Below are 238,568 nucleotides of genomic sequence, written 5' to 3' on the forward strand. Positions count from 1 at the left end.
CTTAGTTTCTGCCTTATTTTTGGTATGGAGATGACTGACATACCCCAGAAGTCTACACCACAAGGGAATCGTTTCCTTTTTCTTTTTCGTTATGTTTTTAAAGCTGTAATTTTTGGGCGTGTTACTTTGGATGTGAGAGATCAGAGGGTGTAACGTGTCTTTTAACGGTGGGTCACGTTCATGTGGGTTTGTTACTAGTTCTGTCCACCAGGTGGCAGCTAAGTCAGTGTTTTAAGTCAGTCAGGAGGAGGGCTGAGATGTGTTTTGTGGGGACTTTTTATGTGTTTTTTTTTCCTTTACTTTATTGGTGAGTCGACTCTCCCTCTCTGAGCTCTGTGCTTCCCGTCTTGCTCCAAATCTCCACGCTTCAGACCGGCACTATGAAGCTCTGGCTGTTGGTGGGGCTGCTTCTGCTGTGGTCCCAGCTGGAGAATGGTGAGCCCCCCCCCCCTCCTGTGACCCGCACAGGCCTTCACCTCTCTCCTTCTGTTTCTGCTCTGCTCTAACCTTGGCTTGGCACAACTTCCTGTCATTTCAAGGGGCTTCCTGCCCTCTGAAAATGATGCTGGCATGTCTCAAGGATTCACCATCTGAACCAGCAGCCGCTCACACTTTTGTGGCTCAAAGATGAAAGAATGGGGGGGGGGGGGGGCTTGAATCAGCATTTGGGAGACAAGTAAAAATAACTTTCTCTGCAAAAAAAAATTAGCCACATTTACGTCTTTAACAGCCTAATGTCTACAGAACATGTAACTAATGGAAACGCTTCCTGCATATTTTCTTCAAGAAGAACAGCAAAAAAAAATCATGCTGGCTGGTTGTTCATGGTCCTACTTTTCCCGTCTGCTCCTTTAAGCGTTAAAGACTTTTTGTCAAAATACAAGATGGGGCTTTAAAAGGTGGGTACGCGTCAAAGCACCGGGAGGGGAGGGACAGAGCAGCGATATGTCTGCTGGCTGCTCTCATGTGCCAGATGCTCGCTGAAGGCTGACTAGCTGGGCTGTGACGTGGGTGTTTGTGTTTAGCAGGCAGAGAAGGGAAGGACTGGACCTGCAAACGAATGAGAAACAGGGGAAGGAGCTTATAAGGTTTACAGTAGTGTTGCACAAGTCGGTCCTTGACGACCCTCAGACCATCCACGTTTTTGCTCCCTCCCAGCTCCCGGTAGGACTGGACGGATCTGGGAGGAAGCAAAAACGTGGACTGTCCTGGGATCCCCAAGGACCGGGTTGAGAAACACTTTTCAGTGTCCTACTTTTAACGTAAAGGTAAAATCTCAGGACAAAAGAGGTGCAAATAATAAACGAGGAAAATGACGTAAGGAAAATGAAAAAAAATGGGTGAGATTTGCGGCAGGTCTGGCCCTGGTGCGATACACCGCGGTTGTTTTTTCAGCTGTGCGTGGATTTCCAGATGACAGAAGAGCGTACAGTAACTGCAGCAGGGGTTGCTGCTCTCCGCTCAATCATGCGAGACTCATATACTTCAGCTATCGCAGCAGGAGAGGTCATTTGGTAAATTAATATGTCCGCTCGCCGAAGGAGACTTAGTAATGGCAGTTTTGGAACCTCTTTTATGGTGACGTCGCCTATATATCATGTCATTCATCGGATAAAGATCTGAAACGTTGATACTGTAACCTCCACCTGACACACGGGAACCGCCGGCCTGCTCCTGCTCTCCCTGTGCCAGTAGCCTGTCTCCTGCTGATTTGGCATTTTTATTGGATGCTTCTGCTTCTCATCACCCTCCCTGAGCCTTTGGAGGAGTGTCAGTGCATCACAGCCAATAACAGCGACTCAATATTCCTGCTAAGCACTTTCTACGCAAAGTATCAGTAGTCGCCTAAAATCGTCATGACTGCCCCGACCAGTAAATCCAGCAACTGTGTTTGCCTCCATCATACTACCTGTGCCCCCTCCCCCTTCCCAGGTAAAGCAGCATATATCTGTCTCTTGAGCTGGCCGTCCATGGTACACCCAGTAGAAAGTGCATGTCTCTGAGCATGTCTGTTCCGTCACCTCAGGTCTCTGCCAGAACTTCAGGCGGAGGAAAGATTCAAACGAAAGCCGCAGCAAACTGATCGGCAAACGGGTGAAAGGTCGCCCACCGAAGCTGAAAGAGAGGGACCCTCAGGGCAGAGGGGGGGCGCTGCTGACGCAGGTGCTAGACAAGGGCCGTTTCCTGAGGCTGGGGGACAGCCTGACGGTGCCTGCAGGAAAAGACCTGGAACTGCGCTGCAAGGGTTCCAGGGTGGGGTGGACCTACCCCACCTACCTGGACAGATTCAATGAGTCACGCCTCAGGTACCCACACACACCCCACCTACCTGGACAGATTCAATGAGTCACACCTCAGGTGCCCACACACACCCCATCTGTCTGGACAGATTCAATGAGTCACGCCTCAGGTACCCACACACACCCCACCTGCCTGGAGATTTTCAATGAGTCATACCTCAGGTACCCACACACACCCCACCTGTCTGGACAGATTCAATGAGTCACGCCTCAGGTGCCCACACACACCCCACCTACTTGGACATATTCAATGAGTCACGCCTCAGGTACCCACACACACCCCACCTGCCTGGACGGATTCAATGAGTCACGCCTCAGGTACCCACACACACCCCACCTGCCTGGACGGATTCAATGAGTCACGCCTCAGGTACCCACACACACCCCACCTGCCTGGACGGATTCAATGAGTCACGCCTCAGGTACCCACACACACCCCACCTGCCTGGACGGATTCAATGAGTCACGCCTCAGGTACCCACACACACCCCACCTGCCTGGACGGATTCAATGAGTCACGCCTCAGGTACCCACACACACCCCACCTGCCTGGACGGATTCAATGAGTCACGCCTCAGGTACCCACACACACCCCACCTGCCTGGACGGATTCAATGAGTCACGCCTCAGGTACCCACACACACCCCACCTGCCTGGACGGATTCAATGAGTCACGCCTCAGGTACCCACACACACCCCACCTGCCTGGACGGATTCAATGAGTCACGCCTCAGGTACCCACACACACCCCACCTGCCTGGACGGATTCAATGAGTCACGCCTCAGGTACCCACACACACCCCACCTGCCTGGACGGATTCAATGAGTCACGCCTCAGGTACCCACACACACCCCACCTGCCTGGACGGATTCAATGAGTCACGCCTCAGGTACCCACACACACCCCATCTGCCTGGACGGATTCAATGAGTCACGCCTCAGGTACCCACACACACCCCATCTGCCTGGACGGATTCAATGAGTCACGCCTCAGGTACCCACACACACCCCATCTGCCTGGACGGATTCAATGAGTCACGCCTCAGGTACCCACACACACCCCACCTGTCTGGACGGATTCAATGAGTCACGCCTCAGGTGCCCACACACACCCCATCTGCCTGGACGGATTCAATGAGTCACGCCTCAGGTGCCCACACACACCCCACCTGTCTGGACGGATTCAATGAGTCACGCCTCAGGTGCCCACACACACCCCATCTGCCTGGACGGATTAAATGAGTCACGCCTCAGGTGCCCACACACACCCCACCTGCCTGGACGGATTCAATGAGTCACGCCTCAGGTGCCCACACACACCCCACCTGCCTGGACGGATTCAATGAGTCACGCCTCAGGTGCCCACACACACCCCACCTGCCTGGACGGATTCAATGAGTCACGCCTCAGGTGCCCACACACACCCCACCTGCCTGGACGGATTCAATGAGTCACGCCTCAGGTGCCCACACACACCCCACCTGCCTGGACGGATTCAATGAGTCACGCCTCAGGTGCCCACACACACCCCACCTGCCTGGACGGATTCAATGAGTCACGCCTCAGGTGCCCACACACACCCCACCTGCCTGGACGGATTCAATGAGTCACGCCTCAGGTGCCCACACACACCCCACCTGCCTGGACGGATTCAATGAGTCACGCCTCAGGTGCCCACACACACCCCACCTGCCTGGACGGATTCAATGAGTCACGCCTCAGGTACCCACACACACCCCACCTGCCTGGACGGATTCAATGAGTCACGCCTCAGGTACCCACACACACCCCACCTGCCTGGACGGATTCAATGAGTCACGCCTCAGGTACCCACACACACCCCACCTGCCTGGACGGATTCAATGAGTCACGCCTCAGGTACCCACACACACCCCACCTGCCTGGACGGATTCAATGAGTCACGCCTCAGGTACCCAAACACACACCATCTGCCTGGACGGATTCAATGAGTCACGCCTCAGGTGCCCACACACACCCCACCTGTCTGGACGGATTCAATGAGTCACGCCTCAGGTGCCCACACACACCCCACCTGTCTGGACGGATTCAATGAGTCACGCCTCAGGTGCCCACACACACCCCATCTGCCTGGACGGATTAAATGAGTCACGCCTCAGGTGCCCACACACACCCCACCTGCCTGGACGGATTCAATGAGTCACGCCTCAGGTGCCCACACACACCCCACCTGCCTGGACGGATTCAATGAGTCACGCCTCAGGTGCCCACACACACCCCACCTGCCTGGACGGATTCAATGAGTCACGCCTCAGGTGCCCACACACACCCCACCTGCCTGGACGGATTCAATGAGTCACGCCTCAGGTGCCCACACACACCCCACCTGCCTGGACGGATTCAATGAGTCACGCCTCAGGTGCCCACACACACCCCACCTGCCTGGACGGATTCAATGAGTCACGCCTCAGGTGCCCACACACACCCCACCTGCCTGGACGGATTCAATGAGTCACGCCTCAGGTGCCCACACACACCCCACCTGCCTGGACGGATTCAATGAGTCACGCCTCAGGTACCCACACACACCCCATCTGCCTGGACGGATTCAATGAGTCACGCCTCAGGTACCCACACACACCCCACCTGCCTGGACGGATTCAATGAGTCACGTCTCAGGTACCCACACACACCCCACCTGCCTGGACGGATTCAATGAGTCACGCCTCAGGTACCCACACACACCCCACCTGCCTGGACGGATTCAATGAGTCACGCCTCAGGTACCCACACACACCCCACCTGCCTGGACGGATTCAATGAGTCACGCCTCAGGTACCCACACACACCCCATCTGCCTGGACGGATTCAATGAGTCACGCCTCAGGTACCCACACACACCCCATCTGCCTGGACGGATTCAATGAGTCACGCCTCAGGTACCCACACACACCCCACCTGCCTGGACGGATTCAATGAGTCACGCCTCAGGTACCCACACACACCCCACCTGCCTGGACGGATTCAATGAGTCACGCCTCAGGTACCCACACACACCCCACCTGCCTGGACGGATTCAATGAGTCACGCCTCAGGTACCCACACACACCCCACCTGCCTGGACGGATTCAATGAGTCACGCCTCAGGTACCCACACACACCCCATCTGCCTGGACGGATTCAATGAGTCACGCCTCAGGTGCCCACACACACCCCACCTGCCTGGACGGATTCAATGAGTCACGCCTCAGGTGCCCACACACACCCCACCTGCCTGGACGGATTCAATGAGTCACGCCTCAGGTGCCCACACACACCCCACCTGCCTGGACGTATTCAATGAGTCACGCCTCAGGTGCCCACACACACCCCACCTGCCTGGACGGATTCAATGAGTCACGCCTCAGGTGCCCACACACACCCCACCTGCCTGGACGGATTCAATGAGTCACGCCTCAGGTACCCACACACACCCCACCTGCCTGGACGGATTCAATGAGTCACGCCTCAGGTACCCACACACACCCCACCTGCCTGGACGGATTCAATGAGTCACGCCTCAGGTACCCACACACACCCCATCTGCCTGGACGGATTCAATGAGTCACGCCTCAGGTACCCACACACACCCCATCTGCCTGGACGGATTCAATGAGTCACGCCTCAGGTACCCACACACACCCCACCTGCCTGGACGGATTCAATGAGTCACGCCTCAGGTACCCACACACACCCCACCTGCCTGGACGGATTCAATGAGTCACGCCTCAGGTACCCACACACACCCCACCTGCCTGGACGGATTCAATGAGTCACGCCTCAGGTACCCACACACACCCCACCTGCCTGGACGGATTCAATGAGTCACGCCTCAGGTACCCACACACACCCCATCTGCCTGGACGGATTCAATGAGTCACGCCTCAGGTACCCACACACACCCCATCTGCCTGGACGGATTCAATGAGTCACGCCTCAGGTGCCCACACACACCCCACCTGCCTGGACGGATTCAATGAGTCACGCCTCAGGTGCCCACACACACCCCACCTGCCTGGACGTATTCAATGAGTCACGCCTCAGGTGCCCACACACACCCCACCTGCCTAGACGTATTCAATGAATCACGCATCAGGTGCCCACACACACCCCACTTGCCTGGAAGGATTCAATGAGTCACGCCTCAGGTGCCCACACACACCCCACCTGCCTGGACATATTCAATGAGTCACGCCTCAGGTACCCACACACACCCCGTCTGCCTGGAGATTTTCAATGAGTCATGCCTCAGGTACCCACACACACCCCACCTGCCTGGAGATTTTCAAAGAGTCGTGCCTCAAGTACCCACTTACTTATTTGCAGTGCACCATGCAGTATTTGCAGTGCACCATGCAGTATTTGCGTTGCGCCATTGTTGGGCTGTGTGGCTCAGTGAATAGGCTGTCGATTGTGCGATTAAATAATTACTGGTTTAACTCCCCAGGTCAGCAGAATGATTTCCCTATTCAGCCTCATTATCCCCAAACACTCCAGCGATTGTCCAGCCCTGCTATATCAAATGAAAGGAATGTACGCTGCTTTGGATAAAAGTCATTGCTAAATAACTAAAATGTGAATTTTCCAATGAGTCAATCGCATATGGTTAGTGCCAATGTACCGAAATGCAATGATTCCCCCTTGAATTCAAAAAGTATGTTTCTTGCTAAGATTGAGGGATTTAGAATGTCCATGAGTGAATTCTTGCCAAGATGCCCTATCAGCAAATCTATCAGTAAATGGATTTTTGTGTTTTTGTCAGCTAATATAAACCGGAAGTGGGCCTGTTTTGTTACTGTATCGATCAGAGGGAGTGCATTTCGAGTCCGTTACCCTTCTCTGGAAGATTTATTCAGAGAGAGTTCATGCATGATATCTGGGATCAAAACAAACTGCCACCATGGCTTACTATGTACTTTTATAATGTTTCTGCAAGTGTTCCAAACTGCGTTTTGCAATGTCTATACTTTGATGTCAAATTACAAACTTAAGATAAATCTGACACATTTACAAAGTACATTAAAATAAAGATGATTGTAATGTCAAAACAAATATATAAGAAATAATTCATTTGCCATGAATTAAGTTTATGATATTGAAAGACATGTTTGATCATGCCCCAGTCAGTGAATGTGTGTTCCCTACCCCTAGACCCTAGAGGGTTAATGACCTTGTGAAAATGCTGACTGGAGTCACTTTTCTTGGATTTATCCATCACTGAGTAGTGGGCAGCTGAGAAGTACAGAAAACTCTTACCTATTATCAAAAACGGCCCTTGCCAAAGCATTCAGCGATGGCCTATTTTTAATGAGTTAATACATCAGGTTACGAAATTGCACAAGGTGCACAAGAAAGTTTTTATTGCTTTTTATTTTTATCTCTTTCAATAAATCCATTTGACTGTATTTTATTGGTTGCTTAGGAAAATATGAAAACGTCCCAATAACAAATATGTTGGAAATTTTATTTTAACTGGAAAGTTACACATTCGACTTGTCACTTTTCTGACTTGATATTAATTTACCCTTTTTCCTTGAGCGTTCACAGCTTTGCCACTAGGGGACATTATCACACATTCCTGAAGACTGAACCATTGCGAATAATTCCTTGATCAATCTCAATTTGGAGATATCATTTAATCCTGCCTGCAAATAGAGCTTAGCTGTCATGCAAGGTATCTTTTCATTTCAGTCCCTGGTTCTCATTGTCTCTTCTATGACTAGTATCAAGCAGCAAGATAAATTCAGCCAGTTGATGTTGACGTCGCCCTCTGCTGCCGACACAGGGGAGTACAGCTGCTGGGTCGTGCTGTGTGATGGAGCTGAGTGTGAGAAAGACCCCGACCGCACCTCCTCTACCTACATCTACTTCACAGGTAGGCCCATACCACACCTCCTCTACCTACATCTACTTCACAGGTAGGCCCATACAGCACCTCCTCTACCTACATCTACTTCACAGGTAGGCCCATACAGCACCTCCTCTACCTACATCTACTTCACAGGTAGGCCCATACCACACCTCCTCTACCTACATCTACTTCACAGGTAGGCCCATACCACACCTCCTCTACCTACATCTACTTCACAGGTAGGCCCATACAACACCTCCTCTACCTACATCTACTTCACAGGTAGGCCCATACAGCACCTACTCTATCTACATCTACTTCACAGGTAGGCTCATACCGCACCTCCTCTACCTACATCTACTTCACAGGTACAGTAGGCCCATACAGCACCTCCTCTACCTACATCTACTTCACAGGTAGGCCCATACAGCACCTCCTCTACCTACATCTACTTCACAGGTAGGCCCATACCACACCTCCTCTACCTACATCTACTTCACAGGTAGGCCCATACCACACCTCCTCTACCTACATCTATTTCACAGGTAGGCCCAAACAGCACCTCCTCTATCTACATCTACTTCACAGGTAGGCCCATACAGCACCTCCTCTCTTGATTCTGCTCTGTTACAGTGCGATTTGTGGATGCTTTTCTGGTTCACACTCCTTTCAGACAAGGACGAGCTGTTTGTTCCGTCCATGGTCTACACTGAGATGGTGTACCTCCGGCCGGACCGGCCGGCAGTGGTGCCCTGCCGCGTGACCACTCCCCAGGCCCAAGTGACTCTGCACAGGGAAGTCCCACCAGGAGAAGTGTCTGCCTCCTACAAACCCACCAGCGGCTTCCTCATCACTGACCCCAGGCCTGAGCATATGGGTATTGTCTACTGCAAGGCCGCCGCCAAGGGCATGATGCAGATTTCCAACAAGTACCAGCTGCTGTACGTGGAAGGTAAGGAGTGGTATAGTACAGCATGTACAATGGTGCAATGCTAACTGGAAAGCTATAGTACAGTATGTATTACAGTACCAGCTAAACTACATAATAAGCTATGAGAAGTTTAGTTCCTCAGACCATCCCTGCAATAGCGGGTGTGTCTATGCACACAGACTTACACACTCACATACACACATAGCATTCACCCTCTTGAGCCACATGGGCAACGTTAGGTCTGATTACCCGGGCTATAGCCTTGAGTATTTTAAGCCTAGCTCAGAGTATTTTAAGCCTAGCCCCAAGTATTTTAAGCATAGCCCTGAGTATCTTAGCCCCGATGCCAATCTTCCTTCCTTCAAATAAAACTCCCCAGGTATACTTGACTTAGCCCCTGATCTTTTCAATAGCTAGAAACTCCCCAGTTCTGCAATATATATATATATATATACGTTCTTTTGGACTGCATCCACTGTTTCATCGTTATAATTTTAATTTTCCTTACTGCTTAAAATGCTGCTGATAGGATTACCATACATCGAGGTTTACCCAGTCACATCCTGTTTTAGGGCCCCTGTCCAGGCGGTTTTTAAAATTAAACGATAAGCACACCCCCACGTGTCACGCTTCTCATGAGTGACGTCAGCTTCCAGAAACCACTGCGACAGAGGGTCCTCTTTTTTTGCCTTACCAAACATGGTAACCCTAGCTGTTGATCATCATACACTTTTTGTCATCGTCTATGATTATCGCACACTTTTTTCCGTCGTCTCTGACTAGTACACCTTATTGTTATGGTTTGCCCGTCTTGGACTTGTTGAATCAGGGAATACCATCGTAATGTTGTTGCTTGCTGTTCTCAGCGGTTCCATGACAATAAAATTCTTATCAGATGATAAACGTTACTTATATATTGAGCACTTGCCCCCATGGCAGTACCCAGTGGCCCCCCATTTGCGACCATCGAGGCTTCTGCCACGTCTGTGAGGGGAGGTGACAATGTTAACATCACCTGTACGGTTCTTGGGGAGCCGGAGCTGGACGTGGACTTCACTTGGACATACCCGGGTCAGGTGAGGAGAGCCTGATCTTGTTTGTGGTCCAATCTTGGGTAATATTCTGAATCCTCTATGATTAAATCATTACATCTTTCATGTCTAGTCTATCGGCCCCTCTTTCTTTGATCCACTGGCCTGTCCCTGTTTAATTCATTGATCCATCCTAGTTCGATCCACTGGATCTATTGTCCCAAGACACACATCTAAGCACAGCCGCTCTTATCCTAGAGCCAAGGAAAGTGAACTTTAACTTAATCGGTTGCTTGAGCAGTAGATGCTGCAGGTCAGAACCTCATTCAAAAGGAAATGAGCATCATGTATAATGGCTGTATCCCAACCTCAGGACCAGCGCCCGGTGGCCATCTACGGAGCCTGGCGGCTGATCACCCGTGGCGTGGGCCACACCACACGGATCTCCCAAAGCGTACTCATGCTGGAGGACATGGAGACCATCGACTTTGGGAGATACATCTGCAGGGCAAAAAACCGGCTTGGGGAGACATCTGTGGCTACCCGTCTAGACCCACTGTAACGGTACAAGACCCCCATGCCAAAGCTGAAAAGGAAAAAACACCATCCAAAGAGATTCCTCATTATCTGGCAGACTCCTCTCTCTGACCTATAGGAGTCGCTCACGTTCGTTATCACTTTTCTTCTTCTTACCCTATGTTTCACTGGTAGCTAAGACTTGCGTGAATGTGTTTTGCAGCATAAAACTGCCTTTCTGGCCATTTAATGTTTCACTGCTAGAATATTTACTGATATTTACTGATAATATGCTGCCATTTGATTGTATTCCACTTCTCGTAAATATAATCTCACATATATCACTGTTCAGTTAGCCAGCGTTAATTAGTGTTAGTCGATGCTAGACACTTATGCTCTTGCAGCTGTATGAGGGGTATCAGTGATTAAAATTTCTTAAAACTGAGCCAAACCATCTGAATCAACATCGCATCGGCAATGTCCAAAGCAGCGTGGAGCTCTGTGCTGCTGAGTGAGCCTTTGTGTGCTTAGAACAGTAGATAAGATATCGGATGTCTGAGACACTCCATCAAGAAGACAAGCCAGTACCGATCGTGACATCACATATTCAATTTAAACATCACACGTGTTTATTAATCACATTAGATGGCAGTTTATACATCTCACAGATTATATTTAAAATTGTCAGGACCAAAATTAAATTCATAAATAAATAATACCAAGTTCTGTTTTATAATATTTAATTTATACGTATAACTTTATGAATTGCATATTTCAGTTTCAGCTTCACACCAGTGATTTCAACATCGGAATAGTAACTTTTGTGACACGTCATGACAGAAATACTTAGGAGCACTTTTCAGGATAAAGCTTGTCTCTGTCCCACCATGAGGACAGCAGGAGGCACGGCTGGGTGACATAGAGCGTAGAATGGTGATCAGGGCCAGTCAATCCTGTTGGTGACATAGGCAGCCGCCAAGGGCACGACCATCACAGAGGCACCGGCTTAGCGAGCCACAGGCACCACTGGGGAAACTCGCCTGATGGTACTTAGACCGGCACTGATGGCGACAGAAACCAAAATGCGTGAGCAAGAAAACATCAATTAGCTAGTTACCTAGGAGACGATTCTGGGAATTACATGGGAAAATGTTTGGAATACCCCCACCCCATTTTAATAAAAGTTCAGTATAAAAAAATACAATAACTTCGAATACAAGGCCAAAGCTGCCAAATCCTGAAGCCGTAAATACTTAGTAACGTCAACAGATCACATTAAGATGATTCAAGGTCGGACATTTTTAAGTAATGTTTTAAATCAGTTCTGATTACGTATGAACAGTGTAAGACCTCTGAATTCAATACCACCGCAGGAATACTGCCACATATGCCACACTGTCATGTACTGTTTCATATATATATATATATATACAGATATAAACTCAATAACTATACGCTGAGTGGAGAATGCAGGTCAGAGAGCAGAATGCAGACTGATAGAACCCTAATCCACTTCGGCACCACACATTTTTAATGGAATATCACAAATCTTCCTTGGTATATCCTGGATATTCTCTTACTGTAAGTACCAGAGATTTTTAATTGCATATCATGATATCTTTACTGGTGTGATTTTCACAGGTAAAAACAGTCATCCTGTCCTGGGTTATGCACGTTTACATGAAGCACACATATAGTATGTCTACACAGAAATGCATCTCCCAGCCAGTCGTGTGAACGCTGTGACTAATCTGTGCACAAACACACAGAGAGACCCTACAGCAAGCTGCATAAAGGCTGATTTTCACCTTTATTGATTAAATGGCTTTTTTTGTTTGCATTTGCTTGTTGCTCGGATGCAGGGTAACAGCTCAGAAGACAGTAGATATCCAAAGCTAGGCTGATCCTTTGGTGGGTGGGGCAGATCTGGGGCAGGGAATAGCTTAGCTGGGCTCCGTGGCAGCTAAGCTATGTTTTTCAGCTTTGGAGTTCGTTGGGGACCTGAGATTTCCAGCTCACATGTACGTAGACAGTACCTCTGTAGAAGGGAGATGGGTCGTCATCCTGCACAGCTAATATAGCTTTCTGATTGGAGGACAGTGTTGTCCATCATTTGTCTCAGGGAGGGTCAACTGCTATCTGGGCGAACCAGGGCTGCTGGAGAGGATGGCGGAGCTGCGGGGGGACTGGAATGACACGGGGGCCGAGGATGGAGACACTTTCCGTGGACTGCTGAGATCCCCATTATGTAGCTTCCAGAGCAGTTCCTCGTTCTCCATGGAGAGACGTTTGTTCACCTTGGACTCCTTCTGGAGAGATTCCTGCAGCACTGCCTGCTCTGTGGAAAGCTGCCTGAGGAGAGGAATGTGGAGAACTCACTAGATGTGCCAAGACTTGGAGCTTAAGACCAGAGCACATTCTTGACACGCAAACCTAGCAGGCATGACCCTCCTAGGTTTGGATGGTGATGTCACAATTGGAAGTGTACCTCAAAGACATGTGAAGACATTCTGGAATTTTCTGCACCCCCCATTTAATATCCCAAGGCACCCTAATTGCTGATGAGATCAGAAATACCAACATAACAACAGCCAGAGGCAACAGAAGCAGATGTTTCACTTTCCTTGCAGGTAGAAAGACCATTGACCTACCTGGACAAAGCGGCATGCTTGTCCATCCTGGCTCTGAGGTCCTCATTTTCCTGCTGAACTTTTTTAAGGCATTCTTCCAGCTGCACGTTTTTTTCAACCTATCATTTAACGAGATCAGGAATTCAGTCTGCAGCTTGCAAATAAAATGCAGATCGTACAGAGTGACTGGTTTACTACGATCTCTCACCAGTTTCTCCATCTGCATCAGCTTCTGGTCCTGTTGGTGGAGCTGTTGGATCTTGATGTCCAGGACGACCTTGAGACTGTCCAACTCTTGCTCCAGGTATAAGGTGTGCGGATCCTTCTAGAACAAAGATAAATATAGGAAGCAGGGTGGAGGCGAGTGAGAGAGTCAGGGAAACACTCTGAAGCTCGCCTCTGAAATGCACATGGCTTCAGGCTGCAGATACAAAATCGCAATCACAAGGGACCAGCGGCTGAATGTCTAACAATAGTGATCCAGAGGTCACTGCGAAACGCATGGAGTGTAGGACACAGCACACCCTACACAGGATGTTGTTGGGGCACTCAAACATAGAAAAACATTTGTGCAGCCTGCTAGCAATCACATGAACAGATAGGGGGCACTGGTACTGTTAACAAGGACATGCCGCGGTAATGTGAAACATGGGACCCAGTGTGGTTACCCGTGTTTTCTCAGTCGTGGCTTTCCGTCTCTCCTCTTCAGCCTTCAGAGTGCTGTTTTCCACTTTGAGTTCCTCAATTTGGTTCTGGAGAGACACAGGCGCCCGATCCTGAGTTACACGACTGGTAAAATGACTGTGGAATAACAATCTTTCCAAGGCATGAACGGTATAACCCGCGTAAAGCGGGAAAAATAATGTTCTGTCAACTACTTCTTGCTCCATATTACTTTATTTTAATCTTCAGTTAACAAACTCCGTCTTGCTGTATGCACTGCGTTCTGTCACACCATCTGCTCCTTGGCAGAAAGTTACCGTACGCAGATACCCAAGGACATTGACTGATGGTTGACGAATGCTTGCGCACGTCAAGCTAAGGAGAAACCTAAAGTAAAGACCCTGTGTGTAAATAACACATCTTAGGACTTAACGTGTCAGCAAAAATGCTAGCAAGCTTGAACACAATGATGCAGAAAATGCTCAAAATCCACGATTTCATAGAAAAATACTCCTTGGGTTTTCTTCGTGTCAGCTGCAATATAATATACTTAATAATACATAATATCATTTTCACATTAAGTAATAATGCATTTTTACATTATTCCATTACTTTTTGGCAGTGTACAGTCATCTGTAATGCAGTGCAATTTTCAGAGCATGTGCCCAGCAGTCGTGATGAATTAGCCCCTCAGAGTCCTGTGGTCCAAAGCAATGGGTTCTTTGTTAGGCTTACAGATAGAGCGCCTTCTGCTTCCTTCAGGGTCTCGTCCAGAGCCAGAATTTCCTGCTCATGTTTTTTCCCGAGTTCTGAAAAGGATAACAGGTTAAGATTAACTGCCCAGACATGCCTTCACTGCCTTTACTGGAGAATGCCGACTTCATAAGCTTGCTCAGTCTGATCAATAGCTTGGGAGTGAACTATCGATGAAGCGAGTGGTTCCTGGAGCTGCAGATGTTTATGAGTAGTGTGGCCTGAGACATCCAACATGTGCAAAACTCTTTAGCTGTCAAAGAAATGTCAATTGGTTGGTTTAAAACTATATGTCTGTCAAAATGTGTCAGTGTGTCAAAATGTGACTCCTTGTTTGGCTACTCAATACTTCCTCATCAAATTAACCAACTAATTCAACAAATACATTAAATGGCTGAGGTGCCCCAGAGGAGAGTTGTGGGAACCAAAGAGGTGTTCATCTAGCCATCCAACAAGATATCATTAATGTTTGACAGAACGGAACTGATTCTTGGTCGTTTCTACTTTCACCTTAAATTTGCATATGCTTTAATGTTAAATTGTGTCTTATTCTGAGTATTTACTACTAAGATAGCTTCAAACATTTTCTTTGACTGCCTAAGACTTTTGCACACTGCTGTATATTCATCTGTTTCGTTCTAGCATTGGTGGCCAAAATGAAAGTGAGGAGTGAAAGTGTGACCAACCTTCAAAAGACGTTTCACACCGCAGCCTGAGACACTCCATCTTCTCCGAGTGGCTGGCTTCCAGTTGCCGTATAAAAGCATCATGTTTGGACTTTAAATCATCCACCTTCAAACAGAAGTAAAATACAGTCTGGGAAACCAAAACATTTGCCACTTCTCTGTTTAAGACTCAAGTCAAGTGCTGTTATTCATTACATTTTCATGCAAAACACATAACATGCCCGGCATACATAATGCAAACCTGCGTTTTCAACCAACAGAAAGACTAATGCTTTCACAAAGTAATTCTTTTAAGCCATTCACTCTTAATGTAACATTTAAAAAAGAGTTAAAACACTGTAGTTCCAAAACTAGGTTTTATGAAACCTGTGCTGTAAAGAGCTCTATTAAAATAATAATACATTTTAATATAAGCATTTGACTAATTATTGAATGCCTATACTGCCATACAAAGGCAACAGAATGTAACTGCATATTTTATCAAAAGTGAATTTTGAATGAAACTGGGTCTCTATGCTTGGTTTTGAATTCACACTAAACCCAAAGTAAAACAATCATTTCATAGTTTCGTTGTGAGCATAGCTTTGCCTTTTGTTGTGCATTATAACTGAGTGTGACAGTGTAATATATAATATAAAATTCCTATGTCTTTGCAAAATCACCCCTATCCTACAAATCAGGACTTAGCGGATTAGGGAGACATACTAGTTGAATAAACGAATAGTATTTCAGCACAGTAACAGTCATCACAAGCGAGACTGAACACGCAGAGACCCTCGGCTGCTAACTGCTTGCCGCGCGGGACTCGAACCCCGGCCAAGCAGAGTGTAGAGCGTGAAACGGTTCCACACAGAGACAGCAACCTGACCGGACACTACTGCTACACTTCCACCTCCACTCGGAGCCACTGGCCATCCCAGTACAAGGGTTCATTATTTTTAGCATTGCTGCAATTTATTTTTCATTATCATCGATTATTTTTTTCGGCTTATCGCAAGCCACTCCTAAGCTGAATTCCTTCCACTTGCTATTTTTACTGAGCCAATTGGGTTAAGTACTTTCATCAAACCTTCAAAGTGCATGAGTCTCCTCTACTTGACCAGGCAGCCAGGAGTACCTACAAAGCTCCCAGGCTGCTGTCCATACACACGGGGTCCTTTGTGTCCCACGCACTTCAACTGTGTGTCTGGTGCTGCAGTCGCAAATGACTAATGCGAAAGGCATCTGGAAAAGTGACTTCAAACACAGCGACAACTGTGTGACACGTCCCGCTTGGGGCCGCAACACATGTCCGGAATCGGGCCTGTTAACAGGGCATATTATCTGCTGTCTATTATTACGACAAAAGACTCACAGCAAGATCCTGGATCCAGTCAGCCATTATTTTCTGTAATGAGACAGACATCTGTCTCTCTTTAACAGCTCAGCCGTGTTTTGTTATTGACTGCAGTCCTGGGGTTTCAATATTGGATGATCATGCTAATGCTATTAGCAGAACTTAGCAACAACAGCCAGTGAACATAACTATGAAACAATGAATACTGTTCAGTCTGGAACACACGGCTCAAGACGCATGCCCCCAACCATAAATCAAGCATTTCTGGTAGATTCCATAGCTCATCCACCTGAGGATGTAGGTTTCTGGACACCGGCATAATTTTCGAAGTTAGGATCAGCAGGAACGGTCAGCAGCAATGACTGTTAGCAAAGAGTAGCAGCAGTGATGACTGGCAGAGACAAACTCAGGACTTTGGCCTCCCCATCTTTGATCTCACCTCCTGCAGCATCTGGCTCCTGCACCTGTCCGCCTGTTCTTGGTAAGCTTCATGGACCTTCTCCCACTCAGCTGAATAGAAAGCCTGCTGTTGCTCCCCTATGTTGGCCAGCTCCTGCTGGTGCTTCTCCTGGAGCTTCTGCAGAGCTCCCTGGAATACCGCATTCAGTTCCTCTTTCTCCTGCTGCAGTCGGTCGCATGTTGCCGTCAGGCTCCCTGGGAGACACACAGCGCGGCGTGAGTCCCGGCTCATGGAACCCGGGTTCCGTCAGAGCATTACACAGCGAGGCGACAAGCCTGCCCTCTGACCTGGAGTTCTTACCCAGTTGCACAATTAGAGGACAAACAGTTGGCTGAAGATGTCAAAAAAAGCCATGATTTCATAATGGCCTGAAATGTGAAGCGTGTCTGGGCTTGCCCCTCCCCAAAAGAACCCCTCGTCCCCCTCCCTGTCTTGAACAGGTGCTACTGTCCCATTTACAGACCCCCACACCCCATATGTGTACCAAACCACGCGCCATAAAACTAACGCCACCCGCTCTGGAAAAACTCTCGCACCTCAGCATCCCTTATCTAAGCCCGCATGGAGTGTAGCTCTGCTGAGAGACTTGGCCAAATTTCAGGGAAAGCGTCTGGCTCTCAGGGGAATGAAAGAGGCAGCTGAAGGCAACACTGGGGTCTTTATTGTGCTGCTTTTACCAGGCATGGTCCTGCACGCTAAAACAGTCCATCGCAAACTCAAAAATACCATTATCAGCTTGCAGAGGGGAATCCTCTGTTGCCCTGTCTTTTCCGGCAGGATGTGGTCCCGTGCGACTGTGTGTCTTTTGGAGTCTGTTGGTGAAATGCTGCCAGTCTTCTCCCGTACCCTTCTGCCAATGAGGAGCTTCAGGGTGTTTCAAGCCAATAAGGAGGAAACATTCCGGGCAAGCAAGACATATGCAGAAACTGGATGAGGGTTGCAAATCTGTCTAAGGCAGTGTTTCCCAATCCGGTCCTCAAGGACCCGCATGTAGTCCATGTTTTAGCTCCCTACTGTCTGGCAGAGAGCTTGGAGGGAGCAAAAATGTGGACCGGCTGCAGGTCCCCGAGGACCGGACTGGGAAACACTAGTCTAAGGGATCACGTACGTCACTGGAGTCTTAAGTGACTTCACAAGCCAATGACAACACCTACTAGGCAGGGGACACCATAGATGGGATCCCAGTCCATCACAGGGCAACACACAATCACACACTTTGGGGAATTCAGGGAGACCAGTTCAACTAACCTTATTTCTTGACTATGGAGGGAAACCACAACTTCACACACAGTTAGGACTGAGAATAAACCCCATAAGAGGAGAGGCTATAACCATAACCATCAAGCTGCCATGTTAGGAACCTATACAGATTAAAAACAACACTCTCTTTATCAGAAATACCAAAACTGCATCTCTATAAAGCAGGGGTGGGAAATCTTACCCAGAAAGGGCCAGTGTATATGCTTTTTTTTGCTGTACCACCCTACTAGATTACTAATTAGAGGACTGATTGGCTGAAGAGTCCTCACACCTGGGCTCGAACAGCTGACCTAAAGGTGATCCCAAAAACCTGCATACACACCGGCCCTTTGTGGATAATACTGGCCGTCCCCACTCTAAAGTGTTAAACAACTTCTTAGTCTGAACCCTTGTAAGTGATGAGGAAGTTTCTCTGTCACTGAAGCCAGACACAAATGCTAACTCTTCACCCGGGGGTTCAGGGGGCTAAGCTTCGGTGCCTGTAATCGGAAGGTTGCTGGTTCTAGCCCCAGCCTCAGCAGAACAGTCCCGTGAGGCCCTTAACCCCCAGCTTCAGGGGTGCTGTATGATGGTTGACCCTCAAGCTACGGAGAGCAAGATGAGGCGGGCGAAGCGAAGCATTTCAATGTAATCGTACTTGTGCAAACAAAGGAATTATTTATTATAACTTCATACACCAACTATAGATGGATCACATATAATCAAACATCAAAATCAGACAAAACGTAACAGAATTCTGGAGAAGTGAGGGCTGAAGTGTGGCTGCTGTACTGCTATTCACGGCTAACTGCAGCTGGGGGTGTCATCTTCTATGCAATGCCCCCAACATAGACACTTTGGTGTGCTAGGTACACGGCCATTCTTCGCAATGAAGCAAAAGCTCATTTTAACCAGAAGAATTTGAGAACAGGCGTTTCCTCAAAGGCTGATGCTCGCCTGTGTTTTCCCCATCTTTGCATGCTATCATTCTCTGACAGCCTGTTGTGATCTTGGTTTTGAGAATGTCCGTTTGCTCAGTTGTCCTTGTAACAAGCACCTACACTAACCTTCTGCACAATTATGCCACCCGACAGCATTTGAATATGGAGTATTTTTACGTTGTTGCTGTTCACTCCACTCTTCATTGCGTGAAATGAAATAAAATTAATGGGTTGCCCATGTTATGTATATGATATATCTTCTAAACCGAGTCCATACATTTGCATCATGCCCGAACCCAGCATATCAAATAAAGCAGCGTTTCATTGCTAGCTGCTCATTATTTACTTACCCAATTCTCCACGCAGTGTGGCCAGCTCTTGTGACAGCTCAGCTCTCCTCTTCACAACGTCTTCATGCTGCGGCGAAAAAAAAAAATATAAATATATATGTCTTCTGTTACAAAAGTCACTTTAGCCGAAAAAGACTGATCGAATATTGCACTGCTGTAGTCAAGGGGTATCGTTAGATCAGATTCCCGGTTAGATAAGGTATCTCTCTCGATCCCCGAGGAACATTGTGCCCCGTGGCTACCATGCAGGCATTACGCACACCTCATACAAGCAAAACATCTGCACAAAAGCCGAAAACCAGCACGTAAACCAAAAGGACCTGAAATATACTTCCCGTACAAAGAAGACACGCACATGTTGCAAGCATGTAAGACACGTGTTGAACGATCAAACGGCAGAAACGCAGAAGCCAAGCATCGCACTTAACGCAGAGTCATACACGCAAGTCAGGGGACGCAAACACACCGCACGCGTCACACCACGGCCATGCAGTCCCCTCACTCGACTGCTCTTATAAATCCTCCGCGTACATACTGCATGATAAGCAAGCAGCGCAGTGATCAGTGATCTGCGATCTCTGATCAGCCTGCACAAAGCACACAACCTACCTTTAAATCAGCCTGCTTAAGCAGTAACAGTCCCCAGAACACAGCCTACTCATAACAATCAGCCTATCCGTTGTGGTTAGCCTACCCATAGCAAAGACCTAGCCAGCTTTCGGGCTGTCCGAGCACCAAAGAGAGGAGCGTTTTACCCGCAAGCACTCGGCGCTGATGCAGCAGCCCATGATCGGAACCGTGTCAGTCCCCGGGGCCGCACCTCCGCCTCCCTAACAGCCCTGCGCGCAGCCCTGGCTGTCAGGCACCGCGCAGAAGGGGGCTGGGCGGTCTGAGGGACCGTGCAATGTCTCACCCCCTACCCCCGGACCACCTCCCTGCATGCACGTTAGTGGGGAGGGACTCTAGAGAATGACAGAGCCGGCGCGACACCCCCTCTTGCGGATCCGGTACCGGCCGCGGAACGCTGGAGGGTTTGTAAGTTTTCAGTAAATACTTAAAATAAATAAAAAACACACACGATATATATATATATATATATATATATATTCACTCACACACATATAATGTTATATAAACACGCAAATACATATATAATCAAGCAACGCCTGTTTTTTTTTTTTTACTACAAATCTGGATTCGCCGACCCTGCGTATCACTACTATTGTTTTTTTGTTTTTTAGTAAAGAGATGCTTCTTGTGTCTCAGAATTTCTCAGAAACGCCAATAAAATACTGACTCAGTAAAATACAGGAGAATGTCCGTAATCTCATATAGATATATTTCCATGTACCGCCAGTCTTCTTTGTATATATTTAAGATTCTACATGTTGCTATTTTTTATACTAATATTGGTGATTGAAGAGCTGCTTTTGTCTCCCCGTTGTAGTGTTTTTGTTACCTGAGATTCGGTTTCTATTTTAGTTTGCCAAGCATATTGTCCGTCACAAAAAAAATAAAAATGAAATACGCCGCAGAGGAGGAGATGGGCTGAGTGGAGGAATGAGGATGAGATGATTTACTGGACGGCAGTTTTCGTATTCTTGGCTCCGTCCAAGTTAAAAGCTTAACCAGATAAAGGTGTACAGTAAATCTCAAAGCACAGCAGGAAAGACAGCGCCGGCGCCCCCTGCAGGCAGACACATTCATCCTATAAAGCAAAATATGGGTTTAGCGGAACACTTACCCCAGTAAAGGCCGCGGCTTAAAAAAAACTACCCTCTATCTCTATGCCATGATGATCTCGTTGAAAAACCAAAATCATTAGCCGAAAAGCCCCTGTAACTTATCATAAAAGGTAACGGGCCAGCCGGCATGGAATGCACAGACCTTGGTTTCCCCCTAGCATTAGATTTCGGATTCCCAGAAAAAAATCTGCGGCAGTACCGCTCTTTAGGTATTTAGTGCATGTCAACATGGAAGCTACCAGCTTTACTACTGCAGCAATAGGAAAGAGGAACACGTCAAATCTAAGTGTCCTGCTAATGGCTTTAAAAAGGAGTACAAGCATGCTTAATAATAATAATAATAATAATAATAATAATAATAATAATAATAATAATAATAGGGGGTGGCATGGTGGTGCAGTGGTTAGCACTGTTGCCTCACACTTCTGGGACCCGGGTTTGAGTCGCCGTCTGGGTCACATGTGTGTGGAGTTTGAATGTTCTCCCCATGTCGTCGTGGGGTTTCCTTTGTGTACTCCGGTTTCCCCCCACAGTCCAAAAACATGCTGAAGCTAATTGGAGTTGCTAAATTGGCTCCAGACCCACCGTGACCCAGTAGGCTAAGCGGTTTGAAAAATGGATGGATAATAATAATAATAATAATAATTATTATTATTATTATTATAATTGGCTCTGGACCCCCCAAAACCATGAATAGAACAAGTGGTTTCAGAAAATCCATGTATTATTGTTCTTGTTGTTGTCGTTGCTGCTGCTGTAACTAATATAATAATAGTAATAATGGTAATACTCCAGCCAGCCTTCTTCCCTATCTGCTTATCCAGTACAGGATGGCAGCGAGCCGGGATTTCTCATATATCACTCTCTCCAGCTACACTGCACTGCTACATGTATCTGTGTTCCAAATATATACTGACAGGGCTTGGATCAAAGGGCAAAAAGACATCAACGGGAAAGAGGAGCACATGGCCTGTGAGGCACCGTCGAGTCAGTGCAGAATATAACTGTGTCAAATGCTTCTCTTGCACTGGGTATCACTCCTGCCTTTAATGTCTGCGACTTTATGAGCAATAGTTTTACAGCAAAAAGTGATACATAACATCGTGCTGTGAAATACATCACCAGTAACACATGTTACTCAGTGAAAACCAATCAGAAACACCCAGCTAGGACATGGGCAGTGCTCATTGTTATTACCGACAATAGTGCCCAGTGGATGTAAATATATGCTAATGTTCATAGTGATATACTATGGATAACCAACAATAAAATCTGAAGGGCAGAAATCAACTGAAATCAAGTCAGAATTCTGAGATTAAAAAGTCAGAATTCCGACTTAATAAGTCAGAATTCTGAGATAAAAACTCGGAATTCTGACTTAATAAGTCAGAATTCTGAGATAAAAACTCGGAATTCCGACTTAATAAGTCAGAATTCTGAGATAAAAACTCGGAATTCCAACTTGATAAATCAGAATTCTGAGATAAAAACTCGGAATTCCGACTTAAGTCAGAATTCTAAGATAACTCGGAATTCTGAGATTAAAAAGTCAGAATTCCGACTTAATAAGTCAGAATTCTGAGATAAAAACTCGGAATTCAGAATTAATAAGTCAGAATTCTGAGATAAAAACTCGGAATTCTGAGATAAAAACTCGGAATTCCGACTTAATAACGGGATTCTCCATTCTACCCACATTTCTAAAAGTAAAACTTCATTTTAACAACGTAAAATGTTCAGGTATTGCCAATGCAACGCAGTTTTAAATTTAATTACTATTTACAGTACTGTATGTTAACATGCATATGTCTTTATATAACTACAGGTGGAATGTTTTGTGTGCCCGTGTTGGTAAATATTGTAATTTTCTGTTAATTTAATGAGTAATTGTATCGTGGTGTTAAAATGAGGTTCCAAGCAAATATATTTGTGTATGACTCCCGTTTCCACCATTCGGAGGAGAAAAAAGCTTATTCTCAGAATTCCGAGTTTTTATTGCAGAATTCTGATTTATTAAGTCGGAATTCTGACTTTTTAATCTCAGAATCCGAGTTTTTATCTCAGAATTCCGAGTTTTTATCTCAGAATTCTGACTTATTAAGTTGGAATTCCGAGTTTTTATCTCAGAATTCTGACTTTTTTATCTCAGAATTCCGAGTTTTTAATCTCAGAATTTTGAGAATTCTGACTTTTTATCTGCATGATACAGAGTTCAGGTCCTCCTGAAAATTAATTTGAAGTGATGACAGTGACACAATCAGAATTCTAATCAATACGGTGTCAGTATTATCAGAAGAAGTCTTAGATGACACACCACCAATACCATCAGAATCCCAGTCAACGGAATTCAAGGTTCTGCTTCTTCATTCTCATATATATCATTTACAGCCTCCTCCAACCTGCCGACTGAAGCTCGGATCCCTAGGGTCTCCAGAACGTGGGTCAAAGCGGGGATCAGCCGGTCGGTCCAGAGTTCGCGTACCACAGAATCAAAGTGGATGTAAAAGTAATTCCTCTCGGGCGGAAACAGGCAAGGGTGCTGCCTTTGACTGGGATGATCCACCTCACAGCCGTAGCAGTTCTTCTGCTGATGCTTCCTGATGACTGAGGCTAAAAGTCCCACTATCATCGCTTTTATGCAGTTCAGCATCCCTAGGCACAAAGCAGGTGTGGAGAGAAGCGTGTAGATCACAGGCATTGGGACTTCTCCAGGGTCAGAGGCCGGTGATGGAGGAGGGGTCGGAGGGTGAAAGGCCTCATACTCCCCGCTTTCGTCATCGGAGGATGATATTGCGATCACTTCGTTGGTAGAATCTGTAGATGCTGCCATGATGTTGAGGATGGATGGTGATGATTTTGAGAGGGTTGTAATAACGTCCACTTTTTATACGCTGTCTGTGGTGTGTGACGTGTAAGGTGGAGGGGTGAGGGTGATCCACATCACATATGGTATTCTCATTCCAGAACAGCTGCAATTAGAGCACTGACATATATTCACCATTCTGTCCCCACAGCTCACCTGTCACGTCCTACTTGATAACGGTTGTCCGTTCTTCCCCATTGCTAGCATTCCGATCTTTTGCTCACCCCAGACATGGATATTACATTACAAGTTTTTTCAACGCTTGCATCTCCTTATGCCCCTGATTATCCTTGAACAGCACGTGGAAGAAATCCAGCATCCAAATCGCAAACGGCCCAAAACAGTCACATTTAGGCCACTGACATATATTCAGCATTCTGTCCCGCAGCTCCCCGGAGGCCGTACACCATCCTCCTCCTCCTGAATCTTTGACCGTGCTGTAGAATCTTTCATTTTGGGCATGCCGGACATGTCTGTATCTATATTCTCTGTATGACCTCTTACTGCTAGGCCTACTGCTCGAAGCTTGTTATATTACCCACGGCCCTCTGGGGGCGTGGCACTCCCGACATGCATCTTTTGCGGTAGACAAACTTTTTTCTTAGGATTCTTTAATGTCGTGTCAAGTTTTAGGTGACCGGGGATTCCTAATTTTTTTGATCGTCACGGTGTTTATTTCGTTTGTAGTTATGCGCAGACACCGACGGTAATTGCGACCCCAGGGATGATCTACGCCAGGAGAAAATAACAGGTGCATGGGGAAAACTAAACAGGATATGGGTAAAACTACCGGACCCCCCCAACTTCAAACAAAAAATAACTTGTTATATACTGTAAGACAAAATGTCAATTTTATGTGTGGCTTTTCTATTCTGTCACTTAGCCGACAGACAGGTGCACAAACGTTGGGAGCGCTGCGGTGGTGGGGGTCACACACTACCCCCACCCACGCTCCCCCCTCCCCTCCCTGCCACTTTTCACAGACACACATCCGAATTGCTGCAGGAGGGGCATTCATTGGAGGATAACGTCGGACACACCTCCTCTCATTCCACGCTCTCTCACTTTCACAGGGTTTCTTTCATACTCGTACAACACTCGCTCCAACACAGAATGTCCGAGTCTTTTGCAGACACAACCAGCCTACAGAGGGGCAGCCTACAGAGGGGCAGCCTACAGAGGGGCAGCCTATAGAGGGGCAGCCTACAGAGAGTCAGCCGCAGAGACCCAGCTTACAGAGGGTCAGCTTACAGAGGGGCAGCCGCGGAGGGCCAGCTCGCAGAGACCCTGCCTCAGAGACCCAACCTACAGAGGACTGTAGTATTCACAACATTTCCAGGCTCCAGACCGGAATCATTCACCTTCCGACACGGCAGACCCCGGCGGCAGACGGTCACCCTCATAACACAGGCTATAGCATTTCAGACACAATCACACTCATATCCATAAGCACACGATTGAATTAAATCAAATTGAATCAATAATAACCAACCATAACTAATTTCATATATACCCCAACATCTGGAAAAATTATCCACCATGAACAATATTTGGGCCTGGCCCCGCCCACTTTTGACCCCAATCCTTTGATCTTCGTGACCTTTGACCCAACCTGTCAATTTGATGTGAGCGGTATGCCTCTACTCTCTGATAGTACTCTCACATCTTGAGAAAAGAAGGAGGTGCAGAGCAGGTGTCCAGAGAACAAAAACACTGTATTAGACTAATAGAAGAGAAGGGAAATAAACGGGACTGCGAGGGGTCAAAAAGGGAGGGCTAGGACTGGGCAGGGTACATGCAACAGGAGGACTGACATTAATGTCCAGACTGGAGATGATGAGAGAAACAGGGACTTAAATACAAAGACTAACGAGGGGCAACAAGCAGCAGGTGTGGCTCATCAGGGCCACGTGAGGGAGGAGACAGGAGGGTCAGGTGGGCGGGACAAACACGTGTCATCACTTGATCATAGCCAAGTTTAGAAGGAAATTTAGGAGGGAATTTTTTGCCCATAGCAAGGTGCTTTCAAGCATATGAACTACTAGAGATGGAGAACAAAGGCAGCCAATGCAAGTTAATTAAAATGAGACAGTTACTTATGAGAAGCGGTGCCCATGTGTCATGAAACCTCAAGCAGATAGGGGGTGGAGATGAGCTGTTTTCGCTGAGCTAAATGCAACTGGCCCTTGAACACTGCCGTTCACACAAAGCAGCTTCAGCAGAGAAAGATCATCCTGCCTCCTGGAGTGTTTTCAGCTCCGCAGCCGCACGTTATCTCCTGCACAGGCTTCCTCCCAGACTCCCAGACAAAAACCAACCCTGGTGGTACCATCAGAACCGTCAAGATAAAGCAGAGAGTGGAGGGGCAGCTGCTTACGTTTCTTTGGAAACTCAGTGCTCTCCAGCAAATCACAGAGCTTTATACAACCAGCCAATATCCAGAGGACCACAGTGGGTCTGTAACCTAATTTTACAGGAACCAGATAAGCTTGTTTCCAAGCACATTACCCACAAACCTAGTGTAATATATATTATACTTTCTCACTTGGTCAAAACAAAAAAACACATAATTATGAAGGCATCTGTCTATTATCAGCTAAAAATGAGCTTATTGCTAAACACTTTGAAGCATAATGAAAACAGAACTATTGAGAGTAGAAAGGTGCACGCCCTACCTTTGTGAAGATGTGCTGTATAATGACAGCGGCAGCCAGAAAGCGTCGATCACTGGCGATTGGCTGATCTTCTCGCCTGTGGCTGACATCCTGGCTCTGGTCCTTGTGCTGGTTACTCTTCCCGTTGACCAGGTCGCAAGGACTGCTGTTCTGGGGATCCTTGTTGCAGGAGCTGCCTCTCAACTTCCCCCGGTCCACTGAAAGGGAACAAGCATGCAACATGGAGACCACGTTCAGCATTCTGCTCCCCCCACCACCCTGCACTGAACCACTGGGGCGCCTGCAGTGATTCTGGGCCCCAAGTTGTACCTAAACTACGCTGCCAGTCCCACACACGCTAGCGCATACGCTATTGCAGCTAAGCTACGCAGTTGTTTGAGCCTGTAGCATGATCAGCGAGAAGCATTATCTAGAACTCACTATGGAGCATTAGTATGAGTCACAGAGCAATTACAAGCCATCAGGCAGCTTCTCTTCCCCGGCACAAAATGGAGCCGTGTATGAGATTACACCCACCTCCAGACCCTCGTCCCAGTGGACATGACTGTCAGTGCATTCCACTTTTAGCAGAGCCGGGGCAGGTTTGATTTACAGTAGCTTTATAAATACGCAGAGAGACCATGATGCAGGCACTAATGTACTAAAAGCTCCACCAGCAGAGAACGACTAAAGACACACAGTGGTTTACCTGGGGTGGCGGTAGGGGGCAGGGGAGGGTACCAGGACTGGGAAAACAGCTTCAGCTGGGAGGGCTAACAGAAACAGAGGACTTAGCAGATAAGAGGAGGTAGATGGAAACATGCCCCTTTTCAGTAACAGATGGGGTGCCATTGGGTCCAGGAGAATTAAAGAGGAAATTTTCCAAATCTCAGTCCATTTTTTTGCTGGTTTTTAGATGAGCCCACTAATGACCTAAAATTGGGCTTCCATATCATGTGTTACAGTACTGGGAACCAAAGCTCAACCAGTCCTTGTGTCACCCAATAAAGAATGTCCAGAAGTCGACTGAAATCTCCTCAAAACATATCCTGTTTACTAAGTGACTTTTTAAAGTTTGCTCTTTAATTGAGATGAAGTATAGGCAAGTATTAGTAAATAGCAATATATATGTATATATATATACACATTGTTGAGAAGGTGCAACAATGCAATGCGATAGAATGTAACAATGCAAAAGTCATTGTGTTCCAGTAAAATTTTATGCAAAGGAAGTTGAAAAGTTTCCTATATGGCAGCTCATCCAATACAGGATTAAGTCTCACTTTCAGGAGCTGAAAAATATACGAATTCTACTCCAGACGTAGCGAGTTTCCATTCTGCACGCAGGTCATTCACTGTGAGGGCTACAGATTTGAAAATTAATGTTGTTCTGCAAACCCCACATGCCTGATTCATAAAAAAAGGCAAATGGAAAAGGGGTTAAGTCTAGAAAGGAATTGGCACCTTGCCTGTTCCCCTCGACACCACAGAACTGCTTGCTAAGCCTGAAAGGGATTATGGGTAAAGAGTGAGGAGCCAGCAGTAGGAGGGGCATCTAGCATGATCAAAAACATCAGATGCATGAAACTGGCACATTTGAATATTGAACATAAGCTGGAGTAGTAAGGCCTGCAAAATCCTTTAAGTGGATTTAAAAACCCTCACGATAATGATATTTTATAACAATATGCACTCATAGGAAATTCCAACACTATCTCCACAGAATACTTCAAAGACTGGAATCTTTCCATGGTCTGTTTCAAGTTAAAAACTAGAGGTTAGGATTTCAACCAGCATCGATATAGTTTAAATGTTTTACAGTAATTTCGGTCAAACTTAAAATCTATATTAAATGCAATAACATGTCTGAAAATGATTGGAGAAAGAAAATCTTCCTTTCTTTCAAAATTCTTGCACTCAGTGGATACCACCCCCCAGAGAAACAACTGCATTAAGCTCATCCAGTAATGTAATGATCTTTGAGGAAGAAACATTAACCAGCAGCATTCTGGGAACTATTTGATTATTTATCCACAAGCCAATAAGCATTAGGTGGATAAACACAGCATCAGACATCATGTGCATTAAAAGGGATTTTCAGTGTGTTACTTTTATTAAACAGTATTATTTACTTTTACAATCATATTTTATTTAATGTAAAATAAGTTGTCAAGCTGAATGCCTGAAATGTTACAGTACTGGAAGTATGACTTTAAAATATGATATTCTACATCATATGTAATAGCATACCCTAGCAACTAACGGCCTTGGGGAAAGGCCACATGCATTCTTCAAGTCAACTGTTGACTCTAGGAATATATGCATTGAATTGAGCCAATGTTTGTATGGGAACCTTAATATAAACAGAGACTATTGGCTGTGATGTATGGTGGGAGCCTAAGTTTGGAAGAGGATATTTTTGGCTCTGCTTCAAAGTATACAGTGTCTCCATGCCTGTCCGCTGCAAAACTCCTAGAGCCATCGGCTTGGCATTTTCAACACATGCATCTTGTTTTGTTTATTCGTCTTACAATTCGCTGATTAGAGTCAGAAATACAGATTATATCAAAGGGGTCAGACTTCTTTTAAAATTCATATTTTTTGTTTAATGTTTATTCAATCAAACTAAAATAATTATATACATACATATACTTATCGATGATACAGTAGTAATACAGTACTTCAGAGCAAAGGTTATTTTGTCAGAAAGTATATTATCCATCCAATCATTTTCTGTAACCGCTTGTCTTATTCAGGGTTGAGGGGGGATCCAAAGCCTATAGGCGCAAAGCAGGGAACAACCAAGGATGGGGCACCAACCAATTACAGGGCACACTCACACACCATTCACTCACACACCATCCACTCACATCCCATACACTCACACACCATTCACTCACATCCCATACACTCACACACCATTCACTCACACACCATCCACTCACATCCCATACACTCACACACCATTCACTCACACACCATTCACTCACATCCCATTCAGTCACACACCATTCACTCACATCCCATACACTCACACACCATTCACTCACATCCTATACACTCACACACCATCCACTCACATCCCATACACTCACACACCATTCACTCACATCCCATTCAGTCACACACCATTCACTCACATCCCATACACTCACACACCATTCACTCGCATCCCATTCAGTCACATCTCATACACTCACACACCCGCCACACAAGCATGCACACCTATTGGCAATTTGGTAACTCTTATTCAATAATTATATTATGTTATTCTAAAAACTATATTATTATTGTTATTATTATGCTTCCCCCCCCACAGATCAAAATATTATTGTTAATTTTGTTCTTGAAAGAGAGAGTTGTTGATGTATATTTTAAACATATTTCTAAAGAGAGAAGTGGAAAGTTTTAACTACATCTAATAGCTTCCTCTGGCTCCCTCTGCTGGTGAGATTATGGTTTGCATTTTATCAGTCTTGTACAACATGGCAGCCCAGTTCATGCAACATCAAAACATCAAAAGGTTATAGATGCTCAACACCAAGCAATGCTCTAATATGAGAAGTTCTATGATGTGTGTTATAAATGTAAGAAACGCATATTTTTGACGAATTGCATCCTCTGATATCACGAGGAGACATTTCTGATATGCTCTGTAGTACATGTCCATCACCACCGACCATTGCCTCCGATCCAATACAGAGTCTTTCAGGAATGTCTAAAATGTGAGGAACACTCTGCACAGGATGTCAGTCCACTGCAGAGTACACAGACTCCCACACACACACACACACACAAAGGGAAACACAGGAAATTTAGAGACACCAATTCCGTTGACCATATTTTTAGATTATGGGGGAATCCTCTGAGAACATGCAAACTCTACACATGGGATTCAACCTCCCCCCCTTTATGTGTAGGGTTACTGCACCTCCCCAACCACATGTCCATTAACAGAAAAATTATTCAGGGGTGACTCTATCAAACTCTGCTGCAAAGAGTTATACGGCAGGCTGTTCACACATTTACACATTATTAGACACACCTACAATGCCACATTGTACTTTTGATGCTATAAAAAGAAGTAAAAAGCATCAGTAAGGTTTTATTCCTGTTGATCTATTGGCATTCACACTGCGTATCAATAACATTTAACTATCTATCTAGCTTAACTACCTTGGGCTATAACTTCAGCTATAAACCAAATTAACTGTATAATATTGAAATTACCCCATACTGGTTGTGACCCATTCACAGGGAAAAGCAACTTTCATTTGATTAATCGTGGCGACTAATTTTTATGTGGACACCTGCTACAATTACCATGGCAAACTACATGTAGTTGAAATGTGGTTTTAGTGTTCAGCGGGCTTAATGTGCAGGTGTTAAGCGGGTTTAATGTGCAGGTGTCCAGCGGGCTTAATGTGCAGGTGTGTTTCATGCTGTGCTGCTTGCAGGAATCATGCGGACTTATTTTCGCGATAAAGAAGCAAACATGCCCAGATGGCACAGGCTGATGGCGCTGCCAGGACAACCTACCGACGCCGTCATCACAATGGGGCTCGTCATTCAGCCGGGGTCAGTGTGGATTATCCATCACAATAGGGTTCGTCATTCAGCCTGGCATTCTGCACATGGCCCAGTACAATGGGGTTTCTCTGTAGGGCCCACTGAAGATGGTAAGTGATTCTTTAGGTGTGAAATCATCCGAAGTGACATTTCTGAGACTCGCAGTAACCCCTTCGATTTCCTCCACACACCCACACACAGGCGAATTAGAATACTGAAGCATATACATGCATTCACACGCGTGCATAGGAAAGCAGGCATCTCCCATAGCTGTTCATCCAGCACAGGATTGCTGTGATATACAAAGCGACACATAAGTCGACTGCGGGTTCAGGAAAACACATCCACTCACACACAAGGGAGACACCTGCTGAATAACCGTTACTAATTATAAATCCATTTACTTTAGTGTGACGTATTTACTCAGTACCCAGTTTTTATAAATGGAACTGACTGAGTACTACTGCACAGACACAGGCAAGTTTGTGTTTGCCTTCTATTTTAGGACACTTGATACTCCAGTATTTATTTGCTGGGTTTCTGCTTCATAAATTTTATTGACCTGATTCACTATAAAAATTTCATCAAGAGCTGAAATCCATTCAATTTGGATTATACATATTATATTACATTTGTAGTAGATTAAGATGGGTTTTTAAGGGGGATTCAAATGAGATAATTTCATACGCTTTTCATCGTATTCACTCCTGGAGGTTTTTAAAATAAAATGAGCTTTTCCTAGATTTCTAGATGGCTGAGGATTATTACTGGCAAATAGCCATTTCCAGTGACTGTTTCCTAAATGCCATCAAAATCGGAAAAACTACTGTAACAATTTGTAAGGCAGATACATTTCGCTTTCCAAAGACCTCAGGGGTGCCCAGGATTTGCACGCGTATCTTCTACATTGTGGTCCAGAGAGTGTTCGAGCTCTGCCGTCTGGCAGAATGCCCCTGCAGGGCTGGAGCCATGCTGCCTGATATAAAATTTAAAATGAGCTTGTAAAAAAATTCAAGCTTCCACACAGCGAACAGATACACAGAATGTGGGAATTTTGGAAGACAGAATGCTGGAATCTTGCCCCCCTTGTTATATGTAATGGGTGGGAAGAAGAGCCACTTTTCTCTCCAACCAAAACCAAACTGGACACCCGTTTATCAGTTTATCAGAGCGGCTTCCTCTTCTGACTCTGCCTCCCCAACTAAGTCCCTCCCATGTCTTACGGAGCTATATATGTTTTCTCAATATTTTATTCTATTTTGCAGACCATTTCATCAAACCCTTATCCGCAAACTTCATCTATTGAACAACTCTAGATAAAAAAAAAACTATGTAAATGACCCCCACAATAAAAGTATTTCTCTTAAAATCTCACGACATAAAATATAGCAAGAATATAAAATACAGAGGTCCGAAGTGGAATATGGGTCTTCTGCCACTTTAAATTATTCAGAATTCATATGAGTTGTCTCTATGGAGCCTCTGAATAATTCAAACAGCTCCGAGAGGGATGAACGGATTGCTTGTCTGCTCAGATAAGGATGCAGTTAAATGACTGCATTTTGGATGCATGTTGGATGCATGACCAACGAGCAGGCTGGAAATGACTTCTTTTTGATACGCAATTTCCACACTAAATGTCACCTTAAATGCATGTATAGGCATTATACAATGACACCTGCATTTCAGGCGAGCACAGAAGATCAGTAATGGGCCAAAAACTTCATTTTTATTTCTAATGTACACATCTCATTGAAAGTTCATGTTACTCTTCTAACGTGTTGTTTTTGGTGTTGCACAAATTCCTGTTTCCCAGTATGGTTGTTGAAGTACACTGACCCAATTTGTATTGTGATTGGAAAAAAAATAAATACAAAAAAAAATATATATATATATATATATATATATATACACACCACACATATACCACACATAGCTTGCTATGATTTGTGGATTTTTTGTTAGTCATTCAAATCAAATTAATAAAAATCAACCCAACAGTTAATTCAGTTGTGCTATACTGTTACACTCTGACTGTATGCTGTCATGTAAACATGGAAACATACTTTCATAAATGTTTGTATTGAAACAGTGAGAGAATGTTTAGTGCTCAGCTAATGTATAATGTGTACGCAGATATAGGAGTGGGTAGCCGAAGACTGAATCCTTAAGTAACCTACATTTCCTGCTTTATATGCATATGTAACCAGGCTGCCAAATTTAGAAACACAGAACATACCATCACCAAGAACCATGAAAGGTGAGGAAGACACTCCAAGGAAGGATAAAAGCCTCATCTAATCATCCCGGTGTTGAAATACACACAGTCTGTGTTGTATTCCTAGCTGTTTTCCATCCCTTTTACTGAAAATTATTAAATCAGGACTTTGGTGAAGAGGAAGCACCTGAAGTATGCAGCTGAGCATTACACCGACAGACACAGACAGACAGACGGGCACACGTATCTGGAACATGGAAAGACACCGTGTTGATCACACGCATGTACACGCACATGCACGTAAACACACAGACACGCCTGGGTCACAAAATGACAGCTGATCATATAAACATGCACACGCAAACACGCCCACACCTACACACAAACACACACATGCCAACAGCACACAGCAGGACGGCCCCGATCAGACACACGAAGATGCTCACACGCAGAGACGCGACAGCAGCGATCGCACCTGAGTGGAACACCATGGTGCTCCTGCGGTAGCCCGAGAGCAGCTGCAGCTTCCTGAGGAGCCCCGTGGCCGTCAGCTTCACGTGGATGTTGGAAAGCGAGCGCTTCGGGGACCAAAGCATTTTTCTCACTGGAGCTCGAGCCTTCACACAGGGGAGGAGGACGAGGGCGAGGTGCTGCCGCACATGAGAGCGGGTGGGAGAAAAACAGTAGCGGCAGTCACAGGGAAAACGGCTGCCCCTCCCACTCGCTCAGGTCACCATAGCGACGCCCCCCCCCCTCTGCATCACACCACAGAGGCAAGCTAAATCTGAATCCAGCCGGATCAGTGAGACCCAGCACAGCAGCAGTGCCGTGATCCGCAGTGCTGAGGACACTGCGAGCTGGGGAAGGGGGCGGGAACGTGGAAGAGGAGTGAGAAACATACAAAAAGACTTTGTCGGATTTTAATGCGGCGCCACACGCAGCCCAGCGTGGCCTCCAGCCTACGGTTCCTGTCCTCTGCGGGGGAGGCTCTGAAAAGGCTGCTAATCGATGGGTGGGATGAGAAAAATCCCAGGCGGGTTAGGTGTGATGGAGCAGAGCCTGCGTGAAAGGAGTCCCACTACTGAGGACAGGGATGGGGTGTGGAGAAGGAGATGTGTGTCAGCAATGAGGAGCATGGAGGGAGTGGGGAGAGAAGGGGGGAGATTTACAAAGGGAGGGGGTGGGAGGGGAGGTGTTTGATAAAGGGAGAGGTGTGTAAAGGGAGGTGGGTTACAAATGGAGAGGTAGAGAGAGAAGAGGTGCATGAAGGGCGTTTGAAGAAAGGCATATAAAGGGCATAAAACGAGTTTGTAAAAAAATACATGTACAGCCCGGCTACTCCATGCATTCCAGTCGAAAGGTGCAAACAGAAAATGTTACTGCAAAATAATACTTGCCAGGGCAATTTCAAAGGAGCTGCAAACAGCCATTCAAATGCTAATCAAATCCCGTCCTCCACCAGCACTTACAGATCACAGCCCGCACGTTTCCAGGCAACGGGATTCTTTGAGTTCTACATCGTGACGGAGGAGTGTTGAACGGCAGGCATACAGACTGGGTTCTGTGTTTGTCATCAGCAATGTGTCTAAGTGTTATGACAACCCCGGAGAAAAGGCACACGAATACAGGGAACCTGCAAACCCCGCACACAGAGGCACACAGAGGCACACGGAGGCGTCTGCCGTGTTACGTGTTGAGAAAAATCTAGTTGATCTCCTTAAAATTTTGCCTCTCCAGCTCAAAACAACCAGCAAATCCTTTGAGTTCGGCCCTATGTAGCCCCTTGGCTAAGCTGTCAGACTCATTACTGGATGCTGCAAATGCTGATCTACTGTGCTGGTCACTAAGCTTCAGTCTGCGGAGTTTCACATTTTTAACAGTAAACATAATACATAAAGAGATTAAAAAAAACACACATTTCCCCTGATTCCAACAAATATCTGAAATTGTTGGGGCTGCACAAAAATTTACAATTGTAAATTGTTACAATTTACAATTTCATTTACAGTGAAAATTGAGGAAATGGAGGCTCTGGAACCAAGGGATTTATTTTCCAAACATAGTCCAAGAAATCATAGTCCAACCACAAGCGATATTTCATAAGGCAGATACTGAGAAAATAAAATCCCAATCATAAATGAATATGTTTAATACCTTTAGTCAGAAACATGTTTAAACTAGTTCACAAAATACAGAGAAAAATTCCAAAATTTCATCACCAAATGCCCTAGACTGCCTACCAGCGAGTGACTACTCATGCGTGGGACAGGATGATCTGGATCTGAAGGCTGGGTTTATTCTTTAACGAGCAAAGGGTCCAGCATGTCATGAGTGGAAACCCAGCCCTCAGTCCACAAAGAATTGTAGTCGAACTCCAAGGTGTCTATAGCTCAATGTGAGCGGTGGATTCAAGACGCTGTAGTGCACAAGGAGATGTGGGAAGTAGGAGAGATCTGATATCTGAGGGATTATTTTAAGCAATAGATGACTGGATAGATGTGTCTGACATCGTGATAAGAACAAATATGCTGGGTACCAAGCTTTTTGGAAGGCAAATGGAGTCTGATGAGTTTAGTGGAAAGTCTATCTGGGATGAGGTAGGGCAGTGGGGCAATGGTTGTAGTCCCAAATCCTTTCTCTGCCTTTACAATCGTCCGAAGTTGGACAGCGGCCTTCCGCCACTCAATCCGAACCACAAGTCCACAGTTGGGATGTTCATGGTGGGCGAGTAGCCCTTGGGGGAGTGAATTTTTCTGTGAAATCAGTCCAACAATATTTTCCTTAATATTGTTAAAAAAAAAGCATCCATTTTCTTGATTCAACCTCTCAGTCTATGCATTGGTATGGAGAACACAGTGTGTACAGAACACTCACCATACATAAGATGCAAGCTGAGGTCTTCTGTCTAATCAAAGCAATCCCAAACAACCTAACACTTGGACAAACAGATATGCTGAAAGCTGCATAGCATTAGATAGGCCCTAGAGAGGTATCAGGCAGCACATTTTGGAGAATCAATGCACAGTAAATGGGATAGTGGTGTATCCATTTTTTTTTTTTGGGGGGGGGGGTTGGTAGCAAATTCCAATGACATTTCATCATGGTCTCTGAGGAATCTGGAGTTTGAGTAAAGATAATGAGATTTAAGACTTGGCAAAGATGGGACAGGAGTGACAGGAAGTCATTGACGCTGTCAGAATGGGATGGTCACCAGAATTTGCGGGTTAACGGTTTTGTTTTGTGACTTATGTCAGGATGTCCAGTACTCAGAGTAGAGCGTGTGTAGAGTACAGGAGCTGGGAATGAATGCTGGCTAGAATGTGGTGTCTTGGCGGGAGTAAAAAGCATCTGTGACCTCCTATCTCGTGGGTGCCACCACACAGACAGAAGGGGTTAGTGTATGGTGGGGGATTATGGTACCAAACAGCAGGGCTGGCAATCGGTTCAGTTGTCCCCGTGCCCTGGGTCGAGGGTCCAAAAGGGCACTCTAACCTTTAAGTAATCCGCTGGAATAATTTGGGACTACCATTTTAGCTATCCTATATTTTGATGAAGTAGCACATGCTGCGTTAGTGACAGCCTTTTTGCAGTACGCAAATGGATCATGCGTTGTGTGTGCATTATAGCCAGTCAGCGACCTGTGCTTGGAGATCATTGTGTCCCACGGCACCGGCAAGACAGACAGTGGGCCTATCAAAAAGTAAACAGCAAAAAGTTTACCTGCTTGATTTTTCAGATATATCCCAAGTTCACTCCGCATATGAATATCAGATATTTTATTTGCAACTACGCAGTCTCACCCAGTAACACATCGCAGAAAAGAGATCGACAATTTATGAAACTTGCACATCTTGGTTTTAGTGTAGAGGTCTCTGATGGACTTAGATTACTTAACTCTTGAGAGTCAAGAGGGGGAGTAAATGAGTCATTAATATATACAATAAATACAATAAGACATTCGTTCACCATGACTCTGTAGATCTCGTCAATAAAATATTGGAACATTGTGGGGGCGTTTGCAAGTCCATATGGCATAATCTGACATTCGTAGTTCCCCCTGGATGTGATGAAAACTGCCTTCCATTCATCCCCCTCACAAATTCTGATGAGGTTACAAACTCTTCAAATCTTTAACTTTTTAAAGATGGCTGCGGTGTTGATGCCTTTCAGCGTTGGATGGATCAGGAGAAGGAAGCGGCAGACCTAATGGTGATGTCACTTAGAGCTTGGTAGTTGATACAAGGCTGCCATCCTTCTTTTTCACGAAGATGAAACTTGAAGCAGCTTGAGAAATAGATGGTAACAATAATTACCAAGTTATGGGCTTCTTCAGTATACTGGTCCATAGCCTCTGATTCGGGGAGGAGCGATGGAAAGACCCAGCCACACGGAGGAAAGGTTCCGTGAAGCACTGAATGGCACATTACCATGGATAATGTGGTAGAAGAGTGACTGCCGCTATTTCATTGAAGACACCTTGGAACTGTAGGTATTGTACAGAAATAAGGTTTGAATGGTCAGTATTGGGGAACCCAAAGGAGGTGGCTTGACAGGGAAATGTCAGACACGAGGCCCCCCAAGCCATTCGTTCACCTCACTTCCAGGAGATCATCAGATCATGAAGGCAGAGGCAAGGATGCCCTGGAGGTAGAGATGGCTGAGAGGTGACGTAGTTCTCCGACTTGCATGCGAAGCAGATTGGTCTGTTGGTTTTCTGTAACCAGAAGTTGTCTCTCCGGTGCATCGATGAGCAGGATTAGTTAGATTTCTCGGCAGGGGACACCAAATTCTTTGGTCAGCTTAACGTCAAGAAAAGTATCTGCAGCTTCGAAATCAACTAGATGGCGTCTGTCTCCACCACAATACAGGTAGACGCTTGGTTTATTGGATTTGTTGCATTCTTACTGTATTAAGGGTGCTTTCCAACTGAACGGGTCGAGAATGAATTATTTCGGAACTAAATTCTGTCAGTTTTGCAAGGATGGGTCACAGGTGTGCATATAATTCAGGCAAGCCGGACCATGGCCGGGCCGGACCAGGAAAAATGGAAGCTTATCTGGCTGTAGCTGCTGCCCACATCATACCCCTAAAAAGGTCAAACTTTTAGGACTATAGTGCCAAAATTTTCATATGTATGAGAAACAAACTCAAAAAGGCCCATATCAGCTGTTGGGAATTCTTGCATTTAGTGTATTGTGCTGGGCGCATTGCTTATATTACGGCTGCTTAAATGGGACCAGGAGCCAATACAGCAGGCGCCCTATAGATTGGACATTTGACTCCTACATATTTTTTTTTAAATAGGTCAACTTTATCCACTGCTAGCATTGACATAAGAACCAATCCATCTATTCATCCAGCCATCCATCCAACTGAGTGATTATCCAAAATGCACCAAAACACATGAAAAATACAAAATATTTCAGGATATGTACCTTTTTTTCTCATGATCCTCTATGCCCTCTAGTGGTGCAACAAGGATCTGCAGCACAAAGAGAAATCAGATATATGTAGGATTCAGGAATCAGGGACGCCTGCAAACTAGGAATTATCCCACTTAAATCCATCTGATGTGTACGCCAAAATTCTGCTATCCCCCCCAAGGAAATACACAAACAGTCCCACTTACTGTTCATATGCTAACTGAAGCTATGTTACTCATATGCTAACAGAAGCTATGTTACTCATATGCTAACAGAAGCTATGTTACTCATATGCTAACTGAAGCTATGTTACTCATATGCTAACTGAAGCTATGTTACTCATATGCTAACAGAAGCTATGTTACTCATATGCTAACTGAAGCTATGTTACTCATATGCTAACAGAAGCTATGTTACTCATATGCTAACTGAAGCTATGTTACTCATATGCTAACTGAAGAGATGCTAACCGGTCTTTGCTGTTTCTTCCCTCTCAGACAGGACAGATTTCTTTCAGTTGTCAGGATCAAAGACCTTTGCATACAGTGTATTTTCCACAGGAAAATTAAACACCCTTTACGAGTAGACAGATCATGAATCCATGCTAATCTGACAGGGTCTGATGAAATGTGCACCGAATCACTGAGGCTGGTTTGGCAAGAAGTATTTCTTGGAAAAATAAACACACTTTAACAGTTTATAGGTATGTTCAATTATCCACATTTACAACTGGGATATTCGCCATAGCAGGCAAGACAGTGACAACAGAATTGATAAATAAGCTTTCAATTCCAGTCAAAGCAGCTTTTGTTAATGAACTAATATTTAATATTTTGGGATGAACTGAAGCCTGGTTTAGCTCTGATTAGTATTCCGTTTTATCTGAAACCTCTTAAGTGGCAGTGTTGCTGTACTATACTATTTTGCCCTAGGGTTAGGCTACTTCAGGAGGTGGAGAAGTCCTCGCCAGTGTCCAGACTCTTTAAACAATAAATGCTCCCCTGTCTCTCAGTCCTTTCTACTTGCTAATGTTTACTAAGAGGGACCCACTCCTCTGGATTAAAAAACAAAATTAAAACTGCGGACTCATTTGATTATTTTTCAGTCACCACAGACAAAATAAAAATTGCAGGAGGTTTTAATGTCCATGTAGGAAATACAAATGATAATCTTTTCTTTATAATATAACAAACCCGATCATAATCTTACTCAGGATATTGGCTTATCTGGATGTTCCAAATCTTTGTATATTCTAACATAACCATGTGCCACCCGACTGCTTTCAGCTGCAGTGAAACTGCAAGTCACTCTCCCTCTGAAAAGGGAATGAAACACACTGACATTTTTAGTTCCATCAAAGTATTTACAGTGCAGGTGTCTGATGTCTTTTAAAGTCCTTTCTCTGAATAATGTTTCTCTGAGTACAGCACTGGTGGAGCTAAATAATTAATATGCTGTTCCTTTAAGGTTAGTCAAGCAAGCGTTATAAGGATGCTCTTAGACATGCCGGAAGGACCTATAATCGATTTGCTAAATGCGAGAAGCAAAAAAAAGCTACAAGCAAGACTAACATATATTATGAAAGTCACTTTACCAGTTCTTCATCCAAGCTGGTTGAAGCCGTTGAATTTCTTTAGGTTCAGCAACTTTCTGTAGGGTACAGAGCAGAATTGTGGCATACAGAACCTTATACCTACCAACACAATAGTTCTACAGACAAGGCGATAGCTATTACTCCGTGTCCCTGTCTAAATCTTAAAAGATTCAGTCACTTTATTGACAAGTATATATAATTTTGAGTTTCCAAGCTGTTGTATTCCAGCATAAATGCACACACTCAAACACAAAAATATAAAGTACTTTGGAAAAGTCTTAGGCATGATGTTTCAATGATCTCTGTGTTGCTGTTACTGCATAATATTATGTCTGTCAAAGTGTGTTAACTTTGCCATTTCAAAACCTCTCCTAACGTCACCGCAGTATTTGCAGGCGCCCAATAGCATTTTTGGCTAGACCATTAGCGGACCATGTTTGACTACTAAATACCTCATCAGGTTATTTGACTAAATGAGTTAATTAATTAAGAGAGCTACTGTTGAAATTTAAGCTAGTTCTTATTGTGTTACAATTTGCATACATTCCATTGTAATTTTTATTTTACACTTAAAAATGCACACTTACTACCAAGGCAAGCAGCTTTCTGTGCCGAAGGCCTTTGCACAGACTTTTGTCATTGATACCAGCACACTCTCTCTCCTGCACCATAGAAAACCTCTGCTTGTCACTCATCGCGTCCCCACAGAAATATACCACTGGCCAGGTCTCGAAAGCCATTAGTAAGTACAATCCACAGCATTCCAGCAGATTAGTGAAACCAGTTAGTGCTCCAGCTCCACTTGTCTCTTGTGCTCCGCAAAACTAGAGCAGTCCCAGCAGGAATGCCCTCTCAGTCTCCCCCCCCATCCTGAATGGTTCCCTGCCCTTTACCCAGCCCCACCTCTTGGCAGGCACCCCCACCCGCCCCCGATGCACTAGGCCTTTCTCATTATTGGCTCCGCTGTTACAAATTAAGGTCAGAGATATAACAAAATGACAGAAAGATACAAGTATTCTACTGTGAGCCGAAGATGCATGTTTCAAACGTCTGTCTGGTTTTATAAATACCGCTGTGTGCGGATTGCAGGCTCACAGTTCAGAAACTTGCAGTTAGGTGAATTGGTGCCTCTGAATTGTCTGTAGTAAGTCATCATATGTGATGGACTGGAATATCTTACAGGGACCCTCCTGCTTCTCACCTTATGCTTATATGACTGGAATTATATGTCAGCCACTTTGGTATTGTGACACCCTTGGTAAAAATGACCAAAGTTAGTTATTTTTAAAAATGTGTCTGCGCTGATTTTTGGAGCTCAGCAAGTAGAGTTTCCCGTTAACAATGCAAAGGTCATGGGTTCAAATCCCAGCGAACAGACAAATTGTAACCCCTCTACTGTAATGCACTTTGGATCAAAGCATCAGAGAAATGCATACCTGCCAACACTTCTGCTTTTCCTTGGGTGTCTCCTGTATTTCTAGGCCACTTCCCCAGTGGCGTTGTGGCAGTCAATTTTGGCAGACCTGTTCCTACCTGATATTTTGTAAAAATGTAACATATAATAAATTAATCATTCTGTCGTCCAATAATGAGCTTGCATTGACTGAATAACACGTCATTAAACTTGCAGTAAACTTGTAGTCAGGGTAACCTGGCCAATGAGGGAGCTTCCTCTGGCAAATCACATCTCTTAATCCCCTCCCCCATCTCACATCACTCCTGTCTTCTCTTGATACCTCTACACATCACCCTGCTGTCACATCACCTCAGCGGCACCAAACAAGGTTAGCTATCTTTAGTTATTTACAAGTGCTAGTCAAGTAAATTTGCAATTGCAAGTGTAAGAAGGGAACTGAATTGCTTCAGTGTCGTTACGTTGCATAAGCCTAAAACTGTCAAAATTTGTCACGCACATGTCTGCTTGGATAGCCGTGTAATCGATATGTCAGCACGGACATGCTGTGAAGCTGTATTAGTTCGCTAACGTTAGCTAGCCTGCTCGATGGCAGAACAGTTTGTAGTTTTGCCTGTACAAACTACGCTGTCCTTCAATATTTGACAGATAGCGACAAACATCAACACAACAGAGCCTTGGCCATCTCCATGTCACTTATTTTGAACACAACTACCAAATTATTATCTGGCATAACATTAGCTGTTTAGCCATCTAGCTAAATGTAACACTGTCACTGCTTGCTTCATTTAACTATTACATATTTATAACAGTTACATAAAGTTATCCACATATGTATATTTTTTTATGTCTTGTGCGTGGTTTTGAAATGGTGCCCACCCCCAAATGTGCTTTGCCCGACACCCTTCCATCTCCCAACACCCACTCATTTTGTTGTTTCTCCTGGGAAAGTCCAGTAATTTGGATGCACCTCCAACTTTATTATGAAAAAATGTCTTACATGGATCCATAAATTTTGTATGCTCGTCTGACCCAAGTTGCCAGGTCAACTGTGAAACACAATCGAGACACGCAATCCACACACTGCATACAATTTCAAGCCATCTGTTACTGCAACCTGGCAACCCGCAACCCAATTCAACGGGTGTGCAAAGCCTTGCACCACAGTGGTTCTTGTACTGTCTTTATATGATAAACTGATGTTGAAGTCATCACATAAATGGAAAATCGTCATTTATTTCTTTTATTTTCAGGGTGGTACGTTGGTTAGCACTATTGCCCGACACTTCTGGGCTCAGGGTTCGAGTTTCTGCCAAGGCCCCGTGTGTGGAGCTTGCATGGTCTTCCTGTGTTGTTATGGGGTTTCTCCTCAATACTCTAGTTTCCCCCCACAGTCTAAAAACATGCTGAGGCTAATTGGAGTTACCAAATTGCCTGTAGGTGTGAGCCTGCCCTGCGATGGGTTGGCGTCTCATCCTGGATTGTTCCCTGCCTTGCGCCTGTACCCTGTGGGATTGGCCCCAACCCCGAACAGGATACACGGTTACAGAAAACAGATGGATGTTTACTTACTTAATTAAATACTTGTTTACTTGCTTATCCATGTAATTCCCACCCCCACATTCTGAAACCTAAACGCTGGCAGGTATGGAAATGGATTTAATTCCATCTGTGAAGTTTGCATGTTCTCCCTTTGTCCCTGTCGATTTCTTTCAGAAACTCCAGTTACGGCTTATGGTCCCAAAACCTGCGGGTACGTGGACCGGTTGTCTATAGTGAGTCCTGCGATGGGATGGAATATCTGCAGGGACTTTCCTGCTTCTCACCTTATGCTTCCTGAAACAACCTCCACAGCTACCCCTATACTGTAGAAGAAGTTGCATGATTACTTCTTGTTTTATGCCAGCCAATTTGGCACTGCAATTTCTATTTTAGGCTTAAGCAGTTAGTTTAAGGTGTGGTGCAGTGGTTAGCACTGTTACCCCTTGTCTCTGGGACCCGGGTTCGAGTCTCCGCCTAGGTCACATGTGTGTGGAGTTTGCATGTTCTCCCCATGTCATCGTGGGGTTTCCTCTGGGTACTCTGGTTTCCCCCCACGGTCCAAAAACCAACAGAAGTGACTTACAATTACCGAATTGCCCGTGGGTGAAAATGGTGCCCCGTCCTGGGTTGGTCCTGGTCTCATGTCTGTAATTTGTAGGACGGTTTCAGACCCCCTGCAATGTGAACAGGACAAGCTGGTACAGAAAATGAATGGCTTTTCAGCTCAACATCATAGACTAAAGTCTTGACAAAATCTTTTTCTGTAAATCACACACACACACACACACACACACACACTGCTGATCTGGTTGTTTCTGCTACATTCTGCACTGTAAGCAGGGTGTGCAATATGTAGAACTTTGTCTAACACGCCTTATAATGCTTCATAAGAAATTAATGTCATGGATATTAATAATGAATGGGCCAGTTAAAAAGCAGCAACTCCAGTGTCCACTAGAGGGCAGCTTTGCACAGGGACGGGGGACACACACTATTATGCAGGTGGCCGAGTCATCCATCTGGTGATTATGCCCATCTCCCTGTGAGGGGACAGCGGCTTGGGGAATAAGCACCAATAAATCGGGGGGTTAATAATGCATTCATCACATAAACATGCCCCATAAACACTGCTTGGTTCATTTATCTTTCCCCGTGCCATTATCGATCCCCAAAGGCACGCTCCTGAGAGGAAAAGGAAAAAGAAGGAGGCAACTTTAAAATGCATTTTATCCAACAGGACAGGAGAGTCGTAATTTAAGTCACGGTCTCCTTAAGCAGAAGAGGAGGCAAAACCTTGGCTACGGACAGTTCGAAGCTCAGTTCAGATCACCATCGAAATACAGCATTGCAGGCAATCGGCCACCTAATTAATTGCAAGGACAGACCGCAAACTTTACAAGTCACATGACAAGCAGAGTGCAGCCTCAACGCAGGAGCTCTTGGTCCCTGTGTCCTCCATCTGTACATCTCTTTAGTGTTACACAAGGGCTGTGGGCTGGTCGTGGCCTGTTTGCCTGCATTTCTTTTTTCACAAGCTTATAAGCGACATTTATTGGTTGCAAATAGAACGAATCTCGCATGGACCTATGCCACACCAAGCCCACACTTACCTAAAGGACAGACAGATACACACCTACACGCATTCTTATTTCAGAAGGCTGGAATAAATATTTAAGTGTTTTTTTTTTTTTTTGCTAAGTTTTACTTACAATCAAACTGCGCCTCCTTTGTTATTGGCAGCTGTACAGGTTTTATCACACGTTCCCTCATGTTAGAGATATATTTCACGAGCGCGATGCTTCTCTGAAATGGAGCCGAGGCTCCCGAAGGAGGCTTGTCAGGGCGGCATGCAGCAATTTGTTCTCCGGTGTTAGCTGCATAACAGAGAAGCCTCAGAGCGCCCCCTCTGTTCTCACTGTCCCCGAAACCCTTGCTAAACATCCGTGTGCTCATCCCACTCTCATTGCATAATGCAACGGATAAGAATATAAGTTTCTCTCAGACAGACGTGCAACACAGTATTTTTAGAATCGAAATAAAGTTTAGACGGAAAGCCAGCGCATCGGACATCGCCACTGCACATATGGAATAATGCGTGCTTAATTAGTGTGAAAATTTCTTTTTGTGTGTGATGAATATAAAAATATATGCACTTGTATCGTTATTCTGAAGCAATCAGGGCTTCTAGTGACTCCCCATTCGTATTGGTGCCATTATCACTCTCACCTTCCTATTCACAGGAAAACTGCGCTATCACAGGGAAACACTGTAATTGCGCGGAACTGTCACCGCGGCTGAAAGCGCCTCCCGAATTCGCCCAGGGAAAGTAACTCGGGCCAGTCCTGTTAATAAAAGAGCGCAATGACGGTGGGAAGGCTCGGCTTCGTGTGCGGCCAGCGGACTGGCTCGCTCACCTCGCTAATTATGAAAATTAATAGGATATATGACATCTTGATACGCTGTGCTGACTAATTTCCATCTCACACACATTTCTTTCCATTTAGATGTACTGCCTCCATATGATGTTTGACCAAGAGTCAAATGCTTCATTAATGAATTCCCTTTAGGGAAATCATCCATTTATCTATCCATTTTCAGACCTGGTTAGGGTCAAAGGGGGTCACAGGGAGCACAGGGCTGGGGTACACTCTGGACAGGATGCCAGTCCATCACAGGACACATACACTCACAAACTATGGACGACTCAGACGCACCAATTAGCCTGAGAGCATGTTTATGGATGGAAGGAAGAAACATAGGGAACAGACAACAGAAGTGAGCTTCAAACCCTCAATCCAGGAGCAATGAGACATCAACACTAACCAATGAGTCACCACGTTACCCATAATGAAGATAACAAAGTCTGCCGACATCTGATACCTAATATAACCATGCATTATATTTTTAGATGTGTAACAAGTTTAAAATGGGCTTAAATGTCTAAAAAATGTGAGGATTTCTTTCAAAGCTACATCGTAGCATTTAAAATTTGGTTTAAGCCAAATCAGTGTTTCAGTGGAAGTTGTGTGTGGTTGGAAAGAGGCAGATAATGAACTCTTACCTCAAAAGCCTTTTGATATGAGATACTCAGTCACTCTTGGAGGTGAGGGGTTAAAATCATGGCAATAAACAAAAGACTGCCTGGTCTTCATTTAGATCAGCTTGTCAGAATATCGATTTTACATTAATCCAATGACCTTTCGGAGGCTTGGAATCATTAGCTTTATTTCATTGTAGAACGATTAATCAAACAGTGAAATGTTGCAGGAAAAAACACGGATCAGGAAATGCAAAAGTAAATCATTAAAAGTTTAAATGCTCCATCAATAGATATTTTACGTGTTCCCCAATCATATTGAATATAATTCTCATTATAAGCAAATTCACTGAGTGTAGTATTTTAATCTTCATTTGAAGATACCTCATTTTTTTATTGCTGGGAATAAAAGGTCACGTATCGATGTTTGCCCGTGATGTGGATTTTGCGGTTTATTCAAGCTGAACAAATATGCAAATGACACATTTGGAGCATATGGTCATCCTATTCCTGTTGACCTGTTGTTTAATCAAGAAGCACAGGGCACAAGAATGTGTACTGGCTGGACCATAACCACACACACACACATACACCCACACACACACCCATACCCACCCACACACACCCACACACACACAAATACACCCACACACGCACCCATACACACCCATACCCACACACACACAGCCATACCCACCCACACACACCCACACACACACACATACACACCCACACACACTCACACACACCCATACCCACACACACACCCATACCCACGCACACAGACCCACACACACTCACACACACCCATACCCACACACACACCCATACCCACCCACACCCATACACACACACACAGACCCATAGCCACCCACACACACACACACTCACACACACATACACCCACAAACACACCCATACCCACCCACACACACACACATACACCCACACACACACCCATACCCACCCACACCCATACACACACACACAGACCCATAGCCACCCACACACACACACACCCATACCCACCCACACACACACACATACACCCACACACACACCCATACCCACCCACACACACACACATACACCCACACACACATACACCCACACACACACCCATACCCACACACACACACACCCATACACACACACACCCATACCCACCCACACACACACACACCCATACCCACCCACACACACACACACACCTATACACACACACACACACCCATACCCACACACACATACACACACACATACACCCACACACACACCCATAGCCACCCACACACACACACACCCATACACACTCACACACCCATACACACACACACACACCCATACCAACACACCCATACCCACCCACACACACGCAAATTAGGTATCTATGTATTTATGGAGACTCTCTGTTTATTTCTATAGGCAAAACCCTAATCCCAGCTATGATAACCTTAATTCCAACCCAGTGCTAAACTTAACTATGAATAACCACGCAATACACACAACCTTTAGGCTTTTGTAGTTTTTTGATTGCATCCACAAATTTTTATAAAATTGAGGTTATCTTTGTGGGTACTGAAAAAATGTCCCCACGAAGTAAAAGGTTACGGGCTTTTATCACATTGCAGGGAAATCTGATCCCCATAAAGTAATGTTTACAAAAAGGTACAGGCATGCACACGCATTCACACACTTTAAACAGTTGAATACTCATCTTGGCACAAAACCTATACAGAATTATACACAGAACATAACTGTCCTCAAGATATTTTGGTCTACAACCTTCTAGTGCTGTACAGTATTGCTGAGAATGCCAATAGTGTCAACATGAAAATATGCTGAAATATAATACAAAACAAAGAAACAGTCAGCATTTCATTTCATATCAAAAGCATCATTTGATTTTTATGTCATGAGTGTTTAATGCATTGTTCCATTGATTACTGCAAGCCACAGGTCACCTACATAGATGGATAAGATCTCTAGAGTCAATGTTATTGAAGCTACATCTCTTTGATACAGTGAATAACCAGCTTACATTCAGAATTCTAATTCACTTAAAGTAACCTCCCCTAACGTCTCAGTTCAAGGTTGAGTGGCCAATATATTTGACATTTTCTCTAATCAAATCAAGTTTCAATTTAATCATGTGTATTTATGTATAGAGAAATTAGTGTTATTGCATGCCAGTTACACACAGACAAAGAACTACAGTGAACACGGTGAACGTGAGGATTAATGCATTACTACAGCTCAGCTAACAAACACCGTGGTCGTGCTTTAGTGGCGTTGTGTAATTTCAGTGTAATTTCACACATTTTAGCAAAACAAAAGCTATAAGGGACTGAAGTACAGAGGAATAGTGACACAATCCTTGCAACGGTTTCCTTCATATTATTAAAACCAGTAAATCAACAAATACACACATATTGAACATGCAGCCACTTGTCATGGGGAACTTGGAGACTATTCTGGAGCACAAGGCTGGGGATGCACTGGACAGGAAGCCAGTCCAATACGGGGCAGATACACACATGTCCTTTGGGTAAATTAGAGGTACCAATTTACATGAACGCATATTTTTTGACTGTGGAGTGATTTGGGAGAACTGAGAGCAGGAATGGGATTCAAATGCTGAGCATCAACTCAATGAATGGCAATACTTTGCTTGAGGAGATACAAATACTACTTGGTAGTGGCTCAGTTACTACTGAAGTACACACTAAATATAGCAGCTACTTGAGATAAAAGATTTGTCACAGTTCATTAATGATCAACAAACATGAGATCAGCATTTCACTTGTGTTATTCATGACACATATTCCTACAGTAGTTCACAAAAAAAAAAAATTGCAGAATTAACAGATGTGGTAACTAATATAGCAACTCCTTGGGATAAAAATTACATCATGATTCATGATGAATTAACACGAGATTAGTATGTAACTAAGATTTAGTTTGTTATTAGTTAATATAAGTAAGAGCATAATGCTATATTATTTGTGCCTCCTCAAATGTTACCCAGTGAACATAACCAGTAAACTTTGCCCTCTTTCTGTGTCCTGTGTGCAAATGACTAGGTCCCTGTACTGAATCTACAGTTAGCACTATCTATGGCTTCGAAGGCCTAGTGTCGTCTGTCTAGATCTGTTTTCCAGTGTTTTCTTCCAACTTTTTGTCAGTGGGGAATAAAAAAATCTTTTCAGAGACAACAATAATAATAAAAACAAACTGCTTGCTCTTCACATCTTTCTTTGCTGTTAATTAGCCTAAAACCGTAGAGGTTAGTGGCTCCGAAAAGCAAAAAGCATGTCACTTCCTTAACATACCTAAAAGAAAAGTTCAACCTTCAAACAACATTTATTGTGACGAGATTAAACTCCTATTAATTAAAGTTTTTATTTAATGCACGTTTAGGCGACGCTCCTTTAGTGTCAAAGGCAGAATAGCGTGCCTTCAAAACTAATAATCAAGTCGTGATCAAAGCTAGCGAGATTTTTTTCAGCTTTTAATCAGTTATCGGAATGGTATAGGCACGAAACAGCAAGAGATTACGTCTTTTTCATCTGTTTCTAAACCGGGGCCTTTTTACCATTCAAGGAAAGTCTGGGTGATAAGGAATAACAAACGAGAGAGAAAGAGACGTTTGCTAATGAATGCCTGCGGATACTGCTCTGTATACGCGCTTCTGTGACAATACGCAGCTAACATCAGATACGGCACCAAGCTCCGTTGCGATCAAACAGAAACTCCGGTGAAACTCTGGGCGGGGTCTTGCCAGGCATGGCATAGCAGGAAGTACCCATGAAGCCGCTGGTGGGTGCGTTTGGCTGCCAAATTCACTGAGTCTGCTAATGATTGCCATGCACACAGGCAATACACAGAAATGGAAAAAGGACTATTACATAAAGCAAGTGATGGTGGTAAGTAAATATGCTGAGAAAAAACTTATATAAGGAATATATAAAAACATAGATGGGAACACTGGGGTAGTGCAGTGGTTAGCACGGTTGCTTCACACCCGTGGGATGTGGGTTCAAGCCTTCGCTAGGGTTCCTTGTGCATGGAGTTTGCACGTACTCTCCGTGTCGTCGGGGGTTTCCTCTGGGCGCTCCAATTTTCCTCCACAGTCCAAAGACAAACTGAGGTTAATTGGATTTGCCAGATCACCTGTAGGTATGCATGAGTGCGTGTGCCCTGCGTTCGGTTGGCCCCTCATCCTGGGTTGTCTCCCTCCTTGTGCCCATAGCCTCCAGGATGGGCTCTGGACCCTCTGTGACCCCGAATAGGACAAGCAGTTTCAGGAAATAAATGGAATGAATGAGTAGAAGGGAAAAATAAGTTCCTATTTGTATTATGGTTAGTTATAAGTCTTTGGTGTATGATATACGCAGAAAAAACTCTGTACAATGTATAATGATGAGATTTTTATACTGGATGATGAATGTACAAAGTTAAAGCTAATTAATATTCCCTTTAGCTCTTTAAGTCCAACAGATAACAACTTACTAAATAAAATGTACTACAAATCATGTCACTATTACTGTCTAACATGAACCCACTTCCCATGGCTGCTTATCCAACGTGGTGGCTAAGGAGGTAAGTGCAGCTGCCTTGGCCTTCAAACCCTCCTCTGCTTTGTGTGTGGAGTTTAGGCGATATCTCCTTGTTGCAAAGATTTCTCCAGGCTAAATCCAAATATATGCAGCTGAATGAATTAGCATCTGTATATTCCATCTAGGGTGTCCTTTGCCCTGTGATGGACTGGCATCCCATCCAGGGTGTCCCCTGCCTTTTGTCTTTTGCCATCTGACGTGGACCCCAGGACCCCCATGACCCTGCAGTAGATTGTCGTCCCACCAGAATTGCAAATTTGACATACACGGTTTCAGTTGTTCGCAAGTAGGCTGTGACAAATTAAATGGAAACAGTTTTGGACAACATGTAAGCGAAAACTATATAAATAACACTGTAAATGATTTGGATCACATATAACTATAATCCATCCATCCATCTTCTGTACTTGCGTCATGATTGTGGGAGGAGGGGCTCTCCTAGAAGCTATAGGTGCATGACAGAAATTCACTGTGATACCACATATAAATATTAGTGTTAATTAATATTTGTTAGTGTACATGCATGCTACATGAAGTTCATTTTGGTTTAAAAAAAATAACCTGTGGGATCTACGCATCTTTACGCCAGACATTATTGGCTCAGCAGCCAGCCTCACTCTCGTTAGCAGTCTCTGTAACCATGGAATTGCACATCTCACGTCGTCTATCCCTGGCGAATGTCAAGTGGTGACTCTGTATGTAACTGGAAGATGGACGGACAGTTATCCAGTCTACGGTTCTGGGGAGCCTGAAACCAGTCCCAGGATGGCAATACCCTGAATGGGATGCCAGCAATTAGCATTAATAAGCGGAGGCAGCAGTAGTACATGTCATTTTGCTCTTTTTGCTGTAGATTCCCAAGATTACTGTGTTTCATTGTATTTTCTGTGTATGTCTGTATTTTTCGCTCCTGCCATTAAACTCAATATAGTTTGCAATCACATTATTTGATTAAATCTATTTACAAGATGTTAATAGATATTCTTAGCATGAATCAGCAATTGGTTTACATTTAAAATAACTTCATTATTGACCAACTCTGTTGTTTTACAGTCTTAGATATGGCATAGGGCATCTATATACATATTTACAATATTAAGTACATATAACAAATTTAAGTAACTATCAGACTGTTACAGTTTTCTGTATCAATGAAGAGGCATTTAAAATAATATCTAAATACAGGAATATTGGGATGACAAAATCTGTTTGAAATGCAGAAAGCCGGGCCTGTGTGATGGATTCCATGATGTGGAGCTAATACATCTGTCCGGAGGATGTAGGAACATAATCCTGCAATCATGCAATCTGTGTCCACCTACAGGAACTAAGCAGAAAGCTGGGCTTCAGTGAAAGGTCCTTGTTTCATTTTGATTTAGAAAGAATGATTGGATTACACAACGTTTTCAAATACATTCAACAGGCAGACAGATACTTTAAACCGTACTTTAGATAATGACACGACCACTGTGATAACCAAGAATGATGGATAAAAATATGTCTGAGAAAGAAAATACATTATAATGAAATATATCCGCATTAAAGGAATATGTAATTGTGAAACAACAACAACATTCTTCCATTACATGAGTGAATGATAATTATATTGCATTGAGTACCGCTGAACATCTAAGTGCATTATTTTCTCAGTAAGTACATTAAAGCTAAAGTTACTTTTCTTTCAGAAATATACTGATATTTGAATATAGATCTTTGATTACTCAAAACATTTTGTCGAGTAGCATGGTTACCACATCTGTCGTTATTCTACCGTGATGAGAGTATCGTTCCTGTCGTTTTAATTATTAGAATTTCTACTTCTGTTGCTGCCCAGCGCCGTAAACCTCACCTTCTTCACTCTAAAATCATAGAAGTTATGATTCTGATATTCTGAGCTCCGAGACAGAGAATGTTCTCTTCTTCCTTCCGGCCCTGACATCGTGCCCCCAGTAAAAAAAGGAAAGAAAATAAAACCCAACCAATTTTTATTTGTCTTCTACACATTGTGTGTCATACTCATAGATGCAGAGACCATCAATAGCCAATTATCCAAGCAAAGTAGAAAGCCTGAATGTCAAATACAAGGACTGTGGATTGAAAAACCGATAATAACCATACTGTAAATGTGATACTGCTGGTATTTGTGTTTTGGTTTCATTTTTCCAATTTACTTTTTTCAATTATTTAGATGTACATTTAGATCGACAATTAATATTTATAAAGCTGAATATTATGTGGTTTATCTCTGGGATTTTTGTGCATTCCACAACAAATAGTGTAGTAATTCATTGTTTTTTCCAACCACCTAAATATTAAAATCATTTAGTAATTTTATGTAACATGTCCTTTTATTTATATATAAAATGTGTGTGTGTGTGTGTGTATATATATATATATATATATATATATATACTGTATATAGACACACACACAATGGCATTATAGCTTTTTAGCTGTCCGTGAATTTCAATTTGCTACTGATTCACCAGGTATCACCTGCTACAGAAAAAAATTAAAAGACCACTCTATATTTTTAAAGAAATCCACTTTTTTAAATCCTGGTTTAACCGTGGTTCTGCTGACAGAAGGTTACGCTGAGCAGCAGGTTGTTTCCGGGTTCAAAATTTCTAAAACAGCAGGACACAAGCACAAGGTGAAGCAGGAGACACTGGGAGTGACCAGAAACCAGTCAGGTAGAGGGCAGGAGTGACTTTCTAATGCCACACAATTTCTCAAGAATCGTTGGAGGACATCAAGTGACCTTCAAAAGGAACAGGAAACATTAAGTGCAGGTGTGAAGTGCACTGCTAGGACAGTTTGTAACAGGCTCCTAGATGCAGGACTGAAAGCAAGAAAAAAGCCTTATTTTTGCAAACTGCAGTCTGGTTTCATTAATGAGGAACAGAGAAGAACCAGGCTGCAATTGGCAAAATAAATATACATATGTATATATATTATTCACAAACATACACCCAGGAATTGAGCAAAAAGTGAAGCAAAAATTGTCCAAAGCTGTATATTGTTCTTCAAACATAATTTGTACTATAGAAGTTTTTAGTTTACCCTCTAAATGCCTTTGAAAGACAATTTCATTTTTTAAAGGTTTGATTTTTTTGTTATATGTTTGATTGAGTGCAGTTATAAAACACATACAAAAGTTGGCAGTATGTGGTTTGAATTAAAAATCATTTATCATATCATTCTATCACATCCTAATCCTACTATTTAAGTCAATATAAACCTATTTATCTTTTTATCGTTTCAAAGTCTTATGTAAGTGCCTTGACCGTTTTACTTTTCAAGCAACAATTCTTCATAAAAACACAGATAATTTTATATCGGACTGCCCCATTACCTTAATTAGTTGTCCTCATGAAAGATTTACAGTCAAAATTTCAAATTCCCATTGGAACGTCCTCTCCATTGTATTTTAATTATACGCAAAAACTTTGTTTTAATTCACACTGTGATTTTTACGTAATATTTTTTGTTAGAATACACAAAACAACCCATCTGTCTTTTCTAAGCACTTATCCAGTAAAACTGTCACGGGCCGAGGGCACAGGGTACAGGGCAGGGGTACATCCTGGATGGGATGCCAGGACATACACGCTCCATGGACAATCCAGAGATGCCAGTTGGCGTAACTGCAAGATTTTGGAAAACAGTCAGCTTTCTTTCAATAGATGGAAAAACTAAAGAAAACAATTGACAGTGAAAGTTATCAAATTCACAAACAGCCATTTTTAAATAGTCAGGATATCTAAGTGTTGGATCTTGAGGATTAAGATCATGTTAGGAGAGAGACACTTAAAGTAGAAAATAAAGTCCACTCTGGCATCACAACAAAATTTTTTATCACGTGAACTGGAACCAGACTGGACACTGATCTGAGCTGATTGAGACTATTGTGTTTCTAACGTTTCAGCCTCATCCTCTAATCTTTTAGCAGATTGTTAGTGGCAGTCGTAATAAAGTGTGATTGCTGAGGTACAGTCAGAGCCATCGAGGGACAGGAATACCACAAGAGATTCAGGGGGCCTGGCTCTTGAAAGGGGCACTTAAAATACATAAAATAACAGGAAAAATTTGGGGGGGGGGGAGTAGGTTGACATTTTATCAGGGGACCTAGAATTTTCAGGTACACTCCTGGGTGCACTGATTGACTCTGAATCCCAGAGTTTCCATGAGTAACTTAATGTGCATACAGACAGATTCCCTGCAGTGAACTAGTGTGATGTGCAAAATGCATCCTGTCCAATGCTGCCATTACAACAAGCAGCTTGTTTGAGAGTCTATAATTTTCTTTTCAATGTGTCATTTTTTTCTAGTAATTATTTTTTACTCCCTTTTAAATTAATTTGCGCATAATCTGCGAAATGCACATTTAGATATTATATTTTAAAATACTGTCTCATTTGAATTTCCATATTTTCTTTCTACTTTCTACTTTCTCCCGAACACGCAAATATACCGATGAACCTAAACATTACGACCACCCCCACATGAAGCAAATAATATTGCGTCGTGAAAACAGTGCATGTGAAGATCTGGGATGTATTAGAAGGTAAACTAACAACTGGTCCCGTTAGTCGACGTGTTAAATGCAGAAGATCTGGGTGATTTTGAGTAGGACTCCGGCAAGAAACAGATCTCTGTCACATGTTTTTGGACACAGAGCAAAATCATCTTACAGTATGTAAAAAAGTCAACGCACCTTTTTAATTAAATATGGTGAAAATCAGAAACACTAAAATAATAATGTCATTCTTGCATTTTATATGACATACCGTAATATATAATACATTCTGTGTACCGGAATTCTGAAACATTGTTTGTACTAAGATTTTCATTAAAATCCCATTTATTTCCCACTTCTTGTCATTCACATGTATATTTTATTCCGAAATCCTTTTTCATGCATGAACTCATTATAACATTATCATTTTATACGTCAGTTTAACAGTGTCTGAAGGCACAGTACTGACCGTTCGCTATATGTTGGTATTACACACAGACTGAAAGAGAAGAATTATTCTGAACTGTCATGCATGTTTTGAAAAGAAGCTTGGTTTACAGTTATTTTTTTTATAATTTGAGAAAATCTACCAAATATCAAGTCAGTATACTGTAATAATGGTGTCATAATGTGTAATAGTAAGAAGAACTGTTTAATTTCATAATGTACAGCATGTTTGTATAGTGAGGACTGATTTGTTAAGTAACAGTGATGATATTCATGCTCAACTGCAATTAGAAGCACTATAATTAATTGAAATTAAGCTGCAAGGTATATATGGAGACCTGGAGTGTCACATTATTTTGATAGGATTCTTAGGAAATATAATAACAATCAAAGTGTTACAATAATAATGATAATAATTACAATAACAACAACAACAACAATAATAACAATGATAATGATAATAACAATGATAATAATTTTAATAATGACAATATGCAGAATCCAGACCAGGTGGATTGAAAGATGGATAGATGGATGGATGTAATAATAAAATGGCTTACAGATTAACAATGACATAAATGTCATTGTAAAAGTGCATTATGCACAGTCAATAAGAAAACTAGAAACTGCTTTTTTCGTTGATGAATTGATTGTTCACTCACACTAAGAAGAAACAACAGGCGGCTTGTGCCTTGCATTGTATTATTAAAATTACACTCCTCAAAAAATTGATTGCATCTGGGAGGTCCTCAGCATGATGCTATTGAATATGAACACAGACACTTTCAGTTTGATGTTTCATTTAGAGGCTTAAGTAAGGCTTGACTGAATATCATACTGAATAACATCTAAAACTTGTGTACATTTGTGTCCACTTTCTCTCTAGATTAACCTTTTTCTATACAGGAGATTAAATCCCAGAATATGTCACCATTACTAAACATCCCATAACGTTTATTCTTTTAATGTATATTTAATTTTTGTGTGACCAATATAAGATAAGAATGCATTCACACGATAAAACAACACGTAACTAGTCTTCTGGAATAGCTAAGGAAGCACAATTACAGTAGGTACAGGTCCTGCAGTAGTAGAAAAAGCAGTGAAATAAGTCGTTCTAAAATCATTTTGAAGATTCTTTAATCGTCAATCCATGACTAACGTCATAATTTATGTCACTAGTCGATTCCTTCTAGTCTCTTCACACCTTTTACAAAAATTGATTCGGCAGTGGTCAATAATCTAACAAACACGTGAAACTCAATTCACAGCAATTGCTAATTCACTTTAAGGACAGAAAGTAGATGGATCTTTGGACTTAATGTAATGGTACAAACACAGGGAAAGTGCATTAAATGATCAAATGGTTCACATTATTGACTCAAGTGTCTCAGATCGTGCATAGCTTTTCCTTTGCTCTTGGGATCCTGCAGACAACGTTTTAAAATTGGTTCTTGGTTGACAGACGTTATGTACTTGAAATCACATCATTTTTTTGTTTTCCTCTTTAATGCAAGTATTATATTGTACAGATGAGTACGTAGGCCTCTGTGCCTAATGCAGCAATCATTACGATGGCAGTTACAAGTGGTATTAAGAGAAAAAAAACAGTTAAGTTTTAACTAAAACTTTGTGGTGGTGCATTTAGGGACCAAAGTTACATCCATCTTTCATGCAATTGGGGATGGAGGTGGGCAAGACTGGTATACTTCAGGGAACCATCCTGTCCCCTTGTGGAGCAAGGCAAACAACCTACCCCTCAACATCAGCAAGACAAAGGAGCTGGTGGTGGACTTCCAGTGTAACAGGGAGCCCCTGAGACCTGTCACCATCCATGGGGAGGAAGTGGAGGTGGTGAAGAACTACAAGACCTGGGGGTCGACCTGAACAGCAGACTGTATGGGGCGGGCAGCACAGCAGCACTGTACAGGAAAGGCCAGAACAGGCTGTGCTTTCTGAAGAGGCTCAGGTTGTTAATATGTCTGACTGCTGTGCATGTTCTATCAGTCCATAGTGGCCAGCATGATTTTCTACGCTGTGGCCTGCTGGGGACGTGCCATCAGTTCAGGTGATGCCAGACGCATGAAGGAACTCATCAGGAAGGCCAGCTCCATCACAGGACTGACCCTGTACCCACTGGAGGCAGTGGTCAGAGAAGAGGATGCTAGCGAAATTGAACAATATTATGAACAATTCTGCCCGTCTGCTCCAGGGGGCACCATGCTGGAGCACATTTAGCCACCGGCGTGTTCCACCATGGTGCGCTAAAACGCACTCCGGCGGATCGTTCCTGCCTGCTGGCATCAGACATGACAAAGATCGTTCTCAATGTGCCGCTCCCCGTCCACAGCCATAACACGTCAGGAAACATCTCGTCTTGCCACAATACAATCTGGTCCTTTCCGTTATAACTGCACATGATTCATTTGCTCAAAATTCTTAGTCTTATTTTTAATTTTATGTCATCTTTAGTATCACATTCTGATTTTCTGAATATTTCATTTATTTGTGTACTGTGTACTATTTAATCTGTTTTAACTGTGTTTACTTAGTTTGCACTATGTGACTGTCTTTGCAATTTGTCTGATTGGCGCTATAAGTATTTTCATCTGTGCACTATGCTGTCGTATGCGCCAGAATTTCCTCCTGATAAAGTTAATCTTAATCTTAAATTAATCTTAATCTATCCAGTGTAAGGTTATGATGAACCTTGATGAGCCAATCTCACGAAGCCCAATGCATTAGGCAGAGGACACCACCGGAGGATGCTCGTCTACCACAGAGTGCATTCTCATACACTACATACCATTTCCATCCGTTCTTCTGACTTCCACCTGCTCATCCTAGTGAGGAACATGGAGGGGTTCTGGAGCGGGCAACATGAGAAACACGGGCATACTCCACACGGGACGCACAAACACCATAGACAATTTAGAGATGCTAATTTGCTTAAGTGCCAGTCTTAGGGTGTCATGAGGAAACTGAAGTACCCAAAGGAAAGGAGAACCTGCAAATCTTCACACATGCCATGCAGAGGTGAGATTCAAACCCCCAACACTGGAGGTGAGAGTCAACAGTTATGGGCAATTTAGAGACTGATTTTAATAATCAAACACAGCAATGATGTGCAAATTCCATACACCAAGATGGGACTAGAAGTCAAATCCACAAACTAGGATATGTGAGGCAGCAGTGCTGTCAAATGAGCTACAAGCCTCTCTCCACTCACATTTCAGATCTGACGATAGGTGCAATTATTTGCAGAGAGTGGGTGGCGAAGGATTCACACCTGAAAATTGTTATGGGAGGAACAATCACTTCTAGCTTAACATAGGTGTTAGGGCAACTTTTATGGTCATTTAAAAATAATAAATATTTTAAAACTAAGTTGCCTGTTTTTGCTCATCTTATTTTATGTAAAAAAGAACCAGTGTTTCCATAAACATGTCAAATAATATTTACAAATAATAATAATGCAAGTAACATAATAAGTGTCACAAAGAGGTGTGAGGGAGGGAGTGACAATCGAGAGTGTGGCTTGATAGCAAACAAAGTGGGGAAGGTTTATTGACACTGAACTTGGCAGGAAGGGGAACCGCGAGGGGTCTAAACTAACAATAGGAAAGGCAAAAACAAGAGGTAAGAAGGGTACTAAGCACCAGAGAAGGCTGAGGAAAGCAGAAGAAATGCCCCCAACACTGTCTGTACATCTGGTTAAATCACAGGAAACAAACGCATTCAACGACTGTCAGAATATCAAAGTCAGTGCAAACACATATAGACATAGAGGGTAACTAAGCCAAGATGAGCCATACAAATTAACCAAACACTAGGAACAAAGAGCAATACAGAACAGGTGAGGATAATTAACAATCACAAAGCAATAAAGACTCAAAGACAAGGGGATATTGGGAACAAAAGTTAAACAAGACTTAACTACAAAATTAGATACAGCATGAGCAGGGAGTTAGGGAAAATAATGGGGACTAAGAAAGGTGCTAAACAGTGAGGAAAGAACAGGATGACCAGTGACACCTGCTGGCCAAACAGGGAAAGGACAGATAGAACAGGGCAAGGCAGGGACTGATCCTCATACCTATAGAGGACAGTTTTCAAATGCACCACTCATTGCATATATGTGATGAAAAGCTGTTACACATACCATAGCTAGTAAACACGTTAAATATATACAACAACTCAGACACAAGTGCTTGATTTTATAAATGATTGTTTAATTGATTTGGCATCTTATGTCTGCCTGTGTAATGCCTTTGGCTCAAGTCAAAAGCCACCTTCCATTTAGGATTTAGAAGAATGTTTAATTCATTTCAAACAGCAAAGAGAACCTCTTTCCACGTTGTTATTATATACAGCAAATGGTTTCCTGCTTGCAGCATGAGTAATGGTACGATGCTGAAATATTGTCATGATGACAAATATGTAACACGTATTTCTAAAATACAAGCATTTTATACTCACCACATTATTTCATCCATCCATTTGCTTCTCCTATTCAGGGTTGTGGGGGTTTTGAGCCTATGGCGACAAGGCAGGGAACAATGCAGGAGGGGACACCAGCCCATTGCACAGCACACTCACACAAGAACTTTGGTCGCTCCAGTTAACCGAATTAATTTTTGTACTCAGGGGTGAAACCCGAGTACCCAAAGGAAACCCCATGACAACATGGTGAGATCATGCAAACTCTATGCACGTGAAGCCATGGTGGAGAGTTCAACCCAGATCCCAGAAGTGCGAGGCAACAATGCACTACCCTGCCACCCCACATTAACTTACCAGCAATCGCTGTAGTGTGTCAATGTCTGTTGTCAGTTCTGGTATTATTATTCACTGATCTTTAAATGTTATTTTAAGTTTGAGAGGTGCTAAGAATTACCTCAGGCTCTATCAGAAATGTGGTTGATACGCAGTACTTCAGATAAGTTACTGCATTCCCAGAATTCCCACGTAATATTTAAAATACCATAATTATACAGCATCATACAGAGCAATGACTGCCCACGCACCTAGAAGGTGTTTCTAAACACACAGTAATTGTACCATAACAGAGACAACCGTCGCTAAACACGGGTATTCACGGCGTACCACCAGGCCCAGAACACGGCCAATCAAATCGCTGCATTCTTAAGCATGCATATGTTTGACAGGTCGGCTGGTTACAGATGCCACGGCGTGTGCCATCCTTTCAGAAGCGAGGCTGTGCGTTGACGTGTGCGGCAGAGTGAGAAGGTGTAAAACGAGCATCGTTCGACGATGACTGAGGGAGCGATCTGTTTGTAACGCCGGGGCCTTCTTCCAATGAGCGGCTGACTAATGGCCGCATTTATTCACAGGCCATTTATCACAGTGGGAGCATAAACAAGCAGACAGGTATACTGCCGGCTCCACGCAGCTCTCCCACCTATTGGAGTTTAAGCTTTTAAAATATTTGTTCTACTCTTTTGTTCGGTAAATCCTGCTCAGATTGTTGTTGTTTGCAGTGTCTGAGACTGGGGCATATAGGCACAACATTGAGTTCTGCATATATAGCAAATACTAAAGAGATTTCGACTAAATCATTATGTAACATAATAGGGTAATAATAACTCTAGGTTGATCATTCAGCGATGCCCCATCTCCACACTTATGGTTTGCACATAATATACAACATGCAAGTCCATTTATACCTTGTTTGCATATTTCTGTTCTTTTGCTAATATAAAATAACACCGAAGTTACCCAAGGGGTGGCGCTGGGAGTCAGTGTTAAGCATTGTCTCCTTAAACCTCCAAGGCTGAGGGTTCGAGTTGTGGCCCCTCCCCGTGCAGGGGTTCTCAGTGCCCTCCAAAGGACTCTTGGTAATTGTCACTTGCTTTGCTGCTTACACTTCCTGGAATGGGCAGCAGGATAACTGTGACGCTGAACTGGAAGAGTGATTATAGACAACGGACGGCTGAAACATAAATCACACAGTATGACAAACATTATGATGTATCATAATTAGTACAAACATTAAGCAAAGCACAGATCATAAAATTGTCCACAGGCATTTAATGGTTCTAAGTCAAACCATTTTCGGAGATTCCCTTTAATTGTTCAGTTTTTGTTTTATATATATATATAAATAAAACAAACACACACACACAGATATACAGTATACAGCCACGGAAAAAATTAAGAGTAAAATTAAGATTTTTAAACAAGTCAGCATTTTTAAATTCTGGTTTAATCATGGTTCTGCTGGCAGGTTGCTTCAAGGTTCAAAATTTCAATGACAGCAGGACAGAAGCAGAAGGTGAAGCAGGAGACACTGGGAACAACCAGAAACCAGCCAGGTAAAGGGCAGAAGTGATGTTCTAATGCCAGAATGACCGTTAGCTTATCTGACAGTTTCTCATGAATTGCAAGGTGGCATCGAGTGACCTTCAAAAGGAACAGGAAACATTAAGTGCAGGTGTGAAGTGCACTGCTAGGACAGTGTGTATCAGGCTCCGAGAAGCAGGATTTAAATCCCATAAAACAAGGAAGAAGCCCTTCATTAATGAGAAACAGAGAAGAACCAGGCTGCAAGAGAAAAAATTAAATGAAATAAATAATTCATATACACACACACCTAAATTGAGAAATGAGTGAAACAAAAATTGTGCTGTAGTCTCTTAATTTTTTCTGTGGCTGTATATATACAAAAAATATTTTAAATACAAGATGACTGAAGTACATAAATACCTACAAGCCTCCTCCTGAAAAATGGAAGGTTAAGTAGAGATTTTATTTTTTTACTTTCATTTATTTATCAAATTCTTCTATCCAAAGTCTCTGGAGCAAGGTGCTTGCTGAGGGGCCCAATGGTGACATCACTCTGCCAACAATTAGAATTGAAGCGGCAGAGCTAGTTCAAGGCTATTCAGTGTTCAGATCAGATGAGAACAAGAAACACAATGCAACTGTCTTCAAGTCGTATATAATACATCTATTCTTCTGTTTTCAGTAATCACTAGGGTCATTTCTAAGGCCATGTTGGCCAAAAGCCTGTTGTGAGAAGCATAGAACATACGGCCAACCGGTACTACAGCAAGCTCAGTCACTGACATGCCATGCACATATTAGAGTCATCAGTTCACCTGCGTAGCATGGCATTCCTCCGCACTTAAAAAAATAGCTCAAATCTACTTGCAATATGAGATTATATTCAAAATTGTGACGAGACGTTGATGTGAGTCCTAGTGGCATTTAGGGTTTCTTTTTTTTTCAGCGACAAAAGCTGCCCGTTCCTGGAATCGGAACCCTGGCAGTAGCCTTACAGGCGACAAATTCACATATGGCGCAGGCTAAATTTGCGGGTCGTGTTTGCTGGGAAGGACACAAAGAGAACAAATGTTGTACAGGAAGGTGATACACCTACCTTTAAAATTAAACGTCGTTCAGTGTAAACCACGTTTCATTTTGAAAAACAATCTGACATATTTTAAATGCAGAGTCCCTCACTCCAACAGCCACTACACTTCATCTGATTCATTCTTTGTCAGCAGATCACCGATGGCTCTGCACCAGAGCAACATGAATGGTTACATATTTTAAAATAATAAACATTTGTGTAGATGCAGATTAAATACAAACAGAGTATAATACAAAACATTTGGGTTATTTTATTGAACCCTTCCAGGCTAACTAAATGGGAGGCAGAGGCAGTCCTGCGATATTGTAGAGCGAGTCATAGCATAGCTTCTATGGTCATGTGATCATAATATGGTCACATGGTCACAATAGTAGAGTGATGAAGCCGAATGCCAGGCTCACTTAACGAAAGCCTTTGGAACATTCTGAAACAGGGCATGCTTGCTTTTTTGCCTCTTTGAGCTAGAACACCCCTCCCATCCAAAAAAAAAATAAAAAATGCAAAACCAATACCAGATCAAAAGCAGCCCACAGGAAGTGCTGCCAAGCCGAGTCCTTTGCATAAGCGCACATGATGTTCAGAGCTCGATACATCATCCGTTATTGTGTCATGTATCAGCTTCCTCACCACCATCTGTGCTCAGTCACGGAAAATCGTTCCACTGCAGGACTAATACGATTCTCCCTCCAGAAATATCTGCATCGAAACAAAATTTTAATTCAAGTTGGTTTGTTTTTTTTGCTACTTTTGTGGAAATCTTTGGGGAATGTATATTTATTAATAACGCCATCTATTCCATTTCCGTTAACTTCCTTCACAAGGCAAAACAATCTGACATTATAATTTGCAGCTTATTATTATTGGAAAAACTTTCTTCAAAAACTGGTGCAGCTCTATCTTACCACTTTACTGTAGGTAAGAGTGGAGTCCATGTTCTGGTCACTAATGACTCACCGTCTCTCCCTCAATTAGCCTGCAGGTAACCATGGTAAAACCCTGAAAGGGCTCACGACTACGTCAAATGGATTTAAATGGCCGTGTCAACGGGCAGAGGGCATACCAAGAAGCACAGCAGCTTCCAGGCGGGAGACACGCTGTTTTCTTTAAGTGCCACATTTCAAAGGCATTAAAAAATGGCAGATTCAGATGCTTCCGCGAGCTGCCCGCTTATGGTCATCATCATCATCCGTCTACAGTCCATAAGTGCTTATTGAGTGCAGGGTTGGGGTTGAGCCTCGGTTCTATCCCAGGTATTGTGGGTCTCAATGCAGGGAGCACCTCTCCTGGGATGCCAGTTATATCTGGTTATGTCTTTACTATTGATTAAGGAACTTACATGTTATTTGGCTTCTGACGTGTTTGCCATTCTAACATATTAACAGAAGCTTTCTAATTCTGCACTTGCTCGATGTCAAAGAGACAATCTTCCCTACATTTATTCCTTGCATATCTACGGCTTCATGACGCCGAAAGCACAACGGCTTCTCGACTGGCTGAAATAGGGAAAACCACTCACAGCTGCTAAATTCAGGTCTGCATCTATGTAATTCCAGTTTAATGGATGTCTCCCGAGGGACCAGACTGCCACATGAAACAGCTTGTCATCCTTCAGGAAGGCTTTAGTTCTTAGGGACAGGACTTTGATTGAGATTAACTTTAATTAGGCTTAATGTCGGCTGCTTATTCATCTGTTTAATGGGATGCAAACAGAATGAGCACGGTGTCTTGTTACTACATGGGAAATCTAAATTAATTTTTGTTGTTTATTGAGTGTGTGTGTATATAAGGGCACTAATTGTTTGAATTTGATATATTTTGTATATAAATATTATATATACAGTTGTAACATATAAATAAAAATGAGTTTTAAAGACATTTTAATTACACCTTGCATCCCTTCCCCCGTCATTCTCTACCTTGTATCTGTTGCTTGTTTCATCTTATCTCTCGTTACAGGCCTTGTGTGGATCACCCCAGGTGCCTCTCGTCTGCTCCCTCGTCAGTAATGTATAAAGTGCCTCCCGGTCTCGAGCTCCCCAGTCACTGATGTCGCTGGCTGCATGTGCTCCTCAGTGTGCCCTGTGCTCTCACCTTATCTCCCTGCACTGTTTTGATCTCTTTTGGTCTGTTTTCTTTTCCCTGCCTGTATTGTAGTTTTCTTTAATAAAGCCCTTTTTGGTTGTCCCCCTACACCTGACTTAGTTTTGCCCGATGTGACAACAGTGTGTCAATTTAAGAGAGACAGACATATTAATGCCATGTAAAGTTGTACAAATAGTATTGTGGAAATGTCTTAGGCAGTCAAAGATAATTATGTATGTTCAGATGTAATATCATAGTTTCACGCCAACATCTGTCAAAGTATTCCAGCTCAGCCATTTAAAGTCACCATAGTATTTGCAGTAACCCTGCAAGATGCCCAAGTATTTGTCGACTCAACCTCTAGCGCACCAGTGGCTCATCATGTTATTTAACTAAAGATGTTTTTGAATTAAGTGAGCTGGTGGTGATATTTACCATGGAATGGCTGGGGTGCCCCTGAGGTGAGGTTTGTAGGTACATTTTTGTTACTTCTTACTATTATTTTGATACTGTTCGTTTGCATGTATTCTAATGTTCAATTGTATTTTTGCACAAATGTACACTCGCACCCCAGTAAGATTAAGATTAAACATTTGATTTGACTGCCTGCGACATTTGCACAGTACTGTGTGTCACTCAAATAAGACAAATAACTGATTAAAGCCAGAGAACCACAAAAATTTCATTAGTCTACAGCAGGATTTTACCAGCAGACATTTTAGTATTGCAGCTGTACCATTCTCTCAGAAAAGAAGGAAATAGCAAACCAGTCACCATGTCTAGCCATCACATCAAAGGTAGCGGAAAACTCAATCAATCCATTCAGCAGTACAAGCAAATACACAGTGTCAAGTAAGAAATTACACGGGGAAGAAAAGTGGAACGCAAGTTGTTTACCTGTTACTGCAACAGCACAATGGCAATGTTTAGCCTCTAATTTATTTATTTGACATGGGGAAGCATTCCATTTTCTCAGTGTGCTGTTCTATTAAGTAAGGCAAGTCGTGAAGATTTTCTGGTGAAACTCCAGGAAGACAGCCTTAAATGCAGACATTGGCAATGCGTAGCCAACAAATGTCAGTGTGTAACTGAATGCCCTGTGATGGACTGGTATCCCATCCTGGGTGTTTGCTATATTGTGCCCTGTGCTTCCTGATTTAGATTGTAGGCAAGAGTATCAAAGGGCGAATAACTCTTCAAGTAGAAAATATCATCAATAAATGAAATTTCATCTGTGAATGCAGAGATACTGTATGTAGACATTATAAGCCAAACAGCCAAGTATATACAGTAGGGGAGAGTTTTGTATTCGGGGGGTACAACTTAATAATTTAAATGCAAAGGTCAAGTTTTTTGGAGGGCACGAATTAAGCTAAATTTAATATTTAGGGGGCACACATCCCCTAATCCCACCTGGATCCTACATTCCTGGGAATGGTGTTTTTCCCCTCTCATTTTAAAGAGTCAAAGATGTTTATATAAGCTTTGTGTATTGTCGAAATGCCAGTAGTTTCCTTCAGAATGTCCAGATAGATGGTTCAGTGGGTGTTATTCTCAGGCTAACATTATAGATGCAGTGTGTCGGTGTTTTCTGAAAATCCTCTGCCCTCCACCATCAATAACAGGCTTTTGGAAGCAACCTGCATGATTTTCTCATTTCCATGCCACCCCCTCTGAAAAAAGGAAGTACAATTTCACATTCACAGTACAACATTCACTCTGTTCCTTTCTGGGCTGTGTTGACAAATCGCCAAAGCGTGCCTAAACTGTCACAGAATTCAAAGACAATCGCAAGACTTCAAACCCCCCCAAGACATGCATCACCTTATGTGTTGAAAGCAGCACTGTATGTCTTCACCTTCTCAGCCACTCCGAAATATCCCAGAATGCTTTGAGGAGCAGTGAAGCTCCACTATTTCGACAAAGCAGAAAAGCAAGAAAACTTCCAACCATAGTACAGCAGTTGAGGGCAAGTTTAAAAAGTCTGGATACATGATAAACAGTTATGTCCTTCTTCAGACAAACAAAGGGCACCCATGTTATATCAAAGAAAAAAAATGTATTATAATTTTAACCAGATAAGTCCTTGGAAGAGGAATGGGTTCGTTTAATGTTCATGCTATCTCCTTAAAATTCAAAAGATTAAATGCTTTAAAGGTGAGCAGACTACATCGCCGTGAAGGCCTTACCACAAATTATTTTGTCTAACAAAAAAAAAAAAAAGATTATTCTATAAATTTTGTAATAACGTTTAGATATCAGGGCAAGAAAAACGAACAGGACCCCAAACAGGAGACCAGAAAGCAAGGTACACATAAAAATGACTTTTTCTATCGGAGAGGAGAATAACGTGTTTATAAGTCTCTGAAGTAGAGGCTACGCCGTTGGCATGAGTCACACAGAAACTTATTTACTTCTATTTTTCAGTTCTCCAAGAAGGAGTGTTAGGAATGAGACTCAACAGGAATGGTGATTAACGGAAAAACACATTCTGCCTCAGCCTGCCACAGACTGGGCGGACACTCAAATCCAGATGGCTCCTTTTCTTGTCAGCAAGACTCAAGCTCACAGAAACATCACATACCTGGCAGGCTCCGACTGCTTTGTTCTTCGGGGGGGGGGGGGGGAGCACATCCACTCGGGGGAGACCACTGGTAGAGGGGACTTTCTTGTCAAGCGAGCAAGTGGTCTGGGGCATAAACATCTGGAAATGGGACAAAGCAAAAGAAGGTGGGGAGTTAATCAGCAGGGCCTTCGCATGCGGTGTGAATGGAACCGCAGTTAATGCGCCCAGCATGTCACTACACAGAGTTAAATTAGCTGCCTTTGTACCTGCTGCTCAGGTTCTTCCTTTGATAACAGCATGTGTGAAAGCCGTGCTCACTTTTTAACATAAACACTGAATCCCAGTGACATTCACTACATCTGCCCTCACATCCTCAATGACAGCACATTAGCCTTGCTGGTATGCTTGTGAAGCCATCTCATTGAACTGTATAAAAATGTCTGCCTCTCTTAAATCGACAATGAATAGCCAATGTGCATTTTACGACACAATGTACTGCAGCAATGGCTAAAAGTCAAAGTCTTAATACAGACAGCAAGACAATATAGCAGAAATTATGATAACACTTTACTTGAGGGGGCACAAATAATTCAATGATTCCGTTTCTACTTAAGCAGAAATCCATCCATCTATTTTCTGAAACTGCTTGTTTTATTGAGGGTCACAGGGGTCCAGGAGCCATAGTATGGGCACAAAGCAGGGGACAACCAAGGATGGGGTACCAACCCCATTGCTGGGCACACTCACACCTGCATGCAATTTGGTATCACCTCAGCCTGCTTTTGGTCTTTGGGGGGGATACCGGAGTACACAGAGAAAATCCTATGGTGACATGGGGAGAACAGGGAAATTCCACACACACACAGAGCCATAGCACAGACTCAAACCCTGGGCCCAAAGGTGAGAGACAACAGTGCTCATCACTGCACCACCGACAAAATACATTAACCATTATGACTGATTAATGATGACATGGGATCAGTACATAGCTAAAGCTTAGTTTCTGGTTGATTAATACATTAAGTAAGAGGATAATACTACATTATTTGTGCCTTCTCTAGTAAAGCGTTTCTGAAATTAGTGTTATTTATATGTAGCATTATGCTAAATTCTTCAACGGAATATTGCTTCTTCTCTTACTGATAACTTAAAAAGTATCTTGCTACTACAATGGCTTCTAGATCAATAAAGCTCAATAGAATGTATCTATTTATATGCAGATTTAATGAGAAATGTCTAGCATTTGTCTTGCGCCAAAACATATTCCAGGATTCAGGGTCAAAACAGAAGCTAAGTTCCAAACCAATTCAGATCAAGGGAAATCATAAGCGGGCCAACAGTTCAGAAACCAGAGGTCAATCAGTAGTGTAGCAAGCCATCAGTTCTGTAACAAACAAGCACAATACCTCACAGGGGGCCTCCTTCACAGATGATCCGTATGTCCCGCTACGGTTAATTAAGAAATGTGCAACAGGTGCGAATACTGGTGAGGCAGGGTGTGGTCTGGCTGGACGTGGCTGCTGGGGCAGTTTATCAGTTGCTTGGAGCCATTTTTCAGAGGTGGAATAAATGCTGGAAGACCGCAGATTACAGCCACACACATATCTGTGACCTGAAAGGTCCATAGATCCTTGCACTACTTATATTCTTTGCAATTAACCTTTCATGGACACATAATGATTAATGGGAAAAGGACTGAAACAAAAATACTAAAAAATAAAAAGCATTTTTGGTATATACAGCAGCACATCTAACCCTTGCACGTACATATATATGCATGCATACATTAAACATACAACACAAACATCTAAGAACGCCAGAATTTAACATGATCGGTATCTTTTATCGGCCGAGCAAAACAAAAAGCAGAAACACCGTCCATTTTTTTGGTTTTTCGTTTTTTTTTTTTTGCAGAAAGGTAAGATTTATAGGTCCACTTAAGATTTCTTACTCACTTCTCTTTCCTGCAGTGTTGAAGCCATTCCTTGGGAGTTTAATAAAACCCTTTTACGGCAGTGCCGGGGTTTGTGCTAACAGCATCATTAACGTGCCAGGATATTTCGCTGGGGCTTCTGAGCGGCCTCCGAGGCCGTTGCATCAGCAAATAACAGCTGGGAGCCAAACATGTAGCAAAGCCCATTTTCCCTCAAGCGGGCAGTTTCTGAAAGATCAGAGCTTTTTAAATGAGGAGAGACAGAAAGGTATAAAAAGGGGGATGTCTATACTGTATATGTATATACACGCTACATGTACATGCGATTTCACCAATAACCCAGTTAAAAAAAATAAAAAACTATAAATGTAAAGTATTATAAGCATATCAAGCATTAGTAGAATAATATCTAATAGGAATTTATAAACATTATCGAGGATGATTTCATGATTCAACATGATTTATTAGGCATGTGTGACAAGTACCCTGGGATGCTTACTCTTTGAGTTAAATCCAGTACAGGGAATGACAGTGTACAATAAAAGTACCAAACATAAGGAAGCATATGTGCAACATCACAGCGAAGACGCACACTGACTCATTATATAGTGCAGTTTTTGTGGACCTTAGTTTAAGGTACATTTGTAATTTCTTTATTCACTCAATTTAAGTCCTCAGAGTTTAAACTGTTTTTAGAACAGGCTGCGCATTGCAGAAAACAACTTACAGCGGAAGCAACATGCAAATTCCCAGGAGGCAACGGTCAGGGTATCTGCTACAAAACCACGGCTTACCAGGGAAGGTGAAACTTTGGTGGCAGATTGACGGGGCTGTCTTCCTCTTCCCGTGTCAGCCTCAGCTAGCCGCAATTACGCTCATCAAGATATAAAAATGAAAGAAGTAAGAGACAGAGCGGCTCTCTGATGTTTCTTTTGATGCCAGTCCTCTTTAGATCAGCGAGACTGAGACTGACAGGCAGAACACGATACAAGTGAAGGCTTTGTTTGCTTGTTTGCTCGTTCGCTTTTCATCACCCTTGAGAAACAGGAGCTGCTCCCTAAAAATGATCTCTGAGATTCTTAATGGGGAAGCATCAGGATTAAAGCATTCCCCTAGACTTTTTAGCCCAACTGGGTCAATCTTAACTCGCTTTGTATCCCCTGAAGAATTTTGGCTCAAGAAATTTCTCAGTTATATATCGACATATTATTATTGCTGTTGTTGTAATAATAATAATAATGCCCTTAATTATATTACATTAATATCATTGTCTCCTCTTATATGCTCATATAATTACTATAATGATGAAAACCTCCAGAGTAAGAATACAGTTTAGCTTTATTTTTTTTAAATAAGCAGCCATTAATCTCTAATCAGTTATATAGGAGCGAAATTGACACATATGAATCACAAGATAAGATTGATTATCTCCCTCACTGCCATCCACCTCTGTACCTGTTGCGACTTTGCTGGAGCATGAAGCGAGGAAACAGCAGTCAGGGCTGGGAAGTTGGGCGAAGGAAGGATTTTAATAGTAAAACAAGGAACACGACCCATCAGACACCGGACGGACGTTAGACTTCAATGACTGGACTGGGGAAAACATACCTAACGCAGACTTAAATACAAAGGACTAATCAACAACAAGGGGAAACAACTGGAAAACATGGGGATTCCACATGAGGTTGACGAGGGGGCGTGGCACACGGAAGGAGCGGACAATCGGGGCAGGATAGTACCTGCATTTGAATTTTCTTCCTCCAATTCTGTTTCAGACTTGCACCAGCAGTCCTCTTCCTCCAAAGGCCTTAAGGGTCAGGTCTAGTAGCCCGTTATGTTCTCTCCTCATTCGTTTCCTAGCAGGCGCATTGCCTTAACATCATTACTATTGTTATCTGTTATAATCTGCGATGGGCTGGCTCCCCTTCCTGGGTCGTTCCCTGCCTCATGCTCATTGCTTCCGGGATAGGCTCCGGACCCCCCGTGACCCAGAAGGATAAGCGGTTTGGCGAATGGATGGATGGATGGCTCTGTTATAATGAGTTACAATGTTGCAATGTTATAATGAGTAAGTTATTCTTCATGCTTCCAAACTCGATTCAATGCAGTGCCAACCAATTTAGCAGTATGTGGATGCCCTGGTCGGTGCAAATTTAGCGATGCATGCTGAACTTTGCCAGAGGCCGAGAGGTGAAAACACACAGATAATCCAGTGAATGATGTTGTCAGTCCTCGTTTACTGCAGCCATCGATACACAACAAGTTAGTTAACTTTCTTGCCTTACTTACGATTCCCTTAAGTTTCTGAATTGTTGTGTTCATCTTCCTAGAAATTAGGCTGTTGACTCCGGCTGATCCTAGTGTTTTAAACTTGGGTTCTAATGCGTTGCAAAACCATTTATTTAACGGCAACAGAGTCACATAATCTTATTGACATTCCTGTCTCTGTAAACATACACACCAAAGTCTCTTCACACTTGTGAAGTTGTAACTTATAAGCTTCAATTTGAAATCATCCAGGTAGAGTAGGGAGTGCATCATGGAGCCCATGTCTTGGTCAGAACTGTTTTTGTCGGATAATCTCTCTTGGTCCCTCACCTTTCCTTGGAATGTTAAGTAACCCTATTGATGTAAACTTCATATGAACATTTAAATTTGTTGGGACTCTTGCCCTAATGGAAAGCTCCACAAATTAGACCAGTGCCCTCCACAATAACATACCTGCTTTTGTTAGAAACAAGGTCATATTCAAAGTAGCCCCATATTAGACTTTCTATCTTACCGATTTTGCCAATTTGTATGAGAAACAGGTTCTCAACTTGTTGGTTAGTTTCAAGCAGGCCTTCATCTGACCTTTCACTTATAAAACACATCGCCACCTTCTGGACGTTTAGAATATGCAACATAATTTTATTAAGATCTCTTTTGGCGATATTTCTTCCCCCCTAATTCTGTGTGTATATAATTTATGTTGTATTGAGCATTAGAGTTTTAGTTTCATTTTAGATTGGTCATTTCTATTTTTTTTTCAGTTAATGAGAATGTTTTTTTGCTAATAGTTTTTGTGGCAGTTTTTCATCAACAGACAAAACTTACCCTTACAGCTTTAACTATGAACACTTTATGTTAGGTCACTATTATCTGCAAAAGTCATTTATATGCACTTAAAACAATAAAATTTCTTTGGATACTGTAAGAATAGGGATGAAATAATATGTTTAAAATGTTACAAAAGGCAATCTAAAGTCATTCAGCTATACTCTGCTTCCCAGCTGTAGAATAATAAGATACATGGGTGAAATGGTAATGGAAACATTTAGGTCAAATTGCTTTTTGGTGTGTTTAACAATGCTTGACAAAGCCTCTGGATTATAGAAAAATTCTTTGGTAACTGAAAAGTTCTCCTACTGACTGCTTTATGGAGTTAATGTAGCTTTCCCAAATGAAAATGATCCGTTGTGCTAAAAAAATAAAGTTTTAATGGCTTGCCACAGCAAATTCAGTATGCCAGTTAACAGCGAAGTGAGTAACAGGGGTTGATATCCAATTAAGAGAGTCTTTACAGGTTTAATGAGTGGTGATAAATTTCAAATCCATCTATTTGGCACATTTTAATTAGCTACAATTGCAAGGAGGGTGACCTTTGGGTCGTGCTGTCTTAGTGATTTACAAGTAAAGGTTAGTAATTTATTTGTTCGGATATATAAAAATGCTGACTATGGAAACATACGTTATTGATTTTGATTATATCCATCATAAAAATGTGAAGGTCACAACAATATATACTTGTATATAATGAGGCAATCATAATTTTTATTGTGGTGGGTCATTGAATTAATTATTCCACGGACCATGTAACACTAATTCCCTGGCTGAACTCCACCATATTGTTATTTATAGTTTGCAATGAAAGCTGGAAAGCGAGGTATTTATAATCCATCCATCCATCCATTTTCCAAACCGCTTATCCTACTGGGTCGTGGGGGGTCCGGAGCCAATCCCGGAAGCAATGGGCACGAGGCAAGGAACAACCCAGGATGGGGGGCAGCCCATCGCAGGGCTATTTATAATCCAATTTCATGTAATTAACATTGAACAATATCACCCTCAAAAGTGTTTTTAAATATTTTAGGAATAAATCCGTGAGTTTTGTGTTTTCTTTTGCATTGTGTTTGCTTTCATACACACACACACATACACACACACACACAGGCACACACACACGCATACACACACACATACACACACACAGGCAGACACACGCACACACAAACACACACACACACAAACACAGGCACACACACACACACACACACACACACACACACACACACTAATGGTCATTCTGAGTTGCTCATTCACCTGAACAGCTCATCTCTTTTCTTTGACAAGGAACATAAGGAATCTTTTAAACATGAAGAAACAATGCTTCTCTCTAAGCTAACATGACAAATCCACATTTATTCTATCTAACAGCAAACAGAAAATCCTGTTGGGCTACAACTGCATGACAAAATAAATCATTTTGTAATTACAGACTCACATGCAGTGCTCACTTGTAGGTGCATGTTTCGTCCAAAACTGATGTAAAAACGGGAATTAGACGTGCTGGAAACTGGCACTGGTGGGGAGACTCCGTCTGCATGACGATGACGCAGGACCAGTCACCTGAGCTGAAATTCATTGGCTTTGGCAAATGATGGATAATCAAGCAACCGCATACCTCTATCTGCAGTCTAAGGGAATCATTCCCCTGATTTAGTTACTATTGATCGCAGGCTGGTGTCTGGGACACCAGCTACATGCTACCGCTTTCAAAGGAAGTTCTCTTTCTTCCACGCGCCTTCTTCAGCACATTCAAGAATTCTTGTAACGCTAAGACAACCTCATATGGTTTATAATGAACCCGATACAGCACTGCGCATGCCCGTGACAGTGCCTGCCTTAAACCCGAACCCAGGGTCTCATTTCAGCCTGCACTTGTTATTTCCAATTTTGGGAGCAGACGACAGTCTGGTGCAGCACCTACTAAGCATATCATTATATAAAATGCACTAGAGACATTCTGCTTAAACTGCAGCTATCTGTTCACTATAAACCAAGGCTTACAAAACAGATACCTTTAGGCTTATTTTTTTTGTATTAAATACAACAAGGTTTTTATATAAAATGAAAATTGTGATTATAAAGCTTTTGAATGGTCTTAGTCCTGTACCTTTGGGTGAGTTTATATATATATATATATATATAATGTGAATGAATGCTTCTCCCAAAGGAAAATAATTGAATTAATGAACAAATAAACTAATACTTCTACAGTATTTATATACGTGTGTGTGTGTGTGTGTGTGTGTGTGTGCGTGTGCGTGTGCGTGTGTGTGCATCAGATATGCATTACATTGTGGCGACCAAATGTCCCCATGATGTGGTAAAAACCTGTTGTTTTGATGTTGTGGGGACCATTTTTTTGGTCTCTACAAGGGGAAATTCAATTTTGTGAAAATCTATGACTACAATAAAAAACTAATAATGCCAAAAGACTTGTATTTTGTTTAGTTACTTATGGTTAAGGTTAGGACTGGGTAGGGGGTAAGGTTTAGGTTTTCATTGCTGGGATGAGGGTTTTGCCCACAAAGATATGAGTACAGGTCTGTGTGTATGTGTGTTTGTGTGTAAATATACATAGGATATGCAGTATATATGAATGTTTTGTGATAAGTAGCTCCTACTTTATGTATTAATTTATTACATAAATTATTAATTTATACATTCGTTTATTTATTAAATGTATGGTAACCTTTTTTAATTTCAGTTTTTTGAACTGAAATACTGTTTTTAACAGTTTGCATTTCATTTTTCTTCAACATCAAGGTAAGTGCAAATAAGTGCTCAAAAAAAATGAATGATCAAAAAGCTAATTGAATTCCAAAAATGAGGCAATTCCTGCATATGTAATGGCTTTTAGTGCTAAATTAAAGTCACGGTGCGCAGCTCTGGGAAGAAAATGTATGATTAACTTTCCCCTGCCAGACTGAGACAAACGACTTGGCCGCAATGTGTCGCATAACACGAGAAACAACCGTGCCGATAGAAATGTCAAAGTACTCCCGAGGAGGGACAGGCGTGATGCTCTCGTTCAGCACCTGTCCTGATAGCTAAATAGGTGTAGCCTTCCATGCTCAGCTCCCTGTGATGACTTTGTTAATATCATTAATGAATAATGAAGTATTTCTTCTTAAATGTTTCTAATTTCTTCTAAGCTAATTAGGCCAGCACTCGTGTGATTTCCCCCGAATCTCCCTGGATGTGGTTGCTGGTAAATAATAATTTGTTCATATGGTTGCATTTATTTATTTATTTTTATAATTTTTTATTACATTTTTAAATGTAGCTCTTACAACAGCTAACAGTGTTTTGCATTCAGTAACTTATAAACATAATAATGACATTATAACAACCCAAAACTAGATTAGGCCTAAATTAAGTAGAATGACGTCTTAAACAGAAGTTGGTTTGAAATGTCTGCATATTTATTCTGTTTATTTGACAAATAATTTGCCAATAATCCCTCTATTGTCTCATAATATGCCAATAATCCTACTCTTCTCCGATAATACAAAGCATGCAGCTTAACTGAAAGGCGTTAATTGCCTGTAGTGTGCAAATGTGTTTCCCTGTGCTTCCTCGAATAAACTCCAGGTTCTGTAACTCTGTGCTGGATCAGTAGTTATGGGAAATAAATGGATGTAATGTCATATTACTACAGTCTTAAAACGACATGCAGGTATATGTTGAAAGAGTAATTTGTCAAATATAGTATGTCTTTGTCTGAGTTGTTATTCTCGTTGGATTTATTTTTTGCTTCCTGTCACAGTCCATCAATGCCACTTTTTGATGTCACTTTGATACCTTGAAACATACATCGGATATTTTTTAGCAGCTCCTCCACTTGATGTTGTCTATTTGAAACAGGAGTGCTTTTGTTAACTTTTCTGCATCGTGAGCGAAATAAAATTGACGCTACAGACTACCGGGAAAGCAGGCATGACAAATATTGACAGCTGTACCCTTTAGGAGGCATTTGTAGCTTAAAGATATTCTCTGTCCTTAGCTGTGTACAGTGTGAACTTATCTCTGGGAGCTTTTAATGTGACACCCAATAGGGTGTCATCAGAATTTAAACTGGGTATATTATAATGTGCCATGAAGTTACTGCTGCCCTTGCCTGACATTACAGATCTTTATATAGATAGCATTTTATTCCAAGGATCTACTTGACTAATGTATTCCACCTCTGGGCATTCTTACCCAACGAAGAAGAAGCGATGGAAATTCAATACCTCGCCATCTACAAAAAAGCTTCAATTGAAGATGTTTTACTAAAAATGCCCAAGGGGAAGCTGTCACTGAAGAGAGATGAGGCTGGCCCTTTCGTTATTCATTTTTATCACATAGTGTATTTGTACTCACAAAATTAGGAAGTTAATGTCAATATCCATCCCGGGGGATTTGCAAAGAAGAACGATGGCTACTTGCTTGGCTCTTCTGAAAAGTGGATTCGGGCATCAGCATTTGCATTTGCATAAATGCAGAGTGTGACCTGCTACGGTTTTAATGAACTGCACAAGCCATCCAGAGCTTTGGAGAGGGAGAACACGGTACATGATACTACAGTGTTTGTACCAGAACTGTTCTGAAATATTTCATAAATTATTTCAGTATTTAGCCTTTTAATTGAATTACATTATGCAGCACTTTCTGCGATGGGTTGCTGCCCCATCCTGGGTTACTCCCTGCCTCGTGCCCTTAGCTTCTGGGACAGGCATTGGCTCCCCACGACCCTGCATAGGACAAGCAGGTATAGCAAAGGGATGCGTATAGCACTTCTTATAACAATTCTGATTTTGAATTCATGCATGTCATATTAAGTGAGAAATATTACCTATTACCCGTTACTCAATAAGAGCCCCTATACATACTACATATTGATACCATCACGATACACCATGTGATAAATCTACTAACATTTCTGCAGCATATCACCAAAAAAAGGGCACTTATTGATGATGCCCATAGAAGACTTATTCTGTAATGTAACGCATAGTCGACCCAAGGAAGAAGTAAACTGGAAAACAAGTGGGAAGAGCTCAAATTTTTCTATTCTGCTTGTTTTGACCATAGAGAATCAGAGACCCGGAACAAGATCGCTTGCTGGAAAAATAAGTACGTGATGCTGGTCGCAGAGTGGACAGGTCAGCATGGCGGGCGGTGAAGCTTTCCTGTCTGACACTTGAATTTACCAGCAAGTACATTTTTTGTTTTTGTCTGTCTTTAACCGTTTTTTTCCACTCAGAATATCTCAAGCTGTCTTGGCGGGTGGTTTGCGAAATCTTAATTGCTTTATTTGCTTTTCATCAGCACGCTATAAAGGTTAAAGAAAACATGGAAAAGTAACTCTCACGAAATGTCTGACCAATGCTGTGGAATATAATACCAGACGGCCACATTAAGGCACTTCCGACTTTCAACAAACTACAAGGCATCAGTTAAAAGGCCAAAAACACCAATAGCATCACAACATCAACTTAAGTCTTCAGTTTCAATATACGCAGGTATCTTTAATGATGACTCCTGTTCAGTCTTAACAAGGACATACCTAATCAACTGGAGTTTTCGGGGGCGGCATCCTGCACGTTTTTGGTTTACCCTCATTTCACACACCCGATTTAACGCCCTGTGCTGATTACGACACAGCTCTTGAGCTGAATCATTTGTGGTGGAACAGGGAAAGAACTAAGCTACACAGGGCTCCGGCCCCCCAAGACCGCAGTTTGACACCCCTGCCGTACGAAATAGAAACCTCATAAAACTCAACTGAAATTCATACATTTGATAACCACACAGGAGGCTATTTGCAACATTATTTGTTTAAATATGTGTTCCCACAGACTAAGAAAACCCAGAGAGTTACCCACAAAACAATATTCAGCTTAATCCTTACGATACACAAATACAGTTCTTAGGTAAAAACACAACATGTAAGACATAAAAGGAATGACATTTTCTAATGTTAAATTCTTTTAAAAAAGGGTTCAATTCATACCAAAAAGCATAGCTTTAGAATATGCACAAGGACTTTGTGCTTTTAGGAGTGTAACCAATAAACTGTATATCAAGGGAATCCATCCATCCATCCATCCAGTTTCCAAGCCGCTTATCCTACTGGGTCGCGGGGGGTCCGGAGCCTATCCCGGAAGCAATGGGCACGAGGCAGGGAACAACCCAGGATGGGGGGCCAGCCCATCTTAAGGGAATCCTCCTTTTACATCCAGCAGTGTACTGAATTGCATACTGTGAGCTTCAACAACTAATGCTAAATCTTTCGGTTCTTATAAATGGCACCATTTATAAGCAGAGTGGCATGAGTCCACAAAATCAATTTACAGACGTGTGTATCAGCAAGCCTCACTCTTGTTGCTGAGAGATTTCAGGATTGTATGTCAAATCCACTGAAATAACCACAGCTGGTGTAGACTATAGACTTGGCATGTGGCTTTTAGCCGTTGGAAAATGCCGTTTATTGAGTCATCCGCAGAAAAAAATTGACAAACAAAGGTTTCTGCACTGAATCATTCAATGATGTCTTTTGTCTTGTGGAGGGCAGAGGTGGAAAGTTCAGATCCAGAAAATAAAAATCCAGACCAAGATTTTGTTTCAACCAACCAACTGGTCTCGGGTCTCTTACAGATGATGGGACGATTAACAGCCTTCATCAATGTTCTTTCCACAGGGTTGGGGTTATATAAAGGTTTTATAAATGTCCTATGTCATCCATAATCATGCTTTTTTTAAAACTATCTTTACATTCAGCGTAGCCCATGAAGGCACAGTGAGTGACACTATTGCCTCACTCCTCCGGGGGTGCATGTCTGAGTCCTTTGTGTGTGGGGTCTCCCCTGTGCTTTTGTGGGTTTACTTCAGTTGCCTCCAGTCATCCAGAATCATGCAGCTAGGCAAACTGGCATCTCTCAATCGCCCATAGTGTGCGCCACGTGACGGAATCCTGTCCAGAGCGTCCCCTGCCCGGTGCTCAGTGCTTTCTGGGACAGACTCCAGGTTCACCACAGCCCTGCACTAAAGTGGCAATGGAAAACAGATTGCCCACGTTCCAGTTACACACATGCATGCAGATATATCAAGTGTGCTTTCACTTTGGGGGAGGCATGGTGACCTTCTGCCCTTGATCTGCATGTTTATAGTCGGCACGTTCTCCTTTTTTGGTTACCTCTGGGAACCTGGGTTTAATTCAAGTTGAAAAACATGTTGTATATGCCATAAATAAGAGACAAACTATGACAAAGTGTGTGGTTATACAAAAATAATCAATGACACCTTGGTGTACTTGCGCTAGCCAAGTTGTAGTAGATTATTTTCGTATAATGGCACACCTCAAAGCGGTTTATCCCACTTACTGTATAACAACAAATAATAATAATAGAATAAGCTAGTCATGGTTCATTTTTCAGAAGAAAATGATTTTTATTTAATTAACATTTAATAATGTTCCAGTGTGCTCTTAAAATATAGTCCCTATAAGGATAGAAAGTTATGTTACCATAGAAACCATCAACAGACCAGGGCTTGTGCTTTGCAAACCAGGGAAAATTATGCTGATAAGAATGACTGCCTGTTTATGAGTAAAAGGTCACACGGGTTTACAAATTAACATGTCTAATAAGATACTAGAACACATTATTATACAGTACAACTGTTAGTAGGTTGGCGGAACTACCTGTGTGGTCACATGAAAAGAATCGACACCCATGTGACACCTCTGGACCAATAAGAAAAATAGCATTTACTAAAGCCATGGTATAATGTACTTTATTTCTGACAGCCTGTGAATGTTGCTACAGGATTTTAATGCATGTTTTTGTAACGCTTCCCTGCCATTTACATTGTTTTTTTTGCATGGGGTGACTACATATGGCACTTACTGGAAAGTGTTACCAGAAACCCTGGTGATTTTCAAAATGCATTCACTGCTGAAAGCTGTTGGATAACGTCAGTCAGACAAAGCCAACAGAAGAAGCGTAGAAAGTTTTCAGAATAATTAACATTCCCAAAGGGAAGACATGAGATATACGCCTCCTTTATTTGTTTAGAATGGAAAACTATACACAGCTTTATGTATAAGAATACTGCTAGTGGTTAGGTTAGTCTAAGCAGTTATTCAATATGACTAAATCAGTTTCGATATTACTTCCTTTTAAAATGTCACAGTGCGGTAAGAAAAGACAAAGTAATTTAAAATGGAATGTAAGCAAGGAACTGAATGTTGCAGCTGTAAAGAGATTGGGTTAGAGCAGGGGTGTCAAATTTCCAGTCCTGGGGGGGGGGGGGGGGGGGGGGGGGAGGGGGGCACTGTGTAGCTTAGTTCTTTCCCTGTTCCACCATAAATGATTCAGCTCAAGAACTGTGTGGTAATTAGCACAAGGACTTGAATCAGGTGTGTTATTTGAGGGGAAACCCGAAACTATGCAGGACTCCAGCCCTCCAGGACTGGAGTCTGAGACCCCTGGGTTACAGGAAGACTGCGCTTCCCAATAAAAGATCTGGAGATCAGGAAGAGAGAGATGCACCAGCCAGTATAGTTTTTTTGTGGTCTCTCCTCTCCGCTGTGGTCCCATACTCCTATTCCCCCCCCTCCCACGCACACACACTTTTTTTGCTTTGCTTTATTTCAGGGTTAGGGTTAAGGGAAGATGGGGTTACAGTTAGTGATTGAGGTGATGTGCTGGATTACTGGTCAGTTCTGTAGCATCAAACCTGCAAGGATGCTGGTTCAATTCCTAGCCCTGTGTGTCTCTGTGTGTGGATTTTGAATTTTCTGTCCACGGGTGTCTTCCCATAGTCCAAAGGCAGATGATAAGGCAAATTGGTGCTGGAAATTGCCCATACTGTGTGTGTGCCTTATGATAGACTGCCACCCCATCCTCGGTGTCCTGTGCTTCCTGATATAAGGCTTCAGGGTCACTGTGACCATGCACTAGGTGACTGATTATGGAAGATAAATGGGTTACAGTGCATCACAAAGCAAGGCCAGCCATGTCCTTTATTTACACACTGTCCCACTTACTGCTTTTTTGGGTTATGTAGTAGAGATGGGGCTACATCCCTTTTGTGTTTCACGCTAATTTTATTAAAATTACTATAGAGTAGTCTTTCACTTTTCAGGCCGGATGAGACGGACTTCCTATCGAGTTAATTCCCAATGCACCACGGTTACTTTCTTCTGAGACTGATCACCTGGGTTTTTCGGCCTGGACTCATTTTGAGATTCTCACCCTCACAATGAAGGCAGGAAACATGATCTCATCCGTATCACAGCCTGTCTAAGCTTTAACTTCTCAGTCATCTGCTTAAGCTGCGACTTAATGCTCTTCTTTTCAGCCGGTTGGCAAATCACACTCCCAGCCTCCCTCTCTACTGACTCCTTTTGTTCAGTAAGTAAGATATTTACTTACGGTTTCATTTGCAAAAAAGCAAATGGCATTCAAATAATCATATTACGGAAACGTCGGCGAAATTACATAATTTGATCTGCCATTTTTTTTCTTCACTGAAGTTGGAATATGCGTAACTCTCTGTAAATATCACAGATGAAATATCTAATGTAATATCCAGCATTTCGATACGCAGAATGCAATCCCTAACATGTGCAGGTCTTGACGCTAAGATCGCTATAAACACAGTACATATATCCTATTCCTCACACACATCCAAGATGAACAGGAAGAGAAATATCCCAGATGATGTCAAAGGGTTATACCTTCGATAAATAGAGTGCATGCTCTCTGAAAGGATATTTAATCATATGCTAAACAAAACACGTCTAGGTGGTCTTTTCCCCTTGAAGTCTTCTAAACTTCTCATGTCTTCTTTCCTTACCACCTTACCCTGTAACTGCAGTTATATAATTCTTTGAAATCAGCAGGATCTCCTGCCTGCTTAAAGCCTACGTTTCCTACAGCTTCATGCTACCTGGAACCGATGAACTCTCCCCTTCCACTTCCTCTCATCTCAAAGGGCCCATGGTATCCTTAGTGGCTGCAAATGATCCCACCTACTATATCCAGAATATTCCACATATCTGACCCACCAGTTAGTCATTCATTCCCTCCAGTTGATGTGCTTCATCCAAACAAGAATCTTCCATCCTCTCTCGTCAACTATATTACTTTTCCGGCATTCAAGCAATTTGACTACTGAACTTGTAATTGTTCAAGCCGCTATGGCAACATACTGACTGAATATTTATTGTATTCTATACTTTTTAAAATAAATTAAACAATTTATTTCTTATTTATTTTCCTGCGCATATTAGACACACATCTATATTACAGACATTTTAGCTAGTACAGAAGTAAATGAGTTCATGCAGTAATTGAGAAAAAAACACACATTTCCACGACCAGGGTGCAACTGTCAAAAGAAAAAAATAAACTCACTGTTTCTGAAATGTTTATATTGTATGTAATGCTTCATGATATTTTTATACATTGTTTAAATATTTCATATGGGGTGTCTTAAATGACACTGAAGCAGAAGGCATTGATATTTGAAATTTCAAAATTGACTTGCAATGACTAAAACTGAGGTGTGTATTCAGTAAAGTGACGACATTTACAGGCAGGACATATTAAAATATTTCGTCCCATTTTAATATGTATTTAATTGAAATATATGCATACTATTTTTAATTCCACCATTACTCATTTTCACCTTTAGAAACAGCATTGCCTTTATTCATTATTTTATCAGACTAGAAATCAGACGTCGCCCCTTCCACTGGGAGAATTCTTAAGGCTGATCGCATCTAGGACGCATTGATTGAGGCCAAATCTCTGAGAAGAGCTAGTCAGGAGATACCCCTACATATTGAAATAAAGCTCGGCTTTATTTCAGCCAATCCCCTGAAGCTGATAACCGGCCTCAATGAGCTCCGTTATCATGGCACCGACAGACGACCACTGAATTCATGTGAAAGGCATCGTTTGGATTTATCCGAATTGTTTATTTGTCATGGTGGACTTGTGCCTGTATGATTTCAAAGACCATCATTTTTTTTACTTTTAATGTGCACTCACTTTGTTTCAAAGTACTATTACAAGAATTTTAATAATTTCATCCATCCATGTGTCACCTCTTATCTGGTACCCGGTGATAGGGAGACCTGGAGCCTATTCCAGGCAGCACAGGGCAGGAAGGAGGAATATTCCGGATGTAAATAACTGAATAGATGCATCCAAAACAGGAAACATTTCATTCATTTGCAAGTACAGTCTAACATATTGCTGAACTCTTCACTTATGTGTCAGATAGAGAAAATATTGCACCCTGATTAATTTTTTCATCTAAATTTACATTAAACTTTCACTTACCTAAATATAATCATAACGCCAACTTCAAATAAAACTTTGGGACATATTGCTAAATGTGTAGTTTTACTCAACTAAAAAAAGTTTCTAAATGCATGATACTTAAAGTACGTTCAAAAAGATTGTTCTTTCTCAAGAACCACATTTGACTTCTCCACTCATAAGGAATATTCAGTTAATCCAACCATCAGCCCAACAATTTTCCATCTCATTTATCTGGATGATGGCAATGGATGGGAACAGGTCAAACATTAAATTCTCCGATTCAAAAGCTTTCTCAGGCTCTTTCATCTAAGGAAGCTACGGAAAATCATGACTGAAAAACACTCTAATAATAATCCTTATAATACAGGCGGACGCTACCATAATAACTCACCAGGGCGAGATGTGATACTGAAACGTTATGGTATGTCTAGGTCTTGTTATAAGAAGTGTGCGGTTAGTGTTCATTTTTTTATTTTTATTTTAAGAGAGGACAACAATGGCTGTTCATCATCTGGCTGAAGAATCAGATTTTGCAGATACAGTGGAGCGTCAGTGCTCTTGTTCCCGCACGTTACAGTGATGAAGTGCATGAAACTTTGAAGAGATGAAGGTGCCCGAAGCAGCCCGAGGAAATGCTACGTGTTTGCCTGAAAAGATTCCCGAGAAACGCGCTTTAAGTCGTATAATGGCTGAAACAGCACAAAACCACCTGAAAAGCTGCATGCCCTCTTTGTGTCTTAAAGGACTTCAAGGAATATTAGATGAGTTAAAAGAGATGGGAGCCGTTAATGAGGCACTCTAATGTTCTCCGGGACTTATAATTCAGGCAACCCTGACACTGGTAAATCCTTTTAGAAAACACCACTGCAAGCTGTACCTGCAAAACAAGGAAAAACTACAGATAAAGGACTAGCATGTGGAAAAATATTATATGCTGAAGTGTATATATGTTCTACTGGTATAGATACCTGAGTACTACTTTAAATGTAAATAATATTTAACATAATATTATTCTGTTTTCTGTCAGCACCAGTCTAGCACCACATTTTAAAGTAACTGCTAGGAAAAATAATTAGGATATATACGCTTTAAAATTCTACAGCTTTGCTTAGTTATGCAATTAATAAATAGCACTTTTTCAGTTCCCATGTCAGACAGAAACCTTTTCTGACAGCCCTGAAAAGTGCAGAAAATTGCAGAGGGTCGGGGTGTCGCCGTTCTTTACAGTGAAAGCTGGGGAGGCCGATCGATGAAGAAGGAAGAGTCTTTGTAACCTGCCTGAATCACCTTAGAGTTCACACACATTGCACGCTTGCATGCATGGACATCGCCGCCATTAAATATGAGGGGGACATGTCCCCCCTCACATTCCATAATTATTCGTTTGGACCCCCCCCCCCCCCCCCACATTTAACATAAAATATTGGTTTTATGCCAGTGCGTCCCCCCTACACACATTCAAAATTCTTCTGAAGCCCCTGCTTGTGTGACATCCGTGGGAAAAGTCAAAAATAAAAAGAAAGGACTAGTAGCTATTAGCAGATGTGACCTAATGTTTGCCCATTTCCACTTTTTTTTCCCGCCTTATCCTGTCAGTTCGTAGGTCAGCCGCGGCACAAAGACACTAAGAGGGAGCAACCGAGCAGGCGGCTCGGAAAGACAGCAGTCGAGAGTGGTCAGGTTATGAGTAGATGGTGTAAAAGTGAAGACAATGTAGCCAACAGGGGGTGGGGGGTGGGGAAGTGGACAGGGGAACTATGGAGGAGTGAAAGGAAAAGGGATTCCGAAGAGGAGAGCGTGATGGAGGGTGAGGGATAGAGACAAAAGTCAAAAATAGGTGAAGGGCTTAGTTGGGGCCACTGGAATGATTGGTGCTGATGCTGTGGCCAAAGATGTGAAATCAAGGCCTCTTTCTCCATACTGAACGTCTACATTAGCATGATGAAAGCATCTGAATTGTATTAAATTATGCATATTATCCCCCTCAATAATAAGTTTGACGAAAATGCAGTTTTTTTTTAATGATCACATTGAAATGTCATTACCAAGCATTGGATTGTGAATGAATAATTTTACCAAGCGATTTTAGACGTAGCACTTCAATGTGATGTCGGCCAGCGCGGAGACGAGTTGTTTGGATGAAAAGAAGGCACAGATGGTACACTCATTCGGAAAACCTGTTGAGTTCCAAAGGGTAAAAGATGATAAGATGGCTTCTGACTAGTTCTGGCGGTCCCTCAGGACGAACCACCTGTAATCACCCAAAGCTGAACCTTAATCGCTTCCCACATTCCATGACAAAATAACTGTTCGCCACGAAGTATTTCCTTCAGCAACATTGATGTCTCTAGGCAGAAACAATGCAGAGATTATTTTTTGTACAAAAGAACACATACTGAACCATGAAACCCATTGTCATATTTTCATATACATAATTACATTCATAACATTAGTAATATTAATTGCTTTGGTTGTAACCAGATTAGTAGTTACATTTTCACTGTTTAGTGAAATTATTTTATATAATAATTATATTATTATTTAAGCATAAACCTGTTGTGTTATCTAATTTAAGTAGATGACATGTAAATAACTTTCCTGGAACTAGATATTGTGACATATATATCAATTATTATGATTATTATTAATAATAATTTTATATTGAAAATAAATTTAATTGCGCATTGAATGGCATGCTTCACTCATGTATATGAAACAGTTTTCAAGGATTTGACAGTTGTATCTTGAATATAAAGCATTAAATGTTTCTCATTATTCCTGCTTACTATGTACTGCTTAAATAATATAACCCAAACTCATACCTCTACACTAGTCGGGGAGAAATACATTGTAATATATTGCTTATTTGTAATGCAGTCGAAGCAAAAAGCAACATTCCCCATAAATCTGTGGAAGAAACGCTCCTTGATTTTGGACAGTTTTCGCAAAGAGCGTATTATTTTGACACTTGGTTGTACCATGTGCAGTCCCCCAAATACACTATACCGGGCGATCTCCATCCCTTCACATGTGAAGGTTGCGCTCTGCTGCCGTTGATGGCACAGAGCTCTCGAGCAGTCCCCCCCCCCCCATACCTCGACTTATCCGGGGGCATGTAGGCTTTTCAGTATGTTGTCATGATACACGTGGTCCACGGCAGCGATATAGCAGCGCTCGGCGTTTACAAGGGGGAGGGGGGGGGAGTAAAGCGAGTATGAAACCAAGCATGTTATCTTTGCTGCGAGAAATGCAGGTCAGGAGAGACTGCCACGCTCTTGGTTTTCCGTTTACACTGCTTCCCCGATGCGTGCATTGCTGAAAATAAAGGAATAGACAACTGAGCGTCTAATCTGAGCGACTAACATGCCGAAAGGGACTGGTGGAGAGAGACTGGCGATTTAAAAGACGTGAACTGGTATCCGAACATGCAAAGCCGGTTCAGTAGTAAGTGATTCTGATTGTTGCATTCTGGCTTTGTGGTCTGTCTTTGACAATGTGTTGTTTTATAGTCCCGTTATTACATTGTTTTATACAATTTACTAAAATTATTTAAGGTACATATTCCGTCAGTATTCATTTATTGATTGTTTATTTCCGTAATCGTTTTTGCTCATCAGACATGAGTAGTGACTTTTACATACAAATATATTCTAATGAAGTCTTAACTATGGCGTGTTTGGTTGGGTTTTTTTCGCTCAAATAAGTGTAAATTAATAAATTATGTTAGGGTTTATTTTCTGTGTCCTTAGGTGAAAGTTTCCTAACAGTTGGCGGGGACGCTGTTATGATGGCCGGTTTGAGGATGCAGAAGACGCACCGCTTGCAAAGAACGAGCGCGCATCGCCGCGTCTTCACGCCGAAGATCCGGCAGAAACGAATGCTGCAAATCGGCTTTTTATCCACGGTAGCCTTGATTTTCCTGCCTAACGTCGGTCTGTGGTCGTTATACAAAGAAAAACAGCAGCTGAAGTCGCCGGAGACGGCCGAGCAGGTACAGGTAAGGCACCTTGGACGTTATAACTTCTTATGAAGGTTGACAAAGGAGCTCGCTGAGTTTTTTTAATCTTTTGCATTTTACGCAATAGGCGCGCGTTCATGTCTCAATGTATAATATTGCCCATCAATTATCGCGCCAGTACTCAGTCGTCTTATCTTACGTAGTTCCCTTGGACAGTTATGTTTGGGAGGAAAAAAAAACTTTTTTTGACTGGTTGAAGCATTGATTGAGATTTATTGTTATTATTATAATTAATTAAAAATATTGCGGGGAACCACTAATATCCACTGTAAGAACCACGTGCTACGATTTGCAAGGTGGTGCGTGCTATGATTTGCGTTAATAGTCGTACTTTTTATTCTGCTATACCAGGTAACAGTTATTTTGTGTGGAACTTAAAGTGAAACATAATGAAAGTTAAGCTGAAGTGGGTTTTGTTTGTTTTTATCTCCAAAATGGAATACATTATTGATCGCAGGAAAACGCCACGGAATCCGAATAAGGAATTAGCCCTGCTTATTGTGTTACGGTCTCGACCCTGAATGTTATCAAAAACTGCTTTAATAACAGAAATGAGAAACAATTGAAAATGTGGTTGTATTCTAGGGAATGGACTCACGCAGATAATATTCAAAGCAGTATATGACTTACAGCAGGTATATATTTGATGAGTGTCTTCTGTTTCTAAGTTGTTTGTAATTTCTACTATCATTCATTTCTGTACTTACTCGTAAGTGCGCATTGCATGCAGTACTGTGCAGAATTAAAGCAACATTTCATTTTGGGTGGTACTTATTTGATCGTAAATGACTGTAAAGGTAAGGTATTTGCCGGCAGCTAGTGTAAAAGCTTACAGTTTGAAATTTGAATCACACCGTGCACCGTTTCATGGATGAGTAGATGAGGCAGACGGGTGGGCTGCTTTCTGACTCTGCCGACTGCGTTTAAAGCTTTGCAGCAACAGCATGGCCGCAAATCCAAATACACGCACCACTGAGACTTAAATGCTTAAAAAATGGCAAAACTGGGAGCTTGGCCACTTAATCTTTTAAAGCAAAAATTAAGGGGTGTTTGGACCATTTTAAAGAGATGTATGCTATCAACTCAAGAATAAATCATTTATTATCTCATGGAGTGTCTAGTGATTTTGCTCACAAAAGCATGAAATCATTTGTAGGTGGTTCATCAATTTGTTTATATGCAGAAAAATATTCAATGGAAATTTAATGACTTAAAATTGAAGCTGCTCTGATGAGTGCTGTATGTACTTAATAGTACTCATTTTTAAGTCCTTATCTTCTCAGGTTTGCAAGCTATTCAGTCATTACATAGTAAGTTAAAGTTTAGACCAGAGGTAGGCAGCCCTGACCCTGAAGTGCTGGTATCCAGCAAGTAATCCATCCTGCCTGGTCTCTCATGAACCACATCTGATCTTAGATAGATAGTAACTCACCAGGTAATATAGAAAACCTGCTGGATACCAGCACCCCAGGATCAGGGTTGCCTACTCCCAGAGGTGGCAATTTCAGGTCCAGAAAGTAAAAATCCAGACCATGATTTACTTTCGACCAACCAGTTGAATACTCTGTGACTGTGACTCTTTATGCTCAGTTAGTTGGTTGACAGTAAATCATGGTCTGGATTTTTACTTCCTGGACCTGAAATTGCCACCTCTGCCTACTCCTGATTTAGACATTGACCTCTTCATACACAAAGACTATGAAGAGAATTATACACCCAGAGTTGTAGAACATGCATTCAGAGCTATAGAACATACATCCCTAGGTGTAGAACATACATTCAGGGCAGTATAACATATATTCAGAGGTGTAGAACATACATCCGGAGCTACTCAACACATGTCAAGAGTTGTAGAACATACATTCAGAGGTGTAAAATATACATCCAGAGCTGGAACTGAATTCTATCCTGCCACCCTTCAGCCACCTTTCTGTTGAGTGAACCTCCTTGCTCAACATAACATTTTACACCAGACAAGCAACAGAAGAAGTTTGCTCCACATTTGTGGAAAAGGGAAAAAATATATAACCGATGACAAGCTGCCAGGCTGCAGACGAAAAGAACCTGAAAAGTACTTATTTAACACAGCTTGTCGTCCATAATGCTCAGCGTACCAATGTCTTCCCATGTAGGACTGTCTCCCCTGACTTTCACTTGGGTGACATTGCAGTATTTTCTCTGCAGTATAATTTAATTGCGTGCAGTTTTGGAATAAGTTCTAGAAGGTGGTTTTTGTGGGGGAGTAGTTCTCCGAGTAATTAAAAAAAAAACAATACAAAAAGGATTATACTGCTCCCAAAATGAAGAACCCTCTACAATGTAAGGTCTACAGTTTTCTAATAATGGGCTCCTAACCATGAAATCTCTCTGTCAGACTGCAGACCGCACAAAGACGGATTGATCCATATTCAAATTAACTGATATCCAGGTGTAAGGAATGCATTAGCATTATCAGCAAACTTCTGATTCTTCTGAATAATGACTCCATGAGCCAAAAGAAGGAATAGAAGAAAATCCTTTTGCGTTTTACTTGCCCGTTTATTTAAATAGAGCCTGTAATATTTGGAATGATAGCTGTTCCCATAAAGGTCGTTTTGTCAATGGTATAAAAGTAGAGGGTAAATAAGTCTGTTGTTTATGAGTTAAATTAATATGCTGTTGTTACATTAATCTTAAATTGATTTAAAGGCTTGTATTTCTTCAGGGATAAAATTATACGCTGACCTATTAAACAATGTGTTTTGCTGTGTCGTTTACCTGTCTGATATAGTCGTCGTTCTTTGCCAGTCTGTATTTCTCCAGTCGTGCAGACGGTACTTATCTTTAGTGATGTGCAATATTTTGTGAACCAAGTGATCATGCATAATAATCTTTGTTGTATATTTGCTAATTTTTGCAAGCTTGATTTTTTACCGAGCACGACGCCATCTGCTTCCCTGAAGCAAATAGCTAGAAATCCAAATAACAAACTAGGTAGCCAGGGTCTGTAGTAGATACCAGCTAATAATGTCTGACAACTAACAGCCCGATGTTAAATTCAGCTTGCGTTCATTCCCTTGGCAACTGATGTATTGAGATATTATAATAAAATTCGACTTTATCTTGTGATATTCTGGTTTATAATCCTCAGTTTACCACAAATCCTTGTGGCTCAAAGGAATGGGTTGACTAGGAAATGACAAATTGCAGCTAAATGCCAAGTACTGGTCCTGATCCAAAAAGACGAACAGCAGAAGCCTAGGTTTATGGCTCATGAAAATGTAGAAAATGTAATTAAAGTTAAAAATGAACTCTCTTTACGTTTGCGACCAGTGGAGCAGTATGGTTTGCTTGTTGTGAAATCTTTTTCTTTTTTTTATTTAAAGGAGCAATTACTACTCAAAATTTTATTCAAGGAAAAAAATGGGAATTTATTAAAATGTACAAAAGGGAGCATCATGGTTTATTAGGCATTTCAATGTTGAAAGAACAAACAGGTGTGTAAATGAAAAACTTAACCATTAAAAGAGGAAACTGGGCTTCTGTTATGCTAATGATTAGCAGTTAACACATCAGTCCCCAGTGTCATAAATTGCGAAAATTTAAGAGAACGGTCTGCCTCACTATATGCTAACATGCTTCAACATGGTTATAAAGAACAACAAGCATAACTGTACCATATAAATCTGCAGGCCTCATTGAAGGTAATGTCCATGTCCATTCCGGACTGGTGTGTCTTGTATTGACAAACTAACTAAGGAATCCTTTCCTATTCCATGTTCTACGTAACCCTTTTGGAAGTATGCCTTCTGGAATGATCATTTCCCCCTATACAGGCAGTCGCATTAACAACGTCTGACTTACGGTCAACTTTCTTAGGAGCAGGTTGCCATATTATGCCTTATTATATTACAAAATTCTGGTTAAATACAATCGTTCGTAATACTGAAAGCACACAGTACTTTGTGATGTTCAAGAAAACATTGCACAGCTTCAGCAGTTCGTCGGCTCGAAGTACAGTATACTTTCCTATGTAGTTTTATTTTTACTGCATTATTATTATTATTATTATTATTATTATTATTATATATTGTATTATTTACAAAATTGACTTAAAGATGGACTCAGGAAACGGATCCCCTGGGAAATTGCCTGTATTGACTAAATAGGGTGCCTGGGTTTTGGGCCTGAACAGTTCACCACTATGAGAGAGATGTCATGGAGGAAAATGTCAGGCCCTCCCAGGGTGAGATGGAATGGTCCTGAAAGTGTGTACTAATGGCAAGACAATGAACCTCAGCATTCCTGCAAATCTAGCAAAGAATGAATTAAAAGGAGTAAATTTAATTTTTTGTAGTGGTTGAGTCTATGCCCAGACCTTGGAGAACCTAATAGAAATATTTCAGCCAGACAATTTATACAAGCAGGAATAAGTAAAAAAAAAAAATCCTCAAAGCAAATCTAAGATTCTAACTAGTAAGTACAGGAAATGACACAGTTTACGGAATTATGGTTTTTCTCACTGAGATTTCTGAGGTGTTGCATAAGCCTGTTTTCATCTCATCTTCAGACTGCTTTTCCTGCGAGGATCATAGAATGAACCTGTTTTCCCATCCATCCATCCATCCATCCATCCATCCTCCGCTTATCCTGGTCAGGGGGTGTGCATGGGGGCCTGGAGCCTATCCCAGGCAGCACAGGGCACAAGGCAGGGGCTCATCCTGGATGGGATGCCAGTCCACCACAGAGCACACGCACCGTCATACACCGTAGGCACTTTTAGAGATGCCAATTAGCCTAACAGCATGTCTTTGGACTCTGGAAAAGAATCAGAGGACCTTGAGGAAGCCAACGCCAGATGAGATGAACACGCAAACTCCACGCTTGCAGAGAGGAGGTGGCATTCAAACTCCCAGCCTTGGAGATGGGAGGAAACAGTGTTACCCAACTATATATTTTGTTGAAGATATTGAAGTCTTTCTTATCAAAGCCTACAGCTGCAATACAGATTACTTTATTTATCTGAGACATAAGAAAGTCAAATGGCTTCAATACTTTGAAGTAGCCCTGGATATAGATTTTTTTCCCTAAGGAATCCTTTTAATTTTGCGTGTGTCTTGTTTTCTTATTTTTGAAAAAAAAAAAAAAAAAAACTTTAATCTGAGCAGCTCGCCATTTAAATGCTGCAAGTTTTTTGGTTATATGTTTTTTTTTTTATCCTTCTAATCCACTTCAACAGTTCGGCTGGCAGATAGCGGTTAGAGAATAACAGGCATAAACATATGATTGCAGTAACAGATACTGCATGGATTCCTGTGGAGATCAGAGAAAAGTCCATTTATTCATGTTTACAATCTATTTGAATCTTGTTAAATCTGATCGCTTATGCTGGGAAAACAAATGGTAAAAATAATGTTGAGAGTAAAGAAACATCTTAATCAATTCAGACAGATATAATACTGTGTAAAAGTCAGGCAGTCACTAGGAAATGCTTAAGGCCATCTATCTGGTTCGTAAGTGTACATTTGCTGGGGGGGGAGCTATTTAACAATAGAATATATGCAAATGAGAAGTAACAATAAAAATAAGCAAAATATTTTGTTTCTGCTCTGCAAATGGCTACTGATATCTAGTTGGATGGTTAGATGAACACCACTTTGGTTCCCAAACTTCTCCTCAGGGGGCACCTCAGCCATTCCCTGTATTTCTTAAATTCCATTACCAGCGCGGTTAATTAGTTAAATAACTCAATGAGGTATCGATTAGGTAAACAAGGTGGGCTAGCGGTCAAGTCAAAAAATATAGGGGCGTACTGGATTTTGTAACGTTGCAAATACTGGGGTGATTTTAGCAGACGTTTCGAAATGGCTAAGCTGACACACTTTGACAGGCATAATAGCACCAACAGGAAGATCATTTAAACATCGTTTTCTTTGACTGCCTAAGACTTTGGCACAGTCCTGCACATAAAGAGACAGCAGCCACTCTCTCCCACCCCACGCTGCTCTTTTGCTTGGAGGGGACTGAGTAATTCTCACGGATCCCGGGATTGAAAGAAGTGAGCATGGCAAGCTAGTGAGTCTGCTGAAGTGCATCCCAGCAGATGCAGCTTTCAGTATTAAATCCCACGGATCCTGCTTGCCTGTCCATTACTGCACCAGTCTTTCTCTTTTTTTCTATTAATCTTTTGATCATGGTGGATTGGAAAGAGGTGACTATGGACGTGTAGCAATCCAACACTGGACGTGCCTTTATGTTTCTCTTTCACTTGAGAAGATTAAAGTATTTAGTGAATACTGAGTATTTATTGCATGTATGTTATTTACTGCCAGGATTCCTATAATTTTCGCTGCATGTTGTCTTCCACGGTACTTTTAGGCGTTGTTTTCAAGGTTCATCTACGATGAAGTTTGTTGGGACGTGCGTGGCAGTGTGTCGATTTCCAAATTGAAGCAGGACTGTATTCACATGTGGATCTTGGGAAATGGAATTATAAAGGGGGGTGGGGGGGCTTCCTTTGAGATGGCTTAGGTTTCTTCACAAGACTAGACAGTGAGGCTCTGTGGTGGTTTTGCCTTGAAGAAAAGGTTTTACTCTGAAACCAAGAAATTGACAGAAAGGCTTGTTTCTTTGCGTGTTACGGTCTGCAGTTAATATAGCTGAGCTGTGGGTGAATCTGTCACCGGTTTGACAGAGTCTGGTCATGTTGGACCTTTCAGCTCAGCAGAGCTCAGATCGATTGCCTGCACGTTCAGTTATGGCATTACATTTGGTCATTGCTGTTGCAAAAAAATTAAACTCAATTCATAGCAGGCCTTATATCCGCTAATTTTTCTTCCGGCTAATTTTACTGGCTTAACTGGTCAGATCAATCATTTTAATGTATACATTAATACAAATTGAAGCTTAGGGAGCAGTACTGTGTTCGAACACAGGATTAACCATTCTGGATTAACCAAAGCTTTTAATCAAAACAGCATCGTCTGTTGCGGATTTTCTGAACTCACTGTTTCGCTGGAGTAGTTCAGGTTAAACACTTAAGAGACCCCTTTGAGCAGGAATCCATTTGGGACTTGAATGTGTAACCTCGAGGTTACAGGGCTCTGACCTAAACTGAGGTGCCATCTGGTGCCCACAAAATTATTAACTACCATAATTATTTATAATGACATGTTTACTGTAGACGGCATACAATATATCAACACCGAATAGCCCGCAAAATAGCAACAGCCATTGAACGGGCTTTATAATGTTCAGAGCGCACGGGGGTTTGGAATGGTGGGCTTTTTAAGCTAAAGATGCTAAAGGTGAAACCTGCATAAACAAACGTCCAGTCAGTGACTGAGCTCGACAAAACCCAGCAGCACATGACAAAAGCAGAACAAAGTGTCTAGTGAACCATTTGTTCACATAATCACTATATTCTCCATAGGGGGTTACGCCTTGTTCCAAATAATGCACCAAGGTCAAAAAACTTCAGAAATATGCGCTTTCCTAATGCAGTTCGGAGTGTGGAGCCAAGTCTGAAAATGCCTGACAGTACGTGGCTGCAGAGCGGGAATAAACATAACAAATGGGTCACGGTTCTGTGCCACCAGTGTTACTGTGCCACGGCTCGAAAATCCATCTTCCTGCCACTGTACCCAACAAAGCAAAGACATAATACACTGGAATTCCGATGTCGTGAAAAACGTCCAAAACACTTTTGTTTGACCATTTCTCGAATATATTATTAGTCACCGCACTGGCAGATAGGAATAACAATGAGATTTCATTCTGAAAAGAGTTGCACAAGCTTTGCATCTGTGTTTGTGAGCTCGGTATTGTTTTCTCTCTGTGATGTGCGCATATTTGCAGTATGAAATGCTTCCTTCTGCACTTGTCAAATACTGCTGACTGTCATGTACAACTCTGACATTAATTGGTAGACGTTCTGAGGTTTGTCCTCATTTCTCCACAACAGATAAATGAAACAATAGACTAATGAACCTTCTATGCAGCCTGAAGGATATGTTTGCTGTTTCTTGAGTATAGCTACCAATCAGTCTTTAAGAAGTAGGGATGATCCGGACCCTAACCTGGGAAACGGTGGACCTAAGACTATGATGCGTAACTATCATTACATATGACGCTTATAAACTTGATAGTCCATCTAGACCTATTTTCACTTATCCTTTCAGGATTATTATAAAATATGAATAAATTGCATGCATGTAATAGCATGACATGATGATTATAATACCATGATATATAATACAATATAATAACTTTATTACCTATATAACGAGTTATTTGTTATCACAAGCAATTAGCCTTTTTTTTTAAATGCCGATTACTCCCTGTCCTTTCCCTTACAGTATACTATTTTTATTAATTATTTTATGAAAGAATGTGGTATAAATGTGGCATTTTATGGAGAGTATGGTACTGTAAGAGTGCAGGACTGGCTTCCTCAACTTAAATGGAGCAGCATCCCAAGAAATAGGAAAGTAACAGGTGCACAGCAAGTCTGTCGCCTTTGTAGGGCATGTGGGGGTGAGGCGGCAGAATCGCATCTGAGGCCCGAATCTCCAGTCGAGCCTGAATATGTCTCAGGATCTCAGCTTTGAAGCCGTCAACAAATCAGATTTGTAGTTTTGCATAATCCAGCCTTCTCAATTTTCTGCAATAAAATGCTTGTGAAACGGCCGTTATTACACCAGGTATAATAATGCTTACACCAGGTATTATGTATAGCAGGCTTTTTTGAAAATTTTCTATTGGGGAGGGGGGGGGATAATGCAAATCAGCTTCTCATTCATCCTGCATATAAGGTCCATTTGGGTCACATGCGAATGAAATATAGAACAGTGGGATGGATGTCAGTGAGTTTGTCAGCTTCAGGGAATGATTCAGAGCTCCTGCTATAGGCTAACCTTTGACTGCGTACAACTCTTGACTAAGCACCTCCTACGGATGTGTCAGACTCCTGCAAGGTGGTAGTAGTTCAAGTTTAGTGCAAAATGATGGTTTAAAGACACCCTAACTTTAATGCAGCTTTGTCTGGAGAGATGTACAGAGTTAAGGTAACCAGATAATCCATGTCAAGGAGGACACTACAGCGTTTGCAAAATACTTTAAAACCGAAAGGCTCCTGTACTTTGGCTAAACAGTTCAGTTCTTCTTGTGCTTTGGCTGGTTTGTTTCCTTGATTGAGAGACTCATCCAGCTGTTTCACATTAACATTAGTGACACATGCGTGATTATAGGAGACTGACCAATCATCACACAGCAAGAACTCGGTGAAAAGCGGGTCCTTTTAATCGAAACGGTAGTTCACAAATCTTGCTTTAGCTCAGTTTCCTCCCCGACATGGATTATCTGTGAGCTGTTTTTTTTTATTTTTATCATTATGGTGTAATTAAACCAATAAAATGAACATTACTCCTAATAATACACTACAACATTATATATTCATTGTACCCATGTGGGTGTGTGAACTGGTTTCTGTACTAGCTTGGGTTAATTTCCTGATAATTCGTCTGTTTCTTTGCCCAGATTTTTAAGGAAAAAAACACGTATCACACTCTGAAACCTCAAACCTCACTGTAACTCAATGACTTCTTCTGCATTATATCACATTACTACCGAACTTAGTTAACTTAGCTGAGTAGTATGTAGCTAGTTTAAGTCATTATTTTCACAGGGTAATAACATTAGATATACTTTTTTTAACTAGCTGGCCATAAAACTTTGGTTTCATTTTTTTATATATATATATATATATATATATATATATATAGCTAGCCAAGCTGGATGTTTTAGAAATTCTTCTTAGCAGCTTCCTTAATTGACAGGTTTAAATAATATTAGACAAACTTGTGTACACAGCGAGAGAGAGAGGGCTGGTGAGTGCTACCAGATGACAAGAAAAATAAATATGACAAAGCGAGAAGCATTTTATGTGCAAACATAATGTCACCTGTGAGCAAGCTCAATTTAACAAATGGTGTCACGAACAAGGTGAGGCAAGTGAAGCTTTCATTACCGCCGTTCATAAACGAGCAGAGCGCCACACATACGCAGTGCTCCAGGAGAAGATGATTACAGGCTGACGCGCAGTAGTCATAAGGGATCATGAACTAACTCTCGACAAAAGCCATTACTATGGTAGGACAACGGGCGGAAATCAAAAAGCAACTGCTACGTTACAATGAGCCGACTCAGACTTTAACGAGGCAATTATGGACTCAATAAGGTTTGAGAACAAAGGAAAGGAAGCAGGAATTAAATGTGTCGCAGACTGCACTTGGGGAAAAAAAATTATGTGGATGGTGTGAAAAGCCACAAGCACATTCAGTGAAAAGTTGCCCAGTGTGTGATACAGACTGTAGGAAATGCTGAACGAGAGGCTGTTTTACAGCAATTTCGATGAAATACAGCAACAGGAGTCCGCTGAAACTTTCCAGGAGCAGTGGACAATGTTAATTTAACTGTGTTTTTTTGGAAGGTAATATCAGTACATGGTTAACCGATCCTATTCTGGATTCATCCTGGAACATTTGTCCCAAGCACTGTTTACTTGGTGCAGAGACACGGACTAGCGATATGGAAACACCAGAGGTGGACATTTCATGTCCAGACAGTAAAATTCCAGACCAAGGTTTTGCTTCAGAACACCAGTTCTGCATAAACAATCACAGTCACCAAGTACTGAATTTAGTTGGTTGAAATAAAATCATGGTCTGGATTTTTAGTTTCTGGACCTGAAATTGTCCACTTCCTGGAAAACACCATATGGATGCATAAGAGACAACAGTGAACAGATCCACCTTGATATCCTTATTTATTTTCCCAACACTTTTATTCATTTTTTTTGACAGTCAGAGAACTTTAGGACCTTGCTCAGGACACCCAACAGTGGAATCACTCTGCCGAGCCAGGGATTTGACAGCCTCATAACCTGCTGAGCCACACTGCCTTCAGTGGTAGCATATAAATATTGTTGTAGAAATCATTACTGGACTGACTGGACCAATGACACACCCCCTGAACATTTGCAAAGAAGGACAAGGGACAGTATCCTTAAGAAACTTATTTATCTTCTTATGGTCTTCATGGAATCCAATGTGAACTCCAAATCCCCGGTAAGTGGAAGTTCATTGCTTTCATATCACACATGTCTTGTACAGAATGTTGATATGCTCACATTGAAACATTTACCCACGGCAGTAAATGATTTCAAACCTGCTAGGACTGAACTGGACTGATCAGAACAGATCAGAAGCTCATTGTCAGACTTTTGGGGGGGTGACACCACCCTATGACCATCTTGATTTCTTCACCTATTAATATTCAGTCTCCTCTACATCTTCTGCTAGACTTTGCATGTGGATTGTATAAAAAGGTGACTGTTGAGATTTTCTGAGCTGTACAGCTATAGGAGAAGCTGCAGAATGGTGTCACAGTTCATATGGTCAAGGAGTCCGTGCCGGATATTGAAGACACAGAGAAATATGGGGACAATAAAAACAACGATAGCACACATCCATCGGTGCTGGCAGCATGAATAGGAAGTTAGATGAACTCCTGAAAGATTCAAATCGCATTATAGAAATTCACCAGTTTTGTTCAAAGAGATCAGTTACATGGCACATCCTTGTGATGACTGTGTGAAGACATCTCAGCTTCTAATAGGGAATAATCTCAGAGAAGTCCCTTACTTCCGAGCCTGGCCAGTGTGAATTCCAATTAGCTAGGTCTCAAGGCCTTTGTGGAGAAGAAGAAAGAGCAACTGTAAGACAAACAAGAGGATTATAACTGAGAACATATGACAGAGGAGGGACTTAGCCTGATACCTGGACAGAGACTTTGGAGGCTAAGCGGCGAACATACAGGCAACAATGCAGTAAGATGCAATTTGTTACGTGTCACAAGCAGTGTTTCGAACCCCAGACATTTTGCCAAAAAAATCCAGTTAAACAAACATTTAAAAGAAATGTTATGAGCAGTTGTGTTATGTTCAAAACTTAACTATAATAATATAATATAATACAATTAATATAATATAATACAATATAATATAATATAGTTTATATATGGGCTACTGTCACACGGGGCTGTAGGCACGACCAGAAGGGGAGCACGAGAGTTTAGGGATACGGGTAAAACTCGGGGCTTATTGGGGGGGGGGGGGGGGGGGGGTTAACAGAAACATCAGACTAGGGAAACACACCCGAACATGGACTTAAATGCGCAGGACTAATGAAACAACAAGAGGCAGCTGGTAAACATGGGGATTCCACACGAGGTAGGTGAGTGTGACAGCTACAGTGTGTCTTAGGTTTCTTTTAAGTGTAACCAAAACCTGGAGTATCCAAAGGGCATCGTGACACGTGAACAGGCGCAGAGCTGTAGATGGACTGAAACGCTAAATAAGCCCTGGAGATATCAGGCATGAATCACGTTGAGGTCTCTTTCACCGCATGTATTTTAATGCATCATAAGAGCATCTTACTTTTAGCTTTGCTAATAATCTGAACATCTGTACTGTTTGGATCATCCGCTAGAAAATAACCGTCCTTACAAGATATCCTTGTGGTCAGCGGTTTGCATATTTTTGAATGTGCTTTGAAAGTGAAAAAGTGTAAAATTTACTTTTACAAAGACAGACAGATTTATTACTGTCGTGAGAATTTTTTCTAGAAATATCTTCCTTTTAACTAATGTATTATTGGTTACAATAGTTTTTTTTTTTGCAACAGTCATTCTAACTTTAAAAATATCTTTATCCTTAATTCCCCATGTTTGTTCCTAGTATTTACAATCTAATTGGAAAAGTATCTGAAAAAATATTATTTCAGTAATTACTGTAAACTTGTTTGCCAGGCACAGAAGAAAAATGACTTTTATCTCTCTAGATATATGTACTGTAAGTCTGGCCATTGATAAATGGGACATATTATCTGAGCGAAATTGCAGTCTAAGAATAAAATAGAATTACCTTTACAGAGAAATTGCAAGATACCAACTTGGAGTCAGGTGACAAACAAAAGTGAAATGTTTACACGTTTACAATTCATACTGTGGTCCTTTTGATAAGAAACAAAGGTTTGTGTGCTGTGACACTATCAGGTCTGTCTCCAGAGTCGACATCACTTTCAATAGTAACAGCTTCTATGTGTATATCAGCTGCATTCACTATTTAATCTACTAAAAGAGAGTTTTTTTGTAAATAAAAAAAATCATTTTGATCTACATAATCTTCTTTCATGTGCAGAAAGGGCTTGTTTATTTTTCAGTTTGGGCAAATTTTAATGGCAAAAATTTATTATTTAAATTTAAATTTAAATTTATTAGTTGGGACACTTATTTATTTGCTATTCGGAAGAAAGAGGGACAGTGAATCTTAATGAATGAATTTAATCTGCCTAACCTAGATTACCTTTGATGTGTTATCATAATATTATGGATGCTAAGTGCTGGCAATGGAAAATTAAAAGTTAATTTCAGAACTCATATATTCCTACCAGTGAACGATAATCATATTGCCCCGTTTGCTGTGATTAGAGTCCATGCAGTGTTTGCTACACAGAATTTTGCAGAATAATATTTTCACTGTCTCCCCGAAACATGCAGCACATATTTTTCTTCCACTCTGAAATACATTTTTTTTCTTAAATACCTTTGCTTTTTTTAATAGCAGCTAGATCTCATGTAAACTGTTTACAATTAATGCATGTTGGATGGGTACTACTTGTATAGAAATACTGAAACAGAATGGATTGTAACCACAAGTACTGTCCTTGTATTTATAAGACAGGCAACAACAATTAGTCTTTTGGTTCTGCACAATGTGCCTGTTTCTGCTCTACTCAGCATTTAGATAAAAGTGACGATTTTGCATAGTCCACTCATTTGGAATTTCAGGTAAGAATTGGGTTCTAATTAGAATGTTCTTGAACTTTAAGGACGCTGCTGGTCCTCAGGTTCATCTTCACTAGACCTGCAAGGCCTTGAAAAGTGCTTTCCTGTCCTAGTTTCATCGAGGAATAATAAATCATAGCTGGTGTCTAAATTCACACATTTTCTCTAATCTAAAATGTGGTTTTAGTGGCCACCATCCCTTAAGTATTTATAATAGCAAAGGTGCAAGAAATCTTTTAAATCTTATGGCAGTTCACAGTATTGCTACTGTACCTGCTCTGCCAGACTTTATTCCAGGAATCTTATTTATTTGCTATGCCGCAGAAGAAAAATGTTACTAATGAAGATATCACACAATATTGCAATTACAAAATAAATGTTTCTCCTTTTTCGATTGAAGCTGAAGTTTGTAATCCCTGCAGCAATAAGCTTCAGAATTCATTTTTGTTAATTATGGAATTGCAATGAGGATGTAGTGTGGTGATATTATGCTGTGCAGTGTATCTTTCTGTGTGATTAATTTTGAGCATGTCTTACATATGAGAGTTTCTGCACTCCCCCAGGAATACCAGTGCCTGCTTTCGGCATTATTCTGTGCCTGCTTTGCCCCTCTGTGCAAAAAGAAAAGACTAAAATGTCTCAGCACTTAACTCAGAGCAATGTCTCCTTACATGGGTAAATCTTAAGATGCCATTAGCTGGCTGTAGAATCTCTGAGTCTAACGTTTTATTACATTTTTATGGGGTACCAAGTATACTAAGGTTTGATTGTACAACTTCTATGAAGGATGCTTCAGTATAAGGCCTTTATATCACATTTATAAGTAAACTATTCAGCCTTCAAATACAGTATCTACTCATAGCTGGATTTATACGTTACCTGAATAGGACAAATGCGTATAACAGATGATGTTTTTTTTTTCCACTCAAAAACAAATGATACACAAAGATTGAGCTGTGGAGGAGGGAATTCTTGGTGTTGCGTACCGTTAAATATACATACACGGATTATCTTAGTCACAGAGGGGTGACAGCTGATGTTGCCCCGGAGATAATGAAGCCTGGAGCTTAGCATGTTTTTAAAGAAACCATTAGCATTTAATTCATTGTGTTATTATTTTATTTCGCACCTAACAGCATAAACCATAAAACTCCTTTTCATGAGACTTGTGAAATAAATTCAGGTCATGACTCCTATTTTGGATTCATATATAACCATATCGGCACTGAGTAATTATTATGTTAACATATACTGGTTTATTTTAGTCATTCAATTAAGCATTTAATCAGAATTCTGGCACTTTATTAAGAACCAGTAAAAGTGTAGCTGAGATGTGTTTACAGAGTTTTTAGTGAATTTACTAACAGGATTTTGGCAGTAGGATAGTGTAGTGTTCAGCATTGTTGCATCACACTTCCAGGGTTGGGGGTTTGTGTGTGCGCATGTGTGTGTGTGTGTGTGTGTGGGTCAGATATACATTACATTATGAGGACCAAATGTCTCCACAATGTGATAAAACCTGTTATTTTCACATCGTTTGACATTTTTTCGGCCCCCTTAAGGGGAAATTCAATTTTATTAAAATCTGTGACTGCAATCGAAAAACTAAAATTGTGAAAGGCATTTTGTTTGGTTACTTATGGTTAATGTTAGGGCTGCGTACGGGATTAAAGGTGTCTATTTTGGGATTAGGGCTATGCTCATAGAAATGAATGGGTGGTCTCCACAAAGATAGGAATACAGGTCTGTGTGTGTGTGTGAGTGGGTATACCTAACCTTATGGGGACACAATGTCCCCATAACGTGATAAATATCCATTTTTAACTCTATTTTATAAAAATCAGTGACTGCTTTGAAAAAACTAAAAATGCAAAAACTCTTGTATTTTGCTTGGTTATTTTTGGTTAAGGTTAGGGCAGGGTAGGGGTTAAGGTTGTCATAGTTAGCGTTAGCATTTTTCCCGTAGAAGTGAATGAGTGGGCCCCATAAGGATACGTATACCATACATGTGTGTGTGTGCATGTTCTTCCCATGTTGTGTGGGATTTCTCTTGATTCTGTTATTCTCCCATAGTGCAAAGACACACAATAACATGAATTTTTGTTTAGTGTATCCATCCTGGGTATATTTCTACCCTTTGTTTGCTCGGATAGGTTCCAGGTCCCATGATGCTTTACTGGATAACCTGTTTGTAATGGATACTATACGATGGATGGATGGATGGATGGATTTGTATCCTATATATGTTGCCTTCATATTGAGGAAATGCATTGAAAAAAATGTGCCAGCATTCTTTTCAAGTTACAAATGTATACAATATGTTCAAAAAGGAAATTTTATTCACAACTAAATTCACTTGTCAATGTAATTCCCATATGAGTCTTTCCTTTTGGCTCCTTGTAACTTTGCACCAACAATGATCATGATTGAAAGGTTTTAATTGCTTATTATACAGATTATTCCCCTGCTTCATGTATAATAAATTGACAAGCAGAGTTACTTAAGCAGTTTAATTAAATGGAAAACAAACAAACCAGCGAAATTAGGAAAATCCCTGAAAGGGTGAATATGCTACCAGTACAGGAACCAATAAAGCAAAACCAGGACGGAGGAGTAGTAATCTACACAAAGCCGATCATTTTATAAAACAAATGAGAAGCATCTCAGGTTCACCTCTTTACTGCTAAATACCACGGGCTTTGTGTATGCCTGCACTTTTCCCAAGGCGATATTGTATTCAGTGCTCAGACAAATAACAATACCATACACAGTTGTAATACAAGGTATCAAGGACAGAAAGTGGAGACAGGATGACAATGGCATTTGTCATAGTGCTTACATTTATGAGCGGCGCCAATCAATTCAAATGAAATTTGTTGGAGACACTTGAGAGCTCTTCAGCAGGTACTCCGCTTGTCTTGCCAGGGGGTTGTAACTGTTTATTTCACTCAGCCCACATGCATTTGACTGTACCCTGGGATTCCACGTTTACATTTACGAAATTGGAAAACGGGTAATACGTTATTTATTTACGGTCATTGTTGGTAAATATCAAACTGGCGTTAAAGAAACTGCACAAACTCTGTGCATTTTACTAATATCGAGGAAGAGGGCGTATCAAATTGATGAGTATTCACTGCTAGCTAGTTATTGTAGGTAGCATGCTGGTTTGAACCTTAGCTGCACAGCTTCTGGGTTTGTTTCCCGGTCTTGGTCCTGTGTGTGGAATTTGCATCTTCTCCCTGTGCTTGAGTGGGTTTCTTCTCACAGTCCAAAAACACAGTTGAGAAAAAGTACCCACAATGCAATGTGTACTCTGCGATAGACTGGAATCCCATTTTGGGTGCCCCCTGTCTTGTGTACCCTGATACCTGTGATAAGCTCCAGGCTTATTGCAATGCTGAACTGCACAGACCGCTATGAAAACGCATGGATGGCTCAAATCACAAGAATCATATCACAAACTAAAAATAACCCAATACCGCTAATATGAAGTAGTATATAAATAATCAAAAACCCATTATTTATGCACTTTCTTAAATCGTAACCTTACTGCTCTGCAGTGTGAAGATTATTTGTGGTTCCTGTTTGCAGTCATTCCTTGTTCCAAATGACTACTGGCTATTAAGATGAATTGTGGGCTTTGGCTCTGCTGCGTCTGCGGAGTTTGCTTTCGTTGGCATGTCTGAAGGATGAACCCTGTTGGGGGACAGGGCTTCTGGGACTTCCCTGGGAAAAAAGATTGATCAGCTCAAGAACTGGGAACAACAGGTTCGCTTAAATTTACCAGAGGGCTTTGTCACGTCGAAGTGATGCAGAACGGGGGCATACAAAATCTATTATTTACTCAGTTTTCACACACGTTTTACAAGTGTTGTCTGCACTCAAGCTGTGTCTGAGAGTCAACCCCTTGCCCAATCGCTCTCAGATTTTTCTTGTTCACTGATGCACTATTACGTCCCGCCCACCTGACCCTCCTGTCTCCGCCCTCACGTGGCCCCGATGAGCCACACCTGTTCCTTATTACTCCTCGTTAGTCTTTGTATTTAAGTACCTGTTTGGCTTGTCAGCCCTAGTCTGGTCATTGATGTTGCGCCTCCTGTCTGCCCATGACCTTCCTTCTATCCACCTTCTTATTTTGGTCCCTCGCTGTCTTGTTAGTTTCCCTGCTCCTGTTCAGTTTAATAAACCACTTTTACGCTTGCCAAATGCCTGCCTTCGGGTCCGTCGTCTCACAACTCATGACAGAGTGACCACACTCCAAAACAACTCCAGCCGTCATCCCCACTACTCTGGCTTCTATGCCTCCTTGCATCTGGCAGACCGGATACCCCGAGTGCCTCAGATCTGAGGAGCAAACGGATTACCAATGCCGTGGGAGCCTTCAAGCGGAGGACTTCTTTTCCTTCATGGATGCCCATCTGGAGTGGAGGAGTAATCCTGTGCCCTTCAGGATCCCCGAGGCTGAAGTTCTCTTCGAGAAACTGGGAAAGGTGCTAGCGAGACTCACCCCAGGTGTCCTAGCCGTGCCTGCCCTGTTCGCCTCCGGATGTCCTGGCTTTGCCTGCCCCACTTGCCTTCAGGTCCCCTCTTCCCTTGCAGGTCCCTGTCAGACCAACGCCTGACTCCCCAGCAGCCACCAGGCCATCTTGGGTAGACCTGGAAGATGCTCCTTAGGAAGCTTTAGAATGGGGCCTTCTGGGTCTTATCCTAAGTCCAGCTCTGTGGGCCCCCACCTTAGCTAGAAGTCAGCACTGAACCAGTCCTAAGTCCTGGTGCAGTTAGTGATGTTGGCTGGGGACCCGAATAGGAGTTGGCTGAGTCTCCTTCTCTTGGATGGGGAGATGGGGGCATGCTATCCATGCCTCCTGCTCCTGACCTGCAGTTCCTGGAGGGATGTGGTCACCGCCCAGTTTTCCTAGGTCTGAGAGACTTCCCAGACATTTCCTGTTCCCTTCGGTCATACCTTGGTCCCTGTCCCGGTTCCCTCTCCTGCCTGTTTTGTCTTGGCCTGTGTCCCCTGTGGGCCCCTCCAGTGCTTCCGTGCCTGTCACTGTGGTTCCTCTACCTGTCTGCCCTGTCCTGGTGTATGTCTTGTTGGGTGTCCTGTCTGCTGTCCTTAGTTTTGTTTTGGTCTGTTCCATGCCCATAGTCTTATGTCTTGCCCCAGGTGTGGTATGTTAAGTCAGTCTCGGTCTCTGTCTATTTCGCCTGCTTCTTGGTCCCCACTGACATCTGGCATTTGTCTCTCTGGTCTACCCATGTCCTTCCCTGTATTCACCTTGTTTTGATCCCTCACGGTCTCATTCATTTCCCTGCTCCTGTTCAGTACAATAAATCCCTTCTACGCTTACCAAGCAGCTGCCTTCAGGTCCTTCATCTTGCAACTTCACACACACACCTTTTATAAGGTGTTCCTGGTTTGTGAGCTACTCACTGCATGCTTGTATTAAATTTGGTGATGACAGAAGGTCAAGATGATGCTGAGAATGGAAGGATGTAAATGATGTGAAATTAATACAGTAACCATAATGCATGATGTCATGGTGAATTCTTGCTTCTTAAATACAAAAAATATGAACTGAACTGAAATGAGCAAGTTCTTGCAATGGATTTAACTGTATGCTGATATTAAAAAGACAACATGATCATTCATAAAATGGGCAATTTGTAAAACTGAAACATTCTATGTACATGTTTACAAAAAGGGTCTAAGTCGTCTTCACCTGCTTAGGCGGCTAAGATCCTTTGGGGTGAACAGGACTCTCTTAAGGTCCTTCTATGACACTGTGGTAGCATCTGCTATCTTCTATGCTGTGGTCTGCTGGTGTGGTGGAATTGCAGAGAGGAACAGGGGGAAATTGGACAAACTGGTGAAGAGGGCCAGCTCTGTCCTGGGCTGCCCACTGAAATCCATCGAGCAGGTTGGGGATGAGAGGATGCGGTCTAAGCTAACATCCATTATGGACAACACCTCCCACCCCCTGCATGAGACTGTACGAGCTCTGAGCAGCTCATTCAGCAATAGACTTCTACACCCACAGTGTAGGAAGGAGCGCTACCGCAGGTCATTCTTACCAGCGGCTGTCAGACATTATAACAGTTTAGCGTGAGTATTTTTTACTCATATATGTTTAACTGACATATCACATGCTGTAACCAGGATCATTCACACCCCACCCCACCCCCGCACTTGTGTACATATCTCTGTACATTTTGTACATATCTCTGTACATCTTTAATTATTTCCAAAACTTTTGTACATTTGTATTTATATCTTTGTGTATCTACCTGCTCCTATTGTTCTATATTACGTTTTTGTGCAAGAGCTCTGTAACACCTAAATTTCTCATTCGTGGGATAATAAAGGTTTATTCTATTCTATTCTATTCTACATTGAAAGAAAAAAAAATCCATTTTGTTCAAAATCCATAAAATGCCCCAGAATGGTAAAGCTAGTAAACAAAATTCGGCTCAATCTAACCACAAAGTTGATATTCTGTCGAGGTACCTTTAGCACCAATTACAGCTATGAGTTATTTTTGTGTCGGCCTCAGGATGAGAGAACATCAGCTTTGTTTACTGGCTTGGCGCAATTTTTGTTCATTTCACCTGTCAAATTTGCTCATGCTTTGCAAGGTTTTTTAGGGGCATAAGTCATCCCAAAGGTTCTGAAAATCATTTATTTCGGAACAGCATTTTGACTGTGCCATCTAAAAACATCCCTTCTCATGTACTTACGTTACAGCTTTGAGGTTTGGCTTTGTGCTATAGGTTTACTGTATGTTTACTTGCTTTGCTCAAAGAAAATGTTTCCCTGTAAACATGACTAGTGGGTATTTCCACTTCAAAGCATGGTAAGACTTGGTAAAACATTCGAGGTGCAATACAGCCGTGCATTTGTCATAGACACACCTGCACCTTGCCTAGCTTCTCCAGGAGCGCCAGAGAATAGTAAGTAGTGAATGATATCAAGAAAAGCAGCCTCTTTTCACAGATAATGAAAGTACAGGACCCAAAACATTGCATTGTTCAGGACCCAGCTATAGTGTGAATAGAAATGTTGCAGAAAGTTCCTTTAAAGGCTTTGAGGGTTGCTTTCTCATAAGATAGGGATTTTTATAAGACATTTCCTTTATCTGGCTTGCTGGTGCATTGGATATAAACACAGTTACTACCAAATTAGTGTTCCTGCAAGTGTACAGGGACCAGAAAATTAGAGGAACAAAAATATAAGGAGGCATGGCGAAAGTAAATCTCTAAGACATTGGCGCATGTGATGCTAAGCATCTTCCACTGGAAGTGTACCTCAGATTCTCACTATCCTTCTTGAATCCAGGATTTAGCCGTACTGAAGAAAGCAGCCCTTTCATTGTCTGCTGGGTTTCATTACCTTGGGGCGTCCGTGTGCACAGAGGCTGGTTATTGTTCTCCAATGTAATACAAGTTCAGCTGAGCCCAGGCCTGTGCCTTGTCTGTAACTCCTCCAAGCTCACGCTAGTCAATCTGAGGTATGACAGGTGGATTAAGAGCCAATGTGCTGCTGATATGCATCAGCTCTGGTGCTCAGCACTCGACAACAGTGTAAATGTAGGTAGCTAAGAAGGGCATTTTCCTACCGGCTATATGATGGCTGATTTAACTTTAAGATAACAATCATCTGCATATAATATACGTGGTAATTTCTCCAATTTACTCGGTTTCCATGGAATCTGATAGTGGTCACAAAATATGTTAATTTTCAGCTGTGATTGTTTGAGCGTTTAAGATAAAGGACCTATTATTTGCCAGAACACAAGCTAGATAAGAGTAAAGTGTAACCCCTACTAATATTATATTGACAGAAATATGCAATCCTATAACAAGCACGCAATCTTATGCCGTGCTGCTGTCTCTAATCAACTCTGACCGTCTGGCAGAGATAAATATGCGATTGTTTCATGCTGATGCTACGGTGTGAAAATTAGCATTGCTCTCTCGGCTACACGTACACAGTTCCATTTGAAGTGGAGAGATCACAGTCTCTAATGTAATGCAACATTAGTCTTCCAGTAATGTTACCTAGTGCTTGGAGGGACTGACAGTTCCTGTCCCAGAATCCACCTGTTCGTGGATGCTGTCCACCTTGGCGGTAGTTAACTTGGCATATAAAACTTGGCTGGAATCAAAAATCCTGAGTCAAGCGGTATTGCTACTCGCTTCCTATTGAAATTGTGCATAAAATGGACATTTTACATATTGATGAAAATAGCCCTGCTGCTTAACAAGTTGTTTTGCTCCTAATTTGTTTCAAGCAGTTGTGTAAACAGCACATCATTAATGTTGGCGCTGTGTCATTCATGAAGACATGCATATTAATGGGGTTCACTGATGCAGACGGATCCCACAACCAGATTGTTTTGGTGTCTGTGGGGGTGACAAATTATGTGTTGTTTGCACAGCACTCATATGCATAGTGGGCACTATAGCATTAATTTTTAGAATTGTTTTCATCCAGTTGTGTTCATTGTAGTGTAACGGGGTCCAATTTGTATGACATTATTACTGCTGCACGATTTAGAAAACTATTCCAGATTCAACATACCTCATAATGTATAAAGAAATAAGTGCATGTAGGGCGTATGTAGGATAATGTACAATATTTACTTGTTAGTATCAAAATAATGGAAATGCTAGAATAAAAGTATATTGAAAGCATAGAGGTATGTTTCCTGATATAATAAAGGAATCAAGGCCCTATAATGTTTTTGGTAACTTAAATAAGTCCAGTTCCACCGTTATTCTCATAGGGGACGGATGTGTGCGTGTGTGTGTGTGTGTGTGTGGGCGGAGGGGAGGGGGGGGGGGTAATGGTAAAATGGGGAGAAACAGGACATTTTTGTCACATGTTCACAAAAAAAAATGCCATGTTTCCTTAACTTCCGTTATGATTGTGGCAATGATGTCTTAATTTTCACATGTACATTGATAAATTCTTCTCATCTTTCACCAAAAACAAATCAAACACATGACTTTTCGTGATTATATTTTTCCAATACTGTACTCTGTCATTAATACACATATATCACAATGTCCCAGACTCGCCTTCTGTGTTACTACGTTCTGTGGTTTCCGTGCCGGCAGTTTAACAGGCTAACAGACTCCTCAATGTTTACGACGTTTCACATCATGTTTTGTTTTTCTTCCGTATAAATGATGAATCACCATCATCGCGCAGCATTTAATTCACGTTTAGACTTAGCTGAAAGTGATGGGTTGAACGGTTTTGAAATTTTATAGTACCAGGACAATGAAAAGGTAATTGAGATATAACTGGCAGTGGCATACCACAGCTCCAATGAAGACATTGCCATTAATTCAGGTCACAAGACACAAAAGTACACAAAGACACTGTACAAATGTTTCCAGCATTCTGGAATGACAAAGTTAAATACGGAAGAGGATTGAGGCCACCATGAAAATATTATTTGAATTCTGACTTTTTTCCTCAGAATTCTGACTCTTTTCCTCAGAATTCTGACTTTAATCTCAGAATTGTACATGCGTGCTCAATTGTGTAGGCGAGATGCGGGATAGTGTGCGTGCCTTGTGTGCGTGCGTTGTGTGCGTGTGTTGTGTGCGTGCGTTTTCAACATGGAACGTACTAAATAGCGAGGGTGAGAGGCCCCAACCACACCCTACAAGAGCCAGAGGTCGGCAGAGACAGGCCCGGGAGGACCAGGGCGTCCGCAGCCCCCGAAGAGCATGGAAGAGCCGGGGCCCCACGTCCCAATGACAGCCGCGCCCCCACTCCAGCCGGGGGAGGAGGGAGGTCGCAGACGACGCTCCGGCAGCCAAAAGGACATGAGCCCCAGAGAACCGGAGACAACGGCCGCTGCTCCCGTACAAGCCAAGGCCAGGGCCCCTAGGACCCCAGACAGCCGGGGGCCAACCAGCCCCTGGTAGAGAACCCCACCCAACACCAACTTTTACCGATGCACACATATGAAAAAGTATATTTGTGCAATTCTGAGAACTACTAAAATTGTGCTTGTGTTCCATACTGTACATGTCTTTGGGGAAACTGTGTGCCACATTTTATGATTGATAGCACTCAGAGCTAATGAAAATACTGGAGTGTCCCTACCTGCCTCCGCCCACTTTCGCTTTGCCTCTGTTTCAGGGGTGAAGATTGTTCATCTTGCTAGTTTCACAAAAAAACAGTGGCTAAGGTCATGCTGGGATTGTCAGGAAAGGACAACATCAAATAAGGGTAACTGGAGCTTGAATCTGTAAACTGCATGTGAATGTCCATTGGCAGTTCAAAATGCACAACACCACAATTCAGAGTGTCTCTGGTCTGACTGTAAATGTCAAACTGGTGGTTTAAGGACTGCTGCCTTTTGATAAACCACAGATGACATGACAGAAGATAGCATCCCACATGCACACACTACTTCCTGCTCTTTGTTAGTTGACCTTGAGTGTCAAGAGTATTTTTTCTCCTTTGTCTTATACCTTTTATTCGTTATTCATTTACATTATTGTTATGCTAAACTGTGGTGAATCAGTTAGCAACATTGTTGTTTATTTGTAAAGTGCTCTGGGGCAAAATTGCTGATAAATATAAAAACTTTAATGATATAAAAATAAATAGTAACAATTTACTTAAAGCTGTCATCTATTATGCACTGTAGATACCTTAATATGTATTATAATGGTCAGTATAAGATTAAAAATTCATTGTACTGCATTTTGAAGGTATCTATTTTGCGTTATAGACAAATGCTTCATAAAGCATTCATAATGCATAATAAACATGGCTATAATGTGCTATGCCTTTTTACGCTTTATGAGTGCATTATGTGTTATGAATGTGTTCATAAATTCGTATAGATGTGGCATTCATATAAAGTGTTACCAAGTGAACTGGATTTTGTAGAGAGATATCGTGGTCAGGTTCCTTAATGTAAACCCTTATACCTAATACCCTTATACCTAAAGACATACCTTTTTAAAGTACAGTGGTACAAAGGCAGTGTCAGGAGTCTGCTGAAAAGTTTAAAAATGTCATGCGGTTACCCTAAACCATGTGAGTTCATGTGAGCTGCAAGCCAAAAGAAGCATACTGTGTCATGCACTTCTTTCCCACGGCGCGAGACTCTGGCTGTTCTGTAATGATGAGGTTCTTTATCCTGCTGTAGCTTATTTCCACTCAACCTTTTAGAGGGCTGGCTAATTCCCGAGAAACACTTTGCCGGTCCGAATGGCCACATTTTCAATTGTGTTGCAGTTCTGTCACGACAGGGGTGGAATCTTGTGGGATGAAGATGCTTTTAGTCACAGGATGAGCATAAATGCAATGCAAACCTCGTGTGACTGGCCAGTTACCAGACCTCAAGCCAGTTCATCACTTACAAGAGATTTAGGAAGGTTGTCTAAGATAGAGTTATAGTACAAGAGCAATGTAGTCATGCAGAGGGAGTGGCCAAAGACTTCAGGTGAAAAAGAAGCAAGTTAGATATGAGGACATAACTTTGCATTGAGCTTTGATGGAGTGGTTGAGGTCTCCAGCCATTTAAGGGGGTCCAGGGTGTCGCATTGGGTGGTTTTGATAATTGGGGGGCTATGACCCCCCATCCCACCATAATTTATACCCATTGGTTGGCAGATAGATAGATAGATAAATAGATAGATAGATAGATAGATAGATAGATAGATAGATAGATAGATAGATAGATAGATAGTGCTCTGTATTGCATAAGTTATGAATGGATGGATGGATGGATAACAAGTATTTGATGAATGAATTTCTTGTCGATTTTGATTTATTTCTTGTTCCTAACACATTATCATATGTGTACTTTATCACAGAAAGTAGCACAGCACATAACTCTCCAATGTACTTATTTACCAAATTGAACAGGTCTTAAGTGGCTCTTGATTATAAACTGCTCCATCTCTTTAATTGCATTGGTACTGTTTATTTTCAGTGGACTCTCTGCCTTATGGTTGAATAAGATTAAGTCTCTTTTACAATTTACTTAATGGTTTTCACCTCTCAGCTGCACAGGCCAAACCCAAGACAAATTTTAAATCGTTAACACATTCCAGTTGAAACACAAACATGCTGTAGGTACACTAAGAGCAGCCATAAATCCAGCTGACTCTGGGATTATAAGACGTGGGAAAAAGGACACATCTGAAGTTGGAGGCTAAAATATGGTTATTTAAGTAGTTTCATTGAAAAAGAGATAAAAAGTAACAGCGGTGTGATTCATATTCTGGAGGGCAGCAGCCTGTCTAGTAGTTACTGTGTACGCAAGTCTCGCCTCTGTACAGTATGTATGCGACAGACTTTTTATTTAGTTACAGAACTGGATGGAAGCCGAACCATCATTGCAGAATCACATTAAACCTCAGCACCCCCTTAACATCTTCTTGAATAATCAGTTACAGCCCCTGGGCATGTTTTCTTCCTGGGAGTTATATTCTGAATTTTTGCTGAGTCAAAGCTCAAGGGACGTGAAACTGCAATTAAGCCGAAAGTGGGGCATGTGGATCTCTGCTTTGAAGCGTGGGAAATAAAGACTGCTGAATGGTAGGTGATGAGCGAATGCCGGCTGGAAATCTCAGGGAAGCACGTAGCCTTTGCTTAGAAAATGCCAAATATGTAGAACCGAAGTACAATGTATTTTGTTAGGTAAATGTAACAATGTGCTGTTGCAGTATGCGGCGTGTTGTGTGTGTGTGTGTAATGTATCAAAGTAACTCAAGAGAGTGTGAAAATGGAGTAAGACGAGGACAGGGTGCAGGGCGGAAGCCAAGAAATATGCTTTTTAATTTGAGCCCTCATCTGGGTGCATTTTAATATTTAAAATTATTAGTGAGTCAAACCCAGACATAGAAAACAATGCAAATTCTTACAATTGCAATCATGTCATATGTAATTAGATATTATTTATATGTAAATTGTGTGTGTTATTTCTATTTTGCTATCATAACAAAGAACAGTGAATACAAGAAGCCATCTATCCACCGTCCATTTTCTGTACCTGCTTGTCTTGTTCAGGGTCACAGGGGTCTGGAGCCTATAGGTGCAAGGCAGGGAACAACCAAGGTGGGACGCTAACCAATCACAGGGCAGAGAACAACCAAGGTGGGACGCTAACCAATCACAGGGCAGGGAACAACCAAGGTGGGACGCTAACCAATCACAGGGCAGGGAACAACCAAGGTGGGACGCTAACCAATCACAGGGCAGGGAACAACCAAGGTGGGACGCTAACCAATCACAGGGCAGAGAACAAACAAGGATGGGGCGCTAACCAATCACAGGGCAGACTCACACCCCATACACTCACACACCAGTCATTCACACATTCACACCCATGGACAATTTGGTAACTCCAGTTAACCTCAGCATGTTTTGGGCTGTAGGGGGAAAGCAGAATACCAAGAGGAAACCCTACGTTGACACGGGGAGAACATGCAAACTCTGGCAAACACTCAGACCCTGGTCCGAGGGATGTTAGGTGACTTTGCTAAGCACTGCGCTACCGTACCACCCCAGAATGCAGGAATGATCCATACATTTCATTTTGTACTCACAAATCATTTTCTCTATGTTATGCCGGAAGTTTATTATTCTATGCTTCAGACATTTCTTTTGAAACAGTGAAGGCTGACATCATGCAGACACCACAACGGGGGGGAGTTAGGATAATTCCAAGGGCATCTGAGTGACGGGGGCCCTAAAAAATGTGGAACATCATTGGATTGATCTGGATTGGTGGCCCAAAATCTCTAGTGCCCCCCCTTCATGCTGAATGTCATATTTAGTGGTTAGTACCTTAGCTCCATGCTACAAACCCCTTCATGTAAGTTGCTAGATGATGGGTGGTTGGTCATTTGTATGCAAGGGCATTCACAAGCAGGGGCGGACATCTCGGGTCCAGAAAGTAAAAATCCAGACCAGGATTTTGTTTCAACCAAACAGTTGAGTACAACATGACTGTGGCTCTTTATGCTCAACTGGTTGGTTGAAACAAAATCCTGGTTTGGATTTTTACTTTCTGGACCTGAAATGTCCGCCTCTGTTCACAAGTGGTTTTATCTTAACAGAGTGAAATTACAGAGTCATCTCACACTGAGGCCACAATTACATAAAATCTTTACAGTGCATCTCATATTAATTGTCAATGATGTGGACACAGATGGCTTCCCTTTAATACACGTTGTGCCTCGAAGATTTTAATTGCACCAATTGCCCTCGAATAAAACGTTTTATCTTCAGCACATCCTCCACTTTTAAAGCAACAGATTACTGAGCACCCCGGAGAGAAATAATCATTTCGGAAACTTTTTCTTTGAATTCCGGCATGGCATTGATGCTAAGGCCAAGGATGGTGTCATTAATCACGGTGGCCCCAACCACTTAAGCAGGCATTGAGCAGACGTTAAAAGGATATACAGAAACATGCAGGGAGCCAATGTTTTTGGGTCATTTTTAATCAGCATACATAGAGGAAGCCTATTTATTTAATGTTGACCTAGTAAAACTGACTATGTATGGTCTGGAGAAGTATGAATAATGTATTGGGAAAGCGTACTGTTTGGATAATGGATGGACCCGGAAATCTGCCTGTGACTGCAATGCAATTTAATAAGATTGTGAGGAAAAAAAAGGGCAGCCAAAAAGTGTTAACACTGGAAGTCCTGTTAGTTATTTATTAAGCCGATTCAATTTTTTTTTTTTTTTTTATGAATGTTTCTATCGCATTTTTTCTGCCCACAATGATTCGCCTTCTAGCTGGAATTCTAGCAGGGCTGCCTTTCCAGTGCCATATTAACAAGTATGACCGCCTGAAGTGTTCACTGCAAGAAGAAATACTGTAAGTGTTTGCTATATCGGAAATACCAGGCTACAGAAAACCGGCCGAACAATAAATATGTCAGAATGATCAACTGCTTGTGTTTTTTTTTTGTCTTTTTAACACGAAGAAATAAAGATAAAAGGAATCTCACGATGAGATAACGGTATTTAGTGCACAGTTAAAATGGCTTTGAAATGGCATGCATTGGATCTGTGAGGATTCTGTAAAATAAAACAGATAACATTCTGCTTGAGGGGGGTGGTGCGGTGGTGCAGTGGGGAGCCTTGATTCCTTCCACCTCTGGGACGTAGGTTCTAGCCTCTGCTGAGATTTCATGTGTGTGGAGTTTGCATGTTCTCCCCATGTCGTCGTGGGGTTTCCTCCAGGTACTGCGGTTTCCCCCCACAGTCCAAAGACATGCTGAGGCTAGTTGGAGTTGCCCAGCTGTGTATGTGAATGATTGGTGTGTGAATGTGTTCTGCGATTGGTTGGTGCCCCATCTTGGGTTATTCCCCACCTTGTACCTGTAGCCTCTGGGATAAGCCTCAGACCCTCCCAGGACCCTGAATAGGACAAGCGGTTTCACAAAATGGACGGATGAGCTTTATTTGAGGGCGCACAAGTAGCACAGTAATTCAGTTAGTACTCAACTACAAATAATGAAAAAAATATAGTAACCGCGTGACACATATAAACCAGTATGTCTGATTAATGATGAAAGAAAAAGGAATCAGTACAAGTAACAGTTAGTTTCTTGTTAATTACAGTAATACATTAAGTAAAGATGTACTATTACATTTATTTGTGTCCTTGTGTGTTACCATACAATTATTTTTAAATTATTGTTTTGTTAAAACAAACACAATATGCTTACAGTTATATTTTGTATAAATATGTCAGACATTCAGACATAATAAAACACAATAAAATATGGACCTGTCAGTACATTAAAGGCTGAGGAAATATTATGTTCCAAATGATTTAAGACAAATGTTGTACCTGCATGTTGCATGTGACAGATTTGTTATAGGCTCATTTGTATGTGTTCCTTGGACAATCTGGAGATTTGAGGTTTATGTACTTGTGCAGAGGAAAACAAGTTTGGTGTGCAGCATTCACAGCAGGAGAAATGGTTTTATGTTTTTCAAAGTCTTCCTGCATTCAGGGCTGCTCAGTATGTGTCGTAATCATGAAGCATACACAAATAAATATTGATATTTTCACTTACAATAACGAAAATGAATCCATCTGGAAGACAGGCTTAGTTTTTTGCTTACTTCTTCCCAGAAATTTGCATTGCATTGTTATTTTTCCCTAATAATATTGTTCTGTATTTATGAAAAAATGCTGGCATACAGTCTATTCATTATCTGCAAATTTGAATGCTTGTTTTGTCTTTATAGTGATTTACCCAGGGATCTCAAGGGCACCACTGACTCTGCTAAATTATTCAAGCTATCTATGCGAGACCTGAACCTGAAGCCTTTCTCTTCTGGGGAACGGTTGCTCCTCTAGCCTTACAGCCTTTTCCTAAAAATTCAAACATCTTTTCCCATGTATTCAAGATGGGTCTCAGTGCCGAAAACACAGAGAAGCTCTTGTTTTTAATGCTGTCATCATAATACTAATTACAGTAAAAAAAAAAAAAAAAGAATCATCTTATAATATAATCATCTTACACTTATAGTCTGGAGGGGACCCTCTGCGACCCTGAATAGGATGGATGGACAGATGGATGGATGGATGGATGGATAATATAAAATCAGTTTACAGTACTAGCAGATTCTGTTAAAGCTAATTTTGATCAAAACGTTTCCACCTTTTGATGCTTACATTGCCTGAATTACACTTACAGTACTAAGTGCGTAGTAGCATTGAGTAGCAGAGGTACCTTTAGAAACACCTGGTTAACTGGCAGGTGTTAAAAGCACCTCACTTATCTAATAACTGCTTCACTGCAAATCGACCCCTCGAACACAGTCTCCTTCCGGTTGTCCCTTGGTCTCGCTTAAAATGTAAAGGGGATTGTGCTTTTGCAGTTTATGGTCCATAGCTGTGGAATAGTCTGTCACCTCATGTTAGAGCCACTCCAAATATCTCTTCCTTTAAGTCACAGCACATCCAAGGGAAGCTGCTTGGCATGACTCTGTTGTGAAAAGCACTATATAAAAATACATTGAATTGAATTAAATTGAATGTTCTTATGTTCTACTTCTGGTCTTCAGTACTGTTTACACTTCTGCCTGGGCGTTCATTGACTCTTTGACAGTTTGCAGTGTTCTGTTTGCCTCTCTTGTATGTTGGGTTGGACATGAACATCTGCTAAATGTGCTTAATGTGAATGGCTCCTGCATGTATTCTTGCTTTTGGCCTCGGATTTTGAATTGGGTCATTTGCCTTCTTACACTCTTATCAAAATGGTGACTTTGGCCTGTTTTTTTACCGTGGATTTGTGGCATTATTTGCATTCGATTGCCTTTGTCTTCACTTGTTTTTCAATCCTCTGCCCGGTGTGCGGGCTACGTTTCTGCTAAATAAATGAAGCGCTTTGACACATCTGATCATTACAGAATCCTTCACTACAATGGATCCAGCAGAGGTACAGGCAAGAATTACTTGTCAAAAACAGAACCTGGGTGAGTTGACTCAATTATATGCCAGTTTGCAAGCTCTGGTGGCTCCAACAAGACAGATTCATCCTTTGAGCATCTCCACCTCATCTGGTCCTGATGTGGGGGAAGCTCATCACTACCTAGAAAACTAGAAAAGTATGATGGCTACCCTAATATGTGAAAAGGTGTTCTCATGCAGTGCTAAATGCACATCGATCATTTCAACATAGTTCAATATTAACATCGGCGACTTAGTTCTACATTTTTGAGGTCTTCATTCCACAGCTGTGTGAGATTTACGAACCAGATTGTGTCTGACATGCCAGAGTAATCAGCTGGAATCAGAATGTGCTTTGCCATTTGCAGTTTTCAGCCGCTTCCTGTGGCCAGCCATGCTTACCAGGTATTGTTGAGAGCTATACACTTGGACCCTCATCCAACTGGCTTGTCAAGGTGATGTGTGTAACTTGAATAAGTTTATCCACATGTTAGTCTCCATAGGCAACCTTTTAAGAGATCAAAGATAACAGCTTATCTCAAGTGATTCAATCAGTCTGTCAGCTCTCATACCCTCAACACCTCTGACCCCACACCTATGCAGCTGGGAGCTAAGCTCCCTTAGCCTAGGAAAAACACCAAAAAATGCTTGCATCTACTCATATGCCTATATTGTAGTAATGTTAGAGACTTGAAGCTACGATGCACAACACGTCCCTGGAGAGGAGGAGATATCTCAGGGACCCGGGTGAGGGTGTCAGTATTTTTCAGGACTGAATTTATAACCAATAAGGGCACTATAGCCACCCAGTATTTCACTTTTTCATGAATGACATATCCGAAGACATGTTGTCATGTCGCGGGATGGCAGGAAGGTGTAAAAAACCCCAGAGGCAGCTGTGAGTGAAGTCAACCCCCAGAGAGGAATTTTATTCAGGACAAGTAAAGGTCAGCCAGTCCCCAAGCTGGACTTGCTGGGGTTTGGGGCAACTATAGGTAACAGCGAACGAACTGGGGACCACCGGGAAGCACTTATTCACATGACTAATGAGGGGCTGACACTCATGCAGGTGCGGATGGTTAGTGCAATAGGATTGGGGATAATGAGCATGACACAAGGGATCTGGAGAACCAGCAGCGACCCCTGCTGGACATCCCGGGGGATGGACAATACAGGTCACAACGGTAGCATTTAAAAAAATTTTCATCTAATTTACTTCCCTGATCTTACGATTCAATAGGCCAATGTAAGTCTAGTACAGTTAAAGACTTGCAATGCTTCTTAGGCTTTGAAATTTTACAGAAGATGCACCTGCAACTGTACCATAGCCACCCCAATGAATACCGTCATGTGCAGAGCTGAGACAAAGATCACATGGGATGACTGCTTGTACCACCTTCCAGCAATGCCAGCAGCTGTTCTCCGCCACTTAAGCTACCAGGCCTGACCGTTTCCCCATGAATCCGGGTTGCCAAATGTCATGTATCTGCCGTGACGCTCACACTTTCAGACTCTCACGCTCATACAGAATCTCTTAGGCAAATCTGTATAACTGAATTATAAACTTAAAATTTGCTACATCAAAAGCACTGAGGTAGTTTGCAAAACCTATAGACTATTTACAAGGTCATACAACTTTCATACTTGTAAACGTGAGTGCAGACTTGTGTCGCATTGAAAATAACACGGTAGCCAGCTGACCAGCAACCCCGATGAAAGTGGATACCTCACAGGTGGGAGAATCAGGAATATATCAGAGAATCTAAAAGGTTGAACTCTCCACAGGCATAGTGGGCTGTGTTCCTCGCTTGGTTAAATTCCACGATTATTTATCACTGGAAAAATAAGCCGGTCAGCACTCTCCCTCGTAGTCCGGTGACCCCTGAAATCATAAAGCCTTCATGTGTACTAGCATCAGTTAGGTGGCAGATTGAGTAAACTTTCTGAGGGCTTCCACGCTGACCCAAGCTCCACAACTTCAAACAAAACTTTCTCTCCAGCCAGTATTTGACGACCCCCTAATGGATACCACATCCTTGAAAGCCAGTCACCTGGGTATCATATGGCTATTGGCCATAGAATCTGGTGGCCACCACTTATGAATGATCTTTGGCATTTTGTCATCTCCTCAAAGACTCCCAGTTCATTACCCGCAGGTGTCAACCCCTCACCAACCACGGCTGCACAAAGCAATGGATTTCGTGACAGATGAAGCCCTGTGTATTTAATTAATTTTGCAGATTCTTTGGAATACCCAAGGAGACTGTCACAGATCAAGGACTGCTATTGACACCCTGGGTTTGGTGAGCATTCTGCGAGGAAGGCTTAGCAAATTAGGTTAGATTAAATTTTATTGTCATTGAGCAATGTACAAGTACTCAGACAACTAATGTAGAAATTTAGTTGTAAAAGGAAAGAAAAATGTAGAAATGGATCTGCAATTATAATGAAAATGGGAGACTTGCTAAAAATAATATTGCTTCTCATTAAGCACAGTTATATACCGAGCAGTCCTTGACGTTTGAAAGCTGCCATAGCAGTCAAGCCTCCAGTGTTCAGTTTAATTTTCACATTCCCATGACAATGAAATGTCCGAGTGTTAGAAATGATGGATGAAAAATTGGGTCCATTTTGAATTGTGAATTGTTGTCAGGTGTAGACTTTTCAACCATGTGCAAAAATAGGCATGTCTATGAAATAACTTTGGATATAGGCTTATATACTCTGTTTAAAAACACAAATCAGAAAAGCTCAAAATCTATTAGGAATGATTTGAAAAGGAATTGTGTCTTAGGGTCTTGCATTATACGTATTATAATGCAGTCACATAAGGTAATAGTGGTATGAATTGGTATTTGTATTAATGTGACAGGCACATGTAGGTAACCATTATCCAAATCGATGCAAACTGAGGCGAGTGTTGGGAGGGAAAGTTACCGAAGTCTAAAGCAGAACAAAATATATAATAATGGTTCTCTAATATAATTCTCTGACTCTTATAGACTGTTCAAGTCTTATAGACATTTTCAGATGTGTTTTTTATAGCAAGATGAAGAAATAAAAGGCAGTTCATAGCCAGCTCATCCCCATTAACTGAATCTATCTGATTTTTTATTTACCTATTGACAATATTCATTATTAAATGATAAAATCACAGTCAGGTGGTTCCATCAACAAGCCAACAACATTGTAGTGTGTCAGACCCGGATCACTGCCTAATTTGTGTGTATAATTTTTAAATAACTATAGCTGTAATACAGCATTTCACAAATGATACATTCCTCATGTATTTGTTTTGTCCTCCGGTTTTGTTGAAATGTTCCAGTCAAAAAGAGAGATGGGAAAAAATATTTTTTTTGTATTTGTCTGTGACAGTCTGCCAGTCTGATTATTTATCCGTTCATTCATTTATCCATTTATCATGAATTCATATGTTTACCTTCACTATACACTCAATTTTGGCGGTTTTATTAAATATGCGAGGAAGGCATCGCATTATAAACATGCCGTGTGAAATAAATGCACTTGCTCCTCGCTCTGTAATTCCACTCAGTGTTTCATCATTTTTCCATGCACATTTGCAATCTTTGTTATCAGGCCCTATTACCCAGGTTGAAGGGTAATGTAAGTCAAAATCAGACACCTTGATTTAGCGCTGCTGTGCACAGACGCCTGCCCGCAACCCGAGGTCACCGTGTTGCACGCGTTGGGACGGACGCATGCCAGCCACTCAGCAAGTGCAGGCGCTCAGCACGGCAGCCCGGGACAGCGCTGTAATCCTGCTCATCTCTTACTCGGCGCCCGCCCGGAAAACGGTTCCGCTCACTGCTGCTCCGCTCTCCCCGCAGACTGAGCTGGAAGTGTGAGGTTCGTCCGCTCTGTGCTGGGAGGGACACGGCCTCGTTTTTCCACACCTGTGCTCTCCTCATTGATGTGCAAAGCGAGATGATGTAATTGGCGAGCCTTTCATATGCCTTTATTTCGATAATAATTAAGGAAAAAGACTCTGTTGACCTAAAAGAAGATTATCATATTTAGGCATTTTGTATTTTAGCTCGCTGCTTGCTAAGTAATGCATAATTATGCATAACGCATAAGCTACATAAATCATGGTGTATTCAACAAGGCACAGACGACGAAGCACAGAGTAGTAACTTACACAAACTGCATGACGAGTAACGCCCAGTCGCAAAACCCTACTTTATTGATATTGTTACAGTGCACTGGGCCTGTTTGTTTAAATAACATCTCCCTTCTCTATAGGGCAAACGTCTTGGATCCAGACACTGTTTAATTTTTTTTGTGTAAGTCTGGTGATTTGTCTCTCCTGACTGAAAAACAAACTTTTTGTTTACATTCTACAGAATACAGGACATGCATATTAGAAATGCAGAACGAAGAAAAAAATAAACAAAATGCATAATTTTGTGCTGTTGTGGCCTTCCTTTGGAATTTCTGATAATTAAGATCTGTTTTCCCCTTCTGGAAAATATATATCACCAATTATTATTTTTAATGAGAGTTAGATTTGCACAAATAGTAGAGAGGGAGACAAAAAAAATCAAGAAATCTAGTCATCTGAAGATGAATTTAAATTGTAGCAACATAAAGCATTCCTTAGAATTACTGAAAACTGATCTATTTTCATACGTTGCCACTTTTTTCAAATAGTTGTTGTGCTGTAAAGATGAAATTTAAATTGTTTTCTTCAGTCTGATCCAGAAATTGAAACAATGTCAATGCCAATGTAGATTAAACAATATAATTTAATGCCATTGTACAGTACAACTAGTTCTTTAAGGGTTGTTTACCATTCTTGTATTCTTGTAAACTGTTGCTGTACGGTGGCAGCACACACAATGCGTTTCGTAATTGATTTGTGAATTATAAAAAAACAACAAAAAAATACTTGGGCTGTATGCTGCCAAAGCATAATTTTGGCTCCTCAGCTTTGTAAATATTTTGGCGTATTCATAACCTTTTTGGATTTATGACAGTTTGGATATAGAGATTTTTTTTTTTATGAATTTCTTATGGATGTGTGAAATTACCTGAACTTACATGTTAGAATTTATGTGCCAAGGTAGGAAACTGAGAATAGAATGCGAACGAGCTTTTTTTTTTTCCAAGTACTTGAACTCAACTGTCCACTTAAGAGAACAAATACAGAACTGTCAGATAAAAAATGCTAACCTAAATGTTAGACCTTTTATAATCATAGCGAGATACAGTACTGTACTTCCACTGAAAAGCCTCACTGACACTTTCATACGTCCTGTAATGACTCTCCCAGGTGTCAGTCATATAGAGCTATTAACTGATTCAATTTGTCAAACCAGAAAAGCTCAGGAATTATGTGGATTTGGGGGATTTGTGGCAAAGGCAGAAGGAAAAGTAAGTGAAAGTAATTAAGACTGTTTCCCCCGGGGGCTGTCAACAATTGTCCCTGTGACTATTACTATTAGAAATGTGATTATTCTGTTTGATTATTCTTAACTCTTTCCCAAGGTGACACTTTCACACACATACACTATAAAAATAAGTAAGGATTTTGGTGTTGGGTTTTGAAACCCATTGCAATCATTTTTCATATATATTTTTTTTACTCCTCATTTTTTAATTCCCACAATAATTAAGCGATTCTGCTCAGAAATCGAGAAATGAATTTTATTTGTTCTTTTTACGTTCTATTTGTTATAATCTCAGGTTGGGGCGATAATGTGAATTATATTAGTCTTTTGGTCACATTCCATTATCAATTTTAATTTACAAATCATTGCATGCTGTATGTGATGTCTAAGAGCAATTATTCAAGTTCAATGTAGCAAATGAGGTTTATGAAAAGGATACTATGAGATGGCGATTTTTAGCATTACCACGCATGGTCACAGCTTATATAATATGGGCTGGAGTGGTTGGAAAATGCTGCACCTTAGTGTGGAGCTTTGCTTATGGAAAAGGAGATTGAGTGGATGTTCAGTGCATGAGCTATTAACTGATTGATTGGTTGATTGATAAACCAACCAACTGATTGATTAGTTCATTTGTTTATTTATTTGCCACTGCACCAGATTAGTGCAAGGTATATCTCCCAGTCCAGTGGTGCTCCACTGTTGTGACATGTAACGATTTACCCTAGATTGTGTTCAGTGCCCGAGAAAGGCAGATTTAAATCAGTAAATGTAATAAAATTTAAATGTAACATACCGATTTCACACTTAAAGACATTCGAAAAATAGGTATAGGTAAGCTGAGATAACCTCTGTCATCCTTAAACTTGTTAAATGTAGCACCTTAGGCAGTTTTCATATATCTTGGTGTCCTGTTTGGCAGGAATTTCATTTTTCCTAACACACAGAAGCTGAAACTTGGCCCCTCAGATGCCTCTGGTACAATATCTCAAAGATCAGCCCATAACTCAGGATGCTCTAAACGAAGCCGCTGGCAAAGGCTTTGGTCAGCTGTCGTCTAGACTATTGCAACATACTATTATAGCATGCGACTTCGTCCTTTATCCAGCTGGCAGACGGAGCTTATAGAAAGCGTACAAACCAGGCTGCCAGAGGAATAGCATTTCCGTGCCACCATGCCTCCACCAAGCCTCGGCCTGTGCCCAGCCAGGACAGTGCATATAGCTTTGGCTATTTTAGAAGCTTATTGCATAGAATTTTAGGTTGGAGTTTGAGGGCGGCATGGTTGGCACTGTGGTTAGCAGTGTCGCCTCACACCTCCTGGACCGGCTTCGAGCCTCCTCCATGGCCCCATGTGTGCGGAGTTTGCATGTTCTCCCCGTGTCATTGTGTGTTTTCCTCCAGGTACTCCAGTTTCCCCCCGCAGTCCAAAAACCATGCTGAGCTTAATTAGCCAATTGTGGGTGGTGTGTGTGTCCTTCCGCTCATAGTGTCCAGGACAGGCTCTGGACCCAGCATGACCTTGAATGGGACAAGTGGTTACAGAAAATGGATCGATTTGGTGATTTTAATTGACACATTTGCCTATGAGTTGTTTAATGCTATGATTAAAGGATAATACAGTAATTCAGGAATCAATGTGTGTCTGTGTGAGAATATTATGTTGTAATTACAGTACTGTGGGTTCGTTTAGATGTAGAATTTTTACATTTTTATAATAGCTATTATTTCATCTTCTAACGGCTGATCCTAGCCAGGGTTATTGGGAGGGGGGGGGGGGGGGGTCATGCCTGTCCCAGGGTGAACAGGGCACAAGGCAGGGCTACCTGCTGTAAGGGAGGATCGAATCTTTAGTTTATCTTTGTACAATTTTTGAAAGGGTTCTCACTGTTTGAATCATGGACCTGCTTTTGGAATCATGTTTTTGCATGTATTGTACTTCAGAGATTTGGGCCAATAAGCTATTTTTAGTGTAAATGGGAACTCACATACAATTGGATAAAGATAGCTTATTGGGCTGTTGAAACTCTTCCAGTTAGCTGTCCTGCCTTCCGCCCAAGAATGAGGAAGTTATAATGAGGTGTGTTAAGCATTTTTAAAAGGGGAGCAGGAGGTAAATAAGTACATTCTTCCATAAGCTTGATTAGATTTCAGTTTAGTACCGTCATCCATAAACTGTAACAAACTGATTATTTCCGAGGCCCAACTATAAAACACTTTTTCAATAGATGTAATCAATTGATGTAAGACTTTATATTCACAGCAGGCTATAGATCTTGCTGCTGGGAGTTGCTTTCTGTTACTCTTTGATTATGCTTTTCCTACAGAGCTGAGATGAGTCCCAGTTAAGGACGATAAACTGCGGATGGCAGGGGCACATTGTCACTGAATTTAGACAATTGGTTGGTGATCTTGAACATTTTAAGAAACAACCATATATGGTGGAGCTAGTCACAATAAAATTCCAGGACTGGGACTAAGACAAGAAATTAACATGGTGATATCAATCATATATAAATGAGTAGACAAAACAGAGAAAAAAATTGGTAAAACGGGAATACGGCCAGATGATATGGTGATGATGAGCTCTGCTGTGTTACATTTACTTCATTTAGTTTTTGCATTGTTTCTAGCCTTCCAAACACAGGTCGAACATTATTACAATAGGTACTTTAATTGTCTATTCACCTATCCACTTTTGCTCTCCATGAGACACACCTATAAGTTTCTGCGTCCCTGAAATAAACAGGAGTTACGGACCTTGTTCCAGGACCCAACACTGGAATCATTCTGACGACCACAGGATCTGAACCAGCGGCCTTTTGGTCACGGGTATAGAGTCGTAACCTGCAGAGAGACACGCCACATTAATTGTTTCCCGTTTTACCCATTCAAACAATTAAAATACTTGACGTGTAAAATCAATGCAGTAGTTGGAAGATGGATGGACGAAAACAATGCAATTGGAACTTGCCTATTTGCGTTTGTGTAGGGCTCCTCTGGGTATTCTACTCTCCTTCTACAGTCCAGAAATACTGTGTTTTTAGGCGAGCTGGCATTGTTAAATTACCCATTGTATGTTAATGTGTGTTTCTGGAATTGTCACTGGAATTTGCGGAGACAGGAGACAAGACCCAGTTTTCATGAGACTGTGGGTCTTTTAGGAAGTCCGGAACAACCGAACCAAGACACAGAGCTGGAGACGGAGTCAGGTACTGTACGGTCAAAGGGGGTCCGAAGCCAGGGTGGTCAGTCCTACGTCAACACACCAGACGAGAGGACAGGAAGGATGAGAGGCAGGAACAGGCGAGAGTCAGAGAGAAGAGGGATCCAGGGCAGGCGGGCGAGGTAGGCGGGACAGGCGGGACAGGCAAGGAAGGCGAGAGAAACGAAAGACAAAAGAGTGCTCGGTAAGGCTCATTAAAGGTAATGGCAACAATACTTTGCGCCTCTGTTCCTGACTCGATCGCTTTTATACAGCGATGACATCCACCTGAAGTGGGTTCAGCTGTTGCTCTGCCTAGGTGGGCGTGGCCAGCTGTCCAGCCATGACAGGAATCTCATTCAGGGTGTACGTCGCCTTTGTGCCCTGTCCTGCTTCAGATAGGCACTTGCATTTTGTGCGGGAAAAGCATTTTGACGGTGGATGGATGGAGCCACGTGTTTAATATGATATAAAAAAAATTTGTAGACACACATTTTAAAATTCATGAATTCAGGTCTGCTATATACCTGAAAATTGTACATGTCTTTAAAGCAAGGATTTTAATACAAAATTCGATAATGCGTTTCAGGATTTCTGAATACCAAATCAATATCTATTAATGGTCTCATACACAATAACATTGAGATCTGTAATTGGTATTTTTTGCACCATTTATGTAATTAACATTTTGATTTAAGTTCAGACATGTAAATGGTTGGCATATAAATCACCTACAGTATGTTATGGTCCGCATGTGTCCTAATTCATGCTATGAATGAGCGTTGACAGAGGGTAGAATTTGAGTACTTACTTCATCAGTTCCCTTTTGGTTACACTAATCAGTGATGAAGAGGGCATGGTACAACCCATCCACTGTGTAGCCTCGGATCAGCAATTGCTCATTGCCATCTTCAATGAAACCTCAAAGTACAGAGTTTGTTGAGAATATGTGTAATGTCGTCTGATATGATGATATCACATTTCTCCCCGTTAAGTCATTTGCTCGTAGTCTGTCTGTTGCTTGCAAAGCTAAAATATAAGATTAGAAGAGTGGTTATGTGCTCTGCAGACTGGGCTATCTCACTGGTGTCTTGTTAGTAGACTGTTTTAAAGTGGCCAAAATAGGTACTACGCTCTAAAAATTACTATATTACGAATATTAGCGGTAATGTTTAAAAACAATCGAAGAATGTCACAAATATCACACATTAGGTGATTAAATAAGCAACTGTAACAACAGTTGAATAAAGTTCTGCAGTCTCTAAAAACTAGAAGTGTTTCCACAGCTTTGGCCACCAGTGTAACTGCTTGTGCACTGACTAGTAATCGGTTGCCTTCTTGTTTTTCATTGCTTAGACGTCTTGTGTCATCATGCTAGATTATGCATTCCCACCCACTGTTGCTCTTTGCTAATGATTTCTTGCCTTGGGAGCTCCTTGCAAGCATCGCCACACTCATTGTTTCTCATAGAACATCCACGAGTCGAGCCGTTTATGTTTCTGGAGCTGATGCTAAACCTATGGGACGTCTTCCCTTGCTGGCATTTTAGCTGTGGCACTGGGAAAATGGGCTCGCTCGACATATTCATTCATCACATCAGACTGATTTGCGTAATGCAAACACCATGCATGTGTGGGAGCTCTGTCTCGAGATATATTTTGTGCACAGTTTTGCCACTGTGGAGAAAAAGTTGCTTTTCTTGTCATTAGGGGAACCAAGACATTTCTTTCGAACAATAACTCCAGTTGTTTTAATAACTACTGTAGTGACCGTGTGGTGCATTTTAAAATAGGGATTAGGGATAAAAAGGTTACGACAATTACTATTCACAAAATATATACACAAATACACATATTCATTTACACTATAGATGTGCGCAGTGGAGGGAAAGGCATGGAATACTGCAAAGTTGGTCCTGCTGACCAACCCCGCAGTCACATTACGAACTAATGCATCCTGGATTCTTAAACAAAAGGAAAAGAGAGGTAGAGAAGAAGGGATGGACTGAAGGAGCATCGGAACTGCTGGTGAAATGAAAATGAAGCAGCAGATTTAGAGAAGGAAATTTAAATTAGACAATGACTGTAAACAGTAAGCAGATGGAATCACCTATACAATTCGTCTAACTGACTATGTATTTGGTGAAAGAATGACATCATCCTAAGCCAAGAGTTAAGCGCTTAACATTTTTAAGGATCAGTTTGCAGGAGCCTTACCCTCGGGATGCCAGCCTGTCTGAGGTCTGACACGGAGTCAGGCCACAGAACTGTACCTCTGTCATACTTTTATCACTGTCTGGAAGCAGGTGTTCCTCTGCTCATTGACTTTGTCAGACAAACATTGTCACATTGTCATCTTTACTGCTGAATTCTGCTCCGAGAGATGTTCCTCTTCTAACCTTCTCGCTACGCTTCCCTGCTTCTTTGCAATAAAAAAAAAGAGCTTTTAAAATTTTGAATAACGCAAGCATGTTGTACTGATTAAATGTTAACACTTCACCTTCATAATTTCATAGAACATTCATAAGCATCATGTAATTGTACCTTAACATCCTAACATACCTTAACAACTTTAATGTATGTTGACAACACAATACATTACAATAACAAGCAGTATAATGTTTGTTACTAATGTAAACTTGGTGACAAAAAAAGTTAAGCATCTAGAAGTAATGGTCCGATTGGGCTGTAATTTGGTACACATGCAGACCAGCAATGGGTATGTAAATAATTTGATTTGCAAGGAGCTGGCAGGTCTAGTCACGCATTAGATTGAAGTTTGATAGAGGATGCATTGTGGGTTTGCCTGAGGCTGGGGGGGTCGTATCGTGCAATTCACCGGCATGTGGGGCATGCAGATGTTACAGTTGCCTGATGTTGGAACCAATGGGCACGTGAGGGCACCCACACACGTCATGAAGGTTCCGGTCACCCAAGGCAGACCACGCCAAGGGAGGATCAGCCGGACTACGGGTTCAGCATCCCAGGCATAGGCTGCCGTTAACACCAGTGCAGAGACAGCTGTGTTTGGAGTGGTGCCATAACCGGGAGGTATGGACTGATGACGAGTGGCGTTGTACCATGTTCAGTGATGAATCTCAGTTCTGCATTAACACAGATGACCATCGTGTGTGCATGTGGGGTGAGGAGCAATCCTGCCAATGTTGTAGAGAGACTCACCAGTGTTACTCCTGGTATCATGGTGTGGGGAGCCGTAGGATATGACATCATGGTGTGGGGAGCCATGGGGTATGACATGGTGTGGGGAGTCGTAGGGTATGACATCATGGTGTGGGGAGCCGTAGGGTATGACATCATGGTGTGGGGAGTCGTAGGGTATGACATCATGGTGTGGGGAGCCGTAGGGTATGACATCATGGTGTGGGGAGCTGTAGGGTATGACATCATGGTGTGGGGAGTTTAATATATTTGACTTGTGTAGGTAAAGAGACCCTAATGTGATGGGACAGATGAGACAGAGCAAATACACCTTATTTTACAATGACTTAAGATTTTCATGGGGGATGGTCCTGTACATCTTTAGGTGTAATGAATGTCCATGATTGCTTGTGTTTATGTTGTGGAATAGATGGCTTTGAAATGTAGATGAACCATGGTGAGCAAGCACATTGAAACGATAACTGTTTTTGCAGTTCTACAAACTTCCAAAGGAAATACAGGGATAACATGTTGAGTTTGTTGAGCTTCTGTTTTGTCCTAGATTACCTGCAAGCTCAGCATATGACCCCTTCTTTTATGACTCCTGTATATATAGGGAGTGTAGCAGTCTCTTGAAAATATCCATCCATCCATCCATCCTTGCATGTTCACTATGTTCTAATGGCGTACCTAGCACAGGGTTGTTGCTCTTCACAGGGCATGCACTGAGACAAAAATACACACGGGCAATTTAGAGACAGCAATCCACCTAACTGCCTGTCTTTGGACTGTGAGAGAAAACTGCAGTTGTTCTGATTTATTGAGGAAAGTCTCCTTTTCCTTCTTGTTTTATCAAAGGTAGACTTACTGAGTGTGACAGAATGTCGGTTGCCTGAGTCTTTGAAAAAGAGAGCCGAAAAACTGAAGTCACAGTGCTGTTAACTTTCTAATCATCCCTTACTGACTATGTGCTGTGAAGAGTGGGTGAGTGTTTGATGCTGTAGCATAAAGATCTGTGATGTGGAGCACTGTCTTATAAGTCTGCATTCGTAATCCAGCATGGTGGCATAAGTCCTTTTATAAGTTTCAAAGTTTTATTTGTCACATATGCAGTTATTCCTCCTCAGTAGAGCCAGGGAGCCATGTGGTATGACATCATGGTGTAGGGAGTCGTAGGGTATGACATCATGGTGTGGGGAGTCGTAGGGTATGACATCATGGTGTGTGGAGCCAGGGTTGCCTTGGCCCGGATTGTGAAAAGAGGACAATTATGCATGAAATAACCATAAATATGATTTAAAGGTGGCGTTAATTGAAGAATTTAGCAGATCTCAAGACCTTAGAAATGAAGAAATAAGAATAGAATGACTAAAAGGGGTCAGATCAGTACCATCACTGATAGAAAAACAACATGTTGACTTAGCGTCCTGCGCAAAATGTCATCAACTTTTATAGTAATTAGATTGCTTTCAACAGCTGCAGCAACTTTCCAAAATTTAACTTTTGTTATAAATTATAGGGCATAACAGACTTTTAAAGATATTCTGCAGCATTCCAGATACACTCGAAGAACTGATCTACCGGAGGCAGAAAAAAGAGAGAGAGGAGTGCTTTATCTACCCGTTTTTTTTTTGGGCAACATTTACATTTAGGCCATTAGTCATGGCCGTGGGGGGAGGGGTGCCTTGGAAGCGATGCCAAGCACATATGCAAACACATTCCTATGAAAGGAAATTTTGAGATGCCACTTATACTGAGAAGACGTATGTTTTTTTTTTTTTCATGCCGGAGGTTATCAGTAGGCTTGGGTGATATTACTGTAATGTGATATCTTGGGTATACCACAGTATTTTAGGAATGCCACAGTATTTTTAAATCTTAATTTAATGGGGTGAAGTCCTCCATGATAATGCAGCAAATTTTCTCATCAAGACTTAAAAAATACCAAGGTAGCGTCGCTTTTGAAGATACTGTCAGAATACTGTATTCCATGCTACAACGCAGCGGACTCCAAACCTGGTCCTGGAGAGCCGCTGTCCAGTAGGTGTTCTGCCCTGCCTGGCTTCTAATGGGCCACCTCTCTTCTTAGGTAAATACCAGGAACAGGTGTAGATCACTGGAAGTCAGGTAGGGTATAAAAGCTACTGGATAGTAGCTCTCCAGGACCGGAGATAGAGACCCCTGGTATAACGACCGGCCAGCGTGATGGTATGAAAAATGAGATCCTGCCCAGGCCTAGTTATCAGAGTATTTGAAGAAAACCCAGGTGAAGAGGTGGAAGCTGAATATCCAAAGCTGAGTTGGCAACTTCACCTGCTCTAGTAGACGTCTAAATGTGAGGTGTTGAGTCCATCCATTGAGTTACCACCTTACATAATAATTCTGGAATATGAATGTAATAAGTAAAGCTAAATGTCAGAAGTTGTCTTAAGTATTTGTTGTGCTATAAGCATGCAGCAGTAAATTTAACTGAATCCCTTGAGTTCATGTCTCAGAACCATTACTCTTTCAGTGCTGCAGAGTATCTGATACCTCTATATAAAATATTAAAACAAAGGAGTTATTTAGCACTTTCTGTGTATGTGTGGAGTGTCCAACAAACGTACCCAACAAATAAACTTGCTTATGATTCAGTGCGACATCAGATTTGTCCTACAGCAAAAGTTAGAGGCTTCTCAGGGCAGTTTTTAAATTAATTCCAGTTTTCCCTCACGTAAAATTTGATACCCTTTTTCATGTGCCTGCAAGTGTAGATTTACTGTCTTGAATGAATCCACAATGAAGTTTAGGTGTAAACCGATGTCTGCTGCAGGTTCAAAATATTTCCATCATTTTTTTCCTCCATAGGGATTTCCGTTAGGCGTGAACGAAGGACATGTTTACCCCTGGACTGACGGCCTGAAGAGGAAAGACTGGCATGACAACAAGAGCATGAGGAGAGAGGAGATGCGTGTCGGTATGTAACTGAATCATTACGCTGTCACTGGACTCAGGTGTCACACTGGATTCCCATCCACTGCACCTCAGCAGTTATAGCTCCACAAGTCACATTTCCTACAGCAATACTGTCAAGTATTTGTCAGATGGCACTGCACTGTACTTATGACACCAGTGACAAGAGAACTTTTTTTAAACATATAATTTACTGTAATGGCTATCAGGAGCTTTTGCATTTGACTAGTACCATTGGTACCACAGTTTGATGATAGTATTATTAGGTCCTTACATGTACTGTACAGTACATGATTATTTACTACAGTTTGTATTTATCTTCTTTTCCCATATAGAATTGATCAGCATCAGATATTGATTTTGTCCAAAATTGATTCAGCGTTGAACCACGAATCTAGTTCATTGTAGTACCTGTGACATTCTACTGTCTGTGACATTGTGCTACCTGTGAGGTCTCTCCTGCCTGCCCTGGTGCCAGTGATGCCACATTTACTCCCGGACGTAACAAACTGGAGCATATAAATTGGGACGTTGTTAATTTGACTTCCTCTGCCGGCCCCTGGAGGATGGGCTCCCCCTTTGGGTCTGGTTAGGGTTAGGGCTTCCTCTGCTGCCCCCTGGAGGATGGGCTCCCCCTTTGGGTCTGGTTAGGGTTAGGGCTTCCTCTGCTGCCCCCTGGAGGATGGGCTCCCCCTTTGAGTCTGATTCCTCCCAAAGTTTCTTCCTTCTAGGGAGTTTTTCCCTGCCACTGTCGCCTCTGGCTTACTCACTGGAGGGGATGCTGTAAAGCACTTTGAGACGATGTAATGTTGTGAGAAAGGACTGTACACATAAAATTGAATTGTATTGAACTGAATTGAACATTCTGTACTTCTAATTATCAGGTAATGCAAATCTGAGGTATTGTAATGTTATTACTGGCTTATTTTAATTTAATGTTGCATTACATACAGAACGAGGATACCTGTGTTCCTTTAAGGCATTAATGGAAAGATTTGGCAAATACTCTGGTATCGTCCTGCATTCCAAAAACATGCGGTTAAACAAATACAGTCTCTTAATTAGTGTGTCATCGTGTGAGTGAATGAGCGCATTTGTGCTTGAGCATTGTGATGATCTGATATACAGTTCAGTGTGATCTGTGCTTCATGGAAATTTGTACTGGATAAGCAATGAAATGCAATGATGAAATAAAAGCAGATATAGACCCTTCTCTACTTACGAACTTTCAACTTACGAACTTTCAGACATACGAATGAAGAGGACTGTAAGTCCAAATTGTGTTGCTGGGCTCCTGTCTCCTGTGTGCAACATAATTTTTTTTTTCAATTCCGCCTAGTAAGACTTCTGGCCACTACTCCCGCCACACAGCAGCGTAGCGCACGTACTCCCGGCATCCTAGTTCTTAGTACTTGCGTATACCCTTATAATGATGTTAAATAATGACTTAAGAACATTTCAAGTTTAGAACGGCCATTCGGAACGTAACTCGTTCGTAAGTAGAGGAGCATCTGTATATTTATATTTATTTCATTTATGGAATAATTGGATGGATGGTTGGATAGCCTGGTGGTGCAGTGCTTTGCACTGTTGCCTTACACCTCTGCAACCAGGCCATGGAATTTGCATGTTCTCCCTGTGTCATCATGGGATTTCGTCTGAATTCTCTGACCCCCACAGTCCAAAAGGTGAACTGGAGTTACCAAACTGTCCGTCGGTGTGAATGTGTGTATAAATGGTGCGTGGACCCTGTGATGGGTTGCTGCCGCATCCTGGGTTAGTCCCTGCCTTGCACCTGTAGCTTTCATGACTGGTTCTGGATCCACACAACTCTGATTAGGACAAGTGGGTACAGAAGACGGATGGATGGATGGATGGATGGATTGATTTACCAGGGCTGCTAGAAATGGATCGATGATTCCTCCAAATGAGAAAAAAGCATGTGGAAGGCTAGAGCTTCTCTGGGCAAGCTGGCAGACAGAGTCGTGACACGAGGACGAGGAGAAAGAGCGGGCATTTATTTGGGGGTGGGGCCGGAGATGCGCATAATGAAAGCAGCGGGGAGTTTCTCGGCTCCAGCTGAGGTTAATGCCTTAATCTGAAGAGATGCTCTGCAGCCGCTGCCTCACCAGTGCTTCAGGTCATAATGAACGGATGAGTAAGAATATGTGAAGGACAAACCAGGCAAACTTTTTAATATACAGTAAGATGTTGAAATCTGTGGTACGCTGTAAAAAAAAAAATCGATGCTCATGTAGGCGTACGTCACGTCATAAAAGGTCACTTATGAGAAGAGGGAGTATGGGGATTTAAGGCCCATTTGTCTGGAGGTGGGAAATAGACAACATGCCAGAATTGTTAATTTTGCACGCAGCACTTGAAATACAGATAAATGGAGCAGCGACCGATCCATTTTACTCTTTTGATAGGCAGCTTTGGAGCGGCGAAATGCTTCCCTTACACCAGCTGTACCCCGCGTTGATTTATGGTGGACGATATATCAGCATGGTGGCAGTGATGCATATTGCCTGGGGTTAGCCAATAATTCAGCCATTCAGCCAATATGGTAAATTTGAGTCTGGGTAATAGCTTTTGTCTTGTGTAGAGGTTTTCTGGAAAACATTTCCGAGACACAGTGCAATTGTTGAAACATTCAAAACCGTGTTGCATTATTTCATCACGTTGGGTCACTTTCAGTAACATGTTTTCAACACACAGATGCTAGCCGGTGCTTAGTTCGTGCTGGATCCTGCAGTAATGCATTCCAGGACCTCTCTGCCTTCCGGCAGCTATTTGAGTGGATCCAGTAGCTGTCTGGTTAAAAGAAAAACAAAAACAATAACATAAAATGAAAAATAAATAAAATCTATATTTTAATTTACAGATAATTTTTTATTAGTTTAGATTTATTCTTAAAAATACATACATACATACATACATACATACAAATATATTAATATTTTCATCACTGCGTGTTGCACACCTCCCGGGACCTGCGCTTGCCTCATTACCCCTCCACTCTCATATCCTTTTCACGTTCCGGCACCTTCTGATCTACAAATTAAGGACTAATGCTAGGATGTAAAGTTTTTTCCACACTCCTGAGTGTGGCTTTGCTAGAACACGGCAGGATCAGGTACGCTTATAGGACCCAAAGAAGCCGTGAAGAGAGAAAGCGCCGATTTTGTTGTGTATTTTGTGATGCTAAGGATATTGGGATTTCTAACCCATATTTAGTCATATTATATAAAGTATTCCACCTAATGAAAACCTAAATCAGGCAACATTTCTCCTGACACCACACACGCACTGCAGTGTAATGCTTTTAGTAATTTCTTTAGTTTCATAAAACAGTAAGCAGTGCACATAATTATGTCTATGAACATACCGCATTATAAACATTTTGAGCCAGCGGGAGAGAGAAGTTTGGTGCACTTACATTTATTTTGCAGACATTATTGTATTAAGTAATGTATAAGGGTATACAATATACAGGTAAGTGCAGCTTGGCTGAGCTTCCAACGGCTGACCAATAGGTTGGCAGCAGAGAAAGAGCTATGCAGTATGTTTCGAGCATAGCAAGAGCAGAACTACTCAAATCAAAGATGTGATAAATATCAGAGCATCCAAGATATGCAAAAGACCATCTAATGGATCATAGATGGAGACAGAGGAGGTCAGTGGGTGGAGGTCTAGCTGAAATGTTCCCTGATGACATTCAACTTAAGGCAGTTCATGAAGGATTACAGGAATTCTGATGACCAAAGTTAAATGCATAGCTTATTTTACCAGCGAGGAACCACACATGAGAAACATCTGGAGTGAGATGTCCTGCGTGGTGCAGGGATCTTCAGGCAGTTTTGGCTTGCTGATCAAAGAGGGTAAGACAGGATATGGCTCTTGATTAGGAACTTAATGCCAATGGGTGTTGTTCCGTTAATGGCCCTGAAAGCTGAGGACTTGAACTTCAAAAGAGACAAAGAGTGGTGTAACATGAGACCATTTGGCTGATTGAATACCAGACATACTGGTGCATTTATGATCATCTATAGCGGTTTGACAGCACAAGCTGGTAGCCCTGTCAGTAAGGAGTTTCATTAGTCTATTCGTGAGAGGACAAGTCCCTGGACTAGAAGCTCAGCTGCATATTCTGACAAATAAGGCCTGATCTTCAGGATGTTATACAGAATGGAAATACAAGACCATGCCATCTATCAATACCATTAGGTTCCTAGCGGATCTTGATGGAGATGATTCAAGCTGTACTTAGATGTCATAGTGAATCGTAGGGCAGGCGGGGAAGTGTTATGTTCTCCTAGAGGTGATGATGTGTCATCCAAGTTGCAATGTCAGCAATGCAGAGATCCGAACAGTCCGTGGTGTCCCCGGTAGGGAAGGTCAGGAAGAGCTGCATGTTATCAGCACATTAGTGATGTTCATTTGTAGCCTTGGCAATCATAGCTTGAACTTAGTGTTAACCCAGTTATGAAACCTAGCCTGTGTTTAGCTATCACTTTGTTAATGCTTTTAGTTAGCTGAATGTTTTCAGAGAATGGATAAGTGCAAGACTGGCAATCCCAAGTGTAGCTGTGTCCCCTTGGTGTGGCACTATTAAACACCCATTGCTTTGCATTCCATTGGCTGCATGGTGCCAGTCTGTTTTTGACGATTTAAGTCAAAGCATATGAGTAACTCTTAACCAGTTGACTGTATATGTCACTCCAAGACAAAAGCAGGCAGTTTTTCCAAGTGGATTTTTCCAGGCACGGATAACATGTGAGTTTTGTGAGTGTTCTTGTTCAAATCACACATGCTGTGCTCTACTGAATAGTAGAAAAGTTACATTGGAGAGAGAAGTCCTCCTTAACCCTGACCGTAAGATGACTAAATTTGTGGCACAGGCCGAGAGAAGCTTACTGAAAGGCTTGAGGCCAAAATTTTCAACAGGGAAAGTTTTACTTTTATGGTGTGGATTGCAATTTACAGACAAAGTTACATCTTCGTCTTGCAAAGAAATTAAAATGACACAAGCAATTTAAACAAATGAATTTGCTACAGCACAATGGTGCTGCATCCCTCCAGCATACTTTCTGATTCCAAGGATCATTAAAGCTGTTCTTGTGGCTCACTGGTCTGTCAAGACATTTTATCTTGACCTCTATTTGTACTAATAACTAATTTTTTGTAATGAACTTCAGCTAATCATGTAGTTTTTCAGCCAAATAAGACTAGAAGGGAAAATCCTACGGTGCATCTACTATATGTCGTTTCATGTGAATTATATGCCAATTGCCGTAGTATTATTCATTCATTACTGGCTTCTTACTTTTGGCTCAACCCAAAAATGGCAAGAACCCATCTTATGGTTTTCGCCATCCATAGGATGAAAGGTGAGGGTCAAGTAAAGTGCCACTTTAGCAACAGATCATAAGTGGCAAGAACCCAAAATACAGGATCCCCTTGACAGTCATAACTTTGATGATTTAAACTTTTTTTCTCTGTTTCGGTTATTCGCGAATATTTTTGGAGTTTGCCAAAAGATCGCAGAAACTCGCAGGCGACACGCAAGCCAGAAACAATACTAAAAATGATTTGGATCGCAGGAAATCGTTTTATCATCAATACACTATTAGACACGATTATTGAGACATATCGCCTGCCCATTGAGTTCAGGCATTTCATTCAGACCAATGGCCACAAGCACCAAGCTTATTGTGCAGCATGACAAAGGAGGGATGATCCATGTAGCATTTCCAAATGAATGATCAGAACTAAAATAAGGCAAGGAGCAACACCAGGAACAACAATACCAAGGGTAGGTAGGCATGCAGGAAATGACAAACTAACACGAGGTTACTATAACCAAGAAGCGTGTAGCAGCACAGGGAAAAAGCCACAATGAACCACCGAGGAACAGAACAAAAGCAGGCACAGAAATGCACTACTAACAAGACAAGATGCGGGACAGGTGAGAACCATAACCAAATAAACCAATCACAAGGACTTGTGGCAAGAAAGAAGGGCTGGGGTATATTACAATTAACAAGCATTAGAGACTAGGAGACATTAACAAACACTGAGGCTAACTACAGTAGGAGAGACCAGGAACACAAGTACAGCAGAATATAATTAAACAAGAGACAGGGTAGACAATGGGACAGGGACACAAGGCAAAGATATAGATGAACAATACCAGAGGATAGGGATAAAATATAAGCAATATATTAAAAGAAAAGGTTTTGTGTAACTCATGACTGAAGGGATGCCTGCTTCTAAGCTGCATGCTCAGCCCGGACAACAGGGTAAACACACTAGGGCAAAACCAAACAGGATGGCCAGCGGGAACTGCTGGCTAAATAGGGAAAAGGCACATGGGACAGAGCCATTAAACCCAGTACAAAACCTGTGCGCTGGGAGATTCATGAAATGACCTTCCAAGGCTGAACAGCTACATGCAAGCCTCATCAAGTATAATGCTAAGTGTTAGATGAAGTGGTGTAAAGTGGTGTAAAGCACACCACCACTGGACTCTGAAGCAGCGCAAACGTGTTCTGAGGAGTGACGAATCACGTTTCTCTGTCTAGCAGTCTGATGGATGAGTCTGGGTTTGGCAGATGCCAGGAGAACGTTACCTGTCTGACTGCACTGTGCCAACTGTAAAGTTTGGTGGAGGAGGGATAATGGTATGGGGCTGTTTTTCAGACGTTGGGTTAGGCTCAGTTCCAGTGAAGGGAACTCTTAATGCTTCGGCATACCAAGGCATTTTGGACAATTCTATGCTTCCAACTTTGTGGGAACAGCTTGGGGAAGGAAGGCCCTCTTCTGTACCAGCATGACCAGAAGTCAGGTCCATAAATACATGGTCAGTGTGATGTGGGAGAACTTAACTGGCCCAAAGAGAGCCTCACTTCTTTGGGATGAACTAGAATGGAGATTGCGATCCAGGTCTTCACTTCCAACATCAATGCCTGATCTCACAAATTATCTTTTGAAGTAATGGGCAGTAATTGCCAGAGACACACTCCAGGATCTTGTGAAAAGCCTTCATGAAAGAGTGGCATCTGTCATAGCTGCAAACGGGGGGCTATCTATGGATGTAGAATGGTGTTCCTGAAGGTGTAATGGCCTGATGACCCAATAATTTTGGCCATATAGTGTATTTGTATGGTGTTCAAAAAGAAGCTAAACCATATGATGCGACGTATCCTCACTAATGGGTATGAGTTGTGGGTAACAGCCAAAAGACTGCGAGTACTAGCCTAATGAGGGTTGCCAGATACAGTCTCTAAGACAGGATGGGACATCAAAACAGAGATGAGAAGAGCATCTTACAAGGATGTTACCTGCTGAGCTCCTAAGAAAGCTGCCACGCTCTCGTCCCACTGGGGGCAAGTTCTGGGGGTGGCGCAGGTCACACCGGAGGAACCAAAACTCTCAGCTGACTTGGGAATATCAAAAGGTCCCCCATAAAGAAGTACAGTCTACTGTATATGGCTATGGAAAACGAGGTCTGGTCTGTCCTGCTCGGCATGCTGCCACCGTGACCCTCACCAGGAGAAGTGGTGAGAAGATGAGATTAAATGAATTCCAAAAGGCCACAGAGTAATGAGCACTAATTACCAAAAATGGATTAATTAAAAAAAAAAAAAACCTCTAAAACAAAATGCCGGCGTAGACACAAACATATGCAATATAGAGGGATTCAGTTATTAACTACTTTTTGTAATACAAACGCAAAAACCTTAATTTTGCATGATGTATTATTGTTGTTGCTGTTGTTTTTATTTAATTTCTTTCACCCAAACATTTTCCAGCTGCTATTCCTGTGGCCTGGAGCCTTTCCCAGGCAACACCGGACGCACGGCGGGGACGCACCCTGGATGAAAAGCCAGTCCGTCACAGGGCACACACACACCCACACACATAGACATAAAGGCCATTTTAGAGGCACCAGTTCACCTAACGTGATAAATATTCATACTTCTGAATAATATAAATGACCCACACACAGGGTAGAAGCGGGGTTTGGACTTCCAAAGCCGGAAGTGTCAGGAAACAGCACTACCTACTGAGTCTGCATGCCACCTTGCATTTTTTTTTTTTTTTTGTCAGGAAACTGCAAAAATGCTTGTTCTAATTGTGGATGACCTTGATTAGCCCACTTTTGATTATTAGAATGTAGGGTATTAATTATAAAATGAAACTGTTTCTATTTTCCCATGATGCATAAAGGTAAGGGAGAGCAGGGAAAGCCGTACCCTCTTAGTGAGGACGAATGGGACGACTCGGCATACAAGGAAAACGGCTTCAACATCTACGTCAGTGACAACATTGCTTTGGACCGCTCTCTCCCAGACATACGGCATCCAAAGTAAGCTGACAGTACTAGACTTTTGTTATGTCAGTAACCATAAAAACTACAATAAAACTAATAATTATGTAAGTATTAAATGTCAAAGCACCATATGTTGCTGTGATCTTGTGCTTTATTTATGGTTTTTCTTTCTACAATTTCCAAATATAAAGTTATCAAAGGATAAACTCCTGTTTAGGTGTAAGTGTGAATTAAAATGAGCAGTATTTCAAAGAGCGTGGATGGCGATAGACTGCTACCTAATTATTCTTGCGTGAGACATTAGTGCTGCTTTGCAGAGTCCTCTTGCAATCGAGCCATTGCGTCATATAAAATTTATTTGCTTAATTGATTTTCCAGTGATGGATTCAAATATCTTTAGCATATCTATGATATACTCATTGTCTAAGAGAACAGATTGCTATAATAGACAAATCAGAGTGGTCTAGTTTACCCGACTCCCAGAGCTGATTATCACAAATTAGAGAGAGACTGTGAGAGAGAGACTTGTTGGAGGATTTAAAACAAAAATACACGATTCTTCATTAACAAGTACGATTTCATTTCATAACTGCCAAAAAATATCTTAGAATGACCCAGATGCATGACTAGGTCAGTGGCTAAAGATGATGGATGGCTTAGTATTCTGGAATGTTTTTCGTAGAAGTATCAATAAACAAGTGTAATTTAGCTGACTTAATGTACCAGATGCAATAATAACGTGTATGTAATTTTGAGGAGATCTCAAATCCTCTGTATGTTTCAGTCAATGTCCTGGAATTACTTACCCAGTACAGGAATCAGACTGAGCTTGAAGCCCATCTCAGGGTACGTCTGATAATACACCAGGACAGACGTGCACTCAAGGACCATCAGAGATGTCAGTTCACCTAAATTGCAGGGGTTTCTCAAAACCAAGAAGACAAGAACGCTCATGTTCTCGCCAAGAGCTTTCTTGCTAACTTGCCTCCTATGAATGAAAATGGAATGCAATGAGTGATGGAATTATTATCCTTAACAAAGTTGCAGCTGATGTATTTGGTGATTTGTGATTGATATTTGGGCCAGGGCAGTAACTACATTATGGGATTTTTATGTCCTCCGTAGTTCTGTTCTTTAGTATTGGAACTCTACTTTGGCAATGGAAGATGACATCAAATGGCTATGTGAGAATACATATAGTCAAGTATGCATATTGAGAAACAGCCAATTTGTCTTTAGGATATAGGGAAAATACCAAGGGCAGGACCCTTAGAGATGCAGGAAGAACATGTGATCTGCATGCATGAAGAGTGACCCACTGGAAACCCAAAACACACTATTCAGCCTTTATCTCTCATTTCAAAATAATGTTCTCATTGGTCTCTATTTACAGTCTTTCTCATAATTGAGTATTAGCACCATCCAGTCATCCTTGCTTATCAAATATCAAGCTGCCTACAGCCTGGAGCCGACCTCAGCAACCAGAAGCATGTTGTATAAACCTCAAGTCCTTCACAGGACACTATGGGCAATCTAGAGATGTCATTTCAATTTAGCGTTAATATTTCTTTCTAAATGAACACGTTTCATTGCATCACACTGCGTCAGCTAACAGAACAATGATGAAGTGATTACTTTTTTTAACAAATATATCACAAAGTAATGAGTGTCTGACAAAGCAAACTGGATATGTTTGATTTATATTGAAACGCTAATATATTGTTTATTTGATGTATCTATAGTATTGTGTAATTTATCATGTATTAGTTGTACATTAGTTGTATATTAGTTTCATTAATGATTTTTGTCAATTTTTAATTACGTGTAATACAGTACAGCTACTTGTGAGCTCTGCTACTGATTGTAACGTTTGTTAGTTGATGTCCACCTTACAGTTGCAAGCAGAAGCTGTATTTGGAAAAATTACCCAACACCAGCATCATCGTTCCCTTTCACAACGAGGGCTGGTCTTCCCTACTAAGGACAATACACAGCATAATTCACCGAACACCTGACCACCTGATTGCTGAAATCATCCTTGTTGACGACTTTAGCGACAAAGGTAGGTGCTGTTTCACTCTCCTATTTAATGGGCTGGTAGCTAGCTTTATTCAGTAATATTGTTTATGGGTTTGATTTTTTCTTCTGCTATTTTGCAAACCGTCTGTTTTTGCATGGCAGTCTGCTTACATTTATTTATCCTTCAACTTGCCTGCTTACTTGTATACTGATATTCTAGGGAGAAATTTGTTGGGTTCTCGTCTGTCTTACTTTCCTCATATTGCGAGTCTAAACAGCAATGATTTGCCTTTCATTTCTGCAGCGCTATTTAGCAGATTGTTTCAGGTATACATCCATCCATCCATTTGCCAAACTGCTTATCCTTCTGGGTCGCGGGGGGTCCGGAGCCTATCCCGGAAGCTATGGGCACGGGGGGCCAGCCCATCACAGGGCACACTCACACACCAGTCACTCACACATGCACTCCGATTGGCAATTTAGTAACTCCAAGTAGCCTTAGCATGTCTTTGAACTGTGGGGGGAAACCGGAGTACCCGGAGGAAACCCCACGACGACATGGGGAGAACATGCAAACTACACACACATGTGACCCAGGCGGAGACTCAAACCCAGGTTCCAGAGGTGTGAGGCAACAGTGCTAACCACTGCACCAGCATGCCACCCCATACAGTGCTAACCACTGCACCAGCATGCCGCCCCTCAGGTACACATATATTTGCATTTGTTTTCCTTGTGGCTCACTTGCTGGGGAACATGCAGATCTCTGTAAGATTCTCTTTTGTGCTGTAATTCTTGGTTTTCTGTGCTCAGTAGCGTTACACCCTAAGGGATTCCAGTTGATTATTGGGTTTTCATAGGGTGATTATTTTAAATAGATAATTGGCCACGTGCATTTTCTGTACTTAGGCATAACATATTTCTCTGGGGAAGGAGTTGACTGGCCAATAGCTTTAACGAGGACAAAAATAGAAGGTTCTGTGCTCCAAATTGAATTTTTTTCATGCAGATAGACCTGGCTTTAGTGGACAGATTACCCTTTTGGGCGGGTACATCTGTTTGTTATGGACAGAAACCCAGCACTGGCAGGCTATGAGTTAGGAGAAGAGTTTTTGATGAGTGTCCGGGTGGCTGGGACTCGATGGGGCCCTTCCAGATGGCCACAGCTGGTCCTGCTGCATGGGCTGCAGCCCAGTGCATGGAGACTATGAAAGGGACCTGTTTGTGTCCATGCCAGGAGTCATCTTTCCAAGGAGGACAGTGGGGCTGTTTAAAATAATAATAATGAAGTTGCCTGAGCCACTTCATTTTAACCATTTTGAGTCACAGAACGTCCACAGTTGCAGGTTGTTATTTACAATGTAATCGTCAGTCGTCTATTCATTTAAATGTGTTTTGTTAGAATTGAAATACTAAATAGTATTATGTTTTATTTTTGCATTCTTTCTTGCATCCTGAATCTGATCAGAACAGAAAACGATGCCAATTGACCTGAAGGAACCAAGACTCGTGTGACATCTCTTCTTTCTCTATTACGAAATACGTAACTTTAAGCATACGTTTTACCCTCGGGGGAAAAAATGATAGTAAAAATGTAGTAAAATGATAGTAAAACTGATTGGATCACATAGCAACATAGCAAAGTAAGTTTATTACTGCAACAATTAAAGAGATTAGACTGCCATGTCATTCACATATATATTATAATTTGAAAATCTGCGCCTTAAGAAATACTATACAATAAAATTACATTCATATTTAAGCTGCAGAGTATTTAAAAAAACTGAAAAACACATCACAGCCTGGCTTGGGATTGGCTTTGCTGTTGCACAATTGCAATGGTTGCACAGCCTCCTCTGTTAAGTCAGTGCTGCTCAGTAAACAGCAGTTTGCACTCATCCACTGTGACAAACCATTACCTGACACTGTCCTCCTACAGTCTGTAGCTGGCTCCTTTAAAGAAACCTTTAAATGAACTTGAAAGAATCCCTCTTTTGGATTTACCTTACTCTGACATTTTTAGGAAGTGCAAGGCAGTTCGGGAAAGCATTAGTTGTTGCCTTGTGCATTTATTGCTTTTTGGTGAAAGAGACTGAAAGGTTGTGTCCTGCACTCTCAGGTGACACTTGAAGGGTTTTTCCACCCTGGGGGGAGTGTTTCAGAAGGTGACCTCTTCAACAGAAAGATAGGGGCTCTGGTACTTCTGCGATAACAGTATCTTAGCATTTTGGGGGCTGGGTTCTGAAAATCGTTATTGTAATGTTGGTAACACTTTACATTAAGTGCACCTTCATAATACATTCATAGAACATTCATAAGCAGCATGCAAATACACCTCAACATCCTAACATCCCTTAACAGCTTTAATAAACATTAATAACAAATATTACATTATTATACAATTTTACTGTTTGTTATTATGATATAATGTTTGTTATTAATGTGTATTACAGCTGTTAAGGGATGTTAGGATGTAAAGGTTTACATACATGATGTTTATGAATGTTTTATGAATACTTAATGAATACCTTATGAAGGTGTAATGAAGGTTTTATGAATGCAATATAAAAGCATCATGAAGGTGCAGTTAATGTAAAGCATTACCGAAATGTTTTATGTTGGGAAATTTAAAAAAATGTGTGTAGAAATTATGTAGAAATGTGGCAGTCATTAAGGTAAGACAAAAATATAGTTACTGATAGTTTCTCTACGTGCAAACAAAGGAAATGACACCAAAACCTCATGAATATCCTTCTGAAGAAGCCTGCCGTGAAAATCTAGTTTTTTTCCCACACAAATTGATCTTATCTCAGGTGGTATGGTCTTCAAAGACTCTCGACAGAACCCTTGACATCGCTATAATTGCAGACTAGACAGTTTCCATGATCATTCAACCATTAAGTGTCATTCAGTAAAAGTACTGTATTTTTCCTTCTACAGAACATTTATTTACACTTTTAGTCTGACATCAGTTTGGTTAATGCCCATGGGTTTGCAGGCCGATTATGAATGAACATTTCCATTTAGGTTCACCCTACCTCACAGCTGTAATTCAGCAGTCGAGCTGCGAGGATTGACTGAATCGATCACTGCCTCCGTGCGAGCGTCGACCCTGTCACATTATCTGCTACTTTGCGGTGTTGGATTTTCAGCCTCTCCTGAGCTCATTTCCTTGTCAGAGCAGAAATCTCGTCAAATGATCAATGGTTGAAGGTTGTCTATCACTCTTGATTGGGTTTTCAGCTCGTGGGGTGATCTATGATAGAGGGCATTGATTGAGTCGTCTCACGGTTGTGTTCTCTGGGAGCAGTGCATCCCGAAGAAGTAAAAGAGTTAACTGAAAGTAAGCAATAACTTAGCCCTGTTAAATCCAGGTGCTGAGTGTTGATTGACTGTATTTCACATATTGTTGTCGATATCTTTTCAAGAAAAGAATTTCCCGTGTTTTCTCTTATCAACAAAAAGTTAGTGACAGAAAATATGAAAATTCTTTGCATTATTACTAAATTTAAAATTTGAAAAGGGAAAAATAGTGAGTGTTACACAAGTGTGCTTCATTAAATGTGAGTCATGTTACTGAATTTCGGAGTGCAATTAATGTATAGAACAGTATATATGTGTCACTATGAAATTTACAGTACAATTATCTTACATGTAATTCCATAATTGACATCTTTAAATAATAATATTGATTAATGTATTTGCAAAATCTGTTTTTTCAACAACACTTTACTTAAGGGGGCAGATACAGTGGCTCTGAAAGGCCAAAACACATCAACATTAACCCAATGCAAAAACATCACAGAGATGCAAAACATCACAGAGATGCAGAAACATCCAGACATCAAGATATCCACATAACTTAGTAACTCAGTTACTACTCAAGTACAAATCACGAACAAATATTGTAACTGCATGACATAAATTAACCGTTATGGTTGATTAATTATGAAGGATCATGGACCTCAATACATAGCCAACACTTTCTGGTTAATAGATACATTAAGTAAGAGCGTACTACTAAATTACTTGTGCCCTTTAGAAGCCAATAATATAATAACTGCCAATAACGTATTAATTTCTCCATTCTCAATGTAATAAAAGTTGTTAATGTAATAACTGGCCAATAATGTAAAACATTTTAGGAACCAATAACATAATACATTTTTTTGCCGATAATGTAAGACGTTATTACATTATGAACTTTTATCATATTAAGAATGGAGGAATTTATTACGTTACATTATCGGTACTTATACACTGTTGGCTCATACATGCCCCACAAATAAACTGTTACCAACAGATTTTCCATGAATGATAGAAACAGAAGTGAATAAATCATTCGGTTATGTTTCATATTGTGAATTTCATTGAGTGGTTTACATCCATCTTTTCGTCCAGTTTCTACTCCTGCCTAAGGCAAATTCTGTCAGGCTTAAATCCCTCTTCCTCCAATATTTTCTACATACTGAGATAACCCCCCACCACCCAAGATTTATTTAATTACATGTAAAAATGCAGTCCACAAGACACAAAACGACAGAGATGTGATGGTTGTCTTTTATTATTATTATTATTATTTATTTTTATTATTATTATTATTATTATTATTATTATTTTGTGATGTGATTATAAGAAGTGAAATAGTGAGGAATATGAACTTTGTCATTACCGTCACCTTGTGACATGTTACCATTGTCACGGACTTTAAAGAAAAATCAATTCTCTAGGAGTTTCTGAAATCGTCAATAGACAAAACTGGCTGACCTTTCTATAAATGTTTAGTGAATCGTTCCAGAATCTACTTTCTGTCAAAATGCCAAACAGCCTTTAGCTGTGAGATGTAGGAAAGCATCATGGACCTATTTACATTTTAGAGGTGACTCAGGGGGATTTTAACGTTTATTTTGTATTAAGCTGTGTTCACGTTTCATTAAATGATAGAAATTTCAAGAAGTGTAAATTATTCCGATTTTGATTAAAATAAGTCATTTTAATGAATGGTCCATCCCTTCAATAAGACTGAACAAGGATATAATCTTGCAAAGACAGGGATTCTATATATAACCATGTTCATTTCAATCATATTACTTATGTCATCTACCCTCTGCAGTTTTATATATATATATATATTTTTTTTTTATACGTATATATGTAGAAGTGACACCTATGTAGACGGGCTGGTTTTGCTCTCCCATTTCAGACACTCCAGATGGGCAACCTGTCTTACTGTCAAGTGTGTTTGTATAAACCTGCACCCAAAACACTAAGAGCCCTGATTCTCGGCTGTTACGAGATGTTCCCCTTACGCTCGTGTACACAGATCGATGATGGATGATCACTCAACCTCAGGACACCACACTCGGTTGATTGATGTCCCTTTTGACATCCCATTTTACCATTGGCTCCCATATGACGAGTTTCATTTTCAATAGGAACCGTCAGTCCAGGAACTGTGATATGAAACAGCTCAACAAATAGCTGTATATCTGATTTTTTTCAGTGGGTGAGAAAGAACTGAGGTAAAGTCCAGAAGAATATAATTATTCTGTGTGCCAATAATTAGGACTTCAGTGATATTCAATGTATGTAGATTAGAGTAACTACAATTATCATAGCAGAGTTGCTCTGTGTCAAGTTTATACTAATAATTTAGTGTTTTACATGATATATTGTCAAGGCAACATTTCTCATAATACAGAAGCATTTTGGCAGTTTGTAGTTCATGGTATATTATAGCAATTATTAAATTTCTAAATATGTATCAGTCCATGGTGAATTTTGTGAGTTTAAAATGGCACAAAAACTAGATAACTCAAAACTGGAGTGAGATTGAATATATTAAAAGCTGTAGCTGAAATGAGACTATTGTTATGTTTTCTGAATGGCGTTGAACAGCATCCTGACGATAACACATCAGCTCACTGAACTGCATTTTTCTGAGATATCCATATAACTTTAACTAGTAACTCATAAAAGATATCTCTTTATAAGGAGAATATGGGCACATTTTATTTTTCTTCATGGTGGCAACTATATGCAGCCATATAACTCAGTTGTATAAAGACAAAAAACAAATTCATTTATTGCATTGTGCTGTATATTGCAATATACCACGAAACTTGCAGTAATTAGAAATTTTGTTGATTTGTTTTAAAGAAACAAGATTAAGAATAATGTTCACACCAAATCTTTTTTCTGGATCACAAAACAGACATGCATTTTTTTAATGAGCAATCATGTTCCTTATACCTACTACATTTCTGTAGAAACCATTATAAATTGTTGGGTTTATTAACAATGCCATTACGGAAACTCATTTGTTAGGCGACTCATTAGAGGGTGCGGCGTGATAAAGCTGACTTCGTAATGAACAGCTAATTGCAAACAGCAGCGGTTGTGGTGAATTTTGTCCAGCTACTAATGCTGCCCTGGCTGGGAAGGCATACGGCGCTTTATTAAAACAGAGACAAAAGGCTAGTGGGCCGACGCCGACAGCACAGCCGGTGAAAGGCTGAGACGATGCCCAGCTTCTTCCCTTTCGCTCGCTGCTAATCCCCTCACAAACACGCAGTCCTTCCCCATTGTTTCCACAGCCCCATTTTTTTTGTGCAACAGTCAGTTTTTGAAAGAAAAATGCAGAATCTCGGCCTCTGCTCTGCGAGAGACAGATAAAAAAGACAGTATGGAGAAGTATGTTCTGCTGACAAATGACATCCGAGTTGAAAGTAGCTATAGTGAGCATGTTAGTGTTTGAAGCTATATTAATTCACACCTTGTGCTTTTCCGATTTTGGAAAGTAAACAGTAGAATTTAATTTTGGTACATTTCTAGTCATTTTGATGCATAGTTGCCTTGCAACATGACAAATGGCATCGCTTAGTATGAATACTGGCCTTTTGTGGAAGAGGAAAAAGGAGATTTTTCCCAGCTCTTTGTGCATGCATTCGAATGTATGTATAGTATGTTTTATATAGATAATAGAGGTATATACTAAAAAATAAAACTAAAAATGAAGTACTATTATTATTACCAGCTATACACATATGTAAAATGTGTTATTCAAACTTGTTTTTAGTACGTGTCCTGAAACATTCGTAAGAATGAAAAGCCACAATCAAAATTATGATCATAAGTACCCTTGGTATTTAAATAAAGTTCCAAACGGAACCAGTCACTATTCTGAGAGTAACTCTATTCATTCTATGAATGTGCATTGCCAAACGGACATGAACAGAACGGTTGACAGAAACTGTAAGGATGCCCGGAGATATGGAAATGAACATACAGAAACGTCTCAAGTTAGATGCTGACTGGGGTCATGGTTGCAGTATTTCTTCTTTGACATTCAGCATCGTTACTTTTTCTGCAGCCCCTTAGGTGAAGATAAAACCAGATATGACTCATAGCCCATCTGTAAAGTTCTATAAAGAGTAACAAATGACGACATGTTAGGAAACACCTTTTCATGGTAGCTATTAAGTGGGACAAATCTGACTTTAAGTCAATACCAGGGCTGGGATTAATGGGATTAATGTAGTCAATGATAAATTATATAATTTCTATAATTAGGGATTATAATTAGGGATTCCCAATTCCATACCAAACACAGCAGTTTCTCTGGCAGTGCTGTTAAATCCACTTGTGCAGGGCTATGTCTAGTCTTGGTTTGTTTAACATGTGGATAGAAAATAAACATCCAGACCAAGATTTTGTTTCAAACAAGTACGAATGTGACTCTTTAAATTCACCTGATATGTTGAAACAAAACCTTGGTTTGAATTTTTACTTTCCAGAGTGGAATTAGCCAGTTTTATTTAAGACATTATTTGCTTTAGTCTTACTGGTGATTAATTATATATAGTATCAATCAAATATATGCACACATTTGCCTAAACCCTTAACAATGTCCTTTATACTGTACAGCCCTGTCTGTTATCAAGAGTGAAAGTTATGGCCTAATGAGTTAAAATTTGAAATATTTGGGTCCCGGATAACACAAGGAGGTCAGGGAAGATACTGCTTGACAGGCATGAAATCCTCTTTTTATAATTAAATGGCGAAGGCTGTAATAATTCCTCTGTATATTCCTGACATGCAACACGACTGTACTCAGCAAAACATAAATGCATTTCAGCTGAGTCAGTCTCATGACACACAGCGTAGTGATGGGTCCAGAACTGGTTTAATTAACTTTAGTCTCATTGATAATTAATTATTATTTATAGTATTAATGAAAAGCCAGCATATGGATGCATATCTGCACTTTAAACTCTATACCCTTGTCTATTTTCAAAATGGAAATTGGTGGTAAGGCCTAATGAGACAAAATCTGAAATATTTGGGTTCATCCACAATGTACTGATCATTGAGAGGACACAGACAGTTTTGTATCTGAAGATACTACTGTAAAGGACAGCGGTCTTGCTGTCTTATTCTTGGGTTGTTTTGCTGGTAAGAGAATTGGTGATCTTTAATAAATCCATAGCAATTTCCACCACCATGACTGTGATAGCATACCTCAAAAGCATGCCATCCCATCAGGATTACGTCTGATTGGACAGTTCTCCATTTTTCAGCAAGATAACAATCAAAAAAACAGTTCAAAATAGAGCAAGAACTATCTGGGGAAGAAGGAAATTGAAGGACATCAAAAACTGAAGACCTGGCCTGCTAAGGCTCCAAACACCAGAAGAATCACAGCAAAGCAGCTCATATCTGGGAAACTGCTGCAGAAGATTCCTGCTGGTGCTTTTTAACCATAACTGCATCATGTTTGTAAAGCTGTTAGCAAAGAAAATGATAGCTATTTTGAGCAATCATGGAATCAAGACTATTTCCATCTTCTTGAATGCTCTTCGGTACTCTGAATGTTTCCATGTTTTTTTCATCTTCAGTTATTTTTAGAAACATATATTATGTAAAGCATGTATGAGGAACACTACTCTCTGAAAAGCAGGCACCTTGCTTATTGCCAGTGACCCATGGAGAGTCCCATCTGTATAGCAAGGCTAAATGGAATTAGCATCAGTTGATCAACCTGATATGTCTAAAACATTATATAGGGCAGCGAGTGGCCTGGAGAATCCTACAGCTTTTAATATTGGCATGGAAAATCCTACAGCCTTTAATATTGTTTGAAGTGTGACAAGAGTTAACACATTGGAAATTGTTAGAAGTGAATAACATTAGTGTCAGAGAATACATGGAAAACTTCTCTTCAAAGCTGAATAAATGTGTTGGGCATTTTGCGGAAGACATCTTGCTCCATTTATTTTTCTTTATCCTGCTATACCTAACTGATGCTGAAGGTACCATATTAATCTGTGTTTTTTTTGTGGTTTCCATTTTTCATTTTTACATTTTTTTTGCCTATTGTATCTGCGGGGAGCCAGGAAGAGTCAAGTAGCACCTATCTGCATACCCAGTTTTCAATGCCTGCGATTACGATAGAGCCGCACAAAATCAATATCACTTTAGTGTAACTCAGAAGATGATGCACTGGGGCTGATGAATGTTCCACACCTATGGAGCAAGAGACATTTCATTCCTGGGGGGGGGGGGGGGGGGGGGGGCATGGGATTGGGGGCATGGAACAGCTGCGACGACAAATCGATACACGGGGAGACTGGGTTTCTGTGTACGCTTGGTTGCCGGTGCAAACAAAGTCATAAATAATTCTAATGTACAATATGTGCAAATGTGACATTTCTTTTATGAAAATTACAGTCTCTCTAATGCAAGATCACTTTGTTAACAGTGGGTGCTGTCAATTGAAGGTGTTTGGGGCCATAAATGTGGCTGCTCTCCAAAGAATTGCTGCCACTGCAAAAAACAAAGGTTTCTTTTGGCAAATTGAATAATTTCCAGTGTAAAGTTGTGTAAGGCTGCTCAGTATAATCGCAGTGGTTACATCTGCACTCAGGCACAGTTGTATATATTCATTTACGCCGTTACTGTGAAGACTTGTCAATGTAGTGATAATGTACAAGGTAAGGTGCTGCTCCACATCCCATATTAGTCCCATCTTAGTGAAGTACAGCTTTATACATTTTTGGATATACTTCAGTTTTATTGTTAAAATGTGGCCTTGCTCTCTCTCTCTCTCTCTCTCTCTCTCTGTGTATATATGTATGAGTATTTTGTTACTCAAAATGGAAGTGCTCAAACAATACAATTCCATGTAGTGTGACTTATCCAGGTGGCTGAGAAAAAAACTGCTTGTAACTGAGTCATAGTTATATAACTACTCTAGAACCTCAGAACATGCCAGAATCAGAATCGTATTGTAATCCAACCCAAATTAACAGTTATTCTCATAAAATTCTGATGTGACAATATGATCATGCCCCTCCTATGCATCGTGTTTATGTCATTCAGTTCATTATATAATCAGTCATTTTTTTGTTGAGGTACAGCATATTGTCTTCACCGAAGACGTGCCTTCGTGCAATTTTACTGCGACGCATTTGGCCGAGTCTGTGTCTCGGAATGCAATTCTGCTTTTCTCTTTGCCTAATTTGTAATTGCCCTGCCGCTGAAGAAGATTGGAGAGTGCAATTTTTCAGTTCACTGACTTTTGGACAGTCGCAGACTGTTTCGGACTATTTCTCACGGTGACAGTGATGATTAGAGTTGCGGTGATAGAGAAGAGTTCATTTAACGATAATGGCATGTTAATGGAAAATCCTGCATTTTTTTCATACCTTGCAAGTTTTCATCCTAGATAACACAGGGAGGTCAGGGAAGACACTGCTCGACAGGCATGAAATCCTCTTCTTGAAATTCAGTGGCACAGCCCCTAAGAAGTCCTCTGCATATTTGTCACGTGCAACACGATTGTGTTCAGCAAAACACGCATGCGGTTCAGCTAAGTCTATCTTCCGACACACTCGAGCAGTGGTAGGTCTGGTCTTGCTTTGTTTAACACTTGTCTGGCAGTCTGATGTATTATTCATTTGGACAGATTACCGGTGGCATTAACTTGCCAGGGTCTGTTTGTTTGAGGAGCCAGTTGCTTAATGATCAGACAGGTTTTGAGTCATTAGGTGTTGCATCTGGCATGTGTTGGCATGTGCCAAATAGCGTGCACCAAAATGGGACAAAAGCAGCTGGAAAGCTGATGACAATCCATAAAGGCTCTGATTCACTGGTCTTTAATTGGTCATTGAGGGGGCAGAGAATGCTGGGATGCACTCCGTTTCTTTTATCATTAATTGCACGTTTCCAGGGTTTTGATCGATAAGAAGACTTTCCCGTGTCTGCTGTCCTTTGAGCATTACTGTGACGGTGTTATCACCAGCCGGGTGTGATAGAACGCAACCGGAAAACTGACATAAAATTCATCACAGGTGCTGATGTAAGGGATCACCATGAACAGGTATGTAAGTCAAATTGTTAACATTGGGTTATATACATCTAATTGTCATACACAAAAAACATCCATGTTCCATACATGTTTATCCATTATAGGCTCACTGGAAACTATTCTAGGAAGGACCAGTGGCCTGTACTACGAAGCGGGGTTACTGGCTTATCGGGGTAACATGTCGGATTTAAGGTACCACAAATTTCAAATTTGTTCACTTATATTTCGCCCAGTCTACCTTAAATCCGAAAAGTTAGCCCGATAAGCCAGTAACCCCGCTTCGTAGTACAGACCACTGGAAAGCTCTGTACGGTATGATAGTCCACTGCAGGAAACACACACTGTTAAGATAAACAACTGCACCCAAAACACCATTTCTTTGGGAGGAAACTGGGAGGAAATCCATAAAAAGTGGGACTAAGAAACAAACACACAACACTTTGGGTGTGAGAATAAAAATACTAGAGATGGGAAGAATCACCAATTCGCACTGGTGCATGGCATAAAAGTTAATGGTGCGATTGCCCCGATTGAAAATGTGTGCAACCGAATACAAGTTGGGAAGAATTTCGGATGCATTGTTTCTAACATTTTTGCGTCGGTGAAATTATTAACATTTCTTTTTAGTAGTAAAAATACAGCATAAATGAGTTGCTCATGGAGTTACATCATTCCCATATGAGTCCTCAGGGCACACTGGACGGATCTACATTTTTGTTTTATCCCAGTTCCCCGCACACCTGTAAGGCATTTAGATCTCCTGATTGCTTGGGACTGGTGTTCTGGGAACTGGGATAAAACGAAAGTGTGGATCTGTCCAGTGTGCCCCGAGGACTCATTTGGGAAACACTGAGTTACACTACTAGGTATGCAAATATGTGAAGTAAAAATGGCACATTTTTAGTTAATTTATGATTTATTGTCTGCTGAAGAAGAACCAGAAAAATAAAATCAATAATATTGTCATATTCTTCTCTGTCGCGTCGTATCATGTTGAATCACATTCTTTTGAATCAATTGGTATTGAATTGCACTGCATCGCAATAAGGGGAATCATATCGTATTAGAAGTTGCATCATATGTATCTTTAAGGTATCGGGTCATTGGCATTATACACATTGTATAATGTGTATTTTTATCTGCTACATTATAATATTAACGTCATACTTGAATATGACATGGCTGTTGCAGGTTAAAGCAGTATTTAACTGAACCCATTAGCTGATCTACCTGCCTTATGACATTTTCCATTAGTTGTTTGGCATGATAAAAGTTTCACACAAGCTTCTCTTGTCAGAGCATCGTGTTACATTTTGAGCAGAACTGAAGAAAGGCAGGTCACGACTGCGAAAGCCCCGAGAGCAAGCAAACAACTGTCACGAAAATAATTTAAATGCCAAAATATGGCTCTGAAAATTCTTACCGGTAAAGCTGAAAAGCATGATGTCGTCATTTAATATGTATTTCCTAAAATATTCATTTGGCATACTCATCAAGTACAAGTTGGTTCCAATGGGGAAAAAATATTCTACTTCTATAAGTAAGTCCTCTGGGAAAATTCGTCCAGCTTCAGCATTTCAATGCACCTCACTTAGGTGCTACTATGTTGGCAGTGTGATTCATATTCTAGCCTACACTCCCAGTCACAGCAATTCAGGTTTATGGGAATGGACTTATGCTCCTGCACTCTCAGGTGGTCATACAAGTCATTAGGGCAATAACCTGAATGCACTGTAGAACTTCGTGATGGACTTTCCCACTTCCCTCCATGCAGAAAACCACAATTCTCATCCATAATATTTTGTTTTATAAAGAGATGGTGCTGGAATAATTTTTTTAGATAAATGAAGCCATTTATTCAGATCTTTTTTTGGTAAGGCTTTACATTAACTGTACCTTCATAATGCCTTTATAATGCATCCATAGTACATTCATTGAACCTTCATAATGGATTCATAGAACACTCATAAGCAGCATGTAAATATACCACTACATCCAAATATACCTTAACGCTTTTAATATACATTAATAATGAACATTATATGATAATAACAAACTTTATAATCGTATTATATTTGTCATTAATGTATATTGAATTTGTTGAGGTACATAAGGATAAGGTGTACTTGCATGCTGCTTAAGAATGTTCTATGAATGCATTATAAATGCATTATGAAGGTGCGCTAAATGTTCTATGAATGCATAATAAAGGTGCAGTTAATGAAAAACATTACCCTTTTTATCTTTTAAAGGCATACAGCATTGCATTTTATCACCAGTGACTACTGAAGAAGTAGTGTAATTATAAGTATGAGTAACAGTGCATTAGATCAACTTATATCACGGCTTTGGTAAATACTCTTTTCTTATTGGTCCACAGGTGTCACATAGGTGTTGATTCTTTTCATGTAACCGCAAACCTAATAGCAGTTCTATATATAGGATTTAGTGTTTTATTAAACATGATAATATAAATTCCTGTGTCACTTTTTACTCATAAATGAGCAGTCATTCTTATCAGCATAATTTTCCTTGGTTTTATTAATACAAGCACCAGTCTGTTGACAGTTTCTATGGTAACGTAACAGACTTGCCGCCTCCAGTGAATAACCTGAGCAGAAACTCTATCCGGTAACGCTTTAAATTAACTGCACCTTCATAATGTTTTTATATTGCATTCATAAAACGTTCAGTACACCTTCATAAGGTATTCATTAAGTATTCATAAAACATTCATAAACATGCATGTATACCTTTACATCCTACCACCCTTAACAGCTGTAATATACATTAGTAACAAACATTATATAATAACAAACATTATAATTGTATAATCATGTAATGTTTGTTATTAATGTATATTAAAGCTGTTAAGGATGTTAGGATGTTAAGGTGTACTTGCATGCTGCTTATGAATGTTCTATGAATGCATTATGAAAGGATTTTGAAGATGCACTGAATGTTCTATGTATGCATAATGAATGCATTTTGAAAGTGCACTTAATGTAAAGCGCTACCTTCTATCCTTATAGAGACTATGTTTTTAAGAGCACATTGGAACATTATCAAATGCTAATTGTAATTATTTTCTTTGGAAATAGAAACCGTGACAAGTTTTTTCCATTATTAGGATTTTGTTCATTAGCCATGGTATAAGTGGGATAAACCACTTTGATTTGTGTCATTATACAAAAATATTAAATTCCAACAAATTGTCATTGATTATTTTTATATAACCATACATCTCGTCATGGTTCATCCAGTACTTAACAGTAACTTAACATCATCACACAATCTTGGGCTTCTCCCAGAGTACTGGAATTATAATGCTTATTTGACTGTTAATATTCTTCTGATTGTTTATTAAAGACTTGGGTTTTCACACCACTTCATTCTCTCATTACTTCTTAGACACAGTTCTCAGCTAATGAAATATTGGTGTCTTGCAAAGTCCAATTCCGCTGTGTTTTGAGAACAACTGCAATTATGGAAAGCACTGTGGGAAATCACCTTGATGTAGCCTCTCCTCGATCATTTTCAACAAGCTGCCGTCCACCCCCCCCCCCCCCCCCCCCCAGAAGCGTTCTTTCAGGGGATGGCGCAGGAGAGGAAACAGAGCCTCTAATTTTCATTACGCAAAATGCTGGTGATTACAGAAATTTGCAGGAATACCTCGTTGACTTTTTTAGAATTAAGGCAAGAATATATGTGCCGAACAGAAAATTAGGAAACTGAACTTACAACCTAATCTGCCACAGATTCTGTAGATTTGAGACATAGGAGATTTCCTCCCACGTGTACTGATATTTTGTATTTCCTGTAGTATTTCAGCAAATGCAAACTGAAATCTGGCTGAATTTGCAAATTGGCGAATATACTGCAAACTGACAAATAATATATAAAACAATCTCAAACTCCAGTAATGCCGCAAGCCATACTCAATCCTGTTCTCACAGTAACTCGAGGAACTATACAAATCTCCAAAATGTTCAATATTTAATTAAAATGCTGTTATTCTAGTTTGATTGCCTAGCATTAATTTATTCAGTTTTATGTGTTTGTGTCTTTTAATGGAAAATGTTCAGTTATGGACATAGAATACTTGTGTTGTTTATTCCCTGTCTACTCAGATTTCTATGAATGATTATCCTGATTCCCTACAACCAATATGGATTCAAATTTAATTGTACAGCAAAGGCGAACCATAGAATGAGCAGAGAACAGGAATTAGTTTTCAGAAATGATTTACAGTGCCACGGCATTTGTGTTCCATTATGCCGGCTGCGAGAAGGTAAATAATACAAGCAGAAAGACAAATAAAAACATAAAAATTATGCATTCTGACAGCTGCATACTAAGATAATTGCTGTTTTCATCCGTCCATCTTCCATGCACTTATCCTAGTCAGCATTGTGGGAGGGGGGCTGGTACACCCGGGACAGGATGCCAGTCCATCACAGGCCACATGCACACTTCAGGAAATGTAGACATAGTTAGTCTAACCGCATGTCTTTGGGTAGCATGCTGAAACCTGCCCTGGGGAGAACATGCAGATTCAGACACAGAGGAGAGACTTGAACCCCCAACCCTGACAGCGTGAAGAAACCGTGTCGACCAGATCCAGAACCCTAACCCACGACCGCTTGGACCTAGAACAAAATTTCAGATGTTTTTCATTCCACTGATGAACAGTTAAAGCTACCCTTCGCAATTACAAATATCATGTGAAAAGAGCATTAATATGACAAGTCTGACGTGGTATATTTTGGGGCAGATAAATCTAATGGACTGCAGACCATCTTATTTAAATGTACCTATCCATCTTCAAACTGCTTATTCAGTACACAGTTAAAGGGACCCTGGGCCCTATCCTAGGCAGCAGAGGGAAGCAGTCAAGGCTGCGCACTGAATGAAAATCACACACTCTGGGCAATTTAGAGAAATCAATTTATTTAACTGCATGTCTGTACATTGTTTTTTTGCTTACTATGAGTGGCCAGTATAACTGCATTAATGACCTCTCCTATGGGCTTTCCTGCACCTCGAGGTTTTTGTGTTTGTTTTGTTTTTTTACTGGCAGTCTATTCCTGTTGGGTGAGACTAAAAGCCCTTAAGAACCACCGGGACGTAGCTGCAGACTAAAAGGGGGTGAGGAATGAATCCCGGTGGGGGAGACGACTGCGTTTTCAATACACCAGCACGGTGAAGGTAGCACAAGGGCTGGGTTTGAAATGGCATTCAGGCAAAGGGACAGAGAATGTCAAATGACATGGTAGAAGGGCGAGAGCACAGGAGGACTTGGGGAGTGATCAGGAGATACAGGAAGCGAGGAGAGAGGTCAGAAAGAACAGGAAACAGAAGGTTTAATAGTCTGAGACAGGCATGGTAAACATCAGGCAGAGCAGACTAGAGATAATACTATACCAGCCGGGAAACAGGTGAAGAATGACAATCAGGAAACAGCCACTGATCAGAAAGCACCCAAGAGAACATATTTGACTTGAGCACTCAGAAAAGCAATAAAGGCTGTACCTCTTTCTGTATCTCAGGCTGAATATCGCCTGCTATGAAACGTTAAAGCTGCATAAAAATCACACTTCAAAAACACCATTCTTACGACGCAGTCAATTACACAAGACTTTTTGCTGAGAGTTTTAAATTATTTGCATTACAAACAATTATTTGTATTCTAACAAAAAAAAACAAATTATTAATATTTCACAAGTTTGGAGGAGAGTTTTTTTCCCCACATTTGTGTGGCTTGCGAATCTCTTTCTTACTACGGGTCCATTGTGAATGTAGGTCAGCCAGTTATCCGTTTTGACTTTGATTTAACTCCTCTTGTAATCCTGATCAGGGACGGTGGAGGGGCATGGATACCCTGGCAGATTCAGGGGGCCAAGCACTTTATAGGGGCCACAAAATGTAGGTCTCCCGGGGGCCAAGAACTTTATAGGGGCCACAGAATATAGGCCTCCAGGGGGCCAAGCACTTTATAGGGTCCACAGAATATAGGCCTCCAGGGGGCCAAGCACTTTATAGGGGCCACTGAATATAGGCCTCCAGGGGGCCAAGCACTATATAGGGGCCACAAAATGTAGGTCTCCCGGGGGCCAAGAACTTTATAGGGGCCACAGAATATAGGCCTCCAGGGGGCCAAGCACTTTATAGGGGCCACAGAATATACATATACATAAAATATGTTTTACTTGATTCTGCTTCTGCTGGGCCTCACTGGGGTCTGTTGTGATGAAAGAAACTTACTTTGGAACGTTCACTCATTCCAGAGTCAAAAGGGTTTTTAGAGTATGTCAAGAAATCTGCACATATATATAATCTTTTGTGTTTTAAAATTTCCTTATTGCTCTTAAATATGGGTTACTGTTGGTTCCGAGGTTATCTTTGGTACCACAATGGTAGAATTACTTTAGGTACAGGTTCCCTTTTTCCCGTTAACAGGAAGCTGGGAATCGGAATACTTGGTGTTCCGTCTCAGACGTGGTGCCAATGACGTATAGTTACCTTCTTGGTACGAAGGATTTTTAAGCATGTTGCATTTGGGGCTCCTGTAAGCTTCAGAGCTAACCTCTCTGCAGTATCTAATCTACTCAGCCTCCATGGCATCTGGGAGCAATGAGTCCCAATCATCTGCCTGCATGGAGAGCTGTCTGATTAGTGCCCTGCCTTGGATGGTGACTGGAGCAAAGAATCCCTGAGGGTCATTAAGACCATTCACAGCTGCGAAAACCCCTTAGCGAGCAAACGACTTTCTGTCGCCCATTACCTGGTACATGAAAGTGTCCATTCCTGTGTCCCAGAACAATGCCTTTATGACTGCAGGCTGATCTGAGGTTGATTTTATGCAGCCTGGGGATGGAAGCTCTAGTTTCTAAGCTGTTCTGAGAAGGCTGGTCCCTCCTGCCGCAGTTCTGGAAAGCGTTAGCGCATCATCAACGTTAAACTCGCGGTCAAAGAACCTTCTGGCATCGCTGCCAAAGTCCGCCTCTCTTTCTTTAGCCTCTCTTTGCAAGCCGTAAACAGTAGTAGCAGAAGAAGGATTATTTTTCCAGAACATGAACATGCCCCAGATAAGATCATTGTTTTGATAATACAGGGACCAGTGAAAATCTTTTACCAGAAAGCAGTGAAACATATGCTGAATGCTTAATTCCCTGACCCCGATGAGCACCTCTATGTTGTTGGTGTCAGGACCTATGAGCAGCAAATCATTCAGACACTCTTTTGTATGTAATACAAGCATTGGTTTTCTCAGAGTAGCGGTTCAAGCTAGGCATGCGCTACAGAATGCATGTTTCCCATAAAGCCTTCATTTTTAGTTGCTTAGCAAGGCAGCTGTCACATCACGGGCAAGGATGGAGGCAAAGGCAGGCATAGGGATAACCAAAAGGGGCTTTATTAAAGGAAAATACAGACAGGGCAAAAGGAAACAGACCACAAGGGATCAAAACAGGGTAGGGAGGATCAGGCGAGAGCACAGGAAACAGGGCAAACTGGGGAGCACATACAGGCAGCAAGATCAATGACTGGACTGGGAAGCTCAAGACAGCAAGGCACTGATCACTGATGAGGGAGCAGATGAGAGGCAGCTGGGGTGATCCATACAGTACGAGGGCTGTAACGAGAGGTAAGATTAGACAAGCAGCAAGTGTGGCTTATTAGAGCTACACAACGGAGAGAACGAGGGGGAAGGGATGCAGGGTGTGACAGCAGCATGGGATGATGCAGTTGTAGGCATGGTCTCGGAACCTAGATGGACACAGGTTGACCAAACTGCTGGAACTGATTTGATGGGATTCACCGCCGATAATCTGAAAAAATCTTACGTATCAATGGGACATGTGAAGTTCGAATGGCCCAGGTTCTCTCTGACAGCCATTATAGTTGAGATATGTGTGGTGGCAAACACTGGAAGATGTTCATGCTTAAGTCCATGACTGAAACTCTCTTTCATTTTGAATACTGCACAGTTGGAAGTAACCTCTCTAGGATGGATGTTTTGTAGCTGCCTACCTGCAATGGCCTGTTAAATAGACATATCTTGGATGAACATCTGTCCTGAAGCTCGCTTGCTTTCTTTAATAGTCAGGAGTGCATTTCTGTCATCTCGCACAAGTGGCTGGACTGGAGACTTTGCTCCGTGCTTCAAAATCCAATTTTAACAAATTGGCTTCCAATGTTTCAGCCTCAGCAATGGCAGCAGTTCTGCCCGCATTTTGACTTGTTGCCTATTTCGGAACTGTGGTTGTGTTCGGTAGTATGAACCTGTTGCTTCTGCACTTGGACGTGCTCACAGTATTCTGTAAAAATCAGGTTTATGAAAAATTCATGGAAACATCCACGTATTTGGGTACAATCCATCAAAGACATAAAAAGGGAGGTAAAAACCGGCGTAAAAGATTTATGAAGTGTTTCTAAGCATTTTGGATTAATTCATTAACATTGTCTTGTGGTGCAATCCATCGCACCATCTCAAACCATTCTTCAAAACAACACTTCTTCACCAGTGTTTCTTACATCGTATACAACTGGGCATGAGTGTGAAAACTATCCATGACAGGGTTAATATTTCATTTATCTCGTATAATGAATTATTCATGAATATTTTGGTAACAATCCAGAAGTCGACTCTTACAGGAGAACATCTGACTATACCCTGTCTTAAATCATTATGGTCTTTTCTGTCTAAACTGGCCCTTTCAGTTTGCAGAACTTATTCATCTCTCCAAGAAAAGAACGAGTGCAAAATTCCCTGTACCAGAAACAATAAAGATACAAGAATTGCATTATCTTACTTGGACACTAATAGCTTGTCTTTTTTTCCAAAAAGTTGAATATGGAAGTAACCCTGAAAAACTGTGCCTACTGATGGTATTGTTTTGACAATAACCTTGCAAAATTAATAAATTAAACCATAAGTGGCATCTACATGTATATACTAATTAAACGCTCCAGTGACTTTATAATTGATGTTTTGTTTTCAGGTCTTTCTCTTTTTTGGTTCCTGTTGTATTGATTTTTGGTGCCTAAATATTTAGAGACATTTCCCAGCGCCACCCATGATATATGGATCTAATTTGCTAACCAATTATATCCGCTATTATGAAAAAAAAACATATTACTACAAACTACAATTGAATATCCATCCATCTGTTTTCCTCAAATGCTTATCCAATGCAGGGTCATGTCTGGAGCCTGTCCCAGGAGGAATGGGGAAAATCCTAATCATAGGGGAAATGGGATGCAGGCCTATCACATGGTACACAATATGGGCAATTTTGAGAAACCAATTCACCTAAACTGCATGTTTTTTTGGGCAGTAGGAGAAAACTGGAGGGGGGGGGGGGAGCCACACAGGAAAGATAGACATTTCACACACACAGGGCTATGGTCAGAGTTAAACTCAGACCCGTGAAGCTGGGAGGCCACAGTGCTGCCCACTAATCCGCCAGACAAACCAGTAACACCTACTGAGTATTGTACTTTAAATTATTGGGCCATCAAGCCTCCTCCCGTCTTGATTTCGCAAAACACATTTTTGATGTCCATTTTTGTATAGTGAAGGAGTCCGACGCTGTAACAGGATGCATAGTACTTAAAGGTGTATTGTACATTACCACTCTTAAGAATGTGTTTTTCCGAATGACCTCCTTAGCAGTTTAGAATAGCAAATGGTTATTGATTAATGAATCCCTCTCAAGAACCTGTTAGAGATCCGCACGTCTTTAAATTTAAGATGAGTACACAGGTCATTGCCAGGGATTTAGTTTGTGTGTAAATATTTATTCTTTTTTTTTTTCCTGCCACATTAATATGGGATGCATTTTACGTGAAATGTCGCCAGCATATATTAGGCGAAAATTAGGTAAACAGCATAAAGAAATAAAAGAAGATTTGAAAAGACTGCTGGAATAATCCCTGTAAGTTAGCATTAAGGACAATATTCAAAATTAGCAGCCGTTCGCAGTCAGCGTCCTTCGCTTATTGAGGAGTCCTCACGTTGTCGTTTAATCCGCCGAGGATGTTCTCAGCATGTACAGCTTAACGGCACGACAAAAGACGAGGAAGTGGAACGCAGAAGAGGCAATTGACAGTAAAGAACAGTAAAAATGCGAAACACAGACCCTGTGGGATGCCTCTTGATACAAAAGAACACGATTTCGCTGGCGGTAATTAGAATTCTCATTCACTGAAAATCCTATCGTCCCATAGCGCTGTGAACATTCATAAACCTTAGTCAGTTACTTTTTAACTTGGGTCCCAGAACTGATGCCAGTTTCAGTTCTCCAGCAAATGGCCTGGTTTTTGCTTGAATAAACATTTTTTTAGGCATGTCTTCTGGAGAGAATGTATTATATATCTTATACGCCTTATATTTTCATTGTTGTCAGATTTATTGGCCCAATTTTGAGTCTTAAGGGAATAGTCCTGTTTTATATTGGAACAACTTAGATCTCTATTCAAATGCTTGAAGTGTTGAAGCAGGATCACTGGTTTTTCCAGTTTCCTACAGTATCATGAGCTATGGTGAATAATCTATGTCTGCTTCTTATTAATGTGCATGTATGCATCAGGTAGAAGCAACTTTTTTGTCTCTGTGTCAAGCATAAAAAAACAGTTCAACTCACACAATACTCACAATAGAGCACAGATTTGTGTGTCGTAATGCGTTTATCATATGGTTATCTATCACGATGTAAAATCACAATATGAAAACAAAATGACTCTTCCTTTCATTGGATATGCTTTTCGGTAAGAAGATGAATTGCAATTCACGCCACCACCAAGGACATCACTGTTGCTCAGCAACACAAACTTTAAGTGAGCTAGCTGACAGAACTAGGGTAACAAGCTAACCTTTGCCATTTCTAACTCTGCCATAAACGTCTCTTAGGACATCATTTAAGGATCGCTTTGTAGATATCTTAACAGCGGAGCTTTTCTTTTTATACACAGCTTTAAGAAACGTCTCAGAGCCAGCTTGACTGTATTCATCAAGTTTTTTTTTTTTTTGGGGGGGCAAAAATATCTCTTCACTTTAACACTGGATTATGTGTGGTTTTTGATTTTTATATACTAGGAGAGTCTGTCTTGCAAAGAAAAAAATATATAAAACTCAATAGGGATCCAGCACCATTCGTATACCTTGAAATATCCACTAACTTTGTAAGGCAAAACCATCCATCCATCTGCTTATCCTACTGGGTCATGGGGGGTCTGGAGCCTATCCCGGAAGGAATGGGCACAAGGCAGGGAGCAACCCAGGATGGGGGGCTAGTCCATCGCAGGGCACACTCACACACCATTCACTCACACACACACACACACCTACGGGCAATTTAGCAACTCCAATTAGCCTCAGCATGTCTTTGGACTGTGGGGGGAAACCGGAGTACCCGGAAAAAACCCCACGACGACATGGGGAGAACATGCAAACTCCACACACATGTGACCCAGGCGGAGACTCGAACCCGGGTCCCAGAGGTGTGAGGCAACAGTGCTAACCACTGCACCACCATGCTGCCCCCGTAAGGCAAAACCAATATATGCAATTTGTTTTTAGAAATAAGTGGTCGCTTGGTACTCATATTCATGATGTATTGTCAAGCTTTTGCTTTTTCTTAAAACAAAATATGTTTTTTAGATATTGTATGAGACGTTTTTCACCATTAGGTTTATCTAATATCATAAAAATGAGTCCATCTGAGGAAGTATTTGAGGTGTGTCTAAACCCCATCTAAAATAAGTCTTGCATGCATAAATAAGTGGGTCTTCTCTTATGTGTGAATATTTATTCTTCAACCGATTGCCTTCATTTGTGTCAGCTGCCTACTGCCTCTGAGAAATGGGGTTTCATTCCTGTCCTCATGTTGTTTAATATTGTGAAAGGTTTGCCTACATGCTTAATACTAATAGTTCCCAAATTGATGTGAATTGGAGCATCAGCAGCGTTTGAAAGTCAAGGCATCAGGGAGTGGAAGTTGGAGGGAAGAGCTCTTTATCGGGACTGGAAAGATCAAACTACAGACATGTTCAGATGTATTAATTTATTGAGTCAAATGACTTGCCATTTGAGGAATACAAATCCAGGCTTCTTTTTACATTCGTTTTCGTCTCTCTTGGGTTAGTCATTAAAAGTAACAGTCATGTATCTATAGCACATCACTGTGCCAGTACTTTTTCTCCCTTCTGAACAGTCTGGTTTCTAAGTGAGTAATTCAAACTAGTGCATCAGCTTCGAACATGCTGTAAAAAATATTTAGATTGCCCGAATGGTCATTCATTCTGCAATTTTTAAATCTGGATGCTAGATTTGTGTATGTAGATGTAATGGGCTGAAGGTTATGATTTTTTTTTTACTTTTAGGGGGGTGTAGGTATTTGGTGGGGGCTATTCTGTTGTGTTGTGTTTTTGCTTGATAAAGCGTTTGCATTCGCTGTACCTCTGTTCTACCCAGAGGTTCTGTTAGAGATTTTGTACCACATGACAGCATATCATATTGGCCCCCGAACCCAGTCTAAGAATTAACCTACCCCCCCCCCCCCCCCCCCCCGCCCCATATTTATTATCCCTGGTAGAACCCTCTCGCAGTTTTTCACCCCTTAGCCTCTATTTTTCTGGAATTATTCTGGAGAGTGTCTACTCAGCAGAGGTGGAAATTTCAGGTCCAAAAAGTACAAATCCAGACCGTGATTTGGCTCTAACCAATCAGTTGAGCATAAAGAGTCACAGTCACAGAGTACTCCACTGGGTGGTTGAAACAAAATCCCGGTCTGGATTTGTACTTTCTGCACCTGAAATTTCCACCTGTGCCACTCACAGCCGTATTCGACAAGGGACACTCAGCACATTAGCTAACTTAAGTGCATCTGAGTGTCCAACACTAAAGTGCATGACAAATATAACACTTGCTTGCTCTGTTATGAGAAGCACTGGAACTTATTAAATTAGGTAACAGGAAATTCCATTGAAAAGATGCGTAAATCAAAATGTACTGTAGAAACAAGCCATATGATTGAGAGCACCTGCTTTCAGCTTCTGCTTTTCCTGAGTTTGCATCTTCCTGTTTGCCTCTTTTCTGAGCTCTGTGATAAATTCATACCTGGGAATATGTGTATGTTCTGCATTTTTTTTTCAAATAAATCATCCTCTGTGGAATCACATGATCTACTGTATGTAAAAACACAGGATTTTCGGAGGTTCCTTCAGTCTCCAAAGCACATAGCACACAACGTAAAATTCCTCCGTAATCTTGTAATGTTACTCCTGCGCTATATTGAATGTAATTTTAAACATGTTTTAAACATGTATATTTATTTGTATGTAGCCCAATATTAAAAGTCTACACACCTATATGCCCACTTTTAGTTTATATACTAATGCATATATATATTTGCTCATCAAGTAGCACAGTTAACTTATTTGAGTTTATGGCAATCACTGTTTTAAAAAGTGGTTTATAATGATCAGTAACACTTTAACTGAGTAACTTAGTAACTCAGTTTTTACTGAAGTACAAATCACGAACAAATATAATCCCTGCATGAAATACATGAAGCGTCATGATTGATTACTGGTGAACGGACATAGGATCAGTACATGACACTTAGTTTCTGGGTAAGTAATACATAAAGTAAGCGTGTAATACTGCAATATTTGTATCCCGTCAATGAAAGTCTTACCCAGTATTTCGAAAACTAAAAGTACACATTGCATTCAACACTACAGCCATTGCCACTTTCTGAGAGGGCATCTTTACATACAGCCAGAACACAAACTGAAACTAAAATGCTAGAAACGGAACAGTTTTGAGTTGCATGGGCTGTGCCTGTGCTATTTTGTATATTCAGTTCTACTTAAAAGGATTAAACTTTAACTATAAAAGTGGCAATACAATTATTACTCATTACTGAATAAGATCTACGTTACAAAGGCCAGTTAAAAAAAAGATGGGAATAATTCTTTTGAAAGATTTAAGGTTGTAAAATTTCACTGTGCTACTTGCTATTTTTTTAAAGTTCGGGTCTCCAGAGAAATGATGACGCAGGTTGAAAATGCTATTTTCTGGTGGGAAAGTAATATGTTTAGAAAGCAGGTTACATAAACCTTTTGGTGGGTTAGGCGCAAATAGAGGTCGAGTTTGACGATTCTCCCTCATGTTAGTCAAACCTGTGGCTAACGTGAGGCCTTGATAGATTTTTTTTTTAAAACTTTTATTTTTTATGGCTGAAAAAGGCAAAAACATGGCTATCCAAAATTGATATCCTCTTTCACCAACAATGGTGGCATCAGTCCACGAGATTATGGGCATTTGCTGAAGCCAGACAGAAACCTGGATTTCGGAGATCATTTGTATGTATTCAATTTGTCAAGTTGCTTTGCTATTTAAAATTTGTAAGGCTTACACTCTGTAATTAGAATGTGGGTCCCAATACACATTGGGAATCCTTATCTTTAGCAAAGTTATTCAATATTTATGTCAAGCTAAACTTGCAACAGTGAACCATTTGCAGCTTACAGTTATATGAGAAAGTATGCAGGCGTCTGGTTATAGCTCACTGTCTTACGATGCACTGGTCTATTTGAAATATGAACTCATACGTTCATTTTCTTTCCTTTACGACATCACGTTTTGTTTGATCAGCCTGGTTTAGATACTAAATTAATAAATACTAAATATTTATTATTTACAAATGTTATATTAAATATGATGTTAAATTACACGGGGAAGTGACGCGGGAATTAATTTAGGGGCAGGTCTTACAATAATGGCAGGAATGAGGGAAAAAGTTGTATAGCAACTCAGATCTGCGAGGTATGTGTAGATAACAGTTTATTTTATCTGGTTTGATTCTAAGACCCATTGATTCTTGCTTATTGCCTTGGTCCCTTTTAGTCTAAGAAACTGATTAGTTTGCTTGTTGGTTTGAGATTATCATGGGACAGCAAACTTTTGGGACAGCCTGATTGTGTCTCATACCTAATGGATTGTCAGTTTCATTCCATCTCTGGGAGTTTGCATAGTGGCTGCAGAACCATGCAGGGTGTACTCATCCTGCAATTTTAAGTAAATAATAATTAATGCATTGGGTATTGTTCATATTCTTTTAAATTTTATTATTTCCATTAGTCATAATGTACACTGGCATTCCTTTTATTTTTTGTCCATAATTTTTATTTCGATTCACTTATCTTCAGTGATATTTATTTATAAATGCAGTCCATTTACCATTTGTGTTTCTGTTAGTAAATTGAAATGCTTTGGGGCAGGTGATCTCACATCACGTTGAATAAACTCTTTTGTACATTTCAGTAGAAATGTTTTTCACCTCACAATTTTTTACGGTATGTGTCACTATTTATTTGTTTGTTTGTTTATTTAGTCATTCATTCATTTGCTTACTCGTTCATGCATTCATTTAGACAATCTATTTATTTATTTCTCAATCAAAAACAGCGTCATTTTAAAAATCAGAATAATGATAAGTGACTGAAGTGATGTGATCCGTATTTGCGGGACTAATGTAGCTACTGCTGTTAAATGAGATTTTCAGATGTTTCGCATATATAGACCAGAAAACAAAACATCAGTTATAATGTCACTGGAGTATGTAATTAGTATAAACATGTAGATGCACTTGTGGCTTTATTAAATGAAACCATCTGTAGGCACCGTTTTTCAGGGGTACATGCATAGATCTGCAGCCTCATAAGATGAGAGGCTTTACTTTAATGATCTGGTTTATTTATTGAACAGTCAGTTGATACAGTGCTATGAAAAAGGCAAACTTCTCATTGTTTCCCAAGGACGGTACGTTTTGCATGGACCTAGTTCCACAGTTTTTCTATTAGTATTGCCTAGCAAATAAATGTTTCTTAAAACACTGCCTTTTTTTTGTTTTGTTAAATTAATAGTGCATTTCTTCATTAATAGCACAGTTTTTATTTCACTGAGATAATGAACATATATTTCCTCAAACACGGGATGAAATATGCTGCCGCATAGACATCTGCTGGCTCCATTTCAGAAACCTAACAAAATGTCTAGAGCTTCTGATCAGGTCTTCAATCTGTTTCACTAATCTAATGAAGAACAGCTAAATGTGTTATAGAGTTAGTTTGATTAATGTGTAATTAATGAATGTGTGTCAGTTGTTTATTTTTTGGGGGGATGCTTGCCTCCAGATGTGAGTGAAATTGTTGTCAGGATAGTGAGATATGGTACATGGAACATCTGTTCGCTTCAGCGAGGCTTGGCTGGACTGAGTTTGAGATATGGAGGGATATAAATAATATATATTCTGCAGGAAGCCCTGTTGGAAGTGAACAACCGAAGCTGGGGTTCCATAGACAGTAAAGCTCTGTGCCATATGTGATACTGTTCTGTATCACTGTCCTTAATTTAATGGGATTCTTCATGTCACTCCATGATTACACTGCAAATAAACAGTGACATTTGTAATTTCCTATGATTTCTTTAAAAATCGTGAGGTCCAAGTCTTTAGAGTCCTGGTGCTCAGTGCTTTGATGCATGCTTGTGAGACATGGACGCTGTCCAGTGAGCTGAGACGAATACCAGACTTCTGCAGTACTGTGTCTCTTCGGAGAATCCTTGGGTGCTGCTGGTTCGAATGAGCATTTGCTAGAGGAATCCCGACTGAGGCACGTTATCTGCATTGTGAGGGAGCGTCAGTTATGGCACTACGGCCATGTGGTGCGTTTCCCTGAGGAAGATCCGACTAGCAGGATCCTCATTGCTGAGGACCCATGAGGCTGGACCGGGCCAAGGGGACGCCCACGTAACACCTGGCTGCGTCATTTCTGTAGGGTGGGAATGGACCATGTGTCTGCCTGGGGGTCGCTGCTCGAGATCCCAAGGTGTTTGTCATGTGGCGGGTGCAGCAACATGCTGAACCAGTTCATGCTCCCCAACCTGACCTGACCTGACCTGATTTCAATATAAATTATAAGATTGTGTACCTTACAGTTTGCAAAAGCCAAATTCTCTTAAAATACGTGGGGTGATGTAACATTACCTGGAGAAATGGAACAAGGATAAAATAATATTAATAATAATAATAATAATAATAACAACAATAATAATAACAACAAAAATAATAACAATAATAATAATTATATTATGAAGGTATCTATAGTGTATTATAGGTGAGGGCTTCACAGAACATTGATAATGCATAATAAACATGGTTCTAATGTATTCCTTTTCATAAATAATTATTCCATATTTATAATACTTTATGAATGGATTATAATGTATAATCAAGGTATCTATAATGGATTATGATGACTGCTTTAAGTGTTAACAAAAGACTAAAATTCAATAGTGAAAAAATAGGATTTATTGACTTATCAATAAATGCTTAAGTAGCATTTTTGGGAGATAAGCTTCATATGGAAAATAAAGCCAAGTGAATTTCTGCATATTCACTAACATAGCAGTTTTTTACAGTATGTACGCTGGTGTGCTATGCAACCAGCTCCTACACACGGCGAATCACGTGGCCGCAGATAAATATACGGATGCAGCATGTAGAGACAAGAGGTTGAGGTTCATTTGCTGTTCAACTAAGTATTAGAATGGCTAAGATGCCCGAATACTGAGATTCAGTTCACGGAGCATCTTCATGATTATTAATGTGTCTAGGATTTACATATAATTGCACCATGAACAAAAAATCCAGTCAATGCCATTTATGTAGCCGAAAACTCCATGTTAATGAGAGAGGTCAGAGGGGAATGGTCAGCCTCATTAAAACTAACAGGAAGGCCACAGGTGCAAAATTAACAGCTCAGTACAACAGCAGCGTGCAGAAAGGCTTCTATAAATGCACAACTCGTCTACCCTCTAAGCAGGTCTGGAGGCGAAAGTGGGTCCTACCCAGTACAATTACTTGTACCTAATAAAGTGGCCAGTGAGTGTACAGAGATTCCCATGGTGCTTGGTATTCATTATTCCAATTTTTCAACTCTGGGGGAGTTCAGAGTCCTTCCCGGAATTTCACATTTAATATTCTCTATTAGACATATAATTAAGCATCATTTGAAAATACGAGATTGCATGCAAAATCATTGCATTATTTTTGGTTTCTTTTGTATTAAATAAATGTGAGTCAATCCAGGCCTCAAAACAAGGATGCATAAGGGGTGGGGGCCACAATGGCACTGACCCAAGCTGAAAGCCTATTGGCTCCAAGATTCTCTCCTCCGCTGTTACCCTCCGATTCAAACCATATCATTGGCAAATGATAATATTGGCCCCTCTATATGAATTATGGCCCCTCTCATGGCCCGCGCCTTAAAAAAATCGTAAAATCATCCCAGAAACTACATTATTACGTTATTCAATCTCATTGTATTTACACAAACAATATGTTTACATTTATTTTGTGTTTTCATATATTTTCATAGAAGTTTAATGATGAATGAAGAATGTACTGTTTGTTAATTTTTTTGCTTCCTGTGATGAGACAGAATTATATAATTTTTTGTTGTTTCTTTGATATTGCAAGTGTAACACCGAAAAAAAAAGGTTTCTAAGTTCTTTAAATAGTGATATCTGGACATGTGAGAGGATTCGTATGGCGGTATGCCGGGACACATACAAATAAATGAACTCATTCCAATGGCAGCAATAATTTGTCCTAAGCATACTGTGCTTGGGTGAGAATGAAGGTCCTTATTATGCTACATGGTACATTTACAGAATGCTGCGGAACACACGGTTTCCACTGACATGGATGAAACTCACCTGCCTCTGTCTTGCAGTGCAGCAACACTGGTGCTCCCTGTTGCTGTAATCTTGTGCCGAGCTGACAGGCCTTTCACCTGCCTGATAGCTTCGTGTTGAGCTCTGATATCATTGATTTCCTGCGAGGGGGGATTTAAGCTCAGGTTCCCCTCGACTGGAGACGTGTGAGCGAGTCTCACATTTTCTAATTGGGTTCGGCCCCCAAGGATCTAGAGAGTGGACCAGTGCCCTTACTAAATTTGCCTCAAGGACATTCTTTATTAAAGAGAATGAATTATGCCTTCTGATCAGAAATCCAATTAAACTGATCTGATCCTGATATTACAATGTGCACACAGTGAAGAGGTGTTTCTGTAGAAATTTCTTTTTGGGAGAATCCAGTGTAGTTATGTATAACTCTGACTATTAATAACAGGTTCTGAAAATGATGCAAGCAAAGCGACGTATACAAATCATCCTGCGAGACATTTTATTAATCATTCTCTGTTTATAGTCAAGTTATGCGACTTTAAAGTTTAATTTTCCTCCTCATTCATTTTGGCATTTGATGAAGTATGTTCAGCATTTTGAGAAATGCACTAGAAATGTCATGATTATTTTATTTTGAAAATAGCTTAAATGTCACTGGTGTGGTGCTTCCCACTGACAGTAATCAGCCTGTTACTGAGTATGTTGTGTAAACAGTTACCAGTTTTGGCAGATGTGGTGATTTTCCTGAAACTGATTACTAATCGCATAAAGTCGGAAGACAGGAAAAATTAATTTGAAAATCAATGTCGGATATCCTACCAGGGAAAGGCAGAAACTATATAGATCTCTGCATGCAAATATTTTATATTTTAGTGTGGGTAGTGGTGTCTTAATGGTTAGGGACGTGCACTTGTAATTGAAAGATAGCATGTTTGAATCCCCAACCAGCGAGGCACCCCTGAGGTACCCTGAGCAAGGTACTGCCCCAAAGCACTGCTCCCCGGGCCCTGAATTAGCTGCCCCCTGCTATGTCAGGATGTCACAGTTGGGTTAAATACATAGGTCACATTTCGTTGCTGTGGTGTGTCAACAATGACCATTGATCACCAAATTCTAGTTGCAGTATTTAGCTATTCACACTAGCTTATCAACAACGATGTCTTTCAAGCACATCTGAAGCCAAGAACAGTGAAGAAAATGTAAACAGCAAGGTTAAGCAAAACTCAGAAATATGTGTGCTGTCTTAAAATGAATCATGAAGAAGGAATGCATCTAAATGAGGGGAAAGGGGGTGTTTTGGCAGAAATACATTTTACCTAAACTGGCATCTGTTAAAATGGAGCTTTGTAAACTGGAGCTGCTGTTTTACTAGGTAGCAGAGGTCTATACCAAGAATTATTAATTTGTCATAATGGTGTGTGCTTTATTGAAGGAGATGTTAACCTATTGATTTGCTACACCCTGCTATCATGGCAGGATGCCAGTGTTTAAGGACTGCTATGTCGGCAAGGTAGAAACGCAACAAAAGTCGTCAGAAACAACTTGAATTGTTGGATGAATTCTCATCATGAACCTGACATGTTTTGAGTTTCGACTGCTAAAGCTGGTCGGTCTCTGTGATTTCGGAAGGACTTTGATGATCTGAGGCTAGTTTGTGTTTTTGCCTTAAACCACAACATTGTCATTAGTTTGACACTGTTGGTTCCCTGCATCTCGACAGTAGCTGTTTTTCTTTACCAGTGCCCTGCTTGTGTGGCAGCAGCAATGGGTGAAAATGTTGGGAAATGAGTGTTGTCTCCTCTCTTCATTCACTGTCGCATGAAACGGCTAAGAGAGTCTCAGTAAGTCTTTGACTGAAATACATCTGACTAACCGTGCTGTCCCAGAAAATGACTTAATTGTTTAATTTTCCGCTATGCATTGCATAGCCAAATCTGGGAATAGCAAGACTGGGAAAAGACATCCTCACTGCTTAATCAGGCTTGTCATTGGTCCTTCTCCCTCCAAAAGCCACTCTGGAGTACACCTTTGTACTTCAGCCCCATTGTTGTGATTAATGGGGCCCATTACAATGTCAAGTCTTCCTCTAGTGGTTGTTTCTAATTACCGTACCTGTTTTTCCACTGTTTGGGAAGTGTTAAACCCCAAAGTATATGATAACCTGCACGTGGGGATACTAAAGTTTAAGAAGTAATATGCCAAAATAATTGTGCTTTAAGAGTTTCAGGGTAATCTGAATTATATGTCAAACAAATTATCTTCTCAGGACAGGCTAACAATTGTTAGGCTATGATGAAACTGCATTGCACTTTATCATGGAGTTTTAATAACTGAGTGTGTCTGAGAGTTAAATATAGATTTTCACACTCTCACACTCTCCTACACATGCTTGCAGTCCCTGCCAGGACGCTCTTTCCACACAAAGGGATGGAGGTGTGAGACCTGGGGAGGCCGCGGCTCTATAGCTGTCTTTTGCTAGCTAATAGCAGGAAATAATGTTTAAAAAAAAAAAAAAAACTATAGTCAAAGAAGAATTAATGCATTGTCTGATTGTATGACTTTCTTGGTGTTTTTTGCATTATTGTTGGCTAATTTGTATAAAATGTATTGTTTCTCAAAACAAAAGCTAGGGCTAGCAAATCATGAAATCTATACATTTTGTTTTGTGCTCTGTGCGGTGTGTTTTTTTCAGAGGGTTAGCTGAACACCTTGTCCATGTTGACACGGATATCAAAGCAGCAAAATCAGGTAGCTTCCTTCGTCCTATTACATCATACTTCATCATAGGGTGAAGTAAAAGTACTACAATGTATATAATATTAAATTAGAATGTGCACTAAGGAAGTATAGATTAAGGCAAAATAATGTGAAAATGGTATGATCTGTAATTAAATACTGACTGGACATGATTAAACATCTAATCTAATGTACAGCTGGCATAGAACCCATAGTAACGTGCTTTCTTTTGAATGACATGCAACCAGCAGTCAGTACAGAATGTGTCAGTATCTATAAAGGCTGTTATGAAAGCATGAAGGATCTCCTTTAGGTCAGTAAATGTGAACTGACAGTTGAGTCAGAGATAAAGGTTTCTGTCACTTTGGGATTGAAAGTGATTCATGGAACCTCTGTCTGAAGATTACTTATCCTTTTTACTTCATTTATACCTTCCAAGATCAATATGCATGCATGTTCATTTTCTATAGCTTGCAGTATACTCAACATGCAGTATACTCAACATGCAGTATACTCAAGAAACCGATTTGAAAAATAAGAATCTGTAATATCACTATGCAATAATGGTACTATGCACGTTCATCGTTTATCTCACATGTTCATATCCTTGCACTTCGATATTTTTGTAGTATTTATTTTGTCTTTCATAATAACAACATCAGTAATCGATGTTCTGCATGGTTGTACAGGTCCCTGCAACCTTCGGAATTCACATGACAGTTTGCCATATACTTTTTTGGTGTTTATTGGCGGACTTTTCACTTCAGATCATGTTTGCTATGGCACAGCATAATGTCAGGAGGACACACCGTGCAGATCAGTAACAAAATGGCATTTTATTGACAATAGACTAAACAAAACAAGAGACAAAGGGACCACGAGGGGTCAAAACCAAAGCAGATAATTAGAAAAAAGAACTAATTAGGGCTGGTAAAACAAACCCAAGGAAAAACACTGGGACTACAACCAAGAAAACACCTGAAAACACTACCGGGTCATACATACAGGACCAAATGCAATGAATGACTGTGGAACAATGCAAGAGCAGGAACAGGTGAAGGTAATTACCAAACACTGAGGACTCCAAACAGAAGCTGATATAACAAAGAACAAAAACACTAAACAGGGACCAGTGCTGAAATGCATAAAACACAAGGGGGGAAAGCCAAACACTCACACCATTCACCCACACGGTGACCTGGGGAGCAAGGGAACACATTGGGACCTGTGAAGTGCAGAAGGCTAGGAGAACACAGAACGGGATGACCAGCGACACTAGCTGACCTAACAGGGAAACAATAGACAAGGCCAAGACTGATCCTGACAATTTTCCAGTGGATTCAGTGGCTTGTTAACTTTATGTAACTATTTCATGGGTGATTTAGATTTTTTTGGAATCATTATCTGCCTGGCAGGTTTGGTGGCAGGCTGATCCTGTCCCGTTACACATGGGAAAAGTGTTAGGCTATATTTTGTTGTGATTCCATCACTCTTAACAAGGCCAAGGACTTGTGAAAGTTAACCTAGAAATAACACAGTGGGTGTGAGTTTATATTCAACAAAAGCTTCATCTGTACAAAACAGCTGATCAGAAGGGGAAAAAAAGTGAATTTTTGACGGTTCCCCAACGATACTTTGTAAATTTAGATTGCTATCTCCAATTCGTCAAGGTAGTATTAATGTAGCTGATTTAAAACTCTTGGAAACTTTGTCCACTTTTTTTCCTTTGTGTTTTTCAAACTATCTATTGCAGTTCATGTAGAATGAAGATTAAGTTGTGGTTTCAGCTTGCCAGAGAGGTTACTGTTCCAGAAATATTCTAGTGACTGACTGAGATTTGTCAAAGATGCGTTTTACATTTTTTTTAACCAATTCCTGATCTGTAGAGGATAAGAACCTTTTGTATGCTGTCTTCAAAGAGTTCCTGTCCATGCTGAAAGCTGACAATGGATTTTGAATATTTGTGACCCTCCGTTATATACATTGGAGAAACATAAAGTAATCATTGGATACTGTATTTTTGTATTAACTTTACAATGTACAAAAAGCATGATTTCACAAATTTGATCAAATCATCTTTGAAAGAGTAATTGTGAAATACTGTGATCCGGATATTTAATGATTAAATTATTATTATTTAGATAAAACAAAAGATAAAATTCAAGGTCGTTTTCAAATCAGTGACTTACTAATGAATCTGCAAGAGGACACATTAAATGGATGTGATGCTGTTTGATTTTTCTAAACAGGTATAAACCTTGTACTATAAGTGATATATATCACTTACATTATACTTTTATTATTTCATAAGCATTTTTCCAAATTTATGGTACAGAGTTTAAAGAGCTTAAGTGCCCCAACCACAATGAAATGCAATCTTATAATTCAGTCAGTGTACTGTGCTTGGGCAGCCAGTAGGCTATTGGCTATGGCCATGGAGTTGTAACTTGAAAGTCCTATCAATCCTTTGACCATGCTGTGTTCCTGTTTAGCTCCAATAAAGAAGATAATAATAATAATAATAATAATTATATAGGTGTGCATGTGTGAGTGAACGGTGTGTGAGTGTGCCCTGCGATGGGCTGGCCCCCCATCCTGGGTTGTTCCCTGCCTCGTGCCCATTGCTTCCAGGATAGGCTCCGGACCCCCAGCGACCCAGTAGGATAAGCGGTTTGGAAAATGGATGGATGCTATGGATGGATGGATGGATGGATGGATGGATGGATGGATGGATGGATGGATGGATAATAATAACATGATGATGGTGATGATGATGATGATGATGATGATGATAACGAAGAAGAAGAATGTGTGTGGAGTTTGCATGTTCGCCCCATTTCCTTCAGGTACTCTGGTCCCCCCCCCCCCCCCCCCCCCACCACAGTCCAGAAGCGTGCTAAGGTGAACTGGAGTTACTAAAATTGTCTATAGGTGTGAATGGTGTGTGTCTTGTAATGAGTGGGTACCCCATCCTCGATTATGCCCTTCTGGGATTGGCTCTGGACACCCCCCGCAACCCTGAGTAGGACAGCCGGGTCCAGGGAATGGATGGACGCATAATAACGTTATTAATGATAACAAGGAGAAGAAGAATAAGGGATATTAACTGGATGTGAGCTAGTTGGAACAATGCCATAAAACACGATATAAACCCCACAAAATTCCGAGTTAAGCTGATACTTATATTTGACATTGTCTACATCCAGCGAGAGGTATAACACTGTTATTCTGTCGAGGAAACCAGCTTCCAGGCACATATCACGAGAGGAAAATTGGCCCAGGTTGTTTTCTGCAGATATCTGTCTGTAGCAATTTGAGGCATTCTGTGTCTTGATCAATATAAGACGACTACTGCGTATCAGGGGACAAACAAGCTGTATGTGGGAACCCTTGATGCAATGCAATACTTTCTGATCTCATTGGGACCCCCACTGACTTCATCTTTTACTCTATCTGCTTATTCTTATTTCTGCTATTGCTTTTTACATCTTAATTTACACAGCATGCTTGTGAAGGTCGCGAACGTGTTGTACAACTACCTCCGCAAATGACTGTATGTTACGTTATTTTCAATATTTATTAGTCACATAAAAGTGAGATCTTGAAATGACCTGACAACACTTTGGAACAAGGAAGGTATTCTTTGTGGTGCAACCATAAGTTACAAATCATTTAGTTGCAATACAACTTCAACGTCAATCAAAACGTGAACACACAGGAATACCCGGTATTTCATAGCACTACTCACAGAATAAGAAAGGTTGAGGTCTAAGGTGATTACTCGTCCTGATTACTCGTCCTGATTACTCCTAAACTGATTGCTGCTCTGAGCTGTATGGATAGCCTTCAATTAGATATCAGATTTATTATAGAATAAGTTCCGTATCTGGAGGGAACAGCTACCTAAAATGCTTTGGTATCTGCGTGTCTCCTCAGAGGGAAACTCTAATGAGACCTCTGATCTTTCTACCTTTCCTTGATCAATAATTATCCCTGCAGCCAAAAGATAAGACTCAATTTTTTTCCTTCTGAGCATCCATATGTCATATCTGTCAAATCTAAACAATAGATATCTGCAAATTCGTGAAGAAATCTTGCATTACCTCAACAGAAATGAGATTAATAGAACATACATTCATTATATATTAATCATCAAACTTAACTGCATCATTTCAAAGCAAAGTTTTATTTGCGACAATAATTCAAATGGAAATTGTATAGCAAAAACACTTAACAGCAGATATTGATTTAGACAGCTGCATAGAATTCCAATTAGTTTTCTTAATGACCAAGGAGACACTTAAGCATAATTGTTTCTCTCAGGTCATTGTACACCAAAGGCATCCACACATTTCTGCTTATTTCTGACAGCTCTCAAATCTTATGTAGTCTTCGAATTTATATCAACATCATAACTATGCTATACACTCTAAAATATGAAGAATAATATTTATATTATGTATTTTAATTAATATAATGTTAATGAACTGTTTTATTATTTTATGAGAAACAGACTAAAGACTTGGTTTGGGGACCAAGTTTAAAGGGATCTCTTCTTTCACAGTCACCGTTAATTAACGACACTTTGCTAGCTGTCGTTATTAATTATAGCATTAGAATTAAAATTACCATCTTCGGAGACACCCTTGTGACCTCATATTCCACCGAGTGGGGAAGAATGCACCTGGCTGTATTTAAGCAAGTTGAGCACCATAAACCCAGCTGAGAGAGACTGGGCAGGGTTCAGTCTTCAGTGCCCTTGACTTCTCTGAGTGTCTCATTCTTGGCAAGATCATTAGCCCGCTACTGGGATTCACTTGATTAATTCTTATTACTGGTTAATGGTTATAACAAAGACAAGGTCAAGCATAGAGAAGAACTGAAAAGTAAAGGGGTTATCTTTAAAAGCAACATTTAATTATTGCTGTTGTTGCGGTTTATGTATAATTTTATTAAAATTATAGAGGTAAAAATGCAGGTTTGCTTTTTTATTGACCAACATATTTTTTACTTGATAGTGGCCATCTAACCTACATGTTAAAGCCTTGAATTGTCTGAATGGCTGGCATTCATCGTAAATCTGATTTTTGATATTTTTACTTATTATGAGTTCTGTCACATTTGATTATTTTACTCATACACTCAGTGGCCATTTTATTAGGTACACCTGTCTATAACAGGAAGGACCCACATTTGCCTCCAGAATCCCAGAAGGGGTAGACAATCTGTGCATTCATAGAAGCCGTTCTGCATGCTGCCATTATATTGAGCGATTATATTTTGCACTTGTCGCCTTCCCATTAGCTTTAACGAATCTGGCTGTTCGGCCTCTGAAATGCCACTGACTGGGCGCTTTTCGTTTCGTCACGCTTTTCTCTGTAAACCCTAGAGACTATGCTGTGTGAGGATGCCAGGAAGGTGGTTGCTTTGCAGATTCTGAAACAGCCACACATGGCACGAACAGTCAAACAAGTTTTAAATCATTTAGATTAGACATCTTAGCCATCCGAATTCCAAATCCAACAGGTTAGTAAACCTTCCAACCATGTCTGTGTGCCGTATGGAGTGAGTTACATCAACATGATATGCCATGGAAAAATGCTTTCTGATTGTGGTTATGTCGTTCTTTTTGTTCTACACACCGGCAGTAGGATTTGTACTGAATGTTTCCCACCTTATGTTCCACATAACCACAAATCCAACTGTAAAGACAGGAATCACGTAACAATACCACAGAAGATTCCATCTGTGGTATTTTGAACCAATTTGCTGAATTTTCTGGAAATATTCTCATTGTCCCAAAGCTTCCCTCTTGCATCCACTTCCCCAAGGAAAAGGCAATTGATTCTCAACCTTCAGCAGAGAATACATCTTAATTGAACACTGCATTGTTGCCTGTAAAATCTGCCCCCACCAAGGACATCTGATCTCACTGTAGCATAGAAGTGATTTTTTTTAAGAGTCTAAGGAGTTGAATTTAATTTGGGTTTTTCTTTTACATGGCTCTTAGTTTCTCAGTAAAAGTGGTATTTCTGGATAAGATGTTTTATTCTGTGATTGGAAGTATCACAGCCGCAATTTTAGGGTCAGTACAGCAGAGAATATAAGTGAGTTTCAACAAAAAAAAACCCTGATTCTTCACTTCTTATTATTATTTCTGCCCTACAAAAGCAAAACACACTAACTGCATATTTAATAAAAATTTGAGCTATGACTTGGGTCTCTGTTTTAACTTGAGGCAAAATATCTTAGTTGAACTATGCTCATTTTTGAACAAAACATTATCATTTACCTACATACTCCACATAAAGTTGAATGGGAAGAAAAAACTTCAGTTCAGTGTCCGTGTACTTACTGAGTTTTGCCTTTGTAGGGCATTATTATTATCTTATTTTATTTTATTTTATTGTTGGTCATTCTCATATTAAATTTTGTTTGTTATACTACCTGTGTCATGTATTCGGATGCAAACCGTAACATAACTGAACTGTACTGGGCCTAGAAATAAATGGGACTGCAGGGATGGACACAGGTGAACAAAAGGAACGATGTTAATGGCAGGACCAGGGAACACGGGCCTGGGAAGCACTTTTATATAGAGTTAACAAGGGGGCAAATGAGAGGCAGCTGGAGTGTTTAACACGAGGGCAGGAACATGGCTCGTTAGAGCCGCGCTAGGGAGAAAAGAGGAGGAGCAGATAGGCGGGATGTGACCAACTGTGCCCTGGAATAGACTGACATCCTGTCAGGGAGTTCCCTACCCAAAGTACGCTGCATCCTAGCATTGGCTATAGTGATTATGGCAGATGGATGGATGCATGGATGGATGGATGGATATTAGCTCTTCATTAAGATATTCCATTTAGTATTTCAATATTGAGTTTATTAAAATGTGCATAATCAAAGATTTAATAATTTGCAGTTATTTAATATTTTATCTTGTAACTCTTCCTCTAGAATTATATTTTAAAAGCACCTGCTTTGACTTTTTAATCAGTTTCCAGCAGCAAATTTCAGATGAAATATATCAATATGTGCTATACATCATCCAACAAAACCTGCTATTCAGAAGTTTCAGAATATATCAAAAATATTTTATATATCATACGTCAGTTTTAATTCCAAGTTCGGATTAGATGGGATCTCATCATGGATAGATTCAGTGTCAAAGAAAAAAAACCATAGAATCAGGGCCTCTTATCTTGTGATGAACAGAAATCTATTTTATTTGACCTGAACTCCAGATATTATGTGGGACTGAAGTATATTTTTCTGTCACATTTTCTTTTACTGTGTGTAAGCTGACATCATGACAAACGGTGTCCCTGAAATGAATTTTATTTTAAAACTAAAAGAATATTGCACATTAATCTCTCTTTCATTTCTGCTAGTCTCAGAAAATGACTGCAATTACTTTCAGTTATTCCATTTTTGCATTTTGCTTAGCTTCAGGTGTCTGTGTGACTGACTATCCATCAGCTTTGACAGCTTCTTTGTACTTTTATGTAAAACGTGGATGCCTGTCCCATGCATATCATCTTTGACGTGGTTCCTGTTAATGTAGCTTAACTGCAAACCACTGTGACGTGTTTATTAGTTTATTATTATTTTAATATTTAAATAAAGAACCATATATAGCCCCAACATATAAATATAGCCCCAATATATTTTACTATAACAATAAAAACAGACGTCTTTTGTATTTAAAATGTAATAATTGCACACCCAAATCTCTCAATCCAATATATTCATTCATCCATCCATCCATCTCCTAACTACTTATCAAGCACAGGATTATGGGAGAAGTGAACAAGGCAGGTGTACACCATAGGTGAAATGCCAGATCCACGCAAAAAGGGCTGGATTTGATCCCCAGACTCCGTAGGTGTGAGCTGACAGTGTTAGCCTTCTGTCATTTTCATTTAGCTATAACAATTTATTACAGCCATTTGAAGTCTTTGCTGTGACATGGCTATTAAAATTGTCTGTTGAAATTCTCAATTTTGTGACAGCCTGTTGCTATGGAAATTTAAGTCTCTGTTTTCTTAGGCGCATCACATTATACACTATCCACTTATGCATTAATCCGTATGACAGATTTATATATCACTTTTGTATATTTTTAGTATTAGAATACCATACAGATCTTAGTATTATAAATCCTATCAAGAGGCAGTGAGCCTATTTGAGATTATATGGGCAATTTCCTCCAAAAAATGTTTTGTGCAATAAAGGTTTTTTTGTTTTTTGGTTTTTTTTTTCTCAAAAGAATTTTATTTTTCCTATGCAATCACAAATACCAAAGCAAAACCACTGTATTTTTCATTTTGGCTGCTGACAAGTTGCCTAATGTACCATGCTCTTTAAATGTTAATTACAAAGAGTAGCTAGATTTTTTTTTCTCTGCAAAGTTGCTAAAAAGTGAAGTAAACAGTCATAGGCAACCAGGAGTTGTATGTAATACTGACAAAAGGTATATTTTGCTGTCTACTAAAAGAAAGTCAATCAGAGGAGTGTGAAGCTGATACAAAACGGGAGTAAAATTATGAGCAACTGTTGAGAGTGCTGGATGGAGAATGGTGTCACAAATCACTCTACTTTCTCGTTCACTTAGACAAGTGCAGCAGTTTGCCATGAAATATGCGTGGCGCTGGGCATATTTCAGAAGGCAGAGAGGCAGCGGAGTGAAACAGGGCAGTAATATGGCAACTCTAAGTTACATCGCTTTCCATGGTTCGCTGATTAAATCTAAGCATTTGTCGGTATTAATACTAAAAGGAGCTATTTCTCTTTAAATCAGGTCAGAAAAGGCCCCAGACATGAAAAAGAAACACAATGAACAGATTATTTGAAAATCCTATATATAAACCAGTCATATGGGTTATTTTTTTGTTATTTCAATCTTTTTCATCGAAGAACTCGTCTTTGATCATCAAAATGATTCGCCATTGTTTTGGCGTAAACATCTTCCAAAAAATGAATTACCGCTAACTTCAGGTTCATTAGTGCTATATCCCTTCATTATTCTCTCTGAGGTTCCCTTGATCAGTGTGTAACATTTTAAACAGTGAACACAGAAATATAATTATGTTCTGTTTTGTTTCAGATTATCTTTTCTTCATTTACATTTGTTTATTTAGCAGATGCTTTTGTCTAAAGTGACGTACAAATGATAGCAAACAGCACATTATCTTTTTTATTTATTATTATTATTATTTTAAAAAAAGTAAATTATTCAGACACGCACCCATAAATTCAGAAATGGGTGAAACAAAAAATCACACTGTGGTCTCTTCATTTTTTCCAAATACTGTCTGCTGCTCATACTGTCACCTCTCTTTAACACTTAAATTGTATAACAAAAGATTTCGAGAATTACTGCTCAAAGTTCCTTCAAATGTATCCTTGTATCTGGTACGTCTGTGTCCTGAGCAAGTTTAGGAGCCAGTTTTTAATTACATTTATGTCACTTGGATTTCCTTCATAAGTTAATAAATATCAGACGGTCACATGTTTTAATTGTTCTGATTATCCATCCATTTTCCAAACCGCTTATCTTACTGGGTCGTGGGGGGTCCGGAGCCTATCCCGGAAGCAATGGGCACGAGGCAGGGAACAACCCAGGATGGGGGGCCAGCCCAATTCAGGGCACACTCACACACCATTCACTCACTCACGCATGCACACCTACGGGCAATTTAGCAACTCCAGTTAGCCTCAGCATGTTTTTGGACTGTGGGGGGAAACCGGAGTACCCGGAGGAAACCCCACGACGACATGGGGAGAACATGCAAACTCCACACACATGTGACCCAGGCGGAGACTGAAATCTGGGTCCCAGAGGTGTGAGGCAACAGTGCTAACTACTGCACCACCATGCCGCCCCCTTGTTCTGATTACATCTTTCTTATTCAACTGATTCAGTGCTACATACCTGGAATTTGATTTTTGTATCTTGCGGGAGTAATTTACATTGTATATGTTCAAGGGCGGGCGGTATGGTGATGCAGTGGTTAGCACTGGTGCCTTGAATGGAGCATTAACCAGCCTGTAGGAGTGCATTTGTGAGTGAATGGTGTGTGAATGTGCCCTGCGATGGGCTGGCCCCCCATCCTGGGTTGTTCCCTGCCTCGTGCCCATTGCTTCCAGGATAGGATCCCACCTCCCCGTGACCTAGTGGGATAAGCAGTTTGGAAAATGGATGGATGGATGGATGTTCAAGGGCATACATTTGTGTATTGATGGTAGGGGCCCATCCCTGCCAGTATTGAGGGGGTACAGTGTGTGTATGGCGGGGGGACAGGCATGTTTGATGTTTCAAACTTAAGAAGCCTGCTAAAGGTATCCGACCAGTCATTTGAAGTTTAAAAAAAATCTGTCACGTTTGCTACTCTGACAATATTCCACATTTACCATTTTCTGTGCGATATGTCCTTGTCAAGAACAGTTCTGCTGAGATATTCTTTTCAAATTGATAATTTCTACAGAATACAAATCCATATTTTCTATAACAAGAGTGTGTGGGGGGGGGGCTGTACATTCTTGGAATCCCTTTGGTTTATGCTGAAACTGTTTTCATTTAGAGGAATCGTCTGCTTCAGCCTTTAAACTTTGTTACTGAGGCTTCCACAAATAAAGTGAGCAAAGCTTATTTATTCCTTACCTTTTTTTATACACTATTTCTGGCAGAAGGAAAGCCCTGATTAACAGAGGGTGCACGTGTTCTTCACTGGAGTCTTTTACGAGACTCTTCACAATGATATGTACAAATTGTTTAAATCATTTGCATGCAAATTCATTCATAAATTCAAATGCAGTTAAAGCCAGGGCAATTACAGTTTAATCCTAGTCAAGAGACAAATCTGCGTAAACTACAGTCTTTACTGAATTATTTTAGAAAATGTGAATATATTATTATGTTCCTCCTCCCTTATTTGTGAAAGTGTTTATGACATATTTATGTTTCACAAGATGGTTTGAAAAAGACAACTTTTTGAATTTTATTAAAAATTGACTAATTCTTGCAATAATATCATTTCTTTTTCAAAGAAAGAGACTCTTGGCAGTAAAAATACATTTACATTAATCAAATAGATCAAAAATGGGCAGCAGCTTTGATGTACTTTCAGTTCAGTTAAATTAAATGTTTTTTAATTTATAATCCGTATACTAAAAATTCTAATAGTTGTACATCTGTCATGTTTTAAAGAACAAAATGAACAAATAACCACATATTATATAACTTAGTATAAACACAATAAATCTCAAAATTTTAATGAGCATGTTTGAAAGTATCATGTAGAAAACCACTTTGCATTAATCAACAATAATTACAATAATAGTTTTGAAAACGGGCCTATTCTGAATATTTTCCAGCACTTGCTAAATTTGTCTTTGTTAAAACCAGAGATTTTATATCCAGCAGTCATGTAATTACATTTGTAACCTTGACGCTGTCTCTTTTGTCTGGATAAGTGAGCGCACATTGTCTTTGAGGTCACTGCATCGAAGATAAAACTTTATTTTTCAAGTAGTATAGTGAGTGTGATTTGGAAAGCGTGAGCTAAACATCCATTTTTTTCCCTGTGCATGATTGCAGCACCTATATAGTTCTACACAGGGACGGATTACGGACCGGGCCAGCGGGCCCTCTGCCCAGGGGCCCTTGGGGTGCAGGGGGCCCATGGGGCCCCTAGCCCAAAACAATTTGCAACGCTTATCAACAATGTATTTTCGTTTGTCTATTTTAGAGGGCCTACATTCTTTGATCCTCTGCCTACAAGGACCCCTGACCCTATAGGGAGGGCGTTTGGCTGCCAAGGGCCCTTGAATTGTGGTGGTTGTGGTGGTGGTGGTGGGGGGGGGGGGGGGGGGGGGGGGCTCGCGAACGTTTTGCCCAGGGGCCACACAACCTATAATCCGTCCCTGGTTCTACATCCAACAAAAGTAGAAATCTAAAACTTTCTAACAAACATCATTACAGGTGATATCATACTGATTCAGTGGGTGCACAGTTGACCCCCGGCTGCAAGGCTAAGGGTTAGAATCCTGCTCCAGTGATTGTGTGTGTTCTCTTGGCCTTGGGTTTCCTCTTACAAATGTGAGTAGGTGGACTGGTGTCTACATTACCCTTGATGTGTGAGAGTCTGTGTGACCTGTGATTGACTGGCATCCTGTTCAGGTTGTTCCCCTGCCCTGTGACCTCTGCTTCCCTGGATAGGCTACAGGCCCACCAAAACCTAGTACAAAATAAGTGGATGTGGGTGGATAGATTTTTACAAGACGGAATGTTCTAGCTATGTCAAATTTTGAATTTCTAGTATCTCAGAACATTAATAAAAACCTGCTTTATCTCATGATTCAAATATGAACTGCAAGTTTTAGTGCTTCAAATGTACTGCAAGAGACTAAGAGCAGGAGATGGAGAAATGGAGTCAATACTTCAATCATTCCATCAGTTTATAATTAAAAACACTAAATGGTAACATTATTTATGGCCATGATTTAGTAAATTGTAATGCATTCATAAATGTGGCTATAAATATTAATAAAATGGCATAAGCTCTCATCTATAATGCACTATAGATACCTTTATAATGCAGTGCAAAGCATCATTAATGCTTATACTGACCATTATAATGCATTATAAAGGTATCTATAGTGCATTATAGATGAGAGCTTCATGAGGCAGTCATAATGCATTATAAACATCTATAATGTGTTATGCCATTTTATAAATATTTATAGCCATGTTTATAATTCTTTATGAATGCATTATTATTTGTTATGAATATGTTTATAAATTGGGGTGGCATGGTGGTGCAGTGGTTAGCACTGTCGCCTCACACCTCTGGGACCCGGGTTCGAGTCTCCGCCTGGGTCACATGTGTGTGGAGTTTGCATGTTCTCCCCGTGTCGTCCTGGGGTTTCCTCCGGGTACTCCGGTTTCCCCCCACAGTCCAAAAACATGCTGAGGCTAATTGGAGTTGCTGAATTGCCCATAGGTGTGCATGTGTGAGTGAATGGTGTGTGAGTGTGCCCTGCAATGGGCTGGCCCCCCATCCTGGGTTGTTCCCTGCCTCGTGCCCATTGATTCCGGGATAGGCTCCGGACCCCCCGCGACCCAATAGGATAAGCGGTTTGGGAAATGGATGGATGGATGGATGGATGGATGGATGTTTATAAATTGCTAAAAACATGGCCTTATGTCCAAAGTTACTAAATTATTGAAATATAATAAACTGAGAAATTTTCTAATGAGTATATGTGTAGAATATATTGGAAAGAAATCATTTATATGTTTCACTGGGATCTTTGACCAAGGCAGTCAGGTTCACACATTCTGCTCGAGGGTGGAACAAAGGGGCCGCTCAGCCTCTTGGTCACAGTCCAGTGTGCTATTTGCTGCTCCATTTAATCCATTTTCAGTTCAACTTTCAATACACACAATCCAATAATACATTCCCACGTCCTATTTTTAATCCATTTAAATCCTTTAAAAAAAGCCATTTAAAGACTTTGTAATTTTGTAAACCTTTCTATAACCGTAAATGATATTCCTTGAGTATGAATCAAGCAGCTGTGTGTGTTACCCTTCCTCTTGAGAAACTACAGAGTTGCAGTTTAATTGTGATAATGGGCACCTGTGCAATCTCGATAATGAGTAGCTGATAATAATGCAGAAGAGACAGACATTGTGCGCTTCCTGCCACCAATGCAGGGCCGTAGCTAGAAACTCTGCCCCCCCCCCCCCTGAAAAAATGTCACCTTGACACCCCTTATATTCTATAATTTTACACTTTCTAGGGCCCCTATAAAGTGCTGGGTGCCCTGAATCTGCCAGGGTATCCATACCCCTGCTGTGCCCATGTACCAATGCATGTGCTCTTCTGCACTGTGCACTGAGGTGGACGATACACCATACAGCACTGGAAGATACCAGGCTTCAATATGCAATTCACTTTCTTCATCTCTGGAAGCAATTTTACCAATTGAGTTAAAGCCCAAAGACTCCAGCAGAAGTCAACACAAGACACCAGATTGCCACAGTCGTATTGTAATGAAAAGAAGTCTCAAAGATGACCACAACGTTTCCCCAGAAATGCCTCAAAAGATTTAATGCGGAACTTTCAGCAGAAGGCTGGTTTGATTGTTCACTGTATCATTTATACGTATTTCTCAAACATTATTTATATTTTACTTTTTCCAGCATATAGTGTCATCATAGTACATACCTTAAAGTAGAGGGGCATACCTCTTTCAGTACCAATATGGCGTATGGCAGCTCTCACTCAACCTCAGCCTTCGCCATGTTACCGAAGTAATTACTTTCTGAGTCTATATACGGGCAGCTATTATCTGTTGTAATTCAAATACTAATTTGAATGTCCTCTTAAACCTACAAGATTTCAGAACTGCAGCTGCCGTCACTCATATATAAATATATATAAAACAAAAAACCTTACCCATAGATCTAAGTATTTGGTGGATTTTCTATATTTTTGTGACGTGAAATCTGTAATTGGAGTCTTTATTTTTTCACGCTCAGACCTGGGAGATTTGAATATCTCGTTTACAATCTCTTCCTCTGTGTAAACAGCCATCTGACGAAATGTTTGGATTTTCAGTTCGATAATCGGTAATTAAATGTCGACAGAATTATTCAAGTGAAGCTGCAGTATGGTGTTTATTTAGAGTAGCTGCCGTTGTTAAAATACATTTTGTTTACTGCTTATATTGACCATTAAATATGCATCTACAATGCAGGATTTTCTACTGTTTTAATCCTTTCTCTTTGCACGGCAATGTAGAAATGTTACATTTGTCATCCCTGTTTTCTGTGTGTAGAACATCTGAAAGCACGGCTGGAGGAGTACATGTCGCGGTTTCCGAAGGTGAAGATTGTCAGGACAAAGAGGAGAGAGGGGCTTATTCGCACTCGGCTCTTGGGAGCCGCTGTAGCAAAGGGAGAAGTCTTAACCTTCCTGGATTCCCATTGTGAGGCTAATGTGAATTGGCTGCCACCTCTGCTTGGTAAGTCAGAACTGTCAGGTGAGATAAGAGGCAGCTAATGCTGGGACCAGGTGTGTGGGGGGAATCATTTTTATTAACCTTTCCCATCATGCATTGCTTCTGCTCACACCGGGCACTTGCATATTTTTCAGCAGTTTATCATCAAACAATGCAATTATATTTCATGCATAAATATTTTGTTTCTGTATTGTTTAGCTCTCATGAACATTTGCAGCTGGTTTGGGGAAAAAAAGTCATCATACTTATTTAAGGAGTACATTTTTACAGGTGTAAAAAGTAACTATTCAAATACCAATATATCAGAGATGAATGTTTGGTAGTTAGTTGTAACGTATTTTTAGAAGCAGGCTACAACTGGTGTAACACCTCCCTTCAGAAATGCCACTGAGATCTGTGGCAGCGGAACAGAATCTCTAGAATATGTAGCACGCAAAGTGGTAGAGGAACAGATTGCCCATCACGAAATCCGGGAGAGCAGGAAGCCTAAGAGCTTGCACACGGTCCTCTTCTCATCAAGGATTACTTACAGTATGAAGGCATTGGATTGGGTGAGCTGGGCTTTTATTAATAGCATTTCTTGCTAAAATGAAATACAGTAGAGTTCCAAGAGATGAGTGGGTTTTTGTCCATAAATCCCGCTCACTCATAAGTGTATTATAGTAGTCATAATTAGCTATATGTCATGCTTTCTATGGGAGAACATGATCCGGTTTGGCACCAGTAGTCAGCTTTAGATTCTCGAGAAGCATTTCAACACGAGGACATTTTTTATTTCCATTAACTAACCCTGCCTTGTCTATTCTTTGTCTTGCAGAGACCAAAAAGTTTCTGGATCTTGTATTGTCATAGCGTCAGTTCACATTCAGTTTTTATGTAGGTAAATTTATAATATTATAAACCAGTTCTAAAAAAGATTTTTGTATTGTGTGTATATGCAAGGCGGTACTTGAAGAGACACATTCACATTACATTTAGCAGACACTTTTATCTAACGTACAAGAGGTGTCAGAGTGCAGAGTCAGCCAGTGTCCCATAGCAGCTGAGGTCAAGGGCCTTGCTGAAAAGTCACTGCACTCTGTGCAGTGTGGCATTTGAACTTGTGACCTTCCAGTCTCGTGGCACAGATCGCTAAACTGCACAGTCACAGATATTAGGCATTATATATTAAACTGTAATTTTATTAAATTGTAAAATATGAAAAGGAATGACTGTTTCCTATAAACTTTCTGCCCTTTCTTCACCCAGAAACCCTGCTTAGCTGTAATTGTATACTCTGTTCTTCTTTTTCGTAGTTTTCCGTGTATTTATTTGAGATGCGGTAAAACGTGAAAACAAAAGATTGACTCTCCCTTGCTGCGTGATCCATTTTAAGCTACTTTGCAAGACCATTCAGAATGTGGCACAAGTCTACATATGATATAAATACTTCATTACATAAATAAAACACTTGTTTGGGCCAGCATGTGTCCAGTCCGTCATAGATGTACGAAATTAATCAGCAGCTGTATCAGTTTAAAGCATATAAATATGTGTGTTAGTTTTTCTGGAGTCTCAGTGTCATAGATGTATCTTAGGTTCTTCAGGTCCTGAAGTATTCTAGATCAGGGGTTATTTAGTCTCAGGGTCTACATTTTTCCTAGATTATTAAGTCACGACCCAAATTAATCAAAAATTTTAAAAAATAAAATAATAAATTTTGACCCAAATATATTTCACAAAACATACTGTAGTAACAGGAAAAATAACATTGTGTTGTAACAGTCACACAAATAGTAGTACTGATTAAAAAACAATTTCAAAATAATTCAATAATTCAGTTGCGACCCTACAATTGAGAAGCAGTGTTCCAGACATTTATTCTTCCCATGCATTTATCAGGTCCATAAATTAATGGGAAAAAGTTAGCTACATGTAGTAAACATTTTCTAAACAAAGTAAAATGAATCCATAGTTAAATGTACGTCGATTGCTTTCTATAATAGATTCATTTCAGTGTTTTGCACCATTTTGCCATTTGCAGCATGTGTCTGCTTATGTACTGGTTACCAGGGGTATAAAGCAGGCGACACTTTCAGGTCCAGTGGGTAAATCTCTGCCTCATTCGCAGAGGCCAAGAGGGTGACAGATCTAGGACAGCGGTGGTACTGAATGACAAAGATATAGATGGAAGAAGTTTGGCTGGCCTCGATGGAGCGAGCCTACTTTGAAGCCCTGTAATTGTTTCTAATCACTGACCAGCTGCACCAAGTCCAATTTCATGTGGCAGCTGTGGTTGGGCGCTCTGAGAGTCAGGGTGGGGGGGCTGGGGGTCCCAGACACGACACAGCCACTTCTGCTTGTCCCCCATGAGGCCGACATGATGGATGAGCCCATTCCACAGTGCTCTGAAATGTCCCCCACCGTCATCTGCCCAACAGACCAGATTGCGCAGAACTCCAAGACCATCGTCTGCCCAATGATTGACGTCATCGACCACAACAACTTCGGGTACGAGGCACAAGCCGGGGATGCCATGAGGGGCGCCTTTGACTGGGAGATGTACTACAAGCGCATCCCCATTCCACCCGAGCTGCAGGGCGTTGACCCCAGTGACCCCTACGAGTGAGTACACAAAGCCAAGAGGCTTGGACCTCCATTTCACACCTGCAACAGGTCACAGGAAACTTGCCCAGGCACCACAGGATAAAGTGTGCAGTCCAGACTATCAAGGTTACTGTATTTTAGTTTAATTCTCCCTGAATTATCTATTTGATGACTCCCTTCTAATCCAGGACAGTCCGGATTTATTGGATTACCCAGAGCAGTGTTTCTCAAACCAATTTTCAGGGACCCCAAGACCATCCAGCTCCAAGTAGCACAAATGTGGACCATCTGGGGGTCCCCAAGTACTGGGTTGAGAAACATTGAACCAGAGGGATTCAGTAGATTAACTGTGCCGAAAATGAGGTGCTGGAGCGAATGCCTTTAATCTTAGCTTCTAGAAGTTTGCTGACTTGGAGTTAAAACAAAAATGTCTCAACTTTTACACCACAATATTCATAAACAGAAACATAATATAGCCTTACCAAGGACCAAACTATGTTTTACTGAACCATTGTGGATTTTCCTTTATTTGGTTTTCAGTTGGCCTGCTTATTTGCTTTTAGGATGACCTCCAGGTCTAACATGGACTTGCTGTTGTGCTTTAGTTTACTGACGGATGATGCAGTATATCTTTAGCTACACAGCCCCGCTGCCTGGGACTTGGCTCTGGTATAGGAGGGCCCGGGGATTTTTATGATTGTCCGAGCGTGGCAAGGTGTGAACTCTTCAGCTTGGCATGGAAACCACCCCATTTTGCCACCACGTTAAACACCTAGTGGGCAAATGTGTGCAGAATGTTCTCCTATGGCATAGTGAGACGTTCTTCCTTTCTGTACAGGTGCATGGCAACCTGACATAAAATATACACAATGGAGACAGGTGCTGCACTGCATGGTGAAATTATGCAACTTATGCTGCTTTAAACCAAAAAGCTAACCGAATTTAAAATACCACATCATTAACCAGTTACAGTGCCCTCCACAGTTATTGGCAAAATGCTAACAATTGGCAAAAAAAACTCAATGAAAAATACCTTTACAGTTCTTTAGGTAGATCTCACACTCAAATTCCCATGAACCATTAACTGAGAAGATTTTTTTTCTCAAAATGCATGTCACATTGCTTATTGCAACCCTAAATTTAATTAATAACAGCAATGGTTCTTCGTTTATAATGTTGGATGAAATCATTATCAGGTCCATAAGTTCATAAGGTTATATCCATGTACTATACATTTTCTAAGCAAATTCAAATAAATGTATGCTACATTAATGCTTGAATATGCAGGTAGTTTTGGACTTTATGAGCTAATTCATTCCAAATTATTGCCCGTTACATGATGACTTTGGTTCCAGTCAAAACATTTTTATCATAAACTTTTGCGAAATATATTAACAGAATTGGCATGTCATCAAAAATATACAGACATCTTTGGAGAAAAACAAAAGCCACTTCTTTGCTGCAGTTGCAACATTTACACTGTGATCCCTCACAAACAGTACGTAAGATGAACCTGGTGCGTTAACAGGATCCGGCTGGGTCATGAAACAATGTAATCGGGCACCATCGTAAAATATGCCGCAGCGTGTAATGTTGCACATGCGCAGACATGCAAGGTACAAACTGCGCATGCACCGTCAGATGTTTCCCAAAGCAAAGCTGAGTGATAAACTCAAAAATCGGGAGTTCAGAAAGTGAGGACCACCTGAATATCACTTTCCATAATATGGATTATTTCCTTCATACAAAATATCTCCTGATCATTCAGGACCTTGTTTTTAGATTCACCCTGACTGCTCCCCCCCACTGGATGTTAGGTGCAGTGAAAGCTATAGGAGACTGGAATGGCCACTGCATAAGCTTGATTCTCTGGTCAGTGAAGCATTCCTTTTGTGGATTTAGAGGTATGATTTTAATCATTGTCCTGCTGTAAGATTTAGCAGTGACCCAACCTCCTGGCAGTGACTGGCAGATGGCGGTCTAAAATCTCCAGAGACCATCATGCCATGTATACTAAGACGATTTCCAGAGCTTTCAGAAGAAAAACAGCCCCACACTTTCGCATCTCACATTCTTCAAAGTGGAGATTAGATTCTTTATTTATTTAAGGCTTAATTTTATTTAACCACAAAACTGCAGTTGCAATCAAAATTTCACCAGTATTTAGTGAACGTCAGATGCTTATGTCTGCAGTTTAACCTCGGCAGAAGCTGAAGGTTTTTGGCAGAAGTAACTAACTGTCACAAAGAGTGCGCCGGAATAGCATCATCTCATCTCCAGTTGTTTGAGACTTTTTAATTATTGCTCTAACAGTGAAAATGGGTATTTTCAAGCGTGCAGCTATTTTTAAAGCCATTGCCTGATTTATGTAGGTCAGTAACCTTTTGTCTCATTTCATTTGTGTATTCTCTGATCTTAATGTTAATTAGATTTATTAGGTTTTGCGCACGAGAATTCTTTTGCGGCACCAATAAATGTGACACGTTTCTAGAAAAAAATATTTTAACTTTTATGTGAAGATTTCTTTCCTTTGAATAACTTTTACATCAACGCAAGGTTATAGTTCTCTAAAATCAAGCTAATGAGCAATTAAAGACTTTTTCACAGTCTTTCTTTCTGATCGTTTTATTAAGGGTGATTAAGGGGTTATTAAGGGTGCCAGTGATTCTGGAGGGCACTGTATATTATGATGTGCATATACCTTTAATCGTACATATGCATCTAGTCTAATTGTAAGTCCCTGAAGCAAGTTAATATCAATTTTAGCCATTTAATGCATATAAAATATTTTTTAATCAAATAAATTAACCATTGACTTTATGTCCTCTCATTTTCATGTGATTGACATTGTGATAGTGTGGAAGTAAAATCGGACATCGGTAGGCCAGGAAGGGAGGCATATTGGGTCTGTTATGTCTTAGGTCTTAGGCAAGAAGAGATTGTTTTGATTGTTTGATTGTTGACTGATTATTTGTTGTCACTGTGTGACCTCGCTTCATGATAGCTGACTGGAGTTAGTTCCGCAAACCCTGAAGAAAGCTCAGACCTTGGAGATGCAGACAGCGTAACAAAAGGGGGGGAGAAACCACCTGTAGGAAGAGAATCTAAGCTGCCCCAACTGGTGCACAGCGAGTTATCGCTTTATAAAATAGTTGCAGCAGACAATATATAGCATGTTACGTGGGAGTGCAAATGTATAAGTAATCATGTTAATCATACTAATCATATGTTAACTATGTATTTGCAGTGATTCAATGACAATACGTCAATGTGTTAATCATTAATCAATGGAACACTCAAACATTAATAGTGATTCAATGTCATATAATCAATATCTATATACATATCACAAGTAGAGTCTAGAAGCCGAGACAGATTCCGATAAATTGAGAAAGATGGGTGGATTTTACCTTGCTACCAAGGTGAACCAATAGAGCAGGAGAATTGTGTTTGTTATACGTTTTAGCTCGGTTTGTTGGTGTTTTGTAACCAATCAGGAATTAGAAGTCCTTATTGGGAATTGGGAGTTATGGTTTATCAACTGGTTGCTCTTTGTGCTCGGGGTGACTTGGTACCGAGTGCCAGTGCGATGGGAGGCTTTGCTGGAATTGCTGGAATAAAAGAGATTTTCTTTACTCACCAAACTGAGAGGTCCAGACTTCCATTCTAAGTGACTCTCTCTGTTATCAGAGAGGTTGATTTATAATTTTTCTACCACAATAATGACTCTTCTGGCTTATAAACGGTGGTTAAAAAGAAATGATGTTAAATGTTATTTAAAGAACTCACTAAGTTGTTACACATTAATTTATGTCTGATCTGACATGCTGTGAAAGCAATACAAATTCTGGAGAGGTTAAGTGACGTTTACCTAAAACTGTAACACCTGAAGCTGTATCTACTGTAACAAGCAATCAGCCAATCAGAATGGCGCGTCACATCTCCTTTAAAAGGCATCGGCACATAATCTACTGCAGATTGCTACTACAATGGTGCGCTTGCCCGGCAAGCCAGGTCATCTGCGGGAGCACTACTATTCCATCGAAGCCTTTTTGGGTGAAGCAAGCGTGGGATGAGGTAGCGGCGTCATTTCTGGCATCATTAGATCATCCGCACGGCGCCGAAAGCCGTATAATGATGTCAAAAATAAAGAAAACAGAAGCTCGTCGCTAAACAAGATGACTGGCTGCCAATGTGCACTTAATTATTATCTAGTGTGTTTTTTAATTTTGATTTTTGGTCTGCAGTTCTAAAAATATAAATAAGTGTCATCTTTGTTCAAACAAAACCTACAGTTTTTACGGTGTTTTAAAATGTTAAATCATAAAAGTAATAGGTAATTGGGCTGTTATTTTTCTACTTTTCCTAATTTAGATTCCTTACCCGGCTCCAGACGATTCAGCTCTTCTGCCAGCTGATCCCTCCTTGCCTGTGTTGCTGCCGGCATGCACTCCTTCGTTGGCATCGGCACATGCAGTTCAGTTGATTCCAGTTCAGTTCAGGCTTTCTAAAGTCCACTGATGTGTCCTAATTTATGTCCAGCAGACATCCATCACCCGTGGCAATGTTACGCAACATGTAACATGCCACAAAGGATGCTGCGACCTTCTGAGGGCCGCATCGTAATGTTCCACCTGACTTGCGTTTTATTGAACAGTATGATTACCGTACGTGAAAGAACCAGCTGTACTCTATAATAAAACGTAACGGGCATTATGTAGTGGTATATTTCTAAAACGCGCTGCTTAAATTCCGCTGAATAATGTGCCACTGATTTTAGGCGTAATTTCTGTTGGTAAAAATCACGATGACATTGCGCTCGGCTACGCCTCATTTAAAAAACAGCACTCCGACCACTGGAAAGCGGGCGCAAAATCATTTGCTATTTTAGGCGTGAATATGAGCAATTCGCTGGTATGAAATAGCAAAACCACTTTGTGTCGCGCTTTGCGTAGGTGGAAAACCGAACCCCTAGTCTGTTATAGGAACTTGGTGGCATGAGTTGTGTATCTGGGTATATATAGCTTACATGGTTGCAGAAAATATTTAGTATTTTGGTTCAGTCATCAGTCTTTTGTGATTAAATGAATTCGTTTCTTAACAGGAATTAAAACGATTCATTATTGTATTCTGTTTAAATATCCAGTGATGTCTTTTGTTTGTAATGAAATTGATGTCGGAGGCGCTCTAAAGACAAACCTCTGTTAGAGATTTCCTGTTCAAATGTCTCCCAGAATAGCATTTTGATATAGTATTGAATCCACTAAAAAAAAGACATTGGGAACACATATTATTTTCTCAAAAAATAAGAGTTTGTAATGACGATTTATGGACCTGTCACACTGTGACCACATTCCCTGTTAATCCAGTTGCCCTGTATAATCACTGTAAACTCACTGTGTGTGTTCCAGAAGCTGGACGTATTGGCTCTGCATTATCTGCAGTGTTCACTTGGATAGTATATTACGATTCACCATCTGCAGGGTGTGATACCCCAACGACTCAGTACTTGGCTCGGTATCAAAAGCATGGCTTTATTCGGCGTGATCTACCCATTTCAAACAGTCTCTCAGACACACAGAGCTCGAATCCTGCCAGCTACTCCGGGCTCCCGACGCTGCTTTTGAAAAGCTTCCTCAAAGTCAAGATGTGTGAGAAGTCACACGGAAAGTCAAGCTGACTTTGTTGTTCGCTTAAGGTAACCAAGGACAATTTGCTGTTTGTTCAGCCTAGGGCACATCTCAGTCAATATGACAATTTAGCTACTCTTATTAAAGACTTTAGCTCTCTTATTGGGTTTTCAGTAGCTGCTTATCCACTCGAGGTCATGGTCATCCAGACACCTTTTGGAAACATATTGGATGTGAGGTGCATTCTACTCGGGACAGAATTCCAGCCAATCACAGGGTGATTTCACACATAAGGTCACACACTAAAGGGATTTTAGATCCAGGAATTCCGCCAGGCAGCACATTTTTCAATTGCAACCATCGCAAAAGCATGTGACCATGAGAAGAGCGTTTAAACTCCGAACGGAGAGCACCATGACTAGAATTGGACTAAGATCCCAGAAACTTTCTGACATTAACGCTTCCACCTGAGCCAACATGTCACTTTTCTCTTTTGTCTTTTCCTGCAGGTAGAAAGTGGAATAGTGGATTGTAATTGGAATAGGCTACAGCTGACTTAAGGTGTTATTAACAGCAAGGGGAGAACCCTTTGAATTTGTCAGGGCCTGTGTGTGAGGGTGATGCGACTGACTCACAGCTTCAGCCCTGTTCAGGTAGCGCCCAAGAACTGTGTTCTTGTATGTTCTCATTATTAATGGGTTTCCTTACTTATTTGTCTGTTTGGGTTCTTGCATTGTTCATTTATTTATTGTTTATTTCGGAATCCATACAGATACACTCTCATTACAGTAAAAATGTTCGGATGACATCCCACGAAACCGATCCAATGACTTTTTGTGGAATAAAGTGCTTGTAATTGATATAATTCCATAGTTATTCTTCAGCACTCAGACCAGAACAGCTCCAAGGAACTGCAGCAGATCCTGGTAAAATGAGAGCACGAGACGGTATACTGGGGGGAAAAAATCAAACGTTCCATAATCTCCATTCTGCAGCCCTCTCCAGTGCTTCATCTTTGGAGCAAACAGCTCATCATCCTTTCAAAGCTTGGTCACACTTCAGCTCCTGTTCTGTTACCATCCACATCTGCACTTCAGAGGGCTGGAGCCCGTGTCCTGATGAGCTCAGGTTCATGCCTTGCTGGCTCAGAGAGGCCATCTGCGGGGCTCCTCGTTAGCCACACCAGACAGTGTGCTGGATGCACCAGCTAATTAGCCTACGTGCTTGTCCTGCTTCTCAACCTAAAACTCATCTTATTGATTTTGGTGCTCTTATATAAGCAATAGCTGCTCTTCATGATGGTATCATCTTAAAACAAGGACACCCATTCCTTACAAATTGATCTGCCAGCAGATTTAGGCAATCCAGTAGCTATTCAGACCATATTGTCATCATTGAATCTCTTGACTCTTGTTCTGGTGTCTTGTAAATCATTCATATTTCTGTATACAGGCAGTCATATTTCTATATATACAGTAGGCAGTGCCTGTCCCACTTATGGAAAACTCATACTTACAAACTACCATAAAGTCTGTTATATTGCAAATCTGATTTAAATACAATGGCTTGTAATAGCAAATGCACACACTATTTTGTGACACTTGTGAAAACATTGCATGGCTTCAGCGGTTCATTGACTTGAGGTACAGTACAGTACCATATGTAGTAATATTTTTTATTACGATATATTTGTTATTGTTATGAACTGTATTTTTATTTTTCCAATTTATCCATTATTAGACTTAATTACAGACATAGGTAACAGATCTCATTCGTAACCTGGGACTGCATGTACAGCTATGGGATTTTACATAAAATTGCAAAAACTAAACAATGTGTGCAGCTAAGGGTTAGATCTTCGGCAGATATTGGATCAGAGTAGCTACCATAAATCTAAAAGTGGTCCTCTGTGACCCTCAATTACGTGTGTGGGGCTAGCTGGTGACTAGTCTCATTTATTTGTTTTAATTGCTAATGATGTTGTATGCATTCAAATACTTTGGAAAAATAGAAGACAAACCAAATGTGCCCTGATCGGATTGTCAAGCAGCTGGCATGATGAAGTCTGGGAATTCAAATGCTCGGTGTCACCGCTGGTGATCTCAGTCTGAGCCACACATACCCAGCTGTTCCTCTTTGATCAAACACGGTTATTTGCTTTTTTTTTTTTAAGCAGAAAGTGGTTCAGCATTAGCTGATTAGCAGCATCGGGGCCATCCACTCATTTAATTTGGTTTTATGGTTCCAGTGAAGCTGCAGATTTTACCAACAGGACCTTCAAAGTTGAAAGTTGCTGTTTCTGCTACTCGCTGCTCTGTAATCGCCATAAATGGATAAACACCGTATTTATTACAGCGGTGTATTATGAATCATTACAGGGATGAAAGCTGATTTTATGGCTACATCTGCTCAGGGTGAACCTCGAACATCACATCTTATTGCTAGTTGATCGTCTTTTTTTCACAGGGTACCGTTGTTTAATTGTCATTCATGCCAAAGCAGTTGTGCCCGATATTTACATGTACAGGAGCATCCACTGATCCATCCATCCACACATTCATCCGTCGTCCGTGCTGCTTACACAGCACAGGGTCACAATGGACTGGAGAGACAATTAAATACAAATCTACAAATCCATGTCACATATACTAGAATGGTATCTATGTGGATTTGAAGTTCTTGGCTTTCTTCTCGTCCCTCTGCCATATAAGATTGACTTGGGTGTCATGTCTGTCCCATCAGTTGATCCCTGTTGTCCTTTAAAAGTGAAGATCACTCTCATTCTTCACCAGCTCACAACCACAGAGGGACAATTCAACACTTTCCTGAATTTGTTTTCATGTACTCTTTCTAAAACGGAATTGAGCACTTTGTTTTTTTTCCTGCTCTTCCTCATTTTGTAGAGGTGGAGCTAGTTTTGTCGGTGTGATATACTTGCATTAGCGATAGTAAGTTGTACACTTTTAATTTATATATTCACTTACCAAAATTGTTTTCCTTTGATAATAAGCTTCACACTAATTTGCAAATTCCATTTAAGAACATTTTTATTGTGGGGAAAAAGTGCATTTTAAGTGAACTAATGAGCCATGATGCTTGAAGTGCTCCTCTTAGTGTGTTAATTGGGGTGAAGAATAGGTTGCAGGATATGACTATTAAACAGGTAACAGTCACGGACATGCCTACCAAAGCAATCGTCTGTCTTCTTTCACTAAAACATGGTGTTTTCTTCATTAAAGGTACTTTCTGAAAGTTGTTGAAATACATAACATTGTGTATTTTTTCTTTATTTGCTGCATTGCTGCAGTTTGCAGATAATGCAATGGGACATTCAAGGCTAAAACTCTATCAATGTAATACGCTGTGTGTAGTTTCAAGAAACTTGATTATAATTCTTTTTAAGATATAAAACCACAACTTAAACTTATAATGGTAATAAGACTTTCTGGTAATCTTGCAACTTAGATGCAATTGAATGAAATGGTGTTTTAAAATTAATTTAAATTAAGTGCACATGTGATGTTTAAGAAGACTTAATCAGTATTATATTGAAAACTGTCTTTAAATTGGAAAGAGGAATATTGCTAGAAACTCCAGGTTCTTGAGAGCAACTAATTTGCTCCCTGGGTAGGTGTTAAAACTAATTGCTGTACTTGAAGATAGAGTACTTAAAGGGTAAATTAGTCTCCAAAACGCTGTATGCATGTATGCTTTTATAAGGTTTTCATGAATAAAGTGAAAGAAGTGAATGTAATGCTTACTGCACGAAAAATTTTGTATATCGGCATTATTTCAAGGAAATAAGAAGAACTGTCAGATAAATTCCCCTCATGTGCCCTGCGTTGGGTTGATCCCTGCCTTACTCCCTGCCTTCTGGGATAGGCGCCGGACCCCCATGGGTTCCCGAATAGGAGAAGTGGACAAAAAAAAAAAAAACTGTCTGAATACATTTTCTGAAATAAAGGAGAAAAAATTACTTTGTACATATCGTTTAAGTCCACAGTAAGTGCAAAGCATATTCTGTGTTTTACAAAAGGTTGAAATCTATAATAAAGAATTGTACTGTCTCAGCATAGAGTAATAAAAAGCCTTTGCGTAACAAATGATGAGAATCTAACGACTGAAGGTTACATTATAAATATATGTAATGTGTCTCTCTTTCTTATATGGTATATAGCCAAGGTCATATAAATCTGGTCTATGAATTATGCAGAAAAGTGTCTCATGCATTAATTACATAGAATGTACATTATTATGACGTTGTACTGCCTGTATGCATAATATGTACAGAATGCAACAGAGTTCGTACTACAAATGATGTGTGTGAGGATATTATTCCTGTACTTGGCTCCTCAGTAGCTGCCTGTAAAGTCTGCAGTAGAATACCAATGTTCCTCTGCTTGTTACTCATCTGCTTGTCCTGCACATTCCACGGCTGTTACCCTAATATCGTGTTTTATAGCTCTTAGCCCTATTAGCATTTCCATTCTATGCTTTTGTACGGCTAGAAATTCTGGCGCCCCCTAGGGTTCACCTGGTAAGTTTTGCTGAGAGGGGGACAGAGTACCCCCTGGTATATTTTTTCAGGAGTGAGGGGCCCCAATGATAGATTTTGGGGCCCCTTTAAACAGCTGGGCTCTCTGAATCTGAGTCAGGGCCGAGGGGCCCCGATGGTAAAATTTGGGGCCCCTTTAAACAGCTGCGCCCCCGAACCTTTGTCAGGAGTGAGGGGCCCTGATGGTACATTTTGGGGCCCCTTTAAACAGCTGCGCCCCCCGAATCTATTTCAGGAGTGAGGGGCCCTGATGGTAGATTTTGGGACCCCATTAAACAGCTGGGCCCCCTGAATCTGCCTCAAGAGTGAGGGCCCACCGAAGGTAAATTTTGGGGCCTCTTTAAACAGTTGGGCCCCCTGAATCTGCCATGGTCTCCATGCCCCTCTGACACCCGTGCTTGTGTCCATCCTCTGCCTCAAACCTTACATTATTTTTGAGGATGTGACTGACACACACACGTCAGTCCTGTAGACAAAAGATAACACATAGATTCATCTAGAAGGAACAGCCATGCACTCACCCACTGGAAAACCAAGATTGATTCAGTATAGTAATCTACATTCTGTTTAGCTAAACAGTTACTTAATCCTTTGTTTTGCAACTTATACACATCATTGCGGGGTGGTGTGGTGGCACAGTGGTTAGTATTACTGTCTCATGGCAAAAAGATCCTGGGTTCGGTCCTGGGTCCATTCTGTGTGGAGTTCACACGCTCTCCCCGTGTTCATGTGGGTTTTCACCAGGGGCTCCAGTTTCCTCCCACAGTCCAGTAGCTTGCAGGGTAGGTTGATTGGTGTGTCTAAATTGGCCCTGTGAGTGCTGTTGCCTCCTGAAGGCTAGTGCAGAAGACTGAAAACCTGAATGCATGCATTCTTTGGAGACAGCCTGTGAGTGTGTTTGATTCCATACTGCAGCAGTAATAAATCCTTCTGTGACTGAACTTTTTTTTATTTATTTTAACTTATTCCACAACATTACCATGGTGCTATATCCATCTTAACTAGGGTTATTTTGTGGCACGTACAGCTAGCTCTACTTCTCTGCCACTGTTTATCAGCAGAATATCTTGCATCTAATTTGCATCTCTGGGCTCCTGAATGCTAAGCTAACAGATCGTCAACTGGACAGAGACATTCAGGGTACAGCGGTGTCCATAGCGTGGATCCACATGTGAAATAGCCATCTGCAGGCCACACTCAGAGCCCTGGCCCTATCAGTTGGATCATTGAACCATAATTGCTTGACCCTTTGTTGCTGTTTCCCAAGAAAAGGCAGGCAACCAATCTGAAGTACTTTTGCAATTGCACTGGTTATTTGTACTTTCTATAGACACTATTACCCAAACACCTTTACTTTATGGGGTTAGTTTCCCCAAAATTGGCATTTTAGGTGTCCTCTGTTTTTTTTTATTTATTTCCTTTTTGGGAATATTTACTGTACACTGATGGGTACCATCCAAAGTACCTTTTCTTTTGTTATGTTTGTGTTAGTCTGTCCCAACAAATACACAGAGAAAACTACAGTGTTTACCTGATATGACCTCTAGCCACTGGCTGTTTCAGAAGGTGATTACGCTGGGTAACAGCCTATAATGAGGGCCTATCTGTGTATGGAATTTTGGTGTAAAGCTGTTTAAAATGATTGCATAAATTGATATTGCATCCCAGGAGGCACCATGAACAATATTATATCCAGGAAAGGCTAGGAAAATATTAAAGCATAATTAAAGCATAGCCTCAGCCTGCATTATTTACATTAAGTATACTTTGTTACAGGGAATAAGAGCAAATATTTCATCCATCCTTCTTCCAGTTCCTTCAGTAGTAAGAGGCGTGGGGGGGGGGCAGCTGCAGCATATTGCAGAATGCATGGGGACACCCTGGATGGGATGCCAGCCAATCGCAGGGCCCGCGCACTCAATGGGCAATTTTGAGATGCCACCTGACATAAGCGCATGTTCATTGAACTGCAAGAGCAGTGATTCCTGATCCGGTCCTCAGGGCCCTGCAGGCAGTCCACGTTTTTGCTCCCTGTAAGGGAGCTGGGAGAGAGCAAATACATGGAGCATTTGTGAGTCCCAGAGGACTGGGTTGGGAAGCACTGTGCTAGGGGAAGAGTTATACGAGAAGAAAACATGCAAAAAATTTCCTCACACAGAGAGCAGTGGTAGGAATCAAACCCCCTGACACACTCAGAAATAACATCACCTGTCAGAAAGTCTCTATGATCTGCTGACACACATAACGGAGGCTATTGGTCTGTAAGATGCAAACTCCTCCTCTCTGTCTTCTCTATTGTTCCCATTCTCAGGTCGCCAGTGATGGCGGGAGGCCTCTTTGCAGTCAATCGCCGGTGGTTCTGGGAACTCGGAGGCTACGACACAGGGTTAGAAATCTGGGGTGGAGAGCAGTTTGAAATCTCCTTCAAAGTAAGCTAATCCAGGATTGGGTTTTCCTCTGAGCTAAATTGAAAAACGTCTTCCAAAGGGAAAGGAACAATTTCCAAGTGAATAAGCTGTGTCAAGACCTAGTTCTGGAAAACTGGTATTGGTGAGGTTTCACTTGACTATAGTATGTAACTGTTATTTTAAGCAACCTTTGTCAATCACTTTGCATGCTTAGGATTTAAAGAAATCTTAATAGTAATAAAACCTGGCATACCTACAATGAATCTAATTATTCAGCTAAGTTGTACCTTTCAAAAGATGCTGTGTACTGTTCACAACAAACAGCATTGGTTGATGAAGGTCCTTAATTTTGAACCAGATTTAATATTTTAGCAGTTTAAAAAAACACTTCAGTTATAAAGGTCTGTAAAAGAAGTATTTATTTTGCCTAATATTGCACCAATTTACCCTCTATTATCCACTTTGTTGATAGTGTTTGAATGGCTTTTTTCCCTGACTAGCAACTAGCAACCATGGTAAAAACCATAATAGTTCAAATGTTGACTTCCTTGAGTCAGCTGACTTTATTATTATTATTTATTTTTTTTTATTATTATTATTATTATTGTGCTTGGTAAATTTTAAGGTTTCAAAAGTATTGGCTAATATTCAGTTTCAGTAGTAAAAAGCTTAGGGTTAACATTAACTGCACCTTCATGATGCATTCATTATGCATTCATAGAGCATTCAGTGCACCTTCATAATGCACTCATAAAGCATTCGTAGAACATTCATAAGCAACATGTAAGTATAGCTTAACATCCTAATGTCCTGTACTGTACCATACATTAATAACAAACATCATATCATAATAATTTTCTTTATTTAAAAAAAAAACATATAATGTTTGTTATTAATGCATAGTACAGTTGTTAAAGTATGCTAGGATGTTAAGGTATACATACATGCCGCTCCTGTTCTGTGAATGTATTAAGAAGGTGCAGTTAATGTAAAGTGTTACGAGTAAAAGATGCAATCCTAGTGATATTTTCTTTGAAATAATGCTTAATTAATTCAGCAATTAAGTGATTCTTTTCTGCCAATGGTTACTTTAAAAATCATGTGTTTGTACAAGGTTTGCATGATAAGCCGTTGTACATTAGCCATGCCTGGTGTCTTTTTTCTTATATTGTAAACACATACTTTCTCCAGCAGGTATAAAATCAATATGACATCCTAAATTAATATTTATAAGAGATTTTATTGCCTGGATGAAAAATAGAAAATTCTGTAAAAACCAACCTCTAAAGTTAATGAAAGCCAAAATATAAGGCAACCCTGAAGCCATAGCTCCCCCATCTGTTAGCTTTATGATACTACAACGTGTCACACACAGACGTGAAGCATGATTGGGTTATTAAAATTTGTCCATGTTGTCTTATGGGCAACATTTTCTTTTGGAAAAATCATTCGTCGGTGCTGAACTCTATATTGAAGACATATTTGTGATAGAAGATGCCTCGTATTTTTGCCTGCTGTGTAGTAGGGGCAGATGCTGTAGAAGAAACAGGAATTTGTGAGGAAATGAAAACTTAAAATGAAAAAATTATATTTGACAGTGCATATAGTCTAGGGATCAGCACTCAGATGAAATCCCATTGCCTTCTACCTGTCTGGGACCGACATCAGAAATGAAGTACATTGCAAAGGATATTTAAAGAGACGCTGAAAACAATAACAGCCAAAAAGATATGAACCCCGGACGGATATGATTGATTTCACATCTGACAACCACTATTTTTGGAATATTGTGTGACTTAAGCAGAATTCTGCTTAAAAAAAATCAAACTTGTGTTTTTTAATACCTCCAATCAGAAATCATTCCGATATAAGCCTACGGGGCATCTCAGCTGCAGGGGCTGCTGCTTGTGGATCAGCTGAAGTGCCAGGCAAAGTACAGACAGTGCCATGTGGCCTTCTGCTCAGTGTGCCACGCCGAAATGCCCCTTGTATAAGGAGGCTCTCTCACATCCTGCCCTTTTTGGAGAAAAATGGCACAGACTGATCCATCCCTGAGCTCGCCGACTCTCTCTTAAGCTATTCCCGGGATTATGGTTCGACAGCAATCGCCCCTCTTCTGTAGATATCTGTGGCATATTTTGGCTAGCAATGCGGTCCTTTAGTTTCTGTAATCCAACCTTTGAACCGAGTCCACCACAGCAAATTCCTCAGATATGTAGTGTCAATTGCGATTAAAGATTTTTATTCAAATTGGATCAGTTTGCTCAGTGTTGCCAGGAGTACAGAATCACCATCATTTGTCAGGAGGCTCCCTAGGGTGGGTGTACCAGCTTGCAATGCGACAGTAATGCCATTGTTATTTTCAGGTCTGGATGTGTGGAGGCACAATGTATGACGTCCCTTGTTCCAGAGTGGGCCACATTTACAGGAAGTATGTCCCCTACAAAGTTCCCTCGGGCACCAGCTTGGCAAGAGTAAGTGTGCCTGGGATGTGAGGACTCACACGGTGCTTTGTTTTCATACAGTGACCTTTGGACGTTTACTGAAAGCTGACCAGTATTGATGCCTGTTTTGCTTTATTATTAATGATGATGCGTCAGCTGGTAAAGAGACAAATCCATTCATCTCGCTAATTCATAGCCCTTTATGTACCGACTCAAAGTGACAGATAAATGTGAATTTTACTATGATGATTATTGCTCTAATTAATAAAACGAACATTAGTTTGAATTCTTTAATTTAAGTCATACAATTCGGAGCCTGACAGGGGTGGTGCAGTGGTTAGCCCTGTCACACCCTGGGGACCCGGGTTCGAGTCTCCAACATGGTTCTGTGTGGGGAGTTTGCAGGCTTTTCACATGTCTTAGGGTTTCTTCGGGATATTCCAGTTTCCCCCCAGTCTAAAAACACGATGAGGCTATTTGATGTTACCGAATTGCTCAAATTGTACCCTGCAAAGGGTTGATGCTCCATCCTGGGTTGTGCCCTGCCTTGTGCCCATATCCCCTGGAGCTCCTGCAACCCTGGATAGGACATGTGGTTACAGAAAATGAATGAATGGACATGTGAAATACCAAAACAGATTTATCTTTAATGATTGCATCAATGCTCCTAGTAGTTCATTATTTGGAAAATGATTTTACTATTTGTATGCATTGATTGGAATCTCTTACTTAACTGGCAATCTATTTTTATTTTTTTATTTTATGTTGCAGTTTGCAGAAACGGCACTAAATGCTGTTTCAAATGCATTAAAAGTATTAGTATAAGATGAAGAGGTAAAAAAATGAACATGAGTCCTGGATATTGAGTACAAATGTCATTTCCCATGTATTAGCATAAGTTTCGTGCAAACCCAGTGAAACGTTCTAGCTCAGCAGAGCAGTGCGTCTGGCCCACTGGACACTGCGGGAGGCAGACATGTTTGTGGCCACCTGTTCTGCATTCAGAACCTGAAGCGCGTGGCGGAGACGTGGATGGATGAGTACACGGAGTTCATCTACCAGCGCCGGCCGGAGTACCGGCACCTCTCCACCGGCGACCTGACGGCCCAGAAGAATCTGCGCAAACAACTCAAGTGTAAAGACTTCAAATGGTACATGAGCAGCGTGGCCTGGGACTTGCCCAAGTATTACCCCCCTGTGGAACCTTTGCCTGCAGCTTGGGGAGAGGTAAAGCTTTTTATCATCTATATATATATATACTGTCATAAGTCTTTTTATTACATATATATATACAGTTGTGGAAAAAATTATGAGACCACTCTATCTTTTGAAAGAAATCTGCTTTTTTAAGTCCTGGTTTAATCCTGGTTCTGCTGGCAGAAGGCTAAGCTAAGGCAGCAGTACACAAGAATAAGGTGAAGCAGGAGACACTGGGAACGGCCCGAAACCAGCCAGGTAGAGGGCAGAAGTGACTTTCTAATGGCGGAGATGACTGTTAACTTATCCGACAGGTTCTCATGAATCAGAGGGTGACATCAAGGGACCTTCAAAAAGAATGGGAAGCATTAAGTGCAGGTGTGAAGTGCACTGCTAGGACAGTTCATAACAGGCTCATAGAAGCAGGACTGAAGTCCCATAAAGCAAGGAAGAAGCCCTTCATTAATGAGAAACAGAGAAGAACCAGGCTGCAGTTTGCAAAAAAAATGTATATATTATTCACAGACGCCCAACTCTAAATTGCGAAATGCGAGAAACAAAAACTTAAGCTGTAGATTCAGAATTTTTTCCACAGGTGTATATTTTTTTTTATAAATTTGGACAGGGGCACCAAATACCACATATTGTAGCGAGAGCGTCAACTGGTTAGTGACAAACTTTAGCTAGGAAGCATCACTCACCTACGTAAATAAGAGAAACCTGTTAAACTAGTCTTAAGTATTCAAAAGTTAAAGATCTGTGTTGAATGTAAATGACTGATATAACCACCTCATCTCCACCTACACACCTGGCTGTGATATGCAGATCGGCAGCCTTCCTCGGTGGCCAGCTGCTGGCTCTTATGGGTTCCCAGCAGTACCTCATCTTTTTTCAAGTGTTCTAGATCTCCAGTGCCGAACAACACCGTTGTGCGTTTTTGGCAGTCACTTAACAAGTAATTTTACAGCTACTCATTTTCTACAACCACTTAACTGATTCAGGTTCCTGGAGCCTATCCCAGGACACATAAAAATCAGGGCCATTTAGAAACATCTATTCACTTAAACTTAAATGAAGTGAAATGAAAACTTTGTATATTTCATTCTGATTATATATAAAACAGTGAGGTTCTAAGTAAAATCCCTGGTGCCTTTTATAGTATATTTTTGTCAATTTGTAGAGAGACATCAACCACGACATATTGTTGGGAGAGAGCCAATTGGTCAATGACAGACTAGTAAGGAAGTGTCCCTTCTCTATGAAAATAAGGGAAACCTGTTATACTAGCTCTAAACTAGACTAAACTAGTTTGCAGGTGAGGCAGTCAGTAGACCTTGGTCCCCAAGACTTGTTTTCTCTCCCTCTTTCCATTGTCTTCTGTCTCTATCCTGTCAATTTCCTGCACCATTTTGTATAAATGACTCAGCATTGGACTGCTACATTTCCTTGTCAAGTGCCTTAGGGGTGACAGTGTTGTGAAAGGCGTTGTGCTATATAAACAGGCATTGAACTGTTCGCAGTTAAGTTGGTAAAGCATGTTTTACTTATGCTGTATAACAAAAAAAGTTTTGTAACAGCATGAAAATAGGTGCACATTTGAAGTTAAATGTCTGCTTATGCTTCAGACATTGACTTTTATCTCTGTTATAGAGTCCGGTGGACATCTAACAAATGTTCACAGGGTGCTTTATATGGGCTGCCAAAGACAACCAGTGCTGTATGGCAGTTACATTCAAAAAACACACGTTAAAGACTGGGACTATTAGTTTGCTCCATTTCGAAATCCAGTTAGCATTTTTTATTTTACAAAAGAACATTCTAAAGGCTGCAGTGAAATATATTCTTTGACTAAGCCAGACTTCTGCATTCAAGCATTGTCAGATTTTCAGGCTTGACCACATTCACAGGAAGTATGTTTCCTGCAAAGTCTGATTTGGTACGCTTTTATACTTTAGACCAGGGGTCACCAACATGGTGCCCGCAGGCACCAGGATGCCCCCAAGGACCACGAGTCGCCCACGGACCTGTTATAAAAATAGCACGACTCACCAGTGAGCAGCGTCTAAAATTAAATTTTATCCTGTTGCTATTCTTCTTTAATCACATTTGCATTTACATAGATTTGAAAATGACAATATTTAAAAAATATTAAAATCATTTAAAACATGTTTATTATACATGAAGTTTAGATAAGTTTAGGAGGGCGTTTCAAACTGGTAGCCCTTCATATGGCTCAGTACCCATGAAGTAGCTCTCAGTTTCAAAAAGGTTGGTGACCCCTGCTTTAGACTACCGTGTAGGAGTTGGGTATGCAAATCTGTCCAAACATAGAAACAAAAAAATGCATAGTGTCAGACTGAAACCATTATTTTTGAAGATTTAATGAATTAAATTAGAATTAACTTTTTTGACGAAAGAGGGAAAGTCTAGAATAGAATAGAGAATATTTACTTGTGATGCTACAGTAAATTTGTATTATTTGGTAATATAAATGTATTATTTCATAAATCTCATTGGCAAATGGTTTACTGATGAAGAACAGCTACCTCTGGATAATGTCGTATCTGCTGTACTGTGTTTATAGATCCGTAGTGGTGCCTCTGGCCTGTGCATAGACAGCAAACACGGAACTACTGGCACAGAGGTGAGGCTGGATACATGTTTAAAGGAAGGAGCTGAGCGTACGTGGGCTCGCGAGCAGGTAGGCAGCGGACCGCGTCTTTAACACTCCGCCATTTGTCACGTCACAGGGAGTGAAACATGTAAATGTAAACAGACAGACAACCAGACAGACAGATCACACATACATAAATACAGTTATGACCAAAAGATGTGGCACCTGTCCATTCCTTTTCTCCCAGAAAATTGTCGCAATAATTCACGTTTATTTGTTTTATTTGTAGTGGAACAATACGAAAAAGTCAAATCTGATATCATTCGAACTCCAGAAATGGACTGGATGAAATTCCTGGCACCTAATATATGGTAGCACACCCTTTGGTAACAACAACTGAAATCGGTCACTTCCTGTAACAATGAATGAGCTTCTTACACCTTTCTGATTGAAATTCAGGCCACTATTTTTTCCAACTGCTCCAGGTTTCGCAGATGTGAAGTGTACCTTTTCCCAGATGCAGTTCTGAAATCTCTCCACAGGTGTTCTATGGGATTCAGATCTGAACTCATCATTGGCTACTTCAGAACTCTCCAACACTTTGTCTTAAACCATTTCTGGATGATTTTTGAAGTATTCTTTGGGTCTTTATCATGTTGTCAGACCCACAACCTCTGGTACTGGGCCCTACATTGCTCTCCAAAGCTTTTTGATAGTCTTCAGATTTCATGATGTCATGTACACAATCAGGGGATCCAGTACCAGGCAGCTAAGTAACCCCAAAATATCTGTGAACCTCCACCATGTTTGACCATGTTCTTGTCTTGAAGGCCTCATTTCATCTACTGTAAGCAATAGAATGATGTGCTTTACCAAAAAGCTCTATTTTGGTATCATCTGCTCTCAGGAGATTCTGCCAAAAGGATTTTGGGGTCCTTAGGTGAGTTTTGGCAAACCCCAGACCGGCTTATTTATGACTCTGTGTCAGCAGTGGAGTCCTTTGTCTCCTGCCATAGCGTCCAATTTCATTCAGATAGCGACGGATAATGCAAGCTGACACTTTCATACTCTGTGTCTGCAGGTTGGCTGAAATTTCTTTGGAATACACACGCAGGCACAAAGATTGAGTCAACGTCTCTCCATTTAAATTGGTTGCCAGTGTGACATCTGTATTTCCACATGTCAGTTTAAATATAATTTAAAAGTGGAGCACATGATTCAAATCCAGTTATTTCTTACTATTTTATCCAGTCCATTTCTCTGTACAGTATGATATCAGATTTGACTTTTTTCTCTCCTCTTTTGTGTTATTCCAATACAAACAACATAAATAGATATATAAACATCTGAAATTGCAACAATAGTATTTTCTGAAAGGAATACAAGAGGTGCTGATATTTCTGGCCATGACTTTTCATACATATGTCAATAATGTAATTGATAAATTAAATTAAAATAAATGACAAACTCTGCTGTAAGTGTCGTACTCAGGATTGGTTCTTGTGGTGTAGAATATGTTTCTCTTTCCTTTCCTGAAACATGCACTCCAGGTGAACACATTGTGAGCAAAAGGAATATATTATCATGCTATATACTACTTAAAACAATAAGCCATAATTGTTGCGGTAAAACAACCAAACCTAGAAAAACCGTAGCTGTATTCTATCTGAGACAGATATTAAAAGTGAAAATCCTGTTTTACTCAGCCAAATCTTTAACCCAAAAGATGCTGCATTTTACACACTCTACCAAATATTGCTATAAACCTGCTAAAAAGAATCGCATGAATTTCCTCGGTCATAAGTTGGTGCACATTATACTGTAAGGCAGATGTTGAAGAATTATGTTTGTTTGTTTGATTAATTGTTTTGTTTGGGGGAATCTACATTAGATCTTTACTTTCGGCTGGAGGGAAGACATCAGGCCAGGAGATCCCATGCACACCAGGAAGTTTTGCTTGGATGCAATTTCCAACAGCAGCCCTGTAACGTTGTATGACTGTCATGGCATGAAGGGCAACCAACAGTGGCAGTACAGGAAGGTACTCATCCAGTTTACCCTTAAACGGAGCAATTCTGCTCTTGAATACCATTGAAAGTATTATTTACCGAGAAAACACACATGACCCTACTGCCAAATATATTTAGCATATATTTCACATTCCAGTTATAATGCTTTTCTTTACTGTCCTGACAGGAAATATTTTTGTTGTTCTGGTATATTTCTCAATGAGAATTACAAAGATGAAGACATTTTAGTATGTTTGATACGAATATAAACACTCAAATATTTAATAAAACTATATAGTAATCGATCCGATGCATTGTTTATGAACACATCAATAAAGAATTCTCCAGAACCAAGATTGCTTTTAGAAGCGAAGTTCAAAACGAATCCAGAAGTTCATGCACTGGTGACTTTTAATGCCGTAATGTTAAAAAATCAAATCAAATTAAATCAAATAGCTTCTATTGCCACATAGCTAGAATGATGCTACATACATAATCCTGATTAAAAACATTATACTTCCTGAATTTCCTATCCCAGAGCAATCAGTGGGACGCTTTCACTTGTGATGGTATCATTACAGTGCTCCATTCTGTTTACTGCAGGATAAATCTCTGTATCATCCTGTGAGTGCAAGCTGCATGGACTGCAGCCCCAGTGATAAGAAGGTTTTCATGAGTAAGTGCAACCCGCGGTCAGAGACGCAGAGATGGAACTTCCAGCATGCGAATGCGACCATCCTGGAGAAATTCAATGGGCCCACAACCTCCTAGGGGCCCCTGCTCATCCCAGACAGAGAAGGCCAGCTCTCGTCGGCAGCAACAACATGGCCGGATTCTCCTTCGCTCAGGATCTCTTCTAATGTGAAAAGACGAGTTTTGCTGTGCACCTTGCTGGCCAAGGACGCATAAATGCATGAGGCTCTCCGGCTTGAGGGCTGATTCTGCCCCTGGCATCAAAACTGGAAACGGCAGACTTTGAGAGTGGCTCAGATTTAGAAAAAAAGAGAAGCCTTTTTTTTTTAGTCACTTATGCAAAGGCTGCATGTAAGCTTCCTTTAAATGACTTGCCTCTGAAATGTTGACTTCGTGTTAAAACTTTTTTATCGGTATTCTTTTTATTATTCTTGTTCTAATAATTCATTATTTGAAATTTTTGTCATATTTTTTTACAGAAAATGTATATAGAGAACTGGCGTCATCATCACTACAACCAATGCTATTCTTGTTATAATTGTGAAATGGTACCAAAATGCAATAAACTGGTTTAAACACCAAGCAAAGTCACACGAGAGTGCATTTTGTAGGCTTTACTACTCTTTAAGAGAACTTTCTAAATTCTTTTTTGTTTAGGCTTACTTTACTACCTCACTACCTTAGTTAGGAGCAAAGAAAGTCCTGGGGGGCGGGGGGGGGAGGGGGTTAAAACCCTTACTTCTATTGGGTGGCTACTTGTCTGGTTAGTACTGATGAATATGTTGAGATTTTTCACCTTTGCTTGTGTCTCCCGGTTATTTCTTTCACAGTGTGTTTGTTAAGATAAAAAATAAAGGCCCACAGCAAGTAAGGCACTGCCCCCATCATAAATCCTGAGAAACAGATTATTGGATTCTAGGATAGATCGAGGTCATACGTGCAGTTTTTTCAAGAATGGTTACATGACATTCGGGATTTTAAAAAAGTAATTATTTTTCTTCTCTATGTCATATTTTTACTCAGTACAAATGTGGTATGAATTTAGTTGATTTTTTGGGATTTAAAACTGAATAGTAGCCCAATGGTTAGTAAGAAATCAAAATGCATGTCAGATTACATTTTTAAGTGAAATGAAACCTTTCTGTTTGTGTATGTCTTGGGGGTATTCAGACAGATGTATTTGTGGCAAAATAAAAGTGCAAAACCATAGAAGTGTGAAGGAATAGTACATTTAATATCAACAATATATAACTTGTTGATAAAACACATCGACAAATACTTATGTTACTGGTGGATAAATAACAAATTTGGTTTTCTTCTCTGCACAAACTTTTCTTAGTCTGAAATGCAAGATAAAAAATCTTTCAGGAAAAAAAGAAAAGACATACATTTATTTTTCAGCAGATACAACAACAGTCAACCTTGTACCGTATTAATAGTTCAGATGGACGATAATATATTTTAATATAAAGAAATCATATATCCATAGGCGTTTTGTTCTCGGTCAAATTAAATACTTGATTATGAAAAATAATTTCTGATATTTCTTGTTACTGTTTTGATTTTTGAAGTTTCTTATAACCATGAGATGGTTTTAAGGCTACAGTAATCAATTATCGCTTAATCTTTCAACGATAAGGTCACGTTGCTAGTTAATGTGCTGGGGTGGAGAATGGTAGGCCTGTAAATCGCACGCTGCGCGGGGTACAAGGCAGGAGAATACCCTTCTGGTCTTTTGCTGGGCACACACTACTGGAGACTAAAATTGCTTTTTAAAATGGCAGTTTTCGTTCATTTTTTGCTTCCTTAAAAAGATACGATGAAACTATATTGCAATTTAAATTCACCTATTTATATGGTATATACCAGTTAAATGGTGAACTAGAATCTAGTCCAGTCCATTTTACGGCACACTCAATCGGAGGCTACAGAGCATTGAGAAATATGCTACCAGTCGACAATGCTTTCTGGAGAAACTGGAAACACTGGCAAAAACGGAATGCTTGCGCAAAGCTGGAGCTGAGAATCAAGCAACACCCCACTTTGATTCTAACAACGCGAAATAAATGACAGGTAAGTAATCTCCAGCGACTATTGTGCATCATTCTTTATCCAGTGACATCAGAGTTCACGCCCGCTTTAATTTTTCAAAACAAGAAAACAAGTTGAGCATAATGAGGCGGGTGGAAATTGTCACTATTGTCGTGCAACGCGGGGGCGCGCACGAGTGTGTGTGTGTGCGCGCGTGTGTGTGTGTGTGCCATGTGCGGTGGCTGTCTGGGGCGCGACCATTACGATAGGCACGGGGGCCGACTGGGACGGTGGCAGCAGCGCCGGGGCGGGGGAGACACGCTCGTCGAGCACAAGCTGCTGCCCCTCATTAATATACATGTATATGCCATTTAGCCGTAGTTAAAATGAGGTTAAAGGTTGGATTTATCCTTCGCAGTTTGGTAATAATCGGCACTTTTTTAGTCCTGGTCGTGCTGTGGTCCTCCCTTACGCCGAAAGCAAGCGACGACATTTTTGCTAAAGTGGTAAGTATTATGTTTTTTTATTGCTAATGAAAGCGTCTGGTGTCGTCTCGTTGGCGGACGTGTGTTACTTGTTCGTCCTTCACTTTGGTTTCGGCTACTCGACCGCCGCCGGTAAACGTGCGTACGGTCCGGCTCGTTGTCATGGATACCTTCTGTACCTAGCTAGTAAAGAGATAAGTAGTTAAAGCACAACTATGTGGACCTGTGGCGGCATTTTGTTTCTTTTCTGCGTTATGGCAACTATTTGTATGCCTGTACCTGAGCGGCAGTGGATGCCGGGCACGATAAGTTGTGCTGCCGTACTTGGTGCAATGGCAACCCGGAAGGCAGGCGTTCGGCGTGCGGTTAGCATCGTCAAGCGAGCCGTGGCCTGGCTAGGCCCCGAAAACGGCACACCATACACCGTCTGGGGTGACATTTCTCACCATCAACCTGACGTATAATCATAAAACTGCGAGGACGCCGTCCGACGTAAACAATGTTTAATTGCGTGAGAAATTGTTTTGCTACTGGGCTCGCTAGTGCACTTTCACTAAGTTAAGTTTACCGGTTGGCATGCCGTCCAGTTTTATTTATTAGAAATTGTCTAGTCAGATGCAAGAATGAGTGCAATAAATTTTACACTGTCTGTGGGAAGACTTGAAACGTTACATCGTTTGGCTCTGGGATAACGCCATTGACGTGCTTAGGGTACTTTCTAAATGTAATATCTTTTTAATTAAATATTAACTTTAATGTATGTCTACTAATGAAATGAGGGTGTGTTAAATATGCTCTGTGACAGCCTGTTTTCTGTGCAACAAATGCTCTGTTAATAAAATAAATTATAAAGGCATAATTGTAATTTCAGTGCTGGCAGAGATTGATTCTTTCTCATTATTTGCAGGGCCGGGGTGATGCTGCTGATATCTTACCCAACGGCAAGAATAATATATTGGAAAAATTTAAACCTGTGGTTCCTTGGCCTCATGTTGAAGGAGTGGAGGTCGACCTGGAGTCCATCCGTCAGAAGCATGTGGGACAGAATGAGATGCACCAGCAAAAACGGGAGTCTAGAGACGGTGTGCAGAATCAGCAAAATGTCATGCAGAAGCAGTACATTACTTTTAGACCCCACAGCCACACGTACGCCAACCCTGTGCTAAAACGAGGTATTTTAGGCAACTTTGAGCCGAAGGAACCTGAACCTGATGGAGTGGCAGATGGGCCGGGGGAAAGAGCCAAACCGTTTGTTCTGGGTCCAGACTACAAGGATTCTATCCAGGACAGCATCAAAGAGTTTGGCTTCAATATGGTGGCCAGCGACATGATATCCCTGGACCGCAGTATCAGTGACTTGCGGCACGAAGAGTGAGTAAACCACCCAGTTACCCTTGTGCTCATGGCGGCTCATGTTGGAAGCATGTTGTAGAAGAGATATCGGTTCATTTTGGTCTCAGCTATTGAAATGTTACCGTCAGAGTACTAGCAGAGTTACGGTGCTTGTTTTTGCTGTCTGATTTACAGCTGACATCTAAAAACGTACAAAAAAAAAACGCCATCTCTTCCTCAAAATAAAGAATTTCAATGATGAATAATGACAAAAATGCATATAATGAACCCAAAGTAAGTAATTTGTTTCAAAAAGTGTCTTTGGCGTGTTGAGTCCATTGATTCTTTAGCTGCATTGGCTTCTTTGACCTCGAATTCGTAAAGTAGGAGAGTACCATTTACATGCTTTACAGTACCACATTGGACACATAATGTTTAGTCACCTGAAATGTACATTTCAGAATAATTAAATGAGTATTCTATTTCATATATTTTTATATACAGATTTAGGTTATATTGGGGCATATTTCTCTGGGCTGTTTCACCTGTTTTTGATTATGTAGGTTTATTTGAGTATTGCAGCTGTTATTTTGTGCACATTGTCCACTGCGCAATTTGTTACAAAGATTTGGTAGATTTTGCAAAGCAGAAAAGGATTTTGCTAGACCTGTTATTTATTTAAATATGAAGCGTCAACTTATAGCAAATTTTATGAAAACTGAAATGTATTTGCCACGGCAATGATATGGTTTTGTGGTTCATCAAGTAGTGTTCTTTTTGCTTTTATCAGAAAGGTCAAAGGTGGCAGATGATGAGATACACCCCTTTGCCTGCCTATATGAATGTTGTCTGGGTGGATCCTTAAAGATTCTGAGTATTTCACAATACTAAGAATGCAAAGATCATATTTGTGGTCTTGACAAGACCGGTTTTGCTAACTTGCTTTCCAAAAACAAACATGGGGCACAAGGAATCCTGGGACTGTTCTCGTTTGGCGAGGATGCAACCAATGTATCCTTTGTATTCGATGTGGAGCAAGAATGACATCCGGGAACTTTTACCGTCCTCTGTACTTCTATTTTTAGTATTGGAACTGGTCTTCGGCAGTGGAAGATGATGTAAAATGGGTATACAATGGGGAAGATGGTGGCGCAGGAGGTAGTGCTATTGTTCGGCAACCGGAGGGTTGCAGGTTCAAGCCTTGGTTCCTCCTGACCCCATCAAAGTGTCCTTGAGCAAGACACTGAACCCCAAATTGCTCCCGGTGAGCAGGTTGGCATCTTGCATGGCAGCCTCCGCCACAGGTGTATGAATGAGTGTGTGAATGGGCGAATGTGAGGCATAAAATGTAAAGCGCTTTGAGTACTCGTAGGAGTAGAAAAGCGCTATATAAATGCAATCCATTTACCATTTTTTACCATTTACAAGAACCCAAGTATGGTCAAGTACGCATATTGAGAAACACCCTATGAAAGAAACAAAACCAAATGGAAAACCAGCCTCCTTTAGGTTAATTCCAGGCCATTCAGCCTGGGGGGTCTTGTGCTTAAGTTGTTCACTTTGAGTCTGACAGCTGTAGGAACTTGCATTCAACCATGCCTGTGTCACTTAGCATCGTTTTTTCTTATTTTTCTCCTTTAGATGCAAATACTGGCACTATGATGAGAATTTGATGACGTCGAGCGTCATTATCGTCTTCCATAACGAGGGGTGGTCCACACTGATGAGGACCGTGCACAGCGTCATCAAAAGGACACACCGGAAATATCTTGCTGAAATTGTTATGATTGACGACTTTAGCAATAAAGGTAGTGATGGAAGTGTCTAGGGTGGAGGGAGCTATTACTTGAGTGAAGCATTTTGTTAACTCCAGGGTTCCAGCATCTTGGCCATTTATTTACCCACAATACACCTCACTGCATTCCTATAGTCTCTTACTGCAGCTATAAATCCCATCACATTAGAACACAATGGAAACCTTTTATTATGATAGTGAATGGAACGTTCCAGTTATGGTTACCGCGTCATCACTAATAAACCTTCTTATGGATGATATCACCGGACTTTGATACCACTTTCTGCTATCAAATTAAATATGGCTCACTAAATTGTATTTGAGGTGGTGGCCAGTCGTTCTGTCACACATTTAAAAAATATGCTGCATGCTCTGTGGATCTGCACAAGTGATCTCATACATGCATAATAAGAAGAGGAAAGCTGGGTCACATGGCAGTGAAAAGCAAAGTGCACCTTTTAACACCAGCTGCGTATTCAAGGCCTGTTATCTTATCACGGTTAGGTGTTTCCTGTAAATGATTAAGTTAGAATCCGGGAGCTTAGTGTTGAACAATCTGCTTTTGCTTTCTGTGTTTATACCAAAATAATAGAAGGCTGGGAAGAAATGCCATAGTTTTTATCTTGTATATAATGCATTTGTTAATAATTGTAGAAGATGTTGAATTTTCTAGGCTTGGTGTTTAAATGCTGCTAGGCCTCACGTGCTGCTAATGATGAATAAATATGGCCCTTTTGCTTATTGCGTGGTGCTAATCTGCATTTTTCATATTTATCCCCAGCGCACTTGAAAGAGAGGCTGGAGGAGTATATCAAGCAGTGGAACGGCCTGGTTAAACTGTTCCGCAATGAGAAAAGGGAGGGCTTAATCCAAGCCCGGAGCATTGGCGCCCGGAAGGCCACGTTAGGTCAGGTGAGTTTTGCTGGTTTCTCATTGCTGCTGATGCGCATTTACTTGTCTGCGGACCAACCAGAATTCACCACAGAGTATGTGGCAGGTCGGATTTTATGATGTGTGTCAGGCGTGACGACGGTCTCTGTGTCCTTCCCCAGGTGCTCATCTACTTGGACGCTCACTGTGAAGTCGGAGTGAACTGGTATGCACCCCTGGTGGCCCCCATTTCAAAGGACAGGTAGCGCACAGACCATGAAAAATTATTGATGTTGTTGTTTTGTTGTTGTTATAAATGTTTTTTAATTATGGGAAATGTTGGTGTAATGAATAGTCATATTTATCGATGGGCATCTATGCTTTGCCGTGCTGTTATTTGACTGAAGATTTTTTTTCTCCACCCGAACAGTTTCTGTGAGCTGTTTTCTTGTAAGAGTTCGAAAACAATTTTCAGTGCGAACAGTTCTGTTTGAAGTCTCTCTGAGAAAACAGCTGTGCTTGGTGCAATTTTGCTCTGTCAGTTGTTTTTCGATAATTGAAACAATGTAACGAATGTCGTTTCTTGTTAATGTTGCAGAACCGTCTGCACAGTTCCTTTAATAGATTACATAGACGGAAATGATTATACCATAGAACCGCAGCAAGGTGGGGATGAAGATGGGTTGGCCAGAGGTGCCTGGGACTGGAGTTTGTTGTGGAAGCGGGTGCCTTTGAACAGCAAGGAAAAGGCTAAGCGAAAGCATAAGAGTGAACCATATCGGTAAAGCACCCAGGATTAATTCACTCATCCCTTATGTCCATTTATTTCCTTTGTCTTCACCCCCCCCCCCCCACCCCCTTTTTGCTCTTGTCCCGTGTTTGCCGGTGATGTCTGTATGATGCATGGATACCGCAAACACGCCCCACCTCCATACAATGGGCTGTCCGCCCCAGAACTGTGTGCACGGTGCCTCTCATTGACTCCATAAACGGCCAGACTTACAACATTGAACCACAAGGGGGCGGGGATGAAGATGGCTTTGCCAGAGGAGCGTGGGACTGGAGCATGCTTTGGAAACGTATCCCCCTCTCAGACAGGGAGAAGCAGAGGAGAGCCTTTATAACTGAGCCATATCGGTAATTCATGAATAGGAGATTAATCGCGTGCCAGCTGCAGTCTTGTTGCTTCTTGCCTTTTGGTGGATGGACTTTTCGGTAACTTGGCTTGCTTAACTGCACCAGGGGGCAGGGCTGTGGCGTGAGGTACTGCATAGTGTTTCCTGCAAGCTAAGGCCGTTGTGGAACGCTAAAGCCAGTTTTCAGTCCCAAAGAGGGTCCTGAGGTTTCACAGCAGTGCAACTCTTTCATTGCTCCTGTATAATTACAAGCTTCCTAACACTTTTACTAACTACTGCTGACAGTCTTTTGTTCCCTATGCATCCAATTTTTCTCAAACTAGGTTTTTCAACTTTGGTTCTGATTGAATTAATCACATGACTAAAATCAACTACCTTAAATATATAGTTCAATGTGATTTATTTTTTTTCCCCAGATCTTTGCACAAATTACAAGTGTCCTTCAAACCGGTCAATGTGATTTTTAATATTATGATTGTTTAAATCATGCTAAATCCTACAGAACCAGAGTTGAGAGCCTTTTCTTTAGACCAAGATAGCACTTGCTTTTAGCTTTAATACTGTCTTATCAATGGTGGAGAAATGAGTTGTGATTCTTTAGGAGTTAATAACAAAGACTGATGCTGATCGCAGGTTTACTTCAGATTAAGGCAGTGATACATTTTGCTGAACCTGTATGGTCACACACATCTTCAGACTTGCATTCCTTAGTTCATCCTGTCCTCAGCTGGTAAACTTTTGGATGCTCTGGTCTGACACTTGTTTCCTTCCAGGTCTCCTGCTATGGCTGGCGGTCTGTTTGCTATCGAGCGAGATTTCTTCTTTGAGCTGGGGCTGTATGACCCTGGCCTGCAGATCTGGGGAGGAGAAAACTTTGAGATCTCTTACAAGGTATAACATCTTAGTATCTTTTTGCACCTTCTAGTATGAAACTTCTATGTGTTTTGTTGCTTGGCCATATTAAATTAAAGGCTCCTTTATATTATTCTGCATAACCAATGGTACACAAACTTAGTGGAATACCAGACGGCTGTAAACAAACTGTTAGGTGCGCAATAAAAACATCCGAAATTGATCATGAATTTAATTTTTTTTTAGAAATCAGAATCTGACATTTTTCTTGCAAGTCACTAGCGATCAGCCATGCAATGTCGCGTAATTATGATTTCCCCCCAAACCACATAGATTTGGCAATGTGGCGGTCAGCTGTTGTTCGTGCCCTGTTCCCGAGTTGGGCATATATATCGTCTCCATGGTTGGCAAGGAAACCCACCTCCTGCGCACGTGGGCTCCTCCCCCACGCTAAAGGTGTGTTTCGTATGAATGCCTTCAGTAGCTATCGTCAGTCTCTATTCATGATAAACAAAGGGAAATTTCCTCTCTAAGGAACTGTGCACAAGTTGTAAGCGGTCAAAAGAAATGTTTAAAGTTGTTTATCTCGGTAGTAAGTGTATATGTACGCACAACAAAATAAGAAACGCAATTTAATATTAAAATGTATTAAAATTAAGAGTAACGTGATAAAAACTAGCAGGGATTTCTTCTGTTCTCCAAAAAGTTACTGATATCTTGCTGGATGGCCAGACACGGCCTCAGTTCCCAAACCTCTCCTCAGGGGCACCTTAGCCATTCATTCCATGTGTTCGTTACATTTCACCACCTGCTCACTTCATTGACTTTTTCAATGTATTTAAAAAGTGAAAATATCAATTAGCCATATGAGGTGGAATAGTGTTCTAGTCAAAAGTACATGGGTATACTAGAGGGTTGCTGGAAATACTTGGGTGACTTTAGGAGAGGTTTTGAAATGTTTAACACACTTTGACAGACGTAATAATTGTACAGAAAAGTTCATTTAAGCATCATTTCCTTTGACTGCCTACGCAAGAAAAGGAAGACTACGCAGACTTTTACGCAGTACTGTATCTGTCCTTTTACCTAAAAAATAAATGTGTGTGTGCTTGTCCTTCCACCAGAACTATGTGCGTGTAGTTGAAGTATGGTGGGACGAGTATAAGGACTATTTCTACGCCAGTCGACCCGAAACCCAGACTCTGGCTTATGGAGACATCAGTGAGCTAAAACAATTTCGAGAGGAGCACCATTGTAAAAGCTTCAAGTGGTTTATGGATGAAATCGCTTACGACATACCTGCTCACTATCCGCTGCCACCCAGAAATGTTGATTGGGGAGAGGTATTGGTTAAAAAACTTCCTATTCCTAAACATTTTTATTTAGTGATATTATAAAAATGTCATTGTGTTTATTAGTGCTGATTTACAATTCAGAATGGCATTGTTCTTTGTTGTTAAGATCCTGTATCAAACATTATTCTTTTTAGGTTTATAAAATACTCTGCCTGGCCAAAAGAAAAATCACTGTTTGAATTTAAATCAGCAAGTACTTAAAAGCCAATGATTGGATCACTATTACAGCTCAATGTTATGCAGCAGAAGAGTGAAGTCAGCTGAGTGCCTGAATCTACTATCTAATTCTACTATCTAATACTATCAATCTAATTAACCCCATTGAAAGTTTTTGAGATGTGCTGAAGAAGACTTTCCGCAGTGGTTCAATTTGCCCATCATAAATACAAGATCTCGATGAGAAATTAATGCAAATATGTATGGATGTTGACATGCTGCATAAGCAAGTGGAAGCAATGCTTTGATGAATGTGCCCCATAATCTAAGCTCCAACGAAATCTTCATGTGTGCGATTTATTTTTTTTTTTGGCCAGAAAATGTATTAGAATGTTTTTCATGTATAGTAATAATGTTTATGGATTACCCTTTCAGGTTCGTGGATATGAAACTAACTACTGTATAGACAGCATGGGTCACACTAACGGCGGAAATGTGGAGACTGGGCCCTGTCATAGGATGGGCGGAAACCAGGTTAGCGAAGCAGTTTCCTTTTCTTTAACGCTGGTTTTACTAGTGAAGTTCGGTGGTATCATGTTGTTGTATATGTTTCAGCTTTTTCGAATAAATGAAGCCAGTCAGCTCATGCAGTATGACCAGTGCCTGACAAAGGGACCTGACGGGTCGTCAGTAATAATAACTCATTGTAACTTGAATGAGTATACTGAGTGGAAGTATTTTAAGGTGAGTATATCGTAAAGCTGGTTAAAAACTATCCTTAGTTGTGCCACTACTCAACTACGGATGATTTTATGAATGGAGGCAGGTACTGCTGAAATTTTAGGCTCAATTGGTCAATATTGTCAATCAGTTATCACTATTACTTTATTACTAATTTTTATCAGTTGGTGTAATGTTTCATAAGTTTAAAAAAAAAAAAGATTTTATTTTAAAGGAGATTTTTTTTTTTTTGCCCTGACAGGATCTTAATAGATTTACATATATTCCTACTGGGAAATGCTTGGATCGATCAGATCTGTTGCACAAGGTTTTCATCGCCGATTGCGACCGAAGCAAAAACAGTCAAAAGTGGGAAATGAACAACATCGTGGCAGTGTAGCACTTACACAGACAACTTCTTGAAGGTTGTGGATCAATTTCTGGAGCCACCACATGCCTGCACAACTGCTGCATTTAGAAGTCTAGTAAATTGAAAGAGGAGAATTATGGGAAATATATCCTCCTGTTTTTAAACTGTTTACAGATCCAATTTGAAACATTTTCCCATTATAGGTCTTGTTTACATGTTTTCTTGATCTCCATGTCTTTGAAGGTATTTCTTGGGAATTACTCAGGGTATGAAGTGTGTGTTGCTTTCCCATTCGCAGTGTATCATTGAGAATCCCACTTCAGTGGGTACCAACGCTCCTTTTTCAGCAAATTAATTGCATACGCTTTTGTTTACCTTGTGTCTTGCTGGTTTAAACTGGAATATGAAGAAGTCAGTTTGCAGTTCAGCGGTTTTGAAAGTGATCATGCCAGGGAACGGCAGTAGAGTTAATTCCAAGGAGAAAGTCCGTATATTAACCTCAATATTACTTTAGCAGAAATGGTCTGTGTGAGAAGATGGGGGGCAAAAGCTAGGGCAGTGTTTCCCAACCCAGGCCTCAGGGACGCCCCCCCAGACAGTACATATTTTTGTTCCCTCCCAGCCTGGGGGTCCCCAAGGACTGTCTTGGGAAACAATGAGCTAGAGGACCTTGACTCCTGTACCTGAAGACTGCATGCTATGCTGCTAATTCTGTCCAGCTAAGTTCTTAATTAACCCTTTTCCTACTACTTCATTGTTGTCTAAATTATTTAGGTTTTATGAAACCAATAGTCGATGGGGCGGTGGCTCAGTGGTTTGCATTGTTGATTCGCTCCTCCGGGACTGAGGGTTTGAATCCTGCCTCTGCTTTGTGTGTGAGGTGTTCGTAAGCTATGTGGACGTTCTGCAGGTTTCGTCACAGTTCTCCAGTTTCCTCCTGCAGTCCTGAAACATGTGGTTGGGCAAATTAATGTCTAAGTTGGCCATTGTGAATGAATGAATGTGTATGTGTGTGCGTGTGAGTGTGAGAGACCCTGCCATGGACCTATAACCCAATGTCCCTGTACTGGGTAAATGGTTGGAGATGGATAGATAGGTGAACATGGTGTTTCAGCTCTCACTATACTTTTCAGTCATACTACTTGATCCAGTACTGGATCATGGGGGCTTAGAGCCTGTCACAGGCATCTCTAGGCACAAGGCTGGGGATCACCCAGGATGTGATGCCAATCTAATGCAGGGATGTTAACAAGTGATCCATGAATTTATAATTGTGTTTTTTTATTTTATTTTTTTTTTTTTGATCAACAGCTTAATCAGCATTAAGTTACACTGCAGACAGCCAGGATCTGAACCTGAGATTTGTGCTGAACTGTAAGGTGCTTAAGATTAGTCAGTTAAATTAGCCTGATAACAATGGAATAATTAAGTTTGCAAAGTAATTACAGAATGTATGGATTTTGACTTTTGCATTCTCACAGTTTTTCTTTTCTTTACTTTTTTGCCAATAAAATCAATCACCATAGTTTATTTTTTTAAGGTTCACTCTGGAAGTTTGAGATAAGAACTTTTTGCCCCAGAGTTTCCAGTTTAAGATTAAAAGTGCAGAACTATTCTAATGTTGCATGTTTAGATAAATGATTTAAATTATGTTCACTGGTAATAGATATCAACCCTTTTGAATATTATTTAAAATAACAATCAGAAGGGCTGAAACCAATTTAAATTTTAAACAATATTTTAAATGTCACAGCTTTTATGTTGGAACAGTGAAGTCCAACAAAGTGCGGGGAAATCTCTTAATTATACGATTACATGGATTGTTTATATTTGCTTTTGGGGCAGTGAGGGTGATGAAAATGGTTTCCACATTTTCTATATCATGATATTTTCTTATATTGCCAAGAATAAATACGTGATAAAGTCATTCAGACTGAGGAATTTGAACATCCCACCCTAAGAATAACATTGATACCACACATATGGGCATTTGTTATAAATTGTCTGCAGTGACTCTGTTTTCCAAGGAAGAGACATATGTTGATAAATCTTTTTAGATGTTTTATGTTGGCCCACATATATGCATAGAATGTTAATATGTTTGTCCATTTTTTCCCCTTTTTTTAGGTGAGTATTGAGAAATATATTGATTTCCCCCCCCCCCCCCAAATTGGTTACAGTGTATTTCTCTTCTGTTTGGAATCCCTTTCAATTGATTTAAAAATTGATAAATGAAAAATAATGGTATAGACGGGAAGCCAGCTGTGCGTATCCATTCTTTTTATACCATGTAAATAAAGATATTTCTATATGTCATAAGCAAGACTTGCTTTTTGTATATATCCTTTTACCTAATACTGGACTCCCTGTACATCTGTGGAAATTAAACCATATCTTTTACTTATGTTTGACCAATTTATTCCTAATGAACAGTATACAATCAGTATACAATGTGTTTCATGGATAGAGAGAGATAAGGAGGGCACACTAGTTACAACACATTGCCACACCCAGCACATGACAAACCACCTCAGGGAGGAGAACCTGAGTACAGCCATGTGGTCGGCGATACCTCAGCACCACACTAGTCCAAATGGAACAGTGAGTTTTCCCCAGTGGCTGGAGTGCCAATTCTGCCACCAACCCCCCAAACTTTCCCTGAAAGCTGGAGGACCTGCTTGTAGATTAACATCATACCCAGGAAAAAGCAATTACAGGTTAAGAGCCTCGCTAAAGGGCCCAAAAGAATAGGATCCCTCCCGGCATTCCTGGGATTCGAACCAGCAACCTAAGATTCACCAATCCACTATCTCATGGATAGTAAAGATATACAGGAAAATTCTCCAATGGAGATTAATAAAACCACTATTCTGGGGTGAGTTTCCCGAAGTTGAATTTTGTTCAATGTCAAAAGAGAATGACGTAGCGTTAAGAAGGCTATGGGAAACTCACCTTTATTTTATAACTTCCTGGAAGCATCCGGTGCTACAGAAAAACTTCCATCAGTATTAATTATAATTATACACAGGGCGTTTCTTCGCGGGAAGTGGGACGGCTAATTATCATAGTGCATAATGGGATGGAGTGAAAAATCCTCCGATAATGTTCCTAGTGGATCAGAGGTCTCCTTTGCTAAATACGCCGTGAGTGTAAAATACTCTGCAATTATTTATCTATGGAGGAAATATTTACCAAAGTTAGGGAGGATCACAGGAAGCTGCGATAACGAAAGCAGGATAACTACAACTAATAATCGCTCAGGGTTAGGGTTAGGCAGATAAACCAACTGTGGAACAGAACAAGAGCTGGCACTTAAAACACTGCTAACAAAATATGAGGCAGGATAGGTGAGAACCAGAACTAATCAGCCAAACTCAAGAGCTGTGGGCAACAAGGAACAGATGGGATGCATTACAATCAATAGGCACTAACAAAGCATTAACAAACACTGAGGGTTATCACCACGGGGACAGATCAAGGAACACAAGTAAAACGGAACATAGACTCAGCATGGGCAGGGCAACCATTAACAAGGACGCAAAAACAAAGACATTAATACCAGACTCGGGGGAATAAAATAAAATCAAAATATTAAACAAAGTAATGATAGAGGAGATATCTGTCTCTGATCCACATTCCCAGCCCACTGAGCCCCAAGGCCAAAGGGAAAAATACCTTAGAACAACAGCAAATGGGAAAGGACACAGTAACCGAACACACTGCCGAATGGGGGCAAGTAATCATCATGGTACATAATGGACAGAGATATAAATCCTCCAGTAATGGTCCTAGTGAAGCAAAAATGTCCCTTTGCCAAAGAAGCGATGAGGCTGTAAATCGGCATATGACCCTAACAGCAGCTAAATACTCAAGAACTTAATTAGAAGGAAAACTACCATATGACCCAGAGTGTCAGTATTTCCAAAGTAGTTTTAAAATATCTCTTGCAAAACATCTGCTTAATTTTTTGACAAATATGAAGCAGATGAATACTATGGTGAAAATATTTGTTACGATCCGGGTTATATAATTTGTCAAGAATTCAGTCACTAAACATACTGCAGCATTACGATATTCGTGTTTTTGTCACACGGTGCTCGTGATTATACTTCTGGGAAAGAAATCCCACCGTACTCAGATACATAAAATAATCCATGCGATGAACTTAACAATGGGCAGCAGATTTATTTTACAATATATCGGTTTAACAGTATATTTAGGTAAACAGGAAATTAGCTCTTGAATCAAAAATAATCTAGTGCAATGGACACAATATTCAACTAAAATTGGCAAGACTTTGTTATTCTATAAGAAAAATGCATCATTGAGAAGTCATTTAATTTAAATGCTCCACTATAAAAAATATCATTTGAAAAAATGTATTTACCGGAAAACACAGAAAAGGTGACAATAAGTTACATACAGGCTTGGACTGGCCACCTGGCATAGTTTGGCATATTTGAAGGCTGTGAAATATGTAAATATACCAACGAGGGACTGATAGTCATGATAAAAGGGCAGTTACTGTATATGGAAGAAATGTAAGTCTGACACAGCTTGAGAAGCCCAGCAGACCATGAGATGCTCGCTCTGCTTCCCATCAGACCTGCCACACATCCTGAGTCACATTCCTGTGTGGAGACTCGCTATCCCATCATGGCTGAAGGCACTCCTGAACACCAGAGCAGGATTCTGTTAGAAACCCTAACCCTAACATCTCCCAGCCCTCTGCCCAGTGGCTTCAGAGACAAGAACTCATTCCGAGACCCAAAGTGGAGATGCAGATTTCTGCATGTGACTCAATATGTGATCAACCTTTGCTGTAATTCGACTATATGTATGATTATTAGACTTGGGAGGTCCATGTAGCCTCAACCAAAGCTCCTTTAAGATATACTATAACTGGCAGCTAATTCCTACAGATTCACATGGATCTTGGGATGATAAGCAATAAACGGAGAATAAGCTATGCCCTCTCGGCCGATGTTCCTGTCCTGTAAATAAATAAAATGTGTTATTATGTAATATGGTCTACTTATCATTTCCCTGTCATTGTTTACAGTGTATTGCGCTCAGTAAGCTTGTGCTACTGTGCGATGACTGGCTTGGCTGACCATATAACTAATGTCTGATCTTCTTACAATGTCCCTGTTTACATGCAGGATATCTGCAGGATTAAAATATACTGGAATAGAGTTTGCTTTGAACATACCACCCAAATACCGTATACCACAGTTGAATATCTGGGCAGTATGACAGTACGAAAACCCTGACCTGTGCTACAGTCAGTTTTAAGTAGGAAAAAAGCATACCACCATATGGATATGTTTCACATTTGGTGTGAAAGAAGACAAGACTCAAACTGTGTGGAATAGCAATAATGCTTGAAATGCAAAGGAAACTGTTGACGTTCTTTTATGTGTTTGAAAGGTTCACTGCTATTGAAATTCAGTGCCATGTGCTGAAGTAGGTGCAGAACTCCAGCACAATCCACCTGGTTTTTGCTGGTCTGATACTTGTTTACGTTTTTTAGAAAAGACACTTGAGGTTTTTTTTCATTCAAGTTCTATGCACGGGTGCATTTTATTTATGTTTCATTTAATGATAAATAAAGTTCACATGATACCATTTTAGAATTAGTGCAATGATTCGTATTAGACATGTATAACTACAACAAAAGTTTAATCTGTGTCTATAAAGACTGCAATTTCAAACCCAATGCTATAGCATGATAACAGCAGTGCAGATGATTCCCTCAGAGGACCAGTCTATGTGAGCAAGATCACTTTGGTTTGAATATTGGGGGGGGGGGGGTGAGGTCTCCACCCACTGAGGGGGAAACATAAATCATAATTATTGGGGGGTTGTATTAACTGATTTTGATTTATAGGAAGGTTAAACCCCCCACCCACCCTCGTAATTTAGGCCCATGTGCATGTGTGTGCGTGCATGTGCGTGGAGCGTGCGTGTGCGTGCGTGTGTGTGCGTGCATGTGCTTGCATGTGTGTGCATGCTTGTGCGTGCATGTGCGTGTGAACATAGAAAATCAAGCGAAATTTTTAAAGAAATATGAAAACTATGCTGCAATGGGCTGGCCCCCAGTCCTCAGTTGTTCCCTGCCTCGTACCCATAGCTACCTTTATAGGCTCCAGCCCCCCCCCCCCCCCCCCCCGACCCAGAAGGATAAGCAGTTTGAAATATGGATGGATGGGTGAAAACTATGTATCAGACTATGACCAAACATGTCCCTTAGACTGATTCAGTTACATACCCTGTATTTTTTTCTCAAATAAAACTAGACAAAAAAACAGATAACCAAAATGTGACTAAAACTACATACCATTTCATCAAAAGACTAGGACTTTTGTTGAAAATCAAAAACATGCTGTCAAAATTATCACTGCAAGTAGTTGGGAGAAGCAGGATGTTTGCATTAGCATGTTAGCGTAGCTAATTCAGTGACCTCACCATGTTTATGTGTGTGTGTGATGCTGGAACCTACCTGCTGGCATCATTTCATCTCAGTAGGAGGAACCTTCAACTATAATGACTGTAGTACCTTCACTGACCCCCGTGATGAAAGACACTAGACATCAAGGGGGATCATTTATTTTATTTAATGAGGGTAACTTCTAACACATGCATAACATCTACAGCTACGTTAATGCTGAGTTATAGTACTTCATATAGAGTTAGAATTTCAAATGAAAACAAGACCTATAACAAATCATTTGAAGCATATATAAACTGAAGCAATTTTCCCTTACATGGCACGTTAGATATATATTTTTGAAGTTGAATAGATTTTTTTTTAATGCAATAGATTTATATTTGCTGAGGGTGATGTACCGTCCTGCAAAAAAATAGTGCACATTACTCTGTATATCACCGTCAGCCTGTATACAAGAAGTGTTTAATTAAATGATGGTATTGACAAGCTGATGGTAAAGTGTGTCCTAATCCTGCCAGTGTAGGTTCTGTGTGAGATGTAAAGTGATCGTGGCCAGAGAGGCAGACAGATCGAACATGTGCTGAGCAGATGCCCAGAAGTAGAGGAGGGTGAGAGAATCGGTGACACTGACTTTTATGCAAGACCAGCACATGTGAGCCAAAGAGAAGCCAACACCTCATCAGCCAAACAGTTAATGACTGCAAAATTAGCTCAGGTATTTCTCAGCAAGAACATTGAAAGGATGAAGTTAAAAGGCTGGGAAGAGGGACCTGGCAGAGCTTTCGTCCGACAAAGTCATGAAAAACACTTAGGTATTATAATTGATGCATCTGAACTTTCCACACAAATAACCTTGGCACCTCCTCCTTTTCATAACATTTAACCTGAGAGTAAAAGATAAAACCCACAAAATGTGACAGTATGTAAGGTTTCGGAAGAGGAATTTTGTCCCACCATTACATGACGTATTTCTTCCTTTCGACAGTACAGTAACAAATATAATTTAAGGACTTGTTACAGTGACAGCTGTGAAGGACTCCTGGCCCAGATTTCCACGGAGCCACCACTGTCAATGAAATCCACATTTCACATCCCCAATTCAGTAATTTAGCTCTTTTCAAGAGGAAGATTTCCACTATCTATCCTGGATATTGTGAGCTTTGGGGTTTTGAACTGATTTCTGTGTAATTCTGAACGTCAAAACATTTCTCCAAGAAACGTCTGACTGAGCAAGAACACAAGACAGATACTCTAAATAATCCAGCTATGATTTATAAATTCCCCGGGGATGAATTCTTGAACATTCCTTCCATACATATCTTATTGTATTATAATTATAATTATGGAGCAAGCCAAACCACACCATTGCTAACCTTAAATGTCTCCCACTTGGTATTTTTTAATACACTCTTATGGGAAATATGCGGTTAGATATTAAGATTGATATTTAACTGCTGTCATGCCTGTGACACACTGAAAATGCAATTGTCACTCAAACTTGCTCACAGAAACAGAGACAGTGGATTAATGAATGACATCATTAAAATAATATTGGTATTGAATTTGTTCATGTTATCGTTTTTTCTACCAAAGAAATTGTACAAATGTAAACACACTCTGCAATATGTAATTTGTTATTTTGTAAATGACTCCATTGTGTTATATAATGTTTTGTACTGTGGTTAGCTATTGAGAAACCGCTGTAAATGACTTGCGATAATGTGATAATTTGACACTTCCATCCATCCATCCATCCATCATTTGTCCTAAGTAGGGTTGCCTGTCCCGGCAATAGGGGGTGGGGTGACCTGCTCGGCAGGAGATATTCTCCTAAGTGGACCACATGCTAAATTTTTAAGCTAAAAGAGGAACAAGAGACCAAAAAAGAAAGATTTCACGTCGATAATCAGTGGGGTGCCAGCAGTAAAGTTTGCCAACTGCTGTCAGATGGGTGGGGGGAGGTTCAGTGGATCGATCTGCGGGCCAGATTTAATAAATTTAACAGTTCCATTTTTTTTCATGGCAGGCAGGGCTCTGACGTTTGCTGGGTCCCCAGGCTATAGTGTGTGCATCAATCCTCCCCCGCCTATACTTCTTGGGATAGCTTCCAGGATCACAGTAACTCTGTAGCAAATAAACAGTTGGAAGATGGATGAATGGATAGATAGACCTTAAAGTGCAAATAATGCTGTCATAATGCTCATAAATTATCCTGTTCCAAGACATGAGACATGAAATGCATAGGAAGTTAAGTTCTTCCAAAACTCCACTATGGTTATGTCTCTTTGCTGCCTCTAGAGGGCATTTTCTTACAAATATTCGCAGAAGGTAATTCTACTGGTATACTATGCCTATTGGATTCTACCAGGACGAAATATAATGCACTATTTTCCAAACTCAATTAAAATGAACTTATTAAAAGGTCTCGGTTTATAAAGCACCCAGTAGGAAATGTTAAAAAGCAGGGAAGCCAGCATAAGTTGTTGGGAGAGTCTGAGGTATGTTTTTGGGTGCATTTGGAAATAGTTGGAAATAGACATATCATAGACATATTCAATAATAACATCCTTCTTCAGTGCAAATATAAGAAAATAAACACTTAAATGCTCCAAGACAGATGAAAATGTATGAAAAATGTAAGAAATAAAAAGCATTAAGCATTTATGTTAAACAATAGAAAATAGAACAGCAGTTGTAATATATATAGCAATGATAATGCTGACGTGGACAAGCAAAACAGCCTTAATGTCGAAAGCTTGCCCTCAATCAGCAGAATCCGGAATGATATGCTGTACAAAGTAGCAGCAAAAATGGAGTTAATAAGCGACAGGCTGGAGGCTTGTCAGTTACCCCTTAACAGCTCAGTCAGTCAGACAACATGGTACTTATAGCATATCACCTGGCAAAATGGCAGTACAGCGGTGGAACAGAATAATCATTGTTTTCCTGTGAGAGGGGGTATTATCAGCTTATCAAACCAGCCCCACAATAGATTTCCCCGCAGGTTGGGGGGGAGGGGGGGTTGTCCTTGGGTTGGTTTCTCCCTCAGGAACTGGACGGCTGCTTGGTTTGTCTTTACCTATATCCGGCCCAGAGGACAACCATGTAAAATGATCCTGCCCTAGAGCCTTTCACTCTGCTTCTGAAATTACCTACTTCACTACTTAATTCAAAAGAACTTTGATAGGATATTTGACTTTTTTGTTATATTTACAGGTCTACATTGGGGGAAAAATTGATGAATTCATTGATTATTTCATACAGTTTTGGGCACTGAATTCAGAGAAGTATTATCTAACATTATCTAACATTATGTAACATTTCTCACCAAACCTGAAAGTTCTGTTTATCTTACTGCGTGAGCAGTCAGGGCGTAGTAAGTTACTATGTTTTCACTGTGAGTGGGATAGAAAAGGCAATAATTTACATTGGGTTAAGAAGGAATGGCCAACTAGTTTGTATTTAAGAGGATTTAACAGCAATTAAATGACTCAGATGGTTTTAATATGTTAGTGACTAATATGAAAATAATCAGTCTCAATAGAAGTCATTTTGTCTTCCAAAATGCACACCATTAATACATGTACAGTATGGTCAGGGTTGGGTAATTCAGGTCCAGAGGGTAAAGACTATTTTGTTTCAACCAACCAGTTGAGCATAGAGAGTCACAGTCACAGAGTATTCAACTGGTTCGTTGACAAAAAATCCCAGTCTGGACTTTTATCAAATAACCGAGACTCGGAAAGACCACTGACTGTTTAACGGGCACTTTCATTGATATCTGTGCCA

The 238,568-nt window shown here is 40.9% G+C and overlaps 4 protein-coding genes and 2 long non-coding RNA genes across 11 annotated transcripts; 3 read left to right on the forward strand and 3 right to left on the reverse strand.

The window, feature by feature from the left end:
• Positions 1-280: 280 nt before the first annotated feature.
• On the forward strand, positions 281-11,092 carry pdgfrl (platelet-derived growth factor receptor-like). Its single transcript, XM_048971399.1, has 6 exons — positions 281-435; positions 2,027-2,306; positions 8,042-8,193; positions 8,843-9,121; positions 10,040-10,176; positions 10,505-11,092. The coding sequence occupies exons 1-6, from the start codon at positions 381-383 to the stop codon at positions 10,691-10,693; spliced, it is 1,092 nt and encodes a 363-aa protein (XP_048827356.1). The 5' UTR covers positions 281-380; the 3' UTR covers positions 10,694-11,092.
• Positions 11,093-11,253: 161 nt separating this feature from the next.
• On the reverse strand, positions 11,254-34,429 carry mtus1a (microtubule associated tumor suppressor 1a). Of its 4 annotated transcripts, none has more exons than XM_048971398.1 (10): positions 34,230-34,429; positions 26,989-27,185; positions 19,706-19,772; positions 17,155-17,369; positions 15,380-15,485; positions 14,676-14,749; positions 13,946-14,029; positions 13,486-13,599; positions 13,299-13,396; positions 11,254-12,999 (listed from the first exon to the last, which is right to left on the reverse strand). In XM_048971398.1, exons 1-10 carry the CDS (start codon positions 34,348-34,350, stop codon positions 12,783-12,785), a joined length of 1,293 nt encoding a protein of 430 aa, XP_048827355.1. In that variant the 5' UTR covers positions 34,351-34,429; the 3' UTR covers positions 11,254-12,782. The 4 variants fall into 4 exon arrangements, with proteins under 4 accessions (XP_048827355.1, XP_048827352.1, XP_048827353.1 ...); XM_048971395.1 differs by having other exon boundaries at positions 13,486-13,602; positions 34,230-34,426; XM_048971396.1 differs by lacking the exon at positions 34,230-34,429 and adding an exon at positions 27,409-27,433 and having other exon boundaries at positions 13,486-13,602.
• A 3,086-nt stretch (positions 34,430-37,515) lies between these two features.
• LOC125705067 (uncharacterized) lies at positions 37,516-38,503 on the reverse strand. Its single transcript, XR_007381342.1, has 2 exons — positions 38,348-38,503; positions 37,516-38,237 (listed from the first exon to the last, which is right to left on the reverse strand). It is a non-coding gene; the product is annotated as an uncharacterized LOC125705067 (long non-coding RNA).
• A 19,823-nt stretch (positions 38,504-58,326) lies between these two features.
• Positions 58,327-60,877, reverse strand: LOC125705099 (uncharacterized). The gene is made up of 3 exons (XR_007381398.1): positions 60,829-60,877; positions 59,156-59,215; positions 58,327-58,485 (listed from the first exon to the last, which is right to left on the reverse strand). It is a non-coding gene; the product is annotated as an uncharacterized LOC125705099 (long non-coding RNA).
• A 27,083-nt stretch (positions 60,878-87,960) lies between these two features.
• LOC125705078 (polypeptide N-acetylgalactosaminyltransferase-like 6) lies at positions 87,961-217,797 on the forward strand. 2 transcript variants are annotated; one of them, XM_048971422.1, is made up of 13 exons: positions 87,961-88,196; positions 88,502-88,749; positions 134,741-134,849; positions 143,078-143,216; positions 145,076-145,242; positions 192,908-193,093; positions 195,511-195,694; positions 208,173-208,290; positions 210,636-210,743; positions 211,719-211,940; positions 214,495-214,611; positions 216,416-216,565; positions 217,137-217,797. In XM_048971422.1, the coding sequence occupies exons 1-13, from the start codon at positions 88,178-88,180 to the stop codon at positions 217,302-217,304; spliced, it is 1,935 nt and encodes a 644-aa protein (XP_048827379.1). In that variant the 5' UTR covers positions 87,961-88,177; the 3' UTR covers positions 217,305-217,797. The 2 variants fall into 2 exon arrangements, with proteins under 2 accessions (XP_048827379.1, XP_048827380.1); XM_048971423.1 differs by having other exon boundaries at positions 88,480-88,749; positions 217,137-217,796.
• Positions 217,798-219,446: 1,649 nt separating this feature from the next.
• On the forward strand, positions 219,447-230,727 carry LOC125705077 (N-acetylgalactosaminyltransferase 7-like). 2 transcript variants are annotated; one of them, XM_048971421.1, is made up of 12 exons: positions 219,447-219,763; positions 220,650-221,113; positions 222,716-222,882; positions 223,651-223,781; positions 223,922-224,001; positions 224,338-224,520; positions 225,649-225,766; positions 226,061-226,183; positions 226,852-227,070; positions 227,674-227,772; positions 227,854-227,982; positions 228,221-230,727. In XM_048971421.1, the coding sequence occupies exons 1-12, from the start codon at positions 219,644-219,646 to the stop codon at positions 228,356-228,358; spliced, it is 1,971 nt and encodes a 656-aa protein (XP_048827378.1). In that variant the 5' UTR covers positions 219,447-219,643; the 3' UTR covers positions 228,359-230,727. The 2 variants fall into 2 exon arrangements, with proteins under 2 accessions (XP_048827378.1, XP_048827377.1); XM_048971420.1 differs by lacking the exon at positions 224,338-224,520 and adding an exon at positions 224,694-224,876 and having other exon boundaries at positions 219,449-219,763.
• Positions 230,728-238,568: the final 7,841 nt, after the last annotated feature.

This window comes from Brienomyrus brachyistius, chromosome 12 (assembly GCF_023856365.1).
Source record: "Brienomyrus brachyistius isolate T26 chromosome 12, BBRACH_0.4, whole genome shotgun sequence".
Lineage (NCBI taxonomy): Eukaryota > Metazoa > Chordata > Actinopteri > Osteoglossiformes > Mormyridae > Brienomyrus > Brienomyrus brachyistius.

Excerpts from the sequence above, each read along its gene's own strand:
- pdgfrl (XM_048971399.1), top strand. The coding sequence starts at position 381 with ATGAAGCTCTGGCTGTTGGTGGGGCTGCTTCTGCTGTGGTCCCAGCTG. Across the intron at positions 8,194-8,842 it reads TACCTACATCTACTTCACAG|ACAAGGACGAGCTGTTTGTT; the intron begins GTAGGCCCATAC and ends CACTCCTTTCAG. Across the intron at positions 10,177-10,504 it reads CTTGGACATACCCGGGTCAG|GACCAGCGCCCGGTGGCCAT; the intron begins GTGAGGAGAGCC and ends TCCCAACCTCAG.
- mtus1a (XM_048971395.1), bottom strand. The coding sequence starts at position 34,350 with ATGCTTTGGTCCCCGAAGCGCTCGCTTTCCAACATCCACGTGAAGCTG. Across the intron at positions 27,186-34,229 it reads CACCATGGTGTTCCACTCAG|TGGACCGGGGGAAGTTGAGA; the intron begins GTGCGATCGCTG and ends GTTCCCTTTCAG. Across the intron at positions 15,486-17,154 it reads GGAGCCAGATGCTGCAGGAG|GTGGATGATTTAAAGTCCAA; the intron begins GTGAGATCAAAG and ends TTCTGTTTGAAG.
- LOC125705078 (XM_048971422.1), top strand. Across the intron at positions 143,217-145,075 it reads CCAGACATACGGCATCCAAA|TTGCAAGCAGAAGCTGTATT; the intron begins GTAAGCTGACAG and ends TCCACCTTACAG. Across the intron at positions 211,941-214,494 it reads TGCCTGCAGCTTGGGGAGAG|ATCCGTAGTGGTGCCTCTGG; the intron begins GTAAAGCTTTTT and ends CTGTGTTTATAG.
- LOC125705077 (XM_048971421.1), top strand. The coding sequence starts at position 219,644 with ATGAGGTTAAAGGTTGGATTTATCCTTCGCAGTTTGGTAATAATCGGC. Across the intron at positions 219,764-220,649 it reads ACGACATTTTTGCTAAAGTG|GGCCGGGGTGATGCTGCTGA; the intron begins GTAAGTATTATG and ends CATTATTTGCAG. Across the intron at positions 226,184-226,851 it reads GCTCCTCCCCCACGCTAAAG|AACTATGTGCGTGTAGTTGA; the intron begins GTGTGTTTCGTA and ends TCCTTCCACCAG.